Here is a 283,249-nt window from a genome sequence, read left to right on the forward strand (position 1 = left end):
GATGCATATGTTGCTAATCACCGCTGCTTCTTGGATTCACTCACAGGCACGCAACAAATAACCTGCTGCCAACACCCTGCCTTTTGTCTAATTAGCTCTCTCATTGGGCTCTCATTTTTGTGGCACAAATATAAACTGAGGGCTCATTGCAGAATACACATTAACTGGGATAGGATATTAGGATTTACACTTTAATATAGTTTGTGACTTTTTGAAGTTTGTGCTGCAGAAGTTTCTGCTCACCTGTTGGCCCAATTTTCAAAATATACATAAATTTTCTATTGTGTTTGCCCACATTCAGGTCAAAGGTGAGCTCGAGTCTATTCCAGCTGGGGTACACCCTGGACTGGTCGTCAGTCAAGTCACATACAGGCAAACAATCATCCCGCCAGCCAGTCAGCCAGCCAGCCATCCTTTTTTGATAGAGCTTGTCCTCACTGGAAATCCAAGCAGTGGTTGGACGAGAGAGACGGAGTACACCCTGGACTTGTCACCGGTCAATCACAGGGCACATGTAAAGAATTCACACTCATTCACACCTATAGACAACTTAGTCGTCAATGAACCTAACATGCATGGTTTTGGAATATCGGAGAAAGCACCTGGAGAAAACCCACTCAAACGTTGGTAGAACTTGAAAATTCCATACAGGAAGTCAGGAGCAGCGATTGGACCCCCCAAACCTATTCTATTTCCTTACATAAAAGACAAAAAGCAGACATATGTTTACAGTTTCCTGACGGGCAGGATACAGCAGGTGAGGCTGGGCGACACTACCTCATCCACACGCACCATCAACACCGGAGTGCGTGTGGATGAGGTAGTGTCGCCCAGTCCTCTCTCCGCTGCTCTTCTCTCTCTACACGAACGACTGCACCTCAACGCACCCAGCTGTCAAACTCCGGAAGTTTGCAGACGACACCACAGTCATCGGCCTCATCAAAGACGGTCACGAGTCTGCGTATCGACAGGAAGTGGAGCGGCTGGAGCTTTGGTGCGGCCAACACAACCTGGAACTGAACACGCTCAAGACCGTAGAGGTGATCGTGGACTTTAGGAAGCACCCTTCGCCACAGCTGCCCCTCACGCTGTCTAACTGCCCCGTCAACCCTTGAGACCTTCAAGTTCCTGGGAATTACAGTCTCTCAGGACTAGAAGTGGGAGGCCAACATCAACTCCATTCTCAAAAGGGCCCAGCAGAGGATGTACTTCCTGGGACTTATGAGGAAGCACGGCCTCCCACGGGAGCTGTTGAGGCAGTTCTACACAGCAGTCATCGAATCAGTTCTGTGTTCATCCATCACAGTCTGGTTCGGTGCTGCCACAAAAAAAGGACAAACTCCGACCGAAACGGGCAATCAGGACTGCCGTAAAAAATTTCAGTTCACACCTACCCACCCTTTGAAGACTTGCACGCTGCCAGAACTAAGACAAGGGCATGCAAAATCCTCTTGGACCCTCCACATCCTGATCACCACCTCTTCCAGCTCCTTCCCTCAGGTATGTGTTATCGATCAATGCAAACTAAAACCAGCAGACATTCCAACAGCTTATTCCCTCTGGAGTCTAAGTGACTCTCTGTGGTGTGTTTTTATGTTTTTAGGTCTCAAAAGGATTAACTGCCAAAATGGCTGTCGATTGTCATACTCGAGCGGCTCCAACTACCGGAGATAAATTCCTTGTGTGTTTTTGACGGACTTGGCAAATCAAGAGCATTCTGATTCTGAATCTGATGAAAACCAAAAACACAAATGAAAAGGAGCAGGGAGAATAAATATTTTTCTTTAATTATTCTTTTTTTGCCCCTTTGTACAAGAAAATATTTGTATTTTACATTCAAACCCTTTCGTAGTGGTCACTATTAACATAAATGCACTGAAGACTTCTAAGCTTCGCATCGCGCCTCCTCGTGAATCATTGGGGAATGCCGCCACCTATTGGAAAAGTTGTGTACCGCATGCAAGTCTGACCCAAAATTATCACCTCGCGGTTGCGTCTGCTCGCACATTCATGACTTTTTATTTTTACTCATTAACCGTGAATTTTACAGACAGATTTTACGAATTAAATGCTATTCTAATACAAAATTAACGCTACTTCCGTGTCCCAACGAAGCTAGACAGTCATAGAGAGTATCTTAAAATTACTCCTAGACACCATGTTACGATAATTTTGTGTACAACTAAAACTAGATCCACTTGGCTAGAAGTTGACTTTATTACAAGGGGAAGAGGGAGAAGGAAAAAACGATCACGTTGCAGTCGCTGGGGGGCGATAGAGTGTCAGAGACGAGCAAGTCAGTCTGGAGCTAACTGCGCACGGAAGTTAAATTCCTTCCCTTGCTTCTCTTTGCACCTGACGAGCTGCTCACTCAGTCATGGCCGCTAAGAGAGCCTTGGTCATCCTGTCGAAGGGTGCAGAGGAGATGGAGACCGTTATCCCGGTGGACATCATGCGAAGAGCCGGGGTTTGTGACTTTGTCCTGACAAGCTAGCAAGCTAGCACTCTTCTTGTGGATGTTTCCCCAATTATGCCGTGGCTTAGGCTGTCGCAACAACTGAGCAACTAATGCACCGATTTGAAAGTTTTGTCGCCTGTACACATATATTTTAAGCGTAAATGCCACAGTTTACAGTGTCGAGCGCTTTTTATAATCGTCCGCTACGACGGTCAAGCTAAAATGTCAAAGGTGAGCGACGTGCTGGAGCCATTTTAGGATTGTCAAAATAAAAACTTCAGATACTATCCATCTACTATGATAATGTCACTTGTAATAATGCCGCAGAGTCAGTGTATGCCACGTACTGTAACATGGGCATGTACTGCAACAATGCCATGAAGTTGCTGTATGCCAAATACTGTAACACGAATGCCACGACAGCCAGTGTGGTACCATTTGATGACGTCTCCACAATATCATTGCAGATTGCAGTGACAGTGGCGGGGCTGACTGGTAAAGAGCCGGTGCAGTGCAGCAGAAATGTCCTGATCTGTCCCGATGCAAGCTTGGAGGACGCCAGAAAACAGGTTGGACTGAGCGTTTTGCTTCAAGGTAAACAATGTGGTGACCTTGAAACCTAGTGAACCTTTGTGATTTCTATCTCAGGGCCCCTATGATGTGGTTCTTCTTCCAGGGGGAATGCCAGGGGCGCAGAACTTGGCGGAGGTGAGAAATCTACAGAGCATATTCATATTAACTTACTTGGGCAAAGTTTTGATTGCCGTTTTTACAGATCGGCATTTGAAATCTAAGCCTAAAAGAACATAACTGATGTACATGATAACAAAAAAATATATATATCCATCTTGTGCTCCTTGTCGATGATGGAACCTCTGATGTTGTACCATTCGTACCATTACACTTGTTCTTAAACGCACCACTTAGGCAAACTAAACCTCACTTCATGCTTGTTGTGGATCGACGACTAAAGCCAGCCGATGACAAACATCCAAGGGAGGGAGCAATTGTACCCCAAATGCAGATGATAAACTATTTAAGAATTATACCTAACAACAACACCAATAGGTCACCAGATGGCACCCAAGTAATTATTTTATTGCTCTCGCCTGAGCACAAAAACAGCAAATAGCAGAGGATAGGTTAAAAAAAAAACCCGCAAATATGTGAATGCTGAATTCACTGTACAACATGTTCTGCCTCTGACTCACTGTGCATCTGCTTCCTCCCCCCTCCCGCTCTCTCTCTCTCTCAGTCTCCTGCTGTGAGTGAAGTACTGAAGGACCAAGATGGCAGGAAAGGCCTTATTGCGGCCATCTGTGCAGGTGCAGTGAACAAAAAAAGCTGACAAAAGTTTCTCTTGTACTCACACATTCTAGATGTGACTCAAATAAAAACAGCATGCTGCTTTTTGTATCTGCCTCAACAGTTTGTCGCAGGATTTAAAATCCTTACAAAATCCTCTTTGATTATCAAATTGGTTGAATACCTTATGAATCAAATCAAGCCATCTACCTTTGTTGGCTATATTAATTTCAATATAACCCAATTTAGGTTGTGCATCGTGAACTGGATGACAGGATTTAAACAGGATGTCTGGATACTTAACTAATTCACTGCCAACCGAGTTATGCATACTGCCAGCCATTTTAGACCATTGTAACTGATTCTTCAAGACTCAGAATGTTGTGTTCTGTGACAATATACAGTGGGAGGAAATAGTGTTTTGTCATAAAAGTCAGATTTTCATCTATATCACAAGAATAAACAGTCTGCTTAAACCAGTGGTGGTAATATTTATTTATTTTTGGGCGGAGCGGGAGACGGGGCACACCACACCCCACCCTGTCGATGATCAACTTCCGATCAGTTTTGTTAATGTGTCTGTCAAATTATAATGGAAAAAAAAAAATCAGCAAGTATATCAATGAGGCTTCAAAATGGTGAAGAAATGACACAATGTCTCAGCTTTCAGACGTTTGCGTGTCCACAAAAACAAGACCCATGAAACTTTCACCTGTTAATCAAATACATGCCTGCCTTCCCGATGCGGTGCACACGCTGTCACAGGCTGCAGAGGGTCAGCCTGCGAACCGGCGCAATTGCCGGTCATTGCGCTGGGAGCTCAGAGATATTTTTCCCCTCCTTTCGCTTTGGTTGAAATTGAGCGGGTTGTTGGCGAAATTGTGACTGCCCGTGGCGCACTCTGAAGCGGCCACAGCAGAGTGACGCACCGGTCACACTGCATGATTTTATTTTCCTCCTCCCCCTCCTCTCTGCACCTCACCCCACCCAAACATTCCAGACAACTAAGAAAAACTGTTTAACGCTATAGCTCAACAATTCAGGACTAAATCGTCCACAGTCCAAGCACGTTTTCAGCACTTAGTCATTTGCCGCCATCTTAGCATCTATAGGCAATTAAAAACCCTTTTAAGGGGGGGGGGCAGACATAATTCACAGTTTTTCGCTCTTCGAAGCTGGGCTCGGTCCCTATCACCCACGAATTGCGGGGATTCACTGTACAATGTCAACGCAAGCTTGATGTCATCAAAATACACCGATTGGTTATGTTGCATCGGCCCAAACAACACAAATACACATTAAAAGAGCACCCACTGTAAATGTAATCTACAGCAAAGTTACAGAGAATTAAATATGGTCTGAATAAAAGTACATTAGAGGTGTGACTGTCGATTTATTATATAAACAAAATAAGTACAGATGGCAGCCTTGTTAAAATCAAAAGAGGTAGTAAGCGTCAGCCCAGGCCTACAATGTAACGTGTAATATTTGTGTTATGTGTTATTGTTTACCTCCATGTTGTCACTGCCTGGTGTGGATGCTTGTGGAGACTTGTGTGCAATTTGGGCATTTGCGCATGCGGGTTTGTCCATCTGTGTAAACAAATCTATATTAGATATGGTATGTGTCACTTGAAATGTACATGGAGATAGACAGTCCAAAAAATGGATGTAGGCATTAAATCAGAATTGGGCCTTGGACCAGCAGTGTAAATCCAGCCTTAAATGCTCCTCAGCCAACTAATGGAGTTTTGGAACTATATGAAACCTTTTGGTATCTAAGATGCTATGATATTTTCTTAACTGGCTGTCCTTTAATGTAAAGACCTATTACTTGACTTGTGCTGAGAGAAAGAGGACACTGAAAGGACGTTATGACAAAGGACCACAGTCACTAAGATGGCAAAGTGGATTGAAGGGTGTCCTAGAAAATGGTCGAGACACACACAGGAATTGGCAGTTTAATGAAGCTGCCAGTAAGAGGGTCCCTTGCTGGCATGTGGTCCTCACTTTAACTTTTTATTTTTTGCGTGTGACTGATGATCTGTGCATGCATAAAATTTCATAAAACGTGTGCGATCAGTGTGATGATTATCTCTAATGTCTGCCTTTGGGTCAGACTGCTGTAATACGAGCCGGTTGCAGTCTGCAGTTCTGCAAGAGGAAAGTGTAATAATTAGACTGCATGGGAAGCCCGCCAAGGGGCATAATCAATAACTTTCTATTTATTAACAGTTTTCGATGAGCTCACTGCAGTGCTTGGCCTTTGCCAAAGTTAATGCAGCAGCATTCAGTGTCTTCGACCACTCCCTTTCCCTCCAGCATACCCTAGTGAGGATAAGCGGTGTGGAAAATTGATGGATAGATGTCTCATTATTGTGCATTGTCTCAGGGCAGAAACTGTAAATAATGTTTCTGTGTATTCCAAACAGTGATATTCTTGAGCAGTGATTCTCAGCTGGTGGGTGGGGACCCAAAAGTGGGTCACGGAGCCATGTTTGGTGGGTCGCGAACATGTAGTAAAAACATTGATAGCATAATTCAGACTGTTAAAACTGTTACAGTTGCTTTGGTCTGCAGCCTTCATTTCCTAAAAAGAAGACAAACTATCAATGTTGAACGTTCTTGAAAAGAAGCTAACTGCCTGTACAGTTAATGGTTTGATGAGCCTAGAACAGATTCATTTACTTCACAGAATTTCTAATGGGTAACATTGTTTTGAAATTTTAACAATGTTGGAATTCAATCAGTGTCACGGATTGGATTGTGTTTAACTTTGGAGTTTTGACTGTATTTGCATTTTTTAAATCAGTACTTTCTGATTTTATATGGTTCGCCTAGCCTGCAAGCTTTATCCAAATGGCATTAGGATGAAGCAATGGACTGACGCACGTAACACAAATGGCCGATGAGTCATTTTACGACAGGACAGCACTAATGAACCCCTAAACAGCTTTGCTTCCCCTCCTGCCGCAGGTCCGACTGCTCTTCTGGCGCATGGCATCGGCTACGGTAGCACTGTGACCACACATCCAGCTATGAAGGACAAGATGATGGCTGGAGGTGAGATAAAAATCAACAAACATAATTCCAAGTGGTTAAAAAAAGGGCAGCTAGTGAGGTTCATCTTTTGCTGCAGGATCTAATGCTGTGCTCAACAAAACTGGGTAAACTGGGAAATTGGAAAAGTGCTGTAATACCTTCGAAGGGGCAAATAGATTAGTATCAGCAAGGAGCCATAGTCTGATGTGGCACAAGAGTGGTGGCACACACAAAAATGCAATAATACCACTTTTCCACTGCACAGTATCGACTTGACTCTTGTGCATTGGGTGGTCGGCTTTCCAACACACCACATTGAATGCATCAGTCAGAACAGGACACATTAGCGACAACAATGGAGGAGAACCACTGTTTCATGTATTCACTTCTCGCCATCGGTCTGTTGGTAAAAACACTAATTTTATAGAAAAGGATAGGCAGGAAGGAAACATAGCTGCAGCAAAATGGAGACTGGAGTATACCACGGCAGGGTCCAGAGCAAAGGCGTTTTTCTCATTCTTAGCTAAATGTTACAATGAGGTGGCATTGGCCAACCTGCTCAATGGTGTGCAGTGTTTTACATCACCCTTACGATATAAGCTTGGCACACATGGAAAGGCTCGATTATTGGATTTCTTTGAAATATTATCCTGAGCGATTATCCTGTGGTATGGGGCGACGGATTTACAAGTCAAATATCCATGTTAACTGGGAGGGCTGGCAGTCAGTCTTAAGAGTATTTTTTTCCTCCCAATCTGCTCTGAAAAAGCGGCTGACAGTCGTAAATATTAAACCTGTTCAATAATTAGGATCACAAATTCTTGCGTGTGTGTCGTCAACTCCAAGTTGAGCAGGGCCCTGGACTCCATGATTGTGACGAGGAATGGAACGATAGCCAATTAGGGGTGAAAAAATTCTGGTAAATTTCTGGAAAGTGTCCAAGAAATTTAATAATACTATGCCAAGATAAGATGCGGAATAACAAGCATAGATATAAACATTATTTTTTGTCATAAGAAGACATTCATACAAACTAACACAATTAAAAAGCATGACATTTCAACAGATTTATTTGTAAGTAGAACTTCATCAAGTTTTAATCTTTTTATTGAACAATCATTTCTTTCATTGAAGAACAAACACATGGATGTTGCGTTAAATTTTACTCATCCCCCTGGCAGAACCCATTCAAAAATGAACACAAATGCACCCCCAATCCAAAAATACCAGCAAAGTCTCAGTTAAAATGTTAAACTAAGCAAATAAAAAAAAGCCTTGTCCCTCAAGCTTCTCAAACCTAGCCGTTCCATTTTGCCAGACCCTTTCAGGCAATAGTCAATTGCATGAACATCTGGTTGTTTTAATCAGATTATGTGGGGAAAAAAATATTTTACCCAACTTTATTTAAGTTCCTTATTAACATCCAACCTTCCGTTTTGTAAATCCCTGGTTTATTCATGTTATTTCCAATTTTTTAATTCACATGACAAAATTTCCAACTTCGATAATTCCCTGGAATTTTGCAACCTAATCCTGAATACAGTATAATGATAAGAATAATGATTTTTAAAGAACAGCAGGTGGTGCTTTCATGCAGGTAAACCCTATGGACCACTCAGAGGTGATCTCTTGCGTGATTTTGACAGAACACACTCGTAAGAAACTAGGTCAGTTGCATTGGCGTGTGCCCACCCTTGCACTGTGGTGGTCTCCAGGCCTTCGCAGCCTGTTGCACAAGGCTCTCCCTTCATCAAGTATTGCTCTTTTGTCTGTTTTTAGATCACTATAAATATTCTGAGGCTCGAGTGCAGAAGGATGGCCATTACATCACCAGCCGTGGGCCCGGAACCAGTTTCGAATTCGCCCTGACTATCGTAGAGGAGCTTCTGGGGGCTGAGGTTGCCGCTCAAGTCAAGGCTCCGCTCGTTATGAAAGAGTAACTGTAGCCGCTTCACAGCTGCTCACGGGCCGCAACTTTAGGTACGCCCACGCAATACAGTACAAGCGCTAGCACAAAATTCTGTCTTTGCAAATACATCCATCCATCCATCAATTGTCGATATCACTGTACCTGTTCAGGGTCACTGGGAGTTGGAGTCTGTCCTAGCTGACATCAGACGAAAGGCTGACTACAACATACACTACTCAACAGTCAATCACAGGGCACATATCGAGACAGACAACCATTCACGCTCAAATTCACACCATCAGTGAGTTGTAACTGAACCCACGCTCCCTGCAGGGAAGTCGGGCAAATGAACCACAACACCATCAGCTAAAAGATACAAGAATGCCCAATTTAAATCGCTTATTCATTTGACAATTGTATGGTGGTTGTAGTTAGCAGTGACGCAGAGCTGTTCTGCATCTCACTGAGAGGTATCTGTTAGAATTTATCCCTCCTATGCAGCTAATTTAGGTAACAGAGAGATGCGATACCACTCTTAGTTAGATGCAATTGTACACTACTGCAAAATACAACCACAGAAATAAAGAGATGTATTTGTAAAGCCAGAATTTCTTGCATTTGCCCCATTAGATCCGGGGAAACTTTTGGCAATCCAATTCTTAAAATAGTACAATAATCCCTCACATTCAAGGTTTACTATTTGCAAATTCACCTATTCATGTTTTTCCGGAGCATATTCCCAGCTTTTTGTGTGCTTTCTGAAACACTCTACAATGCCACAAGATGCTGCCAACGCCCTGTCTGAATAGGAATTGGTCTCATGGAAATGCAGTATATTGAAGTAATACATCTTCACTGAGAGACTAGCCTTGTATGTTGGGGGACGCGCTAAATTTTAGCCTGGATTGTTAGTGGGAGGTACAGAGATTCTTCGCCTTTTGTCCATGTACGTGTGCAATTTTGTTGCATTTTTGGGAAATCAATATACAAGCCATTTATTTTTAAGAGTAAAGTTGTAAAATCAGTTTAAAATATTTTGTGATCATAGTTATTTATATATATATATATATATATATATATATATACAGTTTAAACTATTAAAATTGACAATAATAAAGATTTTAAGGGGGTTGTCAAATACTTGAGACTAGTGGGGATTACTGTACAACTTTAGGGGAAGTGTATAAGAAGCTTGGAGTTCCTCATAATCATTTCATTTTTTTTTCTCATTAATTTAGTACAACTGTTGGAGGACTTCCCAAAAACTGAAATGGCCGCTAAGGGGAAAACAATCTCCAGATGTACCCAATGATGTGGTCAGTGAGTGAAGAGTGCTCCTCCTTCATTTGCACTTGAAACCAGCCTCGATTGTCCTTTCAACATGAACTTCAATGTAACTAATCACTGCACAGCATTTTTGAATAACCCACAATAAACTCAATGTTACAATAATTTGTTCCACATTACTCATTCGAGTCAATACAGAATTTGAGGAATTTTTTTTTTTGGGGCCCTCCGTGAAATTTCAAATAAACCATGCACAAAATACAGAAACAAGTAAATTATAGTTGTCATGAGTCAAAACAATGTAAGTGTACCTGATGTAAAATTGAATTTAATTTTGTTTTTATAGCCCTTAATTTCACTGCCAGCTCTCCCGTTTAAAACCGATATTTTACTTCTATAGCTGTCAATGGCAATGAATGAGTTAACGCTTTCACTGCCATTGACAAGTCGCAAAATGCTTCACAGTAACTAATACAAACTACAACATATTCAATAAATTATGTATAATGCATATATATATATATATATATATATATATATATATATATATATATAAATAATATAATCCAACAAAACAGCCATATTCATTCATTGATTCATCTTCTGTTCCGCTTATCCTCACTAGGGTTGTGGGCGTGCTGGAGTCTATCCCTAGAGGCGGGGTACACCCTGAACTGGTCACCAGCCAATCACAGGGCACATATAAACAAACTACCATTCGACCTCAAATTCACACCTACGGGCAATTTAGAGTCTTCAATTAACCTACCATGCATGTTTTTGGGATGTGGGAGAAAACCCAGGCAGGCACGGGGAGAACATACAAACTCCACACAGGCGGGGCCGGATTTGAACCCCGGTCCTCAGAACTGTGAGGCAGATGTGCTAACCAGTCGGTCACCGTGCCGCAAAACAGCCATTTAACTTTTAATTAAGTATCACAAGCTTACAGCATTTTTCATTTGATAACATCCCATGGTCGTAACGTCCATAAAATCTTAAATATTGGGGCAATTGTTCTGATATTTTCAGAGGTTGAAGTGGGCATAAGACGAGATGTCCACATAAATCTTGGTGACGATTGACTGCGGTTTTCGGACAATAAACGTCGGTAAGCATTTTAGACGAACCGGTTGTAAGGACAGTTTTGGACATAAAGTGACAATTAACCTTTTTTACGTTAAGCGTTTTAGACGATCCCGCTACAACAAATGACTCTGAGCAGAAATGACATCATCAAGCTAATTGCTCATGAGTAGATCCAAGGTAAATCTCTCTATTTTACTCATAAAACGTGTACAGTTGATGGTTGAACTGGATGAATCCAATTATATCATTATTACCTCTTTGAGTTGGAAACAAAAATATGAAATTAAATGTAAAAAATATTGGTGCCTAATATGTCCTACAATTCTAGAATGACTCACTTCTGACTTGACTTTTTGTTAAGCAACATTTAAACAATTTCCCTGTGCACACTGGAGGTCAGTGCGCCTTGAGTTCTGTGTTGACTGCATTATTGGCCCACTGGCTGTTGACGCCTAAATATAGGCTGCAGAACGCAACGTATTGTGGGGCACCACTGACGAACGCGGGAAGCGGAATCCGAATAGACTGACGTGTGAGCCCGACCAATCGCGAGCCTCGTTAAGGTTGCAGTCGGGCTGCCACTGGCCAATGACCGCTCGCCCGCAGCCTTAACGGGGCGGGGCTCTTCTCCACGCGTGGTAGTTGTGTCAAGAGAGCAACACAAACCAGACGCTCGTCTTCACGGGGGACTCGAGCCATAAAGGGAACCATTTCTCCAAAGGTAAGCATTTAAAAAAAAACAACAACATTCCCTTTATGTGCTGAGTGTATTCGCGCTATGTATGTCCGCTGTAACACTGGGTCATAAGCTTGAATTTACGCCGCGTTAATGACGGTAGCCGAAAGAGTCATGCCACTGTTCGGCTGCTGTACTGTAAACAAGTAACACGCGTGGTAAAGCCATTAAAACGACGACTGTTGATCAAGGAAGCATTTTCGTTGCACCATTCCGTGATTAGCTTCCCGTGTGGACGGTTTGACATCCTCTGCACAGATCAGATGTGGGCAGACGGAGCGTAAACGGGAAGCCCGAGGTGGCGTCCCCGTCCGTGATGCCCCCTCCCTTCCCCCGTCCGCCGTGTGTTACCCGCCGGGGAGAGTTGTCGTGTAGATGCGAGCCGACGCGGAGACGTCGGCTCCGGGAGGTGTCCGTCCTCCGGACTGCAGCGAAGCCAGGTGACCAGTTCAAACGTCACCTTGACAACGGGACATCGTGCCGTCCACGTTGCTCCTGAAGGCATCGCTGCAAAAAATCCCCAGGGTTCACCAAAACTGGGGATGACTGCTAATGGATGAATAAGGTACAAGGTGTGTCAGGAAAGTTCTAGGACTGATGTCACGAAAAGATGTTCCGAATCCAAACGACGCTTTCCCCCTTCGAAGTGTTAAGTCTAATAATGCACTTTCCCAACCGCCTTCCCCTGGAAGTCTTCTTCCGGGATCCTGCGCTGCTCCGTCGTCACGGCCATCTTGATGTCGTCCCTATATTGTACGTCTTAATGACTCGTTGTAATTCCATTCTGAATACTGTACTTTGAATTTGCATTCAAGACATCCGTAATGGAATTGTGACTAATCGAAATGCGAGATGGAGCTCAAGTTAGAGATCTGCACCGTCAATTCACCTTGGACAAATGATGTCACTTTTGCCATTCATTTGTGTTGGGTTTTTCAATATAGATATCTACTATTCACTGCCAATATCCGCAATGGAATAGTAGATATCTGTAACTCTACTTCAAGATACACACGCATAAATAAACCACCATTCGCACTCACATTCACACCTACGGGCAAGTTAGTGTCTTCAATCAACCTACCATGCATGTTAAACCAGAGTGCCCGGAGAAAACCCACGGATTTGAACCCGGCTCCTCAGAACTGTGAGGCAGATGTGCTAACCAGTTGTCCATGGTGCCGCCTATACGCATAAAAGCATGTGTAATAAAAATTCAATGGCTGCAGACAGATGAGGTCACATTGAAGAGACCAAGATATCCAGCCATCCATTTTCTGTACGGTTTATCGTCACTTGGGTCGCGGGCGTGCTGGAGTCAATCCCAGCTATCTTGGGGCGAGAGGTGGGGTACACCCTGAACTGGTCGCCAGCCAATCGGAGTGCACACTCACACACACAAACAAACAATCATTCACACTCACATTCACACCTACGGGCAAGTTAGTCTTCAATCAACCTACCATGCATGTTTTTGGGATGTGGGAGGAAACCACCTGTATAAGAGAATGAAATGAAATAAACATTTTGCCATTTGCGGGGCAGTTCTCCTGCCCCCTAATGCAGAGTTGACATTGTCATTCAGCAGCCTCTTTAACACTGATTACCGCAATGGAAGATTTATTTCATTTTTGCACATTTGCCTTTTACGCACAACTCAGTGAAGCGGGATATTTGCCTCAATCAGATAATTAGGTGAAGTGAGTCACCACTATTATCTTCAAAATGTTTGTCAGTGAAACGCGAAAATCGCTTTCAACACAACAGAGTGGGAGGATTATGTTTTGGGTGTTAAGCTTCACAGCCATGTCGTAGCTCCGCAGTATTCCCTTTTACACGTAGCTGTCATCTCGTCGCCTTATTGAAAAAAATCTGAAAACTTGCTGACTTTTACAGGCAGCGGGTTCTACTTTAAAAACATAGCATAGAAACAATTGTGTCAAATCCAAATCCTCATGCTCATGAGTTATAACAGCAGCTCGAGGCCCAGCTTTGTGCCCTCTGATAGACCTGTGCCCCGTTTTGACAAACAAAGAGTACTTTGTGAGTGCTTTCACTGAGTGTTTTCAGTTGGATATTTCTGGAATGTTAACATTTGGCACTGTTGCACACAACATGTTAAAATGATTCCGCTTGAGCATCCGTACAACGGAAGAGGTGGAGGATTGACTCCCGATTTCTGGATGGGGCTGGGAGGGTGACGGTGTAAAAGTCACTGTGACTGAGTCATGTCCTTAGCTAATGATGCAATTAGAGCAGCACTTGGCGTTTCCTGATTAGATCACCTACTTTTGTAGGCCCGCACCCGAGGAAGCGCGGGCTCGCTCCATTCAGCGGATGCGTTTCAAAAGGTAATTGGCAATTTAGAAGCGAATGAGATTTCATCAAATGTCAACATTTTTATTGTCATCCGCCACAAATTGGTTACTGACATTTAAGCACCTTGGCGTTCTAGCAGAAGGGTCATGTACTCATCACAACGCTAAAGCATCATCTCAACCCACGTGGGATGTCACTCATTGGCTGTTTTGAAGACATTTCAGAGCTGCTTTTATTTGTGGCTCGTTAGTAGCTGACGACAAGTTACACTTATTTAGACAACATACTAGTTGAAAATCTGGTTACAGCCAAGCAGTGCTCGCCATTTTTACCTCAATTGCGTCAAGACATTAAGAATTAGGTCCATTATCAGGAATTGATTATTCAACAAACCACATTATTTAACAACAACAAAAACTGTTTAATTCTGTAATTTTACTTAATTATGTCGTAATGTGGGTTACTCACTGATTCCAGTGGTGAGTGGTGACTCGGTGCTGCATTGAGTGCGCCGAGAAAAAAAACTAAAGCTAAATCAAAATTTGCTCATTCGAATTGCCAAGAATCAAAGAATTACATACTACTTACTTTATTCTGATAAGAGCTGTAATGCTGCCACGCCGCATTCACTTAAAAGAATACAAAATATTCCACGATGCTTAGCTTTTGTTTACGGCCAAAGCCCTCTTGACTTACTGCACATTGTTTCTGCGCATGTACACATTGTAGCTCTACAGAGATCTCTGGAATCTCTGGATGAAGTTAGTTAAAAAACAATTAACCAAACAAAAACCAAGCTCTACCCTGAAGGAGGCTTCTATTAGCCTAGCTCCGATTAGCTGCACGGAAATAAATACATGGAAACGCCACAACGGAAGCTGAAAAGGAGCCATCGCTGGAAGGGGTGACTGCGGCAGATTGAATGGGAGAAAGTTAATCCAACACAGGCTGAGTAGTCAGCAGGCTAGCTGGAAAGGTGGCAGCTTGGCCCACGGGGATTTATGGCACAGATGAGGACAGGACAGAACAGACCTGGCATTCTATCTTTATTGGTTCAAGTAAGGCATTTTAAACCAAAAAGAAAAATTATTCTGTACAGAGTCACGGCAGCTAAAATGGGTAAGCCAAAACATTGCCAAGGTCCTCTCTTACTGGTTCAATCGATAGTTTTCAAATAATCTAATTGGATTCTTAATTTGTTGGATGATTGTTTCGGAATAATACAAGGACTAATGATTAGATTGTGATTCGTTAGTCATTCGTTACTGTCAATACTAACAGCGAATTGAGTTTTGGGGGGCGAGTCAGAGCATAAATCATTACTGTATGTTTTTATAGCGTATAATATTGGGTGCTATTTTTCCTCATTAAAGTACACGTTACTGCAATTTTTGTTGTTTGTTTGGGGAAGGCTGCAATGGATTAATGGCATCTCCATTCATTTCAATGCGAAAAAAAGATGATGAAGATGATCTGTTTTGAGTTACAAACCTGGTCAAGGAACGAATTAGACCAATTTCAATCGACTATTGTACTTATCAATGTACAGTATTGTACAGTATTTTCTATACATTTTGTGGTTGATATTTTTATATTTAAATATGTTTACAAATGTGTTTAAAAAGTGTTTTAAGGAGTGTAAATGTATTTAAAGCGTTTAAATGTGTCTAAAGCGTGTGGGATGGGCTTTTGTGTGTGTGTGTGTATATACTGTCTATATATATATATATATATATATATACACACACACACACACGTAGACATGCGCAACCAACTTCTGGATTCGACAAAGCAACTGTAGAAATATTAAACATCTGTAGAGCATTATCTTTTGTCCTACACAGGATGTCTTCAACCACTATACCAAAGATGACATCTGTCGTTTAGGCTTTGTTCATGTTTGCATATAACATCATATTTGTATAAATAATTGATATACTGTACATGTATTTAACTTTTGTCTGAAGACATCAGCCATGAAGTAAACAAAATTTTAGAAAGTTCGGGTTCAAACCATCATGTCATCGACCGGTAGTTATGCTCGCTATCGCAGCATACACAGGAAGTCCACTAACCTGTTTTCCGGGTTTGGTCACCTGACGTTCCGCATAAAATGGATTATATTGTTTCTGGAGCGCAGATTTTCACCTATTACGAGTGGATCTAAAACGTATCGTAAGTACAGAAAAGTCCTCAGATTTGACGTGTTTCCAGTGACCTATTCTTAACAAAATGGGGCCTTGTGGCTATATTTAGGCAAAACCACAAGCACCCATATATACAGGCTAATGCAAATTGTTTTGGCAGTTTGAGATGTGAAAATACACACTGAACTGAACTAACTCCATGTTAGCTCTGCCCAAGGAGTTTTTTTTCTCTCCTAACAACCCAAAACTGTCTGCCAGCAGCAACTATGTTTAATAATTTTATTAGATTTTAACTTCAGCTGCACGGGATCATCATCATCATCCTGCTGCGTTGTCAGTGTGGGGGATCGGTCAATGCGGCGAATCTACTAGCAGGTCTGCACGGTCGTGGTGTTGGCGATAATTTGATGGGCTTCTGGGTTGTTCAAGAAGTTAGACGCACACACCAGCGGCTTCTGTTTTGTTTGCGTAATACCTGTCACATTCTCTCGATACCATGCACTAATTCCAGAAGCAGCACAGACGGCAGTACTAAAAGCCTAATGTGCCTTGTGCGCAATCCCCAAAGGCTCTGTTGGATCAACGCAGGATTTCAAGAATTATGTGTGGTCCTCCCAACAGATCAGTAATCACTTCTAATCACCAGATCTTTTTATTGTATTCAATCGGTACCTTTTGGGTTATATTTATGAACAACATGCGCATCTTTTGAGCACGAATGATTTGAAACTAGAGACTTTGGTTGGTTTTATTTATGGCTTGTTATCGGAAAATCGTTTAATATTCCTTCAACCATCCCACTACAGGGGTTCCTCGGTTTACAACGGTACCAACATGTAACATTTTGAGGTTACAAAAAGCGCGCAAAGATTTAGCAGAAATACAGCACAAGGCACGGTCAGTTATCACATATGGCTAGAAGTGTTTTCATACAATTACTGCATTTCTATCAGGCAGGTTTCGACTTGCATGAGAACGATTCCTTAAACCTTGAGCTCCTTGAACTATTGCTTTTGCAGAGGACTTAAAGTAAATTCAAAAATCTTTGTGAACCCCCCACCCACCACATTTAGTTGTGCAAAACGTCAGAGGTCGACCCGTTTTCTTTTGGAAATTTTTGCTCTGCAGACTGCAACACTTTCTCTTTGAACTGTCCAGTTGTCATGCCTGATCTCCTGTGCGTGTGCCTGTGTTGTGGTAATGGCGTCTCCCATGACACATGGTTGTATCAGTCGTTCTTAAGGAAATAATGTATGTATTTGAGGAGTTTTTATGTATTTATTCAAGGGGATAACACAACCTGCAATTAATTGGGTGTTAGCGAATCAGCCAGTAGTTGTTTTAATTTTTCTTTTCCGTTTTGTGTTTATTTTCTATGCCCAACAATGTCAACATGTATTAACTGTTACTTGAAACGTTGGCAGTACAGTTAATGAAGGTTTTATGATTGCGCAAGTTTGACCCTGGAACGTGCCCTTTTTCCCGACGTAACTGAATCTGCCCTGATACTGATCCTGCAGATCAGAGCGTACCCAATCGTGTGCATATTGTTATCCACCTCATGACCTTGAACAAATTTGGGGCACAGAATCATGAAAGGGCTTCTTGAAAAACATGGTTATAGTTAAAATAATAGTGCTGTCAGTTTAGTAGTCAGGAGGAGGATGACTGGATCTCCAGGGTTGATCACCTTTCCTTTGAGCTGAGTCATGGAGACATTGTCATACAGCTAACCGTCCCACTATTTCCTTTGAACGTATAGTTGCAGGGGAGTATTTTAGAAAACCTGTTTCAAAACGAACAGGGGTTATCATGAAATAAATTGCTTACCATAATAGAAAGCAATTCAACACACTGTGGGCTGCCTTTAATTTGGATAGACTTCTGGGAAGTGGCTCTAAATCATGTGTACTATTCAAATGAATATCAGTTTAGGCTTATCTTGTACCCCTTAAAGCAGCAACCAATGTTTTTAATTGCAATAATAGTGGGATGCATTTTTTGCTAATTAGTTTCTAGATTTTATAAGTGCCTCTTATTTTACGCACAAATACACTGCTCTTTATGAAAATGGCGAAGAGAACTCATGCTCAAATGTTTGGTAATATCTTCCTTGAGTCGATGCTGACACGTCATGTTTCCTGAAGTTTTTTGAATGCAAGGGCAGAAACATGAGTGTTGAGGGCAAAGGTGTCAAGCCTGTTATCATAGAAGGTTCCCCCCCCCCCATGCAAATTAACAATATAGAAGAATTGAAGGTGCCGTGATCCTGATGTTGCTGGAGACTAAAAAATAACTTCCGGCTAATGTAGTGCTTAGGTTTTTGTACACTTTCCCAGTGAAGCATCTTGGTATGTGACTTTGATGTGTTGCATAATACAAGGAAAGTGTTGTTTGAGGTTGCCAAAAAATAAAAACAGCGGTGCTATAACAATTAGAATTTTAACGATACTGTATCAAAACCAAAAATCGTGGTACTCTGAGATACAAACCTATCTTTGAAATGGCTCTGTACCTCCAATCAGATAGATCCATATGTGCTAACAAACTTAATATTGTTTTAAATTAATAAAAGAAAGTCTGGTTATGTTTCCAGCATCCAAAATAACTGGATCCATACAGTACCACTTTTTGTCCCTGTTTCATAGGGATTCCAATCTCAATGCATGTCACGTACGTGGTTAAGGCGAGGGCGAGTAACGCAAGGCAAGAACATGGTGGACCCAATTGCAGGGAAGCAGGGAGGCAAGGCAGGAGTGTGGGAGTCTCAAAATAATATTTAATCTTCAAAAAGGGAAAACTAAACAAAGTCCCACAACAGATACCAATCAAATCAAAGTAACAAAGAAACACTCGAATATCTAAAACTGGAAACAAACTATGACCTGTGAGTAAGACGTGGAATAGAAAGGGAGAATGACACCTGACAATAACATACCACAATGATAAAGACAACTGACGACTATGACATGGAAGAGACATGTGACAACGACAATGAACCGACAAGAACTGAAAGAAACCAGGGAACTAAATACAAACAGATAGACGAGACAACGAGGAACACCTGGACAAGACATGAGTGGCTGGAGAGAGCTGATTGGTCGACACAAAGCAGACGAGAACAGGTGGACACAACAACTTAATGAGCACACGACAAACATGGAACACAGGAAAACATGGAACAAAACTAAACACAACCCAAAACAAAACACAGACCATGACAATGCATGGTTATGTGGTACCTAAAGACTAGCAATAGAGACGTTGCAGTTTGGTAATTAATCAACAGAGAACACAGCCACATGTCAGGAAGAAGAGTGCAGGATGTCCTCCATTGTTGCTCTTTGTGTACTGTGTCACGTGAGTCATTTTGCTTGAATTCACTGGCGGGTGACACTGAGTTTGTGTGCATTGATGTTTATGGTGTTGTCCATCACTCCTATATTTCCTGGGGACAGAGACGAAGTGAGTCTTGGGTAAGCCTGACCCCAGGCCTGTACTTTCTCTATTCTCTTTCACATAGACAACGAGCCTCTTATACTACTTCGGGAGTAGGGAAATTCACGGGTTTACAGTTGTTCTTTGTCAGACCCCTCTCAGAAATTTATTTACAATCATTTTGTACTGTACTGAGCGTTTTTAGGCCGTGAAAAAGGTCTTTCAAATGTAGGGACAAATGGCTTTAATGGATGACCCCTCCCCACGCTTATCAGAATCAGAATCATCTTTATTTGCCAAGTATGTCCAAAAAACACACAAGGAATTTGTCCCCGGTAGTTGGAGGCGCTCTAGTACGACAACAGTCAGTCAACTGACAGAGAACACTTTTGAGACATAAAGACATTGAGAAAAACAATCACTGAGCAATAAAGCGTATATATATATATATATATATATATATATATATATATATATATATATATATATTTTGTTTGACAATTGTGCAAAAAGATGCAGAGTCCTCTTGCATTTAGAGCAGATCGAATGACTAATCTCACAATCGTCCGGTGCAATAACCATTGTGCAAAGGGCGCCGAGACTTCAAGGAGTGTATGCAGTTTAAAGTGACGAGTAGTGCGATAATCTGGGACAATGTTGATTGTGCAAATGTTGCAGTCTGTTAAATCAATGTTGTACTGTACGTGGGTGTTTTTCCTCTGTGCCTTGTTCACTCTATTCAACTTTGAGCCACTTTTGGTAAAAGTGAATTTAGCACCACAAGCTTAATTTTCCTTTTGCTCTCCTGCACACTTCTTGTTCAGTCCTTTTCACCGAAAGCATACTTACTCCATTGCGGACTGTGCATAGGGAAGTGTGTCTATATGTGTGTGTTGTGTGTGTGTGTGAGGAGGGAGGGGCATTTCCTCTAATGCATATACGCTCAGCTCACACATTTATTCGGGTTTCCCCTTTCACCTCTTTTTTTCTTACTCATTGTTCCGCGTCCTTGTCTTGTCACTTGTTTCCGTCTTTCTCATGTCAAATGCTCACATGCTTGTCACACTCGGGCACACAATTCCAGTCACATTGCATCATACGCCGCATCCACTCGAGTTGTGTCATTCCACCTCCCGATCTTCTTGCCGTCTCCCCACTAAGTGTTTGGGAATTCAAAGCTGGTGGTCCTCCACTGCTGGCTACTGTATTTTACATTTATTCGCTGCTTCCACTCACTGCGTCAGGAATCCGCTGCAGACTGAGGTAGGTTTTTTTAAAGCATCATTTCTGTGTCTGAGGGTGCATGCAGCCGGTGTCTCGCTCTCTCGCTCTGTCTACTCATTCTCCTCTTTCGTCCCTCTCTTGCTTCCTCTCAAGTCTGTCAATGAGAGTCAGGATGCTCCCGCTTACCCATGCTACATCTGTACGCATGCTACAGCATTTAACGGTGGTGCACATTCGCCAATCTGAGTTGCTCTAGAGCTATCTGAGTGTCTCTGTGGATGTCCTCATGCTTGATAGGACTGCTGCATTGAAAACTGTCTTTGCATACCTTATTATGCTGGTATGTACTTGGCTCTCTCCTTTATGCTCTGTTGTCTGAATGTCTTTCATGTTTTATGCATGCTCTAGCGTTTGAATCCTTTCCAGAGACTTGGCTTGAAGGCCTGATTAAACCTCCAAAATAGACAATATGAAAGGCCACATGTTCAAACTTCTGCATTCAGGCAGTAAGGCGTGATTCCTTTTCACCTCAGCTGCCCTGCTGATAGTGCTGCTGCATTTATATCTGTTGCAGTTGCCAGCAACACCCAGAAGAAAAGCCCAAACTGTTCCTTGTGAGAATGATCATCATTTTTGTTGGGACGAATGGTTCACAGTTTGTTTTGGAAATATCACTGAGGCTGATTGTTGCAGGAAAGTGTGTGTGTGTGTGTGTGTGTGTGTGTGTGTGTGCATCTTCACTCATATATACTATGCCTGCTGCCTGCACAGGATGGGCTCTGGTCCAAGCAAAACTCAAAGGAGAGGCAGGCTGCAGGGTTTCTGTTTGGTGCAGTGAGCTGTTGGAAGCTACTGTAAGTACACGAGGATTATGATGTTATGTCACTTCAAAATAACGTAAGGTGATAATAGAGTTTGAGGCTGGGGTTCATATTAGGGTTAGTGTTAGGCTCAGGTGTTAAGAGTTGGAGGAAAGGATGTATTGGTATTAGGTTTCTGGGCTAAAGGGTTAGGGTTAAAAACATTTGATAAAAAACAAAAAAAAACACCACCACCAAACTGTTGATTTTAGGGAGTTGAGCGGTTAATGTTCTTCATGTGTGTCTTGGTGTGAGGGTCTTAGTGTTTGCCTTAGGTGTTAGGGTTAGGCATAGGTGTATGGGATAGGGTTAAATATTAGCTTTCAAGGCATAGGGCTGAAAGTTAAAACAAAATGTAATTGGAAGGGTGTTTGCAAGCAACGGATGTAAGTGTGCATCAGAGTTCTGATGATAACACTTGATCCAGCAAACCAAACGCACTAGTGACCAGAGAGAATCAAACCTCAAGTATAAACACACCCTTTATTCCCTGCTATGACTATTCAACACAATGAAGAGCAACTCTCCAGTCAGTTAGTCATTTTGAGTGACCACCTCAGTGTACAAGAGGTTTCTTTTAGTGCAGAAATAAGACCAGAAAATGAGATGGCTGCAAGCGTACCATGTCAGATGCAAGCAAAAAATAGTTGTGGATGTATACTATATGTGTGATATAACAGCTCTCTTTTGCTAGCAAAATGGTTTGGGATTGACACTAAATGAAGCTTTCAGGACACAGGGTGGTGTTGTTTTTAGCAATTCTCAGGTGTCTTTTTCAGTGGGGTTTGTTTAGGCTTACTCTTTCACTAACAGTAATAATCCCCACTATATTATGGTTCATACTTTGCCGTCCCGCTATATCGCTGATTTATTTATTTATTTATTGGCGTGTGTTGTTGCAGTTACTATTTTTTTATGCTGTTATTACAGTATTTTTTTGTGTTAGCCATTGATCTTTTCTCTTTCAATATATTGTGTGTTTAAATGTGTTTGTATCGTTTTAAAAGTTTGTTAAAGGCTTAAAAAATGTAAGTGTCGTAAATAGTGTATTTCTATTTGCGCAGCTTATACTTATAGCGGGGGTGGTCTGGAACCTAAACCCCATGATGGCGAGGGGATTTCTGTTTTGCCATTTCTTCCTCTACCTGTGCCTCACACAATTCATGCATACTCCATGAAATGTATGCAGGATATATGTGTATATGTTATGTTTTTTTTTGGTAACTAGTCATAGAGTAGCCTCCACTTGTCATGTGTTTGGGTATGCATCCTCAGTCAGTGGAGTCTGCAATTTCACATTGTCTTCCTTGAATGCATTCCCTTGTTCTTCTCGGAACAATTTTCAATGCCAAGTTACACCCTTGCTCACTGCAGTGTCCTCACTCTCCTTACGGGACACTTTGACCGCTACATCATCCGAAGTTGGCCAGTCAAATGTCTGGTGAGCAGAAAAAAACACCTACAGTCAGCAAACGTATGGTATTACTTTCCCTATCTCTTCAGTGTATAACCTTTATATTAGAGACATCTAATCCTCGACGTTCAAAAAAACAGGAACATCATAAATCAATCTCTTGGCTTTATGGTTCGATATGGTATTGTTTGCTTAAATGTCAGTTTTTGTTGTATATTCAGCCCTTGTATAAACATTGAATCCATTCAACCGTAGCTCAGTTCTGCTAGTGCTCATGCATTGAAAGTCAAGGCTTTTATGTGGAAGGTCTAAAAATATGGCCAGAATCAAGTGCAAGCTGTTAGCAACGTTAGCCGAAGTTTCCCTCACATAGGCGAGTGACGAGCATAACTGAAATGCATCCGCCGAGGCTTAATGCTTGAGCGACGGAATCACTGGGGTGAAAGGCTGACACTGACTAGCCACTGGCATCTTTTGACATTTTCACTCATCGCGACACTTCGCTAATGTAGCCCCCTGACACTCTTTATGGCTTTGGTCTGCTGGATGCTCGATTGGGGGTGTTTCCTAAACTGAGCTCAGTAATCATTCTGCTGTTGAGATTTCGTGGCCTGTTTGGCTTCATTAGCCTGGTTTTGAGTTCCCATGAGGCATCACTGTCTCATGCACATGCACACATATTTTGTCACACTTTGATTTTACCTGTGGGTTTTCTACCCTCACCTAGGTAACACGTGTCCTTTCCCAATAGTGAGCAGGTGAGAACATTCTTAAATTAGTTGTAATGTTGTGATGCGAAAGCTTTCTATAGGTGTTCTGTTGTACCACTTTTTTATTTTACTTAAAAGTGAAAGTGTGACTCTAACATTGCAGACTTATTTGACAGAGTTTCTGTTGGAAGAAGAGGTTATATTTTAAACCATCCTTGATGCAAGCTGAGCCCCTTATGAGATGACTGTTTGTTTTTACGGTTCATTTAAATGGTAGTCAACAGCTTAGTAAAAACAGGATTTGTTTTTGCCTTTTTTGAAAAGTTTCGCACAGACTAAAGAAACACTACCACACTGTTTTATGGAGCGTTTATTGATAGACACGAGTTCAGGTTTGCGTAACCAAAGACGTCTGTTTTGAAATCTGCTTTCAGGCTCCAAAACACCATTGGCGTGAAACAGCAAATGGCCAAAACACTGTCTGTTATTAGTGTAAAAAGACCCTCAATAAAGCATAGACCCTGGCTACAATGATTGGAAATACTCCTACTGCAGAGGCCCGCCTCCTGCGTATGACTAAATTCTGACTTGTAATATTATTCACAGAAAAAGGTCATGCAATGCAATTTACATATCACTGGTGTCGGGGGGAACCCTCCCAAACTATCACTTTCAGGAAACCCACAAAAGATTGTTGGGCCATTAACAATGCATCATCAAAGAGAGCAAGGTTTTTTTCAGCTTGAAAAAATATGGAATTTCAGCCCGATGCGAGCGATATTATCCGATTAGCCGACTAATTGCAAAAATAATCCACGACTAGTCGACTATCAAAATAATCGTTTGTTTGTTACTAGTAGAATGTAATACGTTCTTCCTTGGCCCATGTTCTACGTTACTCAGTTTCTAGATTGATCAAACAGTGATGAAAACCTCCTTGAATCACCACATACGTAAAATAAGGCTCTGAAATCCTAAAAAATAAAGACTGCGTGGGCGTGTCCACTGAAGGCACTAGAGATGAGCCCTTCAACTGTCAATCAAATACGTTTGCTCTCGTCAACAACTGGCTGAGTAACGTGTGCCGTAGCAGCACCCACATACATGAAGACTTTTGGTCGTAAATATTGAACACGTGTCGACCCCGACCTGTTTTGGACCCTAAAATTAGGACAAATCCACTCTTAACACACGTGAGACCTAAGGACAGTTTTATAGGATAATCTTATAAGATTTAAGATTGTCTGTAGAATATTGGACAGAGTCGACGCCGGTCCGCCGGTGGTTCACGAGCCCCCTAGCGGCTAATACATACTAGCCTAGCCGCTATAGTAGCAGACCACTTCTCATTGGAGCGGTCCAACTCCACCACCACAGCAATGGCAATTTATGTAGTCGGAAAACATTCATTTTATTTATCAAACAATAAGTCGATATAATAATTATCGTGACAGGTCTAGTTGAAAGCGCGTGCGAGGAGTAGCACTATAAAGGGTTTTTTATATGGTCTTTCTCTATCGCAGAATTTGTACCTATTTTAGGTGGGCCTGCAATGTATCCCCTGCAATCACTGCATAAGCTGTATATAACCAGGGCAATGGTTCACGGTTACAGCAGTGCTGCTGGCAGTGTTTCACATTCTCACACTCCTGTTGTCCTGTTACATTTTACCAAGGTTAATGTAACAACGCAGATGGCATTGGCAGTCCACGAGATAACCCGGACACGTTGCCCAGACACGGTGGATCAAAGTAAGTGGTGTAGCCACTGTTACCCCAGGGTGCCGTAAATCAGTCAACAATCTCGTTTATCTTCAACAATGATTGGCTTTGACACATACTGTGGGCAGGCCCATGGCATGTATGTAGACATGAATAAACAGCACGATGTTAACCCTTCATGCCTCAGGAAACCTGGCGCCATTCTCATGCTCGACCGCACAGACACTAAGAGATTTCTGTAGGTACCCTGATGTCTGTCTGTATGTACAGACCCGTGTTTTATTTACGTCCTATAGAAAGTAAGAATTGAGCCGGCATGCGTTGATTCATATTCTACTACTCAGTCATTGTGCGGCGCATGTGGCTATTAAGTTTGTCCTACTTTTGACAGAAGGTTTAGTGTCTTCATCCGCTGCACTACAGCTGCCCTGTTGGCACCGTTTAAGGCTAGTTTTCCAACTTCTACAGTATAGTACACAAGAAATACATGGTAGTTACCAGCTACTAGAGACATGAGCTATCTGTTAACTAAGGCCCGTCCAGTAATACAGCATGAAGGTTTCTATCGCTCTGTTCCGTATAAAGGGCATCTCTTCAAATGCCAATCAATACATGGTATCTGATTAACGAGAAACGTGTCAGAAAAAAACAGCTGCACGAGTCTCGTGTAAGTGTGAGAGACTAGCAACCCTGCTAAGTCGAGCATGAGCGAGTCAAACCGCCGCATACACGCGAATGCTGGATGTGTTCGGACGAACGGAAGGAAGCGTGTGCAATTGCTGCTTTTGAACTGGGGGATTTCTTTTGGCGTCTGCAACCGATCCAGAGGTTGGAGCGTCATGATATGAGCAACATGAATGCAAGTGGACAATAGGACATAATCACTGTTTGCCTACTTCTGGGGAAAAGCTAAAACTCTTTGGGAGAATGTGTCAATTTATATACAAACCCTGTGTAGTCGGAAATTCAATCACAATCATTCTGGGAAGCTGGACGATGTTTTGGCCATATCTACAACACAATGTCCATTAGGAAATTCAAATTAATTCATTTCAGGGTTGTAGTGTTTCCACGATAAAAAATGATTTAAGGAACAGTTTAACATTGTCATGTAAGTGTAAAATGAAGTTGAAATATAAACAAACACGAAATGGTGTACAGTGAACCCCTGTTCATCGCGGGGGATACATTCCAGACTCACCTGCAAAAGGTACAAATCTGCAGTTTAGAGAGACCATATAAAAACGTGAATTTTCTGTTTTATTCCTCCCACATGCTTTAAACACTTCAATTTGTTCAAACACACATTTCAAACACATTGTACACGTTTGAACACAAAAATTGCAAGCATAAAATGCATAGAAAATACTGTGCATATTATAGCGTGCGTGTGTGTGTGTGTGTGTGTGTGTGTGTGTGTGTGTTAGATACTTACATTTGCATTTACAAAGAAGAGGTGGGGCTTGGTGGGGTGGTGTATACACATCCAAGTCTGCGTGGCCTGGGCAAGACCTGAAGCTGACAGCAACTCCTGCATGAGTATGCTCATTGTGTTTTTGTTTTGAAAACAAGCGCGAACGTTGAACCACAATATGGCGGAAGAACACTATACTCAATTAAGTCGAACGTAGCTGCCAGGGTCCCTATGTAATCTGTTGCACTGAACTTTCTTTCGTTCAGCAATGTTGCTGTGCTACAGGGGTGTGCAATGCTAGCCCATGTTGCACTATGTCACAAGTTTGTTATGTCCGTACAATACCTCACAATAATTTCCATTTCTACTTTAATGGTCATTGTAATTGTCATTTTTTTGTTTTGTTATAAGTGGTACTCTTCTGTAGGGTATTACAAAAAAAGCCATAGATAAAGCAAAGTCTGTCTTAATGGAGGGGAGTTAATCTGCATGATCATGTGATTGTTCCACTTTTATGTTAGCTTCCTGTGGTAGCTGCTCGTTAGTTGCCGTATGCTTGAGGTTTGTGTGTTGTTTTAAACTTCTTATTTCAGTAGCCTCCCTGGAAAAAAAAAAAAAGTATATTAATGGTGTTAATCCTATAGATACTGAGATTTGGAGAGTTTGAATTAGCTCTGTAGAGGTCTCACAAAATGTTTTGATTTTTTGCATGACTGTGTTTCAAGTTCTAAATTTAATTTCAAAATGTTTGACGTTGGGGCCATTCACATTCAGAGGTTCCACTGGATTCATATTCTTATACCATTGAGCAAACGTCTGGCTTCAATATACTTTAAGTGCAAACTTTACCATGCACTTTTGAAACATCAAAGTAAAACAAAGACAAAATGTGAGTTTCTAAGTGAAACTCGTCTGATTATTAATGGCGGGTTGGTGAGTGCTACACTCTGGATGCAATCCCATGTATGAAATGTCCATCTACTTTGTGTAATACACAGCATGTGCTGTGTGCGTGTGTGTGTGTGTGTGTGTGTGTGTGTGAGCGAGCGTCGGCCGTCCTTGACAAAAGTGACCACTTTGAGTGGGCAAAGTAGCATGGACTGTGTGAGTGAGGAGTGCTGTGGGTGGGCTGATGTACAATATTGTAATTTGCTTGTTAATCTCTTAATCACATCAGTTTCATACTGTGGTACTCTGCCAGGGCTGATCCAGGATGCAGTAGTCCAGTACACAGTAGATGGTTGTCTGCAGTATTTTGCATACATAGGAGCTTGCAAGTCTCAAATGTTTTAAAAATTTTGGACATCAAACTGTTGAAATGTGTGACGTCGTAGAATCTTGCTAACCCTTGGCCCGCTTCTCTTTCTAGACCTCATTTCAACCAGCATCAAGGGATTAAGTCTTGGGTCTTTTGTGTTTTCGCACATTTTCTCGAAGTGCTCTAAGTACTTTAGTCCAGCGAGTGTTTCAGTTTCTTTGTACAGTGAGTCCTCGGTTCACAATTGAATCCTATTACATAGTATACTGTAAAAATGTTCTGGCCATAATTTTAAAAGTATGGAAATTCAGACAAATTGTTCTGGAAGTGAATTTCTATCATTTGGCAGCTCTGGGATTTAGCAGGCGATTCTGAGCCTTACAATTTATAAAAAGAAAAAATGGCTCTTAAAGCACTGTCCCTTGAATCTGTGCATACAACAGAAGCACAACATTCTTGTTTTTTTTTCTTCTCATTTTGCAGTGACTTGAAGTGAGCCGTTTGTATGTGTAAGAGATGGCCACTTGATTAGAAGTAGCAAAGGAGGACTGCAGCCGGGCTTGTTGTGTCAGTGGTTTCGCATGCGAAACATCCCAACGGCTCGTATCCCGCATTTGAAATAGGCTTTTGTGCTTGATTACTGAAAGAGGCAAACAGACATGTTACTGAGGTACAGAAAAAAAAAAAAATGATCGTGCCGATAATTTGGGGGAAGCCAGCAACTGCATAAAAGCCATTTTTCGTGTTACTTAACTTGCCCTGAGTGCAAAACCAAGAATAAGAAGAAGGAAAAAAAAAAAAAGAAAACACGGTCCATAAGGGCGTATCACAATGTGCAGTGCAGGTTTACACCGTTCACCGTTCGTATTCTCTAAATGTACACCACTATTCAAAATTTAGAGGTCGCCCCTATAATTTCATCTTTTTCATGAAAACCTGTAATTGGGTATACTGTATGTACACTCTCGTTTAAAAGTTCGGACATCACTTAGAAAAGTCCTTGTTTGAAAAGAAAATATATATATATATATATATATTTCTTTTTTAACTGCATTTAGTATGTCTACTTTATTTCTGATTAATGTTCACGTCATTGGAAAAAAGCAACTCTGCTTTTCCTTCAAAAGCAAGGACATTTGTAAGTGACGCAAAACGTTTGAATGGTCGTGCATGTATGTCGGGACCATAGAGGACCCATGCTCTGTCCAGTACTTTTTCTTTAGAGTTAGCAACCCCTATGTTTGTCACAGTACAAAGAATGGATGGATGGGATTGGTTGTTATCAAAGGGTAGAGTGTCATGTGTATGTGTTTTTTGTAACTTATAGTGGTTGATTTCATTTTATACTTTTCACCTTTCTTACCCTTTCTCATTTATCATTAAAGTTGAGTGTTTACAGGGTGTTTTAGCGTATTAGTAGAGACTTGTTAACTTGTGTGCATAACAGTTACAAATGTCGAAAAGTACTTAAAACAGTACCTTTCTAGGTAGTTAATAAACGTTTTATGGTGGGATTTTGAAACGAACCATGTCATAGGTGTCTCTATTTAGTCTATTTTTTACTATTTTTTTTGTCTTTGCAATGATTGTCTTATTATTCTCCTGCAGTGTGCTAATGTCTTCTCTTGGTGTCCTGCAGCATTTTCCCCTCTGCAGTGCTAGCAATAACCTACACGGGCCCTGAAAGGCTTAAATTCTGTCCTATTCAATTCCGCTTCAGTCTCTTTGGATGTCCATGTGTTCTGTGTCAGTGTGATTTATGCACGTACTGGATGGTGTTTCTGTTGAAGCACCAGTTTGTTATGCTGGGATGGGCTATACCTCTGCACAAGGGCGAAAGAAACCGGACACAAGTGCTGATTCATCTTCGTGCTGTCAGCGATACGAGCGTCTTGGGATCGTTCATCTCGTATTGTATCATAACCAGGAAATTGTGGTATTTCATTGGATAATTATGCACACAAGTTGGCTTTGACCGTTTCTCAATGTGCATGGTGTTCAAAGGAAGCACACTGTTGTCATTTTTCATTATTATTATTATTTAACACATTGAAAAGATCAAATCCAAATTCTTGTGACATCAACACCAAAACATAACTTGTCCTATGCAGACTCCTGCAAGGTCACATTTTCAAGAGGACACTGCAGCACCTGCGTGCATTGCTTATGTACAACCCCCAGACACTTCTTTAGCTATTTTAACACTTTTATTGCTGCATCAGAGCCATAATAGTACATCTGGTCTTTTATACAGAACACACCCACGTGGTGTCTACAACAGGTGCGGACATTGACACAGAGAGAAGTGTTAAAACTTCCACCCTGATCTCGTGGCATTGCATTGCATGGCAGAATACATTAATTCACCCACCCCCCACCCCCACAATAACATTTAGAATTGCTGTGACACACTAGTGTCCCGTGAGAGATCGTCAGTGGTGCCGCAGGAAATTATTCAACCTCACAATTTGTAAGAATATTATTAATTACAAATGTATCTTTGTTCATCTACTGTTGAAACCACACATTTACATACATTATTTAAAGAGGTGCGCGCACACACTTTTTCCTCACGGTCTGACATGAAATCAGACTAAACTTTGACTGTATTTGGTTAATTAGGATTGCCAAATTATTTCTATTTGCTAAATGACAGATAAATAGTTTTCTTTTCTGACATTTTTCCATTACTTGCTGGCCTTTCCAGGCAGCATGAAAGGGGCTTATGAAATGTTTTATTTGTTTTTACCGGACCAGGTTATATTGTATGGTTGTGGTTTACGTTATTGTCTGTGATTGAATAGCGGGGTTCACGACAGGGGTCCTCGTTCTATGATGTTCCCGACATACGAGGTTTCAAGGTTGCAAACAGTACGCAATGAACTAGTTTGTGCAGTGGTTTAAGAATACATCAACACAAAAAGGCACACTCAGTTACCACCCTACTTACAGTTTATCATTAGATTGTTTTATGTTTATGGCCTAGAACAGGGGTGTCCTAAATTCTCAGTAATCTGTAAATCTTTAGTCACTGCATTATAATGTAATTGTACATTATGAAGAGACATTTCTTTACTAATTTAGCTGTAGTTTCTATGCGTCTTTGCATACCTGCAAAATAAATTTATTCGAAGTGGTAGGAGTAGTGGTGGTCAGGGGCGTCACACCTATGGGGCATGTGATTGTTGCAACACACTTTTTGGACACCCCGACTTTTCCTGTTCCAATCCTTGTCCAATGTAATTTTTAGAATAGGCCACGAAAAAATGGACGGTGGGCTATAAATGGCCCCTGGGCCATATTGGACACCATTGCCCAAGAAGTATTTTTCCCCCTGATATTTACTATAATTATGACTCAACTACTGCCTTAATATAGTTTTGTGACCTACGTACAAATTTGGGTTACACCGCCGCCATAGGAATGAATGGATCTATATTAAATGAACATGCAGTGATTTCATATCTAGCAAAGAAATATTCAATATATCTATTCGGAGCCTTTTATAGATGAAGTTATGATCTGTTTTCATAGCCGCTCATTTGTTAGCTGGATCAGACCAAAACAAGTACCAAGGAAAACCCCATTTGGCCTTGGTGTCGCTGTTTTCTGTATCTCTTTGGAGGCAGTACAGGAGTTGCAGCAGGCCAAACAACAACCTGTGTGCAATTCCGGGACTTTGTTCTGAAGTTGAGATTCAGTCACCCTGTCTCACATCTCCTTCAAACATTTCACATCACGAACAGAGTCTCGAAACGTTTCAAGTTCGTGAACCACGGTTTGACTGTAGTTATTTGCGTGGCATTTTGTAACCTCGACACCTCCTATGTCGGGACTGTTGTAAACAGAGGGACCCTGCTGTAAGGTGTGCTCTAAAGTAGGAACGCAGGATTAGTACCTTGCTATACAAATGGTCCCTTCCCCCCTTTCTGTTGCAAGAAGCACTAATTCTGAAAGCAATCGCTCTACAACTTAAAAGAGCGGAACAAAACAGCCAAATGAGGATTACAGAGGCGCTGCCGTGTTTGACTTTGATCCTAAAATGAATATCCCGGATTTTGACGACGAAACAAGCCCGCTGCCATTGCCCGACTGAACTCCCGTGTAGGATATCCCTTGCAAATTTTCGTCTGTTTGCCCGTTTCCCTTCTTCTGTGGCCATCTGCTTGGATCGCTGTGTGTTTACCGCCGCTGCCAACATACTACACAACTCCGTATGGTGCTTTCCAGGCCAGCACTGCCTGCCTGACTGCCTCGCTCACGTAAGCCCCGTCTCAAGAGGGAACTCGCTCAGGCTGGGTGTGGGTGGATTTAGGGATGGGAAGCATGTGAAGAGCAGCCTTTTGTGACTCACTTCTGCATTTTGTTTTGAAAAGACAAAGGTGTATGAGATGAGCTCTGCGGTGACTTAGGTTTTTTTTCCTGACTTCCTCTCGTTTTCTGCTTGCCAACCAGGCATTGTTGCACTCACTCACTCACTCACTCATTATTTATTATTGTGGTTGTCTTTTGCAGTGGTGTAAGACTGCACTGCACCATACTGAGGGATGTTGCTCATATTTTGTGGTGAAATATATGATCAGGTGTTCACACATGATGGCTCTCTCTTCTTTCTTACTAAAATAGTCATTCATTCCAAAAATCTGCATTAATGGGTTGAGACTAATCTCTGCATTTCAGGCCTTCTTTTCAAATCAACACCACCACTGTGTTAAACATGCACGCATACACACAAAGACACGCACAAAGGTGCTGTGCTTGTGTGGGTGTGTTGATACTTCCTCTGCAAGTAGCTGGTAGAAGATTCATAAAAGGGGTAGGTATTCAAATTAAAGTTTCAAGCCTTGGTATGGGTTTCAAACAAGTTTTAGGCTTGTAAATTATTTTTTTAAGACAGGATTGGGGTTTCAAATCAGGGGTTCAATTCAGGTTTAAGGTTTCATGAGAACTTCAAGCCTGGTTAAGTTTTCAAACAAGGGTTCGAGTTTCAAATTGGGGTTTAAAGCCAGTGTTTGGGGTTCAATGTAGCGTCTATAGACTTTACACCAATCTGATCGGTATCGGCCGATAATTAGCATTTTATGCTGATCGGCCGATCGGCTTTCATTTCATAATTCGCCGAACCGATCAATGACGTCATCGATCGACTCCGCAAAAGACATTTACTCCGCGTCACCGTCACGTATGAATCCAAAAGCTAGTTTATTTTTAGCCTTGTCACGTGTCTTGTGGCGTAGTACTGTAACTATCTGATTGCCAATATTTTATTTTAGTCGGTGTGGGACTATTTTGCGGTGTCTCAGACAAACGACACACAAATTATTTTCAGTCAGTGCACAACTGTCGTGGGGAACGTCATCTAAATGCTTCAACGCAACAAATTTGATCTGGCACCTGAAGAATGTACACAAGCAGGAGCATGCCGCGTTCAAGAAATGCAGTGTGGAAAAACAACAAAAACAAAGGAAAAGCCAAACCGACGCAAACTCTGGACAACACCGTCCATGTAGCCGGCCGGGACAATGAGAAAGTTAGAGTCAGCATGTCATTAACAGTATTTTTTTAAAGTAATTTAATTGCAATAAAGTAATTTAATTACAGTAAGTTAGCACCCGTTATTTCTGTCATGTTGTGATGATGATTTGACCTAAACTTATGTCAGTGGCCAATCCTTGAATGCCTCTTGAGGTCATTATTGTATACTGAGTACATGTCTTCAAAATTATTCTCTCCCATTTTAGACTTAAAAACATCTTTAAAACATCAAACAAGTATATACAATAAAGGAACAAGTCATGTAAATAGACGCATTGCTCCATCTCGTGGTTGGATCGGTGAACAGTTATCGTTTTTTTTTTTATCTTGCTGATCGGTGATCGGCCCCAAAAATCCTGATCGTGTAAAGCCTAATTTCAAGCCAAGATAGGAGTTTGAACTGTGGTTTTACGCCTGGGTTAGGATTTCAACCAAGGTTTTTAAGCCCTTACATATTTCTTCACAAAGGCTTACCATGTGAATATTATAGATACTGTTGTACACTATTTCAGGGCATTTCAATATGTATGTTTTTTTAACATTAAGTATTGATCATAATGGGTTGAGAAATGCATTAATGCAATCCTACAGTTCCTGTCTTCACATTTGTCTTTGTACTTGGTGTCTTTGTGAATCTGCAGGTTTCAATTTAAGAGATTGCACCCTGGCCCATTAGTATGGTAAATCTGAGCCCTCGAACTTGAGCCAGGATGAGTGTGTCGTGTACCGCAGTGCTGCAGTGCTGTCCAGCTCTGCAGTTCACTTCAGGCATCTGTGCTGCAATGCTAGACTACCCGTCACAGTCACAGGCCTTGGTACATTTCCCTACTTTATGAAGATATGCACCATCTATTGCTATTTGGCCAAGTTTTCATACATCTTTGTGGTTAATAATGGACCCATCTAGACACTATTAGCATATGATGGTTAGCACGTCTGCCTCGCAGTTCTGAGGTTGGAATTTCAGCTCTAGAATTCCTGTGTGGAGTTGGCATGTTCTTACGGTGCTTACGTGGCTTTTCCCTGGGTACTCAGTATTCCTCCCACATTTCAAAAACATACATGTTTCAGTTCATTCAGCACTCTACTGTAAATTGTCCAAAGGCGGGAATGTGCGTGTGAATGTTTGTTTCGCGCTTAATCCTGTAACAACAAAATATTGCAACCAAAAAGCACGATACTCTAAAGCATAGGTGTCAAACTCAAGGCCCGGGGCCAGATGCGGCCCACCACATCATTCTATGTGGCCCGCGAAAGCAAATCATGCTCGTCAACTTCTATTATTTTTGCTAAAATCTGTACACAAATTCCAAATTGTCATAATAATAAACAATAATGTTTAGATATTGCATTTTTCTGTTACCAAACCCTTCTACAGTAACTTAAACAATACTTGAACAAACTATTATCCTTGTCTTCTGATTTAAAACCTAGTTATCCCTCAATTTGTTGTTTAATGGTAATATGTTTTGGTGATGATTAAACATTTGCATGGTTTCACTGTTCTAACGGCCCTTTGAGAGAAATCATAACTACAATGCAGTCCGAGAAAACAACAACAAAAAAAAAAAAAAAAAAAAAAAAAAGAGTTTGAAAGCCTTAAGGCCTCTTTATACTCCCGCGGTCGCGCGGCCGACGACGCCCGCATTGCATCACGTGACCGAAGAATTGCCCCACGCAGCACCTCTGCGCAGTTTGCCGCGCACCCGACAAAAATAGTTGCTGCGCGTTGAACGCAACGGCGATTATCTCCGTCACATGCTGTGATGACGTACCAGCGTGCCCCTTGGTTCTACATACCATCTACGTCGCCGCCTTCTCGATTGATTTTGCAGCATCATCTGGTCATCTAGGTCCATTTGTTCTGTCGCCATTGTTGTTGCTTTGTTCCTTGTTGCTGAAAGGAAAGTAGAAACGGCTACCGGAAATGGCAAAAAAAAGGCAGAGGAAACTCCACCCTGTGGTGTCCTATCCAATACCAACCGTAGCGACACCCCCGACTTGGAAGAGAACTGCAGCACACTTTCAAAACAGCGCGCGTGGGTTGTGCTCGAGTATAAAGCCAAACGGCGCGAGGGACAGCCGCAGTGACGTCAGCGCGGTCGCCATCTGCGCGAGTATAAAGAAGCCTTTAGTCACCTTTGAAATTACAGAACTGGAACACACCAACTCCCAGAGTTTGTGGAGTGATCCAGATACTATACAGCCACATGAGTATAAAGTGCTACTAAATTTGATAAAACAATTATTATTGTTATTATTTTAAGGTAATTAAAAGCCTACATTGAATAACCCAGTCACTGGACAAACATAGTTAAAATAGGTCAAGCAGTACAATTAAAAAAAAGAAATAAAAAAAAGAACAGAAGACATCAATTAAAATGACAAATGATAGGGAAATGTTAAAGTGAATAGACAGTCCAGAATCGGTGTGTCTTGAGCTCGGATTTGAAGAGGGTTAATGAGTCTGTATTTTAGAGGTGAGGTGGTAATGAGTTCCAAAGACGGGAGGCAGAGCGACTGAAAGCTCTGTCCCCCACGGTGGACTGAAGGGATGGTGAGGTGGAGGGAAGATGAAGACCTGAGAGAGTGGGAGGGTATGGCAATGTGAAGGTCAGCAAAATATGGTGGGTGATGTCATTATTGATGACCAAAGATGAATTTCTTCAGCAACCCTCCTCCAACTCCTACTTTTTCTGATTACGGTCACCTGACCAGAGTGAGCACAATTGTAGCTAATGCTGTTTCGACTACACGGAGCGGAGCAGAGGAAACATGGCTAGTATGATTAATAAACCTGAAATTGCGGACCCTCCAAAACTCATTTAGGCCAGCAGTATGCGAGCATGTTGGCTACCCAGTTGAGAACAGATGGAAATCGTGTAGTCGACAAGACCCAGAATATTTGCACTAAGTGCTTCAAAAAAACTTCGCCAAGTCATGTCCAATATGTTAATGCATCTTCGCAGACACCATCTTGAAATTAATTGAAAGTGGTGTGCAGAAAAAAACATTGGCAACATCTACTCTGACAAATGTATTTATTCTATTAAGAATTGATATATATTATAATATTGTTAAATTAATATAATACACAATAATAAAGTACATAGGACGTATATCATATTGTTTATTGCCAAAATATATTAATTAAAAAGGGTTGAATTGCGGATCGACTTTGGTATTTTGTTACTGTCACAAGCGCTATTAAACAAAATTATAATATTGAACTCATCATAGACATTAAATATTGTCTCTGTCATATGTGTGACAACAAACAAGCACAAGCATTTCCACAAAGTTACTGTATAGTGTTCTGTTTTGGGTCTTTCTGGAGTAATTTCTGCCAAAATTGTGGAGAAAAAAACTTCTACAACAAAGTAATAGGCCCCTTCTGCCAGAGAGACTGCTTTGATATCTGCCAACACAACCCACTCCAACTCCTGATGCCTTGACACTGACAGATGACTTTGTAGTAAATCTGCTCACGGGTCTGTTATCCATCAGGGTCACGCCATCATCATCGCCGCCTTCATCACCTGATGGCCGGGCTGGCCGTCGTCCCTTTTGTGCCGTGATTGAAATGAATGAGGAGGGAACGTTAAACGAGTCCTTGGGAACTCGGGACGACGTATTCACCGCTCAGGGGAGAAAGTGATGGGAGTGGAAAGTCACCTTTCGTGTTGTCGTTAGGGTTATGAGCCAAGACTCGGGTGAGCTCAGTCACCGGTGAAATAAGGTTGGCATGAGATGCTCATCCCGCTGCTTTGTCGGTGTGACAGATGCCACTCTGCTTTGTCCTCTGCTGTAAAAAGAAAGGAAGCTGATGTGTCACTGATTTGAATTTGTGTGTGTGACAGTGGAACTTCCAGTCCAAAACAATCCTTGTGACCTCAGAAATGGTAGTCTTTGAAAATCGAAATATCCCATTGAGACCTACAATACAGTATACTACCAGAAAACCATGGGTAACAATAAAAATGTTCAATTGCCTTTACTGTATAGTTTACTGTCAATAAATATTACCACTAAAGATAAATGGCTAACAGATTATTCGATTTCTATCAAATTTACCATTCCAGTGCATGTATACATGCACATGCAGCAAAGACTCTCGTAACCTCTTACGCTAGCAATCCAGGCTAAACCGAGCTCCTCCCAGACACAAACCTTGTCTCTTAGTCGAGATGCATCACTTCAGCATACTTCTTTACGCCGTTGTACTACTTTACCATGAGACAAGACAGTTTAGGGGTTGAACCAATTAGTTGTCAGGTCGACGTTACTACTACTTTAACCCTTGAAGTTGACTAATCGTTAATTACATGTTTTTGGCATCTCGTCTTCCAATGGGCTAATTTACAGAGGCCTTTTTACTAGCACGTCACTACGGCAAGACTCAAACAGCAGTGAAATGTCCGACCAACAGGGTGACACAGTCTTCATATGTCTGCACCGGTCCGAGAGTACAAAAAATAAGATGGTTACGGAAGTGCATGACTCGGCTTACCTTTGATGATTTGTGTTTCCTTGGTTTTTCCTGGCGGCACGGTGGACATGCATGGTAGGTTAATTGACAATTCTAAATTGCCCGTAGGTGTAAATGTGAGTGCGAATGGTTGTTTGTTTGTATGTGCCCTGCGATTGGCTGGCAACCAGTACAGGGTGTACCCCGCATCTTGCCCGATGATAGCTGGGAAGGGCTCCAGCACGCCCGCGACCCTAGTGAGGAGAAGCGGCTCAGAAAATGGATGGATGCTTTTTCTTGCTGCACACAACATCCCATTTTAACCTCCACATTTATGACCTGGTCTGCCACGTACGTATTTCTAATCACAAATGCTGACGCCTGGGCATGTTTCTGTGCTTCGAGCCAGCGCAGGTGCTTGGTGGATTTTTCATGCTGACTGACGTTGTTCCTCACCCCGTGTGAGACGCTTCAATCCCAGCTACAAATTGTACAAAATGCGTGAATGCCCCATTTTGCTCTTCTTGAGAAAAGTACATTTGCTGTCCCATTTTTCTAAATATTTACAGGACCTCTGTTCTTTTGGCAGGAATGCCTTCTTCGTCACATCCATCCATCGATCTTATTTGTTTTTGGAGTTTGTTCCCGGTGTTGCCACTAACCTCGCGAGAACTGCCAACAGGTTACTGCAGGTGGCAGTTCTTGCGATGCTAGTGACAGACTTCAGTTTGGAAAGACAGAGGAACTTTTTTTATTTGTTTTTGTTTTTGTTTGTTTGTTTTTTAAGATGATATCTTGCCCTAAGCTTTGCCCATGGTTTTCTTGATAATTACCAAAATTATATGTAATAATGCAATCTAGCTTTTGTGTGTGTCAGGTAAAATACCTTTAGTGCTACCAGGTATTATAATGAACAAGAAATTGATGAAACAGTGGTGGTCTACTATTTTTTTATATATCATACATATGCTGTATATAGATGAACAATTTTATATACATACAAAACACACACACATTTGTTATATAATATGCCTGCATATGATAATGCAGGCATTGATTATGCGGCACGGTGGCCGACTGGTTAGACCGTCAGCCTCACAGTTCTGAGGTGCAGGGTTCAATCCCCGTCCCCGCCTGTGTGGAGTTTGCATGTTCTCCCCGTGCCTGCGTGGGTTTTCTCCGGGCGCTCCGGTTTCCTCCCACATCCCAAAAACATGCATTAATTGGAGACTCTAAATTGCCCGTAGGCATGACTGTGAGTGCGAATGGTTGTTTGTTTGTATGTGCCCTGCGATTGGCTGGCAACCAGTTCAGGGTGTACCCCGCCTCCTGCCCGATGACAGCTGGGATAGGCTAGAGCACGCCTGCGACCCTAGTGAGGAGAAGCGGCTCAGAAAATGGATGGATGATCTAATTATTTAAAAAAATGACTAATGTTAAGAATGGGCTAATTCCATTATTGCATCATTTTTAAATTTTTTTGTAATGTTTTGAATTCGTAAAGATAAATACAACAGTATTTGAAGTCGTTTTGTCAGTTTTCATTCTACTGCGTTTACTGATGTTTTCGATTTTTGCCGTGGTATCGTTTCAGTCCGGTATCGTGGTACTTTATGCAGTTATAGTATTAAAGTCAGAATTTTGGTACCGTGACACCACTACTTCTGGCTGGCGGCGAGGAACGAAGTGAAGTAAAACTTTGGTCTTTGTCTCCAATATGTCTAATATATGTAATAATGCGTGCTAACGAGAACTTTATTCATTGTATATGGACACACACAACAGATACCAAATCCTCAAATACAATTAACGAACAAGTGAAATAAAATGCCTCCGATGTCCCTTATATAACACACTATGCTATAGAACACACGATAAGACCGTCCAGTTTGTTGAAGAGAAACATACGCAGCACTCCCACTAAATAAAACAACTAAAATACGCTTAATGGTGAGTTGTATCATTCGTTTTTATTTTGTTTGTCGAAATATGTCTTCATATGAAACTGGATGCAAAAATACAGACTTTAATTCTGTGATACTGGCTAAAATGAACACTGGTGACATCACGTCTTTAGACAGTTCCATGTCCAAAATATTTACCACATTCAAGGAGTATTTTCCCCATAGTTTACGAACTTTTAAGTCTTGGACAGTTGAGGTTTCAGTGCAAGCATTATCTAACCAAACTCTACCTAAGGAGCCAGACACTCACCCTCAGCGAAGCTGCCCTCTCAGCAGCACTGACCTGCTTCTAGGGCCGACACTTTGAATTATTTATAGAACTGTGTCACCCAAAAGTAGCGGTTTAGCTGTTGTTCTCACACACAAACGCACACACGCACACACTACAAGCATAATATAAGCAGATCAACATAAATTTAAGTGATTCCTTGTTGTCGTTTCATGAGGTTTTTGAACTAGAATTAATAGAAGCTGTTGTAGTTGGCGTGTTTTTCAACATGTAAAGATATTCATGGTCCGTATGAGTGCCTTTTATAATACAGGTACTTTGACTCATACTATTGATGCACAGCCAAAGCTGATGATGTATGGCAAGTCCACTTAGATCTGCAAAATGAGGAGAGATCTCCACCTAGTGGCAGCAATGTTTCTGATTTATATTTTTAAGAAAATTGAGGTTTGGTTTTGAGTCATTTAGGTACATTTCTATTTCATGAATTAAAATGGAGGATTTAAATAGTTTCTATGCTGGATGGTGTAGAATTACCATCACATTCTGCACTTCCTTCACCTAACTGACTTTAACCACTTTAGCCAAGTGGCCTCTATTATGTAATTGCACTGACACCTCACCCATGTATTGTAACGTGTGTGTCCAAAAACAAAAAAATCTGAATTTGATTTTAGGCCTGATTCCACTGAATTGAAGATGGAAGACCTGACCTGTTGTCTTGCTCTCTTTCTTTGGCAGAGGCCCACGTTGGCGCTAAACTGTCCCTCCTGGTTGCGGTGAAAGAACACCACCCCTGGCAGGCTGGCCGCGACGCTCCCCTCCTCCTGCCACCATGTATCCTGAATCGACCACAGACTCCCCTGCTCGCCTCTCCCTTCGACAGACTGGTTCGCCCGGAATGATCTACAGGTGAGTCCAGAAAGACACACATTGTGGATGATTGTGCACTGCAATGAGTGTTAAGTTTTTTTTGCTTAGTTTTTTTAATGTAAGGGCCGTGCTCCACTAATGTAGAGAAGTAGGGCTGGGTGATGAGATAAAATAAAAGGTGATAAAATCTGCACTTTTTTTTATGAAAATCAAATTTTAATCATTTTCTCTCCCTCTATTTGCCTATCGAAAAAGCAAATGACAATGACATTTTTCTTTTTTATGGCTTTATTTCTCTTGAAACCAATTAAACTTTGAAATGTGTATTTGTTTTCTTCCCCAACAATTGACTTGCCTCGCATGCACCTTGTTAATGTGAAAATCCTCCTTTTCTCTTTGGAAAATAATTTCCTTTTCTGTAAACATGCACGCACATACAGTATGCGTCTTACTAAATTAACGTTTTTAGTGTTCAATAATTTCATATAAAATAAGCCTTCAAACTGCATGGATCAGCTCCTCCGTATGTCTGTCGAAGAGTAGTGTTGGACAGGAAGGTGACCTCTGCAAAATATTTGCAGCTTGGAAGCTCATACCTCCGGCCAGAAGTGTCCAACGTGCCAATAAGTAACTGCTTTTGAAGCTTATAAATGGGCACCATATCTCTGGAAACGTTCAGTGAAGTTGCCTCGGGGATTGCGTGCTTTCCACTGGGTTCCTTTCTTGACATACATACAGAAAACGATGTAAAGATGTTTACGCTTTGTTTATTAGGGAGATTTAAACTTGCTAGTTGTTTCTTTGAAAAATAGTTGCTAGAACAGAGTTTCCCGACCTTTATTAAGCCATCAGGCACCCATTTTACTTTGGAAAAATCTTGTGGCACACCACCAAACAGAAATGTCACAAAAAGTATGAATACTGGATTATGAATGATTATCTCATCTCAATTTACCCACAAATTGACGTAGTGTCAAATCTGGGCCTGTTTAATTGAACACAAATCGCAGAAATTCATCACTTATTCCTTTGTATGAACGGCAACAGATGGATACAACAGGATTATTACACTGTATGGGAAGACCATTTAATTGTTCTGCCTGTGCATATATACTGTACATGGTCGGCCGGCATAGCTAGATGAACAAAGATGCATTATTTGTGGATAATAAATAATTTTGAGGCAAATTACGTGAATATGAATCATTACCTGCGTCACCCCTGATGATCTCTCATAGCACACTAGTCTACCACGGAACCCTGGTTGTCTCTAAGTTGACAACACTGCTCTTGTAAACAAGCTCCTCTCTGTTCTCTGTTTCCAAGCAGATAGGGATGAAAAAGTCACTCTTAACACACAACACCACATGTTAATTGCTCAGGATAATCTATGACAGACATCCAACAATCGGGCCTTTTCTGACTTTGACCATAAGTGTGAAAACAAAATGCTCAAATGAGGCATGTTTATCAGTATACAGTGTTGTTATATGTGTACCCTGCTTAACAGACAGCAATGAAGTTTGCAGTGTAGCATGGTGACTTTGCTTGCTTCGTTCTCTCTCAACATGATGATATAATAATTCAAATCTGACATATTTGGTGCAGTTGCTGTTACTTATGTTGAACGTTAATACGTTCCATAAGGGAATGGGATTCTAATATCAGAAGTGCTTTTGCATTATGATGCACATTGCATTGCACATTTTCTTGTCATTGATTTTGGGATACTGTCACATAATTGTACTTTATCAACATAAAAGTCCACTCACACTGTTTGTGTTTATACAGCACTGTGGACTTGTTTGTCAAGATTAACCTGCACTCTCTTATTTGACCAGCAAGTGGCGCCTATGATTGTGGGCTGGAGTGTGTCGATGTTGTTGTGTGTTGTTGAAGTATCCACTATTACTATTATCAGATACTGTTATCAATAATTTGTCATTTTATCTCGAAGAACAGGTTTGATGTTTGTGAGTTCTGTTCATTATTTGACCTGTTGTATTGTATTATTTGTAGCACCTATGCATCGTCTATCCCTGCACTATTCCCCCACAGACTCATGTTGCCACCATTACTAACCTCTTTTCTACTGCACTTACATTAACCAGCACCCTGTCTGTCTCCTTTTTTCTGCTGATGCCTTCAGTGCTCGCTATGGAAGTCCAAAACGGCAGCTGCAGTTCTACAGGTATTTGTCTTTCTCTGTATCTATTCTTCATACCTACTGTTTCACATGTACAGACCCGTTCCGAAAACATTTGAATATCATGGAAACGTTTATTTCTTTCCATAATTGTATTAAAAAAGTTAAACTTTTATAGATTATAGATTCAGGGCGCACAATTTAAAGAATTTCAAGTATTTATTTGTTTATTTTTACATAATCTGGGTTTCTAGCTCATAAAACCCGCAAAATCAGGAATTCAAAAAATTTTAATACTATGAAGAAATCAGTCCAAATTTTGCAGGCCATAAATGTTTTAAACTGAGTGTCACACACTAATCATCTACTAAACTCAAAGCACCTGCACAGGTTTCCCTAAGTGTCATTAAATTGCTTCAGTTTGGTTCAATTGTCTCAGTTGGGTTCAATATGGGGAAGACTGCAGAATTGACAACTAGCCAGAAGACCATCATTGATACTCTCCATAGGATGGGTATGCCGCAAAAGTTCATAGCTAAGGAGGCTGGCTGTTCACAGAATGCTGTGTCCAACCATATCAATGGAAAGTCCAGTGGTAGGGGGAAATGTGGCAGGAGAAGATGCACCAGCAAAAGAGATGACCGTGGGCTTCAGCGGATTATCAAACAGAAAAGATTCAAGACTAGCAGAGATCCAGAAAGAGTGGAATGAGGAAGGAGTCACAGCTTCAAAAACCACCACATTCAGACGCATCCGACAGATGGGCTACAACTGTCGGGTTCCTCGGGTCAAGCCACTTCTGAGCCTGAGCCGACGTAGGAAGTGTCTCAACTGGGCCAAGGAGACGAAGGACTGGACTGTTGGTCAGTGGTCCAAGGTCCTCTTTTCCAATGAGAGTAAAGTGTGCCTTTCATTCGAGAATGTCCAAGGGTTTGGGGGAAGACTGGTGAAGAACAGAACCCAAGCTGCTTGAAGTCCAGTGTGAAATATCCACAGTCAGTCATGATTTGGGGTGCAATGTCCAGTGCAGGTGTTGGTAAACTCTGCTTTCTTAAATCCAAAATCACTGCAATAGTCTACGAGAATGTTTTAGAGGACTTCATGATTCCTTCTGCTGAGGATCTGTATGGGGATGCAGATTTCATCTTCCAGCAGGACCTGGCCCCTGCCCATACCGCCAGAAGCACCGAAACCTGGTTTGATGTCCATGCCATCGCAGTGCTTGACTGGCCAGCCAACTCGTCAGATCTAAACCCCTTTGAGAATCAACGGGGTATTGTCAAGAGGAAAATGAGGGCCACCAGACCCAAAAGCAAGGAAGAACCGACAGCAAGCATCAAGGAAATCTGAGCTTCCATAACTCCCAGGCAATGCCACAGGCCGATTGCTTCAATGCCACGGCACATCGGGTCAGTGATTAAAGGAAAGAGATTCACAACCAAGTATTGAAGATTAACGTATCGTTTTGAAAGTACCATATTTTGACTGATTTTAATGTGACCCTAATTTATTTTTTTTTTCTAGCAAAACTGAAAAGTAAATGATTTCTTCGCAGTATTCAAATCCTGGTTTCGTGGGGTTTATGAGCTGGAAGCCCAAATTATGTAAAGATCAACAAATAAATACTTCAAATTGTTTAAATTGTGGACCCTGAATCGATAATTTATAAAAGTTTAACTTTTTGAATGGAATTTTAGAAATAAATAAACTTTTCCATGATATAATTTTTTTTTTGGAAAGGGTCTGTACGTACAATCATTAGGCAAAGTCCCTGTCCCTTATGTACTTTTTTTTTGGTTCTCAATGCATAGATTTGATTCGACTGACCTTGGAATCAGTTTGAAGTTCTGAACCTTTAAGTAGCAGTAATTGCGTCATGGTTATGAGTGAGTGAGTGAATGTTCATGAATTTTACTTCGAAGTACTGTATGTCTTGACGTTTCGCAAATGTCACTTTTTGTAATAATCTTACTTGAAAAGTGTAAAAACAATTTATCCCATGTAAAATCAGCAAAACCCTGTCTTAACTTTGTAAACATATTGGACTTCGTGGTGAAGCCAATATTCGCTAATCTGCATATGCTTTGGTTTTTTTTGTTTTGACCTGTCCTCCATTACTTGCCCAGGCCAGAGCAATGAAATTATTACTTTGGCGCCATTTGGTGGAATTGTGTTTTTTTTTTTGTTAGGTTTAAGTCATTGGGTAGTGTTTTCATCTGTGTTTGAGATGTCGTATATTGTTCCTGGTGCTTGAATGCACCACGGTCAATAGTGAAAGTGAAGGTATGTTTCTGCTTCTCTCCCAGCGCATATACTGTTAATAGCTGGTGTAATAGTATGCTTTGCTGTTACAATTTGCTTGTATTGCATAACATTTATGAGTGTGTTAAAATGACAAAAGTTGAGTTTAATGATTTAATACTGTTTGTTTAAGGTGCTGCTTCATATCACCCATACACCCACGTTATGGCATCTACATGCAATTACAAACTCCCTTTTGGGGGTGCGGCAATTATTTATGGATTTTTGCAGTTCGTAGGCAGGAGTTGCTATTGGTCCCCCACAAATAGTGAGGATTTACTGACTGGATATTCTTCCATTTCATTTTGGAAGCTGTTGCATCTTGCAAAAAAGCCACATGAAAAGCAAAACATTGCACAATTAATCGGATCGGGCAGTCTCAATTCTTAATCTGAATCTTCTTACTCTACAAGTGTAAAAACAAGTTTAATAAAATGTCAGCAAAACATTCTCTGTAACGTTGTTAACAGGTGAAATATCAGAGTCTAAACTCTCATGTGATTTTACTGCGTGATGTCATTCAAGACCTCGGTCATCTTTTGTAATACGTGTTGCAAAAAAAAGCAAAACAGGAAACGTCAACGTACTGTATTGTCACACATAAAGATTGTTCGAGGCATATAGTTTTTTTTTTTTTTTTTTATACATAGTAGATCGGGGAGGAAAAATCGGTCTTAGCAGACCACACACAATAAGACAATCTTTTACATATATCTGATAATCTGGCCTTTGCTGACTATAATCGAAAGAGGGGGAAAAATACTCAAATTTGGGCCGATTATCGGATTGTGTCTACCTCGCTTTAGCTGCTCAGTATTTTTACTACTACATCTCTTTTACATCAAAGCTCATTCTGCTGATCTGAGTAATAAAAAGCACAGACGATGTCGATTTGCCTGTAATTACCTCATGATTTCTAACCTGGCGACGTGCACTTTTCTGTCCTTTCTTAATATATATTTTTAAGTGCAAAATTGTCTGACTAAATGCTCCGTCTTCCTCTACATGAGGTCGATCGATAGAGCCTCATTCTCCCCGTCGCTCCGACGAGCCTGGCGGGCTAATGTTTGCTTAATCTGATAATGCACTGTTTCTGTTGTGCTTACGGCATCATAATTAACATTAACATCCCGTGCCTTACATTAACCTTACCGTTATTCAGGACAAGGATGACACGCCAATCAGTCAGTATGGGGGCAGGGGGGTCGATTGTGGGGTGGGTGTGTGGGTGTGAGGAGTGGTGGGGGGTGGGGGGGGGTCATTGCTCGAGAGAAAAATCGCATGAATACTATTATTATTATTATTATTATTATTATTTTCAGGTATTTACATCTAGATGCTATACACAGAGGATTGTGATATTTGGAATGAAACACGTTTTTTTTTGGGTGGCCAAAAGTATTGGAACAGCAATGCTGTTTGATTTGTTGTGATTTATCCCCCTCACTTCCCTCTTTAACAGGCTTAATAGGGTTTAAGTCTGGAGATTTGCTTGTTAAAACCTTCCACAGAAAAACACTCAGTTACAACATTTGCTCTCCACGTAACCCGCAAACATGGGAAATGTGAGCAAAAAACACGACTGTAGCTGTCTTTTCATTCCTTGTTGTTCTGTGTGGTCCATTGGCAATTGGCAAACCAGGTTAATGGCACATTACTGCCATCAACTGATCTTATCCTTCCAATGCAAGGAAACCAATGTGAAAGGATGGTGGCTGGATGTGGTGACGCGTGCTGCCGCCATTTAGCGGTGGTTGTGTATCTCACATTCTGCTCATACCTCAAGACAAAATTGGTCAAGTGATGGCTCTTATCAAAAACAAAACAACCTTGCAAGTCAAGGCACTCTTATCTCAAGGCAGTACTGTAATTAGTTGTTGAATTGGGAATTAGACCATCAATGTAAAACTAAACAAATTGGATTAGTCATTTACCTGAACATATACAGCTATATTTACGACTGTGGTTTTCACGCGGTTGGGCTGTGATTTGTGGGTTGTCAGTCTCTAGCTACAGTACATGTCCTCATACAAGCGCTCAGTGGCGGTTACGCAGCATTCGTGTTTGTGTGTGTTTTCGGCATGAGCTCAAGCCTGCGTAGCTCATTATTGTGCTGCTCTAAGTAGTAGTATTTCCTGTGTAACAACAATCAGAGGCTTTTAGTGCAAAAAGCGTTGGTGAATAATTCAGAGCTGATATTATTTGCTGAGGCTAGCAGAAACGGGACAAAGCCTCTAAACGCTGTAAATGGATTTCTTTCACGAGATCTCCCCGGGAGGGGATGAGGCGAGGTGTTGCTTGCGGTGCTAGATGGCGGTCCGAGTGGTGAAGAGAGGAAAGGGATGCGCTCCCTTACTCACTAATTGGTTTAGACGTTTCCAAGTAAGACACTCCCAGTTTGGGTGGACCCACTTGGTCCGTCTGCAGTGCAGTATGGCTTTATAAGCGCTGACTCGCACCATTCGACCTTGCTCATGAGCCGACCCCAAAGAAACCAGGTGAGTTTGTGGAAAGATCTTTCCGCCAGTGGCCAACGTTTGTTAGCATGTGCGACGGATGAACTTTTCAGTGTGGAGCGTGCATGTTGCCTAGTTTTCAAGTCCCCTTAAGTTTGTCCACATGGAGAAAACTTCAATTATTCCATCATTTGTAAGAGCCGTCTTTATGCTGTAGTCACGTTATAGTTCCTTATCACAGAATTTAAATATCCAGCACTTAGACACTTGTAATGTGATGATTAGGATTTCGTAGGACATTCCATGTTAAATGTTACACATTATTGTTGTAACATAAAAAAAAAAAAAACACTCCATTTCCATCTTTACTGTAAATTGTTTTAATCTATGGCTACACGCTCACTGAAAGCTTAGTAGCACTCTTTTTTTATTAGGCTACTTCTTTGTCCATTTTGTAGTATTCAATTAAGTGTGATAATGTTCTTCCAAATTATGAAGTTTAATGTGGTATGTGAGTTAATCCGGTATGCACTATTAAGTTGTAAAATATTATGTCCACTGTTTTTAAAGTAAATGATTTGCTGATTTTTGTTTTTGTTTTTTGTTTTCACAATTGCAAAGTAGAATTCCAATGGAAGCATGCACATGTTGTTACCTTCCATTATTGGCGTAAGCAACACAGTGCTGCCCTCTGTTGATTTATGTCATTAAGGGATGTTAAAACATGGTGGTCAGGAGTCAGATTGGAAGATTTTCTCCTGTCAAAAGTTGTGTTTGGTGGCAGTGAAGAACTAGTGTGAAAATTATTTTGGATCCAGCTGGACTAGGTCTTTGTTTTTTGTTATTTATATATATATATATATATATATATATATATATATATAAAATCAAATTGTGGTTTTCCTTTTTGTTGTCCACTCAGAGTGGGATTGTGTTCACGTTTTCGCTTGTTGCTTGTCTGGATGGATTAAATGGCATGTGTCCTGTTTCTTGAGCACCTGAATGCTGCCTATCAGTGTCACCCTGCCCGTGGCACACCTGTCGGGGGAGGGGGAAGCGACTGCGGTTGTTCTGGGCCGTGTTGATTACAGGATGCATGGCCATTGTACAGCCCAGAGCCCAAGACCTCTTTTTTTAAAGGGAGCAGGTGATATTTAAGGGAGGTGCACCCTTCGCTCCATCTGTGTGGCTTCTTCATCATTTGTCAAGAAGGCGAAATACTGAGGGAGGGGTTGGCATGTTTACGGGAGGCTATGCCAGTAGCCCCCAGGGGATTCCCAGCACGCTCAAGTCCGGTCACTGTCCTGCTGAAAACCTGCAGATCCCTAAACCGTCAGCGCCGAGCAGTGGCGTCCGCAAGAGCAACAGCAGCGGCAGTGGAAAGATGCTGTCCATGACATACAGCGAGAGCATCCGGAGCGGGATCAACCGCTACCACTCGGACCAGGGGCTCAACCAGCCCCCGAGCAGGCCCACCGACCAGGCCGAGCTCCAGCGTCTGCGGGAACAGAGGGTCGCCGCTCAAATAAAGAACATGGAGGACTTCTTGAAGATGAATGGCCTGGCCCTGGAAGAGTGTGTGTCCTATCAGACAGGCATGAAGTACAGGTAAGAAAACAGTATTCAGGACCTGCAAAGTGTGAGATTGGAGGAGGCCAGATGTTTGAGAAATCGGCTACACATTTGTGTGTGAGTAGATACTAGTGTTTAGATTAAAAAGCAACTTAAATGTTGTTTCTTTTTTTGTCCTCTGGTATGGCTTATTGTGTACGGTTTCATTTCCTCATTGGTCAGTTGCATATTTGCCGAACTACGAACATGTTGGAGGACTTATCCTGTCATCACAGTGCGCTGTCACCCGAAGTGAAAAATGTTCAGCTGCACGCCCTTGCGCTGCAGCAGCACATGTACAATGAATGGGTTGTTCGATGGCGTACTGCATTGTCCTAATCACAGTGTGAAAAGGCCTTTAATCCGGTCCATCACTGTGACTGTTTACATATTCAGTGGCTTTCTATTTTCATGTATTATGACCATCAGTGAATGTTCTAACCTCAAACGTCCACTCTGGCTGTGACTTCCAATTTAGAGAATTAGATCCAGCGCCACACAAAGTGGCACATAGTCCACTCCTGCTGGACAGTGCAGAAAATGCTGTGACAAAAACATCATGGATCATCAAAAAGGGAAAATTGATGATTTGAATTTGTAGAGTTACCATCAAGGCACGAAATTACATTATTTTTTTTCATCCAGAAACAATATTAAGAGAAAACGCAGTCAAGCCAAAGGCGCAGGTTAGGCTGGTGTGTTGCAGTTACCTGGTTGCTTTACAGTCACATGCCTATTGCAAATCATTTTAGGCATGACTGCTGCTGCTGCTGTTGTTGTTGACAGAGATCAGTGACCAGAGTGTGTATATGTGCTAGGCTGCACGAGGAGTCTTGAGTTGTCCTCGAGGCTTATATGTCACAGAAGCTGGTTTAGCTTTCACATTTTTAAGATGGCGGATATACTGTATCAGTATGTTAGTGGCATTATAAATCATTTACTCTACTACTACTCTACTCTCATTTACTTAATATAATCATTTATTTATCAAGACAAACTGTACACTCACTGGCCACAATATTAGGTACAACACAGTCTCATGAGATAATTTAAGTGTTTCTGAACATTTTCCGGATTAAAAACCTGTGGCCCACCAGCAAAAAAACAACATGCAGTTAAATCATTGTCCCATTCTGTATTTTTTAGTGTTCATTATGTTTTCTTTGCCCCCCCCCATATTGTCTCCCCTTTACAAGGGTATCGATGCTAAAGCATCCATAAATCCATCCAAGTCTCGTCTTTGAGGTGGAGCCTATCCCATCTGACTAATCGCCGGTTAGTCTCAATGCACTGGCAGTACATCCATTCAATGAAGCTCGCATGCATCATTTTGGGAGGAAGTCAGAGTATCCAGAGAAGTACGTGCCAATTGCACACGGAAGAGTCTGAGCTGAGATTCGAACCCAGAATCTCTCGACTGAGGCAGGGGTACCAACCCCTAAATCCACGCAGGCATGTGGAGAACATGTAAACTCCACAGGGGAAGGCCAGGAACCGAGACCACTGTTACACCATGCTGCCTTGATGATAACCCAAACACGTAAATTGTACTAATGACAAAACCAGAACCTAGCACCACAAGTTTTAGCTGTCAAAGATAAGGCTCACTACCCATGAACGATAAAGTGTTGTTACATTACCATTCCGATGGCGGTGACGTAACCCAAACTTGTACATAAGACGGGAGTGTGCCATACTCTAAAATTAACCTACACGAACACGGTAGTAATCATAATTACAGCAAATATTTGTTTGAAAAACACTTCTAAGCCATAAATATAAATCAGTCTAATGCAAAACTAAGTGCGGCAGTAACTGAGCATGCCTTCGCAAACTAGTTCATTGCGCGTCATGCTTAACCCCGAAAGGTCAATCGTAAACCAAGGACTATACAGTATGGTCATACCTTGACTTACAAATTCATTCGTTCTGCGACCAAGCTCGTAACTCAATTAACTCGAGCAACGAAGTATTTGTATTTATTTTTTCTTCTTTTAACTGCCAAAACAGATTTGGTACCAAAGACTGAAGATGTAACAATGACCTTAGAACAGGATCTTGAGTTTATTATGAAGTGAGACGGTCTCTGGCTGATCCGTACACTATCAGCAATATAATTTAAATGAATATCAGTTACATACACAAGTTTAATCAAGCAGATGCTAACATAAATGGCGACGCAGTGCAGTTCTACACCACACTATCACAAATATCGCAATGTCTACAGCACCGTTGTAAGACGTCACATTCTTCATTATGGCTAAGCAAAACCAGACAGTTTGATTTGTGTGGGGCCAGACAGGAAGCGATGTGTCTCCAATTTAAGCGATATGGACGTTGAAGTATGGATCTTTGTTGCTACCTCCACTAATGGACATGGTAATGACCCCCATTTGGTCGCCCATGCGAGCATACTATAGCTGTGTTTTACCATAGCCGTTCCTCCATGTTCAGTAAACTGTTTTTATGGACCCATTATGAAGCTGTTTTACTTAACTGTGACAGTGGTTTGACAGTTTCTCAGTTATTTGTTGCTGGATGTATTTATTATATTTTGACACCAGGGGGCAGAATAGCATGCGCCCTCTCTGCCTGGATTTCGGAATTTTTGTTTATTTGTATTTTTTTATTTTTGTTGTTGTTGTTGTCTGATCTTTAATCTGGGTCCTTCCTATCACATACCAAAAAAACATGCGTGATAGGTTCATTGAAGTCTCTAAAGGTGTGATTGTTTATTATTGTTTGTTTATATGTGCCCTGCAATAGGCTGGGGACCTGTCCGGAGGGTTGCAGGGGCTTCTCAAGACCAAAAGTCAGATGGGATAGGCTCCAGCTCACTCGCGACCCTAGTGAGGAGAAGCGGCTCAGAAAATGGATGGATGGATGGATGATTGAATGGATCATTTGCGGTCCATCTCGAGGCCACTAGAGGGCGGTCATGTTCCATTCAAGCACTTTGACTTTGCTTTGAACAGATAGGTCTAGTCAGCAAAATGTCCGTATCACAAGTGTAAAGTATGTATCGATTAGGGTCAAGGGTAAGCTGGAGGCTATCCCAGCTGACATTTGCCAAGGGTCGTGGGGTACACCCTGGACTGGTCGCCAGTCAATCACAGGACACATAGCCAATTGGCAGCCTTTCACGCTCATATTCACACCTATGGACAATTGAGTCTAAAAACTAACATTCTTGTTTTTGGAATTTTGGAGGAAGCCGGAGTACCCAGAGAAACCCCATGCAAGCCCACTCCACGGACGACTGAGCAGAGTTTCAAACCCTGAACCTCCTCACTCTGAGGCAGACATGCGACTGTGCCTATAATTCAGTCCCAAATACTTTGGCATCAACAACTGACTGAAAAGAGTATAATTAACTGCTAAGAATATAACTATACGAAATAAAGTTTGCATTTGATAATAATGTGTTTTTGAATCGGACAAAAAAAATCCAGAACAAATTACTACTACTATTGACAAATGAGCTTGTAACGCATTTTTTCAGTTTTCTTGTTTAATGCACCCACAAGAGCGTAGCAGCTTAAATATTTTGCGACAGCCACAGAGCTGATGAAAAGGCAGACAATTTACAACAGTGAAAGTTTTTGTTGTTGTTTTTGTTTTTTGGCATTTCTTGCTCCAGCCAGGTCCCCTTGCGTGTGAATGTGTGCATGTTTTTTCCCCCGGCACAACAAAACCCAAAACTGTTGTTTTTGCAATTTAAAAATAAATACTGATTTTCAGATTGCCACAAACAGGTCTGAAGCAATGGCCAAAAATCAACCCCCCAAAAAGTCCTGTTTTGTTATTTTTCTTTTGCCATTTCTGCATTATCTGTTCTTATCTATTCCTCCAACCTTTAGTCCTTAGACTTCTCTCCTAATGGCTTACCTGCCCACACGCACACCTACTCGCTCAACTCAAAAAGATGCTCTGAGGAAACTATTTGATTGACAGATATGGCTATGATGTTTCCTCAGAAGGCCTCAAAAATTCCTGGGTCAACTTCATCCCCCCATTCCATGTAGGTGCCGTTTAAGTAACAACAACACGGGGTGGACAAAACTGAAAACAAAATTCTAAACATCTTTTGGCGACAGTGTGAAAGGTGCTTTTGACTATCGTGCTCCCCCGCATTATCAAGATACGACTATTTGCAGATTTTTTTTCAGGGGGGCTCGTGTCCTTATCCCCGAATAGTATACTTTTGCAGTGACGCATTCCAGTGAATTGCCTTTTTTTTTTTTTTTTTTTGTCACACAGCAGAAGTGTAGCCCGTGTTTCAGCCTGGGGAACTGTGATTGTTTATCTGCAGGCAATCCCTCTATTTTTAGCCACAGTTGTATACAGTGGAGCACTGCTCCTGCTGCTGCTTCATCTTCACCTGTTCATTTGTGTTTTTACCAAACACCCCCATGCCTTCTTGCAGTCCTCCCGACAATGACGTCTTTGCCACACAAGTGTGAAGTGATGTTTGTGAGTTGGCTTGGCTCCTTCGCCTTTGAGGTATTCTGTTTGGATTAATCTGACAGTTTGTCAAAATCTTCAAGTCTGAGAAGGCTTTGTTGGCCCAAGAAGTGGGAATTGCTGTAAATTACTTTTTTTGAATTGTTTTTCTAGTAATTGTTCAAGTGTGACAATTCCAACAGGTGTCATTTACATCCTTCTGTAATGCTTAAGTCTCTGATTTGGTTGCCAATTTAAATTTGAGGCTCAATCTGCCACAATGTGACAAGTGCACAATTTTCGTCATCATTATGTTTCTTTGTGAATTTAGTCAGAAATCTAAACAATAGAAAATAAATTAAATACTTACCGTATATGACATTTAAACTGGAATTACAGATTCAACTCTGGAATGTTTTTGATTTGGAGTTTGCATGTTCTCCCCATGCTTGCGTGGCTATTCTCCAAGTACCACTGCTTCCTCCCACATTCCAAAAACATGCATGTTATGCTCCTTGAAGAGTCTTCATTGTCCATTACAGTGAATGGTTGTTTGTCCATATGTGCTCTGCAATTGACTCGTTACTTGTCTCTCGATGCAAAGTGTTACATAATTGTGCTCAAATAAATGTGATCAAATATTTAAAAAGGTTCGTAAGTGACTTAATAAAGCATCTCTTAACATTCTTTGGTCAAAATACAGAAAATAAGGACAAAGAATTACAGTACACTAAACAAACCTTTGCCATACTGCGGTTGAAATAACTTGGTTTTGCAAGGCGGCTCTGTTTCATACAAAATAGCCACTGCATGATCAAGAGCTACTTCAAGCCCAGTCTTGTATTTACCCTCGTGGAGCCACAACTTCACCAGGTGTCCAAATTACACTTGGTCAATTACTGTGTTGATCCACGCATGTGGCGCATGCAGTAGACACATCACAAGACCCCACCCCCACGTCAACAACTGATTGTACGTGCTGGCTATCGGAAGCTAACGCTAATCACACTGTTACCTTATCATATTTTAGATGTTTTAACAAGGTGTCGTGACATATGCGTGGTTACTATAGCATTTTTGCTGTGGGAAGCCTTTCTGCCTAGCAACACCTAATCATGTGATGGTTTCCTCTGCTCGAAATGGTACACGGGGACAGGCTGTAGGATTGTACGCTGAACATGACAGCTTATTCAGCTGCTGCGACTCGTCACATTAAGGCCTCTTTATACTCCCGCACTCATGCGGCCGACAGCGCCCGCATTGCCGCCCGCGCGAGTATAAAGACGCCTTTACTGTGCATGCTCCCTGTATGTACAGTGTGTGTACGATGTTTGCTTTAAGGACACCATGTTATGCAACCCCTTGGTGACGTGATTCCACTCCTGATGACTAAATGACTGATTATATTTTGGCTACTACTGCCCATTGGAAAGCCCCTCGTGTTGGTCTTTTTCTGGAAGCATATGCCTCCGAAATTGCACGGAAATTATCTTGTGAGACTTCAGCACAGTGAGCATCTAGTGGATGAACTCTAAAAGCATATTTTGCTTTTTCTCTGGTTTCGCTATAACAGATGGCACCTGTGATGGCAAATTAAAAAAAAAATAATAATAATAATAGACCTGGAAACAAACGGAGCAAAGTGGTACACGCGTCTCAAGCAAAGATTATATGATTGTGACAGTTAGACCCTCGGATGACCTAAATCCATCTATCCATCTGTGGAAAAATCAGAATACCATGCATACGCTCAATTTGCTGCTTGCGAGTTCACAATTATTCACATTTTTTTAAACCTATTTTTCGTTATTCACTGAAAAATTCCCGTTTGTTATTTTTGTGCTCAGGCCAAAGACCTATCGATTACAGTAATATTGCTTTTGCACCATCTTGTGGCATCTTGGTGCCAAGATACTCTTTTAAAGTGAGTAAAGCTTCATTTAGGGATTTATCTTGGTGCTTTGTTGAGGTCCTTCCACTTCATCCATTTTTGTGAAAATGCAGCATGTTCAAATGGGGTGCCAAAAGGCATGACCTATGTTACATAATTACATTACATAAGTACAGAGGGCTTCCCTGTCCTCTTTTTGCACAGCTCAGCTCTCCTGCTCTGTTAGATGTGTCATCGGGGACAGCGGCAAAGATGAGTCCTCTTGAGCTCTGCTGCACGCATCTGCAGGGAGATTTCACGTGCTCTCCGGAGAGTTAAGAATCAAGGCGATGGCTGTGAGCAGCGTGTCTCTCTCGCGTCGTTTCAGGAGTTCCCAGATTTACCTGAACAGAGAAGTGTGTTGTTCTGTCTTTTTAAATAGTCTATGAGGCTTTCATATTGGCAATTATTGCCATTAATATTTTTTTATTTGCAAGCCGCTTTGGCTATGTTGAATGAACTTCAATATGTCTGAGGATATTTATTTTGACAGAGCTTACCGGTAGCCTAAAATGGCAAAACTACACAAAACCCAACACATTTGTTCCTAGCAACCAAAGATTCCTGTTGAAAATGATTGAAAATCCCTTTTTTCATCCCACTTTTACGAGTGTTTTTATTTTTAATTCACCATTTATTTTTCACATTCAAAACATGCAGCTTATCGCTATTGATGTTGGATAATGGTGTGTCTAAAAATCAGTGGTGCTGCTCCTCATTGACCCATCTCAGCGACATAATAATAATTTCTGGCCATTATTTAGTTTCCTTGTCCTACTACACCATTGAAAATGTCAATTTAGAGGTCACATATATGTTATGTTTTGACTTCGTAAAGGTTTCAATGGATGACTGCCTTTCTTATCCATCCATCCATCCATCCATTTTCTGTACCGCTTTATCCTCACAAGGGTCGTGGGCGTGCTGGAGCCTATCCCAGCTATCTTCGGGCGAGAGGCGGAGTGCACCCTGAACCGGTCGCCAGCCAATCGCAGGGCACATATAAACAAACAACCATTTGCACACACATTCACACCTACGGGCAATTTAGAGTCTCCAATTAGTGCATGTTTTTGGGATGTGGGAGGAAACCGGAGTGCCTGGAGAAAACCCACGCAGGCACGGGGAGAACACACATTCACACCTAAGGGCAATTTAGAGTCTCCATGGCTTTCTTATTTTTATTTGTAGTTTATTTTTTATTATTTGTGTGCCAGCTAATTTTTCCCATTCAAAGCATGACTTACACGTATTACAAAAAGACAAATGACTATTATTTTGTGTATATTAAGGACTAAATACTTTTTAAAATGCGGACTCGTTTATCAGTGGGAATAGAATTATTATAGCAGCAGCTTTTGGGAACCATTTTGTGTGAGGATATTTATAAATAATCATTAAGGTTTAAAGAATAAAGTAAGAATGAAGAATTTCTTTTGCTGAAGTGATTGTCCAGGCAGATATTAGGAACGCTTAGCCAGCACTTCAGTATGCATTTGAACATCTGTCAGTCAACGCTGTCAATCAGTCGGACATCACGTCACTTTCCGTTAACTCCTTAAACCCACTCTCCCTGTCATTACACACATACACATAGACGGACACACTCTGCTGTTGTCCCATCCCTCACCTCAGAGATTTCTATCTTGCCGGGTTTCCTCAAATCCTGACTAATGCCTTTCAATTATACTGTGAGAAAGTATAAGTTAAACCTTCAGTTGGACAGCTGGCAGACGCTGACATGATCGGTCTTTAATCCAGGGTATGTGCTGCACTAGTAATCGCCTTCTGCCACACTTGATATCCTGGCCCAATACCTCTGCCGAAGCTTTCTCACCAATGGTACAGGATAGACTCAGCGAGTATTATTAACTGTAGCAGGTGAAGTACACCATAAGGACGAAAAAAGGAAATGATGAGGTATCCATCCATAAATTTTCTATTGCTCTTGTCCTCATTCGGGCGAGCTGGAGCCTATCCTGGCTGAGTTTGGGAGAGAGGCGGGGTAAACCGTGGACCGGTCACCAGTTAATAAATGTTGAACATTTACGGTTGCTTGCCCCGGCTGTTTTCCGAGAAAAACATCACTCCCACCACAGTATAATCACTCGGGATAGTCTTTCAGAGACATCCAACAATTGGCCCTTTGCTGACTTTGATCAGAACGATGGAAAAGTGCTCCACCGTATGTGTGTACCCCACTTAACAAAAGCCTCACTTCTGCTCAGCCATCGTCATGACTACTGGCAGCGACTATGATGACAGAGTACTCTTCAAAGTGGCTCTGTAAGAATTAAGGATTTTTGTTTGGTGACGTTTATTAACGATGAACAATTATTTGGCAAAATGTTTTATTAATAAGAGTGGCACTCTGGAATATTGTACTTTATAAAGACATTAATAATTTAAGTAATAGAATGTAAATAATTAAATGGCTTGCATCATAATTTCATGCTTCAACGCCCATTGACATTGTTTTTTTTCTGGTGTGTGCACCTTGGCCAAAGAAGAGTTTCAGTAATTCAGATGTATTAGTAATTTTTTGCTGAGTATAAAGAAACTATGCTTGTGAGTACTGTTATGTTGTTTGTCTACATATGTTGTTGCACAGATCTTGTTCAAATATTTGTTGCTTAAACGGATAACTTCCGGAACATTGATGCTAGTTCTGTTAGCCCATCTATGGGTGTTTTGCATTGCGGATTAGCATTAAGCTAATAGACTTTCATAAGTTATGTGGTTTGATTAAATAGACAAAGGGTGTAATTACTTATTTTTGTTTAAACTTCAAAGTGTGGGAGTGGCAATAAACACATTGAAGCAAGCAATTGGTCACTTTCTTTTAGAATTATTTACTTTTTGCTGCTTGCTCTGAATTTCCCTGCCACTATTTAGCGCTCGTAAATCAAATTTTTGCTCGCAACTCAACACGAAACAATTTGCCCGAACAACGGCTCGTGTCTCTGAAAAGTCGTGTCACCACTATATATTCAGGATGTACAGATGAATCGAAATGATGTTTTTCTCTCTAGTCGACAAATAAATGGACAAATGCACGAAAATTAAAAAGTATAGAGTATATAAAATTAGAAGAAATTAGCTTTGCACACAGTGCAGTAGTTCAGTATTGTATAGCTTATCTACTGGTAGATGCAGAGTTGAGTGCAGTCCATTAGTGTCGTAAGCCGATCTTGTCTCAAAAATGTACTTAGTGTAAAATCTTTCTGATGTATGAATGACAAGTGGGTGGACAAGTTACCTGCATGTCCATGACAATAAAAGATTCTTCTTCTTCTTCTTCAATGGTTCTGCCTATACATGGCTGGGATGGATAGGCAAACAAATATACATTATTTGTAGTGAAGAAATATTTTTTGACTAATTAGGTGAAAGTGGATAATTTCCCACGGCACTCCTTATGGTCTCTCACGGCACAGTGACACGTGACATGAGCAGCAATCTAAAATGTATTTTGTATTTTTTTTTACCACCCATCTTCCACTATGACGCCGTGGGTGCTCTTTGCATTGGGCCCACGCTCGCTGTTGTAAAACTGATTCAAAGCGCCAGTGCCTATTTTTAGCGATAATGCTGCTGTTGTGCTGAAGGATGACTACTCGTGACAGTGTTCCCTCTGTGGTCAGAGTGCCTTCCAAACGCCCTGTCCATTAAAGAGCCGTCCTCTCTTTGCTTGCCACTTGCACGGGAAAAAACGGGGGGGGGGGTGTGTCGCTTGCCGGAACTGTAGCTCCTCCTGCGTCCCGGCCTCATTATGGTACGGTATCATTGATTTGGCAAAATGTTGCCACCCCGAATGGATTCTTGATGCACAGTCTAACAGAAGAAAACTAATAGCCTTCACTGTCATAGTGCGCGTTGTCCGTATATGTGTATGTGCTTTTCGTATTTTGATAACGAGGTTTGTTGTACACGACATAAACTGGGCTTTCACACACACACAAAATTATAATTCAGCAATGTTATCTGCCATTAGAACAGGAAATTTGACTTGGCAAGATTCCTTTAAACAAGTAAACATAGCTACCCTCCCACAAATGTCTTAAAACTAGTGTACTTATACTACCTCAAGTTATAGAATTATGGTATTTATTATTTTAACCTCAATTTACTATTAACCAGTAATAAAGGTTTTGATTGTTACGGAGAAAAATGCTTGACGTGAAATGCTTTTACTGCCAGGTAAGAAGAAATATCTTAGCAGACAAAACAAGCACATTTTGCCTTGATTTGAGATTGAGTGGTGGCTGGAGACACGTGTTTTTCGAGCTACGAGCCGTCGTTCGGCTGAATAATTTTTTTTGCTTTGCCTTGCGAACAGAAATTTGAGATACGAGCGATGTACGGTGTTACTGAACTCAACTCACTTCACAACTAGCAGCAGTTTGGCACACAGTGAGCAATTCTTCAAAAAAGAGGCTTCAAGCTGTTTATCGCTACTCCCAGCTGAAATTTACTGTCAGACTAAACGTAAAACAATTACATATTGTGTATTCAAAACAACCACATGAAGTAGTTTTGCTTTAATCAAGTCTCCTTTGCTTAGTACTAACAAAAAATGCAAAACAAGATAGACGGGTTAACGACCATTTAATTATGTAATTACTCTGTTTTTATGTAGTATAATATTAGTTATTTTTGTTGTTTAAAAAAAAAAATTAAATATTTGATAGGCTGGACCAGATTAATGGAATTTCCATTCATTCAATGATGAAAGATAATTTACAAGATGCAAGCGTTTTGGATTATGAGCATGGTCACGGAATGAATTAAACTCATTTTACAAGGCACCACTGTAATTAATCTTGCATAGATTTTAGTTTTTGCAGTGTATTATTGCCTTCAAGCTCTATTTTTCTCCAGAAGGATAGAAGTTGGTACAGTGGGTATAATTTTATGTAGCTGTCGTTGTGATCAAAGAAGTATGTTTACATATAGAGCCGTTTCCCTCCGCTTCCTCCCCCGCACTGTGAATAAAACAGGGGGCCTATCGGTGCTCTGCATTTGCTCACATGATTGTCTGAAGGATTTTTAGCAGCTCAGTAGATTTTCAGATAACCACCAAACAGGCAATTAGAGTAATTCAAAACAACGTACACGTGGGTGGAGACTGATTTCGTGATTCAAACTGAGATTTGTTTAGTGTCATGTTCTAATCCTCAGAAGAAGAATAATACATAGAATAAAATAATGCAGGCTCGATTGCATTTGCAGTTTTTGTTCAATTGTTGCTCGCCTGCAAGGATATGAAATGAGTTGTGCAGTGGCCTTGTGGGAATTCGGAGTCACCTGAAGCACGTGTGGCTAATTAGCAGTTTAACACATGCACTCTAAGTGATTATGTAAAGAATAGCATGTTTAGCATATCCTCGTGTGAAACAATGAATTAATTCCATATTTCCTGCAGCACTCCAATGACTCCATCTTAGTACAGTGTTTGAAATAATTTCCCAATAGTGGCATTGTGGAAATATCTTTTATTAAGCGTGTGTAACACTGTCTGAATTATAGAAGTTGTACCGTTGATTCATTTTATTTGGGAAGGAGTTTTGACAAGATGTTATTGTTATTAGTGTGCCACTGGCATTCCAGTGGTTCACTCACCTGACTTCTGTGCAGGTGCCCTGGGAACAGGTCCTTCCTGAGGCTGTGTCTATGTGAATGGGAATGGAATTGGTCTGTGAATGGAAATTCCCCTTATTATTATCTGTATTGTATATTATGTTTTACTACCATGCTGTCACTATATTATGTTTTACTACCATGCTGTCACTGCTTGGTGTTGATTCTTGTGGCGTTATTTACATGCAGTTTGGTCATCTGCGTAGGCAGGTTGTTTCATTCGTTCCGTCGGTGTAAGCACAGCCATTTTGGATATGTGATACTTGAAATACACATTGAAATATATCAAATGAAAAATATTGCACATAGTGAGGCTGCACAATTCATTGAATTTAAATCGTCATCGCGAATATGGCTGCTACGATTAAATGAGCCTGATCACTGATTTTTTTGGTAATACATTTAAAATGTGTGTAAAAATGTTTTTATAACATTTAAAATGTGGACGTTCCTGCATGTGAAAAGTGCTTCATTTGCAGTAGTGCCTGCAACCTTGCCAGCCAGCCAGCAGGGGGCGAACACATGGTTAAGCTCAAGTATTAGGCTCCGGTGCCAACTTCAAAATAAAACCCTAAAAGGGGATTGATGTCCAATGTAATAATATATTAAGCATTTATTTTGAAGTTACACCCCTCAGCAAATTGGCAGAGAGGCGGTGTGTCTATTTTCAGTCGTTGTAGTGGCTGCCTTCACTTCAACTTTTCGGCTGGCCTGACTGCAATGAAAAAATCCTGGGAGTAAATAGAGAGGGAAATCCCAACTGTCGATTTCTTTGCAGTTTGTGACCATCCACGACTAATCAATGGTCAAGCAGAGCAACGGAGACGTACCGCCCTTGACAGTTCACTATATTGATGATGGGGATTTTCAAATGAAAAGTTGGTGCTTGCGACCTAATGTTATTGCCACCTATGCATTAACTGTATTTGCTTCCATTAAGTTGCAATTCGTGATTGCACTTTGTAACAGCGCATTTATTCAGTTCGCCCTTGCTAAAGAAGATTTATTTATTTTTTTGTGGTACATTTATTTTTTAAATTATTATCTAGCATTTATTCTTATTTAAAGATTCATTTTGAGCTGAACACTGTAAAAGAAAGTAGTGCAATAAAAATAAAGATGTTGCCCTAACATGAGGAATCATCATGGTTAATCGTTGTGATTACAATGTTGATCAAAATAATCGTGATTATTATTTTGGCCATAATCGTGCAGCCATAGCATATAAGCGTTAAATTGGAATTTGGCAGTGGCACCTGAAGTGTAAGTCCAACCCAAAACAAGCATATTAAATGGGTCTGTATGATAATATGTAAGTGTATGCCACTTGTGTATCTGTGCAGCCCTTTGCTCTTGTCCGTGGCCTTTTCCCTCCTACAACACTCATTAAATCTCCTCCATGCGGCGACTCCTGGGGCCCTGGAGCTGAGCGGAATGGAACGTGGCATCACGTTTCCGCTACCGTTGTGGTGACTCTGCACACGAAGTTATGATGCTTAACAGCCTTGAGCGTGAATTGATTTGTTCACCATAATGTGATACAACCCTTCATTCATTATGATCTATGGAACCCCTCTTATTACTTGAAGTGTAACGCCAACGAGCCTCTCTGGAGTGTTTGGGTTTTCTGTGCTCTGCGTACTGTTTGATTTCTAAATCCAATTTCAGTCGAATTTCAAGCCTTCGTAGCGGGTTCTGTTTAAGGCCATGCGACACATAAAAAGGTCATAATTTCAAAAATAGAGCTGTTAGTTAGCAACAGTCTGTCTGCCAGATTCCATTGATGGATTGGCCTCTATAAATGCTTCACTCGCCGCATCTACTCCTGATGGCATCTCGTTTAATTATCTGCTTGCCACACTAGCTGCTCCACTCAGATAAGTTTGGGTATTAGATTACAGGGAGCGCATGGCTCATCCACTCGTCACGTCAATCTGCAGTTTCTGTTGCAGCTAGCCCAATTACGGCGGTGTTTACTTTCAAAATCCAGTCATTGTTGTATTCTTACCATTTAAGGGGGCCACCAAGAACGCTCCTATTGTTTCTCAGATCAATTTGTACCTGCCGTTAATAGCAATGGTATGGATTAGTTGAGCTTCATTTTCCAACATTCTATGTATATGAAACTACCCTCACAATCAGATTACTACCCTCACAGTCAGATTGAGAAGGCTGTTTTCCCTTTGTTTGCGTTGCAAATAAACTTTCGATGTAGGAAATATTAGCAATGCAAACTTTCACCCATCATTGAAGTTTAAAATACAGTAAAGCCCCAAGATCGAGCCTTTCCACCAAAAGTGAAAACTAATTGAAGACCGACCCCCCCCCCCCCCCCCAAAAAAACATTTTTACAGTAATTTCTTATATTAATAGTTAAGTCATAAATATACCATGAACTGTGATTCAAACTCACTTTTCAAACTCAAATTACGAAATTATCAAATAAAATAAATGGCTTGCAGATTATTTGAATTTGAAAATATGCCATGTGAAGTGTGCGTATGCATGCACAATTGCCCAAGAATCCTAACTAACTTCGCTGAACAACCCAGGCTTAACTTGGCTTCTCCTCGACATACATATCATGTTAGTCCCCCGGTTGAGATATACAGTACCACTTCAAAGAACTTCCTTGACATCAGTTACGACTTTGCGATTAGTCAGGGCTTTGGCTTCATCCTTGGGCATAACTGCAAGAATGTATGTGAATTTGAATAGCGAACTGCAAATTGGTGGGGGTTCACTGTGACGGTGCTGTACAAATGTCTTCAGACAAACAAATTTGATAGTATTGTATAGTACTAGTATAGTATTTCACTTTGCCATGAGCAGGCAGCCCCTAAACTTTGATTTTTATTATGCCATGCTCAAATCTGATTTTATTTTTTTTTGTACTTTCCGAGAAAATACATGCTGTACATACAGTATTGTTTGACTGCGTTTGAGAATATTCTAGCGCACAAAATGCCTTTTCATGCAATGTCATGCTTCAGCTTGTAAAAAAAGACAAAGTAAAACAAAGTTTGGCATTACACTTAAGTTTTATTTAGTTTTTACGTCTCATTAATATTTGAGGCGGAAATTGTTGTTAGACAATTTCGGATGCCCTTGTACGTCAGTATTGTAAGTTATGAATACAAACTACCGAATGATTAAAACGTGTAACGATCCTCTTTTAAAGAGTACTGCTTTTCAATGACTTGTTTTGTATTTGGTTTGTTATCACGGGTTCTGTAGGTAAAGGTTATACAAATTTAAAGCCAAAGAAAAAGAAAAAATATGGTTTGGGAGACAAAGTAGATCAATTAATGCAGTTAGTATATCTCTGTTTGTCTTTTGGTTCTGATTTGATTTTTGGACCATATTTTAACCAATTTGAGTTGTGAGAATGCAGTTCAGTTCCAAATTCATGGGATTAATTCAGTCAATTTAAAGTTTGTTGTTTGAGTTTTTTCCTTATCTAGTTATATTTCTGAGAAAAGTGTATCCAATTTGATATTATATCGTCACGCAATGACTCTGGTCAAACGGTGACTCATTTCGGTCTGTCACCCTCCTGCTTTTGGCGTATATTGTTACAGATAAAGTTACATAATGAATATTTTATGGGCAGTTGAACAGTCCCTCGTGACGGACCTGATGGGGCAGACCAGGGGGAGCCTTTTCTTTGGCTGGGGCACGGTTTGTGTTCAAGCTCACTGCAGGGCACAAAAAGTGTACACAAAACTAATGCAGCAGCCTTTCTTACAGGAGCTCTTGTCAACGCAACAAATTTCATTGCCTTGCACTCTCACGCTGCCTTGACTGTTCCCCTTCGTAGTGCTCTTCATATCCCTCCCACCGCATTACCTCCCTCCCCCCTCTCTCTTTCCTCTCCCATCTCTTGCCTGTGTGCACCGTGCCGCTTCACGCTCAGCACAAGGCGGGCAGATGTAAGTTAAACTGAGTCGACGGTGAGAGAGGTGACAATGAGGTCGAGCGGGAGAATATATTTCCAGCAGCCGACCAGACTGTCACGGTGGACTCGGCAGATGTGAAGATCTTCCGGACTTGCCTCCGTCTCATGGTTTGGATCTTTACATTACCAACCTTTTTAAAGAGCAGGCAGCAGTGAGGTGTAAAAGTCCAGCTTGAAGCTCAGCCTTGAAAGGCAACTGCCGGACTCTAAATCTGCCCGTCAGCCTCTCATGAGCATCTGATTAAAAGCCAGAAGGGGACGCACAGAGGAATCAAGGAAGATCCTCAACAGGGAAATATTCATGTTTTTACTTGAGTCATACTTTGAATAGTTTTTATCTGCACTCCTATCCTTGTGCCTCAGGAATATTGTGAGCTTGTCAGTCCATTTATCAAGTGGGAAGTGATTTCACTTGCCCCAGGGACGAGGCCACCTTTTACAACCAAACACCCTCACGGACCAGAAGAGCCGCACACTTGCATCTCATTCATAGTTCGTCCACCCAACTTGAAAGAGTACTTTGGATTGTTGGACAGTGACAAATCCAGGATGCAGGTCTCACTGGTGTGCACCGACCACCGCGGCGGGGTGAGTCGCACCACGGAGGACCGGCTCAACCGGCAAAACGCCAACAGCCCCGGCACAGGGACGCGAAGCAAGTTCCGAGCCGTGGCCATGGTGGCTCGCAGTCTTGGGCAGCTTTCGGTTCAGAGTGTGCCGTGTTCCAGCGAACAAAGCATGAGGACCGGCATGAAGTATAGGTAGGGCGTGCTTCATAAGACATTCCTTTGTAGGGAGTCCAGAACTGTCTTTTCCATCTTGTCTGTCACAACTATGTCTGAAGACAGTCAGTGCACCAAAAGGGCTGTGTTATGCACATTCAGCAAATGGTTCCTTGTGATGATGACCAAATAATATGAACAGAACACACTTATTAGTAGTAATGTTTAGTTTTGCAGTCATAGTTGTTGACCGCATGGAAGGTAAATTGTCACTTCTGAGATTAAGAGTAAATCTTTCTGACATTACATTCCACAACATTACCTTCCCCGTAGCATAGCTAGCATAGCTTTTTTTTGTTCATAAAATCGTGGGTCATCTTGAAGGATGCCACCCTACATTTGTACTGGACAACAGACTTTTACATGTTGTTTGTGTGAGAAAGTGCTTGTTCTATTCACTCTACCCTTTAATGCTAATAATTTGCAGGCAAGCAGTCCTGATAAAATGCTTCAATTTGTTAGTAAACATATTTAAAATGCTGTACACAGATACACTGCATTTTTTAAAATGTACATAGGATTCTCGGTTTATGATGATCCACGCACATAGATATGGCATTTTGTTTTACGAGCAATGCACAGCATAAAAATATTCCGTCACAAAAAGGTATGCTCAGTTACTTCGTTTTTTATTTGATTTTGTAATTTGTGTTTTTCATACAAATATGTACCGTAATTATGACTGATCTACTGCATTAGCTTAGGCTAGTGATAAGACTATTACTAACCCCCTATGCGTTTTCTAATATATGGATTAAAAAATACAGTTCACATGTGACAAGATTAATAACAACAAGAAACACTTTTGTCAATTCTCAAGCACGTTTTGGCCAATCAGAGGCTTGAAAAATCAGCATTAGCTGACGCCTCTATTTCCTGATGCACATGCTAATATTTGGAGCCCGGGTGACAACCTGAATGAATCAATTAATTATTTAACATCTTCTGTTGTTGAATACAGTTTAAATTGAGCGAGATCACACATTTTGACAGCTAATAGTGTTCCCCATCAACACACCAACGCTGACAGTTTCGGAAATGTTTCACCCCTGGAGAGTTTTCCAAAAGCTCAGCTTTTAAGACCAAAAACCAACGTTTGCATGTGGACGAAAGGTCTAATCGTGTAGAATTCTTCTTATTTTTTTAATCCATGGATATGTGGGCATGGCCTATTCTGTAATAGGCCATGCCCACATGTACACAGATTTTTAAACCCTTATCACATTATAGCAGAACGAGAGTTCCAGTACTTTTAGTTGGTTCCCAGATGACAAATTTAAGTGTTTGTGGGCAAAGGCATTTGTAAGTGGAGTCTTGAATCATTGTGTGCCACAGGAAATATCCAATTTCACTTAATTGGTCAGAAATTGATTTATAAACTTCAAATAATGCATCTTTGTTCATCGATCTATGCCATCGTATAGTGTTTGGCAGAACAATAAATTCCTCTTCCACCAGACGACAAAAGGTACAATTAACCTGTCTATTCACCTGTTGCCATTCATAAGTCAGGGCTTCCTGTGAGTATATCAACTTTGTGTTCAACTAAACGGACCCTGATTTCGCAAATAAATTGAGGCGATCGTCATTGTTTCAGTATACAGTGTGTCACATATGACTTTTTTGTTTGGTGGGGTGCTGTGAGATTTTCATAATGTAAAATGCGTGCCTTCGCTCAATAAAGGTTTAGAAACACTGGACTAGATTATACTGTACAAGTGTACCTAATGATGTTGCTGGTGAGTCTATCTCATTATAAATCTGTTAATGGTCCGATTGAACTGTTTTATAATGTTGTATATAGAGGATTCCTGTTATTGTGCATACAGTATGCAGTGCATTTTAACTGGAACAAAATATTATTTAATTGGTTGTTGTCTAGAGGATGCACATTAGTCATCCTCACTAGCCCTGCTGAAGACGCATCACACTCCTTTGCATCTGATGTGCTCGAGGCAGCAATGCCATGTTGGCACAATCTAATTATTCAAGCTCATGATATTGAATGAGTAGAACCACGTCGGGCCTCGAGGGTGTTGTCCGCTGTTTGTGCTCTTTTGCTTCCGCGCTTTTGTCCAAAGTACACAGCGGGCTCCGTGTTTGCGCGCCGGGCTCAGAATGAATGCAATGCAGCCTTGTGTAGGCAGCTCAAGGTTGCGTGTGTGCTGTGGGCGCAGCGCTCATAAAAATGAAAGAGAAAGGATGGAGAGAGAGAGGCTAGCGTAGGCACGATGCTTAAGAGTCATCTGTGGTCTTTATTAGCCAATTCATGTCTCAGGATTTGCCTTTAACTTGACCCTCCATTCCTGGAACTACAAAGGAACATCAGTTTTTGTATATCCTAGTTTTTGTACGATTTGGTTTTCAGTGGCTTGTTTCATCAACATTTTTTCCTAGTTTTCCTACAAAAAAAAAAACGTGTGACTCGGCCATTTGTTTCCTGGAATCGATGCACCATGCCATGTCCTCCTGACTCAGTCTGCCTTTGTTTCTGACTGAGTGCGCATTGTCCTGCGCATTCATTTAAAGCATTTCGTATGTTGTGTAAAAAGTTTTCAACCGATGGCAAGGCTTATTCCACAATGCAAGCTTTTATCAACAATTTAAGGCAATAACAAGCCTCCCGGTATGGCCGTAAATACTTGGGCAACAGTGGCTTAACACATCCTGTCAAAAGTCAGGACTTCAAAATAAAAACAGACTAAAACATTTTCACCACACTTTCTTTGGCCCCACGGTGGCTTATGTAGTAGTAGCATTCAATAACCAAGAACAAAACTGTTTGAATCTGACTGCTGAATAAGCCACCATGGGCTCAAAGAAAGCATGGTGAAAATTGTTCTGGTAGTGGGATGCTTTTAGTTTGGAGGACTTTTGACAGAATGTGTTACACCGATGTTGCCCCATTATGCCCAAGTGTTGCCGAGCAGACAGGGAGGGCTGTTTAATAAAAGCTTGCGTTGTGGAATATGCCCTGTTATCTGTTGAACCCTTTTTCCACAATACGACAGAAAGTTCCAAGCGTAAAAGTATCATTGCCTAGAAAATATATTTTGGATAATATTTTCAGGTGTCTGTAACTGATTCATCGGATTTATTTTATTTTCTATGGGAAATATTGCTTTGGTTTTTGTACAATTCAGTATTTATTGATGATTTAAAAAAAAATTCCGGTTGAGCATCAGTTACTCGCAGATTTTTACTATTCGTGGCAGGGTTCAGTCCCTGTCCCCTCTGAATAGCGGGGGTTGACCTTTAACTTTTGCACGCTAATCCAAACTGCATAATAGCTGTGTGAAATTCAGATGTGCCTCATTTGCATAAGGTCCTTTCTGTCTTTTTCCCAGCATGGCAGGCAGGGGAAGGCAAGGACCTACCCTGCAGGTTTGAAATGAGAAAATATCAAAGTGATTGTTTTCTCAGGCTCCGAGGTGGCATCTTACCAACAGACAGAAGCATTCTATAATTCACAGACACTGATACTTCTTGAGGTATGGGCTAAAGAAATGCAGATCTGGTGCCTACATTTCTCCTCCAGAACTAAATAAATGCTTTCAAGTCAGGGCTAAATTAATGATACGCATGAAATGGTTTATGATTATTTTAAGTGGTCCTGCTCGGGCAATGGGAGGATCTCTGCAAGATTGGGCAATTAGGTGGCGGACTCGTTCCACTGATGCCCCTGTGGTTTGTTGCGACGCTCTCAACTCTTGTCCCAGCTAGAAAAACCTTCCTGAAGACATGACACACTTGCAAAAGAGCACCTCTCAATACAAAAGAGGTGGCAAAAGTATTTGCACCCTGCTGGTAAGTAGATGTGCAGATATTTGTGGGAAAAAAACTACCCATAAAAATAGAACTGATTCAACTCCTGTACTTAAGTACAATTCAAAATTATACACAGTACAATACCTGTTTTTAGGAATTGGCACAACAACAAACAAACCTCTTCACACAAAACGATTTCCCTCCTCACTTCTATTGTGCTCATACCAAGACGAGAAAAATCACGTTACATGTCGCTATATTGTTTTAGAGCTAGCTAGCGGAGGCTCGACTTCTCTGCTGTCAAAACAAGGTATTCCCGTGGCTTTGCTGAAAAACAGAACAAATGCGTATACTGTGCATTACTTGTATGAGTTTCAGATTAGACTGAGAACCTTTGAATGTCAGAAGCTGGTGTTTTTTAGGCTGGCACAGTACAAGGTATTTAGCCCAACACCAGTGGACTTAATTACTCTGTAGTTACATCTTTTTTACAATGTGCCGTCATTGGCCGTAGTTGAAAAATAAAAGGCCTATTTAAACAAAGTAGGGAGTAGAAAGTACAAAAATCTGTTTTCAAATGTAGGGAGTAAAAGTAAATAAGCATCAGAAAAATAAATACCCGAGTAAGTTACACACGCTTGAAAAACCTATTTAAGTACGGTAATGAAGTATTTGTACTTCCCACCACTGCATAAGTGCGAAATGTTTTGAATAAAACCTGGGGCAGATCTGAATAGTTTCTGTCAAAACATATCTTTGTTGGCTACAGGCATATGAATTAGACATCTGCCTCACTTGGGGGGTATGTAAATGTATACACGTTACTCATTTAGTGTAGTGCTTAAGGATATGTTTAGACAAGAATGATGTCGTAAGAGCAGGATTTTTAGTAGGTTTCTTTGCATTTCGTCAACATGATCTCTGTTGACACATCTGCAAAAATGCCAGAAAACGCGCAAGGGCTCTCAACCTGGGACCCGCATTTTTCCAATGGGCATTACAGTCAATTGCAACATACAAATCAATCAATCAATCCATTAATTCACCCATTTTCTATACAACATGTCATTATGGTCATGAGTGAACTGGAGCTTAACACATCTGACTTGAGTGGGTGAGAGAAGCGGGGTCCCTGGACTGTTCATTTGCCAATCGCAGGGCACATACCGGTAAAGACAAACAACCATTCACGTTCACTTTCACATAGGACAAAGTGGGACAGTTTAGAGTCTTCAATAAAGAACCCAATATGTATGGTTTTGAAATGTGTGAGGAAGCCGGAGTACCTGGAGGAAGCCCACGCAATAGTGGGGAGAATATGCAAATACCACACAAGTAGGCTTAGGCTGAGATTCTAACCCAGAATGTCTTGACTGCAAAGCAGACATGCTAACCACTACAATACAGTGTTATTTCATCCTGCCCCCATCAAACAATGTAAATGTATTTGAAAAAGCATTTGTGTGTTAATCAAAAAGCCTATTTTTATACCCAGTGTTAATGACATTTATAGTTTCGAGTGAAAGCGTCCCCACTGGTAATAGTAAACAATTCACTGGAGATGTGTTATGAGGCTCATTACCTTGAGCGGCGTACGTGGCAAATGCCCTGTGTTCAGCCATTGTTGTTGTGAATGTGACATTTTTTTTGAGTGCGTAACATGGCTTTTATAAACATTTTATTTTTTAGGTTTTTAGTGCAGTGAATTTTGAATGAAATGTAATACTGGGTGCAATGCGGTGTACTCGTGGTTGGGAGGTCTGCCTCACAGTTGTGAGCTTCCGGGTTCAAATTTCTTCTCCAGCCTTGTGTGTGGATTTTGCATGTTCTCCCCATGCTTGTGTGGGTTTTCTCCAGGTACTCGGGCTTCGTCCCACATTCCAAAAACATGCATGTTAGGTTCACAAATTGTCCATATGTGTGAATGTTAGTGTGGATCATCTTCTGTTCCTTTCGGCTTGTCCCGTTAGGGGTCGCCACAGCGTGTCATCCTCTTCCCTGTAAGCCTATCTCCTGCATCCTCCTCTCTAACACCAACTGCCCTCATGTCTTCCCTCACAACTTCTATCAACCTTCTTTGGTCTTCCTCTAGCTCTCTTGCCTGGCAGCTCCATCCTCATCACCCTTCAACCAATATACTCGCTATCTCTCATCTGGACATGTCCAAACCATCGAAGTCTGCTTCTAACCTCATCTTTCAGCCTATCCATCACCACTGCAAACAGGAAGGGGCTTAGGGCTGATCCCTGATGCAATCCCACCTCCACCTTAAATTCCTCTGTCACACCTACAGCACATCTCACCACTGTTCTGCTGCCCTCAAACATGTCCTGTATTATTCTAACATACTTCTATGCCACTCCAGACTTCCGCATGCAGTACCACAGTTCCTCTCTGGGTACTCTGTCATAGGCTTTCTCTAGGTCTACAAAGAGACAATGTATTACCTTCTGACCACTCTTTCTAGGCATAAAACCATACTGTTGCTCGCAAATACTCACTTCTGTCCTGAGTCTAGCCTCCACCACTCTTTCCCATAACTTTATTGTGTGGCTCATCAATGTTATTACTCTATAGTTCCCACAGCACTGCACATTACCCTTGTTCTCAAAAATGGGGACAGCACACTTTTCCTCCATTCCTCAGGCATCTTCTCACCCGCTAGAATTCTGTTGAACAAGCTGAAAAACCCCATAGCCACCTCTCCTAGATGCTTCCTTAGCTCCACAGGTATGTAATCAGAACCAACTGCTTTTCCATTTTTCATCCTCTTTAATGCCTTTCTAACTTCCCCCTTACTAATCATTGCCATTTCCTGGTCCACCACAGTTGCCTCTTCTATTCTTCCTTCTCTCTTATTTTCCTAATTCATCAACTCCTCAAAGTATTTCTTCCATCTATCCAGCACTGTACTCTCTATCCTTAATCACCCTAACCTGCTGCACATCCTTCCCATCTGTATTCCTCTGTCTAACCAACCTGTATAGATCATTTTCTCCTTCTTTAGTATCCAACCTGGCATACATGTCATCATATGCCTCTTGTTTGACCTTTGCCACCACAACCTTCGCCCTACGTCGCATCTCCATGTATTCCTTTTCTCCTCTCCTCGGTCCTCTCAGGGTCCCACTACTTCTTGGCTAACCTCTTTCCTTGTGTGATTTCCTGTACTTTGAGGTTCCACCCCCAAGTCAACACAATATATCATCCCTTCTCCTAATCATCATGTCAACCAACTCCGAGCTTTTCCTGTCATAGTCCCAATATTCAAAGTCCCCACATTCAGTTCTAGGCTCTGTGCTTTCCTCTTCTCTGTCTGCTTAAGAACCCGTTTTGCACCTCTCCTTCGTCTTTGACCCACAGTTGCTGAATTTCCACCAGCGCCCTGCAGGTTAACTGTGCCGGTGGGGGACATTGTTAACCCGGGCCACGACTGATCTGGTATGGAATTCTTTGGATGAACGGTCATATTTGTTTGGCAAAGTTTTAAGCCTGATGCCCTTCCTGACGTAACCCTGTGCAACTTGGGAACGGCCTAGAGTTTGTACTGGTTTGTGCCCCCCGTAGAGTTGCATTTGAATGTGAGTGTGAATGGTTGTCTATATTTGGCATGCGATTGGCTGGTGATCTGTCCAGGGTGTACCCTGCCCTCTCGCCCAATGTCTGCTCGGATACGCTCAGCTTGGCTAGGAGATAGAATGTTGCTAATAGGGGCCTAGACAAAGGATAGAGCTACTAGCTGTTACTGTATATAGTAATGAGTAATGAAAGTGTGGATACAAGATTTGGTGTAAAAGTTTACACAGCCCTCATTGAAGTCATGTAAAGAGCTAGTTAAAAACATTACAGTATAAATATCCCCTTAAATGTCTTCAAATTGTTTGACTTAAAAAAATAAAAATAAATAAAAAATAAAAAAAAAATCAAAGTGCCAATATTCACAGTCCCTGAAAGCATTTTGCGACTACACGACTAGTTAACTTGGATGAAGCGCTACTGTAAAGGGCATGAAAATAAACTTGTATATTAAATGTGTGGGTGTAGTGAGATAAGTAAATTGATCGTTTTGTATATCTACAGTATAAATTGTTGTGTGAGCTGATCTTGAAAGTGCTTGAGTATAATTTCATCCATTCATCCATCCATTTTCCATACCGCTTATTCTCACTAGGGTCGCAGGTGTGCTGGAGCCTCTCCCCGCTATCTTTGGACGGGAGGCAGGGAACACTCTCAACCGGTCGCCTGCCAATCGCAGGGTGCATATAAACAAACAACCATTCGCACTCACATTCACACCTACGGACAATTTAGAGTCTTCAATCAACCTATCATGGATGTTTTTGGGATGTGGGAGGAAACCCGAGTACCTGGAAAACCCACGGAGGCACGGGGATAACATGCAAACTCCACACAGGCAAGGCCGGATTTGAACCTGGGTACTCAGAACTGTGAGGCAGATGTGCTAACCAGTCACCCACTGTGCCGATGATTTCAGCAAATATTTATTAACCCAGCAAACTGGACCAAGTTGACTAGGTCTACCGTTAACTATAGGACTGACAGTGTCATGTGCCGTATGCCAGTGTCATATTACCAAAAAAAAAAACACAGAAACTCACGTCTTAATAAATTAACGGGGGGGGGACACACACCCCAGTGGATACACCCGCACCCCCCACCCCCTATCTATTATTAAAGTGTTAAAGTGTGACTGCTTACAAAAAGGCAGCGACGAAAAGCTCGTGGGTGTGAGATTTTGGGCATGGTGAGTGTGGGTGCATGCCGGGACATTTTCCTCATCATCAAAGCTTTCCACCTGCACTCCCACTGGTGTACGCGCAGGCCACGCTGATGTAAATACGCTGTGACTCTTCCATCCATGGTGCTCATTTCAAGCCCCCATTTAGGTACCATCTTAACATGCGCTCACCACATTCACCATCTGTTTGCTTTGGGCATGTGAAGTGATGTAGCCATGTGTACACTAGTTGTACAGACTTGGTTTTTGTTCCTGTAAGAGTATGATTATTGTGGAATATTTTTCACTTTGTTTTCCTCAAATAGTGGCCCCTACTGGTATCTTTCAGATATTTAAAAAAATATATGTCATGGGTTCAGTGAAAATTTGCATTGTTTATGTTATGTAATACATGCACGTGACTTCCAGCAAGTTGTCAACTATAGTTTTGCTAAAAATGTGTTTTTTACTACGCGTATTGAGCGCGAACTTTACCCAAAGCGCCAGACACCGGGGTGTGGTTACTCTATCCACCTCAAGGGCTATCAGAAGTGACGTTCTAATTGCCAAACACAGTGCCCTACACCCTATACACAATGGCAAGCAACGTGTTGGAATATATGGAGAAGGAGGATTTCGACGTACAGGATCACCCAACTGAACTTGGCATCGTCAAACCGAACGTTTGACCAGGAGGTCGGAACCTGACAGTGACGACGCCGAGTAGCCAAGCAGCAACTATACAACAGAAAGAGAGTGGCCAGTGGGTCGATGTGACGGCATGTCAAAAGCATTTCTTTTTATACAATCATGGCTAGAAATAATGGCACCCAAGGGGTGCCAATATTTTTTAGCACGACTATACATATTATATATTCATATATTTCAGTGACATGGCACAAGCTTTTACATAGTATGCAGTATTCCTATATATTGTGTGCCCCTTGCTCAAGTAGCTTAATACAGTAACATGCCTCACAGAAAGTCTTGGCCGTGTCTGTTGGCTTGTCATTTAGCCAAATGTAAAGACGACAGTACTGAAAAGTACTGCGTGGGTCTTTTTTTCCCTACTGCCCAGTGCATAATAACCATTATAGTGTCATAGCTATATACAAGAAAATCCTCACCTCTTGTCTGCACCGCTTCACTGCTGCACTGTGGCACCTGCGAGATTTAGTTCTCTTGCTGGGGGTTGAGGTCCCGATGGCAATAGGAAAAATAGTTGGCACCGCAGCTGGTTATCTTTGGAGGGGAGGGGAGGGGAGGGGGGGGGGGGGGGGGGGGCAGGGAACACCCTGAAGCGGTCGCCAGCCAATCGCAGGGCACATATAAACAAACAACCATTCACACCTAAGGGCTATTTAGAGTCTTCAATCAACCTACCACGCATGTTTTTGGGATGTGGGAGGAAACCGGAATAACCAGAGAAAACCCACGCAAGCACAGGGAGAACATGCAAACTCCACACAGGCGGGGCCGGGATTTGAAGCCCGGTCTTTAGAACTGTGAGGCAGATGTGGTAACCAGTCGTACAGCGTTCCCGCCTCGCTAAATCATACGACAGCAAATATACGAGGACAGGAACAACAGCATGGAACAATGGCACACACCGTCGAATTAACAGGCTGTTTGGCTAGTGTTACGGCACAGTGCCGGATAGAGCCAAAGACCGGAAGGTGCATTCTGAATCATATTTATTTATTTAACTGCTGTATATCTGCGATATAATCACTTCGAAATGGCAGATGTGGTTTGTAAAGGGGTCCTAGAGTTATCAAGAAAAATCACTTAGCATGTATTGTTTAATATTATTTCTAAAAATGTGTTCATTAGAACATTTCCCCACTTCTGCAGATGAGTAATGATATGAGGATGCCTCCATGTGATTGGAGTGTTATAGTGAAATGGAAAACCGAGACAGCTGGTCATTCTTTGCCTCAATGTTTAATTTGTGTGTGTGTGTGTTCAATGTTGTCTTGAATGCACTACAAATAGCCTCCATTTATTAACGCTACTGTTCAAAGCCAAGAAGGGGCAAGCAGTTTATCCGCTTAGTGTTGCTTTTTGTATTCCCAACAGTTTGTCCTGTGGTTTGGAGCCATTGACACTGCACTGTCTTCCATTATATACAGTTACATGCTAGGACCTTGACATAATAGTTCTAGTATGTATAATAAACTAACACCAGCAGCATATTGGAATCTTTCCAGTCCCATGCCAGAAATAATCCTCTCCATGGAATATATTAGATGATGTTCAATTTGTTGTCAAGTAAAAGGCACCTGAGACAACCTTAAAACGAACACATTGTACATGTTCAAGTACAGAAGTGCCATTGATAAGAAGGGTTTCAGGGCTGCTGCGTCTGTTTTTTGCTTTGTAGTGTATGAAGTTAGAAAATGAAATCATACCTGACATTTACACAGGCTACATAGCTCATATAGCAATCACACACAGTCATATTACACAGTGTCAGAACTACAAAAGTAACACAAATATGCAATAAATTGAAACTATGGATGTATCAGTTTAAATACTAATATACTTTATATTCATGGAAATACAGGTAAGATATACCAGTAGTGCATATGCCTTTTTTCTTGTTACATTAAAACTTTCTTCTTTTTTTTTTTTTTTTTTTTTGTCCTGTTCGGCTGATAGGTCAAGCAGAATGGAGGATCTGTATCCCTTTTATGCCGGAACAGTTTTACTGTGTCACAGTGGAGTTTTTAAGCTGCCACTGTGGTATCTTAGTATTATAATTTATGTTTATTGAGAATCAGAATCGATCAATCGAACAGAACGTTTCTAGAGGGGAGAGAGAAACGAAGACAAAAGACAAAGCACTAGTTGTAAACAGGATGAGAAAAGTAAATCAATACATATCTACAACAATGAAACATTAGATATGAGTGTTGTATGGGGCTGTAGTGCTACACCCTATGAGGGAAGTACAGGAAAAGATAGAACAGGACAAGGACAGGAGAAGAAGCATGCAGGACAAGGGTCGTGAACCCGGCTGTACAACTGAAGTGTGGTGGGATGGACTATGGGAATTATAAAAGTCTATAGGACGAGAGTGTGAGTGAGGGGATACACAAGCATTTCACATATTCATGAGTTATTTGTCCCAATCAGTGAGTGGCCCCAAACTCAGCGATGAGTCCCAGGTGTGTGTGCCTGTGGACACATGCAAGTGAATTGACACCGTTTCGCATGCACAAAGACTGACAGAAGTGTCATGTAATTGCCATGCCAGCCCCATGGAGGCTGAGGACCCCACCCAATCAATCGAAGGGCGGTATTGGACCCAGGGGTCCACCCGAGAGCAGCCCGGCGGACGGGACACATCCCACACCGAGGGACCCAGGGCGGCCCGACGGCCCCACCGAGGCGCCCCGACAATTGGCCACCAGGAGGAGGCTGCAGGGACCCAATGCCACCGTCCCACACGCCCTACCTCCACCCCCAGGAGAGCCAGATGCCCCCAACCTGCAGGGCTCACGATGCAGCCACTCCCCGCCCATCCCGAGGGTGGGAGGGTGTCCCTTGTTTGTTGGAAAGGAGGGCGGATAGGGGCACCCGACAAGGGAACGATACGGGGGGAACCCAGGTAACAGCCATGGGTCAGCTTGGCGAGGAGATAGAATGTTGTTAATAGGAGCCTAGACAAAGTATAGAGCTACTAGGTGTAATATAGTTGCATGAATAATGAAAGCTGCCTAGACAATTGCTACCCTCTACATGGCTCGTAGTGAGAGTGGAGTTAGCGCTAGCACATGAGTGCCATTGATAAGAAGGCCCGCAATGCTGCTGCCTGCGTTTCTGGCTTTGTAGCGGATGGTTGTCAACAAATTGTTATAACCAGAGCCTGGACAAAATTCTAAACTCCACTTAGCCTGTAGCTACAATAAATTTAGCTAATATTGACAGGGGTCTAGACAAAGGCTAAACTAAATTAGGCTATGAGCCACAGTGTCGTTGACACTAGTATTAACCAGGGTCTAGACAAAGGCTGGACTAGAATCTAGTTAGCAGAAATATTGACAGGGCGTGAGAGAAAGGATAGAGCTACTGGCTAGAATGTAGTTATACCAAGTTTTGAGCGATACTTTGACAAAAATTTGAATATGCTAGTAACTAGAATGTAGCTAGCTCTTGCATTGACTGCTAACAGCTAACATACTGTAGTTGTCATTATGTAGAAGCGTGTGGTACTATACGGAATCGAAATCAAGACATTCAGGTCAGATCCTTTTCCCTGACCCCCCACACACACACTTCCATTAATGGTTTCTCACAGCATTACTTCTAAAGTTAACTCTATGTGTTCCCTTGTCTTTGTACCAACTGTTGCTCCATTCCATCAGTCTATTTAAGTGGCTGTTATATAAACATGAATGGAGGAGGAAGCGCCCGCAACCAGCACGAGAACTGCTGGCATTCTGCTTTTTGTTGAAGTCATGTCTGAGGCTGTATTAATAGTTGTGCTCGGCGAGAATCTCTCAACACGTACCTCTTTATGGCTTTGTTTTGCTCATTCATCAGGCTGTCCTGTCATCACTAATGACTTCAGACGCTTGTAATTTTTGACTAGACTTACATAGAAATGACAAAAATAAACAGGTGCAGTGAACCCTCGCTCTTTGCGGGGGTTTAGGGACCAAGCCCCGTTGAGAATAGCATAAAATATGCAAGTCATGGACGACCCACCTGAAGTTTTTTATTTGCCTATAGTTTAATCCCTAAGTATACTCCAAACTAAGATTCCAAACCACTTTAATATGATTTCCATGTAGATGATTTAATTTTTTTGAAAATGCACCAGAAGTCATGTATGTCACCGCTTCGCAGCTGGTAAAAAAAAACCAAAAAAACAATTATTACTTTCCTATTAGCCATTTTATTACACTTTTTATTTAGTGATACAGAGGTACTCTTCTTTTTAAAAAATACCTAAACAGTAATTGCCGCATATTCGCAGTCCACTATTCACAAATTCACCTGTTGCCGTTTTTTTCTCCTGTGGAACCTATCCCACGCTATTTGCAGAAAAACAAATATATAATATTTTAAAAATAATAATAATAATAAATAAAACAAGAACATATATATATATATATATATATATATATTTGTTCTTGGTTTATTTATTTTTTTGGTCTGTGGTCTTTCTGAAATGGCCTAAGATGCCACCGAAGCCCCGTCTAAATAGGAAAGTATTGCAGTGTTTATAGTGATGCATCTCAACTGAGAGGCTAACTTTGTAAGTCGGGGAGGAGCTAAGTTTAGCCTGGGTTGTTAGTTGATATTAGGGAGAGTCTTTACCGCTTGTACACAAATCTTTTTTAATCAATAATCTTTTTATTATTATTATTTATTACTATTTATTTTTAAGGCGAATGTTGTAAGATGAGTTAGAAATTATTTTAAACTGTTTGGGGAGCATAGTTTGTAGTATATTTACAGTTTAAACTATTAATATAGGCAATTATGAACATTTTGGGTGGGATCAATTGCTGGTGTTTTTTATATATATATATATATATATATATATATATATATATATATATACATGGCAGCTGGGCTTGGTTCCTATGGGATATTGTAATGCAAATGACTATCTTTGGTTGGACACTTACTGTACCTTACATTACTTACCAATTGATCAGCTGTTAACCTCCACCACTGCAAAAATGATGCAGATTGTTCTCTGCTCACCTAAGTGTGGCGACAGTAATTACAAGAGACCCTTGTTTTCTAGTTTTCTACTATTTTTATTCGTCAGCAAGTAGGTATGCTTACGGTACAGCTCTCCTTTTTACCGGGCTGGTCTCCTTCATTATGGAGGTGGCCGCGGCAGCAATGACTTTACGATTGTGATTCACTTCTGCTGAGGCTCAGCAGGAACCTGAGCCCCGTCTGCTCACAGGCGGCCCTGCCGGAGGGTCTGTTCAAGGTCAACTGAGCACAAGTATCGAACGCAACGATTTGCTGACAAAGGGGGACAACCTTGGCTTTGTTTGAAAAGCATTATATTCTTATATGGGGTGCTCAAAAATGCTTGAGTTTTAATGTTGTTTTTTCAAGGTGTGAAAACGGCTTAAAATTGTAACTAGCAAGATCATTTTGGCTGGATATACACTGCAAGTCCAAGTGCCCAATTTCTAGTTTAATGCCAATTGATGTTGATTTCCATGTACATTTCAAGCAGTACTTATCTCATTTGGCTGTGTTTACACTGGCAGAAATTGCATGTAAATAACTCCAAAAGCATCAACACAGACGTAACAACAATGCATACAGTACATAATATTCACATAGCACAGATTACTTTTAATTAAATAAGGGTCTCCTATATTACTCCATTGGCCGCAATCAGCAATTTATTATAATAATCAGCAATTTATTTAATAATCAACACGCCTCTAATGTAGCATGTTTAGACCCTATTTAATTGTCTATGCTTTGCGTTTTTAATGCATTTATTTGTGTTGTTTGGGCAGATGCATGTAAATATACATCACAAGTCGGTGTATATCGACGTTTTCAAGCTCACATTGCAGGTATCCCATCTGCGTGTGTGCTCACATTGGTGCATATGCGATCCGTACTGTTTCTTTTGTTTGTTTGTTTTTTAATTCACATTTGGATTCTGATCTGAAGATATCAGTATGTGCGTTTTTTTAAGTAATCATTTATAATTTTATCTCCACAAGTTAATCTTTAATACTGCCCAGGGAACTCGTTCGCAACATGCAGTAAGATCCATATCGATATGAGACTTGGTAGACGTTTTGGTTAACAACAGATTCGATTTAGCATCTATTAAACATTCACTGTTAATTGAAGTTGTATCATAAGCCATGAAACACATACTGCACGACATTTTCAATGGTAGCTTTGGTCATCATTTCAGCAGGTGTACTGTTCCAGACTTTTATTTATTGTATTAGTTAATACATTGTCACAAATAACCCCAAAGAAAAGTACAGTTTATTTTCTGCGTGCAATCTCAGGCCGATTCAGTTACGTTTTCATTTTCTGCCTTTGTGCCACATTTAACAACTATCTCTTTAATCACACAGGATTTCCAAATAAAACGTGAAATTTATTTTATAGTGACTGCAAAATACTGTTTATTTTGAAGTAATCCAGAAGACAAACAGTACAGCTTTCGCTGTATATTTGATATAGAATACACTGAAGTTTAATGGAGCAGATAGTTAGCGCTAACAATAAACAAACATCTCAGTCCATCATCTCAAATATGCTACAAAAACAATTATGGCCCCTATAATCTGCTTTATGTTCCCTCTGATTGTGATGGTGAGTAGCAGCATCCTCAGGGGGTGTTTTCTGCATTCAAATAAAAGGAAGCTAATTAAAGATTAGCTACGCTTTGCCAGAGGCTTCGCGTTAACCTTGTCACCGCACGCAACACAAAGGTACGCGGTCCCTCTGGATGCATTTATCTCTCTTCTCTGGATTAACTCCTGTCAGCTACTAAATGTGACATTGTTGGACAAGATAACCAAGTAGGATTTTGATACTTTTTTTGTGGAAAAACTCAGTGGAAAGCCACTCAGCAAATTTGTATACCAAGTACGGCGCATAGACCCTCTTAAAATTGCTTACGTTTTTGTTGTTATTCATAGGCGCGGTGAAGCTGTTAGTCTTTACTGTTATGCAAGAAGTGTACTTCATTGGGCGCCCACAATTTGATCTTTCAATTAGTTCTATCAACAAAGCTGTGGCAGGATTTAAGTCGCGATAAGATTGATGCACAAGTTCATCCTTTCTAAAGGATGGGTGTTCTTGAATTAATGTATTTGTAGTTTGCATAGCAACATTACACAATTACTTTGTCAGTTGTTCAAAGTATAATGCCATTACGTTTGAACACCCAAAGATAAAATCTAGCCTGTGAGTTCACTGCTGGTTTTGCTTTATTGTTAAATAAAGTTGTTCTTCAGAAATAAAATTTATCATCATTTATGACTTTTCCCATTGAAGTTTAAGGAATCTTGTTGCTTGGATTATATTTGCATTGGACTGTCATGCAATCAGTGTATAGACTATCTCTGGACTAGACCAAGATGACTGACTTAGCTAGCGAGAGTTAGGGATATAACTGAAATTCTTTGCCTACACTGTAAAAAATAGAAAAAATAGCATCCACAGCCAATCAGCATACAATCACCAGCCCTTGCTCGAATTAAAGTACGATCATCCAGTGACTTTGGGTTAGACGCTAAAACAAATCGGGAGTGTTTATTAGCTTAGGCGCTAACAACCAGTGAGGCCTATGGAGCATCGGACTCTCTTAGCAGCACAAGCCGACAGAGGACCAAGCGGAGGCGCAAGCGCAGCTAGTTGCCTGGATTAGCTAGCGACAGTTACTGATATTTTCACGAAAATTATTTTCCTACAAAGTCAAAAATAGAAAAAATAATATCCACGGCAAATCAGCATATGATTGCTAGTACTTAAAATTTCTTTATTGTTAAGTATTTATCATTGACTTACTCAAGCATTTACTAGCTTCTGAGTGCTAACTGCAAGGCCTACGGAGCCACAGACTCACTGAACAGCACAAACTGACAGAAGAGCAAGCATTTCCTTCTGCATCTTATCATGTCTTCACAGAACTCGCATACATTAGCGCTTTTGTCTGTCTACCTCTCTACTACTTTTCCACATCCACTGTATTTCCATACATGCGGTATTACAAAAGATATACAGTAGTAGATTTCCTCCCCCACAATAATTTTGACTCCCGCACACGTTACATCATCAAAGTTGTTTTTTTTTCATCGTTTGCCTGCTTATCTTTTATGAAAATGCTGACCAGAAGCACACTTTATTGTTTGATCATGTCTCAAGTCTTTTATTGCACTAAATGACACTTCAAATCACGCTTTGATGGCGATACGTTGTTATTACACTGAATAGCAAACGTACAGTAGTAAACCATACGCATGTTAGGAGACACAAAGCTGTAGTTGTCAGGGGAGTAGTCTGCATGGACAGAGATATAGGCGTTAGCTTTAGGGAGCTCGTCAAGCTCCCACATTACTGTTTGGCCGAGCCTTCCTGGTGTATCTCGAGAAATACCATTGGAAGCTTTAGGGGAGACCCTTTCCTCAAATGTGTCCCTTAGTATTCTGCACTCTGTTCATGCCTTCCTGTCAATTCTGCCTTTAAATCCATGCCTTGACTGTCGTGACTGTATTTTAAGGCACTCTTCTCACAGTGGTTAAACTGCCGTTCATGTAGATCATAATCAAGGGTTTGAACTAAGACAAACAGGAGTGCAAAAATAATCTATCAATGTCAACTTGGTGAAGCATTAACATCAACGCACTGTGTTGTGTCTTGACAGAAACCTTGGGAAGTCGGGACTGCGCGTGTCCTGCCTTGGATTAGGTAAGAGCCACACTGAGAAAAGAGGGGTTGTGGTGACCTGGATGCATTGTGTAACCGAGTCATTGTGGGAACTCAGAGTCCTTTCCTCTCAAGTGGAGACAAAAGACGGTTATTATTTTGTAGACTCCAGTGCCAAGTTTGAAAACGTCTGAAGGGGATTTAAATTGGCTAAAGTAATAGTGTTTTCATGTCTATAGGTCGTTCTGCTGTGTATTTCTATAGTGTAACGTGTCACTTTTGTACATTGGGGTCTTTTTGAACAAATATTCTTATATCGAAAGTAATCGTTTAATGACCCAAATGTCCAGATCACGTGTGTACTCTTTGTACATATTCATGAAATTTCATTGTTACATCCCATTGGTCCAGTATGAAAGTGTGAGTTCATGCAATGTTATCCCACAGAGAAATTATAGATTTCAACAATTGCCAGCATGTCTGCTTCAGTTATTAGGTTCTGGGATCAAGTTTCGACCTTTCTGTGTAGTGCTTGCATGTTCTTCCCATACTTCTTGGGTTCTACAACTCCCTCCCACATTTGAAAAATATGCACCTTATGTCTTTTAAGACTATTCTATAAGATCATCCTGTGGTCTGAGGTGGGTCCAATTGGTGGTAGAAACGAATCTTTATGTAGGAGGTGTGCTGTGTTGATATTCTCAGAGCACACCACACACAGTATGATCAAAATTGTTAAATGCCAGATTTGTTTATCTTGATGTGTGGGTTCTGTAACAGATAAGCAACCTCTTGAAATTTTAAAAAAATAATAATAATAATTTTAAAAAAATCGTTGTTTGTACAAGGCCTTAGGTTCGTCCAAGACAAAATTTTACATAGGTGTGAATGTAAGTGTGAAAGGTTGTTTGTCTATACATATGTGCCCTGGCGACCAGTCTAGGGTGTAGCCCGTCTCTCACCCAAAGTAAGTTGGGACTGCCTCCAGCGCACTGGATTTAAAAAAAAAAAAAAAAAAAAAACATGGTTGTATAGTGCCTCATAATAGCCACAAAAGTTGTCGACTCCTGGTTTTTACTGTACATCAGTCTGTTGAGGCAGCAAACTAGTCGGGCCTGAATCGTGGCTTGATAGTATTACGCTTTCATTGCTTCAGTCGCTACATAACCCAGCTTTATCAATTCCCACAATTTCCAATCACTTACCACAAAATTAATTTGGTCATAACCACAAAATCAAACCCCTCCGTTTCTGAAGCGCAGTACATGCACACTGATCTTAACCAATTTTTTTTAAATGTGAGAGATCCCCACACGACAAGGAAAAAAATGTGTAAGGTTATCGCTCTTCTAGTGTGTGGTGTGCTCAAGATAACCAACACAGCATACCACAGGATATCTCCACCAAGAAACGTGAGTCTGTCGTAGTACCCAAAAGACTGACCTGAGAGAGTCCGCAAGGTCCCAGAAGGCATCTAGACTGCGAAAATACAAAGGAGAATAAAAAGTAGTAGAAGAAGAAGCTCGGGTAACTGCGATCTTATCTGGTAACTACATCGCAGTTGCAAACTCTTCTGCTTGGTATTTTTATTTTAGTGAATGACTTTAAAAGACCCCACACCACGTAATAATCCCTCAGGATGATCTGACAATCAGGCCTTTGCCCACTTTGATCATGAGGGGAAATGCTCAAATTCAGCCCGAGTATTGGTGTGCGTACCCTGCATAATACTCTGCTTCCTTTCTCCTTCATTCTCTGTACGTGAGCAGGAACATGGGTGACATTTGGCGGGCAGATAACAGATGAGGTGAGTTGATTAGCTATGAAGACATCATATTTAGTTGCAGCCTTCATTTTTGCGTCAAAGGAAATGTGCTTGTTAAACATCCCACCATCAGTGAACTTTCATCTCTTTGCTTCCTCTCTTTTTCCTTGCCCCCTTTTGCTTTCTCAACAGATGGCAGAGCAGCTGATGACTGTGGCGTATGAAAATGGCATCAATCTGTTTGACACAGCCGAGGTCTATGCTGCTGGGAAGTGAGTGTTGCCTTTGCATCCTTTCAAAAGAAGCCGCCACATGACTGATTAAATCGGCAAGATTACAGCACGAGTGACCTTGATCTCTGTGACTCAACCTAGTAGGACATTGTCACCATCTCGTGGTATGCACTGCTGTTGTTTTTAAAAAAAAATAAAAAATTTAACACCTCCTGAAAAAGTACTCCCTGTGTCAATACAAAGGTGATATTGGGCTTTCACACGTTGCAGAGACTTTGAACAAAAAAATGCAAAAAGCAAGTCAATTGACATGAATGCAAGTGGATTTGTTTGTCCTGCACTGCAAGTATAGAAATAAATTCCCACTGTCATTGTCAATTGTTTTTCCTGGGACACAACACAGTTCAGAAATGAGCAAAGACTTGGAAATGACCTCAATTTTAGCATCTTGGTTGTTGCAGTGCTATTATTAAGGCTGTAATATTTACTGAAGAGCCACTGATGACATAGACTTAATAATATCGTAATACGTTTTTTCCCTTGTATGTGGATTAATCTGGTCATAACATGGCTGCTTTGATGTAATCTGAAGGATTAAAATTTTATTTTTATTATTATTTTTTTTAAGATTCCCTCCAGAATCATCTAGTTTGAGTAAAGAAACTACCATTGACATGGTGTATTTCAATCTGTTTTCATCTGCCATGTCATTGTTAACCTCCATAAAACATGCCCTCGTTTTTACACCAACAAAACACACAACACGCGGTTCGCGAGGCACAGCCAAAGGTTCGCCACAGCTGAGTATGTGGTGTTGCACAGGTGTTAATCCTGACAGCTTCCACTCGCAAAAGCAGCATGGAGGAGATTATGTTCCACACATCACACACTCAGCATTGGGGGCGGGGTGCTTTGAGTTGCGACATTAGTTTGTCGCGTTGTAATTGTAAGGGCTGGTTTGGATGTTTTTGCACATTTTTTACCGTGACACAAAACGTTCACCAAAAATAGCGAGAGTTTTGTTTCTCTGAAATGTAAATTAATATGCATAATCACATGAATAATAAACACTCTGCTCAGCTCACCGGGGCTGCTGTTATCAGCAAACACGTGGCGCTTTTTTTTTTATAATTAGCTTCAGATGTGCCATAATTGTATGATATTGTGTGAGGAGCAAGCAATAAATAAGAAGCGCAATTCCAGAGAAGTGTCAAAGCAGTAAGATTATATAAATTTATAAATAATAAATGTTTTTCTGTGGTAAGTCATAAGATATAATGTGAATAAAGACCTAATTTTTGCAGGGAAGAAAAAGACTGTATAGCTTGTGTTCTGGCCCCACAATAACTCATTTTAGGGAAGGAGCACAGGATTGCATTGCGTGGGTTCCAGCATATGCACACACGCGCACACATGTTCACACACACAGTTTGTGCTTCAGCTTGCAGGATCTGACTGACAGTGAAGCATCTATCGCATTGTCTTTGCTCACAGCCTGGACTATGACAATATACAGTAAAGACACAAAGACTGTGCTACTGCCGATAGACAAAGAAACAAGTACTGAGTTTATGTACTGTATATGTTATTATACTTGTACATCCAATTACTGTCTGACTACAGTAGAAATGTAAAAATACAACACAATCTTTGAACGATTTTAATTCATATTTAACCTTTACTGAGGAACCATAGAGACAATATTACATCCCAAATAATAGAAAATGTTAATTGGCAAAATACAGGACCTTTAAGTCCCCATGTGGGGGCTCATGGGTGACATGGCCTACGCGCTGCAGCACAGCTGGGACGAGAACCTGGCAGCTCTCTTACACATTTTTCACACACTTATGCCAACATTGAGACTGTCATTATTTTCTGCCTCAGTTTTTTGTATTCAAGCCATTTTGTCAATATGTTGAAGGAATATAGGTGAATTTGCCACAGGATATTCATTTATCAAAGAAAAAGGTTTGTCATTATGTGTGACAAGAAGTGGCACATTTGTTCCTAATGATTGAAAATTTCCCATCCATCCATCCATTTTCCGAGCCGCTTCTCCTCACTAGGGTCGCGGGCGTGCTGGAGCCTATCCCAGCTGTCATCGGGCAGGAGGCGGGGTACACCCTGAACTGGTTGCCAGCCAATCGCAGGGCACATACAGTCAAACAACCATTCGCACTCACAGTCATGCCTAAAACCCACGCAGGCGAGAGGAGAGAACATGCAAACTCCACACAGGCCGGGCCGGGGATTGAACCCGGGTCCTCAGAACTGTGAGGCTGACGCTCTAACCAGTCGTCCACCGTGCCGCCTGAAAATTTCCCACCGAAATAAATTGAGAATCCATTTTTTGATCCTATGATTCCTAACATCAACTCAGATTAATTAATTAAGATTTCAGTTTGGACTAGTGGCTTTTGTCCACCAGGTCGCACTACTTTTTCCCATTCAAAGAATGCAGCAATATTTCACACGTTTTACTGTTTTTGCAGAGGTGCCTTGCTACTGAAATACATGTTTTTCTATTGATGTCGGCTAATGGTGTAAATGAAACTCAATGCTGGGAATCATTGACCCATCCCAGGTCCTAATGATTATAAGCAAATACTCCTTGCTTTTATTTTATGGAAATGATTCTTATTATTATTGTATTGTTTGTGTTTGTTTTCTTAAGGAATTTAAGGGTTAAATCACGCCATGTCTTTGTGTGCTTGGCAGGGCTGAGGTGGTGCTGGGGAACATCATAAAAAAGAAAGGATGGAGGTAAGAGACGCGCTTTAATTCTGGTATTTTTTTTTTTCCCATCTGACCAGCGCACCTATAATCTTGTCATCTATGCTCACACATTGGGGAGGCTGTGTGTTGTGTGAACTGGAACCATAAGGTAGGATGATGAAAGATGAATGTGACATGCCCACACGGCCGCGTGCCTCCCTTAAACACATTGAATAATAAACCTACTTGGAGAGAGACCTTGTCTTCTACTCTGTCCGCCCGGACCTGGCACCTATACGGCTTTGTCAATTTATACACGCCTCCACCTCTCATTCATGTGTGCTGGCTGAGTTCTGACACTGTGGGTGTGTGTGACACTCAAAAGAATGAGATAGAAAGGAGGAAGACTTTGTGTCCGTCTGCAACGATCACCCACTCGCTTGGAGCAGGCTCTAACCTTTTCGTGCTGTAACACACGCGCTTTCATTCTCCACTTTGCAGACGCTCCAGTCTGGTGATAACAACAAAGATCTTTTGGGGAGGAAAGTAAGTCGAGAAAGTATCTTTAATTTGTCACCAATGCTCCTGATAGTGGGAGAATGTGTCATCCACATTGTTGTCTTTCACTGATGTATCGCGTTTCATGATATTTCATGTGTCCTGTGCAGAGCCGAGACTGAAAGAGGTTTATCTCGAAAACATATTATAGAAGGTGAGTGCTGACTTAACAGAATATACAGGGGGTCCTCTGTTTATTACGGTCCAAAACATAAAAGGTTTTCATGTTACAAAAGGCACACAATTAACTACTGTAGTTTGCGTAGCAGCATAAGAATACATACATGGTGATGAGAAGGCACGCTCAGTTACCGCCAAATTTATTGTTTGATTTATGTAGCGTGCAGTGTGGTCTGATTTAGATACACATTCCGGTTACGTCGCCGCCATATGAAGGGTACTGTCATAAACTGATGATCCCCTGTTCCGTGAAGTTGTACTAAATCTGCTGCTACATTGGTTCAGATTTGGAATACACTTCTCCATAGTTGCTCAGTTGTAGAAAGAATATTTTAATCAGAATCCTCTTTATTTGCCAAGTATGTAAAACAGCACACAAGGAATTTGTCTCCGGTAGTTGGAGCCGCTCTAGTATGACAATAGACAGCCATTTTGCCAAAAAATACTTTTGAGACATAAAAACGCACTATGGAATTTATTGGCAAGAGGGAAGAAGCTGTTGGAATGTCTGCTAGTTTTAGTTTGCATTGTTTGATAGCTCCTACCTGAGGGAAGGAGCTGGAAGAGTGTCCAGGATGTGGAGGGTCCAAAAGGATTTTGCATGCTCTTGTCTTAGTTCTGGCAGCGTGCAAGTCCTCAAGGGTGCTGACGATTTTTCCTGCAGTCCTGATTGTCCATTGCAGTCAGTTTGTCGTTTTGTGTGACAGCACCAAACCAGACTGTGATGGATGAACACAGGATGATTCAATGACTGCTGTGTAGAACTGCCTCAACAGCTCCTGTGGCAGGCCGTGCTTCCTCAGAAGTCATAGGATGTACATCCTCTGCTAGGCCTTTTTTTGAGGATGGAGTTAATGTTGGTCTCCAACTTGAGGTTCTCAGAGACTGTGAGGTTCTCAGAGACTGTGATTCACAGGAACTTGAAGGTTTCGACGATTGACACAAGGCAAATTGGACAGCGTGAGGGGGAGCTGTGGTGAAGGATGCTTCGTGAAGTCTACGATCATCTCTACAGTCTTGAGCGTGTTCAGCTCCAGGTTGTGTTGGCCGCACCAAAGCTCCAGCCGCTCCACTTCCTGTTGATACTTAGACTCGTCACCATCTTTGATGAGGCCGATGACTGTGGTGTTGTCTGCAATCTTCAGGAGTTTGACAGCCGTGTGCGCTGAGGTGCAGTCGTTTGTGTAGAGAGAGAAGAGCAGTGGAGAGAGGACACATCCTTGGGGTGCCCCGGTGCTGATGGTGCGTGTGGATGAGGTGGTGTCCCCCAGCCTCACCTGCTGTGTCCTGCCCATCAGGAAGCTGTAAATTCACTGGCAGATGACAGGCGAGACGCTGAGCTGGAGAAGCTTGGAGGAGAGGATTTTGGGGATGATGGTGTTGAACGCAGAGCTGAAGTCCACGAACAGGATCCTTGCGTGGGTCCCCGTGCCGTCGAGGTGTTTTAGGATGAAGTGCAGTCCCATGTTGACTGCGTCATCCTCTGACCAGTTTGCTGGGTAGGCAAACCGCAGGGTGTCCAGCAGCTGTGACGCTCTTGAGGTGGTCCAGCACGATGCGTTCAAAGGACTTCATGAGCACAGATGTCAGGGCGGCAGGTCTCTAGTCAGTCAGACCCGAGATTGCAGGTTTCTTGGGGACTGGGATGATGGTGGAGAGTTTGAAACAGGATGGTACTTCACACAGTTCCAGAGATCTATTGAATATCTGTGTCAAGCCTGGAACGAGCTGGTCCGCGCTGACTTTGAGGCAGGATGGGGACACAAGGTCTGGGCCTGTCGCTTTGTTGATCTTTTGTAGTTTGAAGCTGCGTCTCACATCCTGTTCATACATGGTCAACGCAGAAGTCAGAGGTGCGATGGTACGGCTAAGTGGGTCTGGGGTGTGAAAGTGTCCTTTTCATATCTGTAGTAGAAGGTGTTCAAGTCATCGGCTGGTCCTCTTTTGTTCTCCGCTTGGGTGATGGTCACTTGTAGTTGGTTAGCGATTTTTATCCTCGCCAGACTGACTTAGAGTCGTTGGCAGTAAACTGTTTCTCCAGCTTTCTTTTTTCCTGTAAGTCTTGAATGGGATTTTCCAATATTATTGTCTTCATTATCCCAAATGACATCCATCCATCCATTTTCTGAGCCGCTTCTCCTTACTAGGGTCGCGGGCGTGCTGGAGCCTATCCCAGCTATCATCGGGCAGGAGGCGGGATACACCCTGAACTGGTTGCCAGCCAATCGCAGGGCACATACAAACAAACAACCATTCGCACTCACATTCACACCTACGGGCAATTTTTAGAGTCGTCAATTAACCTACCATGCCTATTTTGGGATGTGGGAGGAAACCGGAGTGCCCGGAGACCTAAATGACATATAATTCTTAATTCACAGCCTTAAAAATGCATTATTGTAGTCAAAATGTAATGCTTTAAATTATAAAAGTAAGATAAATTTCACTATAAAAATGTTTCATACTTATTTTATATTGTAAACAAAAATATTGCAAAAAGCTTTAATTTTGATCACATTTGAGAGGTCATAAATGTGGCGGTTAACTTATATTTCAACAGTTGAGATTGTTGATTTAACTTTTCAAAACAGAATGGTTAATGAAGATTTTTTTTTTTTTTTTTTTTTTTTTTTTCCCTTTTCTTGACTTTCCCATGGTTCAAAATTGTATGGTGATCCAAACAACATGAGATCGATCAGATTGAGTTAGACAACAGGTTTGCCTCAAGAGACGCACCAAATACCGTTATAGTCCTTGAAACCTCTGGCCAAAACCAAGTTGTTTGTATGTCAAGCTATATTATTTCTGTTTTACTTCTTTTTTGCAGGTTTAAAAGCTTCTCTGGAGCGACTGCAGTTAGACTACGTTGACGTAGTATTTGCGAACAGACCGGACCCCAACACACCTATGGAAGGTAACACCTTTACTCTTAAACATGTTTTTCTAATTCTCTCAGTGAGCCTTATAAACCACTTGCTGTTTCTATGACTACACTGAAGTAGTGAGTCTCCAACATGCACAAAATCAAAATATACATTTTTATTACGGGCATGTTATCTTGGTGCCTTCTTTTCTGCAGTGGGAATGAGGCTGTCGTGGCTAGAGACCTTTTTGAAATGGCAGAGTGAAAAATGCTTGTTTGTGTGTGTGTGTGTGTGTGTGTGTGTGTGTGTGTGTGTGTGTGTATGTGTTTGGTGGTGGGAGGGGGTTGGGGGCTCAGCTGGTCGCTCGCTCTCCATCTGCTCCTGTCAAGAGTTTCTCTTCGGGAATGAGTTCAGTCAGGGGTCATCCGTCTGGCTGTACTTCAGTGCTTCACCAGTCTTCGGTAAAGATTTGAGTCAGAAATCGCTGGTGAAGTTGAATTGAATAAAAGAAATGGAACTTCATAAAATCACATGACTTTGTCTTAGTCAATTACAAAAGGAAAACAAAATCTGTGGGAGTGGAAAATATACAAAAGAAATACAAAATAACAAGATGCCATCAATATAACAATGATGATGATGATATAACAATGATGATGATGAAAATAATAGTAGTACTAGTAGCACTAAAAAAAGAACTGTTAAAAAATGTTTTAAATTTAATAAACTAAATCAAGTAAACGTACTGAACTTCATAAAGCGATATTTACACACATATATTTGGGAAACAAATTGGCACGAAAAACAACGTAGTTTCTAAATCTGATGATTACATGTTTACTTCCACGTGCAGTATATTTCAATATTTATCATCACAGCAACAGTGTTAGGCATATTGCTAGCTGTAAACACTCATGCAAATGTTAGAAAAAATAACATGTATTCTTCCAAATAGTAATAATAAAGTAGTATTAGTAATAGGTAGTAATAATAAAGGTTTTATTTAAATGAATTGAATCAAATTATGAAACACTGTACCTTCAACAACAAACGGTTGGCAGAAGGCGTTGATATTTTTTTTTGCGTGTGTCTCTTCTTTGCAGAAACGGTTCGCGCAATGACCCATGTGATAAATCAAGGGATGGCCATGTACTGGGGGACATCCCGCTGGAGCCCCATGGAGATAATGGTGGGATTCACAGCGCTGCATACTGAATGTTTGTGGAAATGTGTCAGCATTGTGACACGTCTGCCAGTTCAATGCTTTTACACTCGACTTCATCTTGTTTACTTTCGGGTTTTTTTTTCCCCCTGAAGGAAGCATATTCTGTGGCACGACAATTCAATCAGATCCCTCCCATTTGCGAGCAGGCCGAGTATCACATGTTTCAGAGAGAAAAAGTGGAGGTGCAGCTACCCGAACTTTTCCATAAAATAGGTGAGACATTTGTTTTTTTCCCCCCTGTAAGAAAAGAGTCCTACCTGGACTGGATGTCTTGTTATGATGATGACGTTCTCTTGTCATGCAGGTGTGGGGGCCATGACGTGGTCACCGCTGGCCTGTGGGATCATCTCAGGGAAATACGACGGAAGGGTGCCCCCGTACTCTCGGGCCTCTCTGAAGGTAGCCACGTCTCACTCGTGGTCTCTTAGTGCGCTGGTGTGCTCCCCTGTGCTGTGCCGGTGTCCACCTCGTGACGTGGTTCCGTCTCCCGTTGTCGGTCCTTGCAGTTTGTTTGTTCATTGTGACTTCACATTAGTACAGTGCAGCGGTGTTCCCTGTGTGGCATGTTTCCTCAGTGGCTGTCCCTCACGCATTTCGATGTTGTGCAGTTTCATTTCCTGTGTGGAATGTGCGTCTTCATGCTTGGCTCAGTGAATATTTGTAGTAGTGTTATTCATATTAATCTGAATAGTTTTATTTGTCTTTCTTGTAAGATCCCAGTGGCCATGGTATTTTGTAGGATTTTGCATTGGTTATTGATCTTTTTCCTTCAAGGTTTTAAGGAATAGGTTTGGAAGTCAGAATTACAGTGGACCCCGCATATTCGCGGTTCAGCACCCACGGATTCATTTGTTTGCCGATTTTGTTGTTGTTGTTGGTTTTTTTTCTAATTTTTTATTTTTGGGGATGGGGGTGTAACCAACCCCGAAAACGCTTATTGGTGGTATATGGCTGCTTATTCAAGAATTTTAGGGGGTAAAGAAAAATATTTTTTCAATACAGTTATAATGGGCGTCAACTATTCACGGATTTTCGCTATTTGCATTCGGACCTGGTCCCTAGCCCTTGCAAATAGTGGGGGTCCACTTTAGTCTTTTTATTTAGAGGTAGGGTTTCAAGACAGGGTTAGGGTTGGGAGTCAGTTTCAACGTTTGTGAGGGTTTGGGTGGGGAGTTAGGGTGTGGTACAAGTTAGGGATTCACGTTAGGGTTTGACAACTAGAGTTTCAAGTTAGGGCTTGGGTTGTAGTTGGAATTGGAAGGCAGGTGCAGGTTTTCACGCCAACATTGGAGTCTAGTCTTTTGAGTCAAGGTTTCAGTCAGGTTCAGGGTTGCAAGATGGTTAGAATTCAAAAGTAAAGGGTTTAGTCATCATTCATCAGATTCAGGGATTCAAGCAACGGTTACGATTGACAGGGTTCAGTTCAAGGCTGAGCTTAAGCCTTTCATTTTATAGTTAATTATGCTCTTTGCAAGGCTTAGGATTGGAAGTCAGGTTCAGGGTTTCATGCCACGGTTTAAAGTTGAGGTTTAGGAATCAGGTTCAGGATGTCGAGCCCGGGTTAGAATCTGAAGTTAGAGTTTAGTAATCAGCTTCAGACAATGTCTTTCTCAGTCATCCAGGTCATGGTAATCCACAAAGGTTGATTTGAGGAAAATGGAATAGTTCTTGTTTAAGACATTTCACCTTTAATCCAAAAGGCTTCTTTAGTTCTAAATCCACACCTAAAAATGTAGGACTGAAGAAGCCTTTCAGATTAAAGGTGAAACGTCTTTAACAAGAACAAATTCAGTTCCGTCGATTCAACCTTTGAGGAGTCAGGTTCAGGGTTTCAAGTGAGGGTTGAGCTGAAGGATTTTATGTTATGGTTTGGCACCAGTGTTAGGTTTTGACGCTAGAGTTAGGGTTTGAAGATTGTGAATCGGCTTCAGTTTTCAAGTCATGTATCGTGTTTGAGGATAGGGTTGCCTTTGGGAGTCAGGTTCAGGGTTTTAAGTTAGTGATGAAAATTGGGGTTAAGATTTCAAGAGAGGTCATGTCAGGTTCAGAGTGAATATAGGGTTAGGTTCAAGTTAGGGTTTGGTTAAAGAGACAGGGTTGGGGTTTGAAGTTATGGTTAGGGTTGTGAATCAGGTTCAGGGAGAATATAGAGTTATTTTCAATTCAGGAATGTGGTTTCAAATCCAGGTTAGGGTTTCCAGTTCGGATTAGATGCTAGGTTTATGGTAAAGAGTTTGGGTTGGGGTTTGAAGCTGCGATGAAGATTGGAAGTCAGGTTCAGCAGTCAAGGTGGCTTTAAGGTTTCATATAAAGCCTTGGATTTGAATTTAGAGTTGGAAGTCAGGTTTAGGGCTTCAAGTTAGTTCGGGATAGCCAGGGTAAGTGTTTAATATTAGGTTTGAGAGTCAGGTTCAGAGGGAAACTAGTGTTAGGTTCAAGTAGTGCTCTAAAACCAAGATTACAGTTTGAAGTTATGGTAAGCCTAAAGTCAGGAACTGAACTATTTTATGATCGGTTCGTGGTTAAGGGGGATTGGTTTCAAAGCTAAGTTTAGGGTTTGGAAAAGAAAGTATTTTACCAAGTGAAGTGTAGGCAGGAGGAGACAGAGTCACGTGTTTAAAAACAGGCCCTGGTTACACAGGAGGCGAGGCGGCCACGGTGTGAGCAGGGCGGTGTTTTTGAGCAGGTGTGCTGTGTTTTCGACAGGGTTACCAGTGGTTGAAGGACAAGATCTTGAGCGAGGAGGGTCGGCGTCAGCAGGCGAAGTTGAAAGAGCTGCAGGCGATCGCGGAGCGGCTGGGCTGCACTCTGCCCCAACTCGCCATCGGTACGCAGATGCATTCTGCTGCTCTCTCTCTTTCTGTCTGTCTGTCCGTCCTCTCTGGCTCAGACGGGCCGAGGTCATCATGTTGTCCGTGTTGTCCCCTCTGTGTGATGTTTTTTCTATTATTTTTATATTTTAAGGCTAAGGTAGGGTTAATCGTTAATAGACCAAAAATAAATAGTTGCTCGAGCCTTCACTTTATTCCTGTGTTAGTTTAGTAAACTATATCGTAAACCTACGACCGCGTATAAATAATATAATCAGGGTGTGCATGATGTCTCTTTAGGATTTCATAAATCGATTACAAAAACGAATCTCATTTCATTAAAAATGTTCACATTTATTTGATGTATTATTTTATAAATGATCATCTCTTGAGGCAGGCACAAATTGACGGACGTGACAGTGGATGTCTTTTCTACTTATTCTGCAGTCTCACTGAGTCTGCATATCCAATTTCGTTTCAATTTACCACCGCTGCCTTTTCTTGAGGAGTAGCCCTTTTTAGCAGCTGGGTACCTCAAATACACATATTGTTAGCCAAATAAAATACTGTAATAGCTTCAGTCATTTAGTAAACATTGTTTGGAAAACAAGTAAAAACACCAAACAAGCAGGGTCCATTTTCCTCGATTCAGCCTTTGCGGATTACCTGACCTGGATGACTGGCAAAACTATACAGACGTTTTTTAACAAGCAGTGTTGAATGTTATAATTTGTTAATGGTCTTTGTGGACATCCTGTATATATTCTTTTTGTCAGTGACGTTAACAGTAACTACAGACATCTCTCTGTATTAGCAGGAATAGCCACTTGAAAGATCTTAAACCTTCCTCTCAATACATTAGAAGTGCTGTAACTATCAACGTATGGCATGGAAGCGCCTCCGTGACGTGTTCATATAGATCCAAAGTCACGCGGTATTGCTTGGTGTTAACATGCATTAACAGTTTCTGGAGTCCTCAGCGGGGTGGCATGCTGCACATAAATCCCACCACTGGATCCTTATTGATTCCCCAGGAAAAATGACACACTGCAAAAAAAAAAAAAAAAAAAAAAATAGAACGAAAAGCCAAAACAGGCTGCGCTCCGACGTGGGCTGTTAAAGCCTCACGGCTAGTCAACATTGGACTTCACACTCTTATCGTGACGCAGATTTTTCATGCTGGCGGGAAGACGGCGTTTATGGATTAGCTTTCACGGCCCATTAACACACACACTCGTCTATCCCAATTACCATAAATCCTCTGGGCACTCCTAGTGGGGAAGCCTGCGGCGATTTATGTCCTCCAGGTGATCATCTATATCACTGTGACACTCCACTATTAAATATAAACTCTACAACAGTGACTTCCTGCACACCCCGCTTCTTTGGGCTGCAGTCTGGAGTGCTCCCGCATCAGCTCCTCAATCCCAAGACTCATCACTGGCCTCTTCCCTCAACACTAATTTGTAATCCTCACTTTGTTTTGCAACGGTAGTCTTTATCCTCTAAGATTCTTACAAGTTGCATTGTGTGACTAACAGCTTCATTTATACATGAAAAAAGAGACAGGGTATTTGCTCATCCCTAGCCGGGTTTACATGCAGAATTTTTTCATTCCGATTGAAGCTCTCGGGTCAAACATTTACATGTGATGTGATCTATTCCCATCCGGTGTTTACATGGGCCACTGCATTCAATCAGAACCGCTATTTTACATACATGTGACATGAGGAGATCTATGTAAACCTCACATGATTTATCAAGATGGAGATGAGTCGTCTATTTAGCACAGTAGTTGCGATTGTTTTAAACGTTTTATTAAAGCAAGAGTTTAATAAAACAACTGGCAAGCAGCTAAAAATAAGTTCTACGTTGCAGTCCAGCCTATAAGGAAGCCGCCGTATTTTCAAGTGTGTGAACGATGACGTTTCTATGAAATCTACCAGTCATGGAAAAGAGGAAAACATTAGAAATCATACAACAAATTTGGTGTGGCTGATGCAAGTGGTACAAACATATCGACACAATATCATTGCTGTTGGACAGAAATGTCCAACTATGGTCAATTTCATATTTTTTCACAAATCTATACTAATAGTTAGTCCCCATGTGGCCTGTTATTTTTACAAATGATTAACCAATATTAAATGTTGAATACACTGTAACTGTAGAACAAATCTATTAGCTCTTTTGGGGACTTCAACTATCTGAGAAGTGTCATATAACTTCACCTCTTTTTGACTCCACAAGAACATTATGTCGTCTCAAGATTGACACACTGGATGTTTTTCGGATGAAAACGAGTGAAATATGGTCGATACATTTGAGTGAGCCGGTTTTGTTCAAAATGGACTGCTGTAATGAGTCGATGCAGAAGGAACTGGTCAGCCACGACGTTTCATTTCTGTATTATATATATGATAACAATATAGGGTATCGCACCAACTAACTGTGAGGTGTTTGATAATTCAAGCAAGATGCTGTTTTATTTTATTTTTATTTTTTCCTGAAAAGTAGTGGCTTTGGAGATGCGGGGATTCTGCCCAACAGCGACATTATGAGCAGTGCATCAAACGAATTTCACAAGTAGAATGTACATAACATGAGTAGCATAACTCCACACAAGTTTTGCTTTTTGTGTGTGTGTGTGTTTGTTTGTTTGTATGTTGGAAGATGAAAAAGAGGAAACGTGAAGACCATAGAAGAAGGCATGAAACCTATGATATTGTCGGAAACAATCTCCACTGTCCTGGCTGCTTAGTACAATATGGGCAGCACAACAAACATATTTTCCAAGTAGAATGTATGTATGTCGAAATGGCCAATGACTTGTATGAAAATGCTCAGAGAAGAGGAATTTTTACTTTTAAAGGTCGCCATTATTAAACTTTTCGACACTCCCCCCCACCACTAGGGTTCAGTGACAGGCACTACGATGGTGTGTGTGTGTGTGTGTGTGTGTGCTGGTGTTTGAGTGCGTGTCAGTGGTGTCATCACTGTCCACTGGTCTCCTACAGCGTGGTGTCTTCGTAACGAGGGGGTGAGCTCTGTCCTTTTAGGGGCGTCCAACACCGACCAGCTCATGGAGAACATTGGAGCCATTCAGGTGAGCTTTATGTGTGTGTGCGTGTTTTTAGTATAAGCGTTTATATGGGTGCATGTGTGTGTCCATATATGTTCCATGAAAAGTGTGTGTGGGTGGGTGGGTGTTGTGCGCATGCGTTGGGAGTGTCCAGGAGGCTCGTGCTGCTTCTCTCCTCGGAACACATGAGCCTCTCTGTCACCTTTCTGCACCACTGCAGCCTCCTAATAAGGTCAACAAAGGATCACACCACTTGCCACGGAGTGGGGGGGGGGACTTAAGGCCACTTCCCCCTCCTGCTGATATGGATGTTTCCAATGGGTGGTGCATCCTCTTCCTCGATTACATATTGCATTAGAGTGAATTGAAAAATATTTGGAAAAAAAACACAAATAGGTGAATCCACAGGTGCCGAACTGTGACAATGCAGGTGTCCATTGTATATAATTTTTTAATCGTGTTATATTTCAATTTAATTCAGATTCCATGTTTAATGTCTTTTGACACATATAATGGTGTAATGAAATGCTATAAATCCCAACATATTTCATGCATATTGGACTAAAATAATAAGTGAATGGTCGTTTACCACACAAGTGTAATTTGCTTTTACTTTGGCTTTCGTGCCCTTTATACATTGTGTAATTTCCCGACATGTTTTTGATAACTTTTGACTCGAGGTATTTGCTTCCAAGCCACAAAACAATGTCGCCAATGTGTTTACATACACTACAGTTCAAAGGTTTTTCAAGTCAAAGTTTTTCCATGAGAACACACAAAACTTTTTTTTATGTTTTTTTTTTTTTTTTTAAACCACATTCACAATTCTACACTGTATTTCACATTATCTTTATTGAAAAAAAACTGCTTTCTTTAAGAAGAAAAAAAAGACATGCACCATCACCTAAGTTAATGCACAGGAAAAAAAACATGTTCATAAAAAGTAAAGACATGTTTGGAATAATGTCATTGTTAATTGCTTTTTCTATAAGCGAAGAGGGTAAATATCAATTAAAATGTGTCATTTTTGTTGGGGATGAGGCAAATTGAGATTTTATCGCTCAGATTTATGCATAAAAATGAGCTGAGGATTTTGACCAGTGATCTCTAGTGGTCCAAACGGTGGTGGAGTAAATGTTCTTCCTCATGTTCCTCCTCAGGTTCTCCCGAAGCTGTCGTCGTCCATCACACACGAGGTGGACAGCATCCTGGGAAACAAGCCGTACAGTAAAAAAGACTACCGCTCTTAACGCCCGGTAGCCGCAGCGCATCCCGCCTTTTTGCCTGATCCTCCGTTTGCTTGAGCTTCTACTGAGCGAGACCCCCCAGCCCCTCCTAACCCTCCCTCAACCCTCCTGGTGCATGAGTGTGGTCACACCAAATGGCCACCGGGGGGCTCCCTCGCTCAAGCGTCTTGAGAGGTTTGCAAATCAGACGTTCAATAGGAAAACGAGTGAAAAACATAATAATAAGCACACGCTGGCTTGGGTTGTTAGATGTTACTTGGCCACGCGGAGCAAGTGGACGGTCATACGTGTGTGTTATCCTCCACGTCGTCTTTGTTTCTGTCGTTGTCCGACAAAAATCTGCACTTTAGTATGGTCGGTGTCGCCACCTTACCACATTCTTAGCCCACACACATTGCACTAGACAAGAAGAAGAAGTTGCCTCCTGGTAGGTCTCTCATCCTGACGCCCTCCATCATTATCATTTATTTTTTTTTTATTTTATTCTCATGCACCACACTCCTGGTGCCTTTTTTTTTTTAAGCCCCCTGAGGCTCCTCCATCATTCTCATATGCATCGTTTGCACCAGTTTATATGCCTTCGTCTTTAGATTTAAGGTTAGCTAGAGGAAGCAGACCTGTTGACGCTTGTTCGCTATCAGAAGGGGATAATATGCTTTTTGTCTTTAGTTTTTAATGTTAACTTTAGCTTTAACTTTTTTAGCTCTTTTTTTAAGCAGCCATCACCATAAACATTAACGAGAAGAAGTGGCCATGTTTGCCGTCAGAGGTTGTTAACATGCCCCCATCTTTCGTATTGTTAGCTTTAACATGAACTTTAGCTTTAGCTCTAGTATTAATGTTAGCTTTAATATTAGCTAGAGGAAGTAGCCATGTTGGCTCTTGTTTCCATCACAGGATGTTAACATGCCTACATCTTTAGGTTTGATGTTAGCTTTAGCGATAACATTTAGATCAAGGAAGCAGCCGGCTTTAGCTTTAACGTTAGCTAGAGAAGCTGCCATCTTGGCTCTTGTTTTGCATCAGAGGTTAACATGCCTGTGTGTTTAGCATTAGCATTAGCTGGAAAGAGCTGCATCAGAGGGTGTTGGTACACCTGTTTCTTTAGCTTTAACGTAAGCTTGAATGTTAGTTAAAGGAAACCGGTATCTTGACGCACCGTCAGAGGGTGTTGACGCATCTGTTTCTTTAGCTTGAAGTTAGCTAGAGGAAGCGGCCATGTTTGGCCTTGTTTGGCATCAGAGGGTGTTAAACGTGCCTGTGTCTTTAGCTTTAATGTTAACGTTGGCTCCTGTTTGGCATCAAAGGGTGGTGGCGTGCTTGTGTTTTTAACTTTAACCTTGCAACCATGTTGGCTGACCGTCAAAGGATGTTTGCACATGTGTCTTCAGTGTTAGTATTACCTATAGAAAGTGACCGTCTTTGCTTTTGTTTTCTTGTCCTGAGATTTTGTTTGAGTGTTTTGCCTTATTGTGGCCCACCAGCGGGATACATCGGCTTAAGTCCACTGACAAGACGTTGTTTCCGCGTGTACAATACATATCATAAAATGTATTCAGATTGCAATGATTTGTTTCCAATACTGTACTTCAGATCTCAAAATGGGCCAAAAATATTATCTCACGTCTATTTTGACATTTTTCCCAATTTGAAAAATTTACGAAAACCATTGTACAACGTGTTCGCTATGCATGCATATGCAGTATCGTGAAGAACAGGAGGATGTCCAGTAGGGTACACTGGGGCCATTTAAGATCTATCATGCATATCTAGTTTTTAGTTACGTGTGTGACATCGGCATAAACAAGTTGCTACGGCAACAGTCTTTATGAGGCAGGGATTTTTTTATTTTTTTTTTATTTTTGTGGCAGCAGCTCAGGGAAGCCAGCAGATGTTTTTTTTTTTATTTTGGTGGTGGGGGGTCGTGTGCTGAAGCATGAGTGTGTGAGGAGGATTTTTTTTAAAAATTCAAGCCTAAGATACCTCTAACAATGCCAGTGTTGAGGAAAAACAGGAAATGGAATTCAAAAAGGGTACATGTGTCGCTGATCCTGGCTGCCAAGTACTTTATCACCATTACATTTTAATAAAAACAAAAAACCCAATTGCATATTGCAAATTAATGTTAACGAGCCGGGTGCAATCTAGCAACTTCTCAGCGACTATCTTCTTTCCAGTTGAGAAAATCCAGCACATGTCTGGTAATGACATTACACTGAAGTGCTGTGACCAAAAATCCAATTTTATCCAAGACCCAAACTTAATAAAAAAAAAAAAATAAATCATCATGCATTACCACAAGATGAACATTTACAATTGATTCTGACTCTTGCTCTGACCCCCCCAAGCCCCACCCCCAAAAAACAAAACAAATAATGGACCCCCGAAGCATGTGGGAAGCCCCAGTTCCGTTCAGCACAAGTGGAGCCTCAGTCAAGGCATCTATTAATTTTGAGCAGAAAAGTGGAAGACTTGTGTGATAATTGTGTGTGTGTGTGTGTACACCCCTTAGTTTGCTGTGTTCTTAATCAGTTGCTTTAGGAGGAAGTGACTCATCAAAGAGCCTCACCGCACAAGATGTATCACTCTGTCATCCGCATCGTGGTGGTCACATATATCAGCAATGGAAGCGGAAAAGAAGAGATTCTGTTTTTGTTTTCGCCTGTAAAAATTCTTCATCATCTTGGCTGCGTTTCTCCCCCCCCCTCAATAAGACTTACCAGTTGTGTTGTGATTGTGGAGAAAAACGGCCGAAAGAGACAAACATCTCGTGTACATAATGACACCCGTGTATATATTATATATACATTATATTCCAGTAGTGATCGCCTTTACCTTTTCTTTATTATTATTATATTTTTTTTTTTTATGTTCTTTTGCAGGCGTTGCTAACTGCACTGTGCTTGAATCTGAATTCTAAACAAGGATGTACAGCTTCATCATCATTAAAAAAAAAAAAAACAATGGCAAATGAAAAAAAATTTGTGTGAGTCTTTGTACAGCAATAATCAACACCAGGTGGACACACAAATTCATAGTGAAATGTTTTCACCTGTGTCATTACAATTTGGGCCACAGTGTGAAAAGAAAAAAATTAATATTACTTTTGTTTTGTTTTTTTAACATCAAAACTTCTCGTTTACGGTAGTAACTTGTCACAAAAGATAACTATTCCTTTTCAGTTAAGAACTAAAGCTGAGATTCAAACCAAGAACCTTTTGACTGTAAAACAGACTAAATTACAGAATACACTTTTTTTTTATCCATTCTCATTTTTTTCCATTCTCATAGTAAGACAATTGCAAATATAACATTAAAAAGAGACCTTTTGTAAACGTTTTTCATAATTACTTTTTTCAGGGAACATTATTTTCATAATTTTATGACCTCTGGACTGTTGCTTTAAAAAAAATTACAACTGTATTCTGATTACTTCTTTTTTTAATGATACATTCTCATATCAGTGCCTTATGTGATGGATACAACTTTTGTCATTACGACTAAAAAAAAAAGACCTATTTTTCCCCAATTTTCTTTTCTTTTTCTCATTTTCTCAACTTTTTTTTAAATCAACTGCAAATTCCTCGTTACATTTTTCCATGAAGAAAAATACTTGATTGTGATGTTTTTCACAAAAATATTGTACTTTTCCCATAAAATAGGAGTTCTTGCAATTTTTTCTCATAATTACTTTTTCAAAATAAATATACTTTTCATATCACTTTATATTAAAAATAATTTATCGTATTCACTGTTGTCTTAGACTTCAAAATTATATTTATTCTCATGATTTTTTTTTCACTCGTGCATTGATCTTATTAAAATTTTTAATGAAAAAATACTTTGTCGTAAGTTTCTGAAAAACATGCATTCTTCATAACTAAAAAATGGCTAAATTCTGTAAAACTTTCAAAGAAAGATACTTTATTCTTCTCATCTCAATATCTTGTTGAAAAAGAAACTTCCCCACAGAAAATACTTTATTGTTGTAACATTCTTTTTACAAAAGTTGACTAAAAAAAACCAACAACAATCTATTGAAAACGTGTGACATTTATGTTGCAGCTTTTTTTTTCAGCTGTTAATTACTTTTTTCCCCAAAAAATATTCTTGTAAAATTAAATTTTAAGTTTTTTTTTTTTTTCTATTTTTTTGTTTTTAGTGTGACCCTAATATAATAACAAAATTTGAAAAATAGGAACTGCTGAGAAAAACATTTTAGTGTTTGAAAATGAGGACAGTTTACATTGATGGCAGTGAAAAGTTGCATAGTAATTGCAAATAACGACAACACATGGCAGCAAGTTTCAGTACAAAAAAAATATCTTTTTACAGTAGTTGCAAAAGTTATTTCAAGGGCAAAATAGTAAACAAAATACCAATGTGCAGTAAAAAAAAAAAAAAGTTTTTTTTTTTTATTGCTTTGGTTTTTTTTTTTTTGTTCCACTTCTTAAAGCTCGTTTCCTGGAGTGGAATCTCATCAGTCTCTTTCCACGTGGATCTCTTCCATCCAGCTTCCAAACAAACATCTGCAGTCCACCATGAGGGGGCGCTATAAGGAGTTTTCATGCGTAGAGCTTCCCGGGTCAAAGAGTGAAGGTCCCCCTGAGGAGGCACATACATAAGGGAAGTGTGAGGATGTGTGTATTGGAAGAAAATAAACTTTGAAGACGTGAGCTCACCTTCCTGACAGAAGACTCCGATCCACATGTGCATGCAGCTGCAGCGGCCGTTGCGCGGGTTGCAGCGAGCGTCGTGCTGGCATTCGCAGCTCTGAGTGCAGTCGGGTCCGAAGCGATCCTCTCGGCACTCTGTCACACAACACACAAGTTAATAACTCACTTCAATTTGGTAGACACTAACAAGTCAACTTTTGTTTTTTTTCTGGATACGAACCGATGCTGTAACACAAACACCTTATGGACACACAAAAACATGTATAGTTACTTGAATTGAAGTGAATGTTTTTTTACTCAACATTTTAAAACCTTTTTAATTACAAAATTATTTTTATTTAAAATATCTTTTTTAAAAAAAAGCATCCCAAAGGCCAAAACAAATATTGTTTTTAAAAAAATTACAAGATAGCTAAAAAGAAAATGTCTGAAAATAAAAACAAGGAAATGTATTTAATTTCATTTTGTTCATTTTTAAGGTAAAGAAAATGTTCCATCTTCTGAGCCGCTTCTCCTCACAAGGGTCGTGGGCGTGCTGGAGCCTATCCCAGCTATCATTGGGCAGGAGGCGGGGTACACCCTGAACTGGTTGGCAGCCAATCGCAGGGCACATACAAACAACCAACCATCCGCACTCACAGTCACACTAATGGACAATTTAGAATCTTCAATCAACCTACCTTGCATGTTTTTGGGATGTGGGAGGAAACCAGAGTGCCCGGAGAAAACCCACGCAGGTACGGGGAGAACATGCAAACTACGCACAGGCGGGGCCGGGGATTGAACCCCAGTCCTCAGAACTGTGAGGCAGACGCTCTAACCAGTCGCCACCGTGCTGCATAAAGAAAATTAAATTTTGAATTTTCTTATTATTTTTATCTTTCTAAAAAAACAGGTCTTAAAAATACATTTTTAATATTTGTGATAGAACTGGTAATAAAAATTATGCACATACGTTATCTTTTCAAATAGAAAATGTTAAAAAAATGTTTGAAAATATCTGACTGAAAATGTTGAAAATAATATGAAACATTTTATATTCATAACAAAACTAACGCACCCAGAAATACTATTTAAAATGAAAGACATGTTTTTCTTTTTTTGCTGTCTCAATTATTTTTAACTAAATATCTTTTCAAATAAGAATTGAAAATGATTATTTAAAAAAGAATGACTTTTTAAAAATTTTATTTTATTATTTTTTGGTCTTTGTAAAGACAGCACTACTTTTAAAAAAATAATGCTGAACGTGAAATTATCTTAAAAACAATGTCAAAAATAAAAAAAATTAACAATTGAAAATGTTTGTAAATATTTGAACACTTTTTTAGGGTGGCTTTGTATATATATTCTTATAAAAATGTATATTTGTAAAACAAAAATAATTCAGAAAGTTGAGTGGAAGCAAATAAAAGGAAATTGAAACACAGGCTGAAGAGAATATAAAAACGGTCGTCTCACCGAGCTCACATCTGTCTCCGGTCCTTCCCGGCGCACAGAGACATCTTCCCGTGACTTGGTCACACGGAGCGCCGCGCTCGCAGTCACACACGTTAGCGCAGCCGCGCCCGTACGTCCCTTTTTCACACACTGACCACAAACACAAGAGCAGTAGCATCAATTATCCACAAGGGGGCAGCGCTCACGTCACGCTTTGCGACAAGACTCACCTTTCTGGCACCGAGCGCCGTGACGCCCGACCGGACAAACGCAGCGGCCGGACGCCGGCTGGCAGAAAGCTCCGGCCGCGCAGTCGCACTGCAGCTGGCACCGCGCTCCGTACAAACCCGCCGGACACGCTGAGGACCGCAACATCGTCATCAATAGACGCTAGCTACCACCGTCAATACATGCCTCGTTCTTACCACTTGGTGTAATGACGACATTACATGTGACATGTCTTTTTGGATGGAGTTTAACGACAAAAGTGCGATATACAATCAAACCCTCTCAAAAGTTTGGAAATGTTCTGGAAAAATACGCCTTAAACGCATCATCGGCAAAAATCGAAAAGATGAACTCTGCGCTTTTTCTATGGCTTTTTTGGGGGGGGGGGTTTGTGTTTGTGTCGTGTAAGTAAATGCGGAAAAGTGTGATGATGACAATGGAACAACACACCAAAGCATCAATTACTTAAATACTAAAATATTTTTTACCAAACACAATACACAGGAGACAACAGCTACTCATTTCAACAACTGTAGTGCCAACACAGTACACTCGTATCTCAAATCATCTTTCCCCATTGTAATGAATGGAAATGCCATTATTCCATTCCAGCCACTGCAAAAAAATCCAACAAAAAAAATGTGTAATATATAATTAATTAGATAATATGAAAATAGCACGCTATAATATTGTAACTTACAAAAACATGCAGTAATAACATAATTAGAATGTAAAGAACTACTTTTCTTGTGAATAACAGGAATAGTTAAAAACATAAAATAAGTGAATCCATGAGTAACTCATTGTGGATATGGTCTTAAAACATTGCCTTTAGTCTTAATGTTTATTTTAAAGTATTATGTATGTCTTACTTCTCAATAAATTAAAATGTATTTCAACGAGTGGTATGTTATTGTGTGGTTTTCTCACCGTGTTCACACACATGACCGTAGTAACCCGGCGCACAGCGACAGGCGCCGCTCACTCGGTCACACGTGCCGTTATTTTCGCACTCGCACGTCAGCCGGCAGTCGGCGCCAAATGTGCCCGCCGGGCATTCTGGGACGCAAGACGAAGAATCACATGACGGCTCCCTCCTGACTGCTTTTGAGTGCACGGCGTGTTACCCGTGTCGCAGTGTTGTCCCGTCCATCCCAGGCCGCACGTGCAGTTGCCCGTTGCCGGGTGGCACGTGGCGCCGTTACTGCAGTTACAACGCCGAACGCAGCCCGAGCCGAACCGGCCTGGAGGACAACCTGATGACATAGCACAAAGCACGCACATGCGCATACGCACATACACACACACACACACACACATTATCAGTGCACTTATTAACAGCAGCAGAACCTCTAAATTTATAAAGTTCCAAAACCACCTGAATTGAAATTTTTTTTTGACTCATTGTTTTAATTGTTACTTACTTCATCCATCCATCCATTTTCTGAGCCGCTTCTCCTCACTCGGGTCGCGGGCGTGCTGGAGCCTATCCCAGCTATCATCGGGCAGGAGGCGGGGTACACCCTGAACTGGTTGCCAGCCAATCGCAGGGCACATACATACAAACAAACAACCATTCGCACTCACAGTCACACCTACGGGCAATTTAGAGTCTCCAATTTATCCATGTTTTTGGGATGTGGGAGGAAACCGGAGTGCCCGGAGAAAACCCACGCAGGCACGGGGAGAACATGCAAACTCCACACAGGCGGGGCCGGGGATTGAACCCGGGTCCTCAGAACTGTGAGGCTGACGCTCTAACCAGTCGGCCGCCGGTGCCGCCTGTTACTTACTTGTTTTAATTATTGATGTAAAACACAATTTACATTTTATATCATTTTAATTATTGTTTAGAATAGTTGTAAATATATAGATTTTTTTCATCTCTGTAAAACAATATTTTCATTTAATATATATATTTTAATTATTTGTATAACCAAAAGGAATACAATTTATTGTGTCATCTCTAAAACAATTTTAATAAATGTTTTGTAAATTTTTAAAACCAAATCATGAATTCGATTTTTGGGGTCTTCATAAAATAATTAGATATTGTATGTAATTGCAATTATGATAAATTTATTTTATTTATCAAATGTATTTTAGATTTTAGGATTTTTTGGGGGGGTTTCATGAATTTTTTATATGATATTAATGGTAATTAGTTTTGGTAACTTTGTACATAAAATCTTTTTATTTTGCTAATAATCCAATTGTAGAATAATCTATTGAATGTTAATTTATATTTATAAAATATTATTGGATCATGTTTTACAAAGCTGCCATTTTGACTTTTTTTCCCAATATATTTAACTGCTTGAACATGTACTTCTTTAACTCCTTTTAAGTTTTAGAATACTAAATATAAAAATATAAAATATATTTGTGCTTTGTGTTATTTAATGTTTTAAAATCTTGCTTTGAATTATATATATTTCAAAAATAGCTTAAAACATTTAGAAAAAGTATATATATATATATCCATATATATGATAGCTGGGGGGGCACGGTGGGCGACTGGTTAGAGCGTCAGCCTCACAGTTCTGAGGACCCTGGTTCAATCACCGGCCCCGCCTGTGTGGAGTTTGCATGTTCTCCCCGTGCCGGCGTGGGTTTTCCTCCCACATCCCAAAAACATGCATGAATTGGAGACTCTAAATTGCCCGTAGGTGTGAATGTGAGTGCGAATGGTTGTTTGTTTGTATGTGCTCTGCGATTGGCCTGCGACCAGTTCAGGGTCTACCCCGCCTCCTGCCCGATAACAGCTGGGATAGGCTCCAGCGACCCTTGTGAGGAGAAGCGGCTCAGAAAATGGATGGATGGATGGATATATATATATTCATTCATTCATCTTCCATTCCGCGTATCCTCACTAGGGTCGCCCACCCACCCAGGCACGGGTATATATATATATAACTAATTATTTTTACTGAAATGAAATGTTTTTTTGTAAATAAAATTTGTAAGTGAAAAATCTTTAAATAATGGAAATTAACTTTTTCAATTTAATTTACTTTTAGTTATTTTGTATTTATCGTTTATGAACTCTTTTTTTGTTTCGCGGTTTTTACCTTGAAAAAAAATGAAATACCCCAAATTATATGTATTTTGTTCTATGAACATATACTTTATTTGGTTGACTTCTTTGATTGCTTGTGTATGTAGGTGTCGCTCATCCCTTTCCTGGCCGCTCACTCACCGTGTGCGCAGCGCTCTCCCATTCGCCCGGGCGGGCACGCGCAGCAACCGGTCACCGGGTGGTTTCGGGCTCCGTCCTCACAGGGGGCCACCTGAGCGCAGTCCGTTCCGTAGCGGCCGTCGGGACACGCTGTCGTCACGGAGACCAAAAGGTAAACGTCATCTCTTAATTATGAATCACCTGTTGTTTCGTTTTTTTTTGGACGCACTGGTGTTGCAGCGAGCGCCGATAAATCCTGCGGGACATTCACAGGCGCCGCCGGACGGCGCGCACACGCCGCCGTTTTCGCACTCGCACGCCCGCTCGCAGTTTGGGCCGTAACGACCCGCTGCACATGCTGAACACAAGGAAACAGAAAACATGAATGGAAATGCCGTTAACCCGTTCCATTCTGCCCCAAATAACGTTTGCAATGTTTTTTTTTTACAAGGAAAATAGCACATACATTAAAAACATACAGGAAAATAACAATTAAATAGAATGTAAAGAATTAAAGAGTTTGTGCATCATGATTTTGTTTTTATTCAATAGTTACTTATGTGTCTTCTTCTGGTGTGTGTAATCTATCCACCAGGAGGCAGTATAATATTAACAATAAATAGACCTTGAAGACTGTCACTTCCAACCGCAGTAAACTGTAGTAACATGAATTGGGTTTTTACAGGATGAAAAGATATATGCCTGTGATTACTGCTGTGTCTGCCTACATATGTTGCTGCACCACTTGTGTTCAAATATCCATTTCTTCTATTACTATTGCACCATCGATGCTACTTTTGTTAGCCCGTCTATGGTGCTTGGCATTGTGTTCTAGCATTAAGCTTGCGTGCTTTCCTAAATCTGCAAAGTTATGTGGCTTGGTTGAATACAAAATGGGTAATTATCTTTGTTTTGTGTTTAGTTTGACAGTAAGCTTCACAATGGAGCGTAAACAATAAACATCTTGAAGCTTCTTTTTTGAAACTTGCAAATCATACTTGCAAGTCAAGATAAAAAAAGGTCACCTGAGAATTGAGGTAGCACTGTATTATGTTTTGATGTCCGTGTGGTGTATTGCTTTTCTGGGAGACCTACTTTGGTCACATTTGGGCCCGCGGAAGCCCGGCGCACAGTAGCAAGAGCCTGACACCGGATGGCACAGTTGGTTGGTTTGAGAGCACCGGCAAACCTCATTGCAGTTTGGACCGAAGGTTCCAGGGAAGCAAGCTGACATTGAGAGGGAAAGACGGGTTGTCACGTATTACTTCGGTGGGGGAAGCTAATTAACACTCACTTTTCTCGCAGCCGCTGCCAGTGAGTCCTGCCGGACAGCCGCACTCGCCTGACACGTGGTGGCAGGAAGTGCCCAAAGAACAGCTGCAGCGCCGCATGCAGCCTGGCCCGAAAGAACCTGGCAGACAGGCTGCAAACGGACACATTATACACATTATGTCATTTTCCTGACTTTTATTTGCTTAAAAAAAATATTTATTTTAAAATTGAAAATATAAAAATGACAAAATATGAGGTTCCTTATTTTATTTTAGTTTACTCATTTCAAAACATAAAACAAAAACAAAATATTAAAATATATAATTTTCATTATTATTATTAGTAGTAGAAGTAATAGTAGTGCTAGTTATTGTAGTGGTGTAGTAGTAATACTAGCAGTATTTTAAACTACTTTTAGTATGTTTGCATCGTAATACAAACATGAAAATTCATACATACAACTTTTCCATTCTTTTATTTTTAAAACAGAATTGCATTCACATCATACTTTAAAACATATGATTAAAAATACTGTATGTTCTTTTCTTATTTTATTTTGAATACATTTACTTTCTTAATAAAACGTTAAAACTTTAAAAACACAGTACTATGTCCCATTTTTTTAATCATAAATTCAAATACATCTACTTTATAATTTCACAAATTAATGGGTTTTTTTCTTTCTTTCTTTAAACATGGGAAAACACCAGACATAAAAGTAAGTGTTAGCACAAAACCTTCAGGCTGCTGCTAGAAAGTAAAACAAAAAATGTCTGGAAAAGCCTTGTAGAACAGCTGAACTTTATTTGGTTTAAGTCCTCGCACTTGGCAGTTGTTATTTTGACTTCCCCTCTTGAAAATGTCCCCAGAACATCTGTCGTGTCGCATCGTTTCATCTGCATTCCATTGTTTCTATGAGAATCGTTTATTTGCAGTACCTTTGTCACAGTGTTTTCCTCTCCAGCCGGGCGGGCACTGACAGTCGCCTGTGACGTGGTGGCACGACGCCCCGTGCAAACACTGACACGTCTCCTTGCACTCGCGTCCAAACGTGCCCGGGTCGCACGCTGGAAGCGCAAGTAACAGTTAAAAAAAGTCACGCAACAGACATACAATAAAGCGTCGGTCCGACGCTCACCTTTGTGACAGCGTTCTCCCGTCCATCCGCCGGCGCAGCTGCAGCGTCCCGTCTGTCTGTCACAGCGGCCGCCATTCTCACACTCGCACTCACGTCGGCAGTCGGCTCCGAAGCGCCCCGCCACGCACTCTATGTGGAAAAGCACAGAACGCACAAGTCGCTGATGACAAAACGAAGATGGCCGGAGTCACACGCCGTTCATCAGGTTCCTGCAGATGACTGCAAAATGTTCCCAGATAGGAATTTTCACTTGGACTGAGCATCTGGAGATCGCCAGGAGAACATTCTGGAATACCACCACATACAAGCTCAGGATTGTAAGGTAAGTTAAGATAAAACAAGACAAGCCAAATGGTTCAATACAATGCAGTCTTATAGAACAATAGAAGACTTCAGTAACATAGACTGTAGTCCACAAGGTTGTCTGAGGTCATTCTTTTAAATATTTTCATTTATTTTAATTTATATTTATTTCTGCATTTTTTTACTTTGTTTTCCAAAATATATATATATATTTTTTTTTTATCATTTTGCTTTTGTTTTTTATATATTTTTTATTTTAGCTTAAACTGTATATACTTTTTAAATGTATTGCTATTCAATTATTTTGTTGTATTCTTTCAGTTTTATGTTTTTAGTTTTTATATTTCTTATTGTTTTTATATTTATTTATTTGTATTCCTTATTTTATTTTCATTGTTATATGTATATTTATTTATATTATTATCCATCCATTTTCTGAGCCGCTTCTCCTCACGAAGTTCGCGAGCGTGCTGGAGCCCATCCCAGCTATCATCGGGCAGGAGGAACTGGTTGCCAGCCAATCGCAGGGCACATACAAACAAACAGCCATTCGCACTCACATTCACACCTACGGGCAATTTAGAGTTGTCAATCAACATACCATGCATGTTTTTGGGATGTGGGAGGAAACCGGAGTGCCCGGAGAAAACCCACGCAAGGACAGGAAGAACATGCAAACTCCACACAGGTTGGGCCTCAGAACTGTGATGCAGAAGCTCTAACCAGTCGCTCACCGTGCCGCCCCTGTTATTTTTCAGCTTTTATTTTTGTCACTGATGATGTAGTGGTGGATTCGCCTGACGGGTACAGGCAGCGTGGCTTCAGTTCCCACTCAGTGACGATGTGAACGTGAGTGCGAATGGCTGTCCATGTTAATGTTTTTGTGTTTTCATTGACGTTAATGTGCCCTGCGACTGACTGGCGACCAGTTCAGGATGTAGTCCGCCTTTCACCCGAAGTCACCTGGGATAGGCTCCAGCACTCCGTGACCCTGAACAGGATACGCGGTATTGAGGAGGGATGGATGGATAGATTTAATTTTAATGTTCAATATCTTAATACTCTTGTATTTATTTATTTTCATTATTTACTTTTTATTTTGCTTTTTTATTCATTTGTTTATATTATTTTTATTTCATTATCAATTTTATTTTTATATATTATTATTATTATGTTATTGTTTTAAATATCTTTTGATTTATTTTGATTATTCTTTTTTTTGTATTTTGGTTTGTTAATCTGGCTTTAAAAATATTTAAGAACCCTACTGATTTTTTTATTATATAGAACACAAAACCTGCAAGGGTTAATTAAAAAATCAGCTGTATAGTTAATAAGATTTTACGACGACCAAAATTTGGCCCTGAGCAAGATGACTTTGCTTTATATTATTTCCTATGGGAAAAATGAGTCTGCTTTAGAGTTTCCACTGTCCTCACTCTTTTTGCACCCCCCGCTTGTTTGCACACGTTCAACTTAAATAAATAGCAACTCATATTAAAAAGTGTAGTAAGTAACAACTGCTCATAAATTTTAACTGCACAGGAACACACCCAGATTGAAGTCATGAGCTGAACCGGAGGAGGTTCTGGCTGTTGTTGTGGAGCGCAGCCACACATATTGGCCGTATAAAGTTCATAAAGTCGACTAGATGAAGGCCAAACATCCAAAAATAAAATAGAACTAAATCTGACATCTATTTGGAGACGGCCTCTTACCCAGCTCACAGGCGGTTCCTGTCCAGCCGCTAGAACAGGAACACTTTCCGCTGCTTTTATTGCACGTGGCCCCGTTGTGACACAAGCAGCGGTGCTGACAGTCGGCGCCGTACAACCCCGCCGGGCATTCTGGGAAAGAAATGCCCAGCTGGTACTCAACCGCAGTGGTGGGAAGTACAGTAAATCGTTCTTAGGTGCTTCTTCTCGCTAACGTTAAAACTAACGATAAAGCTTAAGACGTCGGCCAGCTAACACGCTGATGGCGAACAATAGCCAATAAAGTCACTTATTTAGCTAACGTTAAAGTTAACGTTAAAGCTAAAGCGCATGCAGAAATGAAAGACGCGGGCATGTAACACATTATTATAGTGAAGACGAGCCAACATGTCCGCATCCTCTCGCTAACGTTAAAGCTATGGGTGGCTGCTTGCTTGAGCTAAACATTAAAGCTAAATGTTCAATGACATTTGAAAAGATAGAGTATGTGTACTTTCTACTGCTCACTTTGTGAAAATTAGCTTGTTACTGTTATCTATCTCCAAAATGTTAAAAAATAAAAATAGACACAAATAGAGAGAAGTTGAGATTTTGATTGATTGAGATCCTGGGGACTTATTCGGCAGACAAAACAGGGACAACATGGAGGAATGTGAACCAGGAAACATTAGCAATGATGATGCAACAAATTCAGAGAAGCAAAATATTCCCCATCCATAGCCTAATTTTACAGAATTGTTTGATGTTGTCGCCTACAAGAATGATTCGTGGAGAAAGCGTTGTGTCTTGTGCCAGCCTAACAACCACCAGCCTCTGGTAGTCAGAAATTCTCCATCTAAACTGAAAAAAACATAGCTATGGTGCATTTTTTCAGCTGTTATCATTTAGCATCTTTTTTGTTAGTCAGTCCACAACATTAGCAAATTTACAGGAATACGTTGTTTTGGTGGAATAAAAGCCAAAGACAATGCTAACTTGCTTTTCTTTTTTAAACTTTTCATTACAAGCACTATGAAAGTTAATAAAAGAGAGATATTATTTGTGAGATGAACACGATCAACACGAGTAATGTACAGTAATGTACTATGTAGTTGGCAGTTGTTGTGACTTTGGGCTTGTCCCTTTTGGAGTCGCCACAACGATGTAGTCACTCCGGTCGTCACTTTGGGTGCGTACGTGCGCTCACCTTGTGCACAGTCGGGGCCGATCCAGCCCGGCGTGCACACGCACAGCCCGCTGGCTGCGTGGCAGACGCCGTCGTTACGGCAACCGCAGGTCAGGTTACAGCCGTCGCCGTAGAAACCGCTCGGACACGCTGGCAATGAGAAGGAGACGGAAGATGGTTAGCTCCTCATGAACTCTGCTCATCAAAAGGGGGAAGTCCACTTTGGTAAGTGATAAAGATGGTAGAGCAAGGAAATATTGGATGATTGGCGATTGGCTGGCGACCAATTCAGCGTGAACCCCGCCTATCGTCCAGCGCACCCGCGACCCTGGTGAGGATTAGCGGTTGTTAAAATGGATGGATGGATACTCCTACTACATACTATCCATCCATTATCCATCCATTATATATATATATATATATATATATATATATATATATATATATATATATATATATATATATATATATATATATATCCATCCATCAATTTTCTGAACCGCTTATTCTCACAAGGGTTGCGGGAGCGCTGGAGCCTATCCTAGCTATCAACGGGCAGGAGGCGGGGTACACCCTAAACTGGTTGCCAGCCAATCGCAGGGCCCTACTACATACTATACAAACATTTTTCAGTTTTTGTAAGGTGGCTGACCATGTGTTATGCTGTGTTATGTGATTATGTGCCATACACCAAAACAGATTCAATTAATATTTTCCCTCAAAACTATACACATAGTACCAAATAATGACCAAGTGAAAAAGTGCTTGGAAATGCTTGCGAAGTTCTTAAAAATATATAACATTTATTGAATCCATTTGAAAATACAGTTGCAAATGTATACAAAATGGAGGGCTGTGAATACCTTTTCTTGGCAGAGTGTACATATTGTGTGGTGTCACTCACTTTGGTTGCAGAACGGTCCGATCCAGCCACTGGGACACGAACAAAGGCCGCTGACCGCATCACAGCGGCCGCCATTATGACACGCACACTTCTTCTGACAGTCCAGTCCAAAGAAGCCCTGAGGACACGCTGAGACATACAATGATTGACACGTCACTTAAATACACTTTGCACACTTTGAGGAGTAAAAGTGCGAGATGTGAGTCTCTGTTACGCTTTTCGCAGAAGGTTCCGGTCCATCCCACCTGGCAGGTGCACGCGCCGCTCACGTGGTCGCACAATGCCTGATTGTCACACTGACACCGATGACGACAACCCAGACCGAACATTCCCCCTGGACACTCTGACAGATATAAAACACAAATTGATTCATATTTAACAATTATATGTATATTTGTTGCATTTTTCCACCAATAAGACAAGCTGTGTGGTTAAAATAATACACAGTACAGTGGAACCTTGATTTAGCAGACCACAACCTAACGGATTTTGGATTTAACAGACAGAAAATAGTGTCCAGTTAGAACTCAAAATCACCCCTCCCATACATCAGCGAAGTAAGTTTGGATGAACTTTAAAAGTTTTCCAACTTTTTAAAGCTTTTTTATATTTATTCACAATCATTTTGCACTCTACTGGGTCTTTTTAGGCCATGAAAAAAAAAGTGGTTTAATTCAACGGACAATTGGATTTAATAGACGGATTTAAAGACAGCCTCTCCACGATTACGATCTTCTTTAATACTGTGCTGGCAACTCGTTTAGAACATGCAGTAACATACAAAACATTAACAGGGGCGTAAACAACATTGTGGCGTAACCACTCGTCAGGTCGTACAGGAATTGTTATCACCAGAAAAGAAAACCATATAAAGGGAGATCATATTTAATACTGTGCAGGGAACTCATTTATAACATCTGGTTAAGTACACTACAATATTCCAGATTATCTTTAACACTGCAGGCACACACTGCAATTCCTCTCAGAGACTGTTTACGTGTCAGTAGGTGTTGCTGTTGTAGTTAGCAACAGGTTTGAATGTGCTTCAAGCCAACCAATGTTGTTGGTAGCACTTACTCTCATGGCACTGAGTCCCAGTGTAACCAGCCTCACAGTTGCACTGGCCCGTCAACGCGTCACAGCTACCGTCTCCATTTTGACAGTCGCAGTTCTCCGTGCAGTCCGCCCCCCAGTGGCCCGTGTCGCATGCTGGCACAAAAGAAAATCCACGTCAGGTACCGCTTGAGTTCGATTTTTTATTTGTTATTTTTTTGGGAGGGGAGGGGGTGGTACCTTTCCTGCAGTCGTGGCCGGTCCAGCCGGGTGCGCAGGTGCACCGCCCACTCACTGCATCGCAACGAGCATTGTTCTCGCACACGCATTTCATCTGGCAACCTCGACCGAAACGGCCGCTGGGACATGCTGATCACATCGCAACAAAAATGTCACATGACAGCTTTTTGGTTCGGAGGTCAAGTTTGCTGTCAGATTATTACAAAATCTAATACTTTTTTTGTTGTTGTACTCGTGTGCAATTTCAGCCAAGGAAAAGCATTTGTAGGAAAAGGACCAATAAGAACAATGGTGAAAGGCATTCTGTTACAATGTGAGTGACAAGTGGACACATTGTCTGACTATCATACTAGAATATAAAGTTAACTAAATAATTTGTTAGTTTGTTTGTTTGTTTGTTATAGAGTTAAGAGAAATAACAACAATTAAAAAAAGAAAACACTTTAATAAAACAACATGCAAAAACTTAAAAAGTAAATTACACAAAATAATAATTGTGATTAAAAATGTTTGGTTTTGTACATTTTTACATTGTATCTATTATTTTATATACATATATTTCTATATTGATATATGCTACGTGCATAGAAAATTTGGTGAATGCTTAGAAATAACATTAAAAAAAATTACATACTTTGTATAATATTAAATTGTATTAATTTATTGTATGTAATGTTTTGCATTTAATATAAATATGAATAATGAATAAAATTATGCACAATAGTGCCGTACAATTTATAATAAATATTAAAAAACCACAAAAGTAAAAACACATGTTCTGGGATTTTTTTTAAATTATTATTGCTGTTGACTGTTAAACATTATTATAGAATCATGATGATTTTGAAGACGTTTGGCGTGTAAACTTGTCTTCCAAAACACAGAAGTGAGATGTGTTTTCTTTTCATGAGTGTTGTGTTAAAAAGGGCACGGTACTTACAGTTGTGACAGAGGGTTCCCATGAAGCCGGGGGCACAGTTACATGAGCCGTTGTGTTTATCGCACACGCCGCCATTCTCGCAAACGGGGCAGCCTTCTGAGCAGCCCACACCCCAAAAACCCTCCGGACACACTGTTGAAAAAAACATTATAAAATGTATAAACGTTGTTTATAATTTGACATAGTGGTGTTCAGTTTGATAGGCGTACCGTTCTCACAACGCTCCCCAGTAGTGCCAGAGGGACACCTGCAGTTTCCTGTCACTTTGTCACAGGGGGCGCCGGTGCAGTTACAAGGATGCACGCAGCCGGCTCCGAAGTTTCCTTCGGGGCAGTCTAACGGAAGACACGTGGCAGGGGTTGTTCTCAAAACTCAGTGGTGGGAAGAAACCAAGTACAGATACTTCATCACTCTTCTTAAATAGATTTTCTAGATTGTTTTACTTTTCTTGATAAGTTCTCTGACAACATTTGACTTTTACTCTTTTACTTAAGTATTTTCCACTCCTTACTTTGCCAAAATAGGCTTGTTACTTTTTACTTCTCTGTGGATGACAACATGATGTAAAAAAGACAAATAGAGAGAGATAAGTCAACCTGGGTTTAGATGTGGACTTATAAGGCAGAAAAAACAGACAGCAGAAACTTGGATAAACGTGAACCAGCGAGCATGAATGACGACGGCAACCGAATCAAAGACAGTTATTCACCTTCCATGGTCTTATAGAAGAGAATTTTTGTCATGTTGTTGGCTACAAAAATGATTCATGATGAAAGTGTTCTGCCTTAGCGCCATCTTAAAAAACAACAGCTACTCTGTGTAATCTGAAACAACCACGTAGAGGTATGGTTTATTTTTTCAGTTGTGATCATGAGCTATTGCTAATTAATTATTTTTCGGTATGTTGTTTTGTTTTACTTATGCACTAAATGTTGTCAGTTCAGTCCTGATTATCCTGTCAGAATTGAGCTTGTTGTGATAGTGATTTTTTTCATTCTTATAATAACCTATACTTTTACCTGTTATTTTTTTCTGTACTTATAGTGAAGTAGAGTTTGAGTACTTTTTCCACCCAACTGAAAGTTTATAGTGTGGGCCCACCCACCTTGTTCACAACCGTCGCCGTGACGACCCGCCGGGCACTTTCGCTGGCACTCCCCACTCACATGGTCACATGACACCCCGGTCGGGCACGCGCACTTCTTTTCACAGCCGCTGCCGTATGTGCCCGGGCTGCACTCTGCAGCAGGGAAACGCAGGTGCTAAGATGAGGAAGCAAGTACAATGTGACGCATTTTCCTTCCAAAAAGTGCCCACCATCCTTGCAGGCGTCGCCTTGGTAACCGGGTTTGCACACACACGTGCCGTAACGACGGTGACACTCCACAGTGTTGTGTTGGATGCAGTGACACTCCTCAGAGCAGCCGGCACCGAAAGTCCATTTTGGACAAGCTGGAGGAGGAAAATCATACTGTTACACAGGACACAATGCAGAAGTTTAAACTGAAGTAAAATGGCATTCACATTTTGGCATTAACAGCACGGACGGCTCGCTGAAAGCAACAGGTGAGGAGGGCGGCGGGTCTACGCAGCAAACTAGCAGCGGTTCCTGAAGCGTGTGGAAATTTTTGATGATAAATGAGAACGGTAGCACGGTCACTTGCAACACAAGCAAGTCTATAGTCACATTTAGTGAAAGTACAAATTCTATGCACGCACATCTGAAAAGGCACCTGCTGAGGCTCGATGATGAACAGACTAAATCCTCACGTTAGCCGTCAATTAGCGAATTCACTTGTAACAGAAAACAGACAGAAAAAAAACAGACAGAATATACAGCAATGGTCGTTCAACCTCCTTATTGCAAAAAAAAAAAAAAAAAAATGTTCACCATGCCCCGACTCGGCCGTAACAACGCCCCCAACAAAATCTTCAAACTAACTAACTGGACCTCTCATCCCGCACCCGCAGACACACAACACATTGAAACCCCTTGACTTAATCATCCAATCACAAATCACACCTTCACTGCCTCACAGACAGTCTGAACTTAAGAGAATTCTAGCTACAATCCATGTGGGGAAACTGCACCCAGGGATGGCAGGGAGTCAATTGTGGGGAGAGTGCGGAGGAGGAGGAGGAGGCTGAAGGCAAACAGTTGCACGCACAGCGAGTTAGTAACTGAAAAAATATTGATGAGGTCATCGATTTGACGTCGACTCAAATATCATCACATGGGCGTCGACTACAAAAAAAAAATGTGCTCGTTCACCCCCTAACGTGCACAATATCTCAGTTATAGAAGCTCACGCAAAACAAACTTTTGAAGCCACGCGGCCACCTTGAATATCTGACAGACATGGTGCACCCCGTCCAGGTGTGTCTGCGCTTGTATTACAAATAGCTGTTTAGTTGTATGCCAGAGTTCAGCTGGTGTTGTCAGGTTTAGCTGGTCTTACGGAGGTGGCAGAAGCGTCCATAGAGTCCGGGGTCACACAAGCAGCCTCCATAGGTGCGATGACAGCGTCCGTTATTGGCGCAGTTACACTTTTTGTTGCACTGCTTCCCATAGAAGCCCTTCGGACAGCCTACACACACAAACAAAATCATTGAATTGCGTTTTGCCTGAGGGGCGGATTAAAGAAGGTACAACTCACCATCTTGGCACAGCTCCCCGCTCACGCCCGGCGGGCAGCGACAGCTCCCGGTAGCGGGATCGCAGCTGGCATCGTTCTTACACTTACAGGGGAAGGAGCAGTTGTGGCCAAAATGGTCTTTTGGGCATGCTGTGGCAGTGAAAACCCAACAAAGGCTCTCACTGGAACTTTCCAGAGAAAGGACATTTATCTGCGCAATTTTTGTTGCAATCATAACAAAAAGCATAATTGTACCGTTTTCATGTATGTGTGTGCGTGCGTGTGTGTGTGTGCGTGTGTCCTCACTCTGGTTGCAGATTATTCCCGTCCACCCATCTGGACAATCGCAGCTGTTCTTCCAGGCGTTACACTTGCCTCCGTTGGAACAGTCGTCACACGTCAGACTGCAGTCGTTCCCAAAAGTGTCGTCCAAACACACTGCAAGTCACCAATTAACAGACTTAAATAAAGTCGTGACATTTGGACTTCCACTGATACTTTGGAAATGTTAAATGGTAACACAAAATAGAGACTTTGACTTCCTGCTGCTGCTGCTGTCAGGGTGTATAAGCCTCTGCATTCCTGTGTGCGAGATGGCTACACGATGTAACGACAGACAGGAACAAGAGGTGTGCTAATTGAACCCTGCTGAAACTTCTTGGAGTCATAGGGACATGAAAGGGAGTTAAAGGGACATGAGTGGCTTAATTTACATGTTTTTTTTTTTAAATAAAGCTTCTCCAAAGTGCCTCCTCTACAGCTGGTCTATGGTGTGTATTGCTACGAGTGCCAATTTGGATTAATTAGCGAGTTCGTTTGAAAAAAACAAAACAAATCCCAAATCATAATTTTTGCATTTCAACAATAAACGAATCAAAGCAGGTATTTTATTCTGACAAGAGCTGCAAATGCAGCGAAGCCATGCAACAACCTCCTAGGTTTACTCCCACCGCCATTTTGCGCATGCGCAGCTATACAGTAGCCAGTGTAGCCGATCAAATGGCTCACGGAACCATCTCCCCTGAGACGATAACTTCCATTGGAACGAAGCGTCCGATGAGAAGGAGCTACATTAATGTTCATGGCAGGCTACGAACGCGGCAGATGAATCGGATAAAGTTACACAACATTCATTCAAGACATTGTGGCAGATGATTGATGAGAGCCAGCTACCGCTAATTAGCAGCTAGGCTAACCAGTTGTCTCAGTAGAAGCAGATGTTCCCAGCCAGCCAAGGTGGATATAGCATTTTACGGCACCGAGACCGGCTTAAAACAGACTACGGCCACAATGTGGAGAGGGATCCTGGTTAAAGTAAGACACTTTAAACTCAAAAGAAGTGTTTGGGCTCTGGAAAAAGCAGTTGCTAAAACGCCAAAATGCATCTGTACTCTCTCTGTATTGTGACAAAATGTTCAACCCTAAATAAACTGCGAACAGGACTTAACCAGGGGACTATAGATAGTTTTCAAATAATCTGATTTGATTTTTCATTCGTTGGACAATGACGTCTTTATTTTGGAATAATACAAGGAGTAACGATTCAACTGCGATTCGCCATTCATTCGTTACTGTCAATGCGAATAGCGATTGGGGATTTACATGGCGACTCCGAGCTCTAATAGTGTGTGCGCGAGAGAGGGTGAGCCATGGCGGTCAAAATCTTAAAAGTGGGGTGCGTGGTTTAAAAGGTTTATATAAGTGACTGCTCTACAACAGCCAGAGCTGCGGAGTAGCAAAAGCTCGATAAGTACGCACCAAACTTCTCGGCGAGATTGCTCTCGGCCCTCAACTCGCCCTCGTTGCCCTCGTCATCCTCGTACTCGTCGTAGCGCTCCAGAGGTTGGCTGGAGCCGTGCATTAATGTGAGCTGGGGGCGAATCAGAGGCAACTCGGCGGCACCTCCGCTGTACAGGGCTTCAATTGCATTGTCCAGAGCTGCGGGGGAGGAAGAGTTTAGGTTGTGTTTGGCGTCCCGCCGGGGGGATTGGCACTCGCCCGCGCTTTGGTAGAAAGTACTCACGGATGCAGGAGATGCGGTCCTCGTCCAGACGGAAGCCGCGTCGGCAAAAGCACTGGTAGGAGCCGTCGTTGTTTTGACACGCGTGATCACAACCGCCGTTAGCTGACAGGCACTCGTTGATGTCTAGACAAAACAATATCTTATAAAGTTGAAGAGTTCAACGTTTCAGGTTAAAGCTAATGGTTTTCATTTTGGGTATTTTAAGTTAATGTGAATTAAGAAATTAAGAGGCTCATTTCGAAAGATTTTAACTTTTATAGAAAAGGTCTTTCAAAGAAGTCTAGGATGTTACTTAATTGCAAAAAGTCCAAGAAAATAATTTTGTTCTAAAACAGACAAATCAAACATTTTCACACATGTAGAAAATTGCACTGAAATAGTGCAATTTAAAACAAATTATTATAATAACGTGAATGTACTAGAACTACAATCTCTTGAACTACACTGTATTGTATTTAAAATAATAATAACATACTACCCACATAACTACTATCTGCCTAATTACCAACCTCCCTGTCTGACCTACTTACTTACTTACGACCTACCTACCTACCTACCTAACTACCTAACTACCTACCTACCTAGCTACCTACCTACCTAGCTACAGTATCTTTAACTGTTCCAGCTTTGCAAGGGCTTAAGTTCAATCAGATCATCTTCCAAGTTTTTGTAGAATAAATATTGTGTCTAGTGTCGAAATGATCATTGTATAAATGCAAAAGTGAGAAAGACAAATGGAATATTTCTTCTTTTTCGTAAATGTGCGGAATTTTAAACATACCGTCACAGCTGCATCCATCTGAGCTGAGGCGGTAGCCCGCTGAGCAGTAGCACTCGTAGCCTCCGGGATAGTTGGCGCAGTTCTGCTGGCAGCAGGAGCTCCGCTGGCCACACTCGTTCACGTCTGCCAAACGCAACACAGGCACCAAGACTAAACTTTACCATCTGCTTCCTTTTTTTAACATGATGAAATAATGCAAATTGTGCAGTTTGAGAAGGCGAACGTGGGTCAAGCGAGTAAGGGGAAGTGACTAAATGTTGATGACATAAAAACACAGAGATGCATTTATTATCATACTAGATGTCCGACCTTGCCTTAGGTTTCTTGTCAGACCGCCAGTATCAATTCTAAATTGTTGCTCTTCTAGCTATACATAATTATTTTTCTTTGTCAAAGCAGGAACCGTATTGCTTTTGAATGACATCCAACCCAGGGTGGTCGAGGTAGCTGAGGCCAGATAAAATTAGAACTTTTCTTCAGTGACGCTTACAAAAGTAATGCAATTAAAATAACGTTTTACTGTAATGCAGTAATAAGGCATTATAACACCCATTACAATCTCAGTCAGTAATGCACGTGACAATACATTTTAACCTTGTGGCGACCAGACATTGTCTTTTAGCAATAACTCTTTTTTAATCTATAAAGCCATAAAAAGTATAAAATTCTGTGAAAAGGTACACAATTGAAATGAAAAAAAGTTCTATCATTATGTTGCATGGTGGTGACTCAAAGTTGATTTCGCTAACTTTGCTCCTTTAACGACACACATCTTGATGATGATGATGATGATGATGTCTTACCAACGCAGGTTTTATGGTCGTCATGGAGGCGGTAACCTTGGTTACAGGTGCAAACTGGGCCGCTGTTGGAACGCCGGCAGTGGTGCGAGCAGCCGCCGTTGTTGCTCTCGCAGCTGTTCACGATCTCCATCTCGATTCCTTGCAACACAGACAGACATCGTGATGTGACTTTTAAAAAAGTTAGAAAAAAGTACTTTGAGTCACAACTCACTGTAACACTGTTTGCCGTCCGATCCAAGCTCGTAGGCGGCGTTACAAATGCAGGCGAAGGAGCCCGGCGTGTTGTGGCAGCCGTGAGCGCAGTTGGTCTCTTCTGTCTGACACTCGTCAACATCTAAGATTAAAAGAAACAAGGAATTTATTAGTTAACGGATGCACACAGTTGTTGCTATTTATTTAAGTTTTTCGAATTAAAAATCGAAATTTTTTTGAAAGGAATTTATTCCCAAGATGTTCCTATTAACTGCTCGGGAAAAAAAGTAACATTGAATCGAAAAAACGTTGGTTTGCCTGGCCACAACTTATGGTGTCAGTTTCTGCAATCAGCAACGTATGCGCTAATACAATGCGGCAATGGATGGCAATGTGCTGCTAAAAATCTTATCAATGGCACTTTTCAGTTGATCTTTGTCAAATTGCCAGTGATTTTTTTCAATATTGGGCATGTGAGAATCGCGATGATATGCCGTGATGATTTACGAAAGTTATACTCTTTATTTAGTCTCGGATTCAGGGAATTACAACTCAGTGGATTTTGTATAGCATTGTAATGTAATAATATGTGCATTAAATGGTTATTATCATGTTGCGGGCGGTGGTTTGACCTTCACACGTCCGCCCGTCTTCGGCCAGAACGAAGCCCGCCCTGCATTCGCAGTGCGCGTTGCTGCCGTCGGCCCGGCACCGATGCATGCAGCCGCCGTTGTTTTCGCCGCAGGGATTCTGCACTGTAAGGACACACAGAAAGCATTGGCTGGTAAAGCCTCATGTGGCTCTAATAATGGGCCAAACACACCGTAGCATGGCGTTCAAGTGTCATTTCTGTTTAAAGTATGTCAGGAATGACAACCTTCTGCTCAGCACAAATGAAAGGAAACACCCCCACGGCCCAAAATGTGACCAGCAAGGTGTCATTTTCAAACAGACACAGCTATCGTCCGCATGCCAAGAAACCTAAGAAACATTTTGCTGTCTCGCGAAGTGAAGGGTCCATCTTGTTCCGGCACATGTTGTCACTTAATTACAGTCGGCTTTTGGCCCGATGTATATTTACTTTAACGGACACATTTTCCTCGTAAGCAGCGTAGTCATGACTAATTCTTCATTCCGGGTCCATGCACTTACATTTGCAATGTTTGCCATCCTCTGTCAGCTCGTAGTTGGTCTTACAGCGGCACTGGAAGTGAGCGGCAGACTGCTGGGTGCAGAAGTGTTCACAGCCACCGTTGCTGAGGGCGCAAGAGTGGACGGCTGCAAGGCAAAAAAAAATGTTTAAAAATACAATCTGCTTCCTTGTAAGTCGAGGTACCGTTGTATATTCATAATATAAAGTATCAGAGGTGTTCTTTTGCTTTTTTTTTCTCTTGTGAATTTTGATCGGACTGAAGGTTGACGTAATATTTTTTCCCAGCGAAAGCTGCATTGACTTCCCTTTGATGATGGTTATGTGCCATCAGCACAAATGAGCCAACAATCAAAGGTTGAAGTCAAAAATCATACGCTGATGAGGTTGCAAAGATCACCAGCTCAATCATCTCGCCAGTCTGGACTCAATCACTTGAGTGAAAACAAGAAGGCAGTTTGATGTTTTTCACTTGTGCAAGACTGCAGTCAATATCCATCCATCAAAGGAGCACTACGAACCTCAGAGAACTTTCCAGTTTAAACATTTTGCGCGTGTGGCAGGCATCTGACCATTGCGGTCAGATCCAGAACTGGATAAGATAAGCAAAGCTGAGATTGAATTCATACTGATGCTGTGCTGATTGCCCTTTAACCAGCCCTGCGTGTGATCACGCTGTGAGGGAGAAAAGAAATAATAAAAAATACAATAAAAACTCCAGAGACACAAAAATGTTCTCCATTAATTTGTGAGCATACTTTGCATTTTTTCCTGAAGGGCATCTGCACAGCTTTCCCGCTTCCGTCTGCAGGCTGCAAAGTCTCACATGAGGGCTTCACCTGGGAGTCGCGCCACACGTGGATGCTGATTATCGCTGCAATCAGACATTTCGCCTTGCAGGGACAGTGGGGGTGGTGGCTACGGTATTTTCTCTCTCATGAAGCCAAGACACACACATGAAGCCCTAGAAATGCTCGACAGGACCACTACTGATTGTAGAAGCCAGCGCCAGGGCTATACTCCTGTCTCTATCAGGAACCAAAGCGTATGTTCTGAAAAAGGCTGGCTTCAATCTTAATCACAGGTGTTCTCCAAGCCAATTTTGTAGCTAACAATGTCCTCCAGCAGATGGACTGCATCCAGCTGTCATCAGTGAGCAGGAACTCTTCCCGATGCTGAATGCTAAACTGATTCCGACGCTTTCATGCCGTGTGATTTTACGGCCAACGTCTGCTCGAATTCATTTCAAGAGAAGCCAACTAATGCAGTTTAGTCCGCGCGAGCCGTTCCCATTTGCACATTTGATGCAATTTAATACATCAATTCAAGTTCGCGGGCAGCACGGTGGAACATTGGTTAGTACGTTTGCATTCATGGTCGAGAGGTCGCAGGTTCCAATCTCGGCTCATGCTTTCCTGTGTGAAGTTTGAAATGTACGACAAGCGCTACAGAAAATGGACGGATAGATTGAAGTTTGCGCTTGTGTTTGTCAGTACACACACACACGCCCCCAGTAACTCTCCCCACTTGGACGAAGGTGTAGCACTTGGTGGGAAAGTGGCTAAAGTAGAGGTCAAGCAGAGGTCAAAGACCTAGCGGTGTCTCAGTAGGTAGAGGCGTTTACTTGTCCATGTGGACTACGCAAAAAGATAAAGGCTCAGACTCGTAATCTTTCCTCGCTGTATCGCGGTTCACCTATTGGGGATTCACTGAATTTCAGATTTTTGTTTTCATATTCATATTGCACTTAATTCACCATATTGTGGGATTTGGAGTGTACACTGTAATTGATTTTGTGGTCAAATGAACACTTCCTATCTTAAAACATGAAAACAGTAATTCATAACTAATTAGAAATTTACAAATAAACATTAAAATGATTAAAACATATTAAAAGGACCAAATTGAACATAGTGTACAGTACTAGTGTGAATTACTGTATGTTTAAATGTAAAAAAGGTGTTTAATAGGAACGAGTAAGTAAGTGTTTATAAGAGTACGGTAAGTGTTAATAGGAGTGTGGGGAAGAGTAATAAGGGTCTGTGGTGGTTCATAAAGCTTTAAAATGTATAATAGTAATAATGTTTAATATAATATACTTTGTGGATTTCAGCTATTGCGGGGGTGGTCCAGAACCACGTGGCACCTGGCGACTACTTGAGGCGTGGCAAAAAATATGCATTTATTATTGTTAAACTCTACTTTTAAGATTTATGTTATGTAATTCCCATTTTAAGAAAATCATTTTAAAAAAGTGAAGTGTTTTAGGGCATGGTTAAACGTCATCGACAATTCATTATCATGCCTGAACTGAATGATGATTTGAGAAAAGAAAACATGAAACAGTGTTAATCCGTACCAAATTTAAGGGATTAAGAGATCAAAATTGTGTTGCCATGCCGGTACATCCATGAGTGTACTCACAAAGGCACGTGCGTCCATCCACATGCAAGCGGGATCCCATCTGGCATTCGCAGTAGTAGGAGCCCCTGGTGTTAACGCATCTGTGCTGGCAGCCGCCATTGTGAACCTGACATTCATCAATATCTGCGGAGGAGGAGGATGAGGGTGAGTTTCGGACGGGATACGGAAGGAGGAAGCGAGACGGGAGCCAAATCAGCGCAATGTGACTAAAGCCTGTCATTATGGCCAGCTAAATTCCAGCTGAGCCGCCGCGCTGGATGGAAGGATTACGACGGAGTTTGGGAGTCAAAGTCGAGGAGCTGATGAACGAGGAGGCCAAGTAAGCAAGTAACTGCGATGCAAATCGAGCACAACTAATTCCCCCATGTGGTAAAAACTATTGTACAGTTACATTCTTTCCCCATGCGAGCGTAGCCGACACATGGAAACATACACATTCCGCTTAGCCACACCAGGATACAGGAAACAAAATAAAAAGATGTGGTGTTTTTTTTCTGTGGGGGAAGTAGCGGGAAACCAAACAGATCCGTAATTTGTTTCCTAAACATGTCTTGAATTAAAGGTCAAAGACTGATGAATTGCTAGTCATGTCAAGCTGACCTCCAGCGCTGTAACGTAACTAAAGTCAGTGGAAATTTAACTAAACAACGTGAGGGGTGACGTTACCTGCGAGAAGCTTGTGACTGGTTCATGTCTGCAAATGCAGGTAACACATCATAAATGACTTTAATTGCTCTATCCAGGTGCCTCTTTGCAGACACAAACTATGTTAAGCATTCAGTAGTGGAAAGCAATTTGACCTTACACTTAACCGTTTTCATTTTTATTAGTAATCTGGTGTCAATTATGTCTACTGCTGTAGTAAAGTGGTGGAAAAAAAATTGGCTTGAAGAGTGTTTTTGTCACACTGAGTGGGACAATGTGGCGAGTGGACAAGAGCATCTGGACCTCATCGAGTACTTTGGGCTGCACATGTGTCTGTCTTTATGTTCACATAGTGCACAGGAGGACACGCTGTGGCCACAACATTAGGTACACCGATGTACCCAACACAGGAGCTGATGCACCGTTTTGGACTGAGGTGTATTCATTTAACACAAAAATGTTTATCATTGCAGATTTCGCTACAACGGAAATTGGCGGTTAATAAGGATTGTTTGGGTTTTTTTTATGGGTTTTTACCGTATACGTACTAATGCCCTCGCATTTGGGAAAGGAGAGCCACTGTCACAGAAGCATTTTTCACCCATTTATTGAGTGAGAACAGTAAAAAACAATGAGCACAGGAGCTGCTGTCAGCCACAGCTCACATCCATCTGTATCCCAGCTTTTCACCTATTGCGGGTGGGTCTGGAACGTATCCCCGTGATGAACGACGGCTAACTGTACTGATTTTAGTTGTGTATATGTTGAAATTAATTTAAAAAAAAAATAGAAGCAGCTCTCAGTATGATGAAGTGCAATTGTACACCACTGCAAACTTCAACCACAATAATAAACATGATTCTATAAATACTTCTTCAAAACTGACCATTTGTGCCTCCACTAAGTATGAAATGTTTATGACAAGAGGTTATTTTTTTGATCAACACTTATTGGTAAATTAGTTACTTTACTGTTAGCAACTCTATCCATCCATTCTCTGTCAGTACACACGCTTGTCCTCATTAGTGTTGCGAGTGCGCTGGGCCCTATCCCAGTTGACTTTTGGAGAGAGAAGTGGGGGAACATATTTCAGGAGAAATATAGACAAACAACCATTCATCCATTTTCTACAACGCTTGTTCTCCTTAGGGTCCAGGGTGCGCTGGAGCCTATGCCTGCTAACCTTTGGCGAGAGAAGCGGGGTAACATACTTTATTGCAGGCAGGGTGCATAAAGGCAAAACCAATCAAACTTACATTCGCATCCATCCATTCATTTCCTGTTGTTTGTCCTCATTAGGGAGGGATGTTGTCATTGATTAAATGGTATGACAAGCAGCCAGCACCAGCCGTCCACGCCGACTCCCCGACCAGACAAAAAGCCTTTAATATTTCACAAAAGCAACGGACTGTGTCTACATCATCTTCCCAAAGTGTTTCTCAGAGGTCTTAGAGCCATGAAATCAAAATAAGAGTAAGAGCAATAAGAGTAAATAAAACAATTGGCTGACTAAGCAGTTTTATCGGTCAAAATTCATTTGCACACACTCGTTATGGTCATCGATCTTGAGGCAACATAAGTGAGGGAAAAACAGGCGTTTTATAATACTTCTCACACAGTTGAGCATTCAAGACTAAATAAAAACAATTCTCAAGCTGTTTTCAACACTTGAAATTGGTTAACGTGTAAAACTAACAGACGACATGGGTACAGACCAATAGTATCGATGTGGGAAGAAATATGAAATTCACCATATTTGGACATTCCCCACAGTGACAATGTGTTATTTATCGTCATGACAGTCTACTTGCATCATGGGGCAAGTGATCTATCAGGTCTAGCAGAGAAAAAAAAGAAACTTGCTGCGTGTGTGTGTGTGTGTGTGTAGTATTTTGGCATTACTGCCTCCTACAGGGCCGGGGTGGGACAGCGGTGTTCCGCACAACTGTCTTTAGGATTGTTTTGCATTGGTGGAGGTCTGCACCCTATTGAGTGCCAAGATTGTTATTTCAAACATAGAATATTTAACATAGTATTGGCTCTCATTACAATGCCGAATGAACATGAACAATTATGTAATAAATCCAGTTCAGTGGAACCTCTGAGGGTGATTTGTTTGTATTTTCAAGCCAGTTTTGCCACAGGAAAAAAAAACAAAAAAAAATTGGTTCAAAGGTCAAACTTTTATTTGAATGTGTTTTATTTGAACTCAACCGACTTTAGAGGCATATTTTCATATTTTCAGAAGGGACGCCAAATGGCAAACTATACCACATCGGGGGGGGTTCGCTGTCCTTCCTGCTGAGCTAAAAAGCTGTGTTTTCAATCATGACAACTCAACACGCGGATTTTACTGACAATAAAAACATCATCAGTCACAGCTATACGAGCAAAAGGGGAATGCTATCACCTTGCCTGTTTCCAGCAACAGTGTTGGATCACAGATCTAATCCCTGACTTGAACCCGTCTACTTCTGGTCAAGTCCCACATACGATACTGTGTGTGGGGCACAAAGGGGTCTTTAAAACTTGTGACTCTTTGTCTTCTGCGGCCAAACGTCAGCCTCGTTCCATGTGCAGCTGCTGGCAGGAGTCACGACAGCACTTTTTTTTCCTTTTTCCGTGCGTGCTGCCCGCTGCGCTTTGGTTTGGGGAAAATCACGTCCACTAACCTCGGGGGTCAGCGCGCTGCCCGCACACACAACACTAGTCAGTCAGTGCTAGAAAATATTCAGTGATGAAAGCACGTTTTCAATGCACATTCATCTCATGTCAGAATCTCTGAAGAATGCCAGACTGCTCCGATTGCCCAATCTGGAATTTGGTCAGGAAGTCCTCACTTACCTGCAGCTCTGTGAGGCAGGTTATAGCCGTGGTAACCATGGAAACAATGCGGCCTGTAGCAGAGCCTTCTATAGAAACCGTATGGGTAGTTTGTTGCGGATGCAAAAAACGGCAAAGATTCCTGGAGCATCAGGAGGAAAATCCACCATCCTGATGCCAAAACCATCTTGCGGTATTACCTTTCAGGCAGTATAAATATACAATTAAACAACTTTACAAATGAAGTGAAAACTCCAGTTAGATGAATGGAAAAATCATTACGAAAAATGGGAGCGTGCGGAATGCCGGTGAGGTTATCTCTCATTCAGTCTAGACTGCCTCTGGAGTTTTCTCTCCTTCCATCTTCCTCTCACACTCTCGCCCTCCCAAAGCGCAAGTGTGTCCGTCACAGTAAAGAAACGCCCCCATGATGTTCAGCTCTCTCACAAAGCACCTTCAACTCCTGACACTTTACTCACAGCTATACTGTAACTCCAGCAAACGTTTATTGAATTTTCACTTGTATATATATTTTTTATCTAACTATAATTTGGTGTAGAGCGTACTGTTTCTTATCAGTCATATTTCAAAGATAAAGCATGCTTACAGTATACATTTTATACACGAAATGACATGATACTTCCGAATTCTTGGATGAAACTATCCTACGCAGGTATGAGGTAGGACAATAGAGAATCGAGACTCAGGAAAGGCACAAGACTCCATGTACTGTAAGTTGACTAACTGCTGTCACGGTGTGGCGCAACATCTGTATAATCTGTTGTTCTATTGTCCACTGCTCTCACTGTGTGCTTCTTGATCAAGCATTTGTGTAGCCCTCACACTTTGCCACGCAACTGGAAAATGTGATAGCAGTGGGTAACGCAGAAGCGTGAAAAGAAGCACAGAGTGAGAGCGCGACTGAGTGTACGGTGAAAAAAAAAACTCAACTTCTGACCAATAATATTTCTCATTTTTCTCATCCCCAAAAATGTAATTAAGACTCATCGTGTAAAAAGTATCTTTTTTGACAATTTTCACATCACTTGCTTTTTTCTTGAAATAAGTAGAAACAAATTGACAATAAAACTTACTCCACTGGCAATTTTTCTTATATACTTCAAGTAAAAATTACCTTGAAACAAGTGAAAATTGCTTAAAAACAATGTACTTTTTTTAGGTAATGAGTCTTATTTTAAGAGTAATCAGATTTGTTTTGAGACTTTCGACCCAAAATAAGATTTTGAGTGTTTGCAGTGTAACAGCAGTGTGCTACACAAAAGCCTGATAGGAGAAGCACAAATTGAAAGTGTGACAGCAGTGTGCTATTATAAAAACCCTGGAAAAGAAGCACAGAACGATAATGTGACAAAGCGTGACCGCAGTACAGTGCCCAAAAGCCTGAGAGTGTGACAGCTTTTTGCTTCACAGACGAAAAAATACTGGAAAAGAAGTGCAGAGCGAGTTGGTGACTAAGAGTAACAGCAGTGTGCGACACAAACGCCTGGAAAACAACCACAGAATGAGAGCGTGACTTGAGCACGAAATGATACTTTATACTTTCAGTATGCGTGTTTTTTGGAGTGAAACCAGCAGCCAGGTGTTGAGAACAGAACATATGAAGACAAGACATCTTTGATGCTGACATATATAAGGGAAAGAATGTGGGCTTTACAATTTGCCAGAAGTCTTATTCCATATTTCCAATCCCAATCCAAACATCTGAGAGAGCAATGAGACGGCCTGTATCTTCTTAGGTCAAGGCGCAGACATTTTAGCAGGGCCAAAAAAAACACACTTGTAAACAGAGCAAACGTGAACCACCGCATCGCCTGACAGGAAAGCGTCAGGCTTCTGTGCTGCGCTCTGATTGGCCAGTCTGCCTTTTGGGGGTGTGGATTAGTGAAAGGTGAATTTTTAAATCTGGCAGCGCGATCTTTACACTAACACCCAGTCGCAGCGAGCTGTTAGTTCAGCTGTTGGAACGCTGGCAGATCATCAGTCGCACAACCGCACGCGCGTGCCCGTGCGAGCTGTAAAGCTTATTCGGCGTGACGACTGAAATGTTAAACTCATGGCAGCATGCTGGAATCCATACAAACATGATATAAACTAACTAGGAGGGATAACCTTTGCTGGTGTCTTAGATGTTTCCCTGGACAAAAGATGATTTGTTGTGCCACAGGTTAACGATCCTTACGTACAGGTACCTAAAACCTGCTATTAAAAGCAAATGAAAATAAATGTCTTCTGAATTTGACACACCACAGAGAACAGTACTCTCTCAGTATATAAAATGAGGCTTCAAAATCATGAAAAAATTAAGCTATTGTCACTTGGCTCTATCATGTCCGCTGAATGCGTGAAACCACGCCCCGCTGAAAAACAGATGCAACTTCATTTGGCATTGTTCTTATGCCTACGTATCCATACACTTTTCAGCCGCCAAAAGATACTTGTTTAAAGCATCCAGCCTCCGCTTATCCTCACTAGGGTCGCGGAGAACTGAAACTGTGAAAAACTTGCTATAGCGCCACAAATGAATACTACATACAGTAGTTTTCATATTTTACACCTTTTCAGCAATTCTCTTTAAAAGTGTGCTGTATTTAGAAACAAATCTCTGAATTCACTTTACCGAAGTCTTTAAAGATGACTAACCCTGTGGTTGTTTTCTTCCGATGGCTATGATTTCCATCTGTGACACTGTTCCCATCCACTCCTAATTCTAATTACCATGGCGTGGATAAGATCTCTCAATAGTCTTCCAACCGACTATTACTGATAATTTTGTCTGATCAAACCAACCACACGCTGCCATGCCTTCGTCACAAACATCAAACTGTGGCAGAGGATGAAAGGGATGATGTCAGGAAGACATTTTGTGTTTGTCGTGAGCAGAAATTTGGAGATAGAACATAGCTTACTGAGACATTCAGACTCCCTGGTGGTGATTTTGTCTATAAACCATCACAAAAAGACATTGTCAGGATTGTTTTTAATATTTTGTTGAAGCACAGGGGTGACGAACCTTTTTCCTATCTGGGCCATTTCGGTTTTTATAAAGTCCTCCGACGGCGATGGAAAAACTAAAGCTGAAAGGTGTGCCAGCCGAGGGATCGTTTGTAGGAAATCAGCATCAGGAGCGAAGTAATTCAATCTATACATTTCCTACAGCCGAGAATCTCTTTAGGGTGTGGCTTTCATCACATCACACGTCATGGGGACTCATCACAATTTGCTGACATGCTCAACTCACACATAATAACAAAAACTACAATTCTTCACAATTTAACATCTCTCATCTTTCACATCTCGTGATCATGGTTCAAAATTAGTAGCAATCTGAAAAAAAATCTCAAGGACAAGTTTGTTTTTGAAGAACCACTGGAACTGGCCCAAAACATCCTGAAACGGCCGCTTCAAACCAACATGGCAGAACTCCTGTTGTTTTTAAGGCATGTGTTCTTGAGACTTTGTTTTCGATCTAAGTATGATTGACATGCCAGCCAAATTTTGTGTTACTCTGTTAAATTGACTTTTTTTTTTCATTTGTTTCAGAGGTCTTTCGAGGCACTAAATTGGTCTGGTAGCGACCCTTTGAATTATTTGGAAATTCCGCCCCAAAACCAATTTTACATGGCAACATGAAATTTGGTAGTCAAGTTTCAAGAATCCATTCTGTAAAACAATCAGAAAGTCTTCCATTTAGGTTGGAAGCAGTCATTTTAGAGTCATTTTGGCCATTTAATTGCTTCCAAATTTGAATCAAGTGTAAAAGAGAAATGGGTGAAACTACATTTTGAGGCTTTGAGTATTCATCAGGTTGTTTGGACAGAACATGGTGCCGAAGTTTGATAATTTGCCATGAACAATGAAGCTCTAATAATTATTCTCTACATGCTCAAAATTCAGCCAGTTTAACTCATCGATTTATGATGAGTAGACGAACAAAAACGTCTCAAGAAGCCATGTCTGAACTGATACAGGAAGTCTGCCATTTTTGTATGAAGAGGCCATTTTTAGGATCATCTTGGCCATTCTTCAAAAACAAACTTGTCCTAGAGGATTTTGTCCGATTGCTATTAAATTTGAGCCACATACTGTATACACTACCTGCCAGATAGGCGACACTTCAGTAAATTTTGAATAGTTTGATTTTCCATTTTTACGTATAGGGTTAAAATGGCAGCCAAGTGTGACAACTCGGCGTAAAACACAAAACTCTAAAAACTCAGTTGCACAAGGTCAAAGCTGGACCAAACGTCAAGTGTGTACTACTTGTAATCAAGTAGTACACACTACCTAAGGTAACGTAGTGGACTCTCACCTCGACAGCTTTTGCCATCTTGGCTCAGTTTGAGTCCTGTAGGACATCGGCAGTAGAAGCTTCCAATGGTGTTGCAGCAAAGCGCTTCGCATCCGCCGTTGGTCTCCTCGCATTCGTTCACATCTGACAGGAGGAAAGAAAAGAAAGAGTTAATATCCTGGTTGCTCAATTGCAAGCAGAAAAGCCTCAGTGAGGTTAGATTTTTTTCTGTTGTTTTAAAAAAAAAAAAAATGAAACAGGAAGAGGTGCCAAATTGTTAGGGTTCAAAAGGCACTCCAATGTCAAGACTTGATTATAACTGCTACTGGAAAACATGAGTACATATTCCAATATTCACACTAATATCAACGAAAGGAAATAAGACGCTTGTAAATGTTGCTTCTTTCACGTCTGTGAAGCTCATTGCAAAAGCGCCCTTGCAAAAAGCACGAGAAGTCCTATTTTTCAGTCATTTTGCTCTCCAACAGCTAAATATCATGCCAGACTTGTCATCAAGCCCACCAGATCATATCTTTGCCTTCCAGACGGCCCGTAATAATTGATTCAGGCGCTGACAGTGAGTGAAGCACGCGCCACCATTGCACATGGCAAATTACAATAAAAGACATTCAGATATGAAAATGCAATTTTTATTATTTTTTTTAAATGTCTTTTGAATGAGTAGACCTGATGACAATGGGCGGCGTTATCAAAAGGGGATCTTGGACTGAATCCTGGAGCGCATGGAGTCAATCAGGAGGCAACTTACACTTGCCACCAATTAGCCTGTACATTTTCCCAAAGCCCAAAAAAAAGAAGAAAAACAAAAGACCAAATTAGCTGCCAACTGGCTAGTGGGGCTGTTCCTTCAGTGGAAAACATCTGGAAGCTTAAAATAATAATAACAATAATTCCAACTACATATATCACAGGAATTCCATACAGAAGCTTGATTTAAAGGTAGAGTTTGTAATTGAGACAAGCAATTCCACCTCGTTATACTGCTACCAGTGGTAGTGTTGTGGCTCACACGACAAGTCTTCACAATTGCCCTGTGATTGACAAGTGACCGGTCCAGAGTGTCGTCCTTCGAGATTTGCTGACGTCATCGTAAAACGCAGCTCAGTTACACATCTAGAACTCCACAAGTTTGTTTCGCTTTTGGCTATTTTTGTGTTTTTGAGATGCCACAGCGTAAGGACAAAGACGAAAATGTCATGATTCAGGAAATGTAACTTACAGCGACATAACAAAGGTTCTGGTTGTTCAGTAATGTACGGTAATGTAATATCAATGGCATACATAAATGCAAACTTCAATACAGCGGAACTTTGGTTTTTATATGCCTTAGTTTTCCTAATATTTTTATCCTAATATTAATATCCTAATACAGCAGCACACACAACAATGTGTTCACTTGTCTCCAATAGTGAGGCATCTTTCTGTCAGGTACATTTAGTGATATTCCTGCAGATCCATCACTTCTTTGTCACACATGAGCATATCTGAGAACATCTGTGCAAAGGAGATCGGAAGTCTAAAAAAAAAACAACGCAGCCTCATTCCAGCCTCCTTGGGCGGGGGCAAAGTTCAAGTCTCAGGGTCAGCGTAAGACAGTTTAAACATGTGCTCTACCTTCACAGTCTCCTCTTGGAAAACCTGAACAAAATCCAAAATGGATTTCTGAACTATTTCACTAGTTATTGTTAGGCGGCAAAATTAGACACCATCTTTTGTCATGTGGAGTGTTGTGAGGATTTGGCCTGGTAGTCAGCATAATTCTGCAAACACACAGATGTTTTTTTTTGTATTATTATGTTGTGTTTTATCAGAGGTTTTTATTTGTAATACAAAAGTACTGCGGTGGGACAGCTCTCATGAAACCGAGACCACCAAAAAACATTTGGGTTTAAATGGCCAGCGCTACAGGAAAACATCCAACTTTTCCCGACTGCTCACACTGCCCTTCGAACACAAAGGTTTGCCCAGCCCTTTTTTAGATGCTCACTGAGGTGAGCACTGAACACTGGGGTGTTCTGAATTCAGTGTACAGTGAACCCTCGCATATTTGCGGTTTGGCATTTGCGAATATTCAGATTTTTGGGGGGTAACCTACAGTATCCTCTGTTATTCACTGAAAAACTCACCTATTGGATTTTTTTGCGCTCATGCCAAAGCGATAAAGTTATTATTTTGGCGCCATTAGTGGTATGTTGGTGACAAAGAAGTATGTTAATGTAAGTTGAGGAGTTCTAATTAGACAAAATGAATGCTTTGTCGCCTTCTTGATGCAGTTATAGACAATTACGGTACAGTATGAACCTTTTTGTGAGGGCGTCAATTAGTCGCAGAATTTTTATATTCAAGGCTTTTTTTGATATTTCACTTCATGCAAACCCGTGGAGGTGCCGTGCATTGTTCTAGTGACGAGCATAACATCTCAAACATCATTAGGACTAAGTGCTTACTGCTGTTGTGACTTCTTCTCAGTGAAACCCAAAAATGCACACACGCCTGAGAAACGGCTACAGAAATGTGCATTTCCCCACATCGTACACTGTGTTCTGGAAAAGAATGAAAAATAAATGAGCTGGGTAAAAAGACTGCAAAAGACGGCACGGAACTTTTCCTCCCTGCACCTTCAGATGCAAGCTGAGAAGGTTTACATTCCAGCGCTGCATTGTGCGACTTCCTGCGATAAGGACCAACGGCACTTTTCCCGGGAGGATCACACTAATGTCCCGATTGACTACGAGTGGCGAAGAAAAAGCTCTCTAAAACCTCCGGAGCAGATATCATCTGGAGCCGTGGGGTGGAAAATTGCAGCATTCATGCGGGATGAGGAGTAGGTTGTGTGGGAAGGTGGAGGGGGCCGCCATGGATACCCCCAATCTGCTTCCTCTTAGCAGTCTGATCTAAAAGTTTGCTGTGAACGTTCCATTTCTACTTGGCGTTATCGCAGCTGCTTCCGTTTAGCAAAATGCGTACAAATTTGACCACGAGGTGATGATTTTTAAAGGAGACAAATTGTGCTATTTTCCATAAATTAAAACTTCCTGGCTGTCTACATAAAATCTCTGTGACGGTCTTTTGTCAAGGATCAAGAATTTAAGCACACAAATTGTGCTCTTTAAACAGACATGTTCATAGGAGTCAGAATTGGATGAGGCGGTCCTGTTACGTAAATCAGCCACCGCGCTCTCTAGCCCCTCTACTGTGGGGTGTGCCCAGGTGAATGGTGGGGAGTTCTAGGGAGCATGGCATCCAGAGTACATGAGTAGAGCAGTAAAGCCATAACCGTTTTAACCAGTCTGACCCAGAGCTCAGAAAGTCAAAGGAGTCAAAAGTTTACCAAAGGAATTGCTACTTATGAACTTCACGTCACTTAGTGCTTCTTTTCATATGCTGACATGTCGGGAAATTCATCAGCAGTGGGTGGCATGTTTGAAGTGGTTGATATCCAGCAGACAACAACATCTACTGGATCTAGCCATCAATTTTCTAGACCCACTAAGAACTGGGGCCGATCTCAGCTGACTTTGAGTCAGAGGGGAGTACAGCCTGGTCTGGTTGTCAGTCACATTCACATTCATATGGACAAAATCTTCATTCAAACTATAAATGATGCGAAAGAAAACCGTAGTACCATAGAAAAGCCAAGAAAGCAAACTTCACACGCAGACGTTCCGACTGCGATTCAAACCCAGATCTCCTGACTGTGAGGCAAACATGCTAACCACTACACACTGTGCTACCATGGATGTTTCCATCATGAATAAAAATGAATACACCTTTGCTCATGTCCTCTGTATCTGCGATAGCATCTTAAGCATCTTACAAAAATGTACTTGATTGTGTAATTTCACACTTGATGGGTGGGTAGGCATTCCAGAGACCCAAATATGTGCATACAAGCCATTAAAACGTCACTTTTCCATAATATGTCCCCGTTAAGAAGCAAACCGTCCATGAACTACAGCTGGGAATTGGATTTGCTCTCCCTCGGGAAGCACATCTTCACGTCTGACCTGCTGTGCAAGCGACCCTTGAAATGTTTATTTCCACGGACACGATTCCTTACATTCCATCCAGCCCGCAGCTTTGCCACAAGTGCTGAAGTAATCAAAAAAATAAATAATTGAATGGAGTTCACAAAAAGAGCACATGGATGTCAAACTCCTGTACGCATAGGCAGATGATGCTGACATAGAACAGAGAAGCCTCTCAAGAGGTTGGATCCAATCTGTCTGTGGCCAGAGGGGACGCTAAAAAGAAAACTTTATGCTTTCGTCCCCATTGGAAGAAGTACCTACACTTTAATTAAACATCGCCCCCTGCTGTTAATCTCTTGCTACTTAAACACACAAGCACACCAGAGGCTGTTCTCATCAAATGTTACTAGCTTTTTGGACGGAAAATCTTTTTTTTTTAATTCAACTCTGTTGAAATGATGGTAAAATATAGCATCTCCAGGGCAGTATATATTCCATGTGAAGGTCGATTACAAGTTTTTTTTTTTTTTTTTTAACAACTGCTTACTAAATTACAGAAGATCATGTTGAGGGTTGCTTCATCTTTGTGTATTTAGCTCTAATGACAAAGTCAACTCTTGCTGACGTTTCCCCCCTCACTGTTCTTAAATACAACAAACTATTTATCATGCATAACTGTAAGCCCTGATCCCACTGATTCTGCCGTAAGTGCCTTGTGGGTGCAACTTAGTTCCTGATGCCATGTAATTGTGGGCTGAGCTGTTATTAATCGGCTTTGAGAAATGTTCAAACTTCCCTTTAATAAAGACAAAACAGTCCTTTTAATATTTAAATGTACTTCCTTCAAAATCCCCTGATGAAAAGAGTTTTTGTACACAGACAATTCAAGTTTTGCAAAGTGGAGATGGTGAGTCGTCTTTGGTTTCCTTGAGATTTGCGGGTGAAGAGAATAGGAAATGTGGAAATTTGTACTGGAGCCCCACGAGGTTTGCCAACTAAGCACTCAGCTATCAGGTCACCCGGATAAGCGGAGAATTCAAACAGTCGTGTTTGTGCAACTTGTTCCCAACACACGAGTAGTGTTGTTTTACAGTGACAAGCACTCAGAGGCTGCTAAGTGACTCAATGGTGTGGGACAGGAATTTTGCTGCATGGTTTGTATTCGGCTCTAGGTGCTGCATACTCTGTTGTATCCAATTAGCTGCACCAGGCCATTTTGTTTATGCCCTCAGTAGGGATGCGCGAGTGATTACCATTTTAGGTCAAAAAATGCTAACTACCGTTCAGCTCACTCATAGTTATCATGTTTTACTGTATGTACATTACACATCTAACAGTGTCTTAAAAATCAGTTACAGATGCTCTTTTGTCGTTTTTTGGCGAAGCTTATCATTGGCCCAACACTGCGCCCGTATAAATAAATGTTCGTGTGAAACACAGATTCCGGGGGCTCAAACACGAGGCAGAAATTTTGGATAGACCTATTTTTGAAGTCGACTTGGTCATTGTCCCTGCCCTAGCCCTCAGTCTCCTCTGGGATAACAATCATCTTTCGACTGCGGCTGCGGATCAGTTGGTAGAGCAGGTCGTGCAGTGACCGAAGAGTCACTGGTTCGAATCCCGGGTACGATTGTCTGCATGTCGAAGTGTCCTTGGGCAAGACACTGAACCCTGATTTGCTCCCAGTGGGCCTGGCGCCTCTTTGCATGGCAGCAGTTGCCCATTGGTGTGTAAGTGGGTGAATGTGAGGGTTTGTAAAACACTTTGGGCACTGTGATGCTGTAGATAAAGCACTATATAAGGAGTCCATTTATCATTTTACTAGGCCAAAGAACTACATACAGTACAAGTAACGATCCTCGTTCTCATGCACTGTCGTAGTTTCTGCCTTGTTTCAACTAGTGCGTTCAATTTGGCTTTTTTTTTTGTTTTTTGTTTTTGCTAACCCTAAATTAAACATAATTATAATCTAAACCCTACCCTAGTAAATGACTGTGTACTGTTACAGTATATTGTCTGTCTACGTGTTGCCAAACCATTTGTGCTCAATCTGTTGCTTGTAAAGGGTTAAAGCACCGCAAGATAGGTGCTAATTAGCATTAAGCTAGTAGGGCCTTTCCATAGGCATTTACCTCTTTTTTGATTAATCTTTCACCATTTGGTAAACTGCTGTTTATTGTAAAGTGTGTTGGGTTCGCTGCCACAATACGGGGCTCGTATCTCAAGTATGCGCTTTCAAGTCAAAGCAAAAATGAACTCATATCTCAAGGCACCACTGTACTGTATACTGTAGCTCTTAACTTTTCATACTATTTCCTACAGGATCAAACTACTGCTGTATGCAATCAAGCATGTGTACGAATGTCATATGTAGTTTCATGCAAAAATGGTATGCAGTTCCTAACAAGCGGCTGTCAAACCTCATGTCATCTTTTTGTCTCCCCCTTTAATTCTGCTACAGCTGTATGCCTTTAATCCTCCACACACACAGGCAAATTCACATCACATCCTTGATCACGCACAAGATAGAATTATGCGGTGTGTTTTCACTACACCCCAGAACAAGTGTATGCCTTTAAAAAAAAGAAAAAAGAAAAAAAAGAAGCAGATTCTCAGAAGGTTCCTGACTTCTCACACTAATTTTTACGGTCAGTGAAAGTTAGAACAAGTAGGGCGGCAGTGTGAATCACATTTTACGATGTGCACAGTTGAACAAATACCTGTGGAACTCGAGGGAATTGCCCTTTGACCTGCTGCGTGTGCTGCATCTCTCCACTCTACCTGTTGGGACCCGCGGCTCCTGATTCTGACCCTGTAGGAGTTTTTGGAGTGCCTGGGACACATAACACATGCAAGCCAGAAGGAATCCCAAAATGAATTGCTGTAAACGTGTCTCCATCCGTCCTCCGGTCACTATAGCGCGGCGGTATGCGGCGGGGCACACTGGCAGACGCAAAGCGGCCCACGGCCATTTCGGCGGCAAGTGACAGGTGATTTCTGGTTTCTATCACTATAACATCTTATGGCTTACATTACTATTTCCTTGATATACTGTATGTGTCTTGAATGGGTATGGGAGATGGACAGAAATGAGAGTCAAACTGGTGTTTAAAAGCAGCCATGACACGTGAGTCTGTCTCATTACCTTTCTGTCAGCATCTGCTTTTCACAGCGAGCTAAGTGTCAGAAAGACGCCGGTGTTGCCTGTCGAGCGTTGCCCCGAGGCGACCTTCACGTGCGAAGATAACACAGCAGATAACGTTGGATGTGAAGGGTTTGGCTTGAGGAGCTAATAAGGAGAAGACGATACATCAGACGACGGTACGGACGTTTTCAGACGTTCTGGATGATTACTTATATAATGGTATTTTGCAAACTGCTGTCACATCTGATTTGCACATACTTGATGGCCTTAACGCCTGCAGCATGACCGGGAGCGGCCTTTCATCACGGACGGAGCCTAATGAGACAGAGCGGGAGCCCAGCGTACAATTAAGTCAGATTAGTCTACTCGACAGGAAGTAGCAGGAGGTCGAAAGGCAAACCACGCCCTCAGATCACAATTTGGCTCTCTTTCATTAGAGCCTCACATCACAGGACAGCATGTCACACGGTTTCAGTTTGGGGGACACTAAACTTTTGACCCAAAATTTTAAACTCACACGCATCTCCTCACCTAAGCACACAAAATTAGAACACTGTACCGTAACATGCCTGTGAATATTCTCATTCATCCAGGTCATTTTATTCTCAGGGTATTGAATAATTTGCAACTGAACTGTACTGGTTCTCTTAGAAGACGTTTTGCCTCTCATCTGAGCAGACTTCATCAGTTTATGCACATAGGCTTGATAGGACAGTTCTAGCCGGAGTGTCGTTGTGGAAACCCAACTATTGATCCCCTAAATTAGAGGCACTCCCCAAAACATCGAAGAGAGGCCTCTGCCTGTCAACAGCAATCGTTTGGGGAGGATTACCCTCGTTAATATTCCATTCAATTATAACAATGGCTGTGGAGGAACCTGAAGCCAAACGTTTGTCAGAGGCTAAATTACTGCATCTCTGTGGAGGGCACGAAAGATTAAAAGCATGTGACAAAATAACAACATTTGTTTGATTGTTGCCTCATATTTTTTCTTCCCTTTTCCTAAAAAAAATCTAATATGGCCCCTGATCGGAAAAAGGTTCCATCACCTTGATGTAAAGAGTGAGAAGCGGGGTCAACCAGGTGGAGAATGACAGTGAGAAAACGTCGCCTCGGCGCTGATGCAGCGCCTACAGTGCATCTGCGCGGCCTGCTTGGTTTCAGCTGCCCAGCCAGTCACGCTGCACTGAACGCTAACAATATGCAGATTAACGGACCCAATGGCCAAAACAGACAACAGGTCAGTGACTGAATGGTCCATTCTCGCTGCTATTTACAAGTGAGTGTGCTCGCCAACTTGAATAGTTTTGAGAGAGCAACATTATTTCTCACCCTGACCTTTTCCAGTTCTCACCCTCTGTTTGTGTGTTTATAATTAGAAACCCCAAATGTCGTAACTCAAGCTAAGTTAAGTAAAAAAGCAGATGTCTCAGATGGAGCCTGGTAAAACCATTCCGATGATCCACAATACTTCTGGATTATCCCGTTATCGCCCGTGTCGTTGTTGTGATTGTCATAAAAACTCTTCCAAAAAATAAAAGCCATGCGTGGTCATCATTACACAACCTATTTTTCTGATTTGCTCACCTCTCAACCGCAGCTGAACTCGCCGATCAAATATGACAAAGTGGTGAATCTGCACATCTTCATAAATTTACCAAGACTTTCAAGCTCATATTGAATCCAGCGTTGGGGAGCAAAATGAAAGCACAGCACTTTACAGTATTTCCCGCTTGAGCCACACTTGATGTAAGACAGGAAGCATCTCTATCAATAAGCTGCTATTGGTCAACGCACTTAAGAACTGGATATCCATCATAATTGCATAGTGATAGCACTAAACAACCGGCAACGATCAGAAATTGGAAGAAGATGCACATGTGGCTTGGATTTTCCTCCAAATACTCAGTCAAGTGCAAGTTAAGCTCAGCATGGCGGTCCTACAAATGTTTTTTTTTATCCCAAGTAAAGACCATTCCAAGTGGGGTTTGGGGGGTTGGGGATTTATTTTTACAATGGGGAAGGTCCAGAAGGCAGGAATACTGAAAACACGGCTCCCATTACATTCCATAGTGGTCCTAAACGGGGGCATAAACACTAAAGACCTGATTAACTAAATGTTTGCGCATGCAAAAATGGGCGCAAACTTTATTGTACACGCAAACAGATGTGGATGTTGATCTATTAACTGGGTGCGCCTCAGGATTGCTCAACACGCAAAATTGCCACGCAGTTCATTTTGTGTGTTCTCGGAGGAGTACATGATCATTTGATTTCTGCATTTCCTTGCATCTGGGTCATTTCAACACGATGACAATTGGTGCTGGCCATTCCCAAATTTCAATCGCTATGTTACGCAGGATGGGCACATTCATCCAACTCCCACGCACTCCCAGCGAGATTGATCAAACAAAACATAGGCTGATATGTGGTTGCTTGCTTTCTCAACATTATCTGCGAGGGAGATTTTTTTCGTTTCGTAATATGCTTGTTTGTCTTGCACTAACACTTCCAATTCCATCACTTCAAACTTCATTTTGCACTTACAGTGCTCTCCCCCTTGACCCAAGCCACACGTCTACTCTGTAAACAAACACAATGTAGCTCAGCCTCTTTGGCATAAAAATTCAGACTGTTCAAATTGTAAAAAATTATGAATTTTAAGTGTCCCTGGGTCACTTGAAAGGTGTTTCCTAAATCCCATTTTATTATCATTATCCTAATAATATTTATTATTATTTATCCAAAATGGGGCAGCACAGTTCTCTTGTAGTTAGCACATTTTGCTTACACTCGAGACCTGCTAGTTTGAACCCCGTTCAGGCCTTCCTGTGCGGAGTTTGCATGTTCTCCCCATGCTTGTGTGGGTTTTTCTCCGGGTACACAAGGTTCCTCACACATTCCAAAAACATGCTTCTTAGGTTAACTGAAGACTAAATTGTCCATCAGTATGAATGTAAATGGTTGCTTGTCTATACAGTACTGTATGTGCCCTGCAAAAGACTCGGGAGCAGTCTCGGTGTAACCCCACCATTCACCTCAAAGTCAGGTGATGTAGGCTCCAGCTCACCCGCGCCTCTAATGATGACAAGCGCCAGACAAAATAGATGGATGTATCCAAAGTAGCACTTGGGAAGCGGGAAATACAGTATGTGCCTTTTTGCAGGCACATATTAACTGTCATGATCGAAAGATGCCATCACTTTATCATTCCATCCAATTGAAATGTGTCATCATTAGCGTTGGAATTCCTGACAGGTTTATTGAAATCACATCAGCCTTTGCCCGGTTAACCGGTTCATTTCCTCCTATGGACGCGACACACCACGAAAAGCTGAGATCCCGACTGAATTGTCTTGTCGACGAGGCTGCAACAGATGTGAGGTCACATTGACCTTGACGCGCCACCTTTGACCGCTCAGAATCTAATCATCTTATCCTCGAGGTACGACTGGATGTTTCAGGAGATCCTTCCGCCCTCAAGAGACTCGGCTAGGCGACATGAAAGCGCAATGCCTCCGGCCACAGAGGCCAAAAAAAAAGACATGCCTGAGCGTACGAAGGATTCACTGAGGGAAGAACGTTGTGAAGCATTGCAGGACCAGTCGGTGCATCTGTGTTGTGGCGTGGAGGGCTGGTTACAACAGGTTGAAGAACAATTTGACTGAAGAGAGACCACTACTGAACCCTAAAGTAATTGCAGACTAGGATGTCTATTACAGGTTGAACAGGGAAACATCTGAAATCAGTCCCTGATGACAGCTATATGTGCACACAATCATTCTGTCTTAAAAATGCATAATTATTATTATGGAGGTGTTTTTTGTTTGTTTGTTTGTTTGTTTTCTGCAGCGTCCAGCTGCACACACGGACAGAATTCACAGTAGACACCTGTGACCCTAATTAGGACAAACGGTATAGAAAGTGGATGGAGGGATGGAAATTAGGCCTTGCTTTATTTTTGTGGTCCCATGGAATTGTTTTTTTTTTCAAACAAATTAAACTGATACACATTTTACTCATGAATACCATTCTTGTGATATTTTAGTGTACCCTGCACAGTTTCAAGACAATGCTGAATGGAGCAAAGCAGTGTTCTAACAAATTAAAGAAAAATTTTCATGAATTAATATAAAGTCCTTTTTGAAAAATGTATTATTAGTTTTGTCACCCACAATATCCAAGTGAAAGGCAGTCAATGGAACCAGGAATCCTTCTGAGATACAGTACATTACATTTGAGGACAAACAGGAAAAACACATAAATCCTTTGTGAGATATAAAAGGAATGTTCTCTGAACATCAGCAGTGCAATGTTTCAATCGAAAAATACCCCCATCTCCAATAAACGTCAGTCAGTAGCCCATGTAAAGGCATTCTATAAATCTGAAGCCATAAAAAAAAGTACAGTATCGTCAAGAGGTATTTCAGTCCCATTTTAACTAAAGCTTTAAAGATAATGTGGTATTATGGCATTGCTGTGACCCCCGTTAACTAGCCGAAATAATGATGAAGAGAGACATAAATTGCATCAAGAAACACAAACCTGTTCAAGCTGCAGCTATGACAATAGTATCAGGTTACATAGTCTGTGTCATGACTGTAAACGTCTGCTATCAACTTCGGTATCATTCCCTCATATTCACGTCCAATAACATTCTGAACGATAAATCTGTTTCACGTTTTAAAGCGCTTTTAGTTTGCTTTCCCATGGCAATGCGATGGTAGCATTATTTAGTCTTTGAGTTGGAGCTCTAAAAGAAAGCTGGCAGCTGTTGATCCCCCCAAAAATAGCACTTGTTGAGTGATGACAGCTTTACTGATGATGACGTTGATGTTTAGTAATGACACTCACAATTATGGAGGAGTTTTTTTTAATGGACTACTTTTAAATTGATGGGAAAAAAATGACTTCAAGCACCTTTGGCTTGAGAATGGGGTTTAGTAGTCAAACAAACATGGAATAATCAAGACGTTTGCAAATGTCTGTTTTGGACTGAATGAATTGATAAAGATCTGGATGGATTTCCAGTCCAAAACTGATTGTTTTGAACTGACTGTTTGATCTTTACATGTTCCACCATCTCCCAAAACGTGCCTCTTAGGTTTGCCGAAGACTCTAGTTGCCCAAAAGTGTGAGTGTGAATGGCTTTTTATCTATGCGTGCCCTGTGATTGACTGGCAACCAGTCAAGGCTCCAGTTCATATGTAACCGTGAGCAGGATAAGTGGCAGAAAATAGATGGATGGAGCTTATAAAATGCATGATCATAATCTAAATTTATCTACTATCCATCATCAATCTATTAAGCCCTCCATTTTCTACATCTCTTACCTTCATTATCCAAATCCTAAAAGCACAACATATCTCACTTAGGCTTGACTAGCTAAAAACATCGTAGCTAATTAGCAAGGCAGCAAAATTGGTTTTAGGAACTTTCAAAGATGACTGCTTAAAACTATTGGTGTCAACACATGTATTTTAGTCGGCGATAAGTCACACTACAGAACTCCAGAAACATATGCATCTATTTGCTGGGAGTGGCGTTGGTGTTGCGGTGCTCAACTAAGTCGCTAGCAGAGCTGCTGTAAAACAACTAAAACAAAACGCAACCTCTCAGAAGCCTTAAGTGAAATTCAAATTCAGTGAAAATGCTGATGTGACCATTTTAAAACACTTTAACCTGACATGATAAACAATGGTGTCGCCTATGTGTAATGATGTATGCTTGCCAATGCTGGGAAAAACTCGTGTCAAATGATCGAAAGACAATCTGCTCTACAGATGAATGAGAGCATACATTTGGAAAGTTTCAAGATGAGACGGTTAATCCTTTAAAAGAAGCAGGATTTGTTGCCTTTGAAAAAGTATTACAAAGCCCATCAACTCGTAACTTCACCGCAGACTTAGGCACAAAGCGGTAACTTATGCCATTATACTGTACATCACTTTGACAGAATGACAGGCCTCGGACAAATATTGAGAGCAGCAGACTAATCGTCCCCTTTGAAAACACATGGGCACACATGGCATAAACACAGACATAAATTATGACATGTAAACAAAGGAGAACCGCAACAAAAAAAGCTGTCAAAGGCGAGTGAATGACGATTTGAGGTTTTCGAGTGTTGACTGTGGCCGTTTTTATCGTCAACAAGTCCGCTGCGTGACAGGCGGCGACACGACAGCTGCGAGGAGCTTGGGGAACCTCAGTTGGCTAGAGGGGAACCACAGAAATGTCTCACTCAAGAATCTGACGGAGTACAACGCCCGACTATCAGAGAGTGCGCTCAGTTTCGGACGCAGATAGCCATCACTCAACTAGCGAGAGTCATTCAATACAAGGCTACAAATCTGCACTCATCCCTGATGTTTTACAACCTTTACTGAGCCAAGCCACATATTTCAAAAGAAAATATCTCACGCAAAGGATCCAACACCTGTTGCAAATTTTCCCATTCATTTCCTTGTTAGAGAACTGCAAGTTCTTCAAAAAGTACTGAAACATTGAACAGGACATGTGCATTCAAAAGTTAAGAGAAAGTCAAAGCAAGTTCACCTCTAAAGGTTATAGTGCATTTTAGGTTCATCCTGAAATTCTACCCTAAAGCCCAATATGCCTAACTTTTGGGGAGTACTGAAATAATCATGGCTTGGTCTCAATTTACTCATACATTTACTTGATTTACTTACTTGGGATGGTGAACACAAAAAAAAAAATCATTCTGTTGTATGATTGGTGACAGGAAGGTACAGAGGTAAATTATACCTTCTACTATCAAGTGGAACAGCATTTAATTGTTCTGCCTGTCACTACATGTCGCTGGGATAGATAGGTGAACAAATATATTGTTATTAATATGTATTATTTGCAGTAAATAAATTTGAATCAGTGCTTACATTCCGACGGTGCGGTACTCACCTCGATAGGTTTTCCACCTCCAACTATGAAACCCACACAGCATTGAAACCATCAGTCAGAGCAAGACATGCTAACAAACAACAATGGAGGAGAAAGAGGGTCTCTTGTAAGTGCTTCTGATGGCCAGGGGAGAAACTTCAATGAATGCATTTTTTGGAATAATACAGAGTGCTCCTAAAGATTGGACTCCTGGGCAATTGATGGTAATGCAGAGTCAGTGCATTGACTTCCTCAGACATGCATATTAGGTCGTTTGAAGACTTTAAATTGTCCATAGGTTGGACTAAAAGTGCGACAATTCCAGGGTGTACAATAAAGTCAGCTGGGGTAGGCTGCAGCTCACTGGCAACCCCATTGAGGACAAGCGCGATAGAAAATGGATAGACAGATATTTTGTCAGTTTCAGAGATTATTGGAGGCTTTTCTTTACCCACATTTATTTAAATGCACGAAGTTGTATAAACATAAACAAGGACGCACACAAGATCGCAGAGCGACCACGTCAGAGCTCACAGCAACGCTTTTACTTTCACTTTATGTAAAAGCCCAACTTTAACACAGTGTTGTAGGATACCAAAAATTGGCAAAAAGGGAGGCGTTTATTTGTCTCAGGTGGATGAAACTATCGAGGCAATCTGTTTTTACCAAAGGTGAAAGTATACAATGTAGTGCAGCCTTTGTTCCATCCCTTCGAGTGTCAGGGAAGTATGGCCCCCTGCTGCAAGGGCCACTCAAATGAGAGAGGTAGATGAGTTACAACCGCAGCGTTCTTAGACGGCAGGCGTGTTTACTGAAAATAAAGTCAGCAACCAAATTCTATATCCCCCCCTCCACCACACGCTGTGTCACATTAAAAAGGAAAAGTCTGCGCAGACGTGCGTTCCCGTGGATAATGAAGCACGAAGTAATCACAAGCAACTCAGCTCGGCTTATGAACCGCGCAGAGCTCTGATCACATAAACGTGCTGTCAGTGCCAGATTGCCGGGGCTTGATCACGAGCACCTTAACAAGCATGGAGGGAGTGAATGTTTGCGCTACGGTGTCATGAAGACACATTTGCCTCACTGCAAAGTTCCTCAGAAAATAGAGCAAGGTGGGTTTGTCACCTCAATGTGATCCTCACACGTCCGAGTTTAGGGGGAAGGTCATTCACGGACGGTTTCGACACTTGCAGGAATTTCCTGTCGTGTGGTGCGCTATCAGGAAAAAAAACAACAGAGACCTCCGCTGTTTCACTTCAACAGCTCAAATTCAACAATGGGGTCTCTGCAGATAAAATGTTTGCGCTGCTGGTCAAGAAGCCAAATTGCTGAGGCGCCAAGAATCCCATTCATGTGGAAAAAGAGGCCACCCATTTAAGCCTAATCCAGCTGGTTTTGGACGAGAGGCGGGGTACACCCCGGACTGGTCATCGGCCAATCTCTTTCACACTCACATTCACACTTTGCGGTAATTTCTACATGCCTGTTTTTGGAACGTGGTAGGAAGCCGGAGTATTGTATCCGGAAAAAAACCCAGGGAGAACATGCCAATCGAAAAGCAGGATGCTATAATGCTATATTCATGATGTCCATTGTATGGATCTGGATTTATTGCTATTTAGTTTACAGTTAAACCTCTAAAGTGGAACACGATTTGGTTGACTTGCAAGTCTAAATTCAAAACAGTCGTTCCCCCATAAGAAATAATGTGAGGTGAAGTCATTTGTCACAGGCTGTGGCTGGAGGAAGGTGCTTACTCTTGTGACATGACACATGATGATGGTATGAACTTCAGGTTTTGTGTGAATTATAAGCCATAAAATGGGAAGCTCCTACGACTACAACTTTGGACTCTTTCATTTCAACCATATGCACTGTTACTGGTGGAAAATTGAGTAATAAATGCTAAGTATGCACTTTTAACACCTCAGACTGCATTCACGGGATACCACCACTCATGTAATTCCCCCCCTCCACTCCCCCAAACGACAATATTGCCACTGTGGACCTATGACCTTCTAGATACAAAATGTTATCACTTCATCATTTTGTCAAGGTGTCATAATCAACACATGAGTTATAAGTTGATCTTTGACCATGAGATTCTCATTAGTGGGCATGGAAAAGACACGTGATACAGCCGAATCTTGACTTCGGAACACCTTGAGATTTGTGAGATTTAATCCAAAAACATGCATGTTAGGTTCAGTGAAGACTCTAAATTGTCCGTAGTTGTGAATGTCAGTGTGAATAGCTCTTTGTCTATATGTGCACTAGGCGTTGAACAGACTAGTCAACTTTGATTTCACTACCAGCAATATTGTTGGTTAGAGATTGAAGTCGACTAATCACCAATCACTTGTATTGGGCACCTGGTCTTCCAATCGGCCAAATTACAGAGAACTTTCAATTCACCCTTCTGCTACTTTCCCTTGAAAAATATAATTCCCTGGACTAGAACCCTCTGTGGAGTAGCGAAATGTCTGACCAAAAATACAGCACAGCCGTCATACATTAGCGGGGGTTGGAGACTACGAAAATAAGATGGTTGTGGAAGTGGTTAGGTTCACCTATTCTGAATGTCCTATTCCTAGCGACCAGTCCAGGGTGCACCCCATTTCTCTCGCCAAAAGTCAGCTGGAATAGGCTCCAGTCCACCCCCAACTCTAATGAGCACAAGCGCTATAGGAAATGGATGGTTGGACATAATGGGAATGTAGAAATTAGTAATTCCAGGCTGTCACTATTATAAAACCTGAATTAACACAAAAGGTTCTAAGAAATATTTCATATATGTATAAGGACAAGTTAGTTATCATTACAATTTTCCTCTTTGCTGGACTGCAGTGTTAAAACACTCTCGTGACATAATACACAATGATGGTTTTGAGTGACTTTTGATGCAGTTAGCCATAGAATGTAAACCTCCATTGGGTCTGCAACTTTGGAATTTTGTCATTTTAACAATTTCCAGTGTAAGTGGTAGGAAATACAGTAAAAAATTCAAAGTATGGACTTATAACACCTCCGACTTCATTCACGGGATCTGCTTCCGCTTACATAATCCGCTAAATGCGGAACGTCACATGACCTAACCAGAAAAACAGGTTAGCAGACTTGTTTTGTATGCGACACTAACGAGTATGACAACGGGTTGGTGACATGATTGTTTGGAGTCAAAATTGCAAAAATTGTGTTTTCTTTATGGCTGGTGTCTTCAGACAAAAGTTAAATACATGTATATAATTTATTTATACAAATATAATATGACATGATATAGGTAAACACGAACGAAGCCTAAACATTGAATATTGTCTTCTTCGGTGGATCTGTGGTCACATCTTGTTAAAAAAAAGAAGACATCGTAGATGTTTAAATTTCTTTTGGGTGCTTTTGACAATGTGGTACAGTACAGTGGAATGTCAACTCTGGAAAGCCTTAAAGCGTGAGATTTAATCCAAAAACACGGATGTTAGGTTCACTGAAGACAACTGTCCATAGCTGTAATTGTGAATAGCTGTCTTTCTATATATGCACTGCAATTGGCTTGCGACCAGTCCACGGTATACCCCGTCTTCTTCTTTCACCCGAAGTCAGCTGGAATAGGCTCCAGCTCACCGTCAACCCTAATGAGGACAAGTGCTATAGAAAATGGGTGTGGTGGATGGACATTTTTGGCATCAGCGCTTCCTCACTAGACTTCATTTCAGCCAGCATCAAAGGATTAGCTGTATGTGTTTTGAAGAACATGGGGAGAGACGAAGAAAATTCAACCGTAAGGTACCATGGAGGTGTCCCTACTCCTACTTTTGTCCGAATGTTTCAGTGTCACGATAGTTGGAACATTTTGTGCTGTGTGACCAGAACACGGAGTATCTATGTTGGTCATCAAGTACGTTAAAGTGTCTCATCCGTTCAGTGGCGCAATTGGTTGCAGGGCAACACTTAATCTATAGAACGGCAGGCACACCCCCTTTTCTTTTCTATTTTTATTGATGGACATCCAAACCTCTGTTCAGTCATAAGATCAGCATTCTGAAACATTTGCTTCTGTTGGATTTGCTTTATTCCATACAGAATAAAAAAACATGCGCTTCTTCAGCTTCAAAGTGTAGCGTTAGACAGAGCGGTTTGCACGTCTCACTGGCGACGACACATCCATTGCGGAAGTTCATTTCCCATTTAAAGAGAGACATATTTTCCTGATGGATTTCCATGGCATTCACATGTCTGGGGAAAACTCCACGTACCGGGAATTACAGTGAGCCTCAGATTTCAATGAATCACGTCTCTTGGGTCTTTGGGCACAAATGAGACGCTGACGCAAGGCGAGTATGTCAGAAGTCATTACGGGAGAACAGGTTTAAGTTGAAGGTGTGCAAGTCAGGTGCGTAAAAAAAACAGACTTACGCACAAACGGGAAAATAAGGCTCTTAGTGTTTAAATCCAAACAAAGGTCCACTAGAAAGACAAAAAAAAAGCTTATTACTCACCATACTGGCAGCTGGGCCCGTTGAACCCTGCAGGACAGTCGCATAGCTGGGTGGATCCCTCGCGACACTGGCCGCCGTTGAAGCACACGCCGTAGCTACACACAGCTGCATCACAAAACAACCAAAAACAGGTAAGTGAAACACCTGCTTGATGTCATAACATCTGCAAATCACCCGCTATCAAAGCCTTATCATTCGCCTGTTGACTCCTGACTAAAGCAGGACTTTGAGACGCCTCCAGGAATCTTAACACTTGGCTCCAACTGGAACGTTTCCATTCCAACACCCAAAATGTGTGGTAGCAACAGACTGGATTACTTCCAAGTGAAAGAGTCCTGCTTCCCACAAGGAGATTAGATATGAACTGAACTTTTAGATGAATGTCACTGACCCAGTGGTAATATTACCATTTTAGGATATGAACTATAGGTGTGCTAAGCCTCCAAATCAGAATGTCAAGCAGTTCCTTGCCATTAGTACATTCATAAAGCAGTCCTACATGAATGATCCATCCATCCATTTTCTATTACGTTTGTCCTCATTAGGGCTTGATTTGGCTGAAGAATAATAAAAACCAAGAATCAATGCAATTTCAAGAGGAACTATGCAATGTATGTTCAAGCCCTAATTATGTGTGTGGTGCACTTTGACGGTTATCTTGAGTACACCACACACTATAAGAGCTTTTTAACACTTTTCCCCCCCCTCCTCGTCATGTGTGGGGTCTCTCACGTTTTATAAAAAGGTTTAGATATTGAAAACTGAAAATTTGTAATTGATGATATACTGTATCCTAGATATAATCACCACCGCCAGGGTTGTACCTGAACGAGTTCAATGAACTGATTCATATTTTGTGCGAAAAATCCAGTCGGAACACACTATTGACGAGTCTTCATATGTAGGCGGATAAACGATGTATTTGGCAACCGATTCAGTGCGGTCACAGCCGCCATTCATGGCAGACACGTCGCAGCTGCGTCAGAACACAAAGTGCGTTCAGGGACACTGCGTAAATGGGCGTGAATGTGTTCTTTGGTTGTTCTTTTGTAATACAGTAAATAATTGTAAATATTTATTACGCCTACTAAAAAAATTATTATTTGTATCAGAACGCTTTAGCTAAAACTCCATACATTCACACGGTTGTGATATGGAATTTATTTTGTTTTGTAACATAAGAATAGCTCAAATAAAATATTTTGTCAATATAGTCAGCCAGAACGACAAGGAATGCAAAGATATCAATGTTATTTCACTATTGTTCATGTCAAACTGTGTTGCGTGTTTTTGTTAGCACATTAAGGACAAAAGTGCTGTTTTTGTTTTAATTCCTCATTTTAAAAATACCAAGCAACATGTTTAACCTCAATTTTTTGAGATTATAGGGGGAAAGCTGCAGCTGGCTACTAATGTGGGCTAAACAATGGGAAAATGAAATGCCAGTATTTTAAGGGGACTACCCCGTCAGCAACATATTGAGAAAAAACAAAAAAGAACTATGAACCAGTTTCATTTTTGGAATTATCATCTTACTTCAACATTTTTCAAAATTAACTATGAACTGAAGTACTTCATTTTTGGAACGGTGAACTGAACTTTGAACTAGTTCGCATAGAAAATTAACTTTCCCAACACTGACTACCACGAGCTAAATTAGGAAATTCCGATGTAATATAAAGTGTTAGTACTGCTTTAATTACACACAGACATCGCTATAACTCTACTGGGATTTAAAGAGACATCTGTTTCTCTGCAAAGCGAGTGCAAACTATGCTTTAGAGTATTAAAAACACACATCGGAAGAGGTGTATTCGCAGCCGGGCTTCAGAGGTATCATGTCAGCCATGGGGAATGACATCTCCTACACAAAGGAACAGGACACGACGTGGAGGTCTCTAATAGGCACTATTGAGTGCAGACTTCATGAGGCTCCACAGAGGCCAACTCTCCAGCCAAAACATCCGCTTTTCATCGTGTGTCAGACAACGGCAGAACCCTCGGGACCCTCCAGACGACGTTCGCACAGAGGAGATTCGTTCACCTCCGTGCTTGATATACAACATCTTGGGTTGTATTTTGTCACAGGGAAGGCCAGGTCACATAAAACAGGAGAAAAGCCAGAGTACCCACAGAGAACCCACTTCCAACTACTCAGTGGCTGTATTTTTTTTTTGTTGTTGTTGTTTTTTTTTTTTTGGTGCCCCTCATTCTAAGTAGCTCATGCTGATTAATCTCTCCTGAATTCAAAACCTAAATGTGGCATTCGGCGTGGCATAAAACTCACTCTCATCCGTCACAGGGAAAGTCTGCACTTCACTACAAAGACACCTTCTCTGAAGGGATTAGCGGCGTCCGCAGAGAGCGGAGGCAAACAAAGCGGGGGCAACGGCTCGTGCTGAGCAAACTGAAAAGCCCGAAGCAGGTGTCGCTTTTCTAGCTCGCCAAGAGGATGACCACATCGTCACAGAGGCAGCCCGGTGTTTGTTCTGGCCCCGTCGATCTGTTTAACCCTCAGAGAGTCAGAGAGCGGTCCATACGGGTGGTGGTGGGGTGGTCAATTCACAGACACAAAAAGGTAAGTGGTGTTCCCAGAGACCAACACTGCACTTTGAGGTAACAAATCATGTTTTGCCGTGTGCAGGAATGTGTCATTTCAAAGAGTTTTTGTAAAGCAGTTATGTCAGGTGAAGTCTGGCAGGCTTCTTCAAAGATTTTAACCATGTGTTGTTACAAAACAGAGCTGGATATATAGTGAGTTTGGCTAAATAAGCACAGTAACAATTAGGAAGTTGGCAAGACCCTGCTTGGTAAGGCTCAGCGCTTTGTGGTCGGTATGGAGACCTACATTGGGTCAGGTGGATTTTATGTTTTAAAGGAGATTGTATGCATTAGCCAGGTGTCTTAATAACATGTCTGTGACATATCTCATCACCACTCATAACCCAAACTTCAAGAATGATGTCTATAATTTATCATTGCACACACTTATCTTGTTGTCTCATACAAGTAAGCCAGCCCTCATCTCGCTCTATATTGGGCCAATGGTGGGTCGAGGTTTCATTACCATGACGACCGGAGTCAAAGCATGAGATTTGCAAACGAGTTTCGGTTTGTTTTACAACATGGATCTCCTGGGCTTTTTTGGCTGTTCTGCAGGATTTTGTGTCGATTTGTGAAACCAGAACCCATTTGATTTTAACACTCCAGTGGGAGCTATTGAATGAGTTTTGGGAGGTTGCGTCTAAGATTCCTATAATGTGTAAGGTTTCATGAGGATACACCTGCCGAATTTGGAGTGTTTCTGGGACTTTAAAGCTACAAAACCTGTGATTCAGTGCAGGCCAGCCACTGGAGTCTGTCGATGTTTTCATTTCTTTTAGTCAATTCATAATAATCTAGGGTGTTCTTATGTTTTAAATGTCCCTCAAGGCACTATCTGCTTGTTAGGTTAAGAAAGTGAAGTGGTCGGTGATTCGCGGAGAACCAGGGAGTTAGCCGTGATGCACCAACCGACACACGGGGCAAAGAGGCAGAATGTTTTTTTGTTTGGGCTACATGTGACAAATAGCTTCTGGAAAGAAGCAGTATCTCCCAAATACTGTATATGTTTATATTTTCATCCTGCTACTGATACATTTCTCAGCAATGAGAAAATACAGACCAAATTAAAAGCTGCTAGCAGCAATGAATGGGCCCTCATATCCATTTTTTTATGGCAAATCCTCACAATGATCAACAAACTATGACACCATGCTTCACTCACATTGGCAAAAATGCTTGGCAATTTCACTTCGACCATCTGTTCAGTACACCTGCTTCCGATTGCGGATTTTCTGGACAAATTCCATAATAAGATTTCGCCTGCGTATGAGTCCTGGAATTTGCCCCAAAAGAGTTGCTTATAAACAAAATGGCCAATTTCCTGTTCATTTTCAGGCATGGGTCCTTTAGACTTTATGTGAGTTATGTTATGATCGACATTTCCACCAAATTTTTTGTCTATCGGTGAAACAATTGTCGAGGGCTAATTCTTTTTCAAAAACTTTCCAGGGCTCATGTTCGGAACCGCTAAAATTTTTCGGAACCGCGAAAGGTTTTCACCAGGATACACACACGTAGGTACGTTAAGGCCCCAAAAACAAAAATAATTCATTGTACACCTGAGGGACAAGAGCAGCATTGAGTATAAGTGGATTTGAAGAGGAACTAGATATGTTCTCAATATTAAAATCAGTGCATTTTTCTTCATTTAATTAGATTTGATCGTTCATTCATTTTCCGTAGCGCTTATCCTCACTAGCAAGAGGCGGGATACACCCTGAACTGGTCATCAGCCAATCACAGTAATCAGATTTGTGATATGTTTAATGTAGGTATTTTTCAGTCTGGTTTATTCTTTATTTTTTTAGGAATTCCAGTCATGCAAATTTGGATGCACCTGGGTTGGCACCTATTTGCGTTCAGCTTTGCGCAATGTGGTCCCCATGAGCTCCAACGTACTGTGCTATGACACCCGCATGAAGACCACCCATGGCTAGACACCGGACCATTTCCTTTGTTCGGACCACTCGGCCTGTTTTGCATGTACTACCTCTGCCAGCTCCGTCCCGCCACAAAGGAAGGCCAGTTCCCATTTGGCAGTTAACCAGGAGGACATTGTCCCTGACCCTCAGACCCCCCTAACCAGCACTACAGCGATATTGTTACCATCAATCAACGTAACCACTTGCTTCCACTCCTGACTGACCCCGTCACCCTTTCCGGGTCTGTGGCTCCGTGCCGAGGCAACTCATAGACTTTGAACGATGCTTTAAACCCCTCAAATGGAGGAAGTCGCCATCGCAAAGTCAAGTGCTCTTAAACTCTTCGTCAGGAGCACGTCGAGCCATCGAGACAATTGGAGTCGTCTCGGAAACACACAAGAGTCATGTATAGAGCGAAGGGCGCCTGCGCTGTGGCGCACTAATGTTCCAAAATAAAAGAAAATGTCTCTAAAGTCTTAAGGCTAGTACTGACAGATATATAAAATAATACATCACATATGGTGTCTTAATTATTTTTTATAGCAATAATTAATTGTGTTGGTATAAATAAGTGTTAGGCCACACTGAAAGGGAATAAAAAAACGGAAAAGTCATAGTTAGGGGAAATTAAGTCATAACGTTAGAAGAAAAGGAGAGTGAAGCAATATTCCTTTTGAGAAAGAATATTTCAATATTTCAAGACAGTCACTTTTTATATAAAGTATTTTTTTAAGTCATAGTATTACACTTTTTAAAAGATGTGTAACATTAAATGTTTTTGAAGTATTTTTAGAGGTATTATTGTATCAATATTGCAAGAATAGAGTAATATATAAATATATACTGAATAAATAGTATTACAAATAATATTTAATATAATAATATACATTTGAAATATTAGGATTATCTGTTGCAAGATTAGAGTTACTTAGAAGTTGGAGTTACAAAAAAAAGCCTGAATGTTCCAAGACCAAATTAGTAATATTACAACGTTTTCTTGTAAGATTACAGTTAATTTTTCTTTAGAAAATGTTTTTAATATTGGAAGAACTAAATCATACGTTTTTTTTAGAGGTAAAAAAGACTGTTGTTAAGTCATTCGTTTGTCTATTATTATTATTATTAATCAGGACTGGTAACGAGTCCACAATTTTTTCTCACCAAAAGTATGGATGGGATAAGCTCGGCAATATTATGAGGACAAAAAATCATTTTACAAAGACATTTTCATAACAAGGTTTTCTTATTAGTATTTACTCCAGAAAGAAAACCTCATAAATCTCTATTATTGTAAAAATAATAATAGTAATAATAATGTTTTAAAGGAGTCATTATGCAAAATGACTTCACTACAAGGGTGAAGTGGAACCCGATGACAGGAAACCTACATTTAGGCAACTGCAATGGAGTCAAAGATAAGAGGGAAAATGGTTAGCTAATGATAGATGTTACTATGTGACCTTCAGCTACTTCCCAGCCTTGATGTGCGCTGGACCTACAATGTGGTTAGAACCTCAACAACAGCACGTCATTTGCCTCATGAACTCATACCGACAGTTTATGAGGCAAACACGCACACACACACGGAAGGAAGAAGATATCTATTCTCAACACAAGGTGCACTAAAGTCGGAGGATTGCAGTGCAAGCGAGCGTTTATCCTGGCTCAGGGTAATTAGTTCGTCCCATCTTCAAGTCCTGCAACATATTTGGTTACGGAAATAAAAGTCCGTTAGGAGGTGCAGCCAGTTGTCCCGCGAAAAGAGGAGCTAAACCCCTCCTGTCTTCTGAAATAAGGGAGACACTGGGAAGTCCCGACTCCCAAGGAATGTCTTTTTAAGATCATCTCTTGATGACTGTGTTAAAACAAAGCAGACTCACTTGAAGGGAAGGGAGCAAGATGCAATTTTGTAACCAATGTGGAAAACATGTACCGCACACACAAAGAACTCTTTGAAGAGCAACGACAGGAGAAGCTACAATACGACTGTGATGACATCTGCGCACGCTCCAGAGAACTTTCCCCAAGACTCATTTTCCTATCGTGAAGATTTGAGGCCTGCGCTGTGGCCACGCTACTGACAAAAGGTTTTGGGAAATTTTGGTGAAATTTTAGGATGAACCTACTGTAAAATGAACTACAACCTTTACAAGTGAGCATAATTTTACCTTCTATCAACATTTGAATGAACATGTACAACTGCTCAATGTTTCTGTACTTTTGCGCTATTTGCTGTAGCAAGGAGCTTTAGGGGCAAAATTCACAAGTACATTTCCAAGTAAGTCCAATTGTTAGGTGTAGTCTTGGTCTCATGATGTCAAAATGTGAACACCATGATGAAGAAGACTGTACTTGTATAGTAAGTACTGAAACACTGTACGGTAGAACATGCACATTTTAAAGTTTCTAGAAGGATCAAATTAAGTTCACCTGTAAAAGTGTTAGGTTAGGTTTTAGGTTCATCCTGAAATTTCACCCGATAGCCCAATATCCCTAAATTTTTGAGTCATCTAAGTCCCTTTTCCACCAAATAAGATTTGTTAAAGTCGTAATTTTCACAAAAGTAGCACAATGAACTAGTGGTTAGTATGTCTGTCTCACAGTGGGTTTAAATCCCAACTCAGGCCTTCCTGTGCGTTCTCCCCTTGCTGGCATGGGTTTTCACCGGGTACTCATTAACTTCATTAATATTCATTGCAGCCCTCCCAGTTAACATGAATATTTGACTTCTATAGCCGTCAATGGCAGTCAATGAATTAAAAACTCTCAATTGTCCATAGGTGTGAATATGAATGGGAAAATGCTGTCTATATTTGCCCTGTGATTGACTGGCGACCAGTGTAAGGTGTCAGCTGGGGTAGGCGCCATCTTACCTATGATCCTATGACCCTAATGAGGATTATCACCATTGATATGGATGGAATTTCTACATGTAGGTATTTGGGAAATATCCTACCCGTACCGTTGCACTTTCAGAACAGGTCGCAGTAGTGTGGTATGCTTCACTGAGAAAACCCACACAAGCACTGGGAGAAAAATACAGGTGGGCCTAAACTGCGATTTGAACCCAGAACCTCAAAACTGCGCAGCAGACGTGCTAACCACAATTTCACCATGCTGCTTGTGTAAGCCTATTCTATCATAACAAATCTTAGATGGTGGTAACGGGACTTTAACCCAGGCCTCACACCTTCATGACTGGAAAATCAGTCTCGAGGTGAGAAGATGGAAATGCTTCTCAAAACATTTCTAAATAGAAAAACAGGAGGTCAGGTTAGCGCGGATCAACTGTTTACTGGAAAGCTTTAGCGAGGGACTGTACATGGTATGCAGGCTAAGCGATGTGGATCAGTGGCTACAAAATCCCATCAAAGGAGGTTTCTCGGTGTCAAATGTGTGAAACTAAGCTTATCCGCCAGAAAGGCAAGCTGCTGGCAGTGTGAACTGGTTGGACTTTTTCCGTAAATGGGCCTGTGACCTGGCTGTTTCATATTTGGGGTTCTTTGTTCTATTTGTGCATACCAGCAGGTGGTGTCCCCAACTCCAGCTGATGAATCATGGTTTTAAGCACCTTGGCAATGAATTGCTGGCATCAGAACGGGATGGTCTGTCTTAGAGCCGATTCCAGCATGGCAACACGGCTGTGCATTACTGTACATGACCGAGTCGGGTCGGTTCACATCTGGAGGTCGAGGCGCTATCGTCACAACACAATGGTGCTGACTGACAATATCTGATCACTGTCCAAAGTTAAAGCACCTCTTGACCATTTTGACCCTCTGATTGAAGAACTTTCATTCAGAGCCAAGGGTGAGGAGAAGGACTATTAGCGCCGCAACCGTGCATGATCATGGAGCCACTACATGCCATTGCCAATGTCTGGTGTGAAGTATAAAATCCTGTAATTCTGGGACAGTACACGATTCCTTTCAACACAACGGGGAGAGAAAGCGAGTGTCGTGCATTAAACTTCACATACTGCAATGCAGAGTTCCCACACACAGGAGTAGTCCAGCTGCTGTTAAATCTCTGACACTACCTCAGAAGGCAGGAAATTTCCTGTTCGATTTTTTTGTGTTCATACAGAACACATTTATAGAAAACAGGCAGGAAACTGGCAGCTTTTGCAGGCAGTGTAAAAGGCTAGTGCCTCCTTTTTGCACAATCTAAAGCCAATCTAAAGCGGGATATTGCCATAGCTTTGTGCACAATCTAACCAATCTAAAGCGGGATATTGCCATAGCTATGCATACTTTCACACAGCGATGTGCCAGTCTCCAGCTAGATAATGAGATGACGTCAGCGACTTCGTCTGGTGTGACGTATACAACAGTTGTTGGACAGTCAGCCTTGTCAGTGTGGATTCCCTTACAAGCATGCGTCATCTTGTCTCTTTCAGAAGGGTGAAATTTGCCGGTTTAACTTTGTCCCCGCCATTTTGTGTTTACACAGAAAAAAAGGTAGATTTAACAGGCAGTGTAAAAAGGTCTAGTGCCTCGTTTGCACACAACAAAGGGTCAGCTGACCATTTTTTAACACAGAGATCCCTTAGAATTCCAGCGTCAGAGCCGTAAGAAGCCGTAGAAGGCCAACCCAGTGAAGTTGTGAAAGTTCCACAATTGCAACGACAGGGTCCACTTTCACACATCGATATGGACTTTCGCATTCACATAATAGGACGATGACGAGAGGTCCCGCTTCTGTCCCGCCTTTCTAGCATTCACAATACACGTGGGCACAATATCGCCTCCGCCATGGCTCAGATAATACGTCAGGTGGCAGAAAATTGACGGGCAGACTTTGTCCGACCCATTCCGTGTTGGTGTCTTTTATACAGAAAAGTGAAAACAGAAAAAAGACGGGGTATCATAAATACAGTACAGTTTTTTTACAATAGTTTTACCTCTCCCGCACGCTTGAAACACATTTACATGTATTAAACACGCTTTTAAAACACAATGTAAATATATTTGAACACCAAAAAAAAGTAAGCATCAAAAATAAAATACTGTATGAATTGTAATAATTGATATATGCCTTAAAGAGGTGGGGCCAGTCTGCGAGTGAGTGTCTGGGTGTGAGCTGTGGCTAACAGCAGCTCCTGCGTGTCTATGGGTTTTACTGTTCACCCTGCATTCAAGAAACAGCTTAAAAAGCATTGTGACTGTGGTTTTCCTTTCCCACATGTGAAGGTAAGTAAGCATATTATAAAAACTCCAAAATGGTCACCAGATGGATAGGTGGGGGAACACTTTACTTACGATAAAGGCAACCTGCTTCTCCATTGAGGTGAGACCATCCATGGCAGCACTTGTAGACAGTGTGAGAATCCTGCCGGTACACTTGTCTGTACGCCGTGTAGTACGCCGTCCTGTCAGCATGGCAAACACAGACAACCACTCAATCAGACACATGACAGTGAAGAATGGTGCATTAAATAATCAAGTTTTGTTTTTCAACAGTTTTATTCGGCGTAGGTGATCCCTTGAACTTTTGTGACCCCTTTCTTTGCGGCACCGCCACGGACATTAGGACTCGTGACAAGGTGCTTTGTTTACAACGGGTAATTGTAGCCCTCGGCGGCCTTCAAAGGAGGGAGTGAGAACCTCTGACGTGGAATGACTCTGCGTTACCATTAGGACTGTGGAATGTTGACTGTGAAGACCTTTGTGTGTTTAATAGCTAGTTGGGTTGAGTGGGGTTGGTGTTGGGGGGGGCTACACCTTGCACTTAACTGTAAGACGGCTGTCATTAGAAGACAAGCCCAGGAGAAAAAAGGAGATATGGGTTTTGTTGAAGATGAAGGGAGTAGAAATGATGGTGTCCTGCTGTTAGTGAAGGATAAAACCAAACATGACTGGTGGAGACAATTCAAAGATGTCCGTTGAAAGTTTATCCACACTCTGGTCAACCAGATCATCCATCCTGTCCACCACCTCTTTAATGGGAGACATTGATTCATATATACTCTACGGTGCTTTTTAACGCAAGGCCATACAATGCCATGACATAAATTATTTTATTTTATTTAATTTATGGACAATTTATCAATTAAAAAGAAAGATTACATTTCATCTAATTAGATATATTTATATTTTCGAACAAAAAAAAAACTCAATTTCTTTTTTCCAAAAGTTCAAATGAGTTTGACACAAAATATTTTAATTATAAAATTAGGTGCGTTCCGGAATTGTAGACCTTTTTGCCCCCTCATCAAACCTCAATTCAGACTGCACATACATTAAAATGACAGTATCACATTACTTTAAAAGTCCATCTAATTAGTCAAGTTGGATCACTGTACTGTCTAAATAATCACAGACTTGAGAATTATGAGGTAGTTGTTATTACTACTTATTCTGGAGGCTATGCTATGTTCATTTTACATTTGTCATGTTGATTCGATAACTGAAAAATCTATCTGAATCTATCACTAACCTACACTAATGCAGTAATAAATTCATATTTAGAGTCAATATTTGTATGGAAAACATTTCTAGGCCATAAATATAAAACAATCAAATGAAAAACTGTATGAAAAGGCGCTCAATCAGGGGTGGGCTAACTTTTGTGCTGAATTGTCGCATTTGATTTTTACAACAGACTGATGGACTGGGTAATTTGTAGATGAAGTGAAAAAATAATAAATAAATAAATAAAGTAAAATACATAAAAACAATTATTTTAATATTTAAATAATATTTAAAAATATATTTTTTATCAATTAATTGCAATTAATTAACCAATCATTTAATAAAATAAATCAGTATATATGTAAAATTTATTTGACTACTTTTTGTATTATTTACAATAAATCAGTAAACCAATTATTTAATGAGTTACATTAATTACAAAAAACACAAATAATATTTTTTAAAATAATAGCTATTAATATTTATAAAATGTAGAATTATTTAAATTTTTAATATTGTTGTTTTTAATGAACTATAATTGTTTAACCAATTATTTAATAAACTAAATACAAAAATGTAAATTTCATTATGTAACATTGTTTATCCATCCATTTTCTGTACCGCTTATCCTCACTGGGGTCGCGGGCGTGCGGGAGCCAATCCCAGCTCACTCTGGGCGAGAAGCAGGGTACACCCTGAACTGGTCGCCAGCCAATCGCAGGGCCCATATAAACAAACAACCATTCGCACTCACATTCACACCTATGGGCAATTTAGAGTCTCCAATTAACTTTACATGCATGTTTTTTGGATGTGGGAAGAAACAACCCGGAGAAAACCCACGCAGGCACGGGAGGACATGCAAACTCCACACAGGCTAGGTCGGAGTTGAACCCGGGTCCTCAGAACTGTGAGGCAAATGTTCTAACCAGTCGTCACTGTGCCACCTCCAACATCATTTTACTAATACTTATTTTATTTACAATAAATAAATTAACGACTAGAATCAAAAAGTATATAGATAATAAATAAATGCTAAATTTTTCAATTTTAACCAAATTTTGGGGAAAAAATTTTTGGGCAAATTAAAGAACATGGGTGTGCTGTATGTGACCTGCGGGCCATACTTTGTTTACACCTGGTCCAAATACATGAAGTGAGGGAGTATGCGTGGAGATGAACGTGGAGATGAAGTTCCTCACCTCCTCTCGTATCCCATGCACCACGACTGTCCCACGCAGCCTTGCTTCCACACTTTGAACCATGCGTGTGAAAGCCTGCACGCACGGCTGCCTCTGGGCGACCAGCATCACCTCCTGCTCCATGCAAACATTGGGCCTTCCAGGAAAGGGGGGGAGACAGTCAAGTATGGTGTCAAAATGTTTTGTTGAGGTGAAAATGATTTACAGCTGTGGGGTCGATTTGAGGAACCCGACAGCGAAGAGAGACGGCCGAGCTTCAGTAAGTCGTCGCGTTTATGCTGTGGCCTGTTGATGTTTTCTTTGTAGTTCATACATTAGTCATCTTGAGAAATTTTAAGTCATCTGAAAATTCTATCTTTTTAGTAACATTTCAGACAAAAACGTCATGTACGATTATTTGTAGAAAACTAATGTTGGGGGGCGTATTCATTGTATTCTAGTATCCTCCACTTCATATGCCAAAGGCCAAAACATGACGAGCCGTAGTGATAAAAGAACAGTACGACTTTCGACAACCCCAATTCCAGTGAAGTTGGGATGTTGTGTTAAATCTAAATAAAAACAGAATACATCCATCCATTTTCTGAGCCGCTTATCCTCACAAGGGTCGAGGGAGTGCTGGAGCCTATCCCAGCAATTTTCGGGCGAGAGAGGAGTACACGCTGAACTGGTCACCAGCCAATCGCAGGGCACATGTAAACAAACAACCATTCGCACACATATTCACACCTATGGACAATTTAGAGTTGTCAATTAACCTACCGTGCATGTTTTAGGGATGTGGGAGGAAACCGGAGTGCCCGGAGAAAACCCACACAGGCACGGGGAGAACATGCAAACTCCACACAGGCGGAGCCGGGGGATTGATCCCCGGTCCTCAGAACTGTGAGGTAGACGCACTAACCAGTCATCCACTGTGCCGCGAGAACGAAAATGACCACTTATTGTAATTACAATTAATAACCAATAAAATAATAATAAAATGAATGAAAAAAATTACTTTTATATATATATATATATATATAATCCCCACAGCCTTGCACTGACCCGGGACCTTGTTTCCAGAGAAAAGCATTTTCTTCATAATGGAGTGTTACACAAAAATGAAATGTTATCAGTTTTAAGTTTTATTTTTTGCACGGAGTGTGCCGTTAATGAGTGTGCGAGAAACGATTGACACCTCATAAGTCACGTCTTCTTTCTGATTGGTTGGTTTTCCTCAGGTCCAGTGGTTTCTTGTATCTCAAATGAGAAACGCAAGATAGGGCCAGAGGCCGCTTATATTTTTCACATATCGTGTTTATCATGTATTTCTGTCAGTCATAATGACTGTTTTAACAAATATCACTAAAGTGATTCTTGGGGCAAAATTGCAAATTCCCCCTGAAAGCTAAGAAGAATAAGCTAATTTACTTTTCCCCATTGTTTCCGATGGGGACATGTGTTTGGAAGTCGACTTCCATTAATAAAGCTTGAGGAAAACTATTTGAACTGAATGAAAACATGCAAAAATATGACTATAAACTAACTTTAGAAGTGCAGCAACAAACATCAACACTACAAAACACAGAATGGGAGCGCAAGGACTCGTCATCATCTTTGTCAAATCTCCATCTCCTCTTTATTTACCATTCAGTGGTTTTGTTGACGCTTGACTTCAAACTCTAAGGTGAAAGAATGCCTGCACGCAGGCAATGTGCAATCGTGCCAATTACAGACGACGCATTTCCAGGGGCTCACCGCTGCACTCTTACAGGAACCTGTTGCATAGCGTGCAAAACACAATCATAGAAGACATCAAATGGTTACTCACATAAACGGCTGAAGGCTGTTGGCGTTGCCATACCGGTAAACGTGGGCTGCGCGAACAAATACGAAGAAAAAAAGCAATATAAACACGCTCTCCATAACCCTCCTCTTCTTGCTTTCAAACACGTGATTCGCTCAAAAAGCACCTATTAACGGGAGATGGAAAAAAAAAAATATATATATATATATATATATATAATTTTAAAACTACTCAAAAGGCACGTAAGGTGATGCTCCGCGTGGAAATGAGTCAATTACTCCAAGGATGACACATCCATCGCTTTTTCTCGTTCTGTGTGAGTGTGTGTGCGTGACACACTGCCAAAAATCCCCCAGAAAACAGAAGCTCATCCGTGCAGATGTTTCACTGGGGGAAAGAAAAAAAGACCTGGAGGAGGCTCGCTCCATTCACTTGGTAATGTGTGTGCGTGTTGGTAGGGAGGAGTGTTGTTCAAAGCCCCGCGCAAGCACACACGCGCACCCTGCAGTGCGCAAAATGTCCAGCAAACACTTCAACTTAATAAGCTTACTTACCTGAGTTAAGAGCTGTAACGTGATTTGTTTAGTATCACTACACAAACTATTATGGACACCTTTTAAGAAATAAAATACTGGCACAAATAAAAGTATTAATGATAACAAAATTGAGAAAAAAAACAAAAAACAAAGAACAAGAACATGTCCTCTCATAACAGTCTTGAAGTGATGTTATCAGTTGCAGTGGGTTCGAGGGTCCCATGAAGTCCTCTAATGGCCAGTGTGCGAGTGAGCAAACAGCTGACCGTGCGGTCAAGGGGTCGGCGGCCGCCGCTGTTCTGGTAAACAAAGCTTTCATTGCTCACATGTGTGCTCGTGACCCCCAAAGAGCGGCGGGTCACTGCCGAAAGGCCCTCGCTGGAGGACGCAGCGTCGGCTACATGACGTTCGAATTAGGACACAGACAACTAAGGACTCGGCTATTTATACAAACTGAAAGGTGCATCCATGTAAACAGGGAGGTTTCCCACTTTTTCCTATCAGGGACCGTGTTAGAGGGGTTCATCTGTTTTTACGACAGTTACGATTGTCCAATCATGTAGTTTCACAGCAGTGTAAAAATGCCAGCCGTGTGGACTCGAGTCACATCTTGGACTCGAGTCACAAATTTGATGACTTTAGACTTGCAACTCGACTTGGACTTGAACAGCAAAGACTCGTGACTTCACTCTGACTCGAGTTGAAAAGACTTGCCATTTTTCCTCCTAAAATATTGAGAAACGAACACTGCAGTTGTCTCTCAATAGCTCAACATGCTGTTTATTTTATTATTGGAATTCCAGAATTATGTAATCATAAAGATGCCACTCAATCGATATCACTCAGGTGGAAGTGTCCCATCATGCTAAAGATCAATTTGAGGTTTTTTTTTATTTTATTTTTTTTAAACAGGGATTATTACCCTGTTACAAAGAGAAGAATGGACCAGGAGGTCACTTTAAGACACTACCTAAAGTAAGGTTTTTAAAGGTAAGTTTAAAAAAGAAACAGTGCAACATAAATCAACAATAAATGTGGCAGTTACATTAGGTACACATTCCACGAAGTCATGGTATTATACACAGAAACGACAACAATTACCGCAACAATAAATAAATTTTTTGTTGGTGGAAAACAATTTTTAAAAAATTTTAAAAATTAAAAAATCGACATAGCATTGTGGGTGGGATTGCGCGGCTTGACGTCCCGTATGCTTGTTTTTTTATTTATTTATTTTGTATTAGCATTAGCATTAGCAGCTAGCTTTGAGAGCAATCATCCAAAAAGTTACACGGCGGGCCGGCCATGCAATGTCTGGGCTTCCTCTTCGTCACAGTCTGGCTTAGTCAGTGCAGTTTTATCAAGAATCAGTATTTATATTACGTTTTTTGTTTAAATCACTTTATTTACCAATCAGCCCATTGCTAGCAGTAATTTGACATTCTTGGTTGTGTCCCTTTCTTTTACTTTGCCTCTTTTTAATGTAATATTTTCATACAGTGCCCCTAGTGGTCTGACCGAGATACCTCAGTGGGGTAAAATTGTGCCTCTATAATAAGATGACAAACTTGTGTTCCTCTTTTTTTTAAATTAATGCCTTATGTTTTTGGTACTTACAAGAAATGGCAAGTTCAAACTAAAAATTAGTCATATTTGTGTTTTATTTAACATTTTTATTTAAAATTACTCTTCATCCAAACAAAAATATATTTTATCCGATTACTTTATTCGATAAAATCGTCAGTAGGATACTCAATTGGTTAATTGTAGCTCTACCGGATGCAAATTCTCATTTGAGGCAGGTCTGCTTAATGTAACTTCAGAAATAAAGTGAGAAAAAGTAAATTGGAGCATAGCATTTTTCAAGAATAACTACTGAAAACATACTATTGATCATTTTTGAAGGGCCAAAAACATGCAAACTCCACACAGTCAGGGCCCGGGAATGAACTCAGAACTGTGAGGCTGACGTTCTAACCAGTCGGCCACCGTGTCGCCACAAGAAGGAACTTGCATTTTTAATGGAAATTCACTTGTTTCTTCACTAGTTAAACCTTGCCTTTCATATAACACACCGACTTTAACACAGAAAAATACGACTATTTTTTCAGCACCAATGCCTTTGTTCTTGCAAAAATTACAAATTATATTTCTTGAAAAAAAAAACCATAACTTTTTTCTGAAAAAATACATAATTTGTTGCTACAATACAACTGTTTTTCTCTTCAAAAATAAGCAACTTCTTGGGTCCAATGTAAGCATGGTAGTATGCGACAGTGTATTTTCGATCGTTAATCCTGAAAAAACGTCCAAGTTTTTTTTAAAGGCAGGTAACCTGTCTTCAATTTAAAGATATTTGGCGACATCTAGAGTAACTTTGAGGTAATAACAGCTATCTGCCTGCACCAATGGAGGCGTTCCATATCCAGTCATTGGATGAAATGACAAATGGGGGGCGTGTGACACCCTGAAGAACATGATTTGCCGTACGAGAATAAAGTATAATTGCACATCCGCTGCAATAGATGGCAGTCTATCTCTCTTTCTTTTGTACTTTCTTCAATGTTTATAAGGATTAGATAAAATTAGACTAGATTATCCTTTATATACAATTTAATATAGAAGTGTACTCGCGGGGGCTGCGGGTGGTCGCAAATTATTTTTTTCTTCCTGGGTGGGGGTCGTAACAGAAAACAATTTAGAAGCACTGATTCATTCTAACCGCGCAGTTGTCACTTGCGAACTTTGAACTTCAAGTACCATGCCCTACGCAATGTCATCCCGACTCCTCTCGCCTGGCATGTGCTCCGACCATTTGTGTTAAAATATAAGTTGAAGTTTATACCTACCGCGCTATTAATGCTAGTATTGTTAGGCCGTCCATGGCGAATCCTATTATGTGCTAGCAGACTTTTGTTGGACAGTTGTGTGGTTTGGGTGAAAAATGTGTAATTGTTTTCTTTTTTTTTTTTTATGTTTAAACTTCCACAGAGAGTAGCAAACAGCTTGAAGCGAACATTTGGCCTTTTTTTTTTGAGGAATCGTTCACCACCTGCTTCTTGTTGGGAAGTTTGCTTCTACCATCTAGCACTCATACCTCAAATTTTTGCTCTCCACTTGATTAAAATCAGCCAGGAGACTGCTTGTATCATGAAGAACACGTAAATTGGGTCACTTAAGTCGAGGTACCATCATATTATGATTTTATTTACTAGTAATATTCAACACATACCTACGAGCGATATACACAGGTATATAAATATGCTATCTAGTAATAGATTCGTATGTTTTTAGGTTTCTAACAAAACCACGATTCTCTCATGAACTCACCAGAATTCGAGCCCGTTCGGGGGTGAGGACATCGGCACATTTGCAGACCGTGTGGTCCCTTAGTAGCGTCACAACACCCTTTTTAAAGAAAAGATATATATAAATAATGCCATAATCCTTCAGTCTCTGTGTTATTTGTTTCATGCTCACATTCCTACCCTTCTCGAGCGTAGTGGGGAGGCCAAGCTGCCTTAGCTGAGGCTCCATGGAGTGAGGCAATTGCTCCAAAGGACCCTCGTCCAGAGTCACTTCTATCTGAGCCGGATTTCCTGACCGCGCATAATCCATCTCTCTGTAATGTCCGAAATACCTGTGGAGGGGGTTTAAAAAAAAAACACACAAATTACATCTGTCTTACAAGCCATTAGACTTTGGTATTAGTATTATTTATTCGCTTTAAATACTTTGTTCTGCAGACCCGGGTTCAATCCCTGGCCCCGCCTGCGTGGGTTTTCTCCGGGCACTTCGGTTTCCTCCCAAATCCCAAAAACATGCATTAATTAGGGGGACTCTAAATTGCCCGTAGGTGTGACTGTGAGTGCGAATGGTTGTTTGCTTGTATGTGCCCTGCGATTGACTGGCAACCAGTTCAGGCTGTACCCCGCCTCCTGCCCGATGACAGATGGGATAGGCTCCAGCACGCCCGGACCCGAGTGAGGAGAAGCAGCTCAGAAAATGGATGGATGGATGGATTACAAGAAGGAACTTGCATTTTTAATGAAATTCACTTGTTTCTTCACTAGTTAAACTTTGCCTTTCATATAACACACCGACTTTATCACAGAAAAATAAGACTATTTTTTCAGCACCAATGCCTTTGTTCTTGCAAAAATAAAAAAATATTTTTTCATGAAAAAAAAAACATAACTTTTTTCTTAAAAAATACATAATTTGTTGCTACAATACAACTGTTTTTCTCTTCAAAAATAAGCAACTTCTTGGGTCCAATGTAAGCATGGTAGTATGCGACAGTGTATTTTCGATCGTTAATCCTGAAAAAACGTCCACGTTTTTTTTAAAGGCAGGTAACCTGTCTTCAATTTAAAGATATTTGGCGACATCTAGAGTAACTTTAACAGCTGTCTGCCTGCACCAATGGAGGCGTTCCATATCCAGTCATTGGATGAAATGACAAATGGGGGGCGTGTGACACCCTGAAGAACATGATTTGCCGTACGAGAATAAAGTATAATTGCACAACCGCTGCAGTAGATGGCAGTCTATCTCTCTTTCTTTTGTACTTTCTTCAATGTTTATAAGGATTAGGTGATATTATCCTTTATATACAATTTAATATAGAGGTGTACTCGCGGGGGCTGCGGGTGGTCGCAAATTATTTTCTTCTTCCTGGGTGGGGGTCGTAACAGAAAACAATTGAGAAGCACTGAGTCATTCTAACCGCGCAGTTGTCACTTGCGAACTTTGAACTTCAAGTACCATGCCCTACGCAATGTCAGCGCGACTCCTCTCGCCACGCAATTCGGATTTTATAGCGACAGCGCTGAAGTTTGCGTCTCGGCGAGACATGTCGACGCGACCGGTTACTTTGCTCGGTTCCACGGCCTTCGGAGGCCGGGCAGACGTCGAGCAGAGTCTGGAGATGGCCAAGACCTTCCTGGACCGAGGGCACGAGGAGCTGGACACTGCCTTCATGTACATGGATGGGAAGTCGGAGACCATCATTGGGGGCATGAACCTCCCCAAAACAGGTCGAGTAGATGGCGAACTGCTTCTTCCATAAAATAAATTGTAGTAATCTCAAATACAGTTGTGCAACGTTCTTCTTCTTCGTGTGCCGTGACCAAATGTAGCAAAAAAAAAAGTAAAAAATTGTTTCTGTTCGCTTTTGTTGTTAACACACCGCGTAAATTGGCAAGTGTCATACGTAATTTTAAAATGTATACATTTGCAGGAACTGATACACTGACGCTAACATTGGAAACATATTGCTCACTTTTTCATCGTGTGCCATTAGCAAATTTGGCACGGCAAACAAAATGGGGTCAACGCTCATGTTATCAACATTTGCTTTTGGGTTTCTGTCGTAAACGCACTTAATAGCAATATGTATATTTCTAGACGTATTTTCATTTGTAGAAGGTGGAAATTGAATACACTGCTGTTTTATATGAACTGTTGCAAAAATATATAATGGAAACATCTAATGTGGTTGAAATTTGCTTTTGTCAACAGTTTTTTTTTAAAGCGTTAAAGCGTCATGAAACATTTAAAAATACATTTGCTGAAACTGAATATACTGATGCAATTTTGAAAAATACTGTTTTCATTATTAGCTATTATCAAATGTAATGTTAAAATAACATGTAGAAACCAAAATACACTGTTGCTACCTTTTGGGGGAAAAAAAATCTGCTCTCTATTGACAAATGCAGCAAAAACAAAATAGTAGTCAATTAGCAACAAAACTATTCATTTGATTAGCTACTTTTTTTTAATAGTTGCCAACCCTTGAGTACCCGCTGTCTTTGTCACATGCCCGAGCTCGCCAACGGTAGTCATGGTAACAAAAACCATACTTGGCATTTGCAGATCTAACTGTGCAGCCAGATCTTGGCCGCAATAGGCTCCATTTTTGTTACTATGGTAAGCTTCACAACTCCAAAGAGAAATGTAATTAAATAAATGCTTTCTATTGTGTTTCTTTTTTTTTTTTAAAAACAGTCCGCATTGCCACCAAGGCAAACCCGTGGGACGGCAAAACGTTGAAACCGGAGAGTGTGCGCTCTCAACTGGAGACATCCCTTAAGCGTCTGCAGACTGACTCTGTGGACGTCTTCTACCTGCACGCCCCCGATCACCTCAATCCAATCGTGGACACCCTGTGGGCTTGCAACGAGCTCCACAAAGAGGTAAAGAAACAGCTTTTGTCCGCTAAAGAATCATAATAGATCTGTGTGTGCCAGATGATAATGTTTAGTTTTCAAATTTCTCCTTCAGGGGAAATTCAAGGAGTTTGGAATTTCCAACTATACATCATGGGAAGTGGCTGAAATTGTGTGCCTGTGTAAACAGAATAACTGGATTGCACCCACTGTGTATCAGGTAATGAGCGTGAAAATTGTTGTACATGGGCACAAGTACTTCAACACCTACAAAACGCCACTTGGAAAACACTTCACTGTTACTTCTCCATTTGCATCTTTTAAAAAGCTTACTGCATCTCACAGGGGATGTACAACGCCATTACGAGACAGGTCGAGACAGAGTTGCTGCCATGTTTGAGGTACTTCGGGATGAAGTTCTACGCGTACAACCCTCTCGCAGGTACACTACTTGTTTTAAAGGAGACCGATGTTACCTTATTGATTCACATTTATTGGTCCAGTCATAGTTAACAGAGCTTCATGGCTCGTCTTGTTCTCTCACTTTTTCCACCCATTAAACACAATCTTCTCTCAAATGACTTGTAAAGACATAATGGAGCTAATGTTTGGATTCTCTTTGCCAGGTGGCCTTCTGACTGGAAAGTATCACTATGAGGACAAAGACACATCTCAGCCCGCAGGGAGATTCTTTGGTAACAACTGGGCTGCAGCGTATAGGGACAGGTGAATTTCAAGCTATTTTATTTTAATTCTCATTAGCGTTAACAGAAATGCTGGGTTTTTTTTCCCTCTTCTTTTTCTTCTTGCGTTTTGGTGATGCAAAATTTCCGCCTGACACCAGCGATATATATATATATTTTTAAACCTATCATTGACAAGTAATTTTTCATTATAAAACTGCATTTGTACAAACAAAATCCAATAAGAGGAAAAACATGCAGGGTTTCTTATTAAAAACGGGTTGTCTTTCTATCGTGCTCCATTTGGCGTGTAGGTACTGGAAGCAGAGTCACTTCCAAGCCATAGAAGTGGTCCAAAAGGCCTTGGAGGTGGCGTACAGCCCGACACCACCCACCATGTTGTCTGCCGCCATGCGCTGGATGTACCACCACTCCCAGCTCAAGGTGCCACAGACACACATCGATCAATGTGATCACGGAGGATTGCGTTGTAACGCCTCTTGCTTGTTTGAAGGGTGACCTCGGCGACGGCGTCATCATTGGGATGTCCAGTGTGGAGCAGCTCAGACAGAATCTAGCCGCCACGGAGGAAGGTCCTCTTGACGAGAGGGTGGTAAAGGCCTTCGGGGACGGTTGGAACCTGGGAGCTCACGAGTGTCCTAACTATTTCCGATAGACGGAGCAGAGCGAGATCGTCCAGGGATGTGCGGCACAAATTTGTTGATGATCTCTTAATCATCGAGTAATCACAAAAAGTTAGGGATACTGGGCTTTCGGGTGAAATTTCAGGATGAACCTAAAATGCACCATAACCTTTACAGGTGAACTAAATTTGACTTTCTGTAAACCTTTTAATGCACGTACACCTATTGAATGGTTCATGAAAATTTCAATGAACGTCCACATCTAATGCCTTTCCTGTTACTCTTCCAGTCGCCTTCAGCTCCTTGGTAGTCAGCAAGTTATGCATAAAGTACTGAAAAGTTGGACGTGCGTTCAAAAGTTTAAGTCAAGTTCTCTAGTAAAGGTTACAGCACATTTTAATTTCATCCTTAAATTTCACCCCAAAGCCCCAATATCTCTAACTTTATGAGTGTGTATTTTTTCATAAATGTGGAATGGCCTTCAGAGGACTATATAACTTCTTTTGATCAAACATAATTTGAATGTGCACATCCATGCTCGCCTCCCTTCCGTCTTTAACTCTAATTATACCGGAAGATGAATTGTACAGCACACACAGTTTTGTAAAAGAGATAACGCTTCATTTTCATATTTCATCAGATTTTACATGAAAATAATTCTAACCTGTTCTCCAAATTAACAAGTACTCGTAAGCAACATTTCAGTCCGTATCTAAAATGTCAAGTTGGAGAATACGTTTTTGGGATGATGAAAAAAAAGATGTTCCATATGTTTTCTCGATCGTGATGTAACGTTTAAGAATAAAAACAAGATTACGAAACAAATAAACCTGCACAATCATCGTTTCCGGTCAATCATCCTCCTCATCTTCTTTGTCGTCCTGCATGGGCTCTTCCTCCCCCTCCAAGATCTCAAATGCGCCCGTTTCAGAGCTCCACATGCATTTGATCTTCACTTTGAACTCTGCCATCTCGACACCCAACAGTTTCTGTGAATAAAAACACTTTTTTATGTCGAAAAAAACAAATCCAAATTCTGTTATGAACTCAGCAGAATGCAACTATGTATAAAACATCCATCCATCCATTTTCTGAGCCCCTTCTCCTCACTAGGGTCGCGGGAGTGCTGGAGCCTATCCCAGCTGTCATCGGGCAGGAGGCTGGGTACACCCTGAACTGGTTGCCAGCCAATCGCAGGGCACATAGACACAAACAACCATTCGCACTCACAGTCACACCTACGGGCAATTTAGAGTCTCCAATTCATGCATGTTTTTGGGATGTGGGAGGAAATCAGGAGTGGCCGGAGAAAACCCACGCAGTCAGGCACGGGGAGAACATGCAAACTCCACACAGGCGGGGCCGGGGATTGAACCCCCGCACCTCAGAACTGTGAGGCTGACGCTCGAACCAGTCGGCCGCCATGTATAAAACAATGAAACATAATTTACCCATTTGTGACGACTATCAAGACATCTAGTGAGGCATTCATTTGTTTGGATAAAGGCATAAATGCCTGTAAATATCGTTATACTCTCCTGGCATGTGCTCCGACCATTTGTGTTAAAATATAAGTTGAAGTTTATACCTACCGCGCTATTAATGCTAGTATTGTTAGGCCGTCCATGGCGAATCCTATTATGTGCTAGCAGACTTTTGTTGGACAGTTGTGTGGTTTGGGTGAAAAATGTGTAATTGTTTTCTTTTTTTTTTTTATGTTTAAACTTCCACAGTGAATAGCAAACAGCTTGAAGCGAACATTTGGCCTTTTTTTTTTGAGGAATCGTTCACCACCTGCTTCTTGTTGGGAAGTTTGCTTCTACCATCTAGCACTCATACCTCAAATTTTTGCTCTCCACTTGATTAAAATCAGCCAGGAGACTGCTTGTATCATGAAGAACACGTAAATTGGGTCACTTAAGTCGAGGTACCATCGTATTATTACTTTATTTACTAGTAATATTCAATACATACCTACTAGCAATATTCACAAGTATATAAATACGTTATCTTGTTATAAATTTGTATTTTTTTTAGGTTTCTAACAAAACCACTATTCTCTCATGAACTCACCAGAATTCGAGCCTGTTCGGGGGTGAGGACATCGCCACATTTGCAGACTGTGTGGTCCCTTAGTAGCGTCACAACACCTTTTTTTAAGAAAAGATATATATAAATAATGCCATAATCCTTCAGTCTCTGTGTTATTTGTTCCATGCTCACATTCCTACCCTTCTTGAGCGTAGTGGGGAGGCCAAGCTGCCTTAGCTGAGGCTCCATGGAGTGAGGGAACTGTTCCAAAGGACCCTCATCCAGAGTCACGTCCATCTGAGCCGTATTTCCTGACCGCGCATAATCCATCTCTCTGTAATGTCCGAAATACCTGTGGAGGGGGTGTTAAAAACAAAAACAAAACACAAATTACATCTGTATTACAAGCCATAAGACTTTGGTATTAGTATCATTTATTCGCTTTAAATACCTTGTCCCCATTATTTATTAGCAGTAAACAAACAAATTACTTTTAATTCTACTTGTCGATATACTAGAAACATTACTGTTCCTGTTCTACGGCTATCACGCAATCCCCCCCCCCTTGTCATCATTAGTTCCCGTGCTCAATGTAGTATCACAAACGGCCCCAAAATGGCAGAAAATAACCAAACTTTGCTTTCTGGTAAGGTTTTTCTCAATGTTTTGTATTCCCTGTAACACTTCAGATAATTAGTTATTGTTGAATTAATACCAGAGTGTTTACTCACTCTTGCACCTCCTCCTTGGTTTTATTGGTAAAAAGCACTCCCACTTCGCCCCGAAGATGCTTGCTGACCTGCAAAGAAGACCATACAAGGACACAATTATGATGGTGAACTGTCAATCAAAAATGTTAATGTTAATAGTACTATTATTTTACACTGATGATTCCTACCTGACATAAATTGTCCCTGTATTCGTCTGTTTCTCCTTTCCCGATGGCAATCATCATTACTTTGTTTTTTCCAAAGAAGAATCTGCGGGGAAGCGAAAAGTCACCTGTACAATATCAATAATCAAGAAAAAAATGATATTATACTTGTGCTTTTAAATGACAACACAAAGATTATGTGTTTATTACAGTAGAAATGAAGTGTATATGAAAGGTTGTTTTTTTATTACTTAACTGCTAATGTAAAATAAATAAAATATATACTATAATTTACAGATAACTAAATCAAAATTCCCTGGGATAAAAAGTAAAAATATACCATTTAAAATAATATCAAAGAGCTACAGGAAAAGTAACAAAGAAACTTTAAAATTAATTTGAAAAAATATTCAACAAAAAACATTACAAATGTTCGTCTTTAATATGGATGAACATTTGTCATTTAAAAAAGTAATGTACCATTCCATACATTCACTTTAAAGTCCCCTCTGGTAAACAAACGGTCATTCTTTTTTTATTTCAATACATTTTAAAAAGATATGATATAAATTTATACAAATTATAAAACTGAAATGATAAAGTGTTTTGGGATTATAGTTTGTGGTAATCCCAAACATCAGAAGGCCTTCTACTACCACCACTAATGAAAACACCAAACTTCTAGTGCCAACCCCGCTTTGTGGAATTTTCTTAAAAAACTAATGAGCCACTTCAAACACCTCCAAAATCAAACAATCAACTAAAAATGCTAACTAAAAATGTATTACTAAAGTAAATGACCTATTCTACTGCCAACACTGCTGTTCTCATGAATAGTTCAATTTGCTCGATTTAAATAGACTTTTTAGGGCTCATAATTTCGCCCCATACGACCTTTTTGGTGGATATTTTTAACTGAACCTTGTGGGCCAATTGGAGAAGGGGTTCCCCTAGTAGCAGCTGAAATGAAAGGGTGAAGGCGATCAAGTTTTTCCGCTTTACTCTAAATTTGAAGACTTTTTTGACCAGATTTTTCTTTCGGTGATAACACACAAAAACGTTTCTCAAAAAGGCATTTTTTTCCGAGACAAAGAACCTGTCAACCAATTCTCAAAATTCTTGGTGTGTTGTACACAGATTGAAGTGGCAATTCAAACCAGATTCAACATTTTGACCGACTGTCATTTTTGGGAAATGTGGTCACATTGCTAGGGAAGGCATTCACGTAAAAACAAGGAAAGTCTATCCAGAGGGTTGCACTGGAACTCAGCATCAATAAAAGCTCGATTATGGGGATGCTTCGGAGAATGATAAAGTTTTCTTGTACTTCAGGTTGTTCAAAGGCTTCAGTCTTGGTCCCACCTTCGTAAATACCAAGGGTTCAGTTTAAATTCTAAATATTACTCTGGATGAGGATGCACAGCTTGTGCATGTATACCTTTTATTTATAGTTATTTAAAATATTAATTGGGTTACCTGCTGTGTTTCCAGGCTGTCCTGATGTCTTTCAGTTTGTTATTCCTCATGTTAGCCTACAGAGAAGATGAACAAATATTTGTAGGTGTCGACACATTTCCGTAACTAAAGGGGAAACGTAAAGCAAATTCAGACATAGTAGCGAACATACAGAAAAGTATACATTATTTTGCAAACATTTACCTCCTCTATTAGTTTCTGTTTGGACTCGAGTCCCTTCTTGGCTGTTTTGGTTAAAGAAACTGTGGGGAAAATGAGTGACTTTTGTTGAGTGAACCAGAAGAATGTAACAATATGTACACCACTAGCTAGCATTAGCATGTTACATTCCCTTGTAATCACATTGAGGCGTCAATGGCTTCGCTTACAAACAAATATCGTGCAGCAGTTTTGTACATTAAACGCCGAATATGTTGTTTTTTCTTACTTTTCTTGTCCCTCTTCGACTTGGGCATGCTTGCTTCACACCACCACGCGCACGTGAAGTAAAAGGACCCCAAATGTTTCTCTCTGAGAGAGGCTTGCCCACAAGGTGCCTGACGAGAGAGAGAGGCTTGCCCACAAGATGCCTGACGAAAAACATTAAAAGAAAAACAAGAATCATTTTAATTTATGTATAGTGTTCAATACATTAATCTATATGTTGGGTGTTTTTGTTTGCCTGTTGCGATCGACCTCAATTGGCTCGTGAATTCAACGTCAATATGTAACTTACTCAGCTCGTGTCGGAATGATTTAAGTTGTTGATAACAACGCTATTTCGCTTATTTGTGTGGATAACGTAATCGCTGCCGACCGCCTTCTGTTGGCCTTTACAGGCATCTTGTGGATTGGCATGGACGTGTCAAGTAAACGCGACATGAGGTTGATGCCGTCATCCGCCTGAGCGAAAAGAATAAATATATTCACTAACCCATTTAAGCACCAGGGGCACCAACACGCGCGTGTACTGTACGTTTTAATTGATCAAAACATGTTTACAATTTAATTTCTTTTAACTGATTATAATTATATATATATATCAATTAGAACTTACACATCGAAAATGTGGTGCAGTAGGAAGAAAAAGTCGTTTGAACTAACTTAATTCGAACGTACATTGGTTGCACATTAATAAAATGTGTTAACATAGTTCATTATTTTCGAGGAAAAGAGCGGGAAGTACGGCAGTTTACCACATTTTAATCATGTGCAACCGATGTACATGTACAGTACTTTTTTTCAGTGTGGATAGTATATGAATCTCATGACAAGACAACTCAGATGTTGTTACAACCAGGTTATTAAAGAACTATTTGCCAGGAATTATGTATTTGTTTGACAATGTGTATTTAAAAATGTTATCTGATGTCCGTTAATTGCACATTAACGTGACTTCCAAAATAAAGGATACAGTGTGTGTGTGTGTGGGGGGGGGGGGGGGGGATGCACATGATTAAAATTAGTTCAGCTAACATGTTATTTGATTACTTTTCGACGACAAGGGGGTGGGGGGAATTACATCAGTTTACCACATTTTAATCATGTGCAACCAAATTTAAGTACTTTCCCCCCAGTGTGTAGTGATAAAAATAGCTGTACTGTAGTCACTGTAAAATCTCCCTTGCTAAATAAACATTGAAAGGTTTTTATTCATTTGTTATTTTTACATTTTATGTTTGAAGTACAATTTAAAAACAAATATATAAAAGATCTTTACTATAATATACAGGGAATATGAAATTTCCCTTCGGTGAAAAACTAAAATAATACTATAATCTGCAGGGTGTATGAAAATTTACACAGATAAATAAGTTTTTTATTAAGTTAAAAAAATACAAAGAATAGGAGATAAAGACTAGACAGACTTATATTTCAAATTAAATAAAAACAATTTAAAAGTATGAGGCTGAATGCGTACTGAGGCTCGCGATCATCAGACAGGAAGTGAGCGATATTGTGAGGGGGGCAAGGAGGGGGTGTGGCCTGGATGTGTGTGGATCAGTTTTTTTTTTTTTTTTTTTTAGCGGCGTGCGGTGCAACATGATCCTTGCACGCCGCTCAGAGCGCAGGATAAGCCGGCCTCTGCGGCGCCGTGGCGAGCGGTTCTAAGCACACGGCTTAGAGGAGGAGAATGTGGCCGGCAGTTGTGTGACGACGATTTGTACAAACACGAGGACGGGGACTAGTCGAGCTTGTCTGCGTCAAATGTCTCGACCCTCCACTGGATGGTGTTGATGATGATGATGATGATGATGATGATGCCATCGGTGCCTCTTATTTGACTTTTTTTTTTTTTTTTTTGGTTAACCGACATGAACTCGCTGTTCTTCTCCGATGCTACACCCGCTCCGCCGGGCACCAGCGCCCTGCGGAACGACCTGGGCTCCAACATCCACGTCCTCAAGACGCTCAACCTGCGCTTCCGCTGCTTCCTGGCCAAGGTCCACGAACTGGAGCGGCGGAACCGGCTGCTGGAGAGCCAGCTGCAGCAAGCTGTGCAGAGGCCGCACTACCGCGGGCCGTACGGTCGCGATGTGGCGGTGCAGACGGACGGCGGGGGGGCCGAGTCCAGGCTGCCCGGAACCATCTGGTCCTTCACCCACGTGCGCAGACAAGGGGAGCGCCTGGAGACGCTGTGCGGGCCCGGCGTGTCGTGGACGCACCCGGACGGGGTCGGCGTGCAGATAGACACCATCACGCCGGAGCTGAGGGCGCTCTACAACGTGCTGGCCAAAGTGAAGCGGGAGAGGGACGAGTACAAGAGGAGGTAAGTGAGACCCCAAATGAATACAGCGGAAGCATATCACATTATGTTATCTGAGCTAGCTAATAATCTGTGGTAAGGAATAGCTCATCATCCAAGACATACCACGTTATCTGTCTATATGGCAAGGAAAAATTAGTCACTGGGTGCATTGTCCACTGAAGAAAAGTAAGTGCTTCCCTTAAATAGATTACACCCAGGACCAAGTGTCACGAAAAGCCTACTGGAACATCGGAACTCGATATTCAGAGTTAGCCAGAGGCACTCAAATGGTGGCAGGTGTATGCTGACTCCCATTTAACACGAGTTTGAATGTGATCGGTGAATTCTGAACACATTCTCAACCCAGTTTGTAGAGGGTGTGCACACTAACACAACCACATTATCTCATCCATCCATCCATTTTCGGAGCCGCTTCTCCTCACTAGGGTCGCGGGCGTGCTGGAACCACTCCAAGCTATCATCGGGCAGGAGGCGGGGTACACCCTGAACTGGTTGCCAGCCAATCGCAGGGCACATACAAACAAACAATCATTCGCACTCACATTCACACCTACGGGCAATTTAGAGTCGTCAATTAACCTACCATGCATCTATTTGGGATGTGGGAGGAAACCGGAGTGCCCGGAGAAAACCCACGCAGGCACGGGGAGAACATGCAAACTTTGTTTATTTTTATCTATCTATCTATCTATCTATCTATCTATCTATCTATCTATCTATCTATCTATCTATCTATCTATCTATCTATCTATCTATCTATCTATCTATCTATCTATCTATCTATCTATCTATCTATCTATCTATCTATCTATCTATCTATCTATCTATCTATCTATCTATCTATCTATCTATCGCGCTCTCTCTCTCTCTCTATCTATCTATGCACGCTAGTGTTGTCGGTCCCATGTTAAGCGAGGTGAGAAGGTTGTTTTTGTCCATGCTCATGAGGGTGTGATTGACGGTAAAGTGTGAGGTTCTTCTTCATACATGGTAGTCAAAAGAAAGCATGACTCGTAAATGTGGACAAATTCCCCGTCACCTAATTAACAATTTCCTTTCCGTGGGAATGTCCCGGGCTGATCTTACGGCGTCACCTGTGGCCCATTTGGCACAGGCCTGCCGGGAAGCGAGCCAAAGTGGCCTGTCCATGCTGTGCATGTTTGCCGCCGTGATTCAAACAGTGAGACATTCGTACAGCCTGTGAGGTCAGTGATGACCAACGCTGACTTCCCTCGTGAGGCTTTGACTCATTGACACAGAATGTAAGCATAACCCCCCCTCCTTCCTTTTCCCCCTTATGGGAAACTGAATATCCTGTCCAGACCACTCCCTGAGTTCCACGCAATTTCCTTACTGCAGAATACTGTCTCACTTCCAAAATATGAGCCTGTTGGTGCAAACGTTTCGAGCTAAATAGTGGTCATTCCTTTAATAGACGCCGGGCCAGTCAGCCACTTCAGACAAATAAACGGCTCCGTCAAGTAGATGCCTACATTTTCACCAAACAAAGTCCAGAAATCTAACCAAATATTTAATGGAAGTGCCACATTTCCTCAAATAATGTCCGTCTATCCTACAATATACATATACAATATACGTACGTACATATATACAGTATCTAGTTAAGAAATTAAACGCCTCCTTCAAATGACCTTCCTTTCAGGAAAAAAGGAACCGTAATAATTTCAGTTTGTAGATGCCATTGTTCACGCGTGGACATTAAAGAGTTAACTGCTGAGCCAATTTAAACTCTGTTGCTAACCAACACAGCAGCACACACCGAAGCACATAAACAGTCTCTCAGATGCCTAAAAGAAGAACAGAAAACCAAACGAAACAATTCTTTGATGGAAGTAGTATATTTCCTTACACAGTGGCCGTCTCGCTAATATACTGTATGCTGCATGTAGTTAAGAAAAATAAACACCTCCCTCAAATAGACACTTACATTTTTACCATCAGGTAAAAAATATCCCAGCTGCTTTTGTTCACAAATGGACATGATATTTAACTGCTGAGCCCCTTTGAACTCTGTTGTTAACCAAAATAGTAGCACCATGTAAAACAGTCTCTCAGCTGCCTGAAGACAGAACAGAAAACCAACAAATTCTTTAAGGGAAGTATCATATTTTCTCAAAAAGTGTGCGCCCTTCAAATCTACACCACATGTAGTTAAAGTAAATACCTCCCTCAAATAGACTCCTAAATTAACGTGACGGTCTGAGTTCATAGACACTATCAATCACTCATGAACATGATAGAGTAAACTGCTGCACCCATTTGAATTTTTATTCCAGTACTATTGTTTAAAATGTTTCTCATTCTATAGAGCTGAGTAGCAAAGCTGAGTGCCTTTCCAGGGCCCAACAATATGTCTTCTCTGCTTTTGTGAGTTCACTAGTCGTTTTTGTCCCGTGGCCTAAATCTTCTTTACTGCCGTCACGTTTCAGCCTTCACCCCCCCCCCCCCCCCCCCCAACTTCCTCCCATCCCGCCATGGCCCCTCTGCTACCAGCTCTTTGTGTTTATCCATTGCTTCCTCCTCTACTACACCTCCACCCCCTTCCCTAAATCCGTGTCATGCGGGCTGCTTTGTAAGGCATCCTCGGTCCCATTGCCGCATCCCCGCCCCGGTGATTTATTAAAGCTTTTCTATGTACAACGAACACCGGGCAATGGATGGATGGGCCGCCTGGACAGTTTCAGACTTGGATTAGACGTATGAGCTTGTTTACTTTCGGCGCTTTCGGTCGCCTTGAAAACGTGACGCACACTCGCGGGACACAATGTAAGGTACATAATCAAGCATAATCAAGAGTCTGCTGTTGCAAGCAGGGTTTTCATCATCCACATTGGATGGCGTAGGCAAAAAAAAAAAAAAAAGCGTACCAATTTAGCGTCGCTCTTCTATCTAGGATACCTGCTTCCGATTGCGGGTCTTAATTGTAGTCTATCAAGGTAAAAGCACTGGAATTTGCCGAAAATGGCTGCTTCAAACTAAAATGGATGACTTCCTGTTCAATTTCAGGCTTGGGTACCTGAAAATCTTTGTGCATTGTCGTGATAGACATGTCCACCCAATTTCGTGTCGACCAGAAACTGGTGTTGGGAGCTCACTTTTCAAACTTTCCATGGGGCCACTACTGTGTGAGTTTTTAGGAGTCGTGTCTGGGACCCCTAAAATAAGAACATTTTGACCTGGATTAACACACTTGATAAAATTGGTGCGTTTTGGGGCATTTTCACATTAAAGTATTGCACCATCTTATGCTCATGCCCTAGTAATGGAGACTTTTTAGAGTGGTATTTAGAAATACTTTATTTTCGCAAATAGTTGCTATTCCTCCACACTCTTCCCCATTTAGAGGATAAGCGCAAACAAATAAACGCCTCCCTTGAGTTACCCTTGATTAAAGAGCTAACTGCCTGTTTGAACTCTCTTGCTCACCAAAACAGCAGCACCTAACAAAGCATGTAACAGACTGAGATGCCTGGACAAAGAACACAAAACCAACCAATTTTTTAATGAGGTACACTATTTCCTAGAATAGTAGCCATCCCTTCAGATGCCACATCCACTTCAGACGAATAAACGCCTCCGTCAAATAGATGCCTCATTTCGCCCTTAAAAAAAAACTAATTATGACAGTTCAAAGATCTCTCTTTTATTAAAGCATTAACTGCTGAACTTATTTGAACTCTGTTGCTAACCAAATCATCTTTCCCTAATTCTTAGAAGTACCGTATTTATATGTATAAAATTTACACCGTTTCTACTTAAAACAAATAAACGCCTCTCTCATATAGAGGCCTCCTTTTTAAGGGGAAAAAATGGGTAATAAGTGTAATCATGTCACTTCATAGACACTATCGTTCACACATTGACATTAAGCCATTTGAAAGCATCCCTCCTCTTCAGTTGAGTAAATACACACTCCAGGCAACTATATGAGGAAATATGGTATGTTTATTATCATGGTTGTAGTCTAATATGCACAGAAATAGACCAAAAAAAATAGTACGGTAAAAAAGGGCCTTTATAATGCTAGCCATTAATTGTAAAGCTTTTTGGCTACACGCTCTATTGTGATGGATATTTATTCTGAGCTATTACCAGATTTTATACCCAATCATCATTGGGTAAATAATCATGTTTTCTATGGATAATGTCACATGGCCAAGTTTTTACAAAGCATCTGCCCTGCTGCATTAAAAAAAGTGTTAGTTGGAGTAATATTGTCCTGAACTATTGGGTCTGGCTGCTGCTCGGCTGCTGGGTGTTTTCTGCCTGTATGAATAATTGAAGATGGCTGATTTTAGCCGTGTATGTGTGTAGATCAATGGTGGAGAATTGAGCAAATAATCTAATTTCCCATTCTTTCGAGAGGTCAACCTTCAGCATCTTTGGAAAAACAGCCAACTGGTTACTCGGCAAAATGCTCCAGATTTGTTCCTGCAGCCCTGCCAATAATCTAGGCCGCTCTATCTCGGGAAGGGATTTTCTCTTAAGCCGTCGCCTCGCATTGGAGGCTCCAACCTCCATCCTGGCATGGAGCACTTCCTGCCTGGTACAAAGCTGAGCTCAGGCCTTGGAAAGACTTCCTTTTGTTTCTACCTAAAGAAACTGCATTCAGTGACAGTACTGTATTATTGTAAAGCACTATATATATACTGTATGTGTATACTGTATATTTTATATATATATATATATATATATATATATATATATTATATGTCACTGATGGTGTAGTGGTACATTCATCTGACTTTGGTGCGGGCATATATATATATATATATATACACACACACACACACACACACACTGTTTTAGAATAATACAGTGGTGGCTGGAGATGCGTTTAATTCGTTGCCCATGCTTTTAACTCAAATCACCCGTACCTCAAGTCATCTTTCCCCATTGACATGAATGGAACTCTATAAAACTTTGCTTTGTAAAAACAGTAATGACATAATTGAATAGAAATAAAAATAATTATGACAGACAGATATACTGGACATGTGCATCTGTACAATAGTCTCAGCTTCTCATCTTTTTGCAAAGGACAAAAGAATTTGACTGTGAGTACTGCTATATTACTATCATCAACTATAAAACTATCATCAACTCAGTTCCTGGACACGAGAGAGCTAGCTGCTGAGCCAATTTGGAGACTCCAAAGTCCAAACAAGTTCCCTGAGCAGTATTCAAAAACTGTAATTGCCTCTGTTCCTAGATGCGATTGTTCACACAAGGACATTGAGTTCTCCTCTCTGTTGCTAACCAAAACAGCACCACCGAGGAGGCAGGTAAATACCAATAAAACATTACACCATGACAACATTGCTGCAAACACGTTTCGACTCCCTCTTTATTAGGTCTTATTATTATTTTATGGGGGAAAAGTATTTTTGAAGTGAGCACAACTTGCAAGTGAATCAGTCAACCAGCTTTCACCGTTGAGGTTAAGAGTATTTCAGGATTCGGATGTGTTTTGGGACATTTTTAACCATTAAGATATTATGTATACAGTACCAATCGTAATCTTTGACATGTATAAACATCCAGAGATGAATTATAGTGGTGGAAAAAGGGGAAAAAAAATGTCATCTGTGCTCTATGAAAAGACTTTACTGAGGTGTGAAAAATATTTTTGTGAGGTGAAAATACACAGCAGTTCAGTTTGTTGTTGAATTCAGGTAAATCCAGCTACTAAGTCCTGCATCGTTAGACTTAATTCTCATTTAAGAAGTTGTGTTCAGACGTGTTTGCGTGTAAAAGCTGTTGATCCCCACGTAAACAGTTGCATGTGCTGACGCCGCATGCTGTCTCCTGAACTATTGTATTATAAAAGGGTGTTTTTCTGTGGGAGATGCTGCTGCACAAGGCGCGGCCGTGATTTTGTTTGACAGATGTGTAATGTCATTCCAAGATTGTGTGTCTGTGTGTGTGTGTGCGTGTGTGTGTGTGTGTGTGTGAAAGAGAGAGAGAAAGTCTCTCCAGGCTTTAGAAGCAATCTTGATTGTGTTTTGCCTCAAACTACAGCAGATGTTCTTCACTGAGGGGGTGTTTGCAAAGCTTCATGCATAGAAGCATCAAGTGCATTCACCTCCTGTGTTAAAATAATGATTATTTTAAACAGTTTTCCTCTCTTTTAAAATGAAATAACCGGCAGGTCATGGCGTGACAGTTGAATGTAACGTTATGGGACTTGGGCTCTCGGGGAAAAACATAGGATATAGTTGAGCTCTAATTATCCATCCATTCATTTTTTTATAGCGCTTTTCCTTATGAGGGTCGTGGGTAAGCTGGAGCCTTATAGCAGGCTGACTTCAGGCAAGAAGCGGTGTACAATCTGAACTGGTTGCCAGCCAATCACAGGGCATATATAGACAAACAAACATTCACACTCACATTCACAACCATGGACAATTTGGAGGCCCTCCAAGCTCCACAGTTTGTGGGCAACTGTCGGACACTGGTTTTGCTGCGATTAAAAATGTTACTATGACCCATTTCCTCTCTTTGAGGCAATACGCTTATTCCTTGACAATTGCACCATGTTTTTGTGGTTCAATAAAAAATAATGCAGTACAGTATACTGTATGTGAACCTTCAAAACCGGATACAGGGTCGCACTTTTTCCATTGAGATGTCGGTAGATCTGTGGTGCTCAATCACTTCGTGTGTGGCAAAGAGTCACCAACTGTAAAAAAAAAAATTTTTTTCCCAATGGTCCATTTCAGTCTCGTTCGGCTGTGCCGCTCGGTGGGCCGAACATGTGTGTTTTTGAAATGTGGGAGGAACCCGGAGTACTACCTGTAGAAAACCCACATAGTATGGGGAGAACATGGAAATTCCACGCAGGAAGGGCTGAGCTGAGATTTCAACCGTATGCCCCACTGTGCCGCACATTTACAAAGGCTTTTGCGTATAATTTCACCCAGGGATAGAAAAACATCACACACACAAAAAACATACTGCTCTGAAACCAATCTACAACAATGAATTAAATGCAGTATTAATGTCTCAAATGTATTTTTTGCAAAGGCCACAAAACTTGGTATGCCTGCACAATCCAATGAAATCCAGATGAAAAACCCAATATCATACTGCTGCTCATTTTGATTGACACTGATAATTATGGTTGTAGTTTGCAGTGGTTTTCCCATGTGCCACTGGAAATGAACCAATTTCACATATAGCAATTGTTCAGAAAATTATTATTTAATTACTACAAATATTATATTATATGTATTTGTTCATCTGTCTATGCCAGCAATGTATAGTGACAGGCATAACAATTGAATGTGTTTCCACTAGATAGCAGAAGGTACATATTTAATCTACTGTACATGCCCAATGTTTATGACATTTGAGTTAGATGGTGTGCTGAGAGATTTTTCTAATGTGCAGTAAAATATGTGCCTTGCCTCAATAAAGGTTGGGAAACAGTCTTAGACTGAAGGTACCCCCGCCCCAGTCCCTCACCCCTATCCTCCTCATAGGAACATGCTGTACTTTGTGATTGATTGACATAGCTGCAGTCACGAGGACCAAACATCTCCTGAATGGAGCTGCTGTTGCCATGTTAAGTCATCCTCAGGTGTGTGTGTGTCTGTGTGTGTGTGAGAGAGTCACAGAAGAAGTTTGTGTAGTAACTGTATTATTTGCCCGTACACACCCATGAGATTTATGACAGACATGAACATCTTGATCTTCTTTTCCCGCACCCTAGCTGGATGCGGCCCGGCCACGCAGGCCTTTTCCTGTTTGCGTTTTAATTTGGAAAGAACAGCATAAATTCCTGCTAAAAGAAATCCCCCCCCCCCCCCCCCCCCACAACTTGATATTTCATGTTGTTTGTGTGATATTCATGTCCCTACAACGATGATGATTCACTAACAGTTTAAATGGGTGTGTTGGAGATAATTACCCGCACACACCTTACTTGACATGTTTTAGCGCAATCGGCCGCTCACTTGCTAACACTCACAGCGTCCCCTCAGGGCTAAAAAAATTATATATATTTTCATGGGAATAAAAGGGAGTAGGGGTGGGTTGGTTTGATTTGGAGGATTCCAGCTCATACATTTTAGCAACAATGTGTGCGAATGAAGGAGGGAGATTTTTCTCATGTTGCAACATTGACAACAAATTACAGATAGATGCAATGTTTAATGACTATGATTAATTATTATTTTTCCATGTTTTTATCCATTCATTTACTATACTGCTTGGAGATGGAGCTGGTGTACATCTTGGATTGGTTGACATTCAATTGTAGGACTTTTTTTTTTTTTTTTTTTTTGGTACGCTTATAATTATAGAATGCCACGAAGTGAGGAGTATCATTCTGCACATGTCTTCCCCTTCCCTTGCCATGATGTAATTTTACTTTATTTTAGTTTTATTGTGTAATGGTTAACGTCTCTTTGTGGTTACAGTAATATAATTAGAAAATACTATAAAAATTGAAGGAGGCTTGTTTTCATATAGTATTCGAAGTTTTTCTATATTGATAGGGAAGCTAATGGTTGTATTTTTTCCCAAGTGGTGTTATGACTAATTACGTCACTTAAATTAAAAATAAATACATAAATAAAAAAATTGGCCAATAGCAGCGCATTCAACCGTGCGAAAGGTCTTTGTGCAAACCACGACATGACGTGGAAGAATAAATGCCTCTGACCATTTATTTTTGCTTCAATTTGTGCTAAGTGACACTGAATGTACCCTAGTGAGGATAAGCGGGAAAGAAGATGGATGGACACTGAATGTAAGAACAGTGAACCTTTTTTACCTCACCATTATAACATTGGGTAACTTCTTCTTTCCCAGGCTCAGTTTGTGGTTTAAATGTGTGACATCACCTTCAAGCAGCTCACTTTTTTTAATCAAACAACATTCCTGGGAAATGGCATGGTGAAATTAATGACACACCTATTTTACCAAAGTGCAGTTGAGACACGTAATTGCCAGTAATTATAGCCGATACAATTATCACATGGGTCCTAATTGACCCGTGGAAATGAGAAATGTTCCGGTGGTCTGAGTATAAAAAATACACCATCATAGAGAGAAAAGTATTGGGGCTCCTGTGCACCATCATGTAGTACAGTTCAGTATTGCATTTAAAAAAAAAAATATATATATATATATATATATATATACAACCCCAAATCCAATGAAGTCGGGATATGTTGTGTTAAACAAAAATAAAAACAGAATACAATTATTTGCAAATCATGTTGAACCTATATTTAATTGAATACACTACAAAGACAAGATATTTGATGTTCAAACTGGGGTTGTAGTAACCCCCCCCGCCCCCCACCACCCCTCTGCTTGGTGTAATCACATCTACATGCCGTCTAGACTTGGTCAAGGAACACAAAGCTGAGTAACGAGATGTGCGCTTCCTGTGCACGTGATTGAGTTGACCTTCATAAACATTGGATGAAGGCCAGCGGTCTCCACAGACACCAGATGCCATGAGCTGAGGACGGCACAGCAAATGCAATAAGACCCTCCCCAACCCAAGCAGCCGGACGAGGGGTCCCTGGACACCCTCATCCATCCCATTAGTGCACGTCTCTCAGAGGAAATTATAGATCACGGAGTGTCTTGACATTTAATCGATGACCCACTTTTGTCAGGGAAAGCCTTGCATTGCTACCCGGGTGCGTCATGAAAGTCCAAAATTCCACACTAAGGACCAGGTAGGCTGTAAAGGACAAGACTCCTCGTCGCATGTGTGATTTATCAAGGCCGACTTCATACTGCCGAGCTAAATTGTGGTATTGAGCCACGTGTGTAATCATATAACACTTCCTCTGCTCCTTGATGCCCTCATGAGGATCAAGCCATTGGAATGACACCATTAAAATCATTTGATAGTGTTCAGAATGTTTTTCAGTGGATGCTGTATGCGCTAATTTATTGGTTTTCTTTTTATTGAAAATGTATTTTATTTGTATTGATTTAAAAAAAATACATGATAGTGTTCGTACTACATTTTTCATGTTAATCATTTTCCTCTTCATTTTTTGACAAATGCCGTATGCTATTTTATTGATTTTTTTTCTTTTTTTTTTTTAAAATGAAAATCAGTTTTTAGCATGCAGACTATGTTTCTCATGCCAAGAATCTTCTCATCCATTAATTTGAATACTCTATGCTATTTTATTTTTATTATTCTTATTCTAATGTAGTTCACTTTTCAAATTTGTAGTTTTTTTTTATTTGACTACAATCAATTAATAGTGTCTGGACTACGTTTTTCATACAAAATATTTCTCCATCTAAAATACTGTATGCTAGTTTAACATTACCCATTTTAATTTATTTTACCTTTTAATTGTATTATACATTTTTATTAGATTAAAATCACCTGATAGTACCCACAGTGGTTTACACGTGAAGTATTCTCCTCTTCATTTATTTGACTAAAATATGGTATGCTATTTCACTGGTAATCTTGTTTTTAGATTTTATTCATTGTATTTTAAAGTTTTGTTTATTGATTAAAGTGTTTGGACTGCGAAGAACTCATGCTAAGAATTTGTACTATTTTTATTGTAATTATCTTTAAGAAAAAAGTAATATTTTTTTATTTAAGCTTTTACACCAGGTTTTTCATTCAAATTGTTTTTTTTTTGTCATTGGGTTGACTAAAACGCTGATTATGGCTTTTCTTATTGTAGGCTTTTTGTTGTGTTCTTACCATTTTTTTTATCGTTTATTACATACATATAATGTACCCTCCCATAGAATTAGAAGGTATAGTATGTTTGTACATGGAGTAGATTTTGAGTTCCTACTATCTTGGTGCATTTATTTTTAGTTTAAACAGGGAGTTGTCTTAAAGAATGATTCTCAACCACACTTCTGTGTATGTGTGTGTGCATGTGTTCACAATAGGTTTTCCATTGTCTTTTGAACATCAGGATGTTAGATAAGTGTTCACTAATGGCGCACTAAAGATATCATCAAGTGAAAGCATCATATGACATGTCATGTAAACATAAACCCTCATCATTTTGAATGTGACAAAACATGAGTGACGTTTTAGGGTTCAGATCATTATGACAAGTAGCAAGTAAAAAAACAGCACGCCTAAGAACGTCAGGTTTGAATGTGTGTGCTTTGCCGAGATGTGGGTATCCTCCGGTGGGAAAAACTATGTGGTGCAAATGTTACTCCCAGACACACACACACACACACACACAAACATTGTAGACTCGTGGCAGGGGGAGTGTTTGCACTGCTGGAATGTTGCTGCTGGCCAGATACGTCTGTGATCAAAATGCTTTTTCCATTTGAAAATTTTTTTTTTTAAAAACCTGACGATGCACTCTGTGCTGTATGTGGTAAATGTTGCAGTATTCATACACAGTGACTCAGAGAAATGGAGCTACTCTACATTTAAAAGGCTATTTGGATAATTTAAAAAAAAAAGAAGTATTTTTTTGACTTTTCTACAAAGTAAAAGCCATAAGGATGACATCAATAATACAAATGCATGTTACAATAATATTTTTATTGTATAACAATACCCACTAGCAACAATATAAAAACCACTGCATTAGTATAGAATGAAATGGTAAAAACGTAATACAAATATTGTTATACTGCATTTAGATACACTTTAAATAGTTTTTCTGTATTTAAGTACATATTAATTAGAAAAATGACTAAAATTTTAAAATAAAGTAATTAAATATACTGTATTTTCACGACCATAAGGCACACTTAAGTCTTACATTTTCTCCAAAATGGACGGGGGCGCCTTATAATGCGGCGCGGCTTATGTGTGCACCGAGTTCCAACATCTATAAATGTTGTGTGATGAGCGTTCCGCTTGACTTTTACTTTTTTGACAACTTGACTGAGTGGGAGCATTTCCTGCCGACAGGCTGCTTATACAGAGGAAAAGTGGACGTGGCTGAGGACAGCATGCGGACCTAAAGGGGGAAGGGTGCGTGAAGGAGGACGCTAAAGCCACGCCCCCAGTGGGTATATAGCGCCGGGGTGTGCATTGTACAAAACAAAATCGGTTTGGCTAAGGACCCCCGAAAATGGCACCGAGAAGAGACACGCTTACAAAGCACAGTTTAAACTACAAGCTATCAGTTACGCGGAGGAACATGGGAATCGAGCAGCCTCGAGAGAATTCAAGATCAACAAATCCATGGTTCGCAAGTGGAGGAAGCAGGAAAACGAGCTTCGCAAAGTCAGGAAGACGAAGCTGAGTTTCCGCAGGAAAAAAAATAAAACGCGGAAACAAGGCGAGGTGGCCCGAGTTGGAAGACCAACTCGAGCAATGGATTAATGAGCAAAGAACAGCCGGGAGAAGCGTCTTAAGTCACCATTCGACTGAGTGCAATAACTCTGCCATGTGTAGCAAGTGAGGAAGCTTGCCATCATTCCGGGAGGCTTGGCGAACCGTTGGACATCCGTGTAAACAGGGCGTTGAAAGTGAAGTGAGCGGCGTGGGTTGACAAATGGCGAACACAGCTTTACTAAGACCAGGAGGCAGCGCCGGGCGAGTTACACCACAATTTGTGAATGGATTCCGGATGCTTGGGCTAACGTGTCTGCTTGCACTGTTGTTTGAGCTTTCGTAAAAGCCGGCATCATTTCTGAGGAGCCGCACGGCAACGAGACTGACTCCGACGAGTACGAGAGGGAATCTGGCGTGTTTGATTGAGAACTTGCCCAGCTGTTCATTTCGGATACAGAAGATGAGGACTTTGATGGATTTGTAGATGAGGATTGATAAAAAAATAACGTGAGTACATTGTTAAATACTCCAATAAAGTACAACCGAACTCAGTTTTGCTCCCGCTGCCTTTTTAAAAACATTGTTTTAGCGTGCATGCATGCTTCCGTATGTTTTAAGCTAGCATATGTTTTACCATGCCTGCGCCCAATAATATGGTGCGCCTTATGTATGTGTTAAATACAGAAATAGACCTCGTAACTGAGACTGCGCCTTTTAATACGGTGCGCCTTATGGTCATGAAAATACAGTAATTATATTTTACCTTTTTTTTTTTAAATTATTTTTTATTAAATTATGATGAACGGCATTGTTTTTGAGGATATAAAATTCAAGATGCAGTTTCATAGCTCGCCTGTAGCTGTATTTCATCTTTGTGGTTTATATTAGTCTGCCAAATGCATGTGTGGTTATATTTTCATTTTCTCCAAGCACAGCAGTAGCACACAGATGTTGATTTAGTGGGGGCAAGTTACAGAGAATGTGAGCTGCGGTCGGTAATACGGCCTCCGAGCATCCTGCTGATCTTTGTCCTTGTAAGGAGACTCCACATAGACAAGTCATCACATAGTCACAGAAGCACTGCTGAGATGGTGACAACTCAACATACTTCGTTTAGATGATGCAGGTCACTTTGACGGAAAAAGTGGAAGTTGCTGATTTTCAGTCAACAAAAAGGGCCAGGAACTTGTAGTTCTCCTCGTTGTCTTGGTTAGCAATCTCAGGTCCACGGAATATTTATGCAAATTGGATTATGCAGGTGAAAGGAACACAAGTGACTGCACTATCCCACCAATCGAGTAGGAGATATTGTGATGTGAGCCTGTGCATTAACTTCCTTGCCATCCATTTTGTAGCATTACACAACAAATATTGGAGCAAAATGGGAGTGACCCAAAGGTTTAAGGGCCTTTTGAGAGTCGTATTCCACCAGTTGGGTCTTTTGTTGGCCCATGGAACTAAATGTCGGGAATAGTTTCCGCAACTGAAATACACAGTGATCCTCCAAAAGTTTCTAGTTCCGTAATGAGGTTCTTCAGGTCAAAATTTAGACAATAGCTCCCATAGTTGAAACATACAAAGGTCTTCCAGAAGCTCCTATTTCAGTAGTAAAGATCGGGTGATCAAAAATTACAAAAATAGTTCTGGTTCTGGAAAAAAGGTTCCTATGGGTGAAATTAAGACAATAGATCCCATGGTCCAGACACTCAATGGTCCACAACAGTATCAAGCAGGTGCAGCAGCGTACTTACTTAGGCCTTTAAGTTCACAGAAGAACATTGCCCCTCTACGAAGCTCCTCTGTCCTTTCTGGTCTTGGGCCCTCTGTTCCAGAGGTTGCAAACACAGCCTTTCTTTCATCATCACCTGTTTTGTGGTTCTTCTCTGCAGCAACGTAGATCAACAAACTTCTGTGGCAATAGTTACTTAGGGATGCCCTGCGATTGGCCCTGCAAGTTTGAGCAGTCGCAATTTAAGAGCTGCATGATAAAGCTGCTGTTTTTTGGAGTCTGTAACATAAACAGTCGCGCGGCTGTTTTCTCCCCCAAAATGAGTTATTTTGATTGGCTTGTGAAGGCTATGTGTGTGGTCATGTGACTGCCTTGTGTCATTTCATTGGTGAATTGGAGTCAAATGACATTGGTGATCCCATTTGATTGGCGCAACCCTATGCGGAAGTCTAAGATGGAGTCTAAAAATAGACGCGCACACGCAAGAATGAATAAATAAAAGTAGCGAACGGCATGTCGATCGTAACGGAGTAAAAGTATCGACCCTTCTTCACATAACTACTCAAGTAAATAGTATGGTGCATTGGAAGTACTCTGACAAGTACAGTTTATGGAAAATGTTACTCGAGTAAATGCAGCGTGTTATTACCGACCTCTGGTTCAGTCATAACTCCCCCTATACCAGTTAAGCCTCTCAGGCTTTTGAATGGCAAATTAGTGTTGACAGGAACAGATCCAGACACTAAGGAAATAACACCAAAAACAGTTGTATAAGAATAATGATTTACAGTACTAATACATCCTGCCCCAAGGTTCCAGGCACTTTGAAGAATATTAGCCCCTAAGAAGGTGCCCAATAAATTACAGTGGAATTAAATTTAAGGCCCCTTTGCCTCAACACTACCGGGAAGTTTTAGTTCTTGATACATTAGTTCCTGGAAGTAAAATATTTCTGTGGCCACTGTTGTGTTGTATTCACACAGGTCCCTGGAAGACTTATGTAGAACATAAATCGTCCCGAAAAGAATTCCAGGAACCAAATTGAGAAGCAGTTCCCATTGTCTAATCTCGAAATAGTCCTCCAAAATTCTGAACTGTGGGGTGAAATTCCTGCAGTCAGACTGAGATTCCATAGTCCATGATTGATAGATGACATATTAAATAGCCTACCGGTAAGTGTTATTGGCACAGGTTGCCTTCTCTTCTGCCCATTGTTCAAATTTAAATTGCGTTTCTTGGGTATCACAGATAAGATTAAAGAAGATGATGTTGGCTTTGTTGTCCTGTGATGTTGTGAACTCCAGAGACGTTAGCTAAAGTCCTGAGACTGTTTGAGGGAGGGTGGGTGGTGGTCTTTGTGTGCTCTGTGAAGCAGCACTGCCAGCATTTTTTTAGAAGGTTTCACACGCTGCCAAGGAAGATTTCTCCTTGATGAGACAGAGCATGTTGAAATGGAAACAAGGAGGAGGTTTGTTGAGAAAGTGAATACCCACTGACGCATCTTGTGTGGCCAAAAGTGACTTCCCGGCGTGTTGTTATCTCTCCATGGTGAAAAGGCAGTGGCTTGGTCCCAGAATTCAATGGTGGTCTTCAGAATTTAGAGTGGTGTTTTTAAATGGAAACCCAAAGGGGAAAACTACATATTCCATCAGGTGATACTGTTTGATTCTGATAATTTTTTTTATTGAGGTTCCATTACTGATATGCATTTCATAAAATTTCCTTCATCTTCTATGGGAAAAAATATATTTCTGAATGTTTTGAACTCCTGTTTCCATGCCAGGAAAACAACATTACCTAGGGCAGTTTATCCACAGTGTGGATGTAGCTCTTCATTGGTCTTCTTTAGCCAGCAAACTAGTTACAACTAAATCAACAGCACCTCTGTTGGTGGTAGCCAAGTTGTGGACACACTCCATTTTGTCTCTGTTTCTTTGAAGCAGTGATTAATCAAGAATCAATTCCACGTAATCAATCAACAGAAGTGAATCAGTGGATCGTTTATTAAGTTCATCCTTACTTTCCATTGTAAATAAAGTGTCGGTCACAGTGGTGCGCTTCGGTACATTTGTGGAGGGTGGAGCTAGACACTGGATGCTTTCTTCGATAATTATCGAAGGAGCATTTAAAGATGTGTTTACAGTTTTCTGTTATGTTCGACACCACACAGCTGCAATACAATACAAATTGTCGAAGTGCAACTTAATGCTGGGCAGAGTTCATACCTGCCCCACTGACGGATAGACAGGAAGTCAGAAAGACGTACACTTGGGAAAGTCCTCCAAAAACAACACTAGAAGGGTAATAAAACAAGGTTAGGTATTTATACACAATGACTAATCTGTATTATTATAAAATTCATATTGGATTCATACTACCCTTTCTGGGTTCCCATAGCTGTGTACTATAGCTCATGGTCACGTGTGACCTACTGTACACTGCTTGCTCAATGAAGCCTTTGTCCATTCTCAACCTACTCATCTCCATGTGTGACTCAGCCTTCAAGCTCACATCACAAAGCGTTGTAATATGATGCAGTCCACTGCCTGAAGCCACAAGTATGCTGCAGGGTATGGCCACCGTGATGCAGTTGGTGAGTGATGGGAGGTGTCAACGCAGGGGAAAAGAGACAAGTGCTGCCAATTTTAGCACGCAGCCGCCATGAGGTTTGCAACGTTATTTTTAGGTGCAGTCTCACTGTCGGTCAATGTCTCAGTGCATCATAAAGAATGGACTCCAGTTTGAAAGGAACCTGCTGCCCTCAGAGCGTCACTGCTTGTGGTAGCAATGGCATCTTGTGTTAAACTTACCTCCAGCTTGAACAAAAAGAAAACAAAATTTAAAACTAGACCAAGTTTCTTTTTTTGGCACTATAATATACAACTAAGAGCTCAATGTATATCTACAAGTACCGTACAGTGTATTTCCTCTCATAGATGTGTAACTTAAGAAACAGTATATAAATGCTTGTTGCTAATCAAACCAGCAGAGCCTAGCAAGGCATGCCTAATAAATGTCTGTCCCTCGCAGAAAAACATAACTGTAATTATCTCAGGTCATAGACGCAATCATACACGGACAACAAATAGTTAACCGTGGAGCCCATTTGAACTATTTTGCTAAGCAAAACACATCAAGTCTCAAATTAATTAAACTGTCCAAAATTAAATGTGATCTTACGTCATGTGGAAGGGGCGTCTTTAACAACAATTAATGTTCCGATAGAGGGTATGGTCACTCCACAATGTTGTGTGTGTCCATGTTGATGGACTGGGGAGATATGCAACCTTTTGCATTTCGTAGGAAACTACACTTTGACTTGACATACATTGCAATAAACCAATATTTTCTTTTAATTGCAAGACTGTTAGATGACGCCTCCCAAATTTGCATTTGACTCAATTAACGCGCCAGGCAACTATTTGCAAATTGGGGTCTCATGTTTTGCATTTCTGTGGTCTAAGATATTAAATTGACAAAAAGATTGTACGAAATAGAAAGTGTTATGACTAAACGTCAACACTTCAGTCATTGTTAGCATTAGCGTGCTCGTTTAGCAATCCACACTTCATGTGTAGCGGCTTTTATGGTAGTTATTTTACTATCAGATCCTGACTGTTGGAAACCATTATGTGATCATTTTAAATAGCTTTGCACACATTCATTAATTCAGTTTCTTGTAGTTGAGCTAGCACAAAAGGAATTGGGTGTGTTTAAAGCTCAAATATCCTCGTGCAGACACACATTCAAAAGACGCTTGAACATTTGTTGTGAAATGACTTAAATCTTTTCCACTGAGGTAGTGGGGTGTGTCAGTGGCATTGTGTAATCAGAGAAAGTATTAACCAGACATTACCTCTGTCTCGTCGCCCTCGGGGGGGGCCAACCCGGTAGTGAGTGACCCACCTTTGTGTTGTGTTCACAGATGGGAGGAGGAGCTGTCCAAACGCGAGCATCTGGAGTCTGCGGTGGAATCCCTGCACCAGGTTGGGGGGGAAAACATTTTATTCCACAAACATACAGACTCGCCATCTAAATCCCAATTTGCTATTTGCATTGACGGTAACGAATGAGTAACAAATCACAATTGAATCGTTACTCCTTGTGCTCTTCCGACATAAAGACGTCATTGTCTGACAAATAAAAAATCCAATTAGATTATTTGAAAACTATCTATAGCCCCCTGGTAATGTCCTGGTGGCAGGTTTTTTGGGGTCGCAGATTTTGTCACACCACCAGAAAAGACGCATTTTGGCTGGAGCGTTTTATCTTTTTCTGGAGGGAAAAACTGGTTGCCAGAACTTCTTTTTAGTTTAAATTTCCTTACTTTATCTCGGATCCCTTGCCGTGTTGTAGACGTGGTCTGTTTTGCGCCGGTCTCTGTGCCATAAAAAGCATAAATCCATGCTGGCTGGCTGGGAACATCCGCTTCGACGAGCCAGCTAGTTAGCTTAGCTGGTAGTTAGCCGTAGCTGGCTAGCTCTCATCAATCATCTGCCAGAATATGTTGAATAAATCTTTCACAACTTTATCAAATTCATCATCGCAGTCTGCCATGAACATCCGTGCATAACAATGCTAGGATTAACCAAACTCTAACATTTGGGGGAGACAAAAAGGGAAGATAAATTCCTTTATCTAAAGTGGAAAAAAATATGGCGGTGTTTGTTAGCTAACCGACTACTTTCTGGTTCAGGGAGGATAACACTACATTATCCAAATGCTAACAAAATAAAGCCCTTAAACAAAAATGCTGAAATTTGTGGAAAGTCTGTCCTTATGTGAGCTAGTAGGCTACTTCCTCATTCATGCAGAATAATGCTAGGATTAGCCAAATGGTTACATTTGGGGCAGCAAAAAAACTGAAAATCAATTCCTAGAATAAAAATGCTGAAATTTATGGAAAGTCTGTCCTTACGTGAGCTAGAAGGCTACTTCCTGGCTAAAAATCCAATGCTAACATTCAATGTGGAAAAAGTAGAAAATCAATTCCTTTATCTGCATTTTTACGGTAGTTAACATGTTCTTTCATGGTACATGTGCAACCCCTCCACAAAGTGTTGAATCGAAAAATCACGTTAAACACACCTGGAGGCAAAAGGCCAGGTCCTGATGACACAGTCGGCATGGTGACCTCTTTCTGCGTTTGCTTCCATCGATTGCGCATGTTTGGATTGTTGGTCAGCAAAAAAGCGGTGGAGTGGCGTCCCACGGGAGCATTAACCTTTAGCACACAGAAGGATGCATTGCTGTACAGGAGAGCTGGAAAAGTACATTCAGTGCAATAACGTAAATGATGGCAAAAAATACCAATTTGGCACCAAGTCACCCACCTCCGGTATAATACGCTGGATGTGTCGCGGTTGAAATGGAGCCTACCCCAGCTGAGTTTTGGCAAGAGAAGTGGGGCACATATCGAACAAAACAACCATTTGCACACAAATCCACACCTACGGAATTTTTAGAGTCTTCACTGAACCTAACATGCATGCTTTTGGAATGCGGGAGGAAGCTGGGGTCCCTGGAGAAAATCCATACAAGGAGAGGGACATTACCACAACTCAGCCGTGCTGCCCAACACAAGACCCCATACGTGGGTTTTCCCTGATGTCGTTTATCAATCATGCCATCCTACAAATTCAATATGAGATGATGAAGTTTGGGCAAAATATTCCCACTGCCCAGTTAATAGACTCTGGAAATCAATGGAAGCAGGATGGTGACATTGTGGTTAGCAAGTCTGCCTGACTTGTGAGGTTTGGGGTTTGAATCTCGGTTCGAGCCATACCAAAAACATGCATGTTAGGTTCATTGAATAATCTAGTTCATTGAATAATCTAGTTGTTTATCTAATAGTTGTTCGTCTTGTTTTGATTCCCTGATGTCCACTCAGCGTGCCAAAGAATCATCAGAGATTCAAGATGACCTGAACGACAAGGTGGAGCGACTAAAGGCGGAACTTGTGGTTTTCAAGAGCCTCATGAGCGATGTAAGTAGCCGCCATCTGATTGAGGCGTCACACCTGTACTTTTGTAGTTATTGTTCCCACATTGCGTTATACTGGGAAACCCTTTCGTCCTCAGAAGAATGTGGAAGCAGAAGTCCAAGAAATTTTCTATTGAAAGACGTGATGTAGATCTAAGTGCTTTTCCTGTTCTGTGCAGTGCTCGTATTGTTCTTTGCCTGCTCTGCTTCCCAGTGATATACAGTGTTGATGTACCGCAGTGGGCCGCTCCCAGTGTGTGCTTGCTCAGGAATAAATACGCTTAAAAGCTTTTGTTGTTTATCTTGCATATTGGAAATTTGAGACATCTATTCTTCTAAAAAAATAAATAAATAAATAAACAAATAAATATATATTTATTTTCTGTGCTTTATCTCATCCCACACGTCCAAATCAAGAGAAGGGTAAGTGGTATTAAAGAAGTGGGTCCTATTATTGTATAGAGGTCTTGCATGTACTGATTTTTAGACATGGTCACAATCCTTGGTGGTCGTGTTCGAGATGTTTTAACTGTGTCCATAGAACTCATCCAATTAACTTTGTACGAAGTATACTCATACCGTATGTCGTTCTTTCAAACTAAATAAGTTTGGTGTTGTATGTCCAATGAAAAATGGGGAAGAAAAAAAATCAAATGAAATAAATTAAAGGTGAAAGCGCCAATGATCAGGTCCTCACCACCCCAGTTTTCATGGTGAAGTCTTTAAATCAGGTGTGTTAATTGACAACTCTAAATTGCCCGTAGGTGTGAATGTGAGTGCCAATGGTTGTTTGTTTGTATGTGCCCTGCGATTGGCTGGCAACCAGTTCAGGGTGTACCCCGCCTCCTGCCCGATGATAGCTGGGATAGGCTCCAGCACGCCCGCGACCCTTGTGAGGAGAAGCGGCTCAGAAAAATGGATGGATGGATGGTGTCCAAATTTCCACAAAGGGCCATATGAAGAAAAATTGAAGGTTACAAGGGCAACTTTACTTTACTATATTAAACACGGGAAAACCAATTCATCAAGCAATTACATATTGTTGTTGGTTATACAAAAACTGCTACAGCACAGCTTTTTGTTAAAGGTGATATGGCAAATAATTTTTTATCCGACTAAAAGAGAGCCGTCCCTACACTGACCAGCAGTTAAATCACATGTCCACATTGAGAACCAAAACAAGTTTTCAGTGTAGTAAGTTTAAATTCTTAAACCAGTTAATTTAAGGATAATTAATTTATGTTCACAAATCAGACCTTGACAAAGAGCAAACCATTTTTGTTTTATGAAACATTTTTTTATTATTATTGATTGCAAAGAAGAGAAATGTTTTATTTTAGTTGTAAATAGTTTATTTGCATGTCTAGATAAGCTTGATATAAAACCAATTTATTATCATTAATAGTAGCAGTATTTATTGTATGTTGTTTTTTGCATATGCTACGGGCCGCTAAAATGTTGACAGCAGCCCATAAATGGCCCCCGTGCTGTTGTTTGGACACCCATCCTCTAAATGATCGTCAAACTTTGATGTCATGTTGTGCCCACGTTAGATGGCGTAGACAAAAAAATCTTCGTAATTTATCATCAGACATCTGTCTAGTATACCTCCTGGACAAAAATCTTTGCTCCTCAGTTGAGATGTATCAGTTCAACATACTGCCTTGACACAATCCTAATTTCCTATTAGACAGGGCTTTGGAGCCATCTTGTGGTATCATAAAGTGTGACAGTGTACAAACACCATGAATAGGTGAGTTTTTCAGTTCAGTTTTTCCATACTTGGTTCCACAGAAAAAGACGCAAATATGGGAAGTCATGAATAGTCAACTCAAGACAAGTTTACTTGTATAGCCCTTAATCACAAAAGTGTCTCAAAGGGCTTCACAGAATAGCGAACCGCAACTTTCACCATACGCTTGTGTCTAGTCCGAAACACTCACACAATCTGCGTTTGCAAATGTACCTACTTGATCTCAAAATTGTATTAGAAACAATCAAATACGTAGCAGACAAAGCTACAGTATTTCAGTGATTACATTAGTAACCTTTAAATCATCGCGCGCTGAATGGAGTTCACACTCAGTTTTTTCCCTCTCCATGTAGCAAATGTCTGACCTGGACTCCAAGATTCAGGAGAAAGCCCGGCGGGTGGACATGGACATCTGTAGACGCATCGACATCACGGCTAAGCTGTGTGACGTGGCGCAGCAGCGCAACTCAGAGGACATGTCTAAGATGTTCAACGCCAGCACGGCCAGGTCACTTCCAGATAGGGTGGGTTTCCAGAAAACAGTAGCACTCTGTAAAAAAAACTTAAAAATAATTTTAAAAAAAAAAGATTCCCCAAGAAACAAAATGGAAGAAAGAAATACCATTTTTGGTCCGTGTCGAGATCGCAAGTCGTGATACGAACGCACAAAATAATTTAAACAAAACCGACCTGTGTTCCGGACACAAGAACAGCCGAATTGTACTCAGGTTGCAACTTGCAACATGTTAGCATACTAACTGTCACCGTGTTATCAATTAGAAATAGCTACAGGGCAAGATGTGAAAACCTCATCAATCCACCTGAACACCGCTTGTACAAGAGGTTGCGCTATGTTAGCATATCAACCGTCAGCGTGTTAGGATTTCAGCAATTGTAATTAGGAATAGCGCCTGATTGAACGACGTGACATAAAATCCGTATAGATCTGTCTTGGTGCTTTGTGTAGTCGGATTGCTATCTCTCCACATGTTAGCATACAACCGTGAGCATGTTCACATTATATTTTAAAAAGTTTAAAAACTTTAAAAATTGTACCTGACTGTTAAATAGCAATTTATCAATTCTCATGAGAAACAGCACTTGACTTCTGTAAGCCATGATGTGTAAGAAAACAAAAAATCCTTACCAATCTGCTTCAGCGCTTTTTATACTCATGTTGCTACATTTTGTTGAGATAAACATTGTTAACATGTTAACATTTTATCGATTCCTATTAGAAATTGACCCTGACTACAGGGCAAGATGTAAAATGATCTGCCTCAGCTTTTTTTTTTTGCATTCAGGTTGCTATCTAAACTTACCAACAGTTAGAATGTTAGCATTTTACCAATTACAAATGATACCTGACCACAAGGCAAGAACGTAAAAGCTTTATCAATCTACCTTAGCACGTTCTCTACTCAGGCTAGCATCCCAACTGTTAGCATTTTAGCAAGACAAGCCTTAGCCCAACTGGATGCATGTAGGGATGTTTATCCACGTTTGTGTGTGTTTTTAGCAGGGTGCCTCTGCGGCCTGCAAAAGGAAAGAGCGCAAGGCGGTGTCCGACGAGGAGGTTTCTGAGATGGACGCAGAGCCCAGCCCTCTGGAGGAGGACACGCTCAACATCACGGATGAGATGAAGCGCATGCTAAACCAGTTGTAAGCGTGACTTTCACACCCCGACACCCACCACAGCTATGTGATCGCGTCTACACCAAGAGTAATGGTTTTGTGATACACAGCTGCTGGCTTTGTTTATTATAGTCACTCAACTCTCTCTGGTGTTCCAATGGAGTATTGCATTGTTGATCCTAAGGGGGAAATTAACTGACTTACATATTAAAGCCACATTAAAACACAGTTCTTACAGGGCACATATAGAGACAGACAACCTCTCATACTGAGTGGGTTTTGAATTCAGGTGAGGGAAGTTACATTTTTAGTTAGTAATTTGGGGAAATTGAAAACAAGTTTAAATAAGCATGTTAGGGTTAACTGTAAATGTAAGCGTACCGCGTTTGGCTCACGACAAGTCCAGGGTGTAACCTACTTCTCTCACCAAAAGTCAGCTGGAATAGGCTTCAGCTCACCCTAATGAGGATAAGCAGTACAGAAAATGGATGGATGGTTATGTATTAGCTGTCATTAGGTTTGTGTCAATGTACCTAATTAGTGAATAAATAGCAGAGATGGACTCAGGTGTTGCCTAGACACATTTGACCCAACCAGACTTCGGTGTAATTTATGAGCCAAAGCTGTAAAAAGTGTGAGTGCATCCCTGGCGGGGGCCATTCTGATCCATATCAACTCATCATGTGATCCACTTTCTTTTTTTGATTGAAGACCGATATGGGCCAATCAATTCTAAAAATGGACCAGAGCTCTCAGTGCTGACTTGTCTTTTCTAACAATGCCTTTACTAATCACTAACATTTTTCTATTTCTTCTATGCATGTCATCTTTGCTTAACATTGCGTTACTAGTTTTCTCTCCCTCCTTCCTCCTTTTTTCCCCTCTCTCTCTCTTCAACCTATAGACACTGTTCAGATAACGCCTCTGTTGCCAGGCGCGAGACGTTTGACCTGGACGATGACTGCGACAGTCTGACGTGGGAAGAGAACGAGGAGACGCTGCTGTTGTGGGAGGACTTCGCCAACTACAACGTGCCGTGCGGAATCTTGACGACCGCGGCGGCGGTACCGCCCTGCACCAACGCACTCCCGGGCGACGGGGGCGGCGAAGGCACGGAACCAGTGAGTTCCCCCACCCACCCTGTGAATAGACCGACCATGGATGATTGATCAGCCTAATCTCTCTGCTGTTAATTCCAAGGACTCCCAGGACAGAAGTCTCGGCAGCCTCATTGACGAGACAGAGTCGCTCTTTAAGAACAGAGAGAAGGAGTACCAGAAGACCATCGGCCAGATCGAGGTACAGTGAACCCCTGTCTATTTGCGTGTCGATATTCATGATTTCAGCTACAGTATTCATGGTTTTTGTACCATTTCTTGACCCCTCTAAGATTCTAAAGCCCTAGCTATTAGGAAAGTAGCCATTGGTGTCAAGGAAGTAGGTTGAAGTGATACATCTTGATTGAGTGACTAACATCTTCGTATGTCTGGGAGGAGCTAAGTTTAGCCAGGGTTAGTGGAAGTGACACTCTTCACCGTGATGCTCCACTTCAGTCGTGTCCGAAAGTAATTGACGACGCCCCCACAAAAAGCTATAGATGCTACAAGATGGCTGAAAAACGCTACACGAAGGTCCTCAGCTTACTTCAACATAGTTCCTTTGCACCAAGATGCCACAAGATGGTGGCTAAGCCGGATGGTGGCTCTTTTAAATGAGACAGGGCTGGTGGTGAGTTTTTTAGCGAAAGGTTGGATACGTTAAAAAAAAAAAAAATTATAAAATAATGGTGTATGTGAGTAGCGAATTATGAATTTGCGGGGAACACTACTATATGAATAAAGTATTATCATTACTTTTTTTCTATTAAAGTTTTTACCAAAAAAAGACCAACAAATTCTATTCATCAACTTGATGTTTCTTTCCTTCTTGGTTTTAGATGGAGCTGGCCACAGCTAAGAGCGACATGAACAGACACCTGCACGAGTACATGGAGATGTGCAGCATGAAGAGAGGCCTGGATGTGCAGATGGAGACGTGCCGGCGCATGATCAAAGGCGGCAGGAGCTCGCCGTCGTTCAGCTCCGCTGCCAGCAGCGACTCAGGGAACACCGACGAGATCCAGGGCGAGATCTCGGACAAGGACGCGGACCCCGAAGTCCCTGTTAGTTGATGACCGCCCGGAGACGCTGGTGTGTGTGACAGTAACCTAAAAAAGGAAAAAAATGCTCACTGAGGATCACAATGTTGGTGCTTTTATAACTATTTTGTTTAGTCGATGGTGAGGCTTGTCACTAAGAGAAAGGGCTTCTCTTTTCCATTCTGGATATTTACTCGGCTACAGATAGTTTTGGAGGTCTGCGCTCTATGGAATAGCTTTCAAATGACCTGCACTGGGAGGTCGCTGTTTGTTAGTTTGTCATTTTACCAGGATTACACCAAATACCGACCATACTGGCATCCTTTTGCATTGAATAAGAAAAGCAAACATAAATAGAATGAAATAAAACTACGCACCCTTTGAAGAGGCCTGACGGTGACGTAAGGGAGAGGCAAAAGGAAAGTAATGTTTTTGTGGCGTTAATCCTTTAGATGGGACAGCATGGTGAACCAGTGGTGAGCACGTCTGCCTGAGGTCCTTGGTTTGAATTTCAGTTCAGGACCTCCTGTGTAGACTCTGTAGAGTTAAGAATTCATAGAGCTCAGCTCGGATAGGCGACAGCTCAACCCCAATCTGCAACTCCAATAAGGAAACATGCATGGATGAATAGATAACAAAAGTAAAAAAAAATAAAAAAGTAAAACTACTCACTCTTGGAAAAGGCCAGACTGACACAAACTGAGAGGAAACAGGAGGATGTCTTCTGTTACCTCGTGGCATTTTTGTAGGTAAACTGGAATTTGTATGCGTCATTTGTGGAATCAATCCTTTAGATTGTCACTGAGCTAAACTCATAAGATTTGTTGACACCTCACGTCGCACTCCAAATTGTATGACTTTTGGGACGTTCGACTGTAAAGGTAACTGTTTTTCCATTGCTAATGCCGCGATTTTACCGTCAAAACGGGACTTAGCAACCGCTACCATTTTGTATCTTAAAACAGGGAGTGAGATTTGTAGTACGGAAGTGTTTTGGCAACAAGTCTGATTGCCCGAGAAGGCGGAAATCGGCTAAACGAGTTGGGCGCCGTTTGTAACCTTGAAACATTATTTCAGGACTGTTGTCTGAAAAATGTTTTTGAAATTTGTAGACTCAAATCAACTCCAGTCAATGTTTTGCTGACTTAACCAAACAATAACAACAACTTGATACTCCGCTTGGATTTGGGAGTTAAAGAGTCAGGACTTGGCTCGAGACACATATCTTTGATAATAAATAAGACTAATAACTAATAATAGACGTTACAGTCCACTTGCATCGGAGGCCAAACAGATTGAGCAGATGCCACTGTTGACAGACATGTTTAAGATTGTCCGATCCTGGTTTTTGATTTGAAAGCGGGTATATTTTGATGTCGAAGGGGGTTGTTGCCAGGATGTTTTCTTGTTGAAGAGGAAAAAGAGCACAGCCTTTTTTTTTTTTTTTTTTTTTTTTTTAAAAGCATCAGTGCAAAACTGAAGTTCTATGCAATGGAGCTGGCCTTGCATATAGACGAGCTTCCTTCTTTCTCTCCTAGAACCAATACGATTAGCCTTCTAACCAAAGCAGGTGTTTTTTCTACAGCGCATATGATTTTCTCTGCACGTGACTTTCAGTAGCATTTGAAACATTAAAATAATAACATTAACATTTTTTTTCCATATTCAAGAGTATCTGCCTTATATCCACAAGCAAACAGGAAGCACATTATTTGCAACCTGATGTAAAAAGCCCTTCTCTAGCCTTGTGCAGCACACAGATACATGATTCCAAAAGGATGGAAACCTCCATGTCACAAATTCAGAATACGATCAAAACTAAACGAAGCCCTTGAACCTCTAAAGCAAAAACCAAAGGACATACTTTGAGGTCCCTCCCAAAATCCCCTTCACATTCTTTCTTCTTAAGTTGTTTTGTGTATATTTTTGTTTTCATGCATTGCAACATCATGATTTGTGCGTTCGGTACATTGCATACCCCAGAGGCCTTTTAGCTGCCAGTAATACAGTGGACTCTCCAAAGTGGAACACAATGTGTTCCCTGACTGGTTGACTTCCTCATTGTTCTCATCTCAAAACTCAAGCTGTTATTCAAGTATAAAAATAAGTTAACCACTGTTTAATAAAGCTGAAGTAAAGCAAAACTACTAATCTTTTCAGCGTTTGTTTTCGACTCTTTAGGCGTGTAATTGAATTACAAATTGTACAACTTTTGTGGTGTTCCACTTTGTTTATCAGTGCTAACGCCGCTAAGTTTAGCGTCAAAGATGATATGACGCATGTAGGGCAGATGTGACGTTTCCATGGCCTTTTTGTATTCTAATGTATGAACTGAAATAACTTCCAATTAAGCAGAATGTTAATGACATACTTTTTTTCCAGCATGTTTTTATTGGGCAGAAAGGAATTTTTTTTTTAAAGCATATTTTGAGAAACTTGTGCTGTTTTCATCCAAATGGCACCGATGCTAGTCATAGATTTACATGTTTTTTATTATATTCGTTTACTTTTGTCATACTTTGACAAGAATGTAAAACTAATGGATATAACTACCATGGATTATGTTGAGACGAGTGAGCATCACTCACAGTACATCCGTTTACTCTACATCATATACGAGTACAGTAATACATCTGCAGCATTTAAATTTTTTTATGTTTAATTAAAAACCAGCCTGCTTTGTAACAAGGCAATTGATTTATGGAGTTTCACAAAGTTGTGCAACTGTGTTGCTGTTTAAATGTTCAAAAGCAGGGATGTGTGCTTAACAATGTGCAAGTATGTGAATATTTCATACTAAAAATGTGTTTTATACTAGACTTTTTTAAAATGGATGTTGTGTGCTCATCAGCTTGTTTTTAATTAGTATCTCCTTTTCATGACCTGTGATGCAGGAGGTGGTAAAAGGTGCCTTGGCCATGAGAGCGAGCATCATGGTGTTCCTTTAATTAGTTTTCATCCTTTTTTTTTTTTTGCATTTTTTTTTTTTATTATTCTTAAAATAAGTAATAACATATTCATGTGGGGGTGGGACAAAAATAATGAATGTAATCAATGTATTGTTAAGATGAAATAAACAGTGAGGGGAGAATTCTTTGTCTCATGTCTTGTGTGAATACTGAAAGACATCAAAATGGCTTCGTCACAGGAAATATTCATTGAGTAAATTAATTACTTAAAATGCTTTAACTGTACAGCTGTTTTAATGAACATTTTGATATCCCTAAATGTATTACAAGTAAAGAGAAGTAACTGATAGTACTAGTAACTGCTGTACAATAAAAGTAAAATAAGTAAAGCTACTCACCTGTTTGCTCAGCAATAGTCATCTCGTACCACTTTTAAGGTATTCACAACCTGTGGTGTATGCACACCTCAGATTTGAGTAAAATATTTTTTTCAAACGTTTTTAAAAATACCCATAATGCATTATGTATGGTGTTTCAACAGGTTTGCATGACAAAACATGGTAATAACTGGCCTATTTTTTTTTTTTTTAGGTGCAGGTGGGGAAGAGGTACATACAACAAAACAAAACTTCATGCTCACTGAGCGGCAGTCTCACGAGATTAGCTTTGAGGTTCAAACCCAGAACCTCTCACCTGTGAGGCAGGTGATAACCACTAAATCGCTATGCTGCCCTCAGCTAGACAAAAGAGAGAGTAAACCAAAGTTATTTTTTGATAAAGGGTATTTATTGATTTATTCTGCAGCTTAATTGGAACAACTTTAAAAACAGTCAGAGGTAAATTCAGGGTAAAATACCCAAATAGAATAGAGTATTAAACAGATCTAAAATCACCTAACTACATATCAGGAATGCCTTTTAAAAAAATAAAATAAAAAATAAAAAACAGGCGGGCATGTTCTACATTTTCACCGCTCCACATTGAGGAACACCATCCGCTTGGCAACACCCTCCTCACCGTACTTCCCCTGTAGCTGCCGGAAAGCAGCAGGGTCGGCCGACAATAGGAAGCTGTCGTCTCTGCGGTTCCAAAGCGGTACGCAGAAGGACGCGGGATCCGAAAGCAAGCGCGAGGCAGCCGAGGCGTCGCCGCTGGCCTTCAGCAAGGCTTTAGTGACAGACTTCAAGTCCTAGCAGGTATATTTAAAAAAAAAAAAAAATCAGCAACTAAAAAAATCAAACACTTTTCGAACAGTTTTTCAAGATCATCATACAAAAACAAACATAAAAGTATTACACTGTTACTACATTAATTAATTAGTATTAATACATTAGATTGTGTTAAGATATAAACAACCCAAATTCAACTTTATAACAGAAGTGGAGTAACTACAGGATTAGATTTTTTTTTTTTTAAGACAAAATGGATTATGGCTGTACATTTTCTTTGTTATTAACAAGTAACGGTAAACTCCGATATTTGCTCAAATAGTGGCCAAGAGGCATTTGATGGTTCTTAATAGAAAGCATTTATTTGTTCAAATGCATTTTCATAACTTCTGCCCCCTAAAATGTGTATGTGTTCACTGTGATGGGTCAAATGCAGAGAACAAATTTTGTGAGCATGCATGCATGTTCATGACAATAAAATTTGATTCTTCTTCTTCTTCTATAGAGCTTATCCTGTGCGAGTTGGAGCCTCCCTCAGGTTAACTTTGGGCGAGAGGCGGGGTACACTGGTGAACAGCCAATCACAGGGCACATATAGACAAACAAGCATTCTGCTTACATTCAAACCTATGGATAATTGGGAGTATTTAATAAACCTAACATGCATGTTTCTGGAATGTGGGAGGAAGCATTTTAGACACACAGCTATGCTCAGATGTTTGATTACCCAGGCAGAATTTGTAAGATGTGTACAGTTTTTTAAAGAAAACATGAAGGACCAGAAGAAACACATTTAATTTTATTTTCATGGAATTCAAATTAAACTGTCAAGCATTTCAGAAAACAAATTAATCAAAATATAACCATAAATAAATTAATGATGGTTGTTGTTTAGTCATCAGTCGTATTAAAAAAAAAATTTTTTTTACAATTTCTGCCCGACTATGTAAACTTAATGAGCAAAATTCTACATATATGAAGTCATATGTACCCCTGTAATATTGGGATTAAAGTGTAGGCTACACCTGTTTTATAACCACTAGGTGGCGGTGGTATATTAGAATGAAAGTGTATAGCTTTTTCATAACCTCTAGGGGGCGGTGGCATATTGTAATGAAAGTGTACAGCTTTTTCATAACTTCTAGAATGGCGGCATACATTTATAAAATGGGAAAGTCTTTTTAATTTTCCCTTATACCCATGTATAATGGGCACTATTGACGTTTGACAATTTTTTTGGGGGGAAAAAAAAATTTGCATTATACACGAGAAATTACAATAACTGTTCTGCCAGTCACTACATGTCACTGGCAAAGATAGATGAAGATATATTTGTAAAAAAATAAATAAATAATTGTTTTTAGGTGAAACTGGATAATTTCCCATGGCACCCCCGATGATATCTCATGGCACACGAAGGTGCCACCGCACCCTGGTTGGGAAACTGGTGTAGCTGTCTACACTTGGCTATCTGCAATTAAATAAATCTACAATTTCAAGCATGTGATGAATAATTGAAACAGTGCACCTGGTTTGTCTGCTTCATCAGCTCTCTGATTCGCTGTTTGTCCTCCTCAAGCTGAACTCGCTCTGGTGGGACCGAGTCTTCTTCAGAAGACTCATCATCCATTTGAGCTTTGGATGCCACCCTCACAGTGCTGCTTGGTTCCGGAGAAAGACGGCGCTGTGGCGGGGTCTTCCATACGGCGGGTTCTCCTTCAGGGGAGGGCGTGCCGGGCTGAGCTGGACAAACTTCCGCGGAGGCCAGTGATTCCGGCACCGCTGTTTCGGACGGGGTTCGGAAAACTTCCACACGGGACTGAGGGACGGAGAAAGGACTTGTGATTCTTCTTGCCACAAGTGGACCATCCCAGTGCAGCTGAGCCCGGATCACATTGAAGACGAAACATTGTTCCTTTTACAGCTATGTTTATTGCACTGGACATATTTACTGCAAATTAACAAGGACTTGACAACCTAACAAGTCAACATTTATAAACAAATTGTCTAATGTAAACAAAGACAAGTGCATCTTGGGGTAAACTGTACTTAACTTGGTTGGGGTTGTATTATAAAGTGCCATTTAATATCTCCAAATGGTGAATGAAGTACATCTATTTATGTTTATGGCACCAGACATATTTACTGACTACTAAAAAGGACTTGACAAACTAACAAGTCAACATTTGAAAACCTCTTGTTTAATGTAAACACAAAACGTTAATCTTGGGTTCAACTGCACTAAACTTGGCGGTTAGCGTTATGAAAGTGCTGTTTAACGTCCCCCAAAAGTATATAAAGTACATCTATCTGTCTACCTCACTTTGACTGTCACTGTCACTGTCACTGTCACTGTCACTGCTACTGTCACTGGAGCTGCTACTGGAGGTGCTCAAAAACTCTTTTGTGGCTCTCTCAATAATTCCCAGCTTCCTCTTCTTCTTCCTTTTTGTCTGCCTTGGTTTGGACTCACCTGAAAACAGCAAGATGAAAAAAATAAAAGGAAGGAATTTGCATTTAATCTAGTTTAAAGATTTGTAATACACTACTCATAAAAAAGTTAGGGATATTCACCTTTCATGTATAACTTCAGGATGAACCTAAAATGCATTATAACCTTTACAGCAGATACACTTAATTTGACCTTCCCCAAACTTTTAAATGCACATGTCCAACTGTTCAACATCTTGGTACTTTTTGCACAACTTTGTGTTCTCTAACAAGGAGTTGAACAGAACAATTCACAGCAGGGGTTTTATCCATGAATGGACCAATAATTTTTCTAAAATGTTCACTTCTATGCATTTCTCTGACTCTTCCAGTCTCTGTATCTCTGTTGCAAACAGCTGACATTTTGAGGTCGGTGGCCACTTTCCTCAGAAAATATCCTGTTTGTAGCCAAGCAATGCCAAGGAACTGTTGATCAATTCAATCAATGTTCGGCGTTGTCTTGGTCTCATGATGTCAAAATGTGAATGGCATGATTAAGAGAACTGTTTCAATCCAAATTCTAATTTAACTAGGAAATGTATTTGATCCTTTAGTGGATTGAACACCTATTGAGAATGTTGCTGTTCAGCTCTTTGTTAGAGAACAGCAAGTTGTGCAAAAAGTATTGAAACACTGAACACTTGGACATGTGCATTCAAAAGTTAAATGAAGGTGAAATTAACCACCTTTAAAGCTTATAGTGCATTTTAGGTTCATCCTGAAATTTCACCTGATTTCATCTCTAACTTTTAATAAGAAGTGTAGTTTAGGAAGTCCTACTTGGCTGGTTGACATGAGATGGACCTGCTTGTGGTGTGGCAGGAGGTTGCTCGACATCCTCTTGTTGACTCTCTGCTTCTACTTCTGCTGCTGCTGCTTCTGCTGTTTCTTCTTCTGCTGCTTCTTTGTCTCCTCCTGCTACTGCTGCTTCTTCTTCTATTGCTGCTGTTGCTTCTTCTGGTGCTTCTTCTGCTGTTGCGGATGAGCTCTCTCCTTTTGCTCTCTTAGAAGGCGGCTCCTCCTCTCTGGTTTCTTCTTGAAGAAAGGACAAGGCTGACCTGGTTCTCCTTGGGGTGGGAGGGGAGGACGGCAGTTGCCTGACAGAAGCTGCTGCTGCTGATGACGATGAACGGAGCTTTTTGGTGTATGGTTCTTCCTCAGAATCCTCTAACCGTCTATGCACAGAGCTGTGCAATGAGTGGCGAGGCACACGCACGGGCTGCACTATATTGTTAGTCGTCGAACCATCGCTTTGGGGGTCTGACGAGGTGGGATCTGTGCTCTCCGATGTTTGTTCATTCTGAGGCGATGTCTTTGCTTGCAGCTGGTCTGGTTCTGTGCTCTCCTCTGACTTTGAGCAGACGCACATTTCTGCTTCAGCAGTTGTCGCTTGTTGGATTTCGTCCCCGGGCAGGTTCAAGATCTTCTCCTCTGGCTGGGGAGGGACAGATGTTTGAGCTTGGACATCACCCAGTGGTCCTTTTTCAGCTGCCAAGAGCAAGTCAATCTGTAGACATACAGTACATACAGTCTGTATTCATGAAGACTCTTCGTCACTTCTAGTGTATGGAAATCAATATACATCAAGGCTATCTATAAAGAATCCCTTTAAAGCTTTCCTTCATTTAAATCGTATTTAAGTTTACTTGACAGTTTGACAAGTTTGGCTAGTGCAAATGTTTTAATGCCTGCTCAAGACTTATACACCTCCCCTCTTCTGAAACACTTGCATAATGTAAACTTGTCAATGTGTTTTAGTCGAGATAACTGCCACCTTTTGCAATAGAAATGAACAGAATGGCTAGAAATAATTCCCAAAATAAAAAAATAACAGTACGCTTGATTTGCACAGGGTCACACAATTTACCATCATACAATTAATCCTCCTCTCGCCAGTTATTCGTGATAATCGCCACCTTGAACAATAGAAATAAACAACAACTGGACATAATCCACAGAGCAAAATAAAAAAGGCACACTTCTCCACATATAGGCACATATGCACGCAATGGACTAGCATTTAACTAATTCAATCGCTGCTCTTAACAGTTATTTATGACAAAGACAAAGTTAAGGCAATGAAGCATTGTCTAATGACGTGATGGCACACCAAGTCCAGCGCAGTTCTAAAGAACTCATTTGAGCACACCCTAAAGAACAGGACAAAATGGCAAGATCATGAAGGGGAGATGTGCAGAATTATCACACAAAAACATGTACTTTAATTGGAGGAGTTCTTCCTCTATATTAGATAAATTGACACCTGGCAGACTCAGTAGACATTTTAGTATGTACTAAGAGTAGTAAAGCTAAAAGTAAGCATTGCTTATCTGTGTTGTTGGACTTTATGCCGATAGAAACTTTTTCAAATTGATCAGTTAATTTGACAATCTCACGAGACATTCAGGAGTCAATCTAGCTCAGTATGAGTTTGCACATTTGCATCACTTTGCCTCGATAGTATTGTTTTAGCCCGTTTATCATATTCCCCCCAAAAAAGCTTCTGGTGGTCAAAAAGACTAAGGCAAGGGGGTATTGCGCCATCTCTTATAGCCAGTGATGACGGTAACACGTTACTCTAAAATGATGAGCTTTTAAGGTAACGTGCAATTTAACGCTTTACGATTTTTAATCAGTAAACACTAATCAGATTCAAGTTGCTTTTTTAATATCATCGTGCCTTACCGCATTGTATAAGGGACGCACATTAGCTTTGCTGAAGAAAGATTTTACTTCATCGTAAGCAACTGCAGACAATCGCTACTAGTTGCAGTAGAGTAACGTGGCATGTCAATAAACAGGACGTCCTTCGCTGACGGTAGATGTCATAAGTTTAGACCAACTTTCAATAGGCTTTACACAATCAGGATTTTTGGGGCCGATCAGAGAGTTAAAAAAATGATAACTGATCACAAGATGAGGCAATGTGTCTATTTAAATGACCTGTTCATTTACTGTATATATTTGTGTACTTAATTGCTACAAAAATTATATTTACAATAAATAATTTATCTTTCATTCTCATCTCATCTATTTATCCCAGTGAGGAATAGAAAAAAGATTGTCTTTATTTTATATTTTTAATAAAAGCTTTATTTTTTTAAATTACTGTTAAAAATTCACTTCCAATACATTATTGGCAAAACCAGTTATTATTTTTATGTTGATGCAGTGTTGTCGGCATCTGCTGAATGTAGCTAATATAGTTACGTTTAAAATCAAGTAATCAGTCATGTCTTCTTCATGGTAACTGTGGCAACACGTTACAGCTGTGAATGCGAGGTCATTCATACCTGTGTTAGCTCATCAGCAGAGTTAGTTTGCGGAGGGTCTCCTGGCTCACAGTCTGCTTGAGGAAGAGCAGCATCTTCTTCACAGGATGGACTGTCGGTCACTTCATCTTTGTCATTGTTCTGCAAGCAGATGGATAACATTCATCACCATATATATGAACACTAGATACGCCAGCGCGCTGTAGCAGCCCGGATAACCGACGTGCCTACGTGGTGGCCATGTTGGAGAGGTCGACGTTCACATCGAAGGCAATGCATGGCGATTACAATTAAGTTGTATTTTCGTCATTTCGCAACCGATTTTCATGAGGTTTACTTTTTTGTCAACACTGAAGCAGATGCTAACAATACGTATTTGAAACAAAGACGTTTTGGTTTTTTTTAAACACGTGAAAGGTTACTCCCATTTGCCTTGTCCTAGTTGTACGGCGTTGGACGCAACCGAATGCAGCACAATGTGCAGGCATTCTTGTTCTTTCGATTTTCTTGCCGTCCACGCACATGGAATGCGCTGCCGTCTTTGACCTCCCTAGCTTAGCGTCGTCGTCGGCACGGAACCCAAAAGGGGCGTCATATCTACCGTCCGTATATATCTGTATATGTCTATTGTCAAGCGTTACACAGCCAAGTCGATGAATGTAGTCATTTGTCGCCCTCTATTGTTAATAGAAAAGAGGACTGTGTTTCAATGACCTTGGCGTCTTCTCCGACTGCTTCCGCCTCCTCGACGTCTTCTGACTGTTTCTGAGCCAGGTGACTTTTGTAATGGGCTTTCATTGACTGCCAACTGTGAGTGGTCACGCGCTCCTTTTCCATCCGCTGCCAGAGACGGTTGCCCTTAATTTCGGACTTTTGCCGGCTGACGTAATTCAGAATGGCGGCGTCTTCGTCAGGGCTGTACGCTTGCCTGCCTGATGGAAAGCAAACGGATTTAATTGCGAGATGCGCCATGTTGTGTCGATCGGCGTTTGCACAATTAGCGCGTGTTAGTTAGCATGCGTTTCAATTATCTCTCCTCCAAGTAAGTGGGTAGCATTTGGAGTATACCTCCTGAATTAGCGTGAGACATCACGTCACCATCACCAGATTTTGGAGAACGCATCGGGACCGTTCCACCTTTCATTCTGTAGTCCTCTAGGTTCAGCTGTTCATCTTTCTCCACACAATCGTGGATGTACTGGATAGACACGTACCTAAATTAAAAAAATACAAATACATGCACCTCAGAAATATATCCCCAGTTCACTTCCACTCCCTCCACATACGACGTTTCGACATGACTAATGGCTGACTCTTAAATAGTTTGCTCAACTAAGTAATAACGGATCCTATGTCAGCGCCATACTTACTGTTTTTCCATACATATATTTACTGTAATTAGAACTTTACTACTGCATTAGTCACTAGTGGTAGACAACTGCAGGCAGGGGCGTTTTCTAGACCCCCACCCCCTAAAACAAATCCAGGACAACAGATAACCACGGATATCATTTATTGAATAATCGACATAAACAAAGACTGCTGATAATAACAAACTTAGGGGAGGGAGCCCCAATGGGGTGATTCCAGAATCCCAACATGTTGCATGATCTGCAGGGTTCCAGTTGTGTCGTTGACATGGACCATTATCAGCTGTCCCTCGGGGCCCCTTGCTAGTCTTGCAGACAGGTGGCCTTTGCAACACATTGTGGTTGCAGTTTCTAAAACAGCGCCTTCAGTTTTGTCATTGATATTGTGCCATTGTCAGCTCTTCATTACAATTTAGGGTTACGTGGCCACCATAGCAACGGAACTGCATCATAAACTGAGGACCCCTTTATGTTGCACATTGTACAATGGTTAACTTATTGTATTACAGTCAGCGATGCTAAATTGTTACTTTAAACAGTGTACTGTACAGTGTGAAGCACTGGGTTGTGTTTTTCATACATGAAAAGTTTTATATAAATAAATAACATTTGATTTGCGTGAAATTCATTTTAGTTCGTGGGCCACATTCACCCCAATTTGACCTCAAGTGAGCCGGATCAGTGTATCTGTGGTCAAATAAGCTATAAATAATGACAATTCCATTTTCTTCCCCATTTGTTGTACAAATAATTACAAGTACATTTGGAAAATATTCACAATTATTATTCATTATCTTGTTGGAAATATTGTTTCAAATCATATGAGCAATCTGAAATGACATAACAAAAATTAGTGTGATTTCAAAAGTATGATGAATCAGTGTTATCATTTACCATAATTTCTCGTGTATAATGCGCATTTTGCCCCCCCAAAAATTGTCAAGTCAATAGTGCGCATTATACATAGGTATAGGAGAAAATGAAAGACTTTCACATTTTATAAATGTATGCCGCCATCTAGAGGTTATGAAAAAGCTCTACACGTTCATTCCACTATGCCACCGCCCCCTAGAGGTTATGACAAAGTTGTACACTTTCATTCTCATATGCCACCTAGAAGTTATGAAAAAGGTGTAGCCTACACTTTCATTCCAATATGACAGGGCTACATATGACTGCATATATGTACAATTGTGCTCACAAGTTTACATACCCAGGTAGAATTTGTGCAATATTGTTGTTTTATTTTATTTATTTATTTTTTTAAATACGACTGATGACTGAACAACAACCATCATTAATTTCTTTATGGTATCTTTTGGTTAACGATAATGCTTTTCTTAAATGCTTGACAGTTTTAGTTGAATCCCATTAAAATAAAATTAAACGTATTTTGTCTGGTCCTTCATGTTTTCTTAAAAGAATTGCACACATCTTACAAATTCTGCCACGGTAATCAAACATATGAGCACAACTGTGTGTTTTCTCATTTACTAAATAAAAGTAGGGCTGTGAATTTAAAATAAGAGCAAGTAAATACAAATAAAGTATTTTGTGCTCAAATAAAGTGCTTAACTTCAGAATAATTCTTAGAAAAAACGAACAAAATACAGATAATACTTCATGTTGTGATCATATGGGTAGAAGCAAAATCATGCATTGTAAAAATGCATTATACATAGGTAGAAGGGTTTTCCAGAATTTTGAGGTCAACTTTGGGAGTGCGCATTACACATGGGTCGCATTATAAACGAGAAATTACGGTACATGGGCAATTTACAGATCGCGGTGGATCTATTTACTGTATGTACCATATATAAAACAAGTTATGATTTAGAAATAATTTTAAATTTAGAAATTTCCTCATCCGTCTGTAACTTTTGACTATCTCAACCAACTCATCGCACCATACAAACTACCGTGGGAACTTTTCAGAATGAAAGTGCAATTATCCCCCTGCCTTGTAAATGAAAACATAAAAATACACAAGTTATGGCAGTGCATGAAACCACCAAACCAACTTCTTTTGAAATGAAGCTGTTGCCTGATAATTTGCAATATTCAGTCTTTTAAAATATTTGTACAGGTGGTATTCAGTTTCACAGAAATGTGTTTTTCACAGTGCAAATGTGGCACAACATTTCATATGTAGTAGGCTTACTTCGCTCCTGAAATATGGAATCTTTTAGCCTTCTGTGAATAGAAGATGCAACCTCATAGTCCCAGTTTGACATAGTGAAAAAAGACAAAATAAATGTACTAGCTATGTCATTAAGGACATAGATATTCACAAAAGGGTGTCACAGTGGATGACTGGTTAGTACATCTACCTCACAGTCCTTAGGTCCAGGTTTCAAATCTGGCCTCCCTGTGTGGAGTTTGCATGTTCTCCCTCTGCGTGTGTGGGTTTTCACCAGCTACTCCGGTGTCCTCCCACATTCCCAAATCATGCATGCTAGGTTAATTGATCTTTTTTCTCTCAGTGTAACATGAACACCTCCGGTTATGCGGTGCTTGTGTCAAAATAGATGCATGAGTTTCAAAATAAGTCTGTATGTATAAATGAACTAAAACCTGCCTGACAGGCAGAACTATCCTCGTGGGCCAGAGAAGACCTCCTGATGGGCCGATTCTGAGCCGAGCGTATGTTTGATACCCCTGCATTATAGTGAACCTTCGCTATTCTTGGAGGTTAGGGACCATGACCTGCCGCAAATAGCAAAAATTCACAGTCGATGCAGCGTGTGTGTGTCCCTCCCAAATTGTTTTTAACTGCCTGTATTAATAGTGTACACCCTAAATGTACCACTAACTATGATCCCCAAACACTAAAATATAATTTCTAACTCATCTTACAACATCCATCCATCCATTTTCTGAGCCGCTTCTCCTCACTATTGTCGCGGGCGTGCTGGAGCCTTTCCCAGCTATCATCGGGCAGGAGGAGGGGTACACCCTGAACTGGTTGCCAGCCAATCGCAGGGCACATACAAACAAACAACCATTCACACTCACTTTCACACCTACGGGCAATTTAGAGTTGTCAATTAACTTACCATGCATGTTTCTGGGATGTGGGAGGAAACCGGAGTGCCCGGAGAAAACCCACGCAGGCACGGGGAGAACATGCAAACTCCACACAGGCGGGGCCGGGGATTGAACCCCGGTCCTCAGAACTGTGAGGCAGACGCTCTAACCAGTAACCCACCGTGCCGCCATCTTACAACATAACCCTTAAAAATAAATAGTTTACAGATTATTTGTTTTTTTAATCAATGCACCTGAAGCGCAAGTCTGCTGGAGTTTGAAACAAGTAAAAATACCAAATACAACATTAATATTAGCCATTTTGTTTTATTCTTGGCTCAGTGATACTGTCTTTTTTTAAATACATACAGTGATATCAAAAAATTACACACCGCGGTTCAAATACTAGGTTTGACACCCAGTTCTTGGTAATGTCACTGTTGTGCTATATTTTCTCCACTTGAAGATGACTATATTCACTGTGTTCCATGGTACATTTAATGCTTTGGAAATTGTTTTGTACCCTTCTCTTGACTGATACCTTTGAACAATGAAATCCCTCCAATGCTGTGGAAGCTTTTTGCAGACCATGGCTTGTGCTGTAAGATGTCACTCCAAAAATATTAGGAAACGCCTCTTAGAACATCAGAATTTTATTTAGGTTAACTCAGAGGGACTTTAAATGGTAACGGGTGTGTGTCGACTCCCATTTAACATGAGTTTGAATGTGACTGGCTAATTATGAACACAGTCACATCCTTAGTTATAAGAGGGTGTGGACACTTGTGCAACCACATTATCTCAGTAGAATATTTTGACTTCTCTTTCAAAAAGATGAGTTTTGGTTTCAAATTAATACTGGAAAAAAGGTTTTCTAATTATTTATCTTGGTTTCATTTTTGTTAATCACAAAAACCTGGCATTGGAATAGGGGTGTGTAGACTTTTTATATTCACTGTACACTTACCAGTGAGCTGTGTTCTCCCTAACAGTGCCTTTTTCTTCAGGGTCGATCAGCAAAATTGCTCCAGGCTTCTGGACATTGCACATAATGCCTCCCCCAGCTTTGATGAGAGGCTGCAGCTTGCTCTTGATAGGGCCCGGACGCAGATAAAAGGCAAGGGGCTCTCCTTCCACAGTCATGAAGAGAACTGGCGAGATGCTGCACTGGGTGACATCTTGCCCTTCGGACGCCATCTTAGGAAACACAAAGAGCCAAATTAAGAAGCACAGATGGTATTATGCTACGGACCAGTGATTCCCAACCACGTTTACTTAGCTGTAAACTAAACCAAAAACAACCAAAAATTATTTGTATCTCTATGCCAGCGACGCAGTGAGTCAGAAAAAATTCATGGTTGTCCACTATACAGCAGGTATGTAATAAGTAACCCGTGTATCCAGTTGTTGACATTCAAAAAGCAGAATAAGTCACAGCACACTTTTAGTGAGACAGCTGTGATAGCGATGGATACATATTTGAAAAGAACGAAATCCGGACTCGGTCCTGGTGCAAATTCGGACCCAGGTGAAGGTCCTAGTAAAAGTCGTGGTCCGAAGAAAGCAAAAAAAGTTTGCTCAAGACGATACAACGAAAGTTATCTTTCCTTTGGATTCATCTTTACCGGGGACCCAACCGAGCTGACTCCATTATGCTTGGTGTGTGGGGAAAAGCTGTCTAACAGTGCCATGGTTCCAAGCAAACTTAAACGTCATCTCCAAACAAAACACCCGTCACTTCAAAACAAAGACCGAGAATATTTTGCTCAACTGCGTGAACAGACTGGGAAGCTGTCTGCTTTATTGAGAAAAAACACTGTGGGGAATGAGAGAGTTCTAAAAGCTAACTACCAAGTTGCTGAACTCATAGCCAAATCCAAACAGCCACACACCATAGCAGAGACAATAATACTACCTGCCTGTAAAATCATCGTTAATGAGATACTCGGCCCAGGAGCGCTTAAAGAAATCACCCAAGTTCCTCTCTCAGCCAGTACGATCGCCAGACGGATCGATAACATGTCTGCGGACATTGAAAGGACAGTTTTGGAAAAGCTGCGCATGAGTGGGAAATTTGCCTTGCAACTTGACGAAGCTACCGATATGAGTGGATGTTCACAGCTTTTTGCAAATGTGCGCTTTGTGGACGGAGACGGCATCAAAGAAAACTTCCTATTTTGCAAGGACTTGCCAGGAAGAAGAACAGGTGAGGAAATTTTTCGAGCTGCGTCGGAGTACCTTGAACAAGGAAGACTTAAGTGGGAAAACTGCATTAGTGTCAGCACCGATGGAGCGGATGCTACGTTTGGGCGCAACCAGGGATTTGTAAACAGAGTGAAAGAGCGACAGCCGGAAGTCATTGTGACGCATTTTTTACTGCACCGTGAGACACTAATCTCCAAGACATTACCAGCAGACCTAGCTTCTGTGTTGGATGACATTGTGCGCATGATCAATTTTGCAAAGATGAGACCTGTAAAAAGTTGGATGTTTGCATCATTGTGTGAGGAAATGGGAGTGGATCATGAAGTTTTGTTGATCCATACAGAGCTCCGGTGGTTGTCCCGTGGTAAAGTTTTAGCTTGTGTGTATGACCTGAGAGAGGAACTAAGAGCCTCTCTGACAAATGAGAGGCACAATGATGCCAAGTTGTTTTCAAGCGAAAAATGGTGTGCCAAACTGGCGTACCTGGCAGATATATTTCAACATTTGAATGACCTGAACGCACGGATGCAAGGACGAAATGAAAATCTGCTCACAAGTACAGATAAAATAAATGGATTTCGCGCAAAGGTGCAGCTCTGGCGGCAGCACGTGCAATGCGGCAACCTCGACATGTTTCCACACACTCAGAAATGGCAAATTGTCGACAGTGCCGCACTGTGTGAGACAATAGGTAAACATTTGCAAACTCTTGAGCAGAAGTTGGCATTTTATTGCCCCTCACTAGACACAGACACCTTGGACTGGGTTAGAAATCCATATAGCGCGACTGTAGTCAGAAAGGACATGACTTTGCAGGAGCAGGAGGAAATCACTGAACTGAGGCAAAATCGGGGTTTAAAGCTGAACTTTGCTGATCTACCTTTGGACACTTTTTGGCTGACTGCTGCCAAACAGTTCCCCATTTTGGCAAACAGAGCAATCTCAGCCCTACTCCCATTTTCCACAACCGATCTATGCGAGTTGGGCTTTTCAAGTATGACTGCCATCAAAAGTAAAAAAGGAGAGAGACTCTGTGCTGCTGAAGAAAATCTCCGTGTGTGTATTTCATCAATTCCTGCCAGTATATCAACTTTGTGTTCAACAGAACAGGACCCAGATTTCACACTGAGTATGTACACTTGTGAGTAAATTGAGTTGAGTTTGAGTGTATATTGGATACTTTTTATGTTTAAACAATATTTATCTCATAAGAAGTTAACTAGTCCAGTGATTCCAAACCCTTATTGTACTGATTGCAATTATTATCCGATTTAACTTATTTGGTCCTAAAATTATCATATTTATACAGTATATTGTCACTGTCTGGCAGAAACCCTGCATGTCCAAATATGGTCAATGTCATGTTTTTTTCCCCACAAATTGATAGTAATGGTCAGTCCCCACGTAGTCTGTTATTTTTACAAATTAATAACCAATCTTAAGTGTTAAAAAGACATTGAAAGCAACTCTATTAACTCTCTTGGGCACTTCTACTGTTTGAGAAGTTTCATAAGTCCACCTCTTCTTGACTCTACAGTAGCCCTGTGGCACTGTCGCTTCAAAACTGAAAGTCTTAGTTTTTGTTGTTGTTGTCAAAAACGAGTGCAAAGAGGTTAGATGCATTAGAGTAGGCCTGTTTTGTTAAAAATCAATAGCCGTAATGCTTCGGTGCAGAAGGACGCCTACTCTGTCAGCCACAAAGGTGAATTTGTGTTTGGATTAATTTCTGCCTACTACATTGTCTTGTCAGCTCATCGTACGGGTGCGCGGTATAATCGGTGGAAGGTATACATTTGGACGAAGAAACTGATTTGAACTTAACCGACCAATCGCGATAAAGCTTTTTGATTATGTCATCATATCTGTTTCAGTATAAAAATGGCTCATGCATGATTGCACATCTGGTTACGGAGCTTCCAGGCAGCACCGTTTTTTTTTTTTTAAACCAGCTCAGAGCTGGTTAAAAGAACAGTGTGTCCATGTACATTACTCCCTGCTTTACCAGCTGCTCAGAAAGCAATATGGGAATGCTCGCTTGTGCTGTACCAGCCACCAAAGTACGAGCTACAGCTAGATAGCTAGTGGCTAACACAAAATCCTGAATCTCTCGGTGTCCATCCATTTTCCGTACAGATTATCCTCACTAGGGTCACGGGCGTGCTGGAGGCTATCCCAGCTATCTTTGGGCGAGAGGCAGGGTACACCCTGAACTATTAATATAAAAATCAAACTGAATATGATATATAATACACTGCAAAACAAAATCAGGAAGTTATTTATCTTACCCAGTTTTGGAAAGATTGGAAATGTAGTTGGTTACAATTACAAGTTCCCCTGTTGAAAGTCTAATAATAGTGTAACTATTTCAATTACTTTCTCAAAGTAATATAACTAATTACAATTGGTTACATTTTGATTACTTTTCTTAGTTTTGACTGAATGCATCTGCAGGATCCTTGGATCTTTCCTTTGAAAAAGTGGATTAAAACCATAGAAATGTGTCACGTTTGCGAGTATGGCAGAATGACCAGAGGGAGCCAATCACAAGCGTCTGCTTTAGAAGGTGATGTGGGGGGGGATAAAAATCTGCTTTTGCTGTTATTTTTCAAATGTAACGACAATTGTAATCATGGAAATTTACAAAAGGTATTGTAATTTACTTACTTATTTTCTCCCAGTAATGTAATAGATTGCAATTACATAAATGTTGTAATTAAATTACATAACAGTATTACATGGAATTTATTACTCAGCAAAACTGTTCTAACCATATATAAAGTTTCGAAAGTAAACACAGTAGTTCTCAGTAGGTTCCTCTTGTTAACCTTAATTGCTGCGATTCAAAGTTTTGAAGAGCTTTATGTTTGTTTGGTTTGCGGTTAAAGCTCTTCAGATCAATCTTATCAAATCTGTTTGAACAGCTGATAACGCACTAACGCAACACGACACCAATGGTTATATTAATAAAAACGACAACTCATTCATAAATGCTTCCATGATCATTTTTACACTGAAGCTTGTACCGCGATATATACCGTTACTGCGAAGGGATTAAATTTATACTATGATATTAATTTTAGGTCATATTGCCATGCCCAGCGTTGCTAAGCGTTAATTAAAGCTTACCTTCAACAAAGAACAAACACGGACGTATGGACTAGGTATCCGGCCGGAGTGAAATCAGCTCTTCTGATTCGTGGAAGCCACAAGCAACGTCTTTTCCTTGACTGATGTTCAGTCTTCTTGGAGCTGGTAAACAGTAAAATGAGATTTTGTACCTCGCGAATGTATTGTTGCAGCCAAACAATGCACAGTAATTCACTTTTTTTTTTATTAACCATGGCCATTAAATATATCTTGTGACATTCAATAAACATCTGAACAAAACAATGCGCATTCATCCAGCCTGGTGGCCGCCGCAATTTCCATAAATGCATGACATCATGGAAAATATAAATTCAGTGGTAAATGGAGACACACTTAGCATTCACAGAGACATTTAAGCACAGAGAGTTTTAAGCACTATCTATTTATCGTGCAATAAGTGAAAGTGAACTAATCCAGTGATTCCCAACCACTATGCCAAAGTGGTAATTAAATTGCACTTCATCGGTCCTAAAATCATCATTTTCATCCATATAATCATTATTATTTCTTCAATTTCCGTGATTCTTAACCACTAGGCCGTAGTGGTAAATTATCCGATTTCACTTAATGGGTACTAAAATGATAATTTTCATATATATTATTAATCACTATTACTTCTTCAATTCCTGTGTGCATATCAGCTTTGGTTCCAACTAAACTGGCTCCAGATTTAGCACTATCTACATTTGTGAGTAATTTGAGACGAAATCATCATTACTTACTTTTTGTGACATTTGTGTTTGATAGTGTGAAGTGAGATGTTTCCAATGTAAAATACAATACTTGGCTCGATAATGGTTTGCAAACACAGCTCTACACAAACACAATAGGGAGAGGAAAAATAGCATTCATTTATAAATTTAAGCACTATTTATTTATCTAGTCAGGTTGATACTATTTGGTATGAAATGGTCATGCCGTATTAAACCTTGTTTACAACACTGACGTTCATGCATTTTCAGATTTTTTTTACGCCCTTGTAATAATGATAAGTAGATCACAGCGCCATATTATAACCAATTCATGTTCCTTTATGGTTTTCATACTTACCTACGAAAGACGAGCACCAAAATACGTAATAACGCCAATTTGTGATTACGTTTTCGACGCAAACTTTCCTAAAATTAGCTACATTTCGTTGACACGCCACGAAACTATCACTTTGTTATTTCCTATATCTCCTGCGGAGTGAGTTGAATAAATGACATCTTAAACATTGATAAGGTTGTAATTAAAAATAAATTAAAAAAAACTTACCATCCCGTTTATCGAACCGCTTTTCCCGCTTTACAGGACCATAGCAGAACCCACTTCCGGGTGTGACTTCTTCCTGGGATAGGGTTGTATGCTGTTAAATGTGTTATCTCTGCCCCCTGGTGTATTTTTTTCGGCAACATTTTTTAAAAAATTGAAAACTTGTGCTCTTAGCATACATAACACAAGTCTATAATTTCCCAAAAATAGTCAAATAAACAAAAACATTCTAAAACTTAAAATATTTTTTTTTTTGGGGGGGGAGTAATGTCTGTCTTTCAAAGTTCATTTGTATGTGAATTCTGCGGTAATAATAAAGCCTTTGTGGTCTTTTTAAGGCCTTGACTAAGGACCATGTTTACTATTTCCCCTCCATGGCCTTGCCTTCAGCATTATTGTTATTGGCTTCTATTGTCTTGCTCCTCAGCTGCAACAATACGACCGCCATCGATGAATGTTTCTATCATTTATTAAAAAAAAAAAGAAGATATGTGAAATGGCTTGAATGTGTTGACTTACAACAGCTTCATTCCGTCCACACTATAAATATAAAGTATGTTGTTATTTTCTTCTGTCCATCAACATTTGCAATCAGTGTTTAGTTTGGCTCTGGGGCAGAGAAAACAAACTACTCCTGCAGAGGGAGATATGACGCCATTTTCTGAAAAGCAAACATGAAAACCTCCTTAAAGATATTTAATAAAAAATAAAAAAAAACTCCATGGTGTGGAAAAGAAGCCAGCGCCCAAGACAATAAAAGTTTCGTCCAACACAATGACGTTTTTGTTTTGTTTGTGTCTCCAAACAGAAACAGCCTCCTGCCCACACTTCTTCACAGAACGATCAAGTATGTAAATACAGCTTATCAGAAGCTGACGCTGTTATAATGTTATCCAACAAGACTCATTGCAGCTCTGCTTACCCCTGCTTAGTACTTAAAGCAAACACCCATATGGATATAATTGTATTATAACGAGTTAATGTAGCAATTCATCACCAAGTCACCGAATTCCAGTAATCCCCCAACAATTTGCGGGAAATATAGGGACCAAGTCCTCCCACAAATAGCGACTAAAACATCAGTAATTGACACCCCCTAAACTGTTTATATAGGCCTATATTATGATCCCAAACACTTTAGCATGCAAACCCCAATTCCAATGAAGTTGGGACATTGTATAAAACAGAATACAAAGATTTGAAAAATTATTTTCAACCTAAATTCAATTGAATACACTTTAAAGACAAGCTATTTAATGTTCAAACTAATGAACGTTATTGTTTTTGTAAATATTTACTCATTTTGAATTTGATGCCTGAAACACGTTTTTAAAAAGTTGGCAAAGACTCTCGCAACTTTGCGGCTCAACACCTCTGCTAACTCCTCCCTGACGTATAAAGATTTTGTCTCTCATTCGAATTGTATCAATTAAACATACTTCCTTGACACAGATGTTCTATTTTCTTATTGGACAGGGCTTTGGCACTATCTCGTGGTATATTAAGGCGTTTTGATAACAGCAAAAAAAAAAAAAAAAAAAAAAACAACAAATCCAGTGGTGCCTTGAGATACAAGTTGAATTCATTTCGGGACCACGCTTGTATCTGAAATCATCTTTCTCCATTGAAAAAAATGGAAATGGAATTAATCCATTCCACCCTCCCAAAAAAAAAACAACAGAAAAACAACCAAAATATTTTTTAATGCTTTTTCATTCTTTCATTGTTCATGCTTCATTCCTTTTCAAGTTGCACTCAACAGTATCGTACTGTATGAAAACACACAATAACTGTTGCTTCGCACATAACCTGCTCACATGGAAAATGAAAACACAAAACACGACTGTATCTCAAGTATTGTCCTCCTTAATTGGCACTAGGCAAACCATCTTAGTGTTGCATCACTGCCATCAGCTCATAATGTCCTTCCACTGCATGGAAACCAATGTGAGTTGATGGTGGCCACATGTTGTCAAGTGTGATGCCGCCATTTAGTGGTGACAGCCTCATATTTTACATTTTTGCCCGTATCTTAAGACTAAAGCTCGTACCTCAAAATGCTCGTATGTCAAGGCACTCATATCTCAAGGCACCACTGTAGGTGCATTTCTCAGAGAGTTGCTGGTCATAGGTTACATAGGGGGGAAAAAACACAGATAGGTATATTCAGGAACAGTGAGCCGCATATATGCAAGGGGAACATTATTGTACACTTGTCAGTGAATAGAAGCGATGCAGCTCAAGATATTGGCAAACACAAATACCCCCCCCCCCCCCACGCCCTCCGAGTCCCACATTGACAACTTTATTTGCATTATTATAAGAAGCTAATGCTACTAACGCCAATCTGTGCTAAGGCTGCAGCTCTGCTTACCGTTTGGCTTTGACATGATGGTGCTTCGGATGCTTCGCTTTGGAATTTCATCCAACTTAGATGCCAAGCCTTTTGTGGTGAAACTCAGCGTGGGTGTAGTTATTATACTTCTTAGCGCTACTGTTTCGTAAGAGGAAGTGGAGAATGGCTGACTCACTCGCAAGCACATTTTCACTCGCCAGCTAACGATAAATTTATTTAGTTGTTTCATTTCCAAGTTGATGGGTAGGCAGACCCTCTCAAGACACAACTATTTGTAATCAAATATTAAAACGTTAGTTTTCCATAATACTGTATGTATCCTTTATCTAATAGATGGTGGGGAACTGGTAGGCCCATCATGAACTTTATTGAGATAGAGTACTCAGGCAGGGCACTGCAATCGAAGCATCAGAGCTCCAGGCAGCCATGGAAGATCGGAAACTGTGGAGACCTCCACATTTTGAGGACAACACTCGACGTTGTAGTACTGTAGTAGAAATAGGGAGGAGCGCAGAGAGCCGTAATCCTCCGAGAGGCGTCACGGGTGCATTGGAGAGGTGGAGGTCACGTATGTGGTCCCGCAGCCAAAAAGATTAGATCAGATAAGATAAATGGCTTTAGAGCGGGTTAGCCGCCAGAATGACTGGTTATTCAGCAAACATCAAGTTCCACAACAAGCTTCCATTTTTAGACATTTGAGAAGGTTTGTCTCCGCTAAAACATGTTAATAGTAGCTACAATGGACCCAAAACTAAAAATAACATTAGTGTTTCTTCATATGTTTGTTAGCAAGCTAACAGCTACTTCCTGGTTCACAGAGGATGATGTAAGATGACGGACCGTACCATTTAGTATTCTGTGACAAAGTAAATAGAAAAATAGCTTTAGCTAGCAGGTTACTTCCTGGTTCACGAAGGACAAGAGGCCACACCGTTGTTCTGCTGCAACTCAAGGAGCTAAATGTAAAATTACTTTGCTCAAACAAGTGAAAATTTGTGTAGCGCCATATTTGTGTTAGTTTGCTTGTACGTTTATGAGCTAGCAGGCTATCTCCTGATTCATGAAGAGTAAATAAGACAACAGGACCATACCAGGTTTGATTCCGAGGCAAATAAATCAGCGAAACGAGAGAGTACATTTCTCAAACAAAAGTGGCAAAATCATGGAGTGCCATATTTATGTTAGGTTGCTCGTATGTTTAATAGCTTGCAGGCTTCTTCCTAATTCATGGAGAGTAAATCAGACAATAAGACCATACCAGTTTTGATTCTGCGTTGAGGGGAATCAAAACTTTGTTTTATTTAGTCTAATTAAACAGCAATCACCTACTTGTTATACTTGTGTGACAGTTAAAAATGTTAAAAAGTGAGAAACATGAAGTTGGCCAATGAGAAAATAATATATATATTTCTATATGGTCTCTCTAAGTCACTGATTTTCACCTATCGTGGGTGATTCCAGAATGTAATTCCCACCATGTATTTTTACCACCAGTAAAGTTCATTTAGTTCATTTGTTTATTATTTTGTGACTGTTAAGATTTGACCAGTTTCCCAAGAGTACTCACACATAAAGTCGAGACACTTTGACTGGTGTTTTTTGAAAGTATGACATGTTATCTTGGTGGTCCTATTAAACCATAAAGAGCCTTGGATGAATTCCTGTGGGTTTTCAATCAAAGGCCAAACGAAACAGTGCGTTCAGAGGCCCGGTGGCAGGTGTATTATTTCAGGAATGAGACTTGCAAAACAAAGGAATGGAATTCCTCTCTGACACTAAAACAAAAGGCTGTGTTGAAGAAGAAAAAAACCCCTGCTGTTTCTTTCTTATGGAACTTCCAGTGCTAAATCTCCCCACTCTATCTTTGGAGTGGGACGGAGATGGATGGCGCAGGGATGATTTGGCACATCGCCCTTCAGGAATCTTGGCAGCGCTCGGTCAGCAGAGACCGGGTTGTAACAAAGTGAGGATACGCTGAGTCGACGCATTTATAGCATGACCACCACCACCACCATCATCCTCCTTCATCCAAGAGGACCATCCGGCCCCCAAAGCGTGAATCCCCCGGCGTCTCCTGCCAATTCCAAAGGGTTATTTTCCTCTGCGCTGCTTTCTCACGCCGTCATATTCTCTCCCATGTGACGTCTTGAAAGCGCTTCCTTGAAAAAAATGTAAGAAAAACTACTGTTTGGCACAAAATGACACACATCAAACCTCAGCACTTGGGAATAACATGAGCGTCAAACAGGAGGACGCCTGAATTCTTCAGTCTTGATTCCCATACATGCAATCCAATGAGAGCCAATACCATTCTGCCTTTACAAAGACAGTTATGCTGTTCACTTTCGAGAGGTATTCATTTGACCTCTACTGTATATTTTGGCCATCCTATGTACTGCAGCTTGATAAAGTAACGAAAGGAGGGAAAGTTTGATGATGACTACAGAACAGGAAAGTATTGCATAACACCAGGAAGCCGTCAACTCACCTTCCCCCATTACACTCCATCAAACAGTGAGCCATTTTACTTTGTTACTTTTAATTCATCTTATTTAACAATAGTTAATATATTTTTTACACTTTTATGTCTGTTAAGAATGCACAAAAGTGGAATATGAGAAGTCGACTTAAGTTCATCAAAGTGAGTACATTTATTTTGAATTACTTTTAATTAGTATTATCTAACAATGTCAACATCTTTTTACAATTGTATAACTGTGAATAATATTCAAAAACAGGATGCAAGAAGCCGACTGAACTTCTTCATATACATGTCCATCACACAATTTTTTATTTTATTGTATTTTAAAATTTTTGTCTTATTAAACTTCAATTATGTTTAAAAATGGGATGCAAGAAGTCGATTCGCCTGCCATCAGACATCACACAGTGAGTAATTTTCTTTTATTAACAACGGTCAACTTCTTGTTTTACTTATATGACAGTCAAGAAGGTTAACAAGCAGGTAGCATGAAGTCACCTTCTTTGTATGCTTTTATAATGGGCGTCAATTATCACCAGTTTTCCGCTATTAGCGGCCTGGACCGGCCCCTTTCCCCCGCAAATAGCGGAGGTCCCCTGGATAGTCTTTCTAAATACTGGGCAATTATCTTTTACACTTCTACAATGTTGTAAGAACGTTAAAAAGTGGAATGCACGGAGTTAACTCACCTTTCTTCCATCACACGTAATCGAAGTTTGAGTTGTTTTATTTTAGCTTTGTCTTAGAGGGTTCCACGGGGTTACATTTTATGGGCTCTTCTCTTTGTATCCAGTATGAGAGTTGAGAAGGTCTAAAAGCAGGATGCACAACATCGATTCACCTCATTTAAGCACTGTATGTCCATCGCAGCTGGGTAATTTTACTGTACTTTAGTTTTATTTGCTCTCATCATACAGCAGTTAACTTCTTGTGACACTTCTATGACAACAATGTTAAAAAGTGGGATGCACGAAGCCTTCATCCCGTTCTTATACAGTATTCATGTCCATCACACATTATCAAATGGTGATTAATTTTACTTTAATACGACTACGTAAAACATAAATAAACATCTTGTTATAGTCTAACTGATAAGGATCACTTCCCATAAAGAAGTCTGTCGCATGTCCTATAAAGGTGAATCATTTAAATTTATTTTAGTTGTATAGTGTCTTATTAAACAGCGGTTAACTTGTTTTTACACTTGTAGAATGCTAAAACGGGACTTAAAACATCATCTCTATGGTTCATAAAGTTTTGCTGACCCTGCAATGGCATATTATCATTAACCCTTTGGTTCACACACTGTCAAAGTGTGTTGAAGGGATTTTAATGCAGTCATTTAATTGGAACATGGTCAAAAAAAAAAAAAGGAAAAAAAAGATAAGGCTCTTTGTAAACTCATGAGTGTGTGGTCTTGTTGAAATGACCTCACAGCTAATGTGAACGTCCTCACATTGACCTTGACTGCTGTCATGTGATCCACCCTGAACTCTCCTGCCTCACCTCGTCAGAAGAAACGTTAAAACCAGCGGAACAAGAGAGTGTGATTACATGAACATATACATGTAGTTTTGAATGTCACAAAAAGGAGTGTTACAATCACACTAAAAGTGCGTGTGTGTGTATATATATATGTGTTTGCTAAGAGGTGCTGATGTCACCGCCGTAAAACACACTTCCAAGAGTTGAGGCTCTCAGAGAAGCACTTTAGACATGTTTTTCAGACGCTTGTGCAACGTTCCACAGGAGACGAATGTGCAAAAGTTAGAAAATATCTTGATTTTAATTACAACAACTAATCAGATCCCTTCATCTGTGTTCCCTCCGTCAAGAAAAAAATCTCGATTGATTGATAAGGCACGGCTGGAGCTTTGCATTGACACGTGAGTCAAAATATTTTTTAACAAAATACAGCATCCATGAAAAATATAATAACAAATAGGGAGTACAAACAATACATTTTATATATGCATACTGTATGTGTATAATGGAACCTCCAAAGTTGACAACTTAAGACTTCATCATGGGCAAAGACTTCACAAGACTTAAGCTCAACTTAACTCCACAAGTGCTTTGCTTTTTGTTTGGCTTTTTTGTGACGTCACCACAGAACTGTACTAATGATGGCAAAGAGCCTATGCCAGCTGTCTTTGGGTGAGAAGCAGGGTACACCCTGGACTGGTCGCCAGCCAATCGTAGGCCACACATAGACAAACAACCATTCTCACAGTTAAGAGACTTCAATGAATCTAACATGCATGTTTTTGCAATGTGGGAGGAAGCTGGAGTAACCGGAAGCATGGCGAGAATGCGCAAACATAACATAGGAACCCGAACCCAGAACATCTAGACTTTGAGGCAAACGTGCTAACCACTAGTTCACCATAGTCTATCTTGACGTACAAGTGACCAAAATTTTTCAAGATAGGAGCCATTGCTCAGCTAATTATTATTTTTTGCCTTGTGTTACGAGCAATGTCTTGAGTTAGATGGCAGCAGCGAAATTCACAACACCAGGCAGCAGTTCGGCATACAGCGAGCACTTCTGCTTGCTTCAAGTTGTTTATTGCCACTCCCAGTTGAAGTTTACTGTAAAATTCAACAAAAAACAAAGAGAATGATAAAAACTACATTAACTTCACTTTATGAAAGTCAGCTAGCTAAAAGCTACACAATGCAAAACACCATAGATAGGCTAACATGCATTCATGAGCGGTAGTTATAAACCTTAAAACAACTGATAGCTGAACAAGAACGGTGCAGTAACATTATCCAGACATGGCATATACATAACAATACTCACAGGCATGTATTCTTTATGCTCTGCTGAAAACGAGAAATATTACTGCATTTTACTTACGTACAGTGGTGACGTGAGATATTAGTTTAATTTGTTCCGTGACCACGCTCGTAACTCAAAACATCTCAAATCATCGTTTCCCATTGAAATGAATGGAAATGCCAGTAACCCATTCTAACCCCCCCCCCCCCTAAAAAAAAAAAAACATGGTGCTAAGTGTATTCTAATGAGGAAAAATAGCACTCTGTAATATTACTACTACCATTAGTGCTTGATAACCGCATACAGTAATGACATAATTAAACAGAATTCAAATGATTGAAAGTTTTTGTCATATTGCATCAATGAAATGGCCATTAGGCCAATATTTCTGGTGTGCCCGCCTTGGCCACCGGTGGTGGGGGGCAGTATAAGACAGACAGATGTATATACAGTTCATTGAGCTGTCTAAGTCCTTCAGCTCAACGGTACAGCACTAATATTAGCCGTTCTTTGGAGAGGAGAAAGAATATATCACTGTGAATAGTCTTATGTTGTCTGTCTACATATGTTGCTGCACCGTTGGTGTATAGCAGTGAAACATAGATGCTATTTAGCATTAGGCTAGCAGCGAGACAGGCTAAGCTGTGTGATTGTTTTAAATATCCATCCATCTATCCAGCCTATCCCAGCTATCTTCGGGCGGGAGGCGGGGTACACCCTGAACCGGTCGCCAGCCAATCACAGGGCACACGAAACAAACAACCATTCACACTCACATTCACACCTATGGGCAATTTAGAGTCTCCAATCAACCTACCACGCATGTTTTTGGGATGTGGGAGGAAACCGGAGTGCCCGGAAAAAAAACACCCAGGCACGGGGAGAACATGCAAACTCCACACAGGTGGGGCCGGGATTTGAACCCCGGTCCCCAGAACTGTGAGGCGGATGTGCTAACCAATCGTCTACCGTGCCGGCTGTTTTAAATATACAATGTGTAATTTTCTTTGCTTGCTGTTTAGTTTGACAGTAAATTCAGCTGGGACAATAAACAGTTCGAATCCTCTTTTTTTAAATATCATTTTTCACTATTTGATAAAGTGCTGCTGATTGTTAAGTGGGTTGAGCTGAGTTCACTGCCAGCATACAGCGCTTGTATCTCAAGTCTGTGCTCGCAAGTGAAAGCAAAAAAAAAACAACTATACTTTATGTATTATACTGCCCCCTTGTGACCAAGGTACACATACCAGAAGGACCAGCACAATGTCCACTGAACTGAAGCATGAAATTGTGATGCAAGAACTTTAATTCTTTACATTTTATTTGATTTTGTAACATACTATTGTATGCTTTTATACACTACAATAATGTACAGTGCTATTTTTCTTTTTAAAAAACCGAACATTTGCTGGAATGGATTAATTAATTTGAAAGGATATTATGGAGCATCTATGCGCCAGGTTTTTTTACTCTGCATTTTTTCAAAATCAAATCATCTGTAAGCAATTTTTAGCAGTAATGTGGTAAGATAAATTGGAATTATATTAAAAGTGTTTTCGAATCATAGTTTTTTTTTAATGTTTTTTTTTACAGTTTGAACTATTAATGTAGGTCATTATAAATATTTTTAGGCATGCTGGCGTAAATTACTTGCGTTTTTTCGCTATTCCTTTACTGTATTTCCAGTGGGGAAAAATGGTGGTTGTGAAATGAGAGCAACATTGAAGGTTCCACTGTATGCGTAATACATTTTACTGTACAGTTCAAAGGCCCAGTAGTGACATCTTGATTGTTCCTTGACAGCTGACACTAAAAATATGCGACAGGAAACAATCTGATTGTTTATCTCGTTGGTCAGATGAAGCGGATTACCATGACAAAATGGCACCGTCAGATTGCCTAGGGGGTGGGGGTGGGGTGGGGGGAGTTATGTAATTAATCCCATGACATCACTGCACATCATAGACGTTCTCATGCTTTTTGTGTGTGTTAGGCATGATAAGCCGCACACAAACAAACACGTTGTGTGGCGTTCACAGTTACATTTGCCCTCCAGGCACGAGTTCAGCCTGCCAATCACAAATCTCTTGGGTCGGAATCAGAACAGCACGCTGTGGTTTTGCAAGATGAAACCATGAGAGGGATGACTGTACACAGTCTAGACGAGGCGAAAACACTCCTGACCTTCCTGTTTCTCCTGGTCTCTTTCTCAATTCCGGACCCTTGACGCAACCTTCATGTGTCCGTCGTGGTCTCATTTCTAATACAAGTCCTTCATGATCTCCTGCAGCAGCGGGTGCAGCAACATGTCCACCTCGGTCTTCTTGAGCAGCTGGATGACGTGCACGTGGTCGCTGACGATCTGCCGCAGGTCGGTCATTTTCTGGAGCAGCTTGGCGAACAGCTGCAGGGAGTCCGGGTGGCTGACTTTGAGCTGCACCTCCAGGGAGTGCAGCACCGTCTCCTGGAGCTGCTCGATGGGCTTGACGTTCAAGAGGCCCGGACGGTCTGGGTGACAGCACAGCAGATGTACATGCGTGCGTTATACATGGGGTAAAAATCAGTACACAATGCAACACCGCTAAGTTTCTACGTTCTCAGCTAGAAATTTTGTTCCTTCCCTGAACCCCCAAAAAAGCATAAAATCAGCACATATCGCCATAACGTAGACATATACACTACATAAATTAACAATGACTACTCCCGATGCTATCATTTTGGGGTCTGACCTTAAATTAGTAGTTCATGGGAGACCTCCATTTAGAGATTTACAGGATATACTTTCCACGTGTTTTCTTTTTCTTTGGATTTTTACGACACTTAATCCAACATAAGAAGAGGAGGAGGAAAAACGTGGCGGTAACGTTCCAGACTATCTGTTAAAGAAGTAAGACTCCAGTCTTGTTAATGTAGCCTTGTAGTTCTGTTTACTTCTATTGTGGAAGGTGGCGGTTATCATGAATAAGTGGCATTAGGTGCGGTCACATTAATTGTCAGCCACGTACATGTCACTGAGCAAGCAATAGAGTTTTTGACTCTCTGGATTATTTGGAGTCACCGATTATTTATATTATGCAAGGTGGCGGTTATAATGAATAATTGGCGAAAGTAAAGTAAGTAAAGTAAATAGTATTAATTGTCAGACAGATACATTTGTCAGAGACATACACGTGACCAATCGTGAAGTGAAAAAAAAAGAAAATCTGATTATTCTTCAAATAATCCATTTATCTTCATCTCCAGCTCTAATCATGGTCATTTAAGTTAATAAGCGACTTAAATGTTGGACTTGCCTTCTTATAGGGTTCAAGGACTGACCTTTAACGCAAAGCTAATCAGCGACATTACCCAAAATAATTTGGATTTGCCTTACAAATGTCAAAGCCAAACAACCATGAACAAAAATTGTGATTTTTGTTGTCAGTTGAATCTCAGCTGTCTTAATTGCATTACTTTAAAACCACCTAAAATAATAAATGTAACGCAGTGGCTTACCACTTAACCGCACATTTATTGTAACTAAAATTTTACACTTATCAAAAATGTGACTAAAGATTTCCAATGTCAGATTACAAGAATTCTTCTTTCCCTTCCCTATTATAAATATTTAAGACTACGGAGACTTCATACCGCCATAGACTACAGATGAGAGCGTTTGATCGGGCAAGCCATGCAATTCTAAAAACTCAGAGGACCTGTGAAAAAAGCTCCAAAATATCTAACCCACAAATGCTCATAATATATGAGCATCATATTTTTTCATGAATTCAACGTGGCCCGAAGAGGACTTTATGAAGAGTTTTCTTGACGAACGCAGCCAGAGAACAGTCACCTCCGCTGAGGATAATGACGGCCAGGAACAATGCCATGTCGCTGTCGTCCAGCTCCAGCGTATTGAACTTGACAGAGAACTCGAACTTGGGCTCCAGCAGGTGGCAAAACGGCTTCCGGAGACTCTTGAGGAACTCCCGTGTCATGAAGATCTGGCCGTACGAGATCAGGGTGCCGTCTTTGTTCATCAGAGGCGCCATCATGATGATGAGGACCTCGATCACGCCGTACTTGAGCAACGTCACCTGGGATTAAAGGAGTAAAGTATAATCCGATAAACCTGCATTAGTCCCGCAATGGAAAAATTCCAGAAGCAAAGTGGACAGTAGCAGCACACAAGAAAAATAACTACACTATAAGTATACTGAATACAAAGTAGACCCCCGCTATTCGCGAGGGGACAGTGACCCAGCCAGACCGCCGCAAATAGCAAAAATCCACAGATAACTGATGCCCATTATAATTGCACACACAGTGCTGCGAAAAAGTATTGGCTCCCCTCTCAAATTGTTATAGCTTTGCATAGTTTCCCCACTTTAATGTTTAAGATCAATCAACAAATGTACATATCAGACAACTATACCCCAAGTCAACCTACAATGCTGTTTTTAAAGGGTGATTCAATTTATTAAGGGAAAAAAAAGTATATATATATATATATATATATATATATATATATTTTTTTTTTTTTTTTTTTTTTGTCAAACCTCAAAAATACAATAAGCGTTTTCGGGGTTGGTTCCCCCTAAAATAAGGAGAAAATAATAATAATAATTTGGAAAATTATTATTATTATTTTTTTAAATCTGCAAATAGGTGAATCCACTGTATAAATATTTACAGCATCAAAAATGAGGCGTGTTTGTGGTAACTGTACAGGAACAATGTACAATGTACAGTGTATTGTGTAGCAAGAATAGTTACCAGCATTCTATATAGCAAAAATTCTATATAGCAAAAATACTATACTGCTGGATATTCCTGCTGCTACAGGGCTAAAAAAGATTTAAAAAGACTATAAATACCAGAGGAAGGTTTGCATCTCACCTGATCATTGAGATCCAGGTCGACGAATCCTGGGATGCTCTTGGCAAACTCGGTCACTTCCCTCACAGCTTCGGCCGAGCGGGACTGGCAGCTGTGGAAGAAACGCAGCTCAACGGCATTTGTCGTTCCATGGTCTGTGACGCTCGTCATTCCCACGAAGCTGTACTCCGACCCCAGAACAGCACCTGCGAATGAAAATGTGGTTTGGATATATCCCGCACACCCTCTCTTCCAATTACTTCCCTTAGGCAGGAGGTTAAGGAGCAGCCGATGCAGAACCACCAGGCTGAGGAATAGCTTCTTTCCAGAAGTTGTTAGACTCCAGCTTTACAGGAGTAGTGTTGTTCTTCAAAACTATCTGTATGCGTTAGCTTCTATCTTTATTTGTTGTGCTGTATTTCCTTATGTCACTTTGTAATGGTAGATTCAACCTTCAAAAGTGGGTGGTGCGATGGAGGGTCTGTTGCCAACTCACCTCCATTTGTGGCGGAAAGGGCAGAAATCTGCTGCTGGTGCTCCTGAACAGGCATCTGCCTGCAGTTAATGAACTGTTCACCCTCCATCAGAGACTTCATGTCATGGATGACAAAAGGCTAAGAGACACATGAGAAAATCGAGACGAAGGAATGAATGAGAAGCAGCTTTACAGATGATCCAATGACATCAACGCACTCGCACGCCGGACAGACACACTTTGCTCCCCCTCTGTTGTTTGATGTTGTGCCACCAGTCATGTGACTCAGGGACTCCTGGTTCACAAGCAAATATGCTCAGCCAGCGTTGCCCAGCCAGCACTGTACGCAGATACAAGCAGCACAGAAAGACGGACCCGAAGGATGGCAGCGAGGAAGGGGAGACCCATGTGGCCTTATTTTCAGGCCAAAAATGATACAATGCCGCTCTGTAAAAAGGCCTAATGCATTGCGGTAGCATAACACATTTTTTCAAAGATTTAGGAACTCACCTGTTGGAAAACAGCAAGCTGCAGAAATAGAGAGAGGAAGTGAGAGAAGAAATCCCCCACTCCCTGGACTCAACAGACCCAGAACCCCTAACAGATGAGTCTGAGCCATTCAGCGGCTATCACTGTCATGAACAGTCATAACAAGCTAACTGAAGATCCTTGAACCCTACTTCCTTGACAGAGACAAAATGCAGATAATACTGCTCCTCTTGGTACTCTGCAACCAAGCCCAATAAATACTGCTAAAGGGACGACACATGAATTCACAGTAGTCAGGGCTACTACACGAATATCAGTATCCCCTCAGTACATTGCTACTTTTTGTGGATTCAGCCATCTTTACTGTGTCATTGCATGAATTCTGAGATGCCATCACAAAATTATAAAATTTGTATTCGGTAGCCATTGATGTCAATCATACATCAAAACACTATATCACATTATTACATTAGCAGTCGGTAGTCATTCTTACATTACTACACCAGTACTAAGAAGTTATTGCTTTGTTATAATGCAAGAACTCAGCCCTCAAAACTCAAATGCCATTGTGTTATGGCCAAATAGACACAATGAAATCAAAAGTTATGGCTGAAAAATCTGTTCTGAAATTTGGATTTAGATGAAATAAGAAACTTTTGAAGATCCATGTTTCCTGTTACACAGTGTGATCACCACAATGTGAGCGCCAAGACGTGGAAACCAGGGATAGTACTTGTTTTCTGTTGGAGAAACACAGAGATCTCTACTGATGCTGTGCTACATTCTCTAAGGCCTGGTACACACAAAGATTTTTCTTCTTTTAAAATATTTTTGTAATCTGCTACAGACCCCAAACAAAGAAAAAAAATTGGGCATTCGACAGTTTTGGTCGTTGTGTGTGTGGTGTGCTCCGAGTATCTCAAAACAGGAGACCACACACAAAGATTTGCCGATCTTGAAGTCTTGCGTGATCACACGTGACATCATAAAACCGAAGAGGAAGAAACACTGTGTTCACGGAGCCAGTGTTCAGCCAGAGCCATTACAGACCAAACACCAAGGAGCTGGTGTTTTTGTTTGTTTGTTTATACAGTATAAATCCAAGAATGTTTCAATTCTATGCCTTTCTGTAACACTTCCACTCTCTCTGCATCACTGTTGCAACCTGCTGAAGACACTCAGCATGATGATGTGACACGAAGCTCAGTGGCCACTTTCCATTGAGAACATCCTGTTTGACACATGAACCAGGAAATGTTTTGGTCCATTCATGGGTCGAACACCTGTTGCGAATTCGCTGTTAGAGAACGGCAAGTTCTGCAAAAAGTACTACTGTAAAACATTGAAGAGTTGGGCAGGTGCATTAAAAAGTTTAGAGAACGTCAAAACAAGTTTACTTGTAAAGATTATAGTGAATTTAGGTTAATTTCCCAAACATTTTGTGAGCAGTTTTTTTTTTTTTAATGTTACTCAAAACATTGCCTGGCCAAGGTTCTATGGGGTCTGGAACAATTTATTACAAATGTAATCTATGTCAGTGGGAAATTTTGTTTTAAGATCCTATCATAGCAGAGCTGCTCAGATTGTTTTGGACTTTGGAGGGTCCACTGTAAGAGCAAAACAGCAAACAATGAAACGCTGAACGCGTTGCTTACCGCATTGTCTCCAGTCTTGCCAGAGAGGATGGCCCTGGCCTTGGCCTTGGTGAGGGGGAAGTACTTGAGATAGGCCTCATACAAATGTTTGGCCAAGGCCCTCAGATCGGCTGCCTCCGGGTGAATGTGCTCCATGTCGGACGAGAACTCCGCCAGCAGTTTCTCCTTCTCCGCCTGGGGCATCCGGCCAAAACGAATAGCTGGGAAATGTCACAAGCAAAGAAAAAAAAAAGACAACACAGGAGCATGTTAGAAGACAGACAGGCAGATCAAAGTCACAATAATTTGAATTATAAATTTAATGAAAAACTGCAAACAGTGATGAAAGAGCCCGAGAAATGATCATCAAACTTCAGAATTTAAGTTCATATATGCTAGCAAATGGAAAATCTAGTAGTTTGTTTTTAAAGGACCACCTGGAAATGGCCAAATCTTTTCTAAAATGGCTGCATCAAACCAAAATGACTGACTTGCTGCCTGTTTTACTGCATCGATACTTGAGTTTTTTTTTTTTAATTGTGAGTCTACTCATGGTATACACGCATTCCAAATTTCATGTTGCTAATTGCAACTGGTTTTGGGGGCTGAATTTTCAACAAATTTCGAGAATGGGAAATCCCTGAAAATGGCGACTTATCTGACCATATAATAACAAGGAAAAAAACAAAGGGATTTCAAAAAGGGGTTAACAATGCATCGTCGGACCCAAATTAGGCTAATGAATGACACAACCAACTTTTTTGTCTTTTGCTGTTGCCAATGTTTATACCATCATAGGATTTTTCACATGCGGGCAACAGAAATGTGTCCGGAGAACTTGTTGTAATTGTCATTGAATGAATGGAGGAAAACAGCTTGGCAGCAAACATAAATTACATGTTATGAAACGTATCTCAGTGTCTATTTGTTTTTTATTTTATAGGTACACATAGCTTACACACATCCTGCAGGAAATACAGTATATAGAACAACTCTGATGAAGAGCCTGAAGCATGTTTTTTTTATTGTTTATGTGGTATACTTTTCCCACGTGGAAGTTAAAGTTGATGTTACATGTTAGGTTAATTGTGTCAGGTGTGAATGTGTGCTGCGATTGGTTGACAACCAGTCTAGGGTGTACCCTGCTTCTCTCACCAAACGTCAGCTTGGATATGTTCCAGCACATCCAAATGAAGAATAGAAAATGGATGGATGGAAGTTAAAAATCTGTTCTTAATGCATATTTAGGATGACAATGAAATGCCATTCATCATCCCTCGATTCAAGTCGTAGCAATTGCGTGTTACTGGGAGGGGAAAGCTCACCTTAAACAAATAAATTAAACTTTTTTTTTTTTTTTTTTTAACGTACCAAACAACTGGGCAATGAGCCCACTTCAGTGACAAAGCAAAACAGTGGGAGGGTTATGCACCCCGCGTGTAAATTATTGATCACATAAAAAAAAAACAAAAAAAACACACACACACAGAGAATACGGAGTACCACATGAAATACAATGTTATACAATAAGTGATGGTTGCATGGCAGAATGTATTACTCAAATACAAGAACATGTGGCTAACTGGAGTTGTGACTATAAATAAAGCTTCATGGATAACTGGCAATGTTGAAGCTATTTGGATTCGGACTCCCACTTCCACCTAACTGGAATAGAAGCTAACTGGAGTTGTGGTGAACTTTAATCAATGCAAAGAAAGGCCCTAGCACTATATAGGGTTGGAGTTGACCAGAATCCAAGCTAAGTAAGGAATCGAAACTAATTGGAATAGTAGCTAAAGGGGGTTGCAGTCAACTGCAGTCAAAGCTAAGGTAGAACCTGGGGTTGTAGTGGACTTGAATCAAAGGTAAGAAAATACTAGCTAACGGGAGTAGAAACTAGAGTTGTATTTAACTGTAATCCAAATCTAGGTGAGGGCCTGGCTAACTGGAAGAGAAGCTAATGGGAGTTGTGTTTACCTTGACTCAATGCTAAGTACCTCTAGCTAACGTGAATATAAGCTAATTGGCACAGTCTCAATAACTAATCAAAGTTAAGGTAAAGGTCATAGCTCACAGGAATAGATGCTATAGTTGGAGTTAAATTTAATCAAAGTTATGTAAGGTCCTAGGTGACTGGAATAAAAGCTAACGGGAGTTAAAGTCGACTTTAATCTACAGTAAATCAGATCCTAACTAACAGGAAGAGAAGCTAACTGCAGTTGTCTTTAACTTGAATCAACTTTAAGTAAGGGTAGCTAGGTGAAATAGAGGCAAACTAAAAATGTAGTTAAATGAAAGCAAAGGTCCTAGCTAACTGGAATAGAAGCTAACTGATGTTATAGTTGAGTTAAATCAAAGCTAAATAAAATCTAAATAAGGAATAAAATAAAAAAAAAAACAGAATCAAAGCCAATTGAAGTTATGTTTATCTTAAATCTACCCGAGGTAAGGTCCCAGGTGATGGGACACTAACTGGTGTTCTAGTAGAGGTAAATCAAAGCTAAGTCAGGAATAAAAGCTAACTGAAAGAGAAGCTCACTGGAGTTGTTCAATTCAAATCTACCTTAAGTAAGGCCCTAGGGGACTGGAATAGAACCAACCTGGAGTTGTATACACATGGTCGTTATTGCATGCCTTATGTACTAACACCATTGACAGTGTGAGCTTATCATTATGTTCTACTAACTCATGATTATGCCATCTTACCATTGTGTGACATGCCGACGTTCAGGCACTTCTGAAAGCGACAGTACTGACATTTGTTCCGGGACTTCTTGTGAATGCGACAGTGAAGGTCGCAGTGATCGTACACCAGCTTTAACCTGATGGTGCGCCTAAAGAAACCCTGCAAGAAAGAAAGAATCATTTAATGATCGTGAAATAAAATGTCTCTTACCTGACGGGAAAATAGAGACGTCTATTTGCGGGAGGCGTTTATTTGTCAAAATTGACGAGACATATTTGTACTTTAAAGAATTGGGGGATTTGCTGTTCTTTGTTTAGTCATCTGAGAGACAATATATGTGCTTTGGTAGATGTGGCATTTCTTAAATGGTGCTTTTGTAATGTCATTTTACTTTGTTGGTTGCTCCTATTTTTTGTTGTGTAGGGGTGCATATTGCTACTGTGACAATCTAATTTCCCTCACGGGATGAATGAAGTATCTATCGATCTGAGGAAATACTGTACCCTAAAATACTGAACCCTAACTTTCTAGAATATTGCTCAAACCATCATGTAATCAACCTGTAGTTCACCATACACAGGGAAGCCCGGTATCCTGATTTCCGTGGTTGGTCACCTGACGTTCATAATACAAGCGTGAGAGCGCTTGCGACGTTAATTTCAGTTGACAGCAGAGGGCGAAATTGCCGCCTGCTGGGATCTCTTAAAACTGACGGATTTATTTGTTTAATTCTTATTCCATGAACGCAATATTAATCAGAATGCCGTGTTTCGACTAGTGGGGGCAGATCATATTCTTGCCCAAACGATTTTTGTGTTTCCTTCCCCTTTAAAGAATCGTTTGTTCAGGGCACCTGAGAGAGAATGTATACGCACTTCGGTCGGTGCTGCTGTTTTGGTTAGCAACTGAGTAGTTGACTCTTAAATATCCACGTGTGAACAATAATGTCTATGAACTTAGAAAATTACAATTACTAATTGTTTCCTGATGGGAAAATGAGGTGTCTATTTGACTGAGGCATTTCCTTTCCACTACTTTAGAAAGTACATTAGTTCCATTAAAGAATGACATTACCGGTTATGGTTTTCTGTTTAAGACACCCATCCTATTACTTTCTGGAGAAACACACTGCATTTAAACATCCTCATTCTTCCAGGCAGCAGGTCTTCCTTTTAAAAAAAAAAAATGCATTATTTAAAGGAGGAAGTTAAAGGGGTTCAAGACTCCGCCTTAATAAAGAATGTTTACTCTTTTAAAACAATTAAACTGTTTGCCTCCTTGGCTGACCTCCGCATCTGGTGAGTCCCTTCCTCCCTCCCCCGAGACTTAAGAACAATGACTCTTCCTTACACTCTACCTCAGAAAGCTACCAACAATACGTGCATCCAATCATTTTATATTAAAAATGTATCCATCCATCCATCCATCCATCCATTTTCTGAGCCGCTTCTTCTCACTAGGGACGCGGGCGTGCTGGAGCCCATCCCAGCTATCATCGGGCAGGAGGCAGGGTACACCCTGAACTGGTTGCTAGCCAATTGCAGGGGACATTTAAACAAACAAACATTCAAACTCACATTCACACCTACGGGCAATTTAGAGTTGTCAATTAACCTACCATGCATGTTTTTGGGATGTGGGAGGAAACCGGAGTGCCCAGAGAAACCCCACGCAGGCATATTTTATATAATATAATAAACAAATCTAAATACAATAACAATATATCCATCCATCCTCTTTAGCACTTAGTGTGTTGAGAGTCGCAGGGAGCTGAAGCCTATCTGAGCTGACTTCATGTGAAAGGCAGACTACACCCTGCATTGGTCACCAGTCATTCACAAGCCACATATATAGACAGACAACCATTTACACTCACATTCACACCGGCACTGAGTGGGACCTGAACCCATGCTGCCTCCATCGAAATCAGGCGAAGGTACTACAACTCCATCAGTGACAAAAAAAAAAGTGTTGTATTTTAATTTATTTTAATATGTAAATGTATATCACTTGAATTATAAGTCGTTATTAATATATAGTTATAAAAGCAATATTATTTGGGCAGAACCAAAATTTAAAAAATGAATTTTATTTAAAAGAAAATTAATCTGTGATTGAAAATTATTGAACGAATATGAATCTAAGACAAAATAGAGATAACAATTGAACCTTCAAAGTCAAAAACCTTAATTGTAGAGGGGAAAAAAACTTTTGAAAAAAAAAAAAAAATTGTTGATTTGTCATTGAATCTTTGGTGACTGTCGTGCATTTGCGTGCATTTGCGTGCCTTTGTTTCTGAAGTAACATGGAGAAACATGGTAAAGCAACATTTAGCTGTTATGCTGCACACAAATGCAATAAGCTGCCAACAGAAGTGAAGGCAGCCCAAAGTGTCAATATTTTTAAGTCAAGGTTAAAAACTATTATTTTTTTCTCATGCTTATGACTGAGCACTTTAGAGCATTTCCATTTTAAATTATATTTCTTGCACTGGACATTTTTAGTAATTTTAGTCTGTTTTTAAATGTTTTTTAAGCAGTTTTTTATTTTTCTGTACTTTGTGCTTTTAATCGTAAAGCACACTGAATTACCTTCTGTATGAAATGCACTATATATATAAAAATGTGCCTTGCCTTGAAGATGACCGATAGACCATCCTACCTTACATCCCTCACAAGCGTGGACCCCATAGTGAAACCCAGAGGCTTTATCTCCACACACGCGACACTCGATGTTGAGCACGGCTGTTGACGCGTCATCCTGGAGCTTGGAGAACACTGCACTGTCAGTGTGTTGCGGAGGCGACTCTGGCTCCAGCTTGATGGAATCTATCAATGAAAGGGTTTGATATTCCCCTGCAACTTAGTCTCAACGAACAGGCGACTTAATATAGTTTAGATATCCATTTAGCTCCTGCTTAGCCTGGTCAAGGTTACAAGTGAGATGGAGCCTGTCCCCGCAGACCTTTGTCAAGAGAAGCGGGGTACCCCCTAGACTGGTCGTCAGGGTACGTACAACATTTCTCTTTAAAATAAATGGATTACAGATTATTTGATTTTGAAAAAAATGCGTTGCAAGAATAAAAAAGGTGGACCGGAAGACAAATGGCCCCCGGGATGGACTTTGGACGCTCCCAGTTCACGCAAATCAGGAATAACATAATCAGGAATCAGTTATAACTTACTGTGTATGTCTGTGTGAGTCCTGTAGCTGTGCATACTAGTGTAGTCCAGGTTGGTGAGGTGGTCCTCGCCCTGGGGTGGACTGGGGTCATAGGTCATGCCGACGGACGACATGGAGGATAAGAGCGAGGGCGACAGGGAGGAGGACGAGGAAGAGATGGAGGTGTAGTCCAATGTGGTCAGGTGCTTCGTGTCCAGCGAGTGGGAGCTCTCGTCCAGTTCGGGCAGATCAGCGGCGCTCAGACTGAAGCCCACGGGCCAGGCTAGGAGCTGCTGGGTGTCCACCATGTCTGCTGCAGAGAGAGAGAAACGGGATTGTTGACGTGTTAGCTGATACAACATTTCCGTGTTTATCACATGTGTCCTTGCTTCAGAGAAAAACAGCAAAAAAAGAATGTAAAACACGGAAGAAAGAATGAATGTGGGGAGAAGTGGCAGCTTGTGGCGAGATAAGAAAATAAGGAGGAAGCGTCTACTGGGAGATGCAGACACACTCACATGCATGTCATGCTAACGATGCATGTTTTATTTCACAGAAAACAAGAATGCTCATATATACAATTACAGTTTGATTACAAGATCAAACCCCCCTCTGTCCTAGGGTTCGTCTTTGCGGTCTTCCTGTTATCTGGTCAATAGAGCGTTAGATTAGGACGCATTCGGAACAAGACGAACTCTGCTCGTTACATGTCCGTCTTCACCCTGTTGATGTTTGGGTGGCTCACTGAGCAATTGCCCAAGCAAAGAACACACAAACAGCAGCACGCGCATGTATGTGTGTCTGTCTAGTTTGTGATCGTGACCTGTGAAATAAGTCACTCATTCTCTTTATTCTTCTATCTGTCGTTGTGATTACGCCTGCCTGGAAAGAACAGCACTCAATTTAAAGCTAGTAGGGAATGGAAGAAAATTTTGAGTTTTTTTTTTTTTTTTTTTTTTTTTTTTAAATACTGGTATGGAGGTTACTTGAGAAGAAATGTGGAATACTATTTAAACAGAGAGGAAGAGCTAACCCTCTTTAGAATCAAACAGTAATGAAAGCAAAATAAATTCAGTCCAGGAAACTGAACCTGTTGAGAAATGTTTTTTCAAAAACTCTCCCAAATGTACTTGTAGTTTAGAAATACCAATGTCATGAAAAGCTAAGTTGGCCAGCTTTGGAAACCCCACTCCATTCAAATGTGTTGGAAGAAAGTGCTGAGTGTAATATTTATCCAATAGTTACCAAACATTTACAATTAAACGTGAAACATCTTCAGGTGGAATGTAAACAAATAAACAGAGAGACAGCCTAGCCTGAGGCTCAGAGCTAAACATCGATGCATTAAAATGAAAGAAAGTGTTTTCACGTAGCAGTTAAAGATTGATCTAATAATTCCAATTATAATTACGATTCAACATCTAACTGTAACAATAGGCCAGGTGACATGATTCACATTGAGAATTATAAACATGTTAACACCTTTATGGTTGAGTGTTTCAAATGTAGGGAAACACTAACTTGGTCAGCTTTGGAAACCTCACTCTGTTCACTTTCTACCACACTATATTTAGGGTAGACATTATATACAATATATCTTATATATCACTATATAGCTCTCCAATATTTACTCTATATACATATGCAATTGAGGCTTAACAATTGTTGTTAGGTGGAACGTGAAAATGGAAAAGATAGGGAGCTGAGACACAGCTAAACATCTATGCATTATACGAAAGCAAGTGTTTTTACGCAGCAGTTAGATATTTATCTAATAATTACAATTAAATGACTAACACCTTATTCGGTGGAATGGAAAAGCGGAAATAAGAGGCTGTCAGGCCTACGGCTCAGAGTTCATCACATTCAAATGCGATGCCTAACTGAAACAAAATAAAATCCTGACAAGTGATTCATTTTGAAAAACATAAAAATGTCAAAAACATCTTCCAAATGTACATACGGTTCTGGGATGCGCTAAACTTTTGCAACTTTGCAAAACCTCAATCCATTTAGCATTGAATTAGTAGCACATCCTGTGTGGTATTGGGATATTTACAGACAACTATGCCCACTTTGCTCACTTTTAATTTTGTGTAAAATTTAGCAACAATTCTTACTAAAAGGAAAATAGTAGAAATTCAACATTTCATCGAAATCAATGATGACGAGAATCTGTACACGACTTAATTTATTATAGTGGACGAGGAATAACACATTTGATAGTCCACAATGACATTTTTTTGTGTTTTGAGCAACTATAAGAATGTGAAAAACTGTGGCGACAGGTTATAAATAATCAATAAGAGCTTACTACCTGTCCTAGAGAGTCTGAAAATAAACTTCTGATAAACATCGCTACAAATGCCTGAATGGACCCAATAAACAATGAATGAGCTGCATTATGCAACAACTAAAATAAGACGATGGCGGTAGTAGTGCTATAAAAATGGATCGTGGGCTGGAAAAAACAACATCCTCCTCTGGCAATTACCTTATTGTTTCCTTTTCACCGCTTAGGAATGCAGCAACAAGGTTGGGATTACTTAGAATTCACATCACTCTGACATTGTTGCAGCTTGGTGTTTGTGTGCAACTTGTAGCTTCCACCACCTCGGAGGCTACTTCTAGGACAAAATGCAGACTATTTATAGCTGGAGAAACCTGGATATTTTTCCGTTTGTAGGCCGGCAGCCAGATCAGGACTGAAAATAGACCTGGCTGAAGTTTGCAAACGGTGCATGTTTGGAGAGAAACAGCTCTGAGCTCAGGAAGAAGTGAGAGGAGTTGCATTGCAGCCTTAGAATGTCATTAATCACATCGCAATCAAAACAACCTTTTTTTAACGTGTCTGTGACAGCACGGAGAGGCGGATGAATGAAACGTGCATGCGTTTGCGAGCTGCATGTGCAAACACGCCGTCAATAAGTATAAAAGGTGAAACGTGTTTTTGTGTGTGTGTGTATTTGTTGGCGCACGCGTGTAACTCCTGAGCTTGAGTGTGTCGCGCCACGTCTTGGGTTGCCACATGTCAGAACTAGTGCACCTGGCAGTGTGTAGGAGGACTTTGTCACAGTCATTACAATACACAAAAAAGGCCAACAGTCAAGTCAACTGCCACAACTTCAGGGATACCTTGACTTACAAGGTTAATTCGTTCTGTGACTGAGCTTGTAACTCATTTTACTCATATATCAAATCGTTTTTTCCCAGTGAAATGAAGTGAAGAGCAATTAATCCGTTCCAGCTCCTGAAAAAAAAAAAAATTCTTACTTCTTTCTACTAAGGCGGCTCGGTGGGCGACTGGTTAACACATCTGCCTCACAGTTCTGAGGACCGGGGTTCAAAACGCTGTGTGGAGTTTCCATGTTCTCCCAGTGTGCCTGTGTGGGCTTCTCCGGGTATTCCCGTTTCCTCCCACATCCCAAAAACATGCGGGGTAGGTTGATTGAAGACTCTAAATTGCCGTAGGTGTGAATGTGAGTTTGAATGTTTGTTTGTTTAAAGGTCCCCTGCGATTGTCTGGCGACCAGTTCAGGGTGTACCCCGTCTCTCGCCCGAAGATAGCTGGGATGGGCGCTGGCAGCCCACGACCCTCGTGAGGATAAGCGGTTAAGAAAACGGATGGATGGGGTGTTGTGTGTACATTAATGTGGAAAAAAAATTACTTAAATAATTTTAGCAAATGGCTGCAATATAAAAAAAAGAGTGAAAAGCTTAAGGGAGTCTGAATACATTCCGTACCCACTGTAGGTGACAGGATTAGGTAAAAGCTACTAAATTTCTACACAATTTTGTGAAGGCCAAAGATGATCTCAATCCTTTTGGCTATGGATCTGTATTTGTATACATTTTTGGTCAAATCGATTCCGATTTAGAAAAATAAACTCGTTACTATCACAGCCATCCAGTTCATGGGAATTTGCAAAAACTGAATGCAGGCAAATGAACTCATCTTGGTTGTTTAAGATGATTCACCTTTAATCCAGAAGGAAAAACTAATTAACTGATTTCTACGAAATTTTGTGAAGGATCTGGGAAAGAAGTGATCATTACATTTTTAGAGGTGGATCAGTCAATCAATCGAGAAATCACAACGAGCTGCTATTGTTCCTCTGATTTGTGCACATTTTAGGTCGAAATCAATCCCGACTTTAAAAAAATAAACCTGTCACTACCAGCCTAAAAGCGGAACAAATTTTTTAAGCCACAGCTCGTGACACTAGGTGCAAAGGTGACTACACCTGGTGTCATGTTTCACGTTTGCCAGGATTACACACATTCAACTTAGCTATCTAAATGGTCCAAATTACAATTGTAATGTTTTCTACAAGTAACTACATTTCTATTACAACAACTGCAAACATGGAAGACTTTATAGTTTGTATTTGAATATATGAAAGAAACAGTATGTGTGTGTGTGTGTGTGTATATATATAATATAATATATATATATTATATATATATATTCTTAATGACATGTAGTCATTAAGAAAGGGTGTAAACACCTCCCACACATACATTCACGCACGGCGAAGGGACAATGTAAACATGTAAAGGGAGAGGTCTATACTAACGCCAGATGTGTATTATGCGAGAGAGAGAAAAAATGACGAACCGGTCATGCAGCATTCAACGCGGCTCTTATCGCCTCACCTTCAATAATGAAAAAGCTTGGCTATTAGAAAGAGAAGGGCGCAACAGACAATCAAATGAATTCCTTTGCGCAATCTGCTTTCCTATACCCTATTACTTACAAGTGTTAAATCGCAGTACATCACAAAAGTATTTATCAGTAAACGTTGCCCATTATTTTAGCTTTTTAACCAATGAGGTCTACTTCTTAGATTATACAGTGCGTGAAACAGTATTTGCCCCCTTTCTGATTTCAGATTTTTTTTGCAGTTATAGCATTTATATATTTTTTATCTTTAAAGGGGCGGCACGGTGGACGACTGGTTAGAGCGTCAGTCTCACAGTTCTGAGGACCGGATTCAATCCCTGGCCCCGCCTGTGTGGAGTTTGCATGTTCTCACCGTGCCTGCGTGGGTTTTCTCCGGGCACTCCGGTTTCCTCCCACATCCCAAAAACATGGGTTAATTGGAGAATCTAAATTGCCCGTAGGTGTGAATGTGAGTGCGGATGGTTGTTTGTTTGTATGTGCCCTGCGATTGGCTGGCAACCAGTTCAGGGTGTACCCCGCCTCCTGCCCGATGACAGCTGGGATAGGCTCCAGCACGCCCGCGACCCTAGTGAGGAGAAGCGGCTCAGAAAATGGATGGATGGATGGATGATCTTAAAAAGGTCCCACATTTTACCAAACCAAATTTTTCTCGTATTTGGGATGTAATATTGTCTTTTTGGTGCCTCACTAAACATGTGAAATATGAATTAAAATTGTCCACGTATTCCTGAGTTCCTGACGTTTTCTGCTGAGAGCCCTGAACTCAGGTCATTTGAATTTCTCGAGCTTATCTACAGCTCCGATCCCAAGCCAGCGCTGTCAACATAACATATGTGTGCTTCTGGGTGGGTCTTCAACATGGAGGCAACCAATCAGAAGAAAGGGGGTGGTCTTAGCCAAATATGGACAAAGCGGATACAAAACTGGCTCAAACAGAAGTAGCTGTCAGAGGGGCATTTCTGGACACTTGTATGACAAAACCAAGGTGTTTTTTTTTTTTTAATGAAATTGACACTTCTATGCTACGTCCATGTTAGAGGGTGACTCTATGGAGGTCTAACTAGCCCAAACATGGGACCTTTAGGACAGCCATGCCCAAAGTCCGGCCCGCGGGCCAAATCCGGCCAGTGTCCAAATTTCCTCCGACCCGAAGCATCATGTCATAAAATCAATAATATGTGGCCCGCCAGCACAGTTTATCACAGTAAACAATACACACATAAAAAAAAAAAATGCCATTTTATATTTCAACAGAGGGTGGCAGTAGACCTGTGGCTGCACTCTTGTCGCGTGACCCGTTTGTTTTTAGCCCATTTCTAAAATGGCAACTGAAACTAAAAAGAGGAAAGTTGACAACGTGGGCCGCCGTGTCCAGGACAAGTGGATTTTTTTCACTGACATACGAAACAACTGTGTCTGCCTAATTTGCCAAGAGACTGTGGCTGTTTTCAAAGAATTTAATATTAAGAGGCACTACCAGACGAAACATGCTAACTATGACAAGGTAACGGCGAACAAACGTGCCGAAAAACTGAAGCCACTGGAAGCTGTTTTGATAGCACAGCAGCGCTTTTTCACAATAGCCTGTGACTCAAATGAAAATTCTACAAAGGCGAGCCACGAGTCTCAGTGAATAAATTTTTTTGTGATGATCAAACCACAGTTTTGTCAAATAGTCACGATACTATTCTTTGTCAAAATGCACTGGGATGTGATTTGTTAAAACAAAATCAATAAATACATGTTTCTAAAAAAATTCAGTCAACTTTCATAAAATAGTTCATTTGTATTTAATTTATTATTATTTTAACCTTTAACTATCCTGACAATGCAATTGAAAGCAGATTCTCATTTGCAATTTCGACCTAATTGCAGACAGCAAAGTGATATAGTTATATATTTACATGTTAATTTACAATGGTAATGGTTCGAGGAATGTCAGGCCGAATGGTCGGCCCCCATACATTTTCATCTGACCAAATCTGGCCTTCTTAGCAAAACGTTTGGACATCCCTGCTTTAAGACAATTTCAACATCTCCCTAAAACAACCCAAGTAAATACAAAATACATTTTCCAAATGATGACTTCAGGCCCTATGCGAAAAAATGATTGTACCACCCTTGTTAAATCATGAGTTAACTTTGATTAACCACAGTTTTTTGGAAAGCTGAGTTCAATCAAGAGATCACTGAAATAGTAAAAAATAACACAGTATTTGATAAAAAAGAACATTATGGTGGTAGCAGCGTGATGCTCTGGTGGCAACGTGATGCTCTGGGGCTGCTTTGCTATTTCAAGTCCCGGGTTTGACTTGCTGTGATTAATGAAACAGGAACAATGAATTCTGTTGTCTACCAAATCTTGCAGGCAATTGTCTGGTCAGTTCATGTCCTCACGCTCAAGCACAGTTCTGGAGTTCCCAAGTCAAAGTCCGGAATTAAATCCAATTGATATACTGTGGTTTAAAAGTTTATGCTTGAAAAGCCTCCAATACTGACAATTTTTGCAATTTTGCAATTTTTGATTACTTTTTCCAGATAGATTTAGATTTTTTATCTAAATAAATAATAATAATAAAACAAACATCATTTAGAAACAGCATTTTATATTTACTTGGGTTGTGTTTGTTAAATATGAAAATTGGTGTGATGATCTGAAACATTTAAGTGTGATAAATCAGGAAGGGGGCAAATACTTTTTCACGGTCTTGCATCTTGATGAAAGTGCGTGTGCTTGTGAGGGGAAAGTGTAGCAAGATGTGCCACTTCCTCAAAAAAAAAGTAATTTAACACCACGCGGTTTGCAGTGACAGTGACTAAGGCGCTTCTGCCTGTACTGTCTGTGTCAGTCGTTGCCTTTGAAACGACTCAGCGTTCTAATTTTTGCATGGTCAGTCCGACATGACACAACTGTCCAATGTTCAAACAAGAAAAAAAAAAAAAATCTGATATGTGGAAGTGCACTACCATCCACTCCGTTAGGTTCACCTGCACTAAATACAAGTGCTAAATCCAAGTCAACTTGGCAGTTTTCTGACTTCTGAAGTGGTCTCAAAGTTGTAACCGACGCTGGCGTTGACACCCTCAAAGACCTAATTATCAATTTGCCGATGTGTAAATTCACCGCCCCAAGTCTTTCTTAAATGTGAAGTTGGCATTTTATTTTTTATTGCGTATATTATGGGCTACGGAAATAACTCATGATGTTGTCTAGTTTTAACATCGTAAGTCACAGGTGCCAAACTGAAGGCCCGGGAGCCAAATCCGGCCCGCCACATCATTTTATCATGTACATTGACTTCATGTTTCTGACTAAAATACAAAATTTGCAAATAGCTTAATTGTTTTACAGCCATAACAGCCCTCTGAGGGATTTCATTTCATATTTCTCTCTCTCTCTCTCTCTCTCTCTCTCTCTCTCTATATATATATATATATATATAGAGAGAGATTTTTTTTATTTTTTTATAGAGATTTTTATATATATATATATATATATATATATAAAATATATATATTTATATTAAAAAATTTTTATATATATATACATATATATATATATATATATATAAATAAAATAAAATAAAAAAATATATATATATATCCATCCATCCATTTTCTGAGCCGCTTATCCTCACTAGGGTCGTGGGCGTGCTGGAGCCTATCCCAGCTGTCATCGGGCAGGAGGCGGGGTACACCCTGAACTGGTTGCCAGCCAATCTCAGGGCACATACAACCATTCGCACTCACATGCACACCTACGGGCAATTTAGAGTCTCCAATTTATGCATGTTTTTGGGATGTGGGAGGAAACCGGAGTGCCCGGAGAAAACCCACGCAGGCACGGGGAGAACATGCAAATCCACACAGTCGGGGCCGGGGATTGAACCCGGGTGCCATATATATATATATATATATATATATATATATATATATATATATATATATATATATATATATATATATATATATATATATATATAGTATTAAGACAATAATTTTAATATGGGGAAGCGATTTCTTTGGTCTAAGAATAACAATGAAGGAATTTGAGGGGGGCCCTAAAAATGGCGGTTGGCAACTTGGAGCAGCTTTACCTGAGACGGTTTCCCCTCTTCCACTCCTGCATGATAAAACACCAGTGTGACAGAAAAAAACAAAAACAATGAGGGGTCTGGCCTGTCTTGTACTCAATTGCTCAGTGGGTACAGAATTTACTGCGACAGGCCTCAAAAGCTTGGCATAACACGTGGTTTGGAAACCACCCACAACCTCTGAGTGAAACTGTGTCGCGACTGTCTGATTTCAATATGATTCTGATTTTCGTCATGTTCCGAAAAGCATGGAAAGTGGAACATGACAGGGTCGACTGGAGGTCTGGCTGAGGGGAAAGACACACTCCTGCGCAAATGTGAACACAATTTGATAAAGAGGAGACAGTAAGATTGTAATCACATGAAAGAGAAAGATGGTATCAACTCGAGAACTGTCACAGACCACAGCCACATGCAAAGTGGTAAGAGTGGTAAGAGTAGAGCTCTGACTAATACAGGCCCTAATTTTTAATATTCATCAGGGTTCTTAATTTGGAAGTTGCAGTCATGAATGACTATGATACGGTTAGTTGTTTATGTTGGTAGTTGTTGATTTCTAGCATCATTACATGACAGAAAAGTAATACTGGATGAAATATTTGTAAAGAATACAAAATGATGAAGCAAACATATATTATACAGTTTTTAAACCATTCTTTTACATTAAGAGCAAAAAAAACATCTCTATGCAAAGAGGGTTGTTATTCTTTATTGTTTTTACATCCATCCATCCATCCATTTTCTCCACCGCTTATCCTCACTAGTGTCGCAGGCGTGCTTGAGCTTATCCCAGCTATATTCGGGCGAGAGGCGGGGTACACCCTGAACTGGTCGCCAGCCAATCACAGGGCACATGTAAACAAACAACCATTCACACTCACATTCACACCTATGGGGAATTTAGAATTTTCAATTAACCTACCATGCATGTTTTTGGGATGTGGGAGGAAACCGGAGTGCCTGGAGAAAACCCATGCAGGCGGGGCCAGGATTTGAACCCCGGTCCTCAGAACTGTGAGGCAGATGTGTTAACCAGTCGTGCACCGTGCCGCCTGTCATTACATTACTATCAAAATAATATTGATTTTGTTTTTGATGATTATGTGAATTGTAATAACAATATCTGGAGAGAATTTTTTTAACCATATTTCAGTGGTGTTTCCTCTTTTTTAATCCGTTATCATACTTGAGATTATTTGATATTGATATTATTATCTTAACCCTTTAGTTGTCTATACAGAATTTGTAGTGCTTCTATCATCATTACATATCTTGAAAAATATTGTATAAAATATTTGTAAGAATAAAAATGTTGCTTGTATGTTTATTCCCCCCCCCCCCCCCACATAAAAAAATAAAGGTAGAACGAAAGGGTGTTTTGATGGTGTTAGTCAGTGACAGGTTTTTTGTTTTGTTTTAAATCATCATTACAGTACATTTATTTCGAAATAATGTGAATACTGGTACATAAAAAAATAGGTTATGTTTCCTTCTCATTAAAAAACATTTTTTACAATTATAAAATATTTTTTACAATTCCGTATATATATATATATATATATATATATATATATATATATACACATACACATAATTTTAAATAATAATTTATTATGCTATTTTTCTTGTACCCGAAGTAACTACATTTGCAACGTCTTTTTTTATTCTTTAACTTACAAAAGAGTCAAAGTAAGAAAAGGTAATAGTAACTTGGTGTATTTTAGTGAGAATGTTGTTATTCATATTTTCTGCTACAATTATCACATTACGATAAAAATAATTAATTGATCAATTTTTATAGTGCTTGTCCTCATTAGTAGTGTCACAGATGAGGAGGCTATCCCAGCTGACCTCTGGGTGAGGGTTGGGATACACCCTGGGCTGGTCACCAGTTGATCCCAGCGCACAGAGAAAAAAAACATTCACACTAACATCCACCAGTTTCAACGAAACAAACAAGCAAGTTTCTTGGAATGTAGGAGGATGTCCCCGGAGAAAACCCACACAAGCTTGGGGACAACATGCAAACTCGACACAGGAAGGCTGGAGCCGATATTCAAACCTATAACCTCTCGACTGTGAGGCAAACTTGTTAACCACTACTCACTGTGCTTAATTATTCATTTTGACTTAACCCTCCTGTAGTTCTGCAGGTCAATGTGCCCTGCTGAATGTTTAATCATCAATCATCTTGAGACACGGGTTTAATGCGTTCTGTAACCACACTCGTAACTCAAAGCACTCATATCTCAAATCACTCATATCTCAAATCATCTGTCCCCACTGAAAGGAATAAAAATGCCTTTAATCCGTACCGTTTGAAAAAACAAAAACAAAAAATGTGTAATTGCTTATTACTGAGGTAAAACAGCGCTCTATTATATTCTACTTTATAAAAATATACAATCATGACAATTTAATAGAATTTTAAAAAATTCAACTGTTTTTGTCAGACTTTTTATCAATTGAATGGCCATTGTGCTGCTCTCCACCTCGGCCACCTGTGTATAGTACAGAGATCTCAGTTCCTTGCAGAGGATAAAGAATATGACTGAGTACTGTTATATTGTATGTCTCAATCTGTTGCTGCACAGTTGGTGTTCAAATATCAGTTGGTTAAAGGGTTATATATGAGTTTACCATTACATTTTAACATTAGCATTAAGCTAGCGGACTAAAAGCTAAGCTGTGTGCTTGTTTTAAATAGACTGTGTAATACTCCTAGTTCCATGTTTAGTTTGACAGTAAACATCAACTGGGAGTGACATCAGACAGCTTGAAGGCTCATTTTTTAAGAATTGCTCATTATTTGTCAAAGTGCTTCTTATAGTGAAGTGAGTTGAGTTTGCCCACTGCCACCATACAGTGTTAATGTCTCAATTTTGACCTCGTAAGTGAAAACTAAATATCTTCCAAACGACGGCTCCTATCTCGAAAAACTCGTAAGCTCTCAAGAAACCCATATAATTAAAAAGATATGTAATAGAAAAAAAGAACAGAAGAATTTCTGTACATTAAAAAAAATATTCTAGATGGATAAATGGACCAACTATATAAAAAGTAGTCCAATAAACTAAACACTATTGATCATTTTGCATATTTATTAGATGGAAAAACTTTGCCATGGAATCTGCATATCACACCAAAGAGTAAGATGAAAAATTAAAACATTAAATCACAACGAGGCAGTCGAAGCCATCTGATAAAAGGATTAACTGTAGGTATTAACAGTAGTTTTAACACTAATTTCACATAAATGACACACATGCACACACACACAAATGCTTATACACATGATGTTCCACTCACCCTGTTTTGTCCTTAATAATTCAGAGTCATAACCATGAGCTCAGTGGCCAAACAACTGACAGTGAAGAGGTTTGCATGTGTGTGTGTGTGTGTGTGTTTGTCAGTGCACACGGTCATGCTTTTCCTCAGGAAGTGATGACCAATAGAAAGGGAACTACACACACACACACATTTTCTCTCTCTGACACAGTCTGGACTCAGCAGAAGTTCAGACAGCTCAGCATCATGTGGTCGGGCCATGACTGTATGATTACTAATCCATAATATAAAATGTGTGCGCTATCTGCATGGCCTTACACTATATGGACTTGCGTGTACACTCACACATTTTTAAAAAAGAGGCCTTATATCATAAAATGTAAATGTTAAAAGTGTGTGCATATGTGTGTGTTGGGGAGGTGGCAGACATGAGATGCAGATGACTTCCTGTCACTTTGGTCTGACATGCGACCTCATGGTGCCTTTCTGGTTGCACTTCTCTCCCGGCACGCAGTCACTCGGTGTCAGTGTGAGAGCGGCAACACCTCAACATGAAACATCATGACACCGGATAGCGATTTAGTTCTTAAAAATATATTTCTATTAGTGCTTGGTGATATGGCCTTAAAAAAAAATCTAATTCATTTTTCACTTGACAATGACATCATTCAAAATAAGTTCAGTATTCTTTTTTTACAAGTACTTCTAGCAATTGCTCGATCTCTCCTTAAACCAAACAAGCTTTGGAACTTCCGCATATATATATCTATATATATATATATCATGGAAAGGTTTATTTATTTCCATAATTCCATTCAGAAAGTTAAACTTTCATAGATTATAGATTTAGGGCCCACAATTTAAACAATTTCAAGTATTTATTTGTTTGTTTTTACATAATTTGGGCTTTGAGCTCATAAAACCCACACAGTCAGGAATTTAAAAAATTAGAATACTGTGAAGAAAACAGCCCAAATTTTGCAGGCCATAAATCTTTTAAACTGATTGTCACACACTAATCATCTACTAAACTCAAAGCACCTGCACAGGTTTCCCCAGGTGTCATTAAATTGCTTCAGTTCGGTTCAATTGTCCCAGTTGGGTTGAATATGGGGAAGACTGCAAACTTGACAACTGGCCAGAAGACCATCATTGATACCCTGCATAGGATGGGTAAGCCACAAAAGTTCATAGCTAAGAAGGCTGGCTGTTCACAGAGTGCTGTGTCCAAGCATATTAATGGAAGGACAAAATGTGGCAGGAGAAGATGCACCAGCAAAAGAGATGATCAAACAGAGAAGATTCAAGAATCTAGCAGAGCTCCAGAAAGAGTTGAATGAGGCGGGTGTCACAGCTTCAAAAACCTCCACATCCAGACGCATCCGACAGATGGGCTACAACTGTCGGGTTCCTCAGGTCAAGCCACTTCTGAGCCTGAGCCAACGTAGGAAGTGTCTCAACTGGCCCAAGGAGAAGAAGGACTGGACTGTTGGTCAGTGGTCCAAGGTCCTCTTTTCCGATGAAACTAAAGTGTGCCTTTCATTCGGGAATCAAGGTCCAAGGGTTTGGAGGAAGACGGGTGTAGAACAGAACCCAAGCTGCTTGAGGTCCAGTGTGAAATATCCACAGTCAGTCGTGATTTGGGGTGAAATGTCCAGTGCAGGCGTTGGTAAACTCTGCTTTCTTAAATCCAAGGTCATCACAACAGTCTACTAGAATGTTTTAGAGGACTTTGTGATTCCTTCTACTTAGGATCTGTATGGAGATGCAGATTTCATCTTCCAGCAGGACCTGGCCCCTGCCCATACCGCCAGAAGCACCAAAACCTGGTTTGATGCCCATGCCATCACAGTGCTTGACTGGCCAGCCAACTTGCCGGATCTAAACCCCATTGAGAATCTATGGGGTATTATCAAGAGGAAAATGAGGGGCACCAGACCCAAAAACAAAGAAGAACTGACAGCAAGCATCAAGGAAATTTGGGCTTCCATAACTGCCTGGCAATGCCACAGGCTGATTGCCTCAATGCCACGGCGCATCGAGGCAGTGATTAAAGCAAAGGGATTCCCAACCAAGAGTTGAAGATAAACATATCGTTTTGAAAGTACCATATTGTGATTGATTTAACGTGAACCGAATTCCTTTCTTTTTTTTCTACAAAAATTGAGAAGTACCGGTAAATGGTGATATCTTCACAGTGTTCTAATTGTTTTAATTCCTGATTTTGTTGGTTTTATGAGCTGGAAGCCCGAATTCTGTAAAAAATAAACAAATAAATAACGTAATTTCTCGTGTATAATGCAAATTTTTTACCTCAAACAATTGTCAAAAATCAATAGTGCGCATTATACATAGGTATTGGAGAAAATGAAAAAGACTTTCACATTATATCAATTTATGCCGCCATCTAGAGGTTATGAAAAAGCTGTATAATTTCATTCCACTATGCAACCGCCCCCTAGAGGTTATGAAAAAGGTGTAGACTACACTTTCATTCCAATATGACAGGGGTACATATGACTGCATGTATGTACAATTGTCCTCATAAGTTAACATACCCAGGGAGAATTTGTGAAATATTTAAAAAAAAAAAACAAAAAAAAAAGTTTTTTTTTTTTTTTTTATAAACACGACTGATGACTGAACAACCACCATCATTAATTTCTTTATTGTTATGTTTTGTTTAATGATAATGCTTTTCTGAAATGCCTGACAGTTTAATTTGAAACCCTTTAACGCAAAATTAAATGTGTTTCACCTGGTCCTTCATGTTTTCTTAAAATAATTGTAAACATCTTACAAATCCTGCCTGGGTAATCAAACATATGAGCAACTGTGTGTTTTCTCATTTACTAAATAAAAGTAGGGCTGTGAATTTCAAAATAATAGCAAGTTAATAAAAAGAAAGTATTGTGTGTTCAGAATAATTATTTGAAAAAACTAACAAAATACAGATAATACTTCATGTTTTGATCATATGGGTAGAAGCAAAATCATGCACTGTAAAAATGCATTATACGTAGGTAGAAGGGTTTTCCAGAATTTTGAGGTCAACTTTGAGGGTGCGCATTATACACGAGAAATTACGGTACTTGAAATTGTTTAAACTGTGGACCCTAAATCTATGAAAGTTTAACTTTTTGAATGGAATTCTGGAAATAAATAAACTTTTCCATGATATTGAAAGGGTCTGTATATAATTTTTTTTTCTTGGAGAGATAATTTGAAAATAAAAGCTCTCTCTTGGAAAAAACACAAGTCTGAATAAATTAATATTTTAAATAAAATGACCTGTGAAACTGCATCGACTGATACAAGACAGACTGACTGCCTCACTGCTCTGTCGCTGTCAATCATTTACTCGCACTTTTTTATTGTGACGCAGAAGGTGCAAAGTTGAAAGCGGGAGTTTAACAGCTCAAGAACAACATGGGAACTACAGTGTGTAACTGAACCTGAAGTCATTTTTTATCACTTCAATCTATTGTCTCGTGAAAAAAACTCTCTATTGTCATGAGAAATGTTGAGCTTGCCAGCTTCAAACACAGACACGCCCACGCACACACCCAGAGACACACACACAAACACACACACACGAATGACTATCCTCAGGACAGCGGGGGTGACTGGAGGTAATCTCTTTAATGCAAACAAAGACATATGAGGACATACCTGTATAAGGACAGTCTTGCATGCACGGGCATGTAGTGTGGCGGTGCGGCCAAATAAACATTTTTGACAGTGACAGGATATGCCAATACATGTAATTTTTTTGTCTAATTATGAGCTAGAAATAACCCCACAGCCTTTAAAAAAACAGAACTTTTTCCTGCTGAGCAGCACTTTCTCATTTAAACTCTGCTGTAAACGTCAGCTTTACAGATGCCATGTCTGTTCTAGTACAACACATGGTATCAGTCATCCGCCTCCTTTACATGTAAAAGCCACCATTTTCCCACCTTTTTTATTGTCAAATGTTTAGCAGCTTTAATTCTGAAATGATTTGTGTTGCTAAATTTCAGCTTTACAGGTGCCACGTCTACTCTACTGCAATAAAAGCCAAAAATGTTTACAAATAATCACAAAGTGTGCATTTTTTTTTTAGTTAAAAAGCTAAATTATTTGACAAAATCCACTGGCCACTGCTACAGACTTGAGGTATGTGTATGCATGTGCGCGCGTGTGTGTTAGCTCCATTAGCGGCTCGCAGAGAAGCGGCAATTTTCACAATAATCTGAGGACATGAACTTTCCCCCAATTCCTTTAAATAGTTATGAGTTAATAGTTGATGAGTCCCTAGAGTCTCAAACGCTTCCTTCGGTGGATAAGGGGAAGGAGTGGTGCACATTGTCAAGGTCACACACAGACACACACACCGTAAGTGGTATGGCCCTGAGAGTGTGTATGAGCACGCTTAGGCACTGTATACACAAACGTGTAGTTGAGTTGAGGCCACACAAGTTGACTTCAGGTCAGTTTAGACCTCATTCCACTTCAAATGCTGCATATGTAAAAATGTGAGGAAGCAGAGGAGGCAACGGCCTGAGGTAGAATACAGGAAAAGTAGTGCCTTATTCCTCAAAATGCTAAGAAAAAAGATGTGAGGGCACTTCCGTCAGACAATAACACAATGACGTGATTCTCGTTGACAAAAAAAATCGTAATGTCAACTGGACCACACAAAAGTTCAAGGTAGACATCTCTCCAAATCAGTCCACCAAGTGGAATTGTTTCTGAATTGACATAAACCTCCATTCTATACTAACTTGTTTGACTCAACAGCACATCACAAGTCGTCACTCAAGGAGCTCACATTCCGTATAATACCAAGGTGTTGATTTTATAAGCCTCGTTCACACAGCGATCCTGCAAAATAGCCACATCAGAAGGGAGGTCACCTTTGCCTTTTAAACAGAACCTAGCAACACATATTTTCGAAACGGTGTTTCCTTTAACATAGCAACACAGCATCCCAAAATAAGATCATTTCATGATCAGTTCCAGTCCCTGGCATATACTGTATAAAAGATAGCAATACCTTGACCTTAATTATGTTTTTAGGCGATACAGTGCTATTTTTCTTGATTAAAAACACAAAACAGAAAGATTGTGGTGCTTTTTGGAGGAGACTGGAATAAATTGATGGCATTTCGATTCATTTCAATGGGAAAGACTGATTTAATATGGGGTAAACTGAGTTACGAGCTTAGTGAAAGGAAATATGCGAATAATTTTGTTACAGGTCTGGTGCACCAATTTGACAGAAAGGCAGTGTGAAGGGGTGATAGACTACTGTCATCCGCCAATGATTCTGAAATCTTTATCTTTATTCAATATGTTACTGCCCGGAATATGAGCCCATTTTCAAAAAGATATTGCCTGATGTGAGGCCGTTGACAAAGTGCAACAACATATAACACATCAGAATGTTTTATCACAAATTTAACCGACAACTCATTGATAAATTTGTGCACCTTGCCCTGTATACCTAGCCTAATGTCAGATGGGATAGGCTCCAGCTCAACCATGAGTGCTAAAAAAAACGGACGGATTTAGCAACTTAGCAACTCGTACCGTGAGCCTTGGGCACACAAAATCCCAGAAAAGAGGTTTGACTTGAAGCGTGGTTGTGAATTACAGTACTCTGATAGGTTTCCAAAGAGGAAAGTGGAACAAAGGCTACTGTAAATCACGGTCTCTGTTGAAAATATGCTAAAGTGCACTGGCAGAGAAATACTTCACTTTACAACATATTTTCATGTTGTTATAACATGTATTGTACCAAAACAAATACCGAATCGAACCGCCTGGTGGAAACCAACCAAGCTCAAGACAGACATCTACAAAACCCTCAAACAGTATGATTTATCTTGGTATATTTTTTTTACATCACAAAAACCTTGCATTTGAACGGTAGCAGACAGTAGGTACAGTTCTGTGTAGGTCACATTAGAGCTGTGCGATTAAATGATATATATTGTAGCTAAAACGTCTATTCTACGATACAATCCCCTATTATTTCCATCCATCCATCCATTTTCTGAGCCGCTTATCCCCACTAGGGTCGCGGGAGTGCTAGAGCCTATCCCAGCTATCATCGGGCAGGAGGCGGGGTACACCCTGAACTGGTTGCCAGCCAATCGCAGGGCACACATAAACAAAAAAACATTCACACTCACATTCACAGCTCGGGGCAATTTAGAGACTTCAATTAACCTACCATGCATGTTTTGGCATGTAGGAGGAAACCAGAGTGCCCGGAGAAAAACCACGCAGGCACGGGGAGAACATGCAAACTCCACACAGGCGGGGCCGGGGATTGAACCCCGGTCCTCAGAACTGTGAGGCAGACGCTCTAACCATTCGTCCACCATGCCGCCCCCTATCATTTGTATTGTTAGATATACAGTACCTTGCCACTACTGAGGGAATCGGATAAATGGTAGGATGACTTGAATGTTACTTGAAGCACTGTGTTGTATTTATTTTAATCCTTTGCAATTGACTGCATTCATTGAAAAGTGGTTGTTCGACGAGAGATTTTGAATGGTATTTCGTTGGCCATTAGATATTTGTGTTTTATTTTGATTAATCTTTTTTTCATTTAATTGTATGGTCTAAAATATATAGTGTAGAAATAAACAAAGAAAAGATCACAGAAATTTGCCATTAATTTCATGCAATTGTAAGGGAAAATACTGTATCAGGATATATATCATTATCGAGATATTAAATTACCTATATCAGTCCATAAAATTTTGTTCATATCGCACAGGTCACATTGATGATAGAAAAAGTTTTGAAGTGATTCATCTTGATCTCATTTTCTATATCACATACCCTGGCATTAGAACAGGGGTGTGTGGACCGTCGTTAATCCAGGAACCCACAATACATGCCGTACTGAACCTTACTGCCTGGTAGAAACAAGCCTTTCGAGACAGATCGCTAGAAAACACTAATTGTGTTCACAGGTGACAAGCAGCTGCTATCACGAGCTAGAATCTAACGCATCGGCGTACGTCTTCACTCTGTGCTGCTTCTTCGTCAAACGCAAACATATGGACTCAAATGCACAACATCAGTCACAGATAATAAAAATCCTTTGTTCATGAATAGCTGGTGAATACTGGCTGGGTGTCCTGTCAAGCCAAAGGTAATGGCACAAAAATAGGAAGTAGCAATCAAACAAAATAAAACTGGTAGACGCGGTAAACATTACCTAATAGAATGATGACTCTCTTTAACACAGGGCACTATGAGTCTTTTCTGCTTTGGATGAGAGTTTGCTTACGTCATGGTTAATTCGGGTCGATATTGTTCTTCTTTTCCTACTGCGTCATTCTGTCAGTAAAGGGTGGCAAAAAGCCAATGAGGCAAGACGCACTTTGATGCTGGCTGAAATTAGGTTTACTAAGATTCCTTTCTTGAATGGAGATGATGCATAAATGATGACAGATCCAACTCTAACTTATACAACTTTCGCACTATATCTTAGAAGGAGGATTGTTACCTATGGCAAAATTCTTCTCACCTCACTGGTCTATCTATTTTTCTCCATTGTGGGAGTCAGCCACAGCTAACTGTTTCCTCTTCCTCCAATCTCTTGTTTCTAACGACTTGACTTTCCTTGCTGGCTCCTTCCAGTGGTAGTCAGTAGGGAATTTCACTTGGAAGGGACTGGTGGGTGTGCGATCACCCAGAGGGGGAACTCCAAGTCCACTGTTCACCACTAAAGATGTAGACATACTTGATCCTGTGTCTCCATTGCTGTTAAACAGATCTAGCCTTGTATTTTGTGGACTGCTTTTTATTGGCAAATGATACATCCAGCAAAGAGCACACAGTGGAACCTCCGAGGTCAAATCCACTCAAATTCATGTTATCATCCATCCATCCATCCATCCATTTTCTGTACCGCTTATCCTCACTAGGGTCGCAGGCGTGCTGGAGCCTATCATAGCTATCTTCGGGCGAGAGGCGGGGTACACCCTGAACTGGTTGCCAGCCAATCGCAGGGCACATAGAAACAAACAACCATTCGCAGTCACATTCACACCTATGGGCAATTTAGAGTCGTCAGTTATCAAACAAATGCTAATGTAAATACACTTACTATACAATAAAAATACTGCAACAGATCTGGAATAATAGCCATCCATTTCCTATTGTGAGTGTCCTCATTAAGGTCACAGGCGAGCTGGAGCCTATCCCAGCTGAATTTGTGGCTACACCTTGGACTGTTTGCAGGCAATCGTAGGGCACATATAGACAAACAACCATTCGCACTCATGTTCAAGCCCATGGAAATTTTTTAGAATCTTCAATTAACCTAACACTGTTTTTGGAATGTGGGAGGAAGCTACAGTTCCTGGAGAAAACCCACACAAGAATGGGGAGAATATACAAATTCCACACAGGACAGCCTGAACCAAGACTCCAACGCAGAACCGCTCTCTGAGGTAGACGTGCTAACCACCAAATCTTGCTGTGGCACAATTGTTAAGTTATTGTTGTGGCACTTTAAATTTAATCAACCCCCCCCCCCCAAAAAAAGCTTTTCAGTGTGAAATGTTGTAAGAAGGGAGGAAATGGCTACATGACTGGCCTTTGCGGTTAATAATTACATCTAATTAAAAAAAAAAAAAAACATAAATAAAACGATGACCTTAAGCTTTCACTACGTCAACAAGTTCTTAATGCTCCCTGATAAAGCTAAATCAAAGGTTGGCTTTCTGCAAAAACTGTCACAATAACACAGTTAAATCACAGCCAACATCTTATTGTCGGCTATTAAGCGTACGAGTTTGTTTCCATGCTATTAATCTTGCTTATCTGCAGTGTGAAAAAATGTAAATGCAAACATGTCTATTGAAGCACGCCACTGCCGAGCCATGTGAGGAGGCAACATAAACATACGATGGTATGCTATCTGAGACACTCCTTTCATTTATGACAACAGTGCAAAGTCTCAGTCAGCTCACGTCAAAAACATCATTAACACGAGATGCAATTTATTTCAAGTAATGCTCAAACTACTCTATAATGTATAATAATACAACTCAATGAGTCAATAAATAAAATAATGCAAAAATACTCATACTTTGAAGGATAACAGTTTTTTGCCTCTAAAATGCGACTTCAACACACCTCACGAGACCTCTGTTCAGCGAGCAAATAAAAGTCTAACTGTGAGTGGTTTTTCTTTGGCATTTTGCTTGAAAAGTATTCCTAAGGAAGAGACCTACCCTAAACATGAGAAGATGAATGTGAGAAGAAGAAGATTAACCACCAGACATTCAGTGGAGCTATTCCAGCTGACTTTTGGCAAGAGAAGCAGGGTAAACCCAGGGCTAGTTGCCAGCCAATCGCAGGGCACATCTCGACAAACAACTGTTCACCCTCACATTCACACCTATGGACAATTTAGAGTCTTAAATGAACCTAACATCTATGCTTTTTGAATGTGGAAGGAAGCAGGAGTACACAGAAAACAGGAAGGCCAGAGCTGAGATTCAAATCCAGGATCTCAGAACTGTGAGGCAGACATGCGAACCACTTGTTTCGTGCTGCCACAATTTCGAATTATTTATTTATTATTATTATTTTGTGTGTGTGTGTGGGGGGGGGGGGGGCAGTGCGTAAAGGCAGCTGCAAACCGAGCAACGCAGACAAAATCGACTTCAGTCGCTTTCGGCGGCGGCGTTCGGCGTGTGGCGGGACAAAGGTCCATCTGTATATCATTATTCCTCATTTAGACTCTGTGTTGCTTCAATGCTTTAATTTTAGTGGTGAACCTATGTATGACATTATATTTAAAATGTTACTCAAAATATACAGTTCCATATACCCTTATCCTCCTTCGGGTCACGGGTGAGCTAGAGCCTATCCCAGCTGACTTTTGGTGAAAGAAGTCGGGTACACTGTGGACTGCCAGCCAATCACAGGGCAACTACAGACAAACAACCATTCACACCCACATTTACACCTACAGTATAGACAATCTAGAGTCTTTAATGAACCTTTTGCAAGATGCACATTTTTGGAATGTGGGAGGAACCCAAAGTAGTCAGAGAAAACCCCCGCAAGCATTGGGGAGAACATGCAAACTCCACAAAGAAAGGTCAGAGTAGAGAAGTGAAGCCTGAACCGACAGATCTGACAGACATGCTGCTCGTAACGGAGCACTTCTATCCCCCAAAATGTTTTTTGACAAAAAGCGATATTTTGCAAGGAGCCTGCATGACCCTTCTAAGACCTTTTATAACCTCGTCTAAATAAAGATTTTTCTTCAGTGTGTATAATTCTAAGTTCCAGTAATTTAAAATAGCTGTTGCATCAGTGCTGAAATTTTCAGTTCTGTGTTTTTTTAAATTATTCTGACCAACACCCAGTTAAACTTTCCGGGGAGTGTGACTAGTTGATTTTTCCTTTACAGTATACTCAAATTACAGTAATAATTAATCTTCCAGCTAAAATAATGCATAAAGTGATTCATGATTGGATTGTTTGACTTAATATTTAATATTTCTTCCTTTGATGTTGCTGCTGATGTCATCACCAATGGAAACCACTGCGTCATTTGGACCAGTTGTCTGTTTTTGGCAGTGCGGTATGCAAGTTTGAACGGCTCCTTTCTCCTTTCTAATGATACCGGCTGCACCCGCAAGTCGTTGCGACACATTCTGGCAATTTGAGCAATTGTGTAACAGGGCTACATCCGACAGTTTTAGGTGTTGCTTTAAGGGAGTTTGGCAAAACACAAAGACACTGGTCTATCTAAATTCCATTAACTGTACAGGCAGGGATTTTTAATCTGTTTTTCCCTCTTTGCTTATAGAAAAAAACAAATGACAAGGACATGATTGGACATGACGGTGAAATAGTGGTTAGCAAATCCGACATACAGATCTGAGATCGGCGTTTCGAATCCGGGTTCTGGCCTTCCCGTGTGGAGTTTGCATGTACTACCTGTGCCTGCGCAGGTTTTCTCAGAGTACTCCGGCTTCATCCCCTATTCCCAATAAATTAATGATAGGTTCACTGAAGACTCTAAATTGTCCGTACTGTAGGTGTGACTGTGAGTGTGAATGGTCTCTATACAGTGGTTCCTTGAGATACGAGTTTAATTAGTTCCTTGACCACGTCCGTAACACACGTATCTCTAAACATCTTTTTCCATTAAAATTAATAGAAATGCCATGAATCCTTTACAGACTCCCCCCCCCCACAAAAAGAAAGATTTAATGTGTTTTATTATGACAAAAATCACACTTGATAGTATTAAATGTACAGTAATTGCATAATCAAATAGAATTAAAAATAATTAAACAGTTTTTGTCACACTTCTCCTTTAATGTGCTGCTCATTCTGGTGTGTGCGCCTTGGCCACCTGGAGGCAGTATAAGACTGGAGGCTCAGCTCCTCTCTCGACATCTCAGTATTGCCTTAATATTATTTGGTTTTGTTTTTGCAAAGGATAGAGAATATATGCCTCGGCGTATCATTATATTTTATGTCTACATGTGTTACAGCACTGTTTGTGTTGATATATCTGTTACATAAAGGGTAACAACACTGCCACATAGATCCATCCATCCATCCATTTTCCTCCGCTTATCAGAGGTCGAGTCGCGGGGCAGCAGCCTCAGCAGGGAAGCCCAGACTTCCCACTCCCCAGCCACTTCCTCCAGCTCTTCCGAGTGGATCCCGAGGTGTTCCCAGGTCAGCCGAGAGACATATTCTCTCTAGCGTGTCCTGGTTCGTCCCCGGGGTCTCCTCCCAGTGGGGTGTGTCCGGAACACCTCACGAGGGAGACGTCCGGGAGGCATCCTAATCAGATGCCCGAGCCACCTCATCTGGCTCCTCTCAATGCGGAGGAGCAGCGGCTAAACTCTGAGATCCTTCCAGATGACCGAGCTTCTCACCCTATCTCTAAGGGAGAACCCGGACACCCTGCGTCGGAAACTCATTTCGGCCGCTTGTATCCGGGATCTTGTTCTTTCGGTCACGAGCTCTGGGTGAGGGTGAGGGTAGGAACGTAGATGGACCGGTAAATCGAGAGCTTCGCCTTTCGGCTTAGCTCCTTCTTCACCACAACGGACCGATACAAGGTCCACATCACTGCAGACACTGCACCGATCTGCCTGTCGATCTCACGTTCCATTCTTCCCTCACTCGTGAACAAGACCCTGATATATTTGAACTCCTCCACTTGGGGCAGGATCTCATCCCCGACCCGGCGAGGGCACTCCCCCCTTTGCTGACTGAGGACCATGGTCTCAGATTTGGAGGTGCTGATTCTCATCCCAGCTGTTTCACACTCGGCTGCGAACCACTCCAGTGAGAGTTAGAGATCACGGCTTGATGACGCCAACAGAACCACATCATCGGCAAAAAGCAGCGATGCAATACTGAGGCCACCAAACCGGACCCCCTCTACGCCCCGGCTGCGCCTACAAATTCTGTCCATAAAAGTTATGAACAGAATCGGTGACAGGGCAGCCTTGGCGGAGTCCAACCCTCACCGGAAACGAGTCCGACTTACTGCCCGCAATACGGACCAAACTCTGACACTGGTCGTACAGGGATCGAACAGCCCGTATCAGGGGGTTCGGCACCCCATACTCCCGAACCACTCCCCACAGAACTCCCCGAGGGACACGGTCGAACACCTTCTCCAAGTCCACAAAACACATGTAGACTGGTTGGGCTAACTCCCATGCACCGTCGAGGACCCTGCCGAGGGTATAGAGCTGGTCCACTGTTCCACGGCCAGGACAAAACCCACACTGCTCCTCCTGAATTTGAGATTTGACTTCCCGACGGACCCGCCTCTCCAGCACCCCTGAATAGACCTTACCAGGGAGGCTAAGGAGTGTGATCCCCTCGTAGTTGGAACACAACCTCCGGTCCCCCAATCTGCCAATCCAGAGGCACTGTCCCCGACGTCCATGCGATGTTGCAGAGGCGTGTCAAACAGGACAGCCCCACAACATCCAGAGCCTTTTGGAACTCCGGGCGAATCTCATCCACCCCCGGGGCCTTGCCACCGAGGATATTTTTAACCACCTCGGTGACCACAACCCCAAAGATAGGAGAGCCCGTCTCAGAGACCCAAGACTCTGCTTCCTCATGGGAAGGTGTGTCGGTGGAATTGAGGAGGTCTTCGAAGTATTCTCCCCACTGACTCACAACGTCCCGAGTCGAGGTCAGCAGTGCCCCATCCTCACTATACACAGTGTTGCTGGTGCACTGCTTCCCCCTCCTGAGACACCGGATGGTGGACCAGAATTTCCTCGAAGCTGTTCGGAAATCGTTCTCCATGGCCTCACCAAACTCCTTCCACGTGCAGGTTTTTGCCTCAGCAACCACCAAAGCTGCATTCTGCTTGGCCAGCTGGTACCCATCAGCTGCCTCAGGAGTCCCACAGGCCCAAAAGGCCCGGTAGGACCCCTTCTTCAGCTTGAGGGCATCCCTCACCGCTGGCGTCCACCAACAGGTTCGGGGATTGCCGCCACAACAGGCACCAACTACCTTACGGCCACAGCTCCGGTCGGCCTCCTCAGCAATGGAGGCACAGAACATGATCTACTTGAACTCACATAGATGCTAATTGTTATCCCATGTGCCTATGGACTTTGCCCATTGTATGTTAGCATTCAGGTAGCGGAGGATATGTGGTTGCTTTATTCTCTTAATTTTCTTTAGTTTGACAGTAACCTTCAGCTGAGAGTGGCAGTCAACAGCTTGGAGCCACTTTTGTTGAATATATATATGTATATATATAAAACATCCCGCCTCTCACCCAAAGACAGCTGGGATAGGATCTAGCACACCCGTGACCCTCGTGAGGATAAGCGGTATATAAGATTTTGATGGAATTACATAATTCAAACGGAGTTTTGTTTTTTCCCTTCTGGGATTTGCTTTATTTCTCTTGATACCAAACAATCTTTGTTGCTGTTTTTTTTCTCCAGCAAATGTTCTTTCCCAGCATTAACTTCAATCAATTTCTACAGAAATGGTGGAAATAAATAAATTCAAATAATGAGAACTTAAGTTTTTCCTCTGTCCCTTTAGTTGAAACGCGTAAGTAAACACAACTAAATGTTTGACAGATTAACATAATAAAAAGGTTCCCTGAAACTGCGTGGCTCGGCTCATCCATACGTAAGCGTAAGAATAAAGTAATACTGCACCACCTGCAGCTCTCTCACACACTTTTCTCATGTAGAGTTGTTTGTACAGGTGAAGCAGGGCGAACTCTGCAAAATATTTGCAGCTTGGACGCCCATACTTCGGGTCAAAAGGATCCAATATGTCGATAAATCACTGTTTTTGCAAGGCATAAATGAACACCATATCTTTGGCAATGTTCACCGTGATTGACTCTGTGATTACCTTCCACCAGACTCCTTGTTATATGCAAAAAAATGTGAAAATGAATCCACTCATGTTGTCTGTTTCTAAGTAGGAATTAAAGTTGCAACTTGCAAGTCTTTCTTTTTTTTTTTTTAAACAGTCGCAAGATAGGTCGGAAAATTGGCTAAATATAGTGACCAAAAACAGCACCGACTGTCCTTTTGTAGACTAACTCCTCTGTGTTTGCAGCCATGTTGTTAATGTAAGCAGTGCGCTTGAAACTACAGAATCCGCTAAAGAAAATAGATTAAAAAAATAAAATTATCCTGACAAATTAACTTAAATTAATTATTAAAAATAATAAAACTGGACTAATAAAACTGAAATAGTGTAAAACTACCCACCCTGTGAATGTACCTGGCACACTTATGACAGAAAAAAATGTGCTGGCAAACCTCTCTGGTCGTTATCATACGAGTCAGTATGCTATACTCTATTTACGCTCGCACTTCAATGGTTATCATCACGCACACATCTTCTTTGCCATCACTGGTTCTGGTGATATTTGTGAGTAGTATATATATCCATCCATCCATCCATTTTCTGAGCCGCTTCTCCTCACTAGGGTCGCGGGCGTGCTGGAGCCTATCCCAGCTATCATCGGGCAGGAGGCGGGGTACACCCTGAACTGGTTGCCAGCCAATTGCAGGGCACATACAAACAAACAACGATTCGCACTCCCATTCACACCTACGGGAAATTTAGAGTCTCCAATTCATGCATGTTTTTGGGATGTGGGAGGAAACCGCAGTGCCCAGAGAAAACCCACGCAGGCACGGGGAGAACATGCAAACTCCACACAGGTGGGGCCGGGGATTGAATCCGGGTCCTCAGAACTGTGAGGCTGACGCTCTAACCAGTCGTCCACCGTGCCGCCTAGTATATATGTGTGTGTGTGTGTGTGTGTGTGTATCTATATCTATATATATATATATATATATATATATATATATATATACTATATATATTATATATATATTATATATATTATATATATATATATTATATATATATATATATATATATATATATATATATATATATATATATATATACATACATACATATATACACATACATACATACACACTGTATATGCTTGATTATTTATGAAGGGTATATACAGTGGATATAGATATAGAGGATATAGAAAGATATAGATATAGAATAGAGGATATAGAAAGTGAACAATACCTGTTAAAATATCAGGTTTGACTGATGCAAAACAATTAAAATCAGGAGAATTTCAAACAACAACAATAATAATCATAATAATTATAGAATTACATTACTGTATCTGTTTCAAATATTATTGAAGGGCCACATGGTTCTGATTAGGAATTTAGTAAATAAATCTGATTTCAAAATGTCCAGACATTTACATCTCTGTCAAATCTCATCAGATTAAGTCTCAATTTGCTGTGTAGGAATTTATTCGTCATGAGCAGTACGCAGTGGGTACTGCAGGTTGGAGCCTGGGTGGCACCTTGCGCCATCTTGCCCTCTCTCTCTCTCTTTTTCCCTCTCTCTCTTTCCAGCACCTTCCTCGGCCGTGCACCTGTCACCAATCAGCCCTCGTTACCACCTGTATAAAAGCCTGCCAGAACCCAGAAACTCTTGCCAGAGTATTACAGCTTCTCAGCGGTACAACGGGTCCCCAGTTTCCACGTAAACTACACAATTCCTTGGCTCCTCTCTGACCTCCGTATCTCTCCGTGTCCTCAGTGTTTTCTCCGTGTTAACCGCCAAGTTAATTCCTACTGCCACGCCGTCAAGCCAGCTGCCTGCCCTCCACTCATTCCCTGCCTCCACTACTCGCCAGCGCACCTCAAGTGCCATCTACACTTCCCCTTTTCAATAAACCGTTCATCACAACCACTCAGCCTCCGCCTGCTTTTGGGTCCACTCTCCATCCAATTCGCATCAATCACATTTTGTGCATCTCAACTTTTTAACAACTCCATGATATTTTCTTGATTAATTTTTTAAAAAAAAATTGTGTGTGTGTGCAATTTTGATAATTGAGACTTTCCTCCTCAGTTCCATCATAACGTAATCTAAAATGTCATTTTGCATATTTAAAAAATTACAAATGTCTTTTAGAGGGCTTTTGTGATTTTTTTAATTTGTTTTATTTTTTATTTTGCTTGGGTGGACTTCTATAAAATACCACGCAAAAATTTTAGTTCCCTTAAAATGGAAGCACCATCACTCTACAGGTGACCCTGATTTGAACAAATATGTTCAAAATCAGCAATTTCACCACTCTGGAGTGACTCAGCAAATTGCAAGCATGTCCACATTGTGATGAGTCATTACCTACAATATTTCAACAAAACACCGTCAGAAACAAGGTTGAGCAACATCTCCACATATAGTACATGACAGATCATTGAATCACATCCCTAATAGAAAACGAGATATAAAAAAATAAATAAAGCAAACTTACCTAAATAACTACGACCAGCTTGATGGTTAAAGTCTCCGCCTGGTGTTTGCATGTCAAAGTCACTTTCTAAGTGTGGATCAGGAGCACCTGACTGGCTGCCACTAGTGCGTCCTTTAACCGCACCCCCCAGACATCTCCACCACCCACCACCCCGGTGTCCCGGTGGACGCCTCGTCCAGCCAAGTAAGCGGCGAATGGGTCAGTCCACCCTAAAAGTACCGCTCGGTTCGCTAATAAAAATAAACTTTAAAAAAAAAGTTATTTTTTTTTACAAACAATAATCGAAACTTAACACACCAAAGTGGAAAATAGCTTACCTGATGTTCTTTTTTTAAACTCGCTTCCTCTTCGTTCCGGTTCTTCTTTACCGCGGTGGCTTCTCCAAACTCTGGCCGCCTCCGCTGCTCCAACTGCCGGCCTCCCGTCAGCGTCTGCCCCCGCTCCTGCTGCCCCTCCTCGCATCCAGCCCAGAGGCGCGTTTGAAGCGCCAAATCCAAATGTACTCGCACAAGCAGTCGTTGTTTTCCCAGCGAAATAAATATAATTAAACGAGTTTGGCTTGTTTGCAACGGGTTGGCTTTTAAAGCGAAAACACAATTAAACGTATCTTTGTTAATGCCTTTAAAGCCACTAATGAGAGTCCCTTTCGGGAAAAATACTCTACCTGTTTATTTCCCCACCTTTTTATGTTACGTAACTAGCAAGTTAGCAGCTAACTTAGCATTAGCGAAACTGGCAAAGAACAACGCAGGCAGACAAGCGACAAATGTTTAAAAATAAAAACATGAGCACTTACCAAGTACCCCACATAGTTCATTTAATAAGCGCGTTTTAAAAAAAAGTGCTTCGTGTCATATAGAGTGGAAAAGTTGTAATTCGCTAGTCCCAGTTTCCCAGGCAACTTCCTGAATGTTTTTTTTTATTTTTATTTTTGAGAAAAACCAGCCGAAAGTTGGTGTACTGCACTCCATGAAATAGGGAAAAGAATCATATTTCTACATGCTGTAATTACAGGACTTCTCCAAATTAACCATCACAGTACATCGTTTTTGTAAGTCTCCTCCGAAGGACTGAGCAACACATTAGAGAAAGTATTGAAGATGTATGCCTCTTCTTACTGTACATCCACAGATATGATGGTAAGTCAGTATTCTTTCTAACTTTGGGGTTACGTTAGATGCAGTTTATAAACATGCTACTATCCCTGTTAGTGATAAAATATCCATGTGGTAATGCATTAATGTTACTATGAACAAGTCCAGTTATTGAAGCAGAAAATATCTAACATTGTGTTCTATGTATGTGTCGCCAATTTAAGTTCTTTTTTTTTTTTTTAATGTCTGTGTTAGGCAATATTCGTGTCAAATAAAGACAGACAGACAGGGGAAGTGACTGTACACATGGACCTTAAGCTTGATACCAAGGATATAAAATAAACGCTCAAACGGCTTGGCATACATGAAGACTGTTATAAGATGCTGTAAAATTCTGAAGATTACGAAATAAGTACGCCATCCATTGAACTCCATTCCGTTCCATTTTCTGTACTGTTTCTCCTCACTAGGGTCGAGGGCGTGCTGGAGCCTATCCCAGCTATCTTCGGGCAAGAGGCGGGGGGAAAAACCCCGAACTGGTCGCCAGCCAATCGCAGGGCACATAAACAAACAACAATCTACGGGGAATTAAGAGACTCATTCTATATTATGTGATTTAGTGCTTAATAGGACATATAGGTACATTGGGCAAACATAAAATTTCACAGGCGAGCCAGTTGTTCCAGGCTACTTCCTGGGAAAAAGGTACTACAGTATTTGGAGACTCCAAAACTTTGTTAGATTCCATTAAATACCCCCATCCTCTTCTTGAGTCAGCCACATGGTATTAGACGTTTGTGATGCCATGGTTCAATTAAATCATTTTAGCCAGGCTTCATGCCACCTATGTGGCTACCATAGGTGTTTGTTGGAATCTGTTTATTTACTGTACCAATAGGATATGAATAATCTGCAACAGTATTCAGCAAAATCCTAATGTTAATGCTTGGTACCGATGATTCGTATGACTGTTCATAAAGTTTCATCAACTGGAATTTTTTTGCTGTGAACGCACAC

General features: G+C 40.8%; 9 protein-coding genes across 22 annotated transcripts; 5 read left to right on the forward strand and 4 right to left on the reverse strand.

Annotated features, from left to right (window-relative positions):
- Positions 1-2,275: 2,275 nt before the first annotated feature.
- Positions 2,276-10,165, forward strand: park7 (parkinson protein 7). The gene is made up of 7 exons (XM_061687780.1): positions 2,276-2,467; positions 2,926-3,027; positions 3,107-3,166; positions 3,714-3,783; positions 6,739-6,825; positions 8,584-8,784; positions 9,952-10,165. Exons 1-6 carry the CDS (start codon positions 2,378-2,380, stop codon positions 8,742-8,744), a joined length of 570 nt encoding a protein of 189 aa, XP_061543764.1. The 5' UTR covers positions 2,276-2,377; the 3' UTR covers positions 8,745-8,784; positions 9,952-10,165.
- Positions 10,166-11,737: 1,572 nt separating this feature from the next.
- Positions 11,738-104,195, forward strand: kcnab2a (potassium voltage-gated channel subfamily A regulatory beta subunit 2a). 9 transcript variants are annotated; one of them, XM_061687573.1, is made up of 16 exons: positions 20,914-20,992; positions 41,268-41,438; positions 43,549-43,590; positions 84,558-84,601; positions 86,329-86,366; positions 86,517-86,596; positions 89,279-89,323; positions 89,777-89,821; positions 89,944-89,987; positions 92,841-92,927; positions 93,981-94,066; positions 94,195-94,315; positions 94,407-94,501; positions 96,809-96,929; positions 99,930-100,018; positions 101,155-104,195. In XM_061687573.1, the coding sequence occupies exons 2-16, from the start codon at positions 41,362-41,364 to the stop codon at positions 101,242-101,244; spliced, it is 1,104 nt and encodes a 367-aa protein (XP_061543557.1). In that variant the 5' UTR covers positions 20,914-20,992; positions 41,268-41,361; the 3' UTR covers positions 101,245-104,195. The 9 variants fall into 9 exon arrangements, with proteins under 9 accessions (XP_061543556.1, XP_061543552.1, XP_061543550.1 ...); XM_061687575.1 differs by lacking the exon at positions 43,549-43,590 and having other exon boundaries at positions 101,155-104,194; XM_061687572.1 differs by lacking the exons at positions 20,914-20,992; positions 99,930-100,018; positions 101,155-104,195 and adding an exon at positions 11,738-11,810 and having other exon boundaries at positions 96,809-97,971.
- A 1,262-nt stretch (positions 104,196-105,457) lies between these two features.
- megf6b (multiple EGF-like-domains 6b) lies at positions 105,458-168,091 on the reverse strand (the record flags this gene model as incomplete). Its single annotated transcript, XM_061687747.1, is given in 38 exon segments — positions 105,458-105,846; positions 105,924-106,052; positions 107,379-107,507; positions 107,588-107,716; positions 108,516-108,644; positions 108,713-108,841; positions 110,785-110,913; positions 110,993-111,121; positions 111,859-111,990; positions 112,058-112,186; positions 112,974-113,102; positions 113,174-113,302; positions 115,195-115,323; positions 116,378-116,506; positions 117,261-117,389; positions 117,475-117,603; positions 118,338-118,469; positions 118,554-118,682; positions 119,494-119,625; positions 119,703-119,828; positions 120,599-120,733; positions 120,811-120,945; positions 121,953-122,081; positions 122,151-122,279; positions 122,436-122,567; positions 123,888-124,067; positions 124,153-124,275; positions 124,934-125,056; positions 125,737-125,874; positions 125,948-126,070; positions 126,561-126,683; positions 127,081-127,206; positions 129,503-129,625; positions 137,301-137,423; positions 155,813-155,917; positions 165,600-165,709; positions 167,954-168,009; positions 168,011-168,091. Coding segments are annotated over 38 exon segments (4,704 nt in total), but the record flags the coding sequence as incomplete, so codon positions are not given.
- A 6,709-nt stretch (positions 168,092-174,800) lies between these two features.
- Positions 174,801-178,633, forward strand: akr7a3 (aldo-keto reductase family 7, member A3 (aflatoxin aldehyde reductase)). Its single transcript, XM_061688702.1, has 7 exons — positions 174,801-175,317; positions 176,291-176,478; positions 176,567-176,671; positions 176,797-176,893; positions 177,078-177,177; positions 177,449-177,578; positions 177,649-178,633. Exons 1-7 carry the CDS (start codon positions 175,047-175,049, stop codon positions 177,808-177,810), a joined length of 1,053 nt encoding a protein of 350 aa, XP_061544686.1. The 5' UTR covers positions 174,801-175,046; the 3' UTR covers positions 177,811-178,633.
- On the reverse strand, positions 177,495-182,692 carry mrto4 (MRT4 homolog, ribosome maturation factor). The gene is given in 9 exon segments (XM_061688704.1): positions 177,495-178,767; positions 179,852-179,928; positions 180,010-180,161; positions 180,541-180,608; positions 180,708-180,789; positions 182,160-182,215; positions 182,217-182,264; positions 182,343-182,401; positions 182,587-182,692. Coding segments are annotated over 9 exon segments (708 nt in total). The 5' UTR covers positions 182,615-182,692; the 3' UTR covers positions 177,495-178,629.
- Positions 182,693-184,180: 1,488 nt separating this feature from the next.
- Positions 184,181-213,501, forward strand: iffo2b (intermediate filament family orphan 2b). 4 transcript variants are annotated; one of them, XM_061687977.1, is made up of 8 exons: positions 184,181-184,908; positions 202,846-202,906; positions 204,814-204,909; positions 207,012-207,182; positions 208,178-208,320; positions 209,198-209,414; positions 209,494-209,592; positions 210,230-213,501. In XM_061687977.1, the coding sequence occupies exons 1-8, from the start codon at positions 184,454-184,456 to the stop codon at positions 210,461-210,463; spliced, it is 1,476 nt and encodes a 491-aa protein (XP_061543961.1). In that variant the 5' UTR covers positions 184,181-184,453; the 3' UTR covers positions 210,464-213,501. The 4 variants fall into 4 exon arrangements, with proteins under 4 accessions (XP_061543961.1, XP_061543963.1, XP_061543962.1 ...); XM_061687979.1 differs by having other exon boundaries at positions 209,228-209,414; XM_061687978.1 differs by having other exon boundaries at positions 208,181-208,320.
- A 629-nt stretch (positions 213,502-214,130) lies between these two features.
- terf2ip (telomeric repeat binding factor 2, interacting protein) lies at positions 214,131-231,343 on the reverse strand. Of its 2 annotated transcripts, XM_061688669.1 has the most exons (10): positions 231,277-231,343; positions 229,999-230,121; positions 225,635-225,864; positions 221,339-221,484; positions 220,985-221,202; positions 220,292-220,411; positions 217,779-218,505; positions 216,827-216,981; positions 216,037-216,327; positions 214,131-214,528 (listed from the first exon to the last, which is right to left on the reverse strand). In XM_061688669.1, the coding sequence occupies exons 3-10, from the start codon at positions 225,862-225,864 to the stop codon at positions 214,307-214,309; spliced, it is 2,109 nt and encodes a 702-aa protein (XP_061544653.1). In that variant the 5' UTR covers positions 229,999-230,121; positions 231,277-231,343; the 3' UTR covers positions 214,131-214,306. The 2 variants fall into 2 exon arrangements, with proteins under 2 accessions (XP_061544653.1, XP_061544652.1); XM_061688668.1 differs by lacking the exon at positions 229,999-230,121 and having other exon boundaries at positions 231,277-231,313.
- Positions 220,941-228,770, forward strand: LOC133409100 (zinc finger BED domain-containing protein 5-like). Its single transcript, XM_061688671.1, has 2 exons — positions 220,941-221,044; positions 225,675-228,770. The coding sequence occupies exon 2, from the start codon at positions 226,135-226,137 to the stop codon at positions 228,019-228,021; it is 1,887 nt and encodes a 628-aa protein (XP_061544655.1). The 5' UTR covers positions 220,941-221,044; positions 225,675-226,134; the 3' UTR covers positions 228,022-228,770.
- A 9,721-nt stretch (positions 231,344-241,064) lies between the features above and the next one.
- On the reverse strand, positions 241,065-281,249 carry pparg (peroxisome proliferator-activated receptor gamma). 2 transcript variants are annotated; one of them, XM_061686943.1, is made up of 9 exons: positions 281,139-281,249; positions 252,222-252,512; positions 251,699-251,865; positions 249,058-249,196; positions 246,373-246,572; positions 244,250-244,367; positions 243,775-243,959; positions 242,729-242,972; positions 241,065-241,404 (listed from the first exon to the last, which is right to left on the reverse strand). In XM_061686943.1, the coding sequence occupies exons 1-9, from the start codon at positions 281,188-281,190 to the stop codon at positions 241,157-241,159; spliced, it is 1,644 nt and encodes a 547-aa protein (XP_061542927.1). In that variant the 5' UTR covers positions 281,191-281,249; the 3' UTR covers positions 241,065-241,156. The 2 variants fall into 2 exon arrangements, with proteins under 2 accessions (XP_061542927.1, XP_061542926.1); XM_061686942.1 differs by lacking the exon at positions 281,139-281,249 and having other exon boundaries at positions 252,222-253,158.
- Positions 281,250-283,249: the final 2,000 nt, after the last annotated feature.

Source organism: Phycodurus eques, chromosome 10 (assembly GCF_024500275.1).
Source record: "Phycodurus eques isolate BA_2022a chromosome 10, UOR_Pequ_1.1, whole genome shotgun sequence".
Classification (NCBI taxonomy): Eukaryota; Metazoa; Chordata; class Actinopteri; order Syngnathiformes; family Syngnathidae; genus Phycodurus; species Phycodurus eques.

What these genes read in the sequence shown, in the direction of transcription:
- park7 (XM_061687780.1), top strand. Translation starts at nt 2,378, where the DNA reads ATGGCCGCTAAGAGAGCCTTGGTCATCCTGTCGAAGGGTGCAGAGGAG. An exon ending in GGGCGCAGAACTTGGCGGAG is followed by an intron (nt 3,167 to 3,713) that starts GTGAGAAATCTA and finishes TCTCTCTCTCAG; the next exon opens with TCTCCTGCTGTGAGTGAAGT. An exon ending in TATTGCGGCCATCTGTGCAG is followed by an intron (nt 3,784 to 6,738) that starts GTGCAGTGAACA and finishes CTCCTGCCGCAG; the next exon opens with GTCCGACTGCTCTTCTGGCG.
- kcnab2a (XM_061687566.1), top strand. Translation starts at nt 20,775, where the DNA reads ATGCTCACATGCTTGTCACACTCGGGCACACAATTCCAGTCACATTGC. An exon ending in GGAATCCGCTGCAGACTGAG is followed by an intron (nt 20,993 to 84,557) that starts GTAGGTTTTTTT and finishes GTGTCTTGACAG; the next exon opens with AAACCTTGGGAAGTCGGGAC. An exon ending in CCCCAACACACCTATGGAAG is followed by an intron (nt 92,928 to 93,980) that starts GTAACACCTTTA and finishes TCTTCTTTGCAG; the next exon opens with AAACGGTTCGCGCAATGACC.
- akr7a3 (XM_061688702.1), top strand. Translation starts at nt 175,047, where the DNA reads ATGCCCTACGCAATGTCAGCGCGACTCCTCTCGCCACGCAATTCGGAT. An exon ending in TTGCACCCACTGTGTATCAG is followed by an intron (nt 176,672 to 176,796) that starts GTAATGAGCGTG and finishes TGCATCTCACAG; the next exon opens with GGGATGTACAACGCCATTAC. An exon ending in GCTGCAGCGTATAGGGACAG is followed by an intron (nt 177,178 to 177,448) that starts GTGAATTTCAAG and finishes TTTGGCGTGTAG; the next exon opens with GTACTGGAAGCAGAGTCACT.
- iffo2b (XM_061687977.1), top strand. Translation starts at nt 184,454, where the DNA reads ATGAACTCGCTGTTCTTCTCCGATGCTACACCCGCTCCGCCGGGCACC. An exon ending in AGGGACGAGTACAAGAGGAG is followed by an intron (nt 184,909 to 202,845) that starts GTAAGTGAGACC and finishes TTGTGTTCACAG; the next exon opens with ATGGGAGGAGGAGCTGTCCA. An exon ending in CGGTGGAATCCCTGCACCAG is followed by an intron (nt 202,907 to 204,813) that starts GTTGGGGGGGAA and finishes ATGTCCACTCAG; the next exon opens with CGTGCCAAAGAATCATCAGA.
- LOC133409100 (XM_061688671.1), top strand. Translation starts at nt 226,135, where the DNA reads ATGGATACATATTTGAAAAGAACGAAATCCGGACTCGGTCCTGGTGCA.
- terf2ip (XM_061688668.1), bottom strand. An exon ending in GTCTCACGCTAATTCAGGAG is followed by an intron (nt 221,203 to 221,338) that starts GTATACTCCAAA and finishes GCTTTCCATCAG; the next exon opens with GCAGGCAAGCGTACAGCCCT. An exon ending in ATCTCATGTCAACCAGCCAA is followed by an intron (nt 216,982 to 217,778) that starts GTAGGACTTCCT and finishes TGCTGTTTTCAG; the next exon opens with GTGAGTCCAAACCAAGGCAG.
- pparg (XM_061686942.1), bottom strand. Translation starts at nt 252,723, where the DNA reads ATGCATGTGAGTGTGTCTGCATCTCCCAGTAGACGCTTCCTCCTTATT. An exon ending in CGTCGGCATGTCACACAATG is followed by an intron (nt 246,573 to 249,057) that starts GTAAGATGGCAT and finishes GACATTTCCCAG; the next exon opens with CTATTCGTTTTGGCCGGATG. An exon ending in GCAAGACTGGAGACAATGCG is followed by an intron (nt 244,368 to 246,372) that starts GTAAGCAACGCG and finishes TGTGTCTCTTAG; the next exon opens with CCTTTTGTCATCCATGACAT.